Source organism: Cuculus canorus, chromosome 21 (assembly GCF_017976375.1).
Source record: "Cuculus canorus isolate bCucCan1 chromosome 21, bCucCan1.pri, whole genome shotgun sequence".
Lineage (NCBI taxonomy): Eukaryota > Metazoa > Chordata > Aves > Cuculiformes > Cuculidae > Cuculus > Cuculus canorus.
The window spans coordinates 7,020,476-7,263,713 of NC_071421.1; the positions used below are offsets into that span (position 1 = coordinate 7,020,476).

At 48.7% G+C, this 243,238-nt stretch overlaps 3 protein-coding genes across 8 annotated transcripts; 2 read left to right on the plus strand and 1 right to left on the minus strand.

Annotated features, from left to right (window-relative positions):
* Positions 1–2,730: 2,730 nt before the first annotated feature.
* On the plus strand, positions 2,731–51,129 carry IFFO2 (intermediate filament family orphan 2). Its single transcript, XM_054085780.1, has 9 exons — positions 2,731–3,460; positions 31,974–32,034; positions 32,476–32,571; positions 34,765–34,905; positions 37,047–37,189; positions 39,269–39,389; positions 42,524–42,613; positions 43,601–43,731; positions 44,660–51,129. The coding sequence occupies exons 1-9, from the start codon at positions 2,844–2,846 to the stop codon at positions 44,763–44,765; spliced, it is 1,506 nt and encodes a 501-aa protein (XP_053941755.1). The 5' UTR covers positions 2,731–2,843; the 3' UTR covers positions 44,766–51,129.
* Positions 51,130–52,522: 1,393 nt separating this feature from the next.
* On the plus strand, positions 52,523–63,993 carry ALDH4A1 (aldehyde dehydrogenase 4 family member A1). 2 transcript variants are annotated; one of them, XM_054086058.1, is made up of 15 exons: positions 52,523–52,615; positions 53,782–53,875; positions 54,168–54,260; positions 54,353–54,400; positions 54,946–55,101; positions 56,018–56,167; positions 56,280–56,354; positions 58,767–58,954; positions 60,087–60,160; positions 60,671–60,867; positions 61,246–61,293; positions 61,661–61,813; positions 62,728–62,849; positions 63,427–63,545; positions 63,667–63,993. In XM_054086058.1, exons 1-15 carry the CDS (start codon positions 52,581–52,583, stop codon positions 63,777–63,779), a joined length of 1,665 nt encoding a protein of 554 aa, XP_053942033.1. In that variant the 5' UTR covers positions 52,523–52,580; the 3' UTR covers positions 63,780–63,993. The 2 variants fall into 2 exon arrangements, 1 of the variants encoding a protein (XP_053942033.1); XR_008453258.1 differs by lacking the exon at positions 63,667–63,993 and having other exon boundaries at positions 62,728–62,915.
* Positions 63,994–97,551: 33,558 nt separating this feature from the next.
* PAX7 (paired box 7) lies at positions 97,552–206,531 on the minus strand. Of its 5 annotated transcripts, XM_009556193.2 has the most exons (10): positions 206,415–206,531; positions 204,329–204,564; positions 203,572–203,701; positions 202,462–202,590; positions 153,889–154,088; positions 139,350–139,515; positions 138,554–138,753; positions 112,737–112,802; positions 105,441–105,687; positions 97,552–101,275 (listed from the first exon to the last, which is right to left on the minus strand). In XM_009556193.2, the coding sequence occupies exons 1-10, from the start codon at positions 206,497–206,499 to the stop codon at positions 101,160–101,162; spliced, it is 1,575 nt and encodes a 524-aa protein (XP_009554488.2). In that variant the 5' UTR covers positions 206,500–206,531; the 3' UTR covers positions 97,552–101,159. The 5 variants fall into 5 exon arrangements, with proteins under 5 accessions (XP_009554488.2, XP_053941814.1, XP_053941813.1 ...); XM_054085839.1 differs by lacking the exon at positions 112,737–112,802 and having other exon boundaries at positions 203,572–203,698; XM_054085838.1 differs by lacking the exon at positions 112,737–112,802 and having other exon boundaries at positions 202,462–202,596; positions 203,572–203,698.
* Positions 206,532–243,238: the final 36,707 nt, after the last annotated feature.

Below are 243,238 nucleotides of genomic sequence, written 5' to 3' on the forward strand. Positions count from 1 at the left end.
CCCCTCCAGGGATGGAGACTCCACCACTGCCCTGGGCAGCCTCTGCCAGTGCTTCACCACTCTGTCAGTGAAGACATTTTTCCCAATATCCAATCTAAATCTCCCCAGGTACAACTTGAGGCCATTTCCTCCCATCCCATGGCTGTCCCTTGGGAGCAGAGCCCAGCACCCACCTCCCCACAACCTCCTCTCAGGAGCTTCAGAGAGTGATGAGGTCTCCCCTCAGCCTCCTCTTCTCCAGGATAAACAGCCCCAGGGCCCTCAGCCGCTCCCACAACCCCTGTTCTCCAGACCCTTCCTCAGCTCCGTTCCCTTCTCCGGATGCGCTCCAGCCCCTCCAGGTCCTTCTTGGAGTGAGGGGCCAGAACTGAACCCAGGATTCGAGGTGCAATCCCTTCCCTGCTCCTGCTGCCACCCCAGGGCTGAGCCAAGCCGGGATGCTGGTGGCCTTCTTGGCCACCGGGGCCACCGCTGGCTCGTGTTCAGCTGCTGACCAGCACCCTTAGGACTTTTTCCACTGGGCGGCTTTCCAGCCACTCTTCCCCAAGCTTGTGCTTCCCAAGGATTGCAGGGAAGCTGCAGGTTGGCACACACTATGGAAATGCTTCCCAGGGAGCTGTTTTTCCTTCACATGCGGCTCTGTTTGATGCATCCCCGGTGCCCAACACCAGCAGTCACAGCCATGCCCTAATGACAGAGCAATTAAAGGCGTTCTCCCATAGCCTCAGCACTGAGCACAGGTTACAGTCTACATAAACGAGGCTGCGGTGCTTTTGTGCTAAGGGAGAGATAATCCTTTCAGGTGCTGCTTTGAGTCACCCCTTCAATAAAGCGCCTCCACCCAGTACATTCATTTTTTTTTTTCCAGGAGGTGCTGCAAAAAAAGATTTGAAATACATGAGCAGAGCCCTTTGAAGAGCCTTTGGTTTCAGCGCTGAGTGTGACATGCAGGGGCTGAGAGGGCAGCCAAGAGCGAAGACTGCTGCCCGTGCAGTTTAATACCAACATGACCTGGAAAAGCATTGTGTTTTTATTTTTCAGAAACCATTTGAGTGTCACTACGGCTTTACACCAGCGTTACTGTTTTCCACATGCTCACTAAGTATCATTCCAATCTGTTGCAGTGCAATGGAGTGATCACATAATTTATGAAATCACAGAATGGTTTGGGCTGGAAGGGACCTCAAAGCCCACCCAGTCCCACCCCAGCCACGGGCAGGGACACCTCCCACTGGATCAGGGGCTCCAAGCCCCATCCAACCTGGCCTGGAACCCCTCCAGGGATGGGGCAGCCACCACTGCTCTGGGCAACCTGGGCCAGGGCCTCCCCACCCTCATCGCGAAGAATTTCTCCCTAAGATCTCATCTCAATCTCCCCTCTCTCAGCTGAAAACCGTTCCCCTCATCCTATCCCTGCACTCCCTGATCCAGAGCCCCTTTCAGCACTGGAAGCTGCTCTAAGGTCTCTCCGCAGCCTTCTCTTCTCCAGGCTGAACAACCCCAACTCCTTGTACAGGAGGTTCTCCAGCCCTTGGATCATCTCCATGGCCTCCTCTGGACTCACTCTAACAGCTCCATGTCCTTCCTGTGCTGAGGACTCCAGAACTGGACACATGGCTCCCCGTGGGGTCTCACCAGAGCGGAGCAGAGGGGCAGAATCTCCTCTCTTCCTGCTGATCCCACTGCTCTGGATGGAGCCCGGGACTCGGGTGGTTTCTGGGCTGCAGGCACACATTGCCAGCTATTGTTGGCTCATTCAATTAAACAATATCCTTTGATTGCCTGGTGGCTCAGAGGTCCAGGAGCAGCAGTTGGGAAATGCTTATTTAATAACTTAATTATTATATCAATGTTATCTAGCACATAGGCAGGGCTCTGCATTTGGATAATAAAATTCACCCCTGATAATTTCATCTTATCAAGTTGGTGATTTCCCTGTGGGGCAAAGGTGGAGGTGGGGGCATTTTCCAGGCACGGTGGTGATTCCTCACTTGTTTTGCATTAAACCAGACATGTGGTGAGGGGGTCACAGCCCTGCTGAACCCACTCACTCCCCAAAATCACAATACCCATCCCAAATGGAGCTGTTGGAGTGAGTTCAGGAGGCCACAGAGATGATCTGAGGGCTGCAGCACCTTCCATATGAGGACAGGCTGAGTTGGGTTTGTTCAGCCTGGAGAAGGCTGTGGGGAGCCCTTAGAGCAGCTTCCAGGGCTGAAAGGGGCTCCAGGAAAGCTGGGGAGGGGCTCTGGATCAGGGAGGGCAGGGAGAGGACGAGAGGAACGGTTTTCAGCTGAAAGAGGAGAGACTGAGATGAGGTCTTAGGGAGAAATGTTTTGCTGTTCAGGTGGGGAGGCCCTGGCCCAGGTTGCCCAGAGCAGTGGTGGCTGCCCCATCCCTGGAGGGGTTCCAGGCCAGGTTGGATGGGGCTTGGAGCAAAGTGATCCAGTGGGAGCTGTCCCTGCCCGTGGCAGGGGGTGGGACTGGGTGGGCTTGGAGGTCCGTTCCCGCTCAAACCACTTCATGATCCACTCATAACTGCAACACCTCCCCCGAGCACACAGACCCCGGGACACGCGGCGCCGCGGCGGAGCGCCACCCGCACTGGGAACGCGGTTCCTGGGCGTGGCCCAGGAGGGGGCGGAGTCTGCGCGGATAGTTGCGCTGGGGGGCGTGGCCTCGCGGGGGCTGCGCTCCGCGGTTGGGCGTGGCCAGAAGGGGGCGTGGCCAGAGGCTGGGGAGGTGCGGCCGGCACCGCCCCGCTCAGTCCCGGGTAGCGGCGCCGGTCGTGCTCCTGGTGCCGGTGCCTCTTTCTCCTCGCCGGCCGCCGGTTCCGCCGCGCCATGAACTCGCTGCTCTTCGGCGAGATGGCCCGCGCCTTCTCCCCCGGCGCCGCCGCCTCGTGCGCGCTGGGTCCCGGTGGCGGCGGCGGCCCCGGCAGCCCCGCGGCGGCGGCAGCGGCGGGGGGGGGCCCTCCGGTCACGGCCGCGCTCCGCAACGACCTGGGCTCCAACATCCACCTGCTGAAAGGGCTCAACGTGCGTTTCCGCTGCTTTCTGGCCAAGGTGCACGAGCTGGAGCGGCGGAACCGTCTGCTGGAGAAGCAGCTGGCGGCTCAGCAGAGCGAGCGCGACCGCCGACTGCGCTACAAGACGTTCTCCCGGGACCAGGCGGTGCAGACGGGCTTCGGGCCGCCCCCGCCGCCAGGCCCCGGCCCCGGGTTGCCCGCCGCGCCCCCCGCCTCCCCGCCGCACTACGGCCGCCTGCCCGGCACTATCTGGAGCTACACGCAGGTGCGGCGCACCGGGGGAGGCGGGCTGGAGACCGTGCAGGGGCCCGGCGTGTCCTGGGTGCACCCGGACGGCGTCGGGGTGCAGATCGACACCATCACCCCCGAGATCCGCGCCCTCTACAACGTCCTGGCCAAAGTCAAACGCGAGCGGGACGAGTACAAGAGAAAGTGAGCGGCGGGGGCTGCGCTGCGGGGAGCTGGGGGGGGGCTTTGCCGCGGAAATTGGGGGGGCCCTTCCCTGGGAGGAGGCTCCCGGGATGGGCTTAGGAGAAGGGGGGACTGCATCTCGGCATTTGGAAAACTGAGGGATCCTCCCCTGGGAAGATGCTCCTGGGATGCATTCAGGGAAGGGGGCTTTGCAGCTCAGCTTGGTATCTGGAAAATTGTGGGGTCCTTACTGGGGGTGATGGGTTTAGGGAGAGCTTTGCCTCGGGGAGGGGCTGCAGATTGGCTTGGCATCTGGAAAATCGGGGAGTCCTTCCCAGGGAGGAGTTTTCAGGGATGGATTTAGGGGAGGGGGTGTCTGCATCTCAGCATCCAGGCAGTTGTAGGGTCCTTCCCGGGGAGGATGCTCCTGCGAAGGATTTGGGGAGGGGTCTGCGGCTCAGCTTGGCGTCTGGAAAACTGAGAGGCCCTTCCCAGGGAGGATGCTCCTGAGATGGCCTTAGAGAAGGGGGGTCTGCATCTTGGCATTTGGAAAACTGAGGGGTCCTTCCCCAGGAGGATGCTCTCAGGATGGGTGCAGGGAAGGCTCTGCAGCTCAGCTTGGTGTCCAGAAAACTGGGGGGTCCTTCCCAGGGAGGATGGTTCTGCGATGACTTTAGGGAACGGAGTCTGCATGTCTGCATCTCAGCATTTGGAAAACTGTGGGGTCCTTGCCTGGGAAGGTACTGCCGTGATGGATTTAGGGAAGTCTCTGCCTCAGGGAGGTCTGCAGCTCAACTTGGCATCTGGAAAATTGAGAGGTCCTTCCTGGGGAGGATGCTGCCAGGATGGGTTCAGGGAAGGGGGGGTCTGCAGATCAGCATCCGGAAAACTGTGGGGTCCTTCCCAGGGAGGATGCTCCCAGGATGGATTTAGGAAAGGGAGGTCTACATCTGAGCATCTGGAAAACTGAGGAGTCCTCCCCTATGAAGATTTTGCCAGGATGATGGGGAGGCACTGGGAAGGCTCGCAGGGAGAAGGCCTCATCTTGGGGAAGATGCTCCTGGGATGGGTGCAGGGAAGGGTCCGCAGCTCAGCTTGCCATCCGGAAGATTGTGGGGGATCCTTCGTGGGAAGGATGCTCCCAAGAGATGGGTTCAGGGAAGAGGGGCCTGCAGCTCAGCTCAGCATTCAGGAAACTGTAGGTTTCTCTTCAGGGAGAATGCTGATGGGATGGTGGGGAAGTGTTGGGAAGACCCTCAGGGTGATGTGGAGAGGGACCATCCTGGGGAAGATGGTCCCAGGATGGGCTCAGGAAGGGGGTTCTGCAGGTCAGCCTGGTGTCTAGAAAATGATGGGGTCCTCACCGGAGAGGGTTTTCCAGGATGGTGGCAAAGCATTGGGAAGACCCACAGGGAGATCGGAGAGGGCACGTCCCCGAGAGGTACTCATGGAGTGGGTTCAGGGTGGGCTCTGTCTCACGGGAGTCTGCAGGTCAGTTTGGCATCCGGAAAACTGGGGGGCATTCCTGGGGAGGATGCTGCCGGGATGGATTTAGGGAAGACTTTGCCTTGGGGGGGGGGCTGCAGCACAGCTTAGCATCTGGAAAACTGGGGGTCGTTCCCAGGGAGAAAGCTCCTGGGATGGGTTTGGGGAAAGCTCTGCCTCATGGGGCGCCTCCAGCTCAGTTTGATGTCCTGAAAATTGGCGAGAGAGCCTTTCCCTGTGAGGATGCTCCCGGGATGGTTCTGGGGGAGGCTCAGCATCTGATAAATTTTGGGGTCCTTCCTGGGGAAGCTGCAGAGCTTTGGTCTGAAAAGCAGCACTGTCAGCTTGACTTAATATATTAGAAAAAATAAAATCCTTTTTGGAGAAGAGAAATAATCTGTTGTTAATATTGCATTGCGTAGTTACTCCTAAATTTAGCTTGCCTTCATTTTCTGGACTGATCACCCTGGTAGCTGATTTCATCTGCCAGCGCTGGGAAATCAGCTCAGTGCTGCAATATTTGGGTTGTAAATACTGCAGGGAAGGCTTGCACTCCAGGATGCTCTTCGGGGTTGCTCAAAACAAAAGCCCTCACGGGAGCCCTGATAAACCTTGGTGATCCGAGGATTTCTTTCGGCCTGGTGGGAGGCCCTGGCTTTGGGGATGTGTTCTCCCGGTGATGGAAGCATACCCTTCGGTTTGCTGTATTTTCCTGCTCAGATGGAGGCCAGAGAGGAAAAAAGGAGTTGAGATTCTGCGGGGAGATCCCTGCATTGTCTGTGGACCTGGCTGGGCTTGGGGCTGCTGTGGCCATTCCCGGTCAGAGTTTTGTCATCTTTAGGCTTAAAATGTGTTTCCTCCTTTCCCAGCCTTGTATTGTTTTTCCCCTGCAGAATAGATTTATTGCTTTCCCAATTTTTTTAGTGGCAGCAGCGTTTCTCAGCGCTGTGGCCTGTGACGTGTGGCTGAATCTCTCCTGTCCAAGGTTGCAGGACTGCAGTGAGCTCTGTGCATCGGCTTTTGTAACAGCCCTCCTCCAGTGAATTAGCCACCTTCGGAGAGGTTTTATTTATCGCAGGCACAGGCTGTTTGATGGTAATTCCTGGCCTGTTTGTTAATTAAAGCACCGCTGGCTTTGTGTGCATCTCCGTAAAGCCTGCGTGCCTCTGCACGTCGTGGCTGCAGCACCCTCTGAGCTGGGATGGAGGGAGAAGCTGCCTCCTTGCCCGGTCCAGAGTAGCTGATGCCATCGTGGCGTGTGGTTGTTTTTATTTTGGTGGTTGGTACCAGGGAGATGGAGCAGTGCTGCTCCTGGGGAAGTTCCACTCGATAGTTTTGGTTAAAGAGGATGTCGGTTGTGTCACCCAGGCCTGGCACACTTCTGCTTTCCGATGGATATGTTATTTTTTTTTTTTTTTTCCCTTAGGGAACAGGAGCCTTGTGGGCCATTTCAGTTCAGGCTTTCTCCTGGTGCAGAGTTGGTTCTGTCTGCCCTGCTTCCATTGCTGCTGTGCAGCAGAGTCTCACCTGAGCCTGGGTTCAGCTGTGACCGCTGGCGCGCTTGTGGGCTCTGCATAAACCAAACACACTCCATGGAGCACAGGAGGTCTCTGTGGGCTATGGCCAGGCTTGTTCTTGCCACTCTGCTGCTCCTCAAGCAGGTTTTTCTCCTGATGCTTGGAAACAGAATTTGATTACTGTATATCCACACCTGCATTAAACCTGCAATGTCTTTTATGGCACGTTCATTACTATGGAATTGGAGTGATTATTCTGCTTTCCTGTGACCATCCTTCAGCAGATAGACACGACACATTGTTTTTTGGGGCAGATTGGCGTTTTCATTTGTAGCCTTGAGCACATGTTTGCATGCTCACAGAGTAACACTGCGCTGTGTTGAGTTTAATTCTCACAGTCAGAGTATGTGAGTCAATTTGATTTCATTACCATGAGCTAATGGGGTGTTGCAGTGTTTGTCAGTAATCCTGTCCAGAGTGGTACCCCTGTTTTTGTGTTTGTTTTTGCAGGGAAGGGTGCTCTGTGGTGGCAGGTTTATGTATCTGTATACAAATACGCGCTTTGGGTGTACCCTCTGTTGCTGTGAGCCCTTTGATCAAGTTTGGTTTAGGGGAATGAGCCCCAAGTGGATAATGAGGCTGCTGCAGGTGTCCTGATGGTGCTGTTGGGTGCACATACGTGTCCAGTGAAGCTCTAGGATCCTGCAGAGCTGGGTGCAGGCTTGTGAGCCGGGTGATGGGCAGCTCCCAGGCTTTGTGGCCTGTGTGTCATGGTGGGAACACCCTGGTGGCTGCATGCCTTCCAGTGGGTTTATGTGTGGTAGTGGTTGTTTCATACCATTTTACTGGAGAACCAGCAGGGCACAGTAGCCTTTTGGAACCGTTGTGCCCTGTGACCTGACCAATAACCCCCAGCTCAGTAGCGAGAGTGCTCAAGCAGATAGCAATATGTGACATTCTTTCCAAAAGCAACAGGGGCTCTTTTCCCTTTACAGGATGACTCCTCAGTTAAGGAGGACGCGGCTAGCAAATGCTTCTTCTTTGAAATGCACGGCTGCTGGGAGAACACCAGGCAGGTGGTTGTGTGACCGAGTCTGTGGGCACTCCTCGGGTGAATGCTGCGTTTGAGACGTGCAGCTCACAGGGGATCTGTTTGTTGAGGATCCAGACTCATTGGTGTTGTCCTTGTGAACTGGAGAAGCAATGGTGGAATTTGGAGGCGAAATGTTCCCTTTCGTTTCCTTTCTTTTAGCTATAACTTTGCTGCTACTCTTAAAAGCAACAGTGGAAGATCATCCAAGATGTTCTTTCCAATCACATTCTAGGGTTACCGGTGGTTTCATTTTAGGAAAATCTGTTCCACTCCTTTGTTCCATCCCGCAAAACCATTTCCTTGGGTACCGTAAGCCAAGAAGCTGTAGTTCTGAGGTCTAGGATATAATAGGGCGCACAGTCAGTAGAGCACCTACATCTTATTTTACCCACGATTGTATCTGCAGTACAAATGAGAGATGTTCCCCCTGAGGAGCCCAGCAGAGAATTCGGACCTAAATGGCTTTTTCTTTTTTTTTTTTAGATCATAGTATTTTACACAACAATACAGAAATGTGAATCTCTTTCTACTTTAATGTGTTGTCTTAATCTTTTTTTTTTTTTAGTAATGATCACGATTTTGCACTGTGGGTCATGGTTTCAGCTGTGGGAGGCAGCAATTGGAGGAGATTTATAGAAAAATGAACTTAAAATTAATTTTTTTTTTAAACTATGCTAGCATTTAGAAGCTTTTGTCCATAGCTCTGATTCCAAATCTCTTGGAACTACATTTAGTAATAAAAGATGGAATTCACTGCTTCCTTCACAGTCAGATGAGCTCAATAAAAAACACTTCCAGGAGCAGTTACCTGGAAATGGGGACCAGTGTGAGGTGCTTGGAAGATGAAGCACATGAGGGAAGTGGATTTTCCTTTCTAGACGGAGGAAAAAATTATCAGCCACGGTACTTCACCCCCTTTGGGGTGAGATTGAATAGTTGTGGATTTTTACGTGAGTAGTGTTTGGATCTTGGATCTCTCTGTCCATGGTCCAGCATCATGGAGAGGGATAAGCAGGTTTAATGCCTTGCCAGGGACCTGGGATTCCTGTGACATGCTTGGGTTATTTAGAAGGAAAATCTACTTTCTGGAGAGCTGCTGGGATGTGAGAGCAGCATGGATTACTGGGATGCAGCTGTCTGCCCTGGAAAGTGCCAGCTGCGGGTCTGTCCTTCAGGGAGCTGAGTGGGATGGAGCCTCAGCACCTCGAGCGAGCGGCAACGGCGTGCCAGGCAGCACCCCGACGTTTAAACCTGCTTGGTTATGGGACAGAGAGAACAAACACAGCTCTTCCCACCAACAGTCAAGCGGCATCACCAGTCGTGGCTGAGTGCAGAAACACGGTGGCCAACGCGGGCGCATGGGATGGGTCTGGCAGGGATGCTCGGCTGTCTCATCTTCCCGCCCCACACAGGGATCTCCCCTGGAGATGGGAGCACATGGCTGTGTGTGATGGCAATCCCAGTGCCGCTGTGCCCGGCCAGCACCCTGTGGATGCAGTGGAACTCAGCCCCGTCCCATCCCTGCTCCCATCTTTCTTGTTGGTGCAGGATGGTGCTGGGTTCTCCGTGCAGAGCTCCAGGCTGAACGCTTGGACAGATTTGTATATTATGGTTTCAAAATTGTTCTTAATTGGAGCAGATATTGAGTCTGCCAGATGTTGGTTGTCTTTTCCAGCGGAGATTTAACTATTGAGAAGGGTTGAACTGGAAATAATTGTTTTACCTCAGGATGGTATTTCATTTGGAAGATTAATAAAGTCCACTTGAAAAAGAGATTATCTTAAATTTGCTGCAGCTGGAGAGGACAAAGATTATCATTGTCAAAGGCAGCACGCGTCAAAACTAACTGGGGCTTGGTTTTTTTAAGGAAGGGAACTTAATAAAAATGTGCTTAAGATAAACCCTGAAGGAATGTCTGAAAACTTTTAAAGCTAAAATATCAGTGCTAACAAGATGCAAATGTTACGCATAGACCAAATAAAACCCAATTTTTTTTGTCCCTGATAGAAGAATGTTTCCAGGGTGCTTGACTGGTGCCCGTGTCTCAATTGGTTACAGAGCTGGGAAGAATGCAGGCTCTGTGCAAAGCCGTATTTATATGTATTTAATTCTGGTATTTCTGCTTTTCTTTTTAGGTTTTAAAGGGGTAGTTGTGTTTCAGTGTGGCTTTTCACTGAAATTTACTGTTTCTTACTGCTTCCAAAGCAGACCTGCTGCCTGGTGGTAGAGATTTTTGGATACCCCTTACGAGATGTGAAGTTTGATGTTAAACGCTCACTCCGGTGAAAGCTGATACCCAGTCTTGAAACTCTTTTTGACTGGGCGTGGATTTTCTCTGTGAAGAGTGGATAAAATTGCTTAGTGTGAGAAAACTTGGCTGTGTAACAACATACATCCTTTAGAACTGTCGGTTGGAAAGTGTGCAGCATGGAGCTGGGCAAATCAAGCCCTCTAAGAAGAAGGATCAGGTGTCAGGCTTTTTTTTCTTTAAATTATGCCATCTTTGCTTCTAAAATGATGCTGCAAAGGCATGCGGTTATGATACACACGAATATCTGGAGCACTGTAATCGAATTGGAGATTTGCTATTTTATTTTGCCCTGGCACAACTAAAACTGCAGATGTTGGGTTTTAGTGATGTTGGAGAAGATTTGGAAGGAGAGGAAGATGTTTCCGTTGGATTCTGCTCTGTAACAGTGGGACTGGGGCTGAATTGTTAAATATTTAATTTGAAAAATCTGCTTGTGCCTTAAACTGGTTTGTGATGGGAGCGAGGCGGGAGGGCTGGGATGTGTTGTGACTGACTTGAAATAGCTTTGTTAGGGTGAGTGAGTTATTCAGTTTGAACTTTATCTTTGGCTGACTATTAACCTAGCTTTCTAATTAGAATAATAAATTCGCGGATGAACTGGATTTTCTGTGGAGAGAAAAATCACCACCGCGTGTTGTGGTTAGAGTTTCAGAGAAACCTGGGTCAGGATCTGTGCTGTGTTCTTCAAAGAACAGCTTCCTCTGCTGCCAGGGAACCACAGGGCTCTCTCTGTGTGTCAGATTTGCCTTTTGATTCCTCCTGTGACTCACGGTGGGACGCTTTGGACTCGCTAAGGGCAAAACCCCCCAAATGCCTCAACCCAAATAACCCCTGAAGACCCTTGCAATTTAGGGCTGGGGTGAAAACAAACACAGAAACAAGTTATTTCTAGCTCTTCGTCATCTCTAATCACAGGCTTGCCTTGCAGTCGTGTGGTTTGGGTGCTGGGCTTGAAGCTAAAGAAAGCTCTGAGCCCACGTACAGCTCAGCAGCCGCTTTTCTGTAGCTGAGGATGGTGGCGATGCTCGGCCGGCTCTTTGCTGGCTTCCCGCCTGTGCTCTTTGTGGCTGAGCTGATTTTTTTCTTTTGCTAGAAACATTCACAGGATGTTATTCTTTACGGTTTAAGTCTCCATCTTAATGTTCAAAACCAGCCTTGTTTGTACAAGAAAGAGGAGATTTCTTCCAGTTTGGACTCTGAAAAACAAAGTTTAAGAACTGAACAGTGTGTGTCTGTGCACTGCTGGGGGCTCTCTGCAGCCTTGTGACCTCTCTGAGCTAAAGATTATCTTGTTCCAAATATCTTGCTCCCAGAACCCTGAACTCATCATTGAAACACAGCCTGGATTAGAAGGGAGCTCAAAGCCCGTACAGTTACACACCCCTCTCGTGGGCAGGGACACCTCCCACTGGATCGGGGGCTCAAAGCCCCATCCGACCTGTCCTTGAACACCTCCAGGGATGGGGCAGTCACCACTGCTCTGCGAAGAAATAAATAATAAAATAAGTAATAAAGTAATAATGTAGTAATAATAAAGTAATAAAATAAGTAATAAAAGGTAATAAATGGGACAAGGCTGGTTTTGTGCAGTAAACGAGGCACAGGGAAAACCTGTCGTGCATGGCTGGGCTTTTAAACCAGTTTCAAGCTCCATTCTGCCGTTCCCCACCACGCGCCTGGCTTTTACAGGACATTTCTGATGTTTTACTGTCTCTGGTTGTGTTTTGTGAGATTGCTTCCTGGCTGCTTTCATGTATGGGTGTTATCTTGGTTGTGTGTTTCTCCAGTTTCTATCCAGTACCTCCCACACTTGCAGGTGAAGGAACACATCGCTGCTTTATTGCATGTATAGAGCAGGGGAACAAGTAAGACCATTACAGCATGGTGATAGCTTGGACATGTGGGTAGAATGCTGAATTCCAAATATATTGTTAATATGCTTTGGTTTGGGGTTAGAGGTGACCTAGAGATGCCCGTGCCTGCCAATCCAGGAGGAATAATTTAGGAGAGTGGGATTTGGTTTTGGTGCCAAAGAAATGTGTGTAGTGTTCCATAATCCCTGGCTGTTGCCCGTTCTAAAAACAGTTCTTGGAGCTTTCTGCTTCAAAGTAGGATGGAGAAAAGCTAAGGTGAGAGAACAGTGCCTGCCAGTTTGTTACTTGGATTGCATGAGGCGGAACAGATGTCTGTGGAAACGCTGGAGTGATTTGGTGGGTTTTGGTAGTGCTGTTGTACTGAGAGGTAGACAATTCGACCATGGCTGGATGGATGAGGGGCTGAGTTTCAAAAGACTTCTAAAAATGAAATTATTAGCATTTGTTTGAAATACGTAAAATGTGTGGGAATCTCTCTTCTGCTTTCTTTTCTGTGAGTGGTGTTGCTCCATATACAAAACCTGACATCAACTCTGCCTCTGGATTGACTTCAATAACAAGAGAGCTGGGAGAGAATGGAGCTCTGTGCCCATTAACGATGCGCCCAGCTTGTTAATGACACAGAACATGGACTGGTTGCATTGTTATTGGGTGGAAGTGAATCACAGATGATGCATTTCTTCAGCCTTTTGTTCAAGCCTTTGCACACTCTTAACTCATCAGCACGTGACGCAAGGGTTACTGGATGCAATTTGGAAGCGTTCTGCTGGACTCAATGTATCCCGATTCCCTCAGGAGTGTTAATTTCAATCCCCTTCAAAGCAGGTTTTGGGACTGAACCGAATCACATCTGCTTTCTGTGTTGTGCTGTCATAGATAAGCCTGCTGCTGCATTTTGGGGCTTGTTCTTGCTGGAGAAATAATCAGTTGTCCCTTTTTGTGCTTTTTCTATGTGGAATCATCAGCATGGGTTCGTTTAGAGAAGGATTTTACTGTGTGGGCTCGAATGGATGGCTTGCATTGCTGCCACTTCTAACAGGGTTCCAGATTTACTTTTCAGTCTGATTTATCACAGTGGATCTATTGTTAGTTTGCACCGAAACACAATCGGAAGGAAAACCCGGCATTGCAGCCTGAGCCTAAATTCCACGTAACTTCACAAATCTCCTGGTGCTATGGACAAGCTGAATGTTTTGATTTCCAGTCTTAAGTGGCTCCATGAACCTGCAGAGAAATTCCAAAGCCTTTCTGAGCAGGTGAACTCAGATAACTATTGTGTGCCCCAGTTATCAGAATGGCCCGGTTATCGGTACGCAGGTGTGCTGGTGTGGCACCATCCCACCTCTGTTTGCTTTGGGATCTGTGTGAATGCAGAGATCAGCCGCAGCTGAAAGGCACGACAGCTCAAAGAGCTCTACTAAAAAGAGGAGGAATTAACTTAGTCCCTTTCATGTGGGCAAGAAAACTTACTAATTTACAGAGGCTCATTAACACAGGGAAGAGAGATGCTGAAGGCAGTGATGATGTGTAACAGGGTTGGATCCCCCTTTGCCCTTACATACAGTAAATCATAGAATCATAGAATGGTGCTGTGAGTTGGGAAGGGGCCTCAAAGCCCATCAAGTCTCACGCCCCGCCATGGGCAGGGACACCTCCCACTGGATCAGGTTGTTCCAAGCCCCATCCAACCTGGCCTGGAACCCCTCCAGGGATGGGGCAGCCACCACTGCTCTGGGCAACCTGGGCCAGGGCCTCCCCACCCTCACAGCAAAACATTTCTCCTTAAGATCTCATCTCAATCTCCCCTCTTTCAGCTCAAAAACTTTCCCCCTCATCCTCTCCCTGCCCTCCCTGATCCAGAGCCCCTCCCCGGCTTTCCTGGAGCCCCTTTCAGCACTGGAAGCTGCTCTAAGGTCTCCCCACAGCCTTCTCTTCTCCAGGCTGAACAACCCCAACCCTCTCAGCCTGTCCGTGGATGGGAGGTGCTCCAGCCTTAGGATCATCCTTGTGGCCCTTCATGTGTTGTGTTTAGTCCATGCTGTGACTCATGCTTTAATTGGAGATCAAAGGGATCCTGGCTCAGTATTTATTCCCAATCAGTGGTTTCAATGGCAAATGTATTCTTACAGATAAAATTTGTCTGCATGTTTCTGAGGGGAGAAAGTAGAACTGTATCATTTTCTAAAATGAAACTTGGTGATACGGAGAACAGAATCCAACTTTGCAGGCCCGGGGCTGTTCGTGCACGGCCATCGAGCCTGGAAAGGCAAAGCTAGTTTACAAAAATACCAGGTATTGGTATGATGTTATATGGTTCTATGGAATGACATGAGAGCATTAATATTGAATTGTAACAGGAATATTTTAAGGGATCAAAAAGCTCTTATCACTAAAACCGCTATGAGAAAATTCACCCCATGCAGGTATGAAAAATATCTTTGTTTCTCCCTCTAACTTGTTCAGAAAGGCACTGACCAGATGAGAAGCATTACATTCTGTTCCTGACTCTTCTACTCATTTTTTGCCCCAAATGATTGTACCAGAATCACTTTGCCTTTGACTCTTTCTGTCATCCACACAATTTTGAAACCCTGCTTTTATTTTTGCTTAAAGAAAGGGGGAAAAAGGGAGTGCAAATCACTTAAGAACTCCTCAATGCCCCGGAAATGTTTTTCCACTAATCTGTATTCTTCGCCAGAGCATAGAACAGCCGCTTGCCAGTGGGAGACCAGCTTTTCCTGTTAAAGGGACAAAGTGACCCTGGGAATGAAGTCCTGCGTGCAGAGATGCCGTACGGAATTTCACCCTTTTGAGAACTGATGTAAGCAAGCTCAGTTGGTGATCCTGGTCCCTGAAGAACAGCCAGCTCCTGGGGCAGCTTGGGATGAACCTGCAATAAACCCACCTTCGTTCATAGCGTGTCTTCTCCTTTTGGGCCTTAGATCCATTTATGTGTGATGTAGTCACGCTCTGCCCTGCTAGGTTGCAGTGGCTGGCAGGAACGCGTGGCCTTCTCTCACTGTTGTTTTCTGTTGGGAATCACAGGAGTTTTACAGTCGTAGAATCATAGAATGGTTTGGGTTGGAAGGGACCTCAAAGCCCATCCAGTCCCACCCTCTGCCACGGGCAGGGACACCTCCCACTGGATCAGGGGCTCCAAGCCCCATCCAACCTGGCCTGGAACCCCTCCAGGGATGGGGCAGCCACCACTGCTCTGGGCAACCTGGGCCAGGGCCTCCCCACCCTCGTGGGAAACATTTCTTGCAGTCATCGTGTCAAGGCCGCCACCGTGCCATGGGGACTGGGGTCTGAGTGTGGATGCATCGAACCAAGGTCGCTTTGCAGCCCTGAAAGAGGTGTTGCCCTGCTCCTAAGCCTACAGCCTGCCTCTTTGGCCAGCGTTGATGCCGCCTGAACTACTCTGACTGCTCTCCAACCTCTGCTCTGGGATGTCTCCCCGGATCTGTGACGAAGTTCATTCCCTATGGGGAGCTAGCGTGGCACTCTGGATTCCGATAGTGTTTGGGTCCCCGGCTCAGCCTCACTCGCCAGTAATTGTGGAGCAGCTGGAGGCTGAGGAATGAGCTCCCTGTGCGTTTCCACTGGCCTTTCGCGTTAAACCCGTCTGTACGGGAACACTTCTACTGTCCCTCTGTAAACAGCACAGTGCTGCCGCTGCCAGTAGTTTATACTCCCCCAACAAAAATGTGCAGTATTTCCACTGCTTTAAAATTGGATTTCATTTATGGAGACATAACGGCAGCTTTCTTTGCAGCAGTGGGCAAATGGTGTTTGCTCCCTTTACAGATTAGGCTTCGGTAGGGCTGAGGCTGTTATCGAAGGGGGTTCCAGCCTTCATTCAGGGTTTATTCATTGCTTGCCTGTGAGTTGAAGTACTCAACAATCATTCTTAGGAATTTATGCAACTGAGGCAATGAATACAACTGTTTGTGTGGGTTTAAGACTGATCTGTCTTTGTTCAAATATTTTAAAATGCATCATCTTGAATTTTATATCCTTCTAGCTGTCATCCTTATTAATTCACTTCCATCTAAATAGTGCAGGATGGTTTAATGGTAATTCTGTAAAGGCAGGTCACCATAATGAACTAAAACTGCTAAAAACTGTATTAATCTACCCATCATGCTGGGAGTGATTAAAGTGATAAAGGAAGAAATGTTTTGCTCTGAGGGTGGGGAGGCCCTGGCTGAGGTTGTCCGGAGCAGTGGTGGCTGCCCCATCCCTGGAGGTGTTCAAGGCCAGGTTGGATGGGGCTTGGAGCACTGTGATCCCGTGGGAGGTGTCCCTGCCCATGGCAGGGGGTTGGAACCGGATGGGCTTGGAGGTCTCTTCCAACCCAAACCGTTCCATGATTCTGTGATCTCAAACAGAGTGAGTGTTCTTATATTTCTTGAAGGAGCATGAGGAGTACTGTGCATTTCCTTAAGTGTCATTGGAGCCTTTGAAGAGCAGTTTATTTTCTACCCTGGATTAATGCTTGTGTGCTTAGAATCCTGATACTGCACATAAAAGCTACGCTTAAATATATTTACCTTTACAAAGGTAATAAAACTTTTGAAAAGTGGATAAGATAAGGGACATACAGGAGACTTTTTTGTGGACTGGGTATGTATCCCACCTGCCCTCCTGACTCCTGGAAGCAGATAAGCGTTATCTCATTGTAATATACAGTCTCCTTCATCTTTACTAGCTTCAATAAAAGCATTTAGTATTGGGGCAGAGATTAAGATAACTTCTAGCTCTCTGTTTTGTGGCTTGTTCTTAAAGGATGGGGAAGAAGAGGGAGAGCAGGTGGAGGTAAACAAGGTAAGGAGAGCAGTGAGCACTCTGGCTGCCACTTGCAATAATCCCTGGCATTCCAGGCTGAGGAACTGCAGGAGTGAATGAAAATGTTGTGTTGATACGTTGCAGCAGGATCTCTGGTTCCTTTCCACAGAAGAGTATTCCCCATCTATTATCACTCAGGCCGATCAGAGCCTTTTGGAGTTAGCTTGAGGTGATAACAGCAGGGTGGTTATGACATGGCTCATGAGGGGAATGCTTGTATATAGAAACCATTTACTCCTGGAATCAGCAAGTCAAGTGAAGACCTTTTATGAGAGAGGATGCTCAAATACCCATGTCTTGAACCTAGTACAGCTTGCATACTGCATCCACTTAGTACAGCTAAGCTTAGCTGGTTCTACTTTGAATTACAGTTCAGTATTCCTTTACAGCCATGGAGCAGTTTTTCCCCAAAATGGATGATTTGCTGGAACACTGCAAGGAGAAAAGATGGGGATATCTGTGGAAAAGGAGCTGGGCTTTAGGTGTCAGTAGGCTGCGGTAGGTGTTGGAAATGATGCCGCCTCAAATAATTTTGTGTCATGCCAGTGCTTTATTTCTTTTAAGTTCCCCAGCTAGCCAAAATGCAACACATGCTGTTGAGCCTGAGGTATTCCTGAGATCAATCCTGTAGGAAGGCTATCAGTTAAAATGTTTGGGTTTTTTTTTTTTCTGGCTGTGAACTGTGGAAATTGGGCAGACATCCTTGATTTGCTCTCCAGAGTGATACTGGGCTTCGTGCTGCCTTACCGAGCAAACCCCTCTTCCTGTGGGATCTCTCAGGGAATCTGGTGAACTCAGCTTGAAGCCCACAGACTCAATATTCCAACACCAGAAAACCTCTGCTCTGTCAGGAAAGCAGGAGACCCGTGGTCCAATGGCAATGTGGTGGGGAGGCCCTGGCCCAGGTTGCCCAGAGCAGTGGTGGGTGCCCCATCCCTGGAGGGGTTCCAGGCCAGGTTGGATGAGGATTTGAGCCCCTTGATCCAGTGGGAGGTGACCCTGCCAATGGCAGGGGCTGGAACTGAATGGGCTTTAAAGTCCTTTCCTGGGTTTCCTCTTCAGAGCTGATTGCTCTGAAGTCATTGGGTGGTTCTGAAAAGACATAATCCTCACCCTACATGGGAAAAATCTCCTGTAGCTCAAAGCATGCTAGATTGCCTCTCTTGGAGCTGTGATGTAAGAATCTTCTGTGTAGTCATGTGCATCAGCTGAGATAATGCACTATTTTAACTTGGCAGCCTCTGAGAGGACATTCATGAAAGCTTTCATTAGGTGTTTATATAGAGAATAGAAAAGGAAACACATGCCGCAGAAGTTTGCCTGTACTTTCCGACAGCTTAGCATTAGATCTTATTATGGCTGTAAATCTCTTCTGTAACTACTTGTCTCCTCGGCTGCCAGACTGTTGGCAAGGTGTCTGTGTTTTGCTGAGAGTCCTTCATAGCGGTAGGAGGTGAGAAATTACAAGTGCGATGTCCTGAGCACCATAAAAATACAGATGTATTTTTAAATTGGTGATGGTGTATATTAGAACACGCTTCTCTGACATCTTTTCAAAGTTGCTGCAAGACTGGAGCTATGCAGAGTTATTCTCCTTTCTTACAGTCAGCGTTCTTGTCTATAAGGAGATTTCAAGTCTGGTTTATTGTATGCTTGCTTTTTCTTTTTTCTCCCTCCCAAAAGCCCTCCTCCGTACTAATATTTTTATCAGCTTACAAAGTGTCTCCTGTGTTCTGGGGAGAGAACGGAGAATTAAGGTGTAAAAAAAAAAAGGAAAGGTGAAGAAACGGGGAGTAAAGTTATCTGTGGAAAAACGTGCGTTCTTAGAATCATAGAATGTTTTGGGTTGGAAGGGAAGTTAAAGTACTTTCAGCACTGGAAGCTGCTCTAAGGTCTCCCCGCAGCCTTCTCTTCTCCAGGCTGAACAACCCCAACTCTCTCAGCCTCGTACAGGAGGTGCTCCATCCCTCAGATCATCTCTGTGACCTCCTCTGGACTCGCTCCAACAGCTCCATGTCCTTTCCATGCTGAGGCCTCCAGAGGTGGACACAGGACTCCAGTTGGGGCCTCACAGATTGGAGCAGAGGAGCACAATCCTCTCCCCCCCCCGCTGGTCCCACTGCTCTGGATGAACCCAGAACACAGGTGGTTTCTGGGCTGTGAGCACACTTTGCCGGCTCATGTGGAGCTGCTCCTCCCTCAGCAGCCCAAGTCCTTCTCCTCAGGGCTGCTCCCAACCCATTCTCTCTCTGCCCAGCCAGGGTTTGTGGTTGGAATTGCCCTGACCCAGGTGCAGGACCTTGCACTTGTTGAACTTCTTGTGCTGCTAAGGGGAGAAAATCAGCTCAGGCTGATCTCAGTGCTATATTTTGTGTAGAAGCTGTGAAGCTTTTGGGGTGCTTGGCTTCAGAAGCTGTGTCAGTCTGGTGTGGTCGTGTGTGCTGGTAATATTCTCACCAACCGGTTAGAGTTGTTAATGATATTACTGCCCTGAAATTAATGTTCTGAGTGGAGAGTAAGGGCTGACAGCTTCATGTCAGTGACCAGGGAGAAGAGAAACATGATGGGATCCCCCCCTACTTTAGAAACCGTGTACTGGGGTCAGGTCACTGGTTAAAGTTTTAGCTTGGGGGGTGGGAAGTGAAAATCATGTTTGTTGCTTGTTGCAGGCTGCAGGAATCTCTTATTTATTACAAATATTTACTTAAGACTTCCTAGTGTGCAGTTTACAATGGTATGGAGTTTCTGCAGTATGCATGTTACCAGTCTTGCATCTTGGTAAACAATTAAAACAATATTGAAGGCCTGGAATGAGATTGTTTTTTAAAATCTTTATTAATTTCTTTTAAATTCTTAAATTTTAAGCCAGGGAAGCTTCAGCTTGTGGGGCAGGCATGCTGGTGCCTATCTTCCGCTGCTTAAATACATTTGATTAAATTAAGAGCATTAAGCAATTTTTAAGTTTCCATAAACAATGGATGGATTTTGCTGTGATTATTACATGAGTCAGTTATAATAATCCCTTTTCACTGTGCAGTTTCGTTGCTGAAACCGAACACCGAAGTATTGCTGGGAACTCCCTTATAAACAACCCAGCGCCCAATTTGCAGGAGAAATCTTTCGCACTCCGTTCTGTTATAGCACAGTTTGTATTTATTTCAGTAATGATGTAGATGCTGGAGATGAGTTGTCCAAAGGAATCACATGACTTTACTGGGACACCAGGATAATAGCGTGCAGTGTTCTACAGTTCAGCTCCTCGTGCAGGGTCCCCTTTGTCTGCGCGGGGTCTCTCAAAGCTCGTCCTGACCTTTTCAGAGCAGGACACTGCAGCTCTACAAGTTTCTCACATTAGCACTTGGACCAGGCTATTTCTGTATGTTGACCCAAAGAATTTGAGATGCTGAATAGTCCGTGCAATAACTGAAGTGAGATTTAAAAGTACTGGATGGGCTACTGTTTCCTGCCGCGCTATTGCAGGGGTGGCAGAAAAACTACTTCAAGATGTCCAGCTCCTGCTTCTCATTTGTTCAGAGATGCTTGTACGTGTCTGTCGGCCCCACAGGGTGAAATTTAACCCCGCTGCCATACCATAGGTGGCTAGATAAACATAATACAGCTTCTTGGAAGGAGCAGAGAATGGTGGACAGCTTTTTAACTTTTGCAGGATGTGGAAAACTGAAGAAATCAGCACTCTTCTTCAGGGTCACAGTCCCTACTCTGTTCTTTGTCCCTCACATTTCACAGCATCATGGAAAGGGACCTCGAAGCCCATGCAATGGAGTGATCACATAATTTATGGAATCACAGAATGGTTTGGGCTGGAAGGGACCTCCAAGCCCATCCAGTCCCACCCCCTGCCATGGACAGAGACACCTCCCACTGGCTCAGGGGCTCCAAGCCCCATCCAACCTGGCCTGGAACCCCTCCAGGGATGGGGCAGCCACCACTGCTCCGGGCAACCTGGGCCAGGGCCTTCCCACCCGCACAGAAAAACATTTTTTCCCTAAGATCTCATCTCAATCTCCCCTCTTCCAGCTGAAAACTGTTCCCCCTCATCCTGTCCCTGTATTCCCTGATCCAGACCCTCTCCCCAGCTTTCCTGGAGCCCCTTTCTGCACTGGAAGCTGCTGTAAGTTCTCCCTGCAGCCTTCTCTTCTCCAGGCTGAACAACCCCAACTCTCTCAGCCTTTTTTAGCCATTTTATAGCCACTATTCCTGTATTTCAGTAATATTTTCTTCAAAGAGGATGGTCACTAGTCTGGAGTATACTTCGATGAATTATAGACTGGCTTTATGTGTGTACGCCTATGCCAAAGTGTTACGACAAAACACCTGAATGCTTGACATCCTAAATACCATAAAATTGCAGCTTGTTGGTAGGCAGTGTTGTAATATGAATGCCTATATGTGATAGGCGGTCTTTAATACACGAGGTTTGTAGTACTTGTGTTTGTGAGAGATTTCCTTACATGGGAGTTCAGTATTTGATAATTAACTCATAGCTAGCAGCGCTATACAGAAATGTAATCCTGTGCTTTTCAGATTACCTGTTTCAAAATGAGTCAGGGTAATTACTTTATCTGCAGTTATGACACCAGTTTTACAGAAATGTAATGTTTTTTGCTGTGCTCCTTCATAAGCTGTGCTTGCAGTTGTCTTCTAGGGCCCACAGCTTGCAAAGCTTTTCTGCGCTCTTCAGAGGAGATAAGGGTTTGCCATGTTGATGGGCAGAAATGAGTGTAATGCTGCTGTTCTGTAGGATACAGGTTGGTCAGACAGAACCAACATGAGCGTGGACTTAACACCCAACAACCTCATGCAATGCTCCAGACTTGGGGAAGAGTGGCTGGAAAGCTGCCTGGTGGAAAAGGACCTGAGGTGCTAGTCAGCAGCAGCTGAACATGAGCCTGCAGTGGCCCCGGTGGCCACCAGTATCCTGACTTGGCTCAGCCCTGGGGTGGCAGCAGGAGCAGGGAAGGGATTGCACCTCGAATCCTGGGTTCAGTTCTGGCCCCTCACTCCAAGAAGGACCTGGAGGGGCTGGAGCGCATCCAGAGAAGGGAACAGAGCTGGAGAAGGGTCTGGAGAACAGGGGTTGTGGAAGCAGCTGAGGGCCCTGGGGCTGTTTATCCTGGAGAAGAGGAGGCTGAGGGGAGAGCTCATGGCTCTCTGCAGCTCCTGAGAGGAGGTTGTGGGGAGGTGGGTGCTGGGCTCTGCTCCCCAGGGACAGCCATGGGATGGGAGGAAATGGCCTCACGTTGCACCAGGGGAGATTTAGATTGGTTATTGGGAAAAATGTCTTCCCTGACAGAGTGGTGAAGCACTGGCAGAGGCTGCCCAGGGCAGTGGTGGAGTCTCCATCCCTGGAGGGGTTCAAAAACTGTGTAGATGTGGCACTTGGGGATAGGGTTTAGCAGGCACGGTGGGGTTGGGCTGACGGTTGGACTGAATTAACTTAGAGGTCTTTTTCCAACCTTAATGACTGTGTGATTCTAAAAATGCGAGTCTAGTACAACAACTTTTGAGAATGTTGGTCTGATCTCTATGGAAAAGGGATTTTTTCCCAATTGTATTAGCTGCTCAAGTTATCCTCCTCCTCTCAGTGTTGTCAGTCCATGGGTTGCTGGCAGAAGCGTGGTTGTCAGCACTGTGAGACCTGACAGAGGTAAACAAGAACAGCAGCATGGGAAAGAGCCTTGGCAATGCGATGCCGTCCTCTAGTATGGTGAAATCAGGATGTGTTCATCTTAATGCATTTCCTTTTTATTGTTAATAAAAATATAGAGAGAGAGAAAGGGAAAAAAATAAGCAGATATACGTACAAAATGTGGGAAATGCCTGGGACTTATTAATTGATATGAGAGGAAGAGAACAGAGAACTTGAGCATTGTTCCAGGAACAGGATGTAGTAGCTACTTAGGCTACAATAACAGGTTTACAAAGATGACTTAATTCTCTGCCGTTGAGCTAAAAAGAAACCCAAAATGCAGTGGTGATTTTTATCTTGCTGAAAGTATTATGCTAGGTGCTTAGGCATAACTCTTATCAGATGTTTTGAAGTTAGACCTAACCATATTTATGGTGCCGTGCGTGGGCTCTATTGTATTCCTAGAATCGGAGGCAACTTGTCATGCCAACCGTCTGACATGGCCTTTCAGAATGAAGCTTTGGTGCAGGGACCCCACCGGTGCAGAGATGTGGTGCTGGAAGGTCCTGCTCTCCACAGTCCACTGTGTTCAGGTTCACTGTAGGAATGGAGCGTCCCGTGGGGGTGGGATGGGATCACTGTCTCAGTGATAGAGAGCAGCTTCGCAGAGATTGATCTCCTGGCTAATTTGATTATCCTGTCTACGCTGTGTTCTTGAGAGTTGCAGGGTTGTTTCAGTAGCACTAAGGGCTGCCCTCAGTACCTGCAAGTTTAAGTTCATCGTAACATTTCCCTTTTGCAGTGTGGAACTTCCTAGAGGGAGAAAGGATTGAGAGCAGCACTGAGGAGAAGGACTTGGGGCTCTGGTGGGTGGCAAGCTCCACATTAGCTGGCAATGTGTGCCCACAGCCCAGAAACCAACCGTGTCGGGGGCTGCATCCAGAGCAGGGACGAGCAGGGCCAGAGAGGGGATTCTGCTCCTCTGTTCCACTCTGCTGAGACCTCACCTGGAGCCCTGCGTCCACCTCTGGAGTCCTCAGCATAGGAAGGACATGGAGCTGCTGGAATAGGTCCAAAGGAGGCCATGGAGATGATCTGAGGGCTGGAGTGCCTCCCATCTGACGACAGGCTGAGAGAGTTGGGGTTGTTCAGCCTGGAGAAGAGAAGGCTGCGGGGAGACCTTAGAGCAGCTTCCAGTGCTGAAAGGGGCTCCAGGAAAGCTGGGGAGGGGCTCTGGATCAGGGAGGGCAGGGAGAGGATGAGAGGGAATAGTTTTCAGCTGAAAGAGGGGAGATTGAGATGAGATCTTAAGGAGAAATGTTCTCCTGTGAGGGTGGGAAGGCCCTGGCCCAGGTTGCCCAGAGCAGTGGTGGCTGCCCCATCCCTGGAGGGGTTCCAGGCCAGGTTGGATGGGGCTTGGAGCCCCTGATCCAGTGGAAGGTGTCCCTGCCCATGGCAGGGGGTGGGACTGCATGGGCTTCGAAGTCCCTTCTGACCCCAAACCCTCTTTGATTCTATTATACTGTGATCATTTGCAGCCATGGAACAGGAGGTCAGTGATATGCAGGGTTGGGATATGTTGTCATAGGTGTGATCCTTCTCTTCAGGAGAATATGAAATGGATTTAGAGAAGCTGTACAAAACTTGTTTTCCCAATGAAAGTAGCTTATCTACTTGCTGAAGATCTGGGCTCTACCCTGCGGAATGGCTCAGAAAGCCAAATGCTGGTTAGGTTATAAACACAAAGGAAAAGAAAAGGCTTGTTGGCATGGCAGAGCTGGAGTACCTCCCTGGTCTGAGAGCAAGCTGAATCAAACTGCTTCCATCAAGACAACCTAGACAATGGAGATGGTTCTCTGAATGTGGCCTTCCTTGATGTGAAAGCCAAGCAGCAGTGAGCATGGCTTTATCTATTTTACCCTATCCCTCTATCTACCTACAGTGAATAAAAAATCATTATTTCTTTTAAGGCAGCAGTGTTTCAAGTGGATTTGCTCCTAGGTGATGTGGAATACACTGCTGACATTCATAGCCTTGGATGCCCTGGTGAATGGAAGACTTTCAATGATGCTGGGTTAGCTGTGAGATGGAAGATAGCTGAAATTTGTAACTGGCTCTTCTACAAGGACAGGAGCTCCTTAGATGCAGGTTGCATAAAATCTTGTGAAAACGCCTGACAGCAGCCTCACCTGCTGTGTAAGACCTGTGTTGAATAATATCTTGTGTCCTTTTTAATGGACTTCGGTGTTTGGGGCTGGTGAAAATACATAAGGAGAGGTTGAAAGCTTCTCAAAGTATCCGAAGACATTTCTGATTAAAAACTGCCATTATTTAGTGCTATTTGCAGGAATAAGTCATGCTGGAGTGTATGACTTGTAGCTATGTAGCTTAAAATGTGTTTCACGTTGCTGTGAATAGTGCACAATTACGTGTGGATTCTTCTAATGAATTAAAAGCACCATAATTTTCTTTCTAAAGGAATGCAGGCACGGCTGCTGCTTCTGCTTGAAGTTGTTGAACTCTTGTGACATTATGCATGGCTTTTGTTTAAACACCTCCTGTGGTCAGGAACAAACACAAATGAACTCGCAGAGGATTTTTATTGTGGTTCCAGTTACAGGCTGGAGCATCTTTCCAGGTGTCTGGGATTGGGAGGCGTAATTAGGCAATGTTTTTCTGTATAGTAAGACCTTTTAGTAATTCTCTTCACAAGCAATTGCTGTTGTTCAAAGACCTGTGTGCTGTTTTAAGTAGAGCACAAGTCCAGAATAAGACTTTAATATTAACCTTTCCTTATAATGAAGCATCCAAGTATTAACAGCAAAGGGCACAAATTCTGCCATGCAGTGACTTTACCTGTATCATTGAGATCACTGTCAGGTTCAAGGATACCGGCTCTTCCATCTCTCAGCTGTTTGGGAATTTGATGCTGCAATGATTGGCTCTAAGCAGATTCTGTGGAGAGGATGTTACTTGCAACAAGAAAGAGCTATGACTTCATCCAAGAGTGCCGCTGCTGCTGTGTTACAGCCAGGCTTTAATGGAATCAGATGGTCACATTAAATTAATACGTTTTACATGAAGCCCATCAGCTAACATTTAATTTGCTTCAATAAGAAGTCAGGGCGTGTGGGATCAAAATGGTCTGTGCTTGGGATAATCTGTAAGAAACAGTATATTGCAGCATCTTAAAAACACTCACTTAAACAAGAAGGAGCCATTGTGAATATGCTAATTGCCTAATGCAGCCTTATTTAGTGAAAACTAAGATAGGAAAATGAACTCTTAAGGAAAGATTCTAAAAGTGATGCTTTGCTGATTTTTTTTTTTTTTTTTTTTTTGCTTAACGCAATAAAAAAGGCTTCATTGAGGGTTTTTTAAAACAAAATCCATCCTGCATGGTCCAGTTCTTTCGAGCCAATGAAAAGACGAAAACGACTATTCGTGTTTTTCCCCCTCTTTTCTACTCCTTTAAGATTGCAGTGTCCCTCTCCTTTATAGTCCTTTTGGGCCATTGCCCCTTTAAGACTGCAGTGTTCCCCTCCTTTATACCCCTTTTGGGTATAAAGTCCCAAATTGCTGCCTTGTAATGGGAATAGTTTAGTGAGACAGCAGATGGGAAGGTTCTTCTTTCAGTTAAGAAATACCATTACAAATGGTTAAAAAGAGACTGATGAGGCAGTGGAGGCTTGGTATCGTGAAGGTACCAGAGGCGGCCACGAAGATCATCTGAGGGCTGGAGCAACCTCCTGTACGAGGACAGGCTGAGAGAGTTGGGGTTGTTCAACCTGGAGAAGAGAAGGCTCCTGGAAGACCTTAGAGCAGCTTCCAGTGCTGAAAGGGGCTCCGGGAAAGCTGGGGAGGGGCTCTGGATCAGGGAGTGCAGGGAGAGGATGAGAGGAACGGTTTTCAGCTGAAAGAGGGGAGATTGAGATGAGACCTTAGGGAGAAATGTTCTCCTGTGAGGGTGGGGAGGCCCTGGCCCAGGTTGCCCAGAGCAGTGGTGGCTGCCCCATCCCTGGAGGCGTTCAAACCGAGGTTGGATGGGGTTTGGAGCAACCTAATCCATGGGAGGTGTCCCTGCCCATGGCTGGGGTGGGACTGGATGGGATTTGAGGTCTCTTCCAACCCAAACCATGCCATGATTCTATGGTTCTGTGTAGGTTTCTCTGCATCTGCCCAGAGAGCCTTGGACATGATGCTTTCCTATCCCAAGCCACTGCAGTGTTTCTTTTAGGCACCGTGTGCTGCCCACATTTCTCTCTTGGCACTTCACAGATGAGGCTGCAGATCCTTTTGTGTGGGAACAGAAGTTTGCACAGCTGATGGGCTGTTAAGTCAATTCAAATGAAATCAGTGTATAACAAGCAGTTACAAACTGTAATGTTGATAGTTATTATCGAGGTGTTGGAGAGGGGATTAGTGGGCACGTTGCTGCAGAGCCTCAGCGAGAGGCAGCTGTAACTGCCGTGAGTAATGCGAAAGGATTAAATCCGTGAGGCTGTGCATCTGAACTGTTGAATCTCCTTCTGGCGCCAATGAGCAGCACGCCTTGTCGTTTGGAGCTCCTGTAAACAACCGGTGGGTGTCAAAAGGATCCCAACATGCCAATGCACAAGCAGTGCTGCCACACGGGAGCTCAAAGACGTGTCTAACCTGTGACAGCAGAGCCCAAACCCTCCAGGCAGCGCCCTAGGGGGAATGACATGGTCCTGCCATAGCTTGGGTGGTTTCTTCTGTCTTCTTGCAGGTGTGGTACATCAGAGAATGCACCTTGAGTGCTTCATCTCCAACACATGAGCAAGGCTGGGTGCATCTCATGCAGAAAATGGGATAGTGGTGTCTTAGTATGCAAGTAAAAACAATGATACCCTGAAGTAGCATGGACAGTCCATCCCTTCCATAGGTTTATATTTGCAGGAACCATTCATGTTTTCATGAGCATTTTATAGTCATTGCTTGAACTAACACTTTTGTTTGCTGGACTTAAGTGCTCAGGAGCTATAAGGTTTTCCTTTCCGCTACTACTTTTCTCCCAAAAATCTGATGGGAAGAAACTCCAACAATAGCAAAAGGGAGTGAAAAGCTCCAGAGTTAGCACCTGGGAGAAGGTGTGGGGAAAAATATAGACCGCTGTCGATGTTTTCTGTTGTTCTGTTTGGTGGTTTTCCTCTCTGCATCACGTAAAAATGCTAGGAAGAAGGGTCTTGTCTTCCCTGAGACTTTTGCTTCTAGAAAAAATGTATTGTTGTTAAATGTTATTGGAGGAATATTTGCTTCCTTGCAGGAGGGCTTTTTAATGAAGGAAACAGCGCAGTTGATACAGTCAGGCATCACTAACTATCAGCTGGTCTACTTCTGACTTTCTGTCTCAAATGAAAACATATTTAAAATAGCAGGTTTGTATCTGACATATTTTGTAAGCACATTGTTTGTTGTCTAAATAGTAACATACTCACATCTAAAATGCTGGCTCTTAAGAAGAAAATTACTGAGCAGTTTTTGTGAAGGCAAACTTCTCTTTATCTGACCTGGGCCAGGGCCTCCCCACCCTCACAGTAAAACGTTTCTCCTCAAGATCTCATCTCAAGCTCCCCTCTTGCAGCTCAAAGTCATTCTCCGCCCTCCCCAGCTTTCCCGTAGCCCCTTTCAGCACTTGGAAGCTGCTTTAAGGTCTCTCTGGAGCCTTCTCTTCTCCAGGCCGAACAACCCCAACTCTCTCAGCCTGTCCTCATAGCAGAGGTGCTCCAGCCCTCAGTTCATCTCCGTGGCCTCCTCTGGACTCCCTCCAACAGATCCATGTCCTTCATGGATTTGGCCTGTAAATCACTGTTCTGCCGAACTGTGCTAAAGAGGTTTCGTGAATCTGCTCCAATGCGCAATTCTCATCACTGGTCAGTATTCTTAACCTTGCCTTGATACTGGGAGAGGAGAAGGAGAGGTATTTGTGTTCATTGGTGCAGGTATTGAAGGAGTAGGGAAGTGTTTTGAAGCTTATTGTGTCAACATAGACTGCTCAGTTTAGTTTCATGAGCCTTGGAAACTTAGAGACACCTTTAAAGGACATTATCCAGTTCTTGAAGTGTCGCTGTCACCTTCCTTCAGTGTAGGAGATGATGTTGGTATCGGTGGCCTGGCAGCTACTCTTCTGATTTCAAAGGGAAGGCAGAAGTTTGTGGTGTGACTCAGCTGTACAAGAACACTGCTTTAAGCAATGTTAATCCTGGCTGACTATTCATATGTTTTGTTTGTCTAATATCCTTGTAATGTCGCTATTCCCGTTAAAGAAAGCCAACATCCTTTGTTCTCCTCTGAGCTATGCAAGACATGACTGCAGAAGCAGTTCGGGGCCTGAAGCTGCAGTGACTGAATGCTGCTGGAATGCAATGTGTCACGTCTGGCAAAAGGGGAACAGATCTGTAGCTTCCGAAATTCAGTCTAGCCCTTTAATTTCGGAGTAGGTAGGTGGTGGTTAGAACTCAAACATCCTTGGTAGGTGGAAAGAGGAAAAGAGCTTGGTTAGAGCTGAAATTCATATTGCTGATTATTTTTCTTTTAAAGAAATAACTCTACATAAAAATAATAAGAAACCCTGAAATCTGAGAGATTGAGATGGCAGTGCTTGTCGTTCTGAAAAAAGATTTTTGGATGCAGTTGGAAATCACAGAAATTGATGCCAAGAAATACATGTATTTGAGAGCAGCAGGAGCAGCCAGCTAGCCGATACCCTGCAGCAAACGTGGGAAGGCTGCTGGGTTTTCAGCCTACAGTGTGTGTGGCTGTTTCCCTTTGGGGTCTGAAAGCCCTCCTCCTTCCTGCCACTGCCTCTTCTGTGCAGAGGAGTTACCTGTCCACTCTGCTTAATCCTGTGGGGATGGTTAATTGGACAGGTTTCCTTCTTCTGTGAGATGAGAGAACACCAGATGTTTGGGCCTTTTGTCAACATTTTCAGCTGCATGTATAAGTGGCATCACTGAGGGCATCCGCAGCCTGCTCGGGAAGACTGTCTGCTGCTTTGAGATGGCAGTTGAAGAGAAAGATAGGGGTTCATATAAATTACTGGGAGAATAACTTAAGAGTGTGTGGAATATTGAAGATGTCAGAGCCATAGTTAGCATCCCAGTAGCATGTGGACTGCTGCATGGGCTGAAGTGTGTGTGGTACCTTGAAGCATGTGGTACCCAGCTGCCTTTTTAAAGTCCTCTATGTTCCAGCAAATGCAGTCCTCTATGTTCCAGCAAATGCAGGATGGTCACATAATGAGCAATTGTTCTATTGTCTCACTTCCTTGGAAGTTTAAATGGAGAATTAATCCTCTGTTCTGTTGTCATCCCTATCTTCCAATCCAGCTCCTTCCTCTCTTGGCTAAAAATGGTCTCCTGAGGTTTGAGTGTAACAAGAAAGCAAAGATTGGTGGTTTTAGCTGTTAAATGAGGTTAATGAGCTTGATAATGGGTGGGAGAAATGTGCTCTGAGATTAAGAATGTGATATTAATGGTTAGCAGGACCCTTTATTGGTCCCTTCTGGTAGGCACAAACTTTTTGGTTAAAAAACTACCTGATTGTTTTATTGTTCCTGTAATTACAAGAAAGACAGAGTTTGTAGGGTGTGTGTATAAAATAAGGCATCCTTTTCCTCTTCTTTTCAAGACACATTCTGGAGTTTGAGGGAAAGGAATTAGGGGTATAAATCACTGTTCTGCAAAATGCACTTTCGCTGGCACAAAGTGAAGGAATGGAACTACTGGAATTTCAGCGTGATGAGGAAGGCTGAGCAGCCTTCAAGATACATAATTTTGGCAGCCACCCAGAACAGCTGCACTGCCGGGGAGGGATGCTAATCCTTTTTCCTAGCTTTTGGCACAGTTGGTAAAAATACGCAGATAGGTTTTGAAAAAATACATCCCTTTCTTTTTTTTTCCAGAATGCTCTGTGGGGATGCAAATAATACAGCAGGATAGCTTGAATGCAGGCAATATTCCTCATTTCAACAGTGAAAACCTTGAGAAGCAGCATATCAATTTGTGCAGTGTCTGCTTGACTTCCATCCCTAAATGACAGCCTGCTGGCAGAAGGACCAGAAGGAATGCTGAAAGCCATGCAGCGCTCCTCCTGTAACAGAAGGAGCCCATCTTACAGATTGTGACTATAATTGGCTGCTTTAATTATTTTACCTTCTTGACTTCAGTATTAAAATCTGAAAACTGGAAATACTCTTTTTATAGAAATGTACATGTAATTAGTAGTCAAAAAACAAATAGGAATTTAAGCATTTGATGACAAGTGCAGATTTCAGCCTCAATATTTTACTCTGCTTGGCAGTAAATCATTGCTGGTAAAAAGATTCACAAGTACCCTGCATAAATCAAACTCCAGCTGTACAAGTGAGAATTCACACGCTATTATGTTGGATATTCCTGCAGCACAATAGCAGGAAAGAGTGGATGTAGCCAGCATGTCATCTTGGCGCTGCGCTCGTTGGAGTGGCTGCTGCCGCATTGAGATGTAACCCGTTCAGGTGCCTCGATGTTGCCTGGAGTGAGAAAACTGCAATAGCGCTGCGCCTGCTGCAACCGCCCTGGCTTCCATCTCCGCTGGGCTGGAATATGCTCAGTGAATGCAGAGGTAGATTGAGCAGCACGATGATTGCACACTGAAAAAATAAGCCGCCTCAGCAGGAATTGACTGTAATGCGACCATCACTAGATTTCCTTGAGGATTTGAAAATAGGATGAAACAGTGCCTTTTGGCAGATTTAACCTTGCATCGTCAGGAATGCTTTCATTTAATAGATTTCTGGGCCCATGGGTTGTTGTTTTCAGTTAAACTATAAAACATGTTGAAGTGGCAACAGAAATTATTGTGATGGTACTGGGAGAGTACAGGATTGCTTTTAACCATGTGGTATCCAGAGCTCCTTTTCAGGAGCATAATTCCTGGTGTTGTAGCAGACTGGGCAACTCTGGTGTGGCACTACTGCCTTTGTGGAGTGGCACATGTTTCATTTTCTCCCTTCTCCACAACTCAAACCACATCCATGCATATGAATGTCGTTTGCTTTGTCAAGAATTTGACTTTTTGAGGTAGCATTGGTAAATAATGGGTTTTTATCTTGAAAGGGTTTCAGTGCTTAAAAAGAAAGGATATTTTTACACTTAATCCAATAATGAATTTGAACATAATGACGCTTGTAGTATGAGGTTTAACTCTACGGTTTGTGGCTGTAATTCCTGTTGTTCTGTGCTGTCTGTACTGCAGCAGCAGTGTGTACACCCTGCGTTCAGGGATGCTTGTCTGAGTACCCTGCATGCAGTGGTACTGCTGGGAGATGAGGAGGCAGGTAGATTATTGAGGATTTTGATGTAGAAGCCACATGAACGTATGAATTGGTTGGACCAAACAGATAATTATTGCTATAACTAAGTAACTATAACTATATAAATACAACAGACTGCCGATTCAGATAACTTACCTTCAACTGATTCTTTTTGCACTAAACGTTTCCCGTCGTATTTGCAATCAAACGTTGCACAGGAGACGGGGAAGATACTGATCCAAATGAAAGTGGATTGAGCTGTCATTCTCTTACAGACTTGGTGTTACTGATTTGGGGGTGTACAAGTGGGGGGGACCATCTGCTTCACATTTCAAGTAACTGTCATCATCCTACAGCTATCGGAAGGCTTGTGATTTGAGGGGGAAAAGAAATCAATTTTCTCCATAGTTCACATTTTGCCTTCAAATCTTGTCTTTCAGATGGGAAGAGGAGCTTACAAGGAGACTGAGTCTGGAGTCTATGGTAGAAACCTTGCGAGAGGTAAGGTTTGAGTAGCAGTATTGCAAGGTATAGGTTTTCTCTGCACCTTTTATGCTGCCCAGAGAAGTTGTGGCTGCCCCATCCCTGGAGGTGTTCAAGGCCAGGTTGGATGGGCCTTTGAGCCCCCTGATCCAGTGGGAGGTGGGACCTTGGCATGGCAGGGAGGTGGAACGGGATGGGTTTTGAGGTCCCTTCCAACCCAAACCATCTCACGATTCTATGAATTTGCTTAATTAAAAAGCTGTCTTCTGAACAGAGCAGCTGGACGCTTTGCTGTGTGCTAGAGGACAGTGTTACTGCTTGGGAGGTGAAGCGGGAAGGTGCTGAAGCTCCTGACAAAGTGCCATGTGGATGGTCATGTGCTGGATCAGCCCTGAGTGCCTTCCTTAAGTGAGGAAGCAGGTGTTGCTTGTTCACCTTCCTCTGTGCTCTCTGTTGCAGGAGGCGCAGGAAGCGGAAGCTCTCCAAGAGGAGTTAAATGAAAAGATTGAGCGACTGAAAGCTGAACTTGTGGTCTTTAAGGGTCTGATGAGTGATGTAAGTACACAGGAGAGAGAATGGCCAGCTCCTGCTGCCTCCGTGAAATGTGTGTCATGCCAATGGCTTCATTCATGACAAGGTTATGGTCCTAGTGAGTGCCGCTTTGTAGTTAGCGTTCTGGCTGCGTTATGATGTAATGCATCAGACAGATCACCCTTCCCCCTGCTTCCTGTCTGGTCTGTGCTGAGATGCATTAACTTGCTGCTTAGCCCATAACCCGGACTCTTCCCTCCCTTCCCTGTTCTCCACAGCTGGCACTGCCGGCATTCAGATCTGCCGCCACAGATGAAAATGTTGGAGAGATCACAGGTTAGGGTGAAGGGTTCATCACCGAGCAGCACCGTAGGCTGCTCTGAGGGGCATTTTGCTCTGAGTCACAGAAGGAAGTCACGTTGAACACACTATATGTGTTTCCCAGCTCCCTTTAGGAAAGCTCAGAGGAGATTAACCCCTTAGCACTGGTTCACGTACCTGGCTTTGTTTCCAGTGCTGTTTCAACCTAATTTTTTGAAATAAGACTTGTTTTAAGCATTTACTCCTGTCTCATTAGAAACTCCATCCCTTCCAAGCTTTTAGGCTGTGACTGGATAATTTTCTTACATTGGGACATACTGAGTGCGTGTCCTGGTGCAGCTATCCAGAGCGGTAAGCCAGGTGAACACTCAATAAGGTGCCTTTCTCTCACACTGAAGCAGTGCTGATGCCAGTTCTCCAGTGAAGGTGTCCTGTTATGCTTATTTATTCTGTAATTGTGCGTAGAACTGCTTATATAAACTTGCAGAACCTGCTTCCTAGTGTCAAATACATTCTCTCAGGGCCACTAGATCTGTTCATGTAAAATTCAGCAATTAGCAGGCTCTTCTTTTGGTGTTTAATTGAGGATAAGCATGCTTGGTTAGAGGCAGTGGGAAAAGGAGAAACCTGTTAGGGCTGCATCACCATGATGTTTTTTTGGCTGAAGGAGAACTCAGTGTGTACAAAGAGGGTGGCGGTGATGGCGAATGTCCCCCTGAATTGAGGGTAAACATCCCCCTGGACTGAGAGCAAGTGTGCTCTGGACATTGTGAACTCGGTAAGGGCAAGGAGAGCCTAAGGGAAGCAGTGAGAGTGCTTGTTTTGAATCCCACTCTGTAAATATTTAGTGCAGGGAAATGCAAAGTGTTGGGATCTGACCCTTGCCTTCCTGCGGATGAGAATCGCCGGTGCCTGTTCAGTGGATAAGGCTGTGTTTAGAGTATGTCGGTGTTCAGAGATCTCTTTTTCTTGGTGCGTTTGGAAAACAAAACTCTCTAACTTATCCAAAGGTGCTTGACAGGGGTTGGAGAACTCTTGTCTAATAATTAAAAAAGAAAATTAAAACAAACCCCCAAAGCTTTTTTCTTGGAAAGAGGATTTGAGATTTAAAGATGCTTTGTGAAGGGCTTTTATGCTTTTCTGGTCAGAGTGGAAGCATCCCCTAGCCATCGGAGTGGTACTTTCCAGCAGAGGAAGTCTTCTCTTGGCTGGAAAATACCCTTTTTGTGGATCGATGTTTCTCCATAAGGAGCCAGCTGTCCTGAGTGGGAGTATTCCTTATAAATTATATTTATAATTACTGCCCAGAGGGAAGAAAGGCAAAATATTTCTCATATAGAATTTTCGCTAGGCTGTAAGCCAGCGAATGCCACTGAGGAGTATTTTCTGTGTCACAAGCATTCATGGATCTCTAGATCCAGTCTTGATTTTACGTTTTCATGGTATGTGTGAAGTTGCTGAGTAGCCTGGATACTGTCTTAAAAGCAACTTCTCTTTGCAGGCACTGTTTTTCTGTCTGAAAGAGGGGGGAAGCGCTGCACACTCACAGGGTTTTAAATTTCATTCTATTCTGCACATGTCCAACAGGATTTTTCTCCTCCATTTTTAAAGCTTTATTTACCCTTAAGTTTCCTGTTGCCACGTCTAGCAGTTGTTTTGGGGTGGGTATTGTTTTTTTTGTAGCAAATCACAGTAGAAATTTTATTTGAATCAGATGTGAATGTTAATTGTTAGCTGTCTGGTCTGTTAGATTGTCCATGTGCTGCCTTTCCCAGAGAATGAGATGTAATAATGTTTAAGAATGATATGCCCTGGGGTTAGAGAGATACTGTGGGGTATCTCTTCTTTCCTGAACTGTATAATAATAGAAGATAATCACTGCTGTCCTTCCTGCAGCCCATGACAGACCTGGACACAAAGATTCAAGAAAAGGCCATGAAGGTGGACATGGACATCTGTCGGCGAATCGATATCACAGCCAAGCTGTGCGATGTAGCGCAGCAGCGCAACTCGGAAGACGTTTCCAAGATATTCCAGGTGATTAGGCCATGAATTTTCCATAGGGTAGGACAAGAAGCGAGGGGACAAGAGGGAGCAGTGTTGAGGAGTGTTGTCCAGGCCTTCTCTTGAAATTTCTCTCTGTAGAAATGATTTCCTCTTTCTTGGCCTTGAAGCGTAGTGCTTTCCTGCAGTAATAGGGGCACAAAATTTAGAGAGTTTAACAAAAGAATTCTCAGGATGACCTTTAAGATGTGCTGTTAGTCTGATGCTAATCTACAATGAATTACAGAATAGTTTGTGTTGGAAGGTACCCCAAAGCCCACCCAGTCCCACCCCCTGCCATGGGCAGGGACACCTCCTTCTGGATCCAAGCCCCATCCAACCTGGCCTTGAACCCCTCCAGGGACAGGGCACCCACCTTCTCTGGGCAACCTGGGCCAGGGCCTACCCCCTCTCACAGGAAGACATTTCTTCCTAAGATCTCTCTTAATCTCCCCTCTTTCAGCTGAAAAGCATTCCCCCTTGTCCTATCACATCAGGCCCTTGTAAAAAGTCCCTCCCCAGCTTTCCTGGAGCCCCCTTCAGGACTAGAAGCTGCTCTAAGGTCTCCCCAGAGCCTTCTCACCCGGCTGAACAACCCCAATGCTCTCGGCCTGTCCTCATACGGGAGGTGCTGCAGCCCTCGGCTCGTCTTCAGGGAGTTCAGGGAAAAGCAGCATTACAGGGTCTAGGTTTACACAAATGGCTTCCTCACATATGTTCCCCTCACAGGTGAGAGGTTTTTAGCTTGTAGAACTGTCATCTGGATGTGCTTATTTCTGGCTTAAGCTCTGTGACCAGAAATAACACTTCTGTGGTGGAGAGCTACGACTGCTTTGTGAGACTAGAAACTCCAGGTGCTTTCCTTGGGCTATTGTGTCTCCTTGGTGCTAGTAGGAAAGTCATTTAATTTGCTCCAAAAGCAAGCAGTTACAGCACTGCGTGGAACAGATGTGTAACTCCCAATGCAGTTGGTCTTCTGTCATAACTGCAGCTTCAATTGTGATTAACCTAGCTTCCTTCTACTTTATCTAAATGTGTCTTGTTCGGTCTTTCAGCAAGTCTGATGCTTTTCTCTGTTTAGTGGTGCCATGGAGCTCGCTAAATGCTGTACAAAACCACTGTAAATGATCCTCTTGGTCTCTACTGGTTGTGCTTTCTGGCTGTGGTGAAGTGGCTCAAATGTTTGATGGGTTGTTTTTTTTCCTCATATATCCCAAAAGATTCATATCTCCTTCTTGGAGACAATTATTTTTCTAGCAGATTGAGCTGTTGCACTGTGCTAGTGGTTCCTTCTTGCCTCTGAGTAGGATTGCTATGTCTTTCTGCTCAAAGCCCACTTTTAGTCAAGCATGCAGGGGTTAAAATGATCAACATGGAGAACAGTACTGATAAGAGATGTCTTAGGTGCCAAGTAGGGGAAAAATGACAGTAGAGTGGGTGCGGACTGTGTGTTCACGACCCTGTGGCACCATCTGTGATGATATTCACAGTCCTCAGAAGAAGTAGTGATCCTCTGCGTCCTTTGCAGGGGATTCCCTGGAGTTCTCTGCACTCTATAACCTTCATTTCTCTGGGTTTGTCCAGGGATTCTCTTGGTTCAGTTAACCATTCTTCTGTCAACCTGAGGACTAGCAGTCTTCCTCTGCTGGTGGGGTGGTCATAACCCTGAAATAAAGGCTACCTAGAAAGGCTTCCTGTCTGCCCTTTCCTGGTGGTTCAATGCTGGGAACAACAGCCTGTGGTGGTGGCAGGAGAGGGAAAGGTCTGTCATTGCCCTCAAGCCTGCTGCTTGGGCTCTCCTGCGGCTTCTGCTTCTCCCCTGTATCATTCTAACCTCTGCATGTTCTCTGGTAGACCCTAGAACGGTGTCAGTGAACAGACGAACATCTGTAGAGCGCTGGCAGCCTGCAGCTTGCTTTGCTCTTTGCCATTCTGAACTGCTTCCTTGTGCTCTATGTTTACCACTCATTAACAGATGCAATTCCTGTCTTAAGTACGAGCAATCCCCCAACTGCCTGGGATCTGATGAACAGTGATATTCTCTCAAAGCTAATGTCTCTCCTTCTTTATTTCTGCCCCTCATGGCACAGCACCTCAGTTGAACCTTCTAGTTACTCCTCTTCTCTCCAATTAAGGTGGCTTCCAAGAAGAAAGAACGCAAGCTCACGTCTGATGATGACCTCTCTGAACAGGATGGAGACAATGGCAGGTTCTCTGATGATGAGGTCAGCTGCTCTTTGAACATCACAGATGAGATGAAGCGTATGTTCAATCAGCTGTGAGTATTGTGGACATCGTGGGGAAAACTTACTCCAGAACTCCTCAAGTATTGAGTTATTTCCATATGCTTTCATAAGTACTATTTTTTTCCACTCACTGCTCGGTACAAGTTGGACATGAGCTGCCAGGATGCTTCATGCTTGAAGGTTTAGTGGAAGTTCAGATAATAGTCACAGAAGCTGATTTTTGTTCCTCCCTTACTTAAAGGGGACTATAGAGAATTTAAAAAGATAGTAGTAAAAGTAGATGTGCTTATGCTGTTCTAGGAATAGCAGAAAGAGAAACGTGCTAAAAAAGAAGTACAGAACTTGAATCTATTCTGTATGTTTTGCTGAATATTAGATTTCTAGAGTTGTGGAAAGAACCTGGTTGCTGCTTGGGCAGGATGGAGCTTGGCAACCTCACTGAAAGCTCGGTTAAAAATGGGTACAAACTTCTGTGGGTTTTCCATGATTTCTGATGATAGCTCCTCTTCTGCTGTCAGCTGTGGCCAGAAGTTCTGTTTCCGCGGTGTGTCTCTTTCTGCCTGAATTTCATGTCCAGAAGGGCATGTGTTTTGTAGAAGTTGGTTTAGATGTCTTTAGGCCCTTATTAATATTCAGTGTAATAAATAGAGATTTTTTGCTTTACCCACTGCTAGAATTCAGTGTCACAGCAGATAGCATGTGCATTCTTTAGAAAAGCAAGAGGCTAAAATTTAGTGACGAGGTTGGTAACGTGTTTAATTCTTAGTTTTGTTCCTAAACCTGTCCTGTGATGCCCAGTTTTTGTTGTTACTGCTAATGAAATTCTTATCTCCTGGCCCTGTTATGTATGGCACAAAGTGCTGGAGGAATCTAGTGATACTTTCCCATTGGGTTGATGTAGAACAGTGTTCGTGGCTTATTGGAGATGATGCATTTCTAAGGATGGTTGGGTTTGGGGGCTTTGTGCAATAGAAAATAGTAGCTTATAAATAGCCAAAGAGCTTATCTCGGAAACAAAGCAACTTACATTTTATCCGTAATGAACTTAATCTTTAGGTGTCTAGGAGTAAAAAGCCAAAATGGAGATGGCTTTGGAGAGAGAGAGAGAGAGTGTGAGTGTGTGTGTGTGTGTGCGCGCGCTGCTGTGGTCTTGCAAAGAGAAACTGGTTTGAAGAAATTGAATTGCAAAAGTCACAGTCACATATGCCCAAGCTTATTGGGTTTTTCTCAAATGATTTTTTAAAGTCCTGCAGAGTACAGACAAAGAGCCTCTTGCCAAGCTCTGCAGCCGAACCTTGGCTTCCGGACTGAGATGTTATCTGCTCAAAAGGAAATGAGCTAAAGTAACAAAAATGCATGGGGCTGCTGCTGGGAGTGCTGTCAGGTTTTGGTCAGGCTTCCTTAACAAGGCTGAGAAGCAGCTACTGGTGTTGCCCTCGGCTGCTGTTCAAGCCAGAAGAGACTCAATTGCCTTCTGAAACTTTCCTTTATTGCATAACTGTCCAGACTAACGGGGCTTAACCAAACAACGGTGTTAAAGGCCACTCTTGCCACTGTTTGTTCTCACTCTTAAGTGGCTGTAGGAGTATCTTTGTTGTCCAAGGCAACAATTACTATTTGTGCTCACCTGCACACCATTTTGGGGTTCAGTTTTTTCATAGTAGTAACTTTTGAGAATAACGTTTTCAAGTGCTGCAAGGAAAACGTTGGCTGAACTTCAGTGTAAAAGTCATTAGGGAGTTTTCTTGTGGCTGTTTCTTGTAAAACTCCTCCAACTGTATTTGGACTCGTTTTTCCCTGTATAAAAAGAGGAGTTTAAGCCATTTGTGTGGCTTTGTGAACAGGGGACACTGATGTGCAGCACCATCTGGAGGGCAGAGCCAGGACTGTGTGCTGGAGCTGGAATGCGAACAAGGCTCTTTTATTCTGCTTTGGGGTGGCAGAGAGCCCAGGAGCGAGGGACTTGGGCAGTGGTGAAGCCTGTTTGTAAAAACTGGGGATTTTCAGCTGCTGGATTGCCTCCTTCATTCAGTTCTCAGCCCCTTTTTTCAAGCAGATTAATTGAAGAGCTGGAGTAGTTTTCATTAGTGCTTCTTCTGTTGCCTTAACAGTCGTGAGACATTCGATTTTGATGATGACTGTGATAGTTTAACGTGGGAGGAGAATGAGGAAACGTTGCTGCTTTGGGAAGACTTCACAAACTGCAACCCTTCGATTGACCTCCAAGGAGAGGTGAGTTCATGTCCATTGTTTTCTCACTGTTCTTTGCAGAAGCTGTCCCCTCAACTGCTCTTTTAGCCCTTTGAGCCTTTTGATATTTGACTGATGATCTAGTTTGCCACACAAACTCGCTTTGATTTTCAAATCCTCTTAGTGGATGTGGATATGTGTGAACTGAGGTTTTAGTGAGGTGGGTGCTGGTCTATTCTCCTAAGTAAAAAGCGATAGGATGAGAGGACATAGCCTCAGGTTGCACCAGTGGAGGTTTAGATTGGATATTAGGAAAAATTTCTTCACCAAAAGAGTGGTGAAGCCCTTTCAGGGGCTGCCCAGGGGAGTGGTGGAGTCTCCATCCCTGGAGAGGTTCAAAAACCATGTGGCCATGGCACATGGGGATGTGGTTTAGCAGGCACAGTGGAATTGTGCTGACGGTTGGACTGAATGAGCTTAGAGGTCTTTTCCAGCCTTAATGATTCTAGGATTTTATGATTCTGTCATTAGTGCTTTGTCTCTATTGACAGTGTACAATCAGTTTATTTGCCAAACTTCATTTCTCCTGCTCCTTCAATCTGAGTAATTAAAAGTATTAAGCAAGTGTCACCGTTACAGGAGCATCACACAATGTCACCCTCAGTAATCATTTATCCAAAGCCCTATATCTTCCCTGCTAGCATCTCACTTTCTCTGTAGATTGTCATTCACACTTTAATTGTCAAAATAGTGCACAAAGTGTGTGGGGTGATATTGCACAGTTGGGGAAAATAGTCGGGGGGAAAAATAAACTCGGTATGGTCTGTGGAAGGTGTTAAAGCACATCCAGCCCATCGCAAACAAAGAAGCTGTGGCTGCAGTAAGGCCCCAGGGATCTTCTGAACCTATGAATCTTGTGCTTCCATCTTCTCAGTCAATAGGAATCTCCTGGTGTTGGTGGATAATAAACAGCTTGCTTTTAATCCTTAAGATCCCAGGCAAAGTAAGCTAACGGCTGCATGCTGCCTCATTTGGTGACTCCTTAGCCTGAAGAGAGATTGAAATGGCAAGGCTGGCTTTTTGTGCGTAGTCTTAAATGTGACGCTATTATTTCATTCCGAAGTAGCAGGACAGCAGTAGGTAAGAAATAATCCTGCCTTCGTTCATCATCGCTGTAGTGCAAGATGCTGAGGCAGCAGTCTCCTGAATATTGTCTTGCAGTGACTGCCAGGAATGGGTGAATTTACATCTCCCCATCTGTGTATCATCTGGCGTGCTCTGAAACTGCAGAGATTACTCCGAAGTGCTGGGCCTGCAGAAAGCAGCGTACTTAGCTACGCGTCGTCTTTTGAGCAGGGAGAGTGGCAGAGTGATAATGTGCAGCCATGCGCTGGAATTAACGACAGCTTTATTTGCATATACCCATGTGTGCATGCATAAGCGCAGCTATCAGAGGAATATTGCCGAACTCAGACCTTCCGTGCGAAAACTCTAAAGGTTTTAAGAAGCTTAAATCCTTCTAAATGAAAATTATACAAGGAAAGGGTAGATTTGTCTTGTAGATGGAGATTCAGCATAAAGACTGCTCTGTCTGTGCCTGGTCTTTAACACAGTGTTTTACATGCCTCAATCTTCCTTCCTCTGGCTTTATTCCTTTCAAGTTCTTAGACGGTGCTCTAGCCACCTTCTTTTATGACCTTCTTCCTTAAAGCGCTTCTGCATATAAAAGGATAAGTGGGGTGGTTCTTGTAACTGTAGGCTGGATAGCCTGACGCTGATACCAGCCAGGTATGATCCAGATGTGGCCAGAGGATGGAAATATAATTAATGTTCATCAGTGCAGTTGCACTAAATTGATGATTTATTTTTTTTCTGGAAAAGAGAAGCAGATAATAATGTGATTGGAAGAGCAATGACATCATTTTATTCTTTGTGACACCATGAAATTGTGCTCTGTGCTTTGTGGCCGAGACTGTATTGTGAGGCAAAGCCATGATGATACAGGAGCTGTTGTCTGGCAAGATACAAGTGGAGAACAAGTCTTACAAGGAGCGGCTGAGAGAGCTGGGGTTGTTTAGCCTGGAGAAGAGGAGGCTGAGGGGAGACCTTATTGCTCTCTACAACTGCCTGAAAGGGGGTTGTGGAGAGGAGGGCCTCTTCTCCCAAGTGACAGGGGACAGGACAAGGGGGAATGGCCTGAAGCTCCGCCAGGGGAGGTTCAGGCTGGATATCAGAAAAAAATTCTTCATGGAAAGAGTCATCGGGCACTGGAACAGCTGCCCAGGGAGGGGGTGGAGTCACCTTCCCTGGAGGTGTTTAAGGAAAGGGTAGACGTGGTTTAAGGGAGTGTTAGGAATGGTTGGACTCGATGATCCAGTGGGTCCTTTCCAACCTGGTGATTCTATGATACTGCCTTTGGGACAGCACGTTGCCCAGGGAAGTTGTGGCTGCCCCATCCCTGAAGGTGTTCAAGGCCAGGTTGGATGGGGCTTGGGCAGCCTGATCCAGTGGGAGGTGTCCCTGCCCATGGCAGGGGGTTGAAATTAGATGATCTTTAAGGTCCCTTCCAACTGAAACCATTCTGTGATTCTATGCGTTCTTATGTGCGATGCTTTCACAGGTAGCGTCTGAGTGAGCTTGCTTTATCTAGCAGTTAAGTGAAGTATCTCAGTAGTAATCAATGTGTGCAGAGTGTAGGTGAGGTAGTGGAGGCTGAAAGGACCGGAGAGCAACGATACATAATTGGAAAATGAGAATTCCAGTGCAGAGCTATAAGTAGTGGTGTGGTCAGTGCAAGGAAAATATCAGGTTTCATGGCTGGAGATGAATTATAATCTATCGAGGTATGATCAGACTGTGAATGGTTTAGGAAAATACAGAGTTTTGGATCCTCGGCATGCATCGAGTATCTGTGTTGAACTGCTGGAGCCTTGGTCTGTAAGTTCCATGATCAGAGACTTTATCTTAGTATGTACAAAGCCACAGTCATGGTACAGAATTGTGTTTCCTCATTTTCAACAGCCGACTGTTTCTTGCTGGTGTAAAAATGTGTTAATCTCTACCTGAAAAAGTGTAACAATCTGTGTTTCTGAGTGAGGCTAAGTAAGAAAATCTCCAGTCTGTTATTGAATTCTGTGTTAGTCCCTTGCTAATCCTTTGTGTCCTTTCCCCTGCAGGAGGAAAACCTGGGAAACTTGATCCATGAAACGGAGTCCTTCTTTAAAACGCGAGACAAGGAATACCAAGAAACAATAGGGCAGATAGAGGTAAGGAAGTTGACAATAGTAATTGTTTCTAATGGGCTAAAACACCCGTGGTGTTCTGATCTGGTAGGCTCTTACACCCCCAGAGGAAAGCTGGAATGGCTGTAGATCCAAGAACACAAAGGTGTTTTCCTTTGACATACCCTTGGGATTATCTGAGTACCATTCTCTGTCCAGCGCTGTTATTGAGGAAGCAGAAATCTGCAGCTGGTGGAGAGACAACCTTCAGAACAGAGAGAATAAAATACACTATTCTTTTTCCTCTATTTGTCTTGCATATCGAGTGTCACACTGGGAAATGCTTGGCAGGACACGGCTCAGAGGCTGAAGCCACACCAGCTGGACCTTCTCAAAGGCACTGCCCTGTATAGAATATGCTTTCATTAGTGTCATGGAATGGTTTAGGTTGGAAAGGACCTCAAAGTCCATCCAATTCCACCCCCCTGCCATGGGCAGGGACACCTCCCACTGGATCCGGTTGCTCCAAGCCCCATCCAACCTGGCCTTGAACCCCTCCAGGGATGGGGCAGCCACCACTGCTCTGGGCAGCCTGGGCCAGGGCCTCCCCATCCTCACAGCATAACATTTCCCCCTAAGATCTCATCTCCATCTCCCCTCTTTCAGCTGAAAACCATTCCCCTCATCCTGTCCCTGCACTCCCTGATCAAGAGCCCCTCCCCAACTTTCCTGGAGCCCCTTTGAGTTCTGGAAGGATTAATTACTTACTGCATGTTGACAAACAGGATGCCAAGCACCAGAAAAAATGTGAGGGCTGTTTAAAACCAGCGTTGAGCTCTGATTATAATACACTGGATTAGCTGATGACTACATTGGCAGTACTGGACCCTGTGGTTCAGTGTGTCTTGTGTGGGGGTTTCAGGGTGGCTGTGGGCAGCATTAGCATCCCCACCAGTAAGGAAGGTTCAGCAATGCTGGGAGAAGCTGCCAGCAGCTCACCTGAGGCCGATCGTTTTCTCTTGTTTCCTACAGCTGGAATTGGCCACAGCCAAGAGTGACATGAATCGCCACCTTCATGAATATATGGAAATGTGTAGCATGAAAAGGGGCCTGGATGTACAAATGGAAACCTGCCGTAGGCTTATCAAAGGCTCGGCTGACAGGTAAGAAGAGATTGCTGTTCTGTCCAGGGGTGCTGCACGAATTTATTTCACTCTTGTTTCCTACCATGTTTTTTGAAAGGCAATAGGATCATTTTGTCCTAAAACTTTGTCCTTTAGATAATCTTGTTTTCCTCAGGGTCAAATATCAGCCTTAAAAGGAGCCCCATAACAGCACACATGTTCCTGTGCATAGCAACGCTTTTGATGATTCAATGCCTATTGGTAAAACTGGGGATCTTGACCTCGGGTGGATGTTTAGTCTTAAAGTCATAGATCTGAAGCTCTTAAACCAAAGCCCAGATTACATCTTGACTGTGGTCTTACATGAAGAACTTGGGGTTTCATCTTCTCGTGTTTAAAGAACCATAAACTATGAGGGATTTTTCTTCCCTCTTGCTGGCCCCAAGTACACATCCTATCCTAAAATCATAAGAAGAGGAACTTTTGAGTTTTCAAGACTGTATATAGTGTGGATGAGGAGAGGCTCTGTAGGGTGCTCTTTGGACTTGGTTTCCCGATGGGGAAATGGAAATGCAGGGCAGCCTTTATGCCTGTACAGGAGATGGCAGAGGTGGAGTGGCAGCATGCCAGATGTTGAAGTTTATTGCTGGTACTTACTGTAAACCTGAAGTTAATATTAAGAAAAGATATTGCCCAGAGCAGTGGTGGCTGCCCCATCCCTGGAGGTGTTCAAGGCCAGGTTGGATGGGCTTGGAGCCCCTGATCCAGTGGGAGGGGTCCCTTCCCATGGCAGGGGGTGGAACTGGATGGGTTTTGAGGTCCCTTCCAACCTAAACCATTCCAGGATTCTGTGATATTTTAAATTGTTTTGTGAACTAAAAATGAACATTTTCTTAAAGGTTTCTTTTTTTCTTCTGTCAGTGGTATTTATTTTTTAATCTAAACCCTTCTCTGAATTTTTCTGCAGAAATTCTCCATCTCCCAGCTCTGTAGCCAGCAGCGACTCAGGAAACACAGATGAAATTCAGGATGAGTTGGACAGAGAGACGGACGTGGAGCCCATGGTCAGCTGATACGCAGCTGGAGCATTCTAGTGAAAGGGAAGATATAAGAAAAGATTAAAAAACAATTCATCGGAGGGAAAGAAAAAGACTTCTAAGCCCTTGCACAGGGTTTTTAAGGACTTATTCCTACACGCATCCCCGCCCCACCCGAGGATTGGTGCTGTAAATTTCTATTGTTACACAAATCGTGAACGCAGAGTCCTGTAAGAAAACATGGTATTTTAATTGTGCCTTTGCCCCAAGCTGAGCCACTTTGAGCTCCAGTGGAATATTAATAGCAGGTGTTTTTATAAAAAAAGTATTATTTAAAAAAAAAACAAAAACCAAACGAACCTGATAGCAGCAGAAAATGGTGCTGCAAAGGCTCTGGGTGTTCCAATAAGCTTATGGTTTTATTGAACTGCTGCACTGATTGACAAAGGGAACGCTGGCAAGAGGAGAAGCGAACCCAAGGCAATTCTGGTACAATTACCAATGTCTGGCACAAAAAGGGATGCCTCCAAATTGAACCGTAACCATGTAAAAATAATAGCGGATTTAGAGACAGCTTTTAGGATTAAGCAGTTCTACAATATTAAAAGGAATGTCTTCATTCTGTCTTCCTGGGTGGAGGAGCTTGTGCATCTTTCTGCTGAGATCAGGTGGGAGCTCGGTGGCGAAGCATGCGGACAAAGGGGGCGGGGTGGGAGGACCATCACTGATGACACTACTATGCAAAAACAAAAAGCTCGCCTTATTTATATGGAATGTTTGGTCCCTGCTGGGCTGCGGTTATCTTTCGGGAAAGGAAAGCTAAAACCACATTTGCACACGTTAGTTACCTGTAGAGCTTCTTTTGAGGAGGAACGTGGTATCACGATGCCTTTGTTTCCAGGGATTGGGTTAAGAGGGGAATCAGCCCTTCAGTTCCCGTGGTGTTCTGGTTTTCTTTTTTCAGGAATTATTTGTTTTCAAACCATAGTGTTTGCAGATTTTACTTTGCTGACAGGGAGAGAACTCCATTTTATGCTGCTTTCATGATGTTTGGAGCGGGATGGTTGAAGTGGTGGTGTAGATGTAGGCTGGAGACATGACACTGGGAGAGTTCCAACCACTGTTTTTCCAAGAAGCTGAACATGGGAAAACAGTGTAATCCTTTTCTGGGTGTAGTAATGTGAATCCCAACCTACTGCTGCCCTAGAATTGGGGAAGAACAGGCACATGCTTTCTTTGTGAGAAAGTGGGAAGACCTAGGTTTGTTGATCCTTTTCGCAGGAGAAAGCTGCACCAAAAGTCAGATCACTTGGTGGTACCAGAGGGAACGCTGGCATCATCAAGCTGTTCATGGTTATTCATGGGAACCGTAGCACCTCAGCCAGGTAAAAACAGGGTATAAAACCTCAGCCAATAATGTTTTGTTGGTTTTGCAGACCAAGCCTGAAAGTGTAGTTAATACTGTCTAAAGGTGACTGTAGTTAAATAGCAGTTGCAAGACTTGGAATAAATACCAAATGTATTCTTTTTCCTGCCAGGAAGCTTAGAAACTGCTGTGTGGGAGCAGTGCTAGGACTGGACAGGGAAATTCCCAATTAAAGCACCCTCTCAGTGTTATGTAAAGGTGAGCTGGCCACTCTTTTCAGTTTCCTGAGTATTCTTTCCAAGCCTCTCTTATGCATCAATCCAGAATCAGTGGGGTTGCATCATAAGCATTCAGCCAGCGTAGAACAGTGATGCTTTTTCCAAAAAAAAGCACAATTGTCTCGGCAAGGGACACATTCCAGGGTGGAAATGCCTCTCCATTTTGTGCAGCTGTGCAGAGGGGCAGGACCTCAGAGGGCACTGGTACTGTGGGTGTAGAAATCTCTTCTCAGTTGGAGTCTCCTGTGGTGCTGCTGGGAGTTCCATTGCTGTTTGGATCCATCTCCTGCTGGGACATGTTGGTGCTTTTAGGCCATATGAAGCAAATGGGCTCCCTGTGTTTTTCAGAGTGGGCAGGAGTACCAGGATGACCCATCTGGATCCACAGTGTGGAGCTGTAATCCACAATTGATGGTTTCTATCCAAGAAAATAGATCCAAGGATGTTCTTGTGGTTTCCTTACTGACTGAAATACTCAGTGCAGTTACAGAGTAGCCAGCAACTTCTTGGTTCCTGGGATGTGGGCTAGGGGCTCTTCCAAAGCATGTTTCACCATGTAAATGTAGATAACATTTGGCTGGAAAAGAAATCTCATTCCAAAGTGCTCATTCCTGTTATTTCTTAGGTGGCGAAAGTGGTAAATGCCATGTTCGCTAGGGCTGCGAGCTGGGGTAGGTGGGAGGGAGCAAGAGATAGGGTATTTTTTGAGGGGGCTAGGACTGCATGTTTTCAATAAAGTAGTCTAAAGGTTTTCAAGCCTGTATGAACTTCAGCTGCTAATATGTGGTTTCTCACCAGGCTGAGAAACTGTCTGCCAAAGCTGAATGTCTGTAATGCTTTAGTGACTTTGGTGGAGGCATTGTTAAGCAATTGACTTGCACAGTGAATCAGCCTCATCAGAGGCTGTCGTGCAGCTCTCCTCAGTTAGGAAATGCTCTTTGGTACTGGAGAAGTTGAGCAATTCTAACAGCCGTCCGGCTTCGCTGCTGCTCTTTTGATTTTTCTTTCAAACTCAGTGTCCTAGTAGGGAAAAGGCTTCTCTATCTTGAGGATAGAGAAGAGTATCCTCAGTTTGACAGCGAGAGCCAAGTGAGGAGGCAGAAATTCAGCTGCCGAACAAGGTAGCTGTAACCTGCGGTTCCTCTCATAGCCATAATTCTGAGCATCCGTACTTGTTGGTAAGTATAAGGGGTGGGGGTCTATAGTAGCGGGTATAGGAATCATGTGTACGATGGTGATGTGTATGATGGTGACTTGCCATGGTGGTTGGTGTCTATTTCTTGTAACCATACGTAATCCATTTTTAAAGAAGAAAAGGTGTTTTCATACTCGGGAGTGGGGTTTTGTTTTCATTAAGGCTGTTTAGGACTGGGTGGATCAGCCTCTCGGGAGTTGGGAGGGTTGGTCCTCGGTAGTTTCCCTCGGAGGTTGTTGGTATGGTCTCAAGCAATGCTGCTGATGTAGCTGACGACGGTCCTGCCCTGTCGGCTGTAACCGCTGTATGGAAACCGGATCAAAAGCTTGCCAGAAACAAACAGTGACAATGCTGGAAATGATTTTGATGACCTCTTTCTTTTTCCTTTGTAAAGCTGTAAATACTTTATTTTTGTTTTCTATTCTCAAAGTGGTGTCATATTGACACTTTTTTAGACTTAAAATCAGAAAATCCTCCTCATTCTTTCTCATTTTTTAAAAGGGGAATTTCAAGGAAGCAAATTTTTTTGCTTGTTAGCGATGTAACAAAAGATCAAATTCCTAAAATGGGTTTGTACAAACAAATACATGTTTTCAGTACACAAACGGCAGTTGCTTTTGTAGATGCATGTTCAAAAATGTCCAAAGGATAATGTGGTAAAATGTTTTTTTGTTTGTTTTTCAAAGGCTTAGTGATTAGTTCACACAAGGGAAAAAGCAAAATTCTTTAAAAACAAAGTGTTGGGGCAGGGAATGTAATGAAACTCATCTAAGCTAAATGTGTAATCTATTTATAAAAACACAATATATATTCTATTTTTATTAGAAGTTTTTAAAGCGCAAACAGAATTCTGTTCGCGAATGCAATTATTCCCGTGGAAAGATTCCTCTGCTCTGATGGAATTCCAAATTCTCCATGAAAATATCCGACAGGTATGGCTGTGAGTACTCGCTAGCGCTTCCTTGGAGCAAGAGGGAAAGCCGAACAGGCTAACAGCTGATCTGCAACTGCAGAATTATTGCTGTTTCCCCTGGGTTTTATTTTTCCCTGATTCCCAGGCATTCTTGTCCCCCTAAATCTCCAGGGGATTGCAGCACCAGGTGCCCCAGAGTGGGCTTTGTGTTCTACCTGGTTAGAATGTCTACGCCCGTATAACTTGGAATTAATTTGATGAAACAAAATGCAGAATTGTGCCTGAATATAGATCGAAAGTTGCTGATTTGAGATTTTTTTTTTTTTTGCATAATCCTTCCTGCCACCATAAATACACATGGGGTTATCGCTCCGAGGCTGGCTGCGGAAAGCCGTGGCGGGCGGTTGGGTGCTCACAGCCGTGCCACAGCGCTGCACTCTCAGGAAAGCAGCTATTTCCTTCTGTTTCATTTGGCTCTGGAAAAACGGGAAAGATTGTTTGTGTTGGAGCACGCAAGGAGGAGAATTGTAATACTGGGAAGTCTCTGATGGGGTTTCACATCTGAGAGTGCTTCATTTTAGAATCATAGAATCATTTACCACAGGGGGGGCTATAAGAAGGAAAGGGAGGGGCTTTTTCCAAGGGCCTGGAGTGTATAGGATGAGGAGGAATGGCATTTAATTGGAAGGGGGAAGATTTAGACTGGAGATTAGGAAGAAATTTTTGACGAGGGTGGGGAGGCCCAGGTTGCCCAGAGCATTGGTGGCTGCCCCATCCCTGGAGGGGTTCCAGGCCAGGTTGGATGGGGCTTGGAGCCCCTGAGCCAGTGGGAGGGGTCCCTGCCTGTGGCAGGGGAGGGAACTGGATGGCTTTGAAGTCCCTTCCAACCCAAACCATTCCATGATTCTATGAAAGGACCTTTGAGATCACAGAGTCCAACTACTGTCCACTACTAAACCAGAGCTGAATGTGTAAAGAACGATTTATCACAGCAAAATTGAGGAACGGTAATGCTTCCTTGCTGTAATAATACCCTCACGAGGATTTTCCACATGTTGCTGCAGGACTTCTGGTTTTTATTCGTTTGCACTGGTCCAGGACTTGGTTCCAGGAAAGACACAGGTTTTAAAAATCTTTAAGTCACCCAAATGCTTGATTTTTAAGCTTTAGATAGAATGTAACTTCTATCAGTTTGAATTTGAAATGAGAAAAGAAATAGCCATTTGTGGCTACACATCGCATCCTGGTGTTAATAATGCTGGATTTGGAGGTGGACTCAAAACAGCACCTGCCAAACTCTTATTACCATCCTGTTTCCAGAGAGGGGAGCATGGAAGGTTGGAACCCAAGTCTTTGGCAGAGAAGAGAAGAAATGCGTGGTTATTTCTTTGTCTGGTTTTGTTTGTAGTTCAGTGTCTGCTGACCCTTCTGCATTGCAGGAGCTTTTCAAAGCTTCTCTTTTGAAGAAGCAATGAATTTGGTATCTGATGAGTGTAGAAATGACGATTCTTTCCTAATTTGAGGCACTCGAGCAGTGAAGCATGTCTGTAAGCAAAGGTGGTACATGTAGGTCTGGCTGGCCCTGTCTGTGGAGGAAATCATGTTATTAATGCTTAGAACAAACCCTGGGGTAGCCTCAAACCAATGTGACCTCCCTGGCAGAACATCCCAGTCCCACCATGCCCCAAATCCTGCGTCTGTGGTTTGTTTGCTGCCCAGAGTGATGATCCCTGCACAGATTTCATCTGAAATCCTAAAGTTCATTTCTTATTAGAGAGGACTGAGGATGAGGAAAAGCTTGGTCACCAGCCACACTTTTTGTGTAACGTGGCTTCACTGAAACACAGGCAATTCAGTCCTTGAAACGCCTTATCTGCAGCGAAAGTGTACGTAGCTAAGTTCTACCAAAAATGATTATTTATTATTTAATGTGTTTAAGTGGAGGGTATTGATGACTCTGTCCCCATGCTGTGTCACTTCTTGTCAGTTCCTCTTAGGTCACATAAGAATTTCTTTTATACACCTTCAAACAGACTACTGATCAGCGTGGAAATGAACTGTTTACTGTACTGTTGTAAATATTGTGCTTTATATTCTGTATATTAGCTTCTTTTAAAGAAAAAGACTGAACTGATGATGCTATATCATCTCTGGTGAGGAAAGGATGAAGGATGGACCAGCTCCCAAGCTTGCTCCGGAGTCGAGATGCAAATCAATTTCTTCTGTGGCTGGAAGGCTGTGCTGGGAATTTGCAAGCAGACCAAGAGGTGGTGGACTTCAAACCATCAAAGCCTTTGGATACCTAATCCACTTCAGCAGTGGCACCAAGAAACACCCGCAGCCAGAGCCAGACGCATTCACACTCCTCTGAGTTACAGTGGATTATCTCCATTTTCCTTTTTTAGTGCCAAAACCACCCCCACTGACCCCTTCCAGGTCTGCTCTCCGGCTCCCTGTACACCTGGCCTCCCATTCCGCGTCTATCTGTCCGTCCTAGGCCGTGCTGCCCCTTCGCAGCGAGTTCATCCTTTGGCGCTCGACCTATTGACTTTTCAATAAAAAGGGGCACGTGGGAGCTTGGCAATGAAAATGGGTCACAGTCCTTCTCTGGTTACAAGGAAAAAAAAACCTATAAAATAAATACTGAACTCCTGGTTGATGTCTGTGGGTGTTAATTCCAGGGTTGCAAAGCAGCTTTTGGGGCAGAAGATGCTCGTGCCCTTGCATCTGGAAGGACACAGGGAATCTCCCACTCTCCCTGGACCCCAGCTGTGGCTTGGGGTCCACCTGCCACTCCTAAAATGCTGATAACATAGAATTATAGAATTCTTTGGGTTGGAAGGGACCTCAAAGCCCATCCAGTTCCAAAGAAAAGAGAATGAGAGGGACAGAATCCCCTCCCTTGCCCTGCTGGTCCCAGGATACAGCCTAGGACACGGTCTGGCTTGCTGGGCTGTGCACACATGTTGCCAGCTCACGCTGAGCTTCTCCTCCCCCAGTGCCCTAAGTCCTTCTCCTAGGGCTGCTCCAAATCCATTCTCTGCCCAGCCTGGATTTGTGCTTGGGATTGCCCCAACCCAGACACAGGAAGGACCTCATGCTTGGCGTTGTGTTGTTCAACTCCACGAGTTTCACATGGTCACCTCTCTCCAGATCCTTCTGAAACCATCCTTCCAGTGCATTGATAGCGCTGCACAGCTTGGTGTCATTGGCAAACTTGCCGAGGGTGCCCTCAACCACAGTGTCCACGTCTGCAATAAAGATGTTAAACAATAGGGATCCCTGCAGAAGGACACTTGTCACTGTGTCCTTTCTGGGAAATGAAAATAAACACTCCCTGCAAGAACCAGCTGTGTCTGGCCCCCATTTTGGGTTAAAACAGAATCACAAAAGGGTGTGAGTTGGAAGGGTCCTCAAAGCCCATCCAGTCCCACCCCCCGCCATGGGCAGGGACACCTCCCACTGGATCACTTTGCTCCGAGCCCCATCCAACCTGGCCTGGAACCCCTCCAGGGATGGGGCAGCCCCCACTGCTCTGGGCAGCCTGGGCCAGGGCCTCCCCAGCCTCGCACGAGTACATTTCTCCACAAAATCTCATCTCAATCTCCCCTCTTTCAGCTGAAAACCGTTCCCCTCATCCTCTCCCTGCACTCCCTGATCCAGAGCCCCTCCGCAGCTTTCCTGGAGCCCCTTTCAGCGCTGGAAGCTGCTCTAAGGCGTCCCTGGAGCCTTCGCTTCTCCCTTTCCCCTCGTCCCGCCCGGCCCAGCCGGTATCCCCGCTATTGGTTTGATTGGGTGCGCTTTAATTGCTTTAATTGCACCCAGCGCACGGCGCGCCCGCCCCTCCCCCGTGCCCGCCGCCCGGGCGATACCAACGCGCCGGGAGGGGTGGGGGCAGCACCCCGGGACACGGCACTGCCGCCGCGGGGCGGGAGGCCTCCCCCATTACTGCGCCTGTTCATGGAGCCGCCCCGGCCGTAGCTCGCCCGCCCCCTCCCCCCCAGTTTTGTTTGCTGTTTTATGCAATGGTATCGTCCAGCGTCGTCGTGTCCCCCCCCGGTGCGTTGGGCGCGGCCGCGGGTCGGGCCGCGGAGCCGCGATGTGGGCAGCGCTGCGGGGGCTGCGGGGCCGCGGGTGAGCGGGGCGGCCCTAACCCTCCTCAGCCCTCCTGCTCTTGCCTCCCTTTCCGCCCAGGGTCCCGGCAGGCCCTTCTGTCCCCTTCTCACGAGGGTCACTGTTCCTTTTCCTCGCCTGTTTCTTGCTCTCTCTCTATCCCTCTCACTTTCCTTTTCCCCTGTCCCGGTTCCTTTTCCCCTGTCCGTTTTCTCTGCCCCTTTCTTCTTCGCTTTTCCCCCACCGTCCCCGTCCCATTCCCCCCCTCCCCGTCCCTTTTCCCCGTCCCTGCCCTTTCCCCTTCCCCCCCACCCCCGTCTCTGTTCTTTTTCTATCGTTCCCTTTCCCTGTTCCCTGTCCCTTCCTCTTCCCTAGCCCTTTTCTTCCGTCCCCTTCTCCCGAAGGTCTCTTCCCTCCCTTCTCCTCCGTCCCCTGCCCCGTACCTGTCCGTTTCCTGTTCCCATCTCTTCCCCCGAGGGTCCTTTCCCTCCCCTCCGTCCCCATCCCCTTCCTCCCAGGTCCCCCCCAGCCCCTCCAAACAGCCCCTATCCCTGCACCCCTTCCTTGCAGCCCCTCACGCATGGCAGGGGCCGAACCTTGGGTTGGGGGCTCAGAGGCCACTTTGCTGTGCATTGCCTTTATTTGCTTTTGCTAGCCCAGCCCTCCCTTTGCTCAGCACCTTCCTCACTGCCAAGTCCTAGCTGTCCATCTGCTTCTTTTTGTTTTCTTGCCCCTTTTTTTGCTGCAGTATTGCCCAAACAGGCAATTTAAGGCAGTTTAACGCTGACATGAGGTTGGGAAAGGCCTTAACCCAAAGGTGCCAAGGTCCAAGTGCTCACTGGAGAGCAGCCAGCCCAGCTTTTGCCCCTGCACTGTGGACTTCGCCAGGAGCTGGAGGCATATTGGATCAAACCTCATTGATTTTGAGCTTGTCCTGCAAATCCCCTTTTCAGCACCATTTCATAGCACAGAGTAGGGAGAGCCGGGTGGGAGCTACATCCAGACTCAACTCCTGGCTCCAGCATTGTCATCTGATGGGATGGAGTGCAGGGTTAATAATGTGCCATGGGTGGTTTGACCAGGGGACATGGTGTGAAAGTGATAAAACACGTGTTACCTGGAGCTCAGGGCGTGGATGGAAGGAAGAAGCCTGGGGGAATTCAGCATCTGCCTGTCTCCTCTCCCAGGCAGAGATGGCAGCATCGCCTGGCCATTCAGGTGACCAACGAGCCCATCCTTGAGTTTAAGCCCGGGAGCCCTGAGCGAGCAGCACTTCAGAAGGTACCGCCACAGGGAACAGCTCTTGGGGTCTTTATGGTCCTAGGTTGTGCTTCTGGTTCTGGCTGGGAGAAAGCCCCATCCTCCCCAGCACCTACTCCTTCCCTTTGGGGCAGTTGGAGTTGTCCTTCGTATTCCTCAGCCTGTGGGCAGACCATTCCCAGGGGAGTGAAGGAAGCTTGTCCCCAGGTTTCCCTTTGCTCCTGGGGCTGGTGGGGGCATGGTTGGAGAGGTGGTGGCTGAGGGAGGTCTGGGTGTGTGGTTTCCACCACCAACCTCTCCTCCTCTTCCTTAGGCGCTCGCTGACCTGAAGGGCAAGACAGAAGCCATCCCTTGTGTGATCGGGGGAGAAGAGGTGTGGACTCCGACGGTGCGGTACCAGCTGTCGGTGAGTTTGGGAGAAAACTCTTCTTCCTTTAGGAAGCAGGGAGATGCACCCAGTAGGAGGGAGCTCTCTTGAGCTGATAACTTCTTTTTCAGCCATTCAACCATGCGCACAAGGTGGCCAAGTATTGCTACGCCGACAAGGTAAGCGTGCCTTGCTGCCTTCCCTCTTCCTTTCGTGTTTTCCAAGGGAGGAAGCAGTAGCGCTTTGCCTGCATTTAGCAAGCACCGTCTCACAGCGGGACTTGTACTTTGAGATTGGTGGTGGGAAGTCTGGATGAAACGCAAGTCACTGTTCAGATTGTGAGTGTGAGGCTCCAGGAGCAAATGTTGGTTTCCTGAGTCCCAGGGGTCCTGGAGAAAAAAAACCTTGATCCAGTGGAATGTCTCCAGTGGAGGTTGGAACTGGATGGGCTTTGAGGTCCCTTCCAACCCAAACTATTCCATGATTCTATGAAATTGGTACCAGGAGCTGCAAATTTGGGGTTCTGATGGGAAGGTGGCTGCTGTGATTTGTGCCTGTGGGTGGATGTCTGCTCGCTGTCCCCTCTGACCTGGTGATGGAGGCGTAGTTGGAACCTGATGAGGTTCCTCTCTGGCCGACTGCCTATCCAGGTCTTACTGAATGGCAGCACAGCCTCACAGCTGCTGCATTCCCTCCTTGCTGCCTTTCCCCTTCTCTTCCGCAGGAGCTCATTAACAAAGCCATTAATGCCGCTTTGGCAGCAAGGAAGGAATGGGACCTGAAACCTGTCCAGGACCGGGCTCAGATCTTTCTGAAGGCGGCTGACATGCTGAGTGGCCCGAGGCGAGCAGAAGTACTGGCAAAAACCATGATCGGGCAGGTCAGTGGGTTGCAGGATTGATCCTCCACACACTGGGGTGTGCAGGAGGGAATTTGGGGAGCCAGGAGCTGGGGAAGCATGACAGGAATAGCTGCTAGGATACTTGGTGGTGGTGGGAACGTCTGTAATGTTAGAAGTTCCTGTACTACATGGGGATACAGACTGATCCTTTATTGAGAAAAAAGGGATGTGAGGCTGAGAGTCCAGTGTCGTGGGACCATGATCAGCTGATGTGGAGAGCTGTGATTATCCAGGTTTACCCTTTTGAAACACCCCAGTGGCCATGGCTTTCCTAGAGGAGGCACTGAAAGGCACTGAGGGAACGTGGAGGTATGTGATGTCTCCTCGCATGGGTACGGGCTGCTTTGGCTCTGCTCAGTGCAGAGAAGATGGGGGCTTGCTCCTTCTGAAGCGAGTGAGTGGTCTGCATGGAAAAGCCAACCGACAAACCACATCTGGATCACAGAATCCCAGGATTACACCATGGTGGGGTGGTAAGGGCCCTTTGAGGCTCATCCAGTCCCACCCTGGGTACAGCAGGGGCACCTCCAGCAATGGCACAGGGCCGTGTCCAGGTGGGTTAGATCCCTCTGGAGAAGGAGACTTCACACCCTCCCTGGCAGCCGGTTCCAGGGCTCCACCACCCTCACAGGAAAGAGGCTCATAGTCAGCTTATTGTCCACCAGGACTCCCAGGTCCATCTCTGCAAAGCTGCTTCCCAGTTGGTCAGCCCCTAACCTATACTGGTTCATGGAGTTTTTCTTCCCCAGGTGCAAGACTCTGCACTTGCCTTTGTTGAACTTCATTGGGTTTCTCTCTGGGCTGTCCAGGTTTCACTGAATGGCAGCACAGACTCCGAGCTGCTGCATTTCCCCACTCCTTGCCCTCCCCTCAGTGCTTTTACCTCTCCCGGCAGGGTAAAACAGTCATCCAGGCAGAAATTGATGCTGCTGCGGAGCTGATAGACTTCTTCCGATTCAATGCCAAGTACGCTCTAGAGCTGGAGAACAGCCAGCCCATCAGCGTGGATGTCAGCACTAACAGCATGGTCTACAGGGGGCTGGAGGTGAGGGAATGTGCCACTCCTCCTGCATCTCCTTTCTTGCCTCAAGCTGCGGTGTCACACCACACTGAGAGGAGGCATGCGCCCATCACTCCCTTTCCTCTCCTGCTCGCAGGGTTTCGTGGCAGCCGTCTCTCCCTTCAACTTCACAGCCATCGGCGGCAACCTGGCAGGGGCTCCGGCGCTGATGGTGAGTGTGGTGGTGGGGTTTTGGGAGAGCCAGAGATGGAGAGCAGAGTCTGGAGGAAGGCTGAGAGCAGGACCCAGTCTCTCCCAGGCTGCAGTTTGCCTGGTTTGGGATCTGCAAGGAGTGAATTTGGTGTCCCTTGTTCTCTGGTGCTGTCGATAGGACACATCTGAGGTCCTGCTGGTGCCATTGAATTCAGTCAGCTGTCTTGCAGTTAGATTGAAATGTCTTTAACTGGAACAGGTTACTCGGAGCAGTGATGGCTGCCCCACCCCTGGAGGTGTTCAAGGCTAGGTTGGATGGGGCTTGGAGCAACCTGATCTGGTGGGAGGTGTCCAGGCCCGTGGCAGAGGGTTAGAACTGTATGGGCTTTGAAGTCCCTTCCAACCCAAACCATTCTGTGATTTAGCACTGAGCTGGGGTCCTGCAGACCTGAAAGATGGTCCAAAAAGTCAAGGTAAACAGCATTTCTGTATGTGTCACATCCTAATGTCCAGTGCAGGGAGTGCCTGCCTTTGCAGGTTGGGTTTTGAGGAGAGGCTTTGATAACCTGAGGAATTTGAGCTGGGATTAATTAATTTATTGTTGCACTGTGGGGAAAAAAACACAAAATTGTCCTGAGCTCTTCACTAATTGGGCTCAGATTCCATCCTGGCCCTAAGGTTCAGACGCTCTGCCCTTTGTTGGAGGTGGAAGAGGCTGTGGGAAGGGAGAACACTGAGCTTTTCATTTGGGAATGTCATATTGTAAAAGCCGTTTTCAAGGTGAAGCACTTGAATCTATCGATTTTGTAGGGGAGGATAGGGAGAAGGAAGGAAGACAAGGGAGCTAATGCAGAGCAAGAAAGGTTTTTGGTGAGAGAGATGCATTCCTCCCACCCCAGGATCCCATCCCCAGGGGATGGTCCTTAGCTTTGTGGCATTTGGTGATGAAGGCTCTGAGGAGATCTTATAGAGACCTTCCAGTACCTGAAAGGGGCCTACAGGAAAGCTGGAGAGGGACTGTTCACAAAGGCTTGCAGCGATAGGACAAGGGAGACCGAGTATAAACTGGAGAGGAGCAGATTTAGGCTTGACATAAGGAAGAATTTCTTCACCAGGAGAGTGGTGAGGCACTGGAACACATTGCCCAGGGAAGTTGTGGCTGCCCCATCCCTGGAGGTGTTCAAGGCCAGGTTGGATAGGGCCTTGGGCAGCCTGATCCAGTAGGAGGTGTCCCTGCCCATGGATGGGATGGTCTTTAAGGTCTCTTCCAACCCAAATTGTTCTATGAAGTCGTCGCAGAGTGGGCAGACGTTGCTGGGCTGGGAAGTCCAGGTGAACTGTTGTGAGCATCCTGCAGTGCATCCGCCTCTCTCTCCGTGAGTGTGACGATAAATTCCCACCAGGCTGCTGCAATGTGATGGAATCCCCCTGCTTGCCCTGTGCCTGGGGCACAAAGGAGCAGGGCAGCAGTGGGGGACTTGAGAAGCTCAGCAGCAGGGGATACCTGGAATTAAATGTAGGAGAAAATGGTACTTAATAGGTGGATATTAATTAAAGCCGCTGCATTTTAGTCCCCACGGTGTGCTTCCCAGGGGATTAAACATTGTCTTGTCTAAATAGCTGGAGAGATCTATGCAGGTAATGCTATTGCAGCATGGGAGTGGGAATTTCCTTGGGAATGGAGCAGTTGCTGCTTCCAGTACCCAGGCTGCTGGGCATGCTGTCTCCAACCATGGCCTGAGATAGATTTCCCAGTTGTTTGGAAGGATTAGTGTGGGGGGAAGGAGCTTTGCCTGCACCACAAGTCCCTGGAAAGCAGAGACAGAGTCCAAAAATCCCATTCCTGCTTCCTGGGGCTGTCACCCTCTTGCACAGTCCCGTGTGGTGGGGATGAAGCAGTGGGACAGTGACACAGGGATGGAGCCCGTGGCCTGGAGCCAAAGAGGTGGGTGCCTCTGCTAGCATTTTAGTGCTGTTTTTTCCAGCCAGTTGTGCTGTTTGCCTGTGCACATTAATCCGGGTGTGGGGTTTTATTTCACTGCTTTGGCTGGCACAGACACTTGCTGGGTCCTGTGCAAACCCAGTGGCAGCACTTCCAGTGTCCTAAGCATGTTTCTTAGCAGCACTGTCCTATTTCCCATGACGCAAAAGAGGTCCATGGTTTACAGCTCCTCTTAGGGAAGGCAAAACTTTGTCCCCCACATGTGAGGGTGTGAAAAGGGGAGATTTTTGTGCCCTAAGCTGACCAGTGCGATCACAGTGCTGTTCAAAACCAGGGTAAAAAGTAGGTGTGAATTGCCCAAAGGTGCCATTGCTCCGGTCCCATCTGCCATGGGCTGTGGGGACAGGCTTTGGCCAGAATATTGAAGCATTGCTTACCTGTGTTTGGGCTGAAGCTGTTCCTCCTTTGCTGATTTGTTTTCTCCCGCAGGGAAACGTGGTCCTGTGGAAGCCCAGTGACACTGCCCTACTCTCCAGCTATGCCGTCTACAAGATCCTTCTTGAAGCTGGGCTCCCTCCCAACGTCGTGCAGTTTGTGCCGGCAGATGGACCTGTGTTTGGAGATGCTGTCACAAGTTCTGAGCACTTCTGTGGGCTCAATTTCACTGGCAGCGTGCCGTACGTTGGGGAGAGAAGTAATGGTGGGGGTAGAGGGACGAGGAGCCGCTGGCTGGAGACAATGCTGGGTGCTCATCTGCAGGTCCTGTGAACATGTAGGACAGCGCTGAGTAGGGTAGCAGGCAGTAAACAACCATCCTTACGCAGTGTCATTAAGGAAGAGCTTTAAAACCGATAAACGCGAAGTACGTTTCGATCATAGAATTATAGAATTGTTTGGGTTGGAAAGGACCTCAAAGCCCATCTGATTCCAACCCTCTGCCGTGGGCAGAGACACTTCCCACTGGATCAGGGGCTCCAAGCCCCATCCAACCTGGCCTTGGACCCCTCCAGGGATGGGGCAGCCACCGCTTCTCTGGGCAACCTGGGCCAGGGCCTCCCCACCCTCACAGCAAAACATTTGTCCCTAGGATCTCATCTCAGTCTTCCCTCTTTCAGCTGAAAACCATCCCCCCTTGTCTTATCACTGCACTCTGAGACAGAGCCCTTCCTTTTTTAATAGTGGCCAGTTCTGTTACTAAACTTGAGGCATGGAGAATAGATTAAGTTGCACATGCTACTGCCCTGTCTCCCAGGGATGCTGTAATTTGGCTTAATGAACCTGGCAGAGCGATGCCAGCTCCAGGTAGGTTTGCAGACTCGTGTCCTGTCTGTACATAAGGGTGTGTTGGCAAAGCTGAGGGTGCTGCAGCCTGCAGTGGGCTGTCAGACCTTGCTCCATCGTTGAGAAACATGGTCTGATGAGCACCATGCTTTAAAGGTGGGAAGTCCGTAAATGAACATTAGTGGCTGTGCCTCCTGGTGGGAGGTTATTAGCATTTTTGTTGTTTTGCAGCCAAAAAGCATTGGTGTGTCACTGCAAGGACTGAAAGGAAGGTGGAAGACCAGAAACTTCTGCTCCTGTGTCTTCCCTATGACACTGCAACAGTTTCTTACTTTTAAAACTAGGTGGTTTGTTCTGTAGCGCCATTGCTTTGATACCTCAGGTGTCATTCTCAGCTAACTTCTCTTCCATTTGCAGGGCATTCTGTCCTTTGCGATGGAGGCAGGGTACTCTTCAGATGTGTTTTTTCCAAGTGCCAGCCCTGTGCAAAGTAGGAGTGTACTAACCAACTCCTCCTTTTTCTTCCAGGACTTTCAAGAGGCTCTGGAAGCAGGTATCTGAAAACCTGGATCGCTACCGCAATTTCCCACGCCTGGCTGGAGGTGACTGCTGCTTCTTACACCTTGTTTGATGGGGAGGCCATGCAGGGGTGAGGGTAAAGTGGTGGCTAGGATTCCCCTCCTTGTAAGCAGAGAGCAAATGATGCCATAACTTGTATCCTGTCCACTCTCTTGTGTCAGAAGCGTAAAGCTTGTTTGTCTGGGTGCACTGAGTGTTTGGAGGAACTTATGGCACTGGCTCCCACCAGCTCAACATGGTGGGGAGCTGTCACTTGGGTGGAAGGAGGTGGTGCTCTGAAGATGCAGAGCCTCCGCGCTGAGTTTGGGAATTCAAGTTTGTCCCTTTTCCACCAGTTTTGTACCTGCTCCAGCTCTGGGGTTGTGCTCCCTGGGATTGTGGTGTTGTCCCTGTTCCCCAAGGAACTGTGGACCAGGCAGGGCAAGCATTGGCCAAGCCCCTTGCATGGACCTGGCCGTGGCTAATGTTTTTTTTAGGTGGTGCAGCACTGACAAACGCTTACTTGCTCCCTTCCCTCCCTCTTCTGGCACCAGAGTGTGGCGGGAAGAACTTCCACCTGGTTCACAGCTCGGCTGATGTGGCCAGCGTGGTGAACGGGACCCTGCGTTCAGCCTTCGAGTACGGTGGCCAAAAGTGCTCGGCTTGCTCCCGCCTCTATGCCCCAGACTCGCTGTGGCCCCAGATCAAAGAGAAACTGCTGGAGGAGCACGGGAAGATCAAAGTGGGAGACGTGAGTGGAGCTGCCGGGCTGCTGAAGGGCTTTGCGGCTCAGCGGGTGGTTGATGGGATTAGAGACTGCGGTAACTGGCTACTAATTCCTATTGAGCTCAGCTTTTTATCCACTGGTTCTCCCCACCACCGCCCCTCTGCCCCCCCTTCATCTTTTTTTAGTGATTAGAAATTAACTTGTAGCCAGCGTCTGCAGGAAGGATTGTGTGAGTCGCCGAGTGCTGCAGACTAATTGAAAAGGAGTAACTTGCTCCCTCCAACACAGCTGTGTTTGGAGCAGGGGGAAGTGTTAGTTGGGGAACTTCATCTCCTCCTAATTTCTGAGGTAGCTTTTTGGCATAATATGTACTTACATTGTCTCCTTTCTGGCTTCCTACAGCCCGCCCAGGACTTTGGGACGTTTTTCTCTGCGGTGATTGATGATAAGGTGAGCTCATCTCTCCCATTCCTACTCCAGTGAGGAGGTAACACCACTAGGCTTTCATTAGTGTTAGGTTAAATGGGTTTTATTGCTTACAGCAAAGTGTGGACACTGGTGATTAGTTAAGCTGATTAGCAGCCCTCTTTTGCTCCCTACTGGAGTATTGCATGTCTTAGTCACTGCCCTTCTTAAAAAGTGGGTTATTTTGCTGCGAAACTCTCATACAAAAAGTTCAGAGTGCCTGTTGCTGGATTTCTGTCTCACGCTCCTTCTTCTATGCTAGAAGAGCAGTGTGGCCCTAAAAGGCGTTGCCAAAATCTCCTTCTAAACCCCCAAACTCATACTCTTCTTTTTAATTATCTCCTTTTTTCAGTCTTTTGCACGGATAAAGAATTGGATCGAGCATGCCAAGAAATCGTCCAACCTCACCATCCTGGCAGGAGGTGGCTGCGACGACAGTGTTGGGTACTTCATCGAGCCCTGCATCGTGGAGAGCAAAGACCCCCAGGATCCCATCATGAGAGAGGTGAGAGCAGCTTGCAGGGAGGGGGCAGGAAAGGTGCAAAAGGGGCTGCAGGTCCCTATCCTAAACTGTCCGCTGGACTTGTAGAGAGGAGTTGAGCAGTGCTGTACGTTAAGTTGGTGCAGGGATCATCACATTAATGAATTGAGAGCAGCCCTTAGGAAAAGGGCTCGAGGTGCTGGTGGATGAGAAGCTCGACATGGGCTGGCAAAGTGCACTTCCAGCCCAGAAATCAGCTGCTTCCAGAGCCATGTGGGGCCACAGGGTAAGGGAGGGGATTCTGCCCCTCTGCTTGGCTCTCGTGAGACCCCACCTGGAGCACTGCATCCAGTTCTGGAGTCCTCGGCACAGGAAGACAGGAAGCTGTTGGAGTGAGTTCAGAGGAGTCCATGGAGATTATCTGAGGGCTGGAGCACCGCCCATCTGAGGACAGGCAAAGAGAGTTGGGGTTGTTTAGCCTGGGGAAGAGAAGGCTGCGGGGAGACCTTAGAGCAGCATCCAGTGCTGAAAGGGGCTCCAGGAAAGCTGGAGAGGGGCTCTTGATCAGGGAGGGCAGGGATAGGACGAGGGGAATGGTTTTGGGCTGAAAAAGGGGAGATTGAGGTGAGATCTTGTAAAGAAATGTTTTACTGTGAGGGTGGGGAGGCCCTGGCCCAGGTTGCTCAGGGAAGCGGTGGCTGCCCCATCCCTGGAGGGGTTCAAGGTCAGGTTGGATGGGGCTTGGAGCCCCTGATCCAGTGGGAGGGGTCCCCGCCCGTGGCAGGGGTTGGAACTGGATGCGCTTTGGGGTCCCTTTTAACCCAAACTGCTCCATGAGTCAGTGATCTCAGTTTTACCTAATCGGGTGCTGAAGCACCCCCTCACTTATTTTTGGAGGCTGTCCCTGCTGAGTGCTTAATTTTTTTTCTTCTGTACAGGAAATTTTTGGCCCAGTCCTGACAGTTTACGTCTACCCAGAGAAGCGATACAAGGAGGTCCTGGAGCTGATCGACACTAGCACGGCCTATGGCCTCACGGGGGCAATCTTCGCCCAGGAGAAGTGAGTGCCAAAACCTGCTCTGACTTGCGCATCCCCAGCCAGTGAAGATGCTTCTCCCCTTCTGGGGTGAGCTTCTGTCTTGCTTCTCTCCAAACCCCTGTGCTGTGTGGTGAGGGGGGGAAGAAAGTATTTCCTGCAAAGCTTCCACTGCGTTCAGCCCTCCTTCTGCTCAGGAGGAAAGGGGATGCATCTAAGGTAGTTTCTCAGCCCCAAAATGTTTTTTCAGTAGTAAACTTTCCCAAAGATGATGTTTGGACAGTACGGGAGGATGCGTCCCCAGCCCTCTTAGCCCTCCTCCTGCTTGAGAGCAGCATAACTTCAAAGGGAAATGTCCTTAAGTTATCATTACCCTCATTTATAACAGTAAAAAGAGAAACAAACTAAAAGAAATACAAAATGGGGATAATTTGAGTTCTAAGTATGCACAACTCATTTCTGTGTGCTAACAATGTGCAGTCCAGAAAAGAAACACAAAGATGCTTTTTGCACAAATTTTAATTACTACAGAAGAGTAGAGGTCTCTGCACAAGTGTTTGCTGTTGGTGTCATGGTCACAGCTACTTTTGTCCCTCCTTAGGAGGATCATCGATGAAGCCAGGAAGCTTCTGCGCAACGCGGCTGGCAATTTCTACATCAATGATAAGTCGACGGGTGCTGTTGTGGCTCAGCAGCCCTTTGGAGGCTCCCGCATCTCAGGTGAGATGACAAACTCCTTTCTGGAGTCAGTGCTTACTTGTGTGGCTGTGTGCCAAGCTGCATGCCGCTCTGGGCAAGCCTCTCATCATCCGTCTCGGTGCTTCTTTTCCATCCGAAACAGGCACCAATGACAAACCTGGTGGCCCCCACTATATCCTGCGCTGGACTTCTCCTCAGGCCATTAAAGAAACACATGTGCCCCTGACGGACTGGCGCTATGCCTACATGCAGTGATGCCTTCTCCTCAGCCCTGCACTGATACTACTGATCCTCAACGCACAGAGTAGCATCACAGCTACAACCTTCAAAAAGCACTTAATTTACTGAGCTTTAACCCAACGAGCTTAGGGTTTGTTTTTAAAGAAAAATTCTATTATTAAATTGGTAACTGAAAGAAGAAAAAGTCTGTGTGGTTTTCTTAGTGTGAGCATCATAAATAATGGAATGGTTGAGGGAGGGGCTCTTGATCAGGGAGTGCAGGGGTGAGATGAGGGGGGGAATGGTTTTGAGCTGAGAGAGGGGAGATTGAGATGAGATTTTGTGGAGAAATGTTCTCCTGCAAGGTTGGGGAGGCCCTGGTCCAGGTTGTCCAGAGCGGTGGTGTCTGCTCCATCCCTGGAGGGGTTCCAGGCCAAGTTGGATGGGGTTTTGAGCAACCAGATCCAGTGGGAGGTGTCCCTGCCCATGGCAGGGGGTGGGACTGATAGGCTTTGAGGTCCCTTCTGACCCGAGTCATTCTATGATTCATGGTGAGGGTGGGGTGGAACTGGATGTGCTTCGGGGTCCCTTCCACTCCAAACCATTCTGTGAATCGAGGCTTCACCATCAGCAAGTTCTCACACGCTGGGATCTGTAATGCAAGCAAGTAAAAGTACTTTGGGCACAAAGAGTTTTGCATCCTTCCAGGATCGCGTGTAGTTTAGAAATGTATGCATTTGTAACACCTACAATTAATAACCATTCAATTAGCAAGATTTGCAGATAGAGTGGATAACCTTGTTAAAGTTGTAATGGTATTGATCTTGCCTGCGCCTGGTCTGGTGTTTGGTGTGCAGGTCATGAACGAGCTGTGTTAATGCCTGTGAATCCTGGCTCAACTGGGAAAACCGGCAATAAAATAAATTACAAAAACCTTCGCATTCTTTTAGGAATTATTTCTTCAAATTGTTGCTGAATAGAGAGCTTGATCGAGCATGCATTCGGTAGCTGTAGTGTGTGCGACGTGGTAAGAAAAGATAGGAACAGTAATACTGTTCAGCCTGGCAGCTCTCCTCTTTGGTACCCAACTGCAGCTACTCCCCTTCCTGCTGCTGCACCCAACACCAACCAGTCCTTGTGTATGTTGATTATTTAATCCCCCACCTCTCTGCTCTCAGCTGTAGCATTTAAGCTTTTGCCAGTGACCATGCAGGACATCCCAGCTGCCACAGCTGTCTCTACACCCACTCACACTGCAGAGTGGGTGTAGAGACCTTGGCTGCCCTTCTCACCGCACACTCATCGCAAAGGAGAGGCAAAACCCAAAATAAACCATCCCTGCTTTGTATTTTCTGCTAAAACTAAGACTCTGCCCTTGCATTAGGATGAGAGAGGCAGGAACAATTGAGTAGGTGCCTAATTCATTAGCATCCAGGGTGCTACACAGCATCCTCGTGCTGCACACTGCGAGGCCATGCCAGAGAGCAGTGTAGCTCCAAAAAAGCCTGATCCCACAGCAGGAAAGAAAGTACCGGACCCTCCCTGACCTCAGGGATGGTCTCCCAGCCCCTGTTCCAGGTGGGATCACAGCCACCTCCCATTGAGCTAGGTCACCTCCTGCTACCCATCTTGGAATAAGCCCCCCTCCCAAAGCTCCCTGAACCTTTCCAGAGGGGCCCATTAGCTCATTTAAATCTCTTTAAAGGTTCTACCTCTCCAGGAAGCCTGGTGATCCAGAGAGCCACGGCCAAGGTGCTCTGCGCTTGTTCAAGCTGCTGCCTTTGGCTCACGCCTTTTATGACTTAAGGCCAGAGTTTCAAGTGGATTTTTAGCCTTAACTCAGAATTTCATGGCTTTTGTGGCTTTAAATCAGTCCCCTAATGCTATTTAACCAGTTGGCTTTTTGAAGCTGATAAATGTTTTGGCAGGAGTTTGGGAGAGACGGGGGCTTTTGCAGAGCCCCCTGGGTGCTCCCCTGCTTGCGCAGATGCTCCTGGACCTCTCTGCCCTCCACCAGGATGGGTAAAATGAACTTGCAGGGAGGGAGGGATAGGGAAAGGGGTTTTGCGAAGCCCCCTGGTGCTCCCTTGCCTGCTCAGATGCTCCCAGACCTCTCTGCCCTCCACAGGAATACGGAAAGTGAACCTGCAGAGAGGGAAGGATGGGAAAAGGGGCTGGGGAGGGAGCAGGAGCTCTGCATAATCCCAAGAGTAACAGGTTTGGAGCATCTCTGGTAGGTGGTCAATCCCACTCCCATGTGCAGCTGGAGCTGGTTTGGCTCTTAGTGGTCTCCACCACAACCCCAAAGCACTGGGCTCTCCGTCCTCGGAGGTGGGAGCCAGGTGGGAGGCTGAGCGAGGCTCTCTAGGAAGTGGCAGATTTTCCCCTCCAATAACATGCAGCTCCATCTGCTTCCCATTAGCAGCCTGGGCTGTGGCTAATTGGCAGATCAAACTCTTCAGTGTCCCGTGGTAGGTACATCGTTAGGAGAGTCCGGAGTGAGTTTGATGGTTCTTGGATGAAGCCCAAATGCTTTCCCCCGGCACCCTGGGCTTCATAGGGGTGTTAATGGAAACCACCCGGAGCAGCCCAGGAGCTGAAGGAATAGCCAGGCAGACACGAGGAGCCTGCGGCCAGAGGGCCAAGGCTCAGCTTGAAAGGAAACTGAGGCAGCGCAGCCCTGTTCATCCATGGAGGGATAACTGGGAGAGACGGGCAGTATGCTCTGCAATAGAGGGACCAGCACAGGAATAGCCCCTTCTTCTTTAGCACTGAGCAGGGATGCTGCTGGCTTTCTGGGATTTTCTCGGAATTTGAAAATTCCCTGGATTGAACAGGACAGGCAGTGGCCTTGAGGATGCAACTGCTGCACCAGCATGAGCTGCACTGATTTGGTGCTTTTTTTAAAAGGAAAATTTTCATAGAACCATAGAATCATGGAATGGTTTGGAGTCAGAAGGGACCTTAAAGCCTGTCCAGTTCCACCCCCTGCCATGGGCAGGGACACCTCCCACTGGATCAAGGGCTCCAAACCCCATCCAACCTGGCCTTGAACCCCTCCAGGGATGGGGCAGCCACCACTGCTCTGAGCAACCTGGGCCAGGGCCTCCCCACCCTCACAGCAAAACATTTCTCCTTAAGATCTCATCTCAATCTCCTCTCTCTCAGCTCAAAACTGTTCTCCTTTGTCTACACTCCTTGATCCAGAGCCCCTCCCCAGCTTTCCTGGAGCCCCTTTCAGCACTGGAAGCTGCTCTAGGGTCTCCCTGGACCCTTCTCTTCTCCAGGCTGAACAACCCCAACTCTCTCAGCCTGTCCTTGTACAGGAGGTGCTCCAGCCCTCGGCTCATCTCCATGGCCTCCTTTGAGCCTGTTCCAACAGCTCTATCTTCTTCTTATGTTGGGGACTCCAGAACTGGACACAGGGGTCCAAGTGGGGTCTCTCCAGAGGGGCAGAATCCCCTCCCTTGCCCCGCTGGTCCCACTGCTGTGGATGCAGCTCAGCACCGCTTGGCTTTCTGAGCCGCAAGTGCTCGTTGTTTGGTCATGTTGAGTTTCTCACCCATCAGGACTCCAAGTCCAGAAAAAAAGCTCAGCTTTACAAATCCCCTTGTTGGAAAACTTTCTGAGGTTGAAATCTGTTTAGACCTCCTGGTGCCATTGCGAGGGAGGTCTTTGTGCAATCCTTCTGTGTTCGCCTTGCCTGGGCTGACAGGCGGGGATGCTGCTATTTACGGGGTGCATCTCCTGCCCAGTATAGAAGCAGAAATCACTACATCAGCGCCCCTAAAATATGCTCTTCTCTCTCCCCAAGCAGGACTTTATGGCCCTGGGGCAGCAACAGCCTGTCATTGCCCCCTCCACCTCTGATTTTGAGGTGCAGCCTGTGTCTTTCTATCTGGAAAAAAAAGGGATAAGGACGAGAAAAGATGCATAGGATGGTGGTGAGAGAGGAAAAACACAATGCTAGGGAGAGCCGGAAAACCTGAGATCCTGAGAAGACAGTTTCCTAAGCGGATGGAGACCCCTTTGTCCTGGTTTTTCTCCCTTTCTGCCTTATATTATTTCTTCCTTCTTGTCATTTCTGCCTGAGGCTTCACCTCCTCTGTCCTTCAGTGCTTTGTGGCTCTGAGAGAGCAGAGGAATGCTCGGAGCTCCGGGGAGGAGAGGTTTGCAGTACAAGGATTTAGCGGCAGATGGTGGTCTTTATCCCGTTCTCCACAGACAGGGAAACCCAGAAGGTCCACAGCTCCCACCAGGCTGTGAGACTGGGGTGGCTCATCCATGGGGGCTTGAGACTGGGTCGGGGGACTCGAGGGTGGGTTTGAACTGGTGGAGAGAAAGGAGAGAGTCTCAGGGTTCAGCTCGAGAGCCGGACTTTCCCACAGTGCGGATGGGAGAAAGCGAGCACAGAAACCTTGAGCAGCAAGAAGGGGGAGAGGGTTTGAGTGTGTAAGGGCTGTTCAACAAACAAGCTGGGGCTTTAAGGGCTGTAGCACTCCCTGTCTCCTCCAGAAATGCTGCAAAACTACCAAGAGTCTTCTAATTTTTAGCATTTTTGCTAAAGCCCCAGGTCCTGGAGTCATGAGAATACAGCAGCTTCCAGCTAAAATAAACAAAGAGGGGATTCACATCCCTTAGGCTAACCGGGCAAAGACGTGATTCCCCTTCTTGAGGCCAGAAGGAAATCCTGGGAAGCAAATAAAGAGACTGAGAGGCAGAAAGCCCTCACATCCCAATCTCTCTGTCTACTCTGCTCACCGAGCAATTAAAAGTTGCGGGATACATCCCTCTGGAGGAGAGCACCCTCCTTCCCAGGGCATCTAAGGACACCTGGGTCCCCTTCCTTCAGGCTTCAGGGCTTCTTCTTGACCCCCAGAGGCACGGGCTCGCCCTGGGGCACCTCGCTGGGAGCTCAGCAGTTCTGGCAGGGGTAGAAGATTGGACCAAGCCCAGCATTTCTCACTTTACCCCAGGGAGGCCTTGTCTGGGAGCTTGAGTTATTTTGGAGCCAAGCTGCTTGAGAAGAGGAACAGGTGAAGGCGGCCGGCGTGGCCGCCAGCAGAGCCCGGCTCGGCGTCTCCTTCCTCCTCCGGCTCTCCGGGGAACCCCCACAAGAGATAAATTACTTGCTGTTGTCTGACAGCCTTGAGATTGGCTTGAGAGGCAAAAAAAATGGGGTTTCTGGCAGTAGCAGGGAACCGCAGCAAAGTTGGCCCGGGGAGGCTTGGGATTAAGAGCAAACTTTTGCATCTGTCAAGCGGTTCCCTCCCAGCCTTTCCCGTGCCAGCTGCATCTTCCACTGCCTCCAACCCCTCCTTTGCATGAGCAAATCAGCCCCGAGGGGTGGGGAGGCTGGGGACAGGATGAGGCACAGCTTTCCACCTCGGTCTGGGCAGATTGCACAGCCTCAGCCCCATCCCATGAGACTGGACTTGGCAAGAGGGATCAAGAACTCCATGATCTGCTCCACACCACATCAGCCCACCCAAAGGCTCAGCCCTGCCCTTTCCCCTCAGATGTGGACACCATCCAGTGTCCTCGTGTCTGGCCACCAAATACCATGACATCATCATCACCCTCCTCAAATGAGACCCCGCCTGGAGCCCTGTGTCCAGTTCTGGAATCCCCAACATAAGAAGGAGGTGGAACTGTTGGAACAAGTCCAGAGGAGGCCATGAAGGTGACCCAAGGGCTGGAGCACCTCTGCAATGAGGACAGGCTGAGAGAGTTGGGGTTGTTCAGCTGGAAAAGAGAAGGCTCCCAGGAGACCTTAGAGCAGCTTCCAGTGCTGAAAGGGGCTCTGGGAGAGTTGGGGAGGGGCTTTTTACAAGGGTCTGGAGTAATAAGACAAGGTGGAGGAGAAGATAGATTAGACATTAGGAAGAAATTTTTCACAATGAGGGTGGGGAGGCTGTTGCCCAGAGCAGTGGGGGCTGCCCCATCCCTGGAGGGGTTCCAGGCCAGGTTGGATGGGACTTGGAGCAACCGCATCCAGTAGGAGGTGTCCCTGCCCATGGCAGGGAGGGGAACTGGGTGGGCTTTGGGGTCCCTTCCACCCTATAACATTCCGTGAGTCTATGTGCCTCCGGACTGAAGCAAAGCATGAACCTCATCTCCACAGCTCACAGGGATGTGAGGTTTTACCCTTGCATCACCATTTCTTCACACCCAGAGGTCACCTGAACCCATCATCCCTCTCCTGGGGCAGGTTATCTCCCAAATCCTGCTCCTGTCCCTGCAACCTGGCGCAGCACCAGTCCTCACACACCCTCCCCTCTTTGCAGCCCTTCACAGCACATCCCATCCTCCCCAGCCCCGCATTTGGGTGCTTAAAATGTATCTGCAGTACCATCTCAGCTGCTATTTTTCATCCTTCAGTGATAAAGCATCTGCGTGTACACAGCACTCAGAAAATTACTCACAAAAAGCAGCTTTCTCCTGCAGATTTCCTCCCCCCACTCCCCCCCAATCATTTATTAATATTATCACAGAGGCAGCCCCTCTCTGGTGCCATTTTCCTTTAAGATTTTTCTCCCTCACCCCACCGTTTGTTTTTTTCTTACCCTTGCCCCACGTTGTGATCGGCGATTTGAGATCACAAACCTGACATTTCGGTGCCTGCTTCACAGTGCCAGGCGGGCAAAACTGCCGGGGACAATCGATTTTCCCCGCATCGTCTACCGATGCCATCCAAAACATTTAATCAACACGAGATCAACCCTTCCGGCAGCTCCCCGTTCGCTTTTTGTTCCCCAGCGCATGAAAATACATGACACCCCCAAAGCGAGCGATGCCGGGAGCAGGGGTTAGAGCTGAGTGGGAGCATCCCTGCTCCAGGAGAGCAGGAAAGGATCAGCCCAGGGACAACCCAGTGAGGGGGTCTCCGTGAGGAAACCCATTGCCCCTCGACAGACAAATTGGTGTCTGCTGGGACGGCTGTGGGAGCAGTCTGCCTCACTTCCAGCTTCGCAGAGAGAGTTGGGGTTGTTCAGCCTGGAGAAGAGAAGGCTCCGGGGGACCTTAGAGCAGCTTCCAGTGCTGAAAGGGGCTCCGGGAAAACCAGGAAGGGTTATTTTATGAGGGCCCAGAGTGACAGGATGAGGTGGGATGGCTTTAAATTGAAAGGGGAGAAGAGTTAGATTAGACATCGGGAAGAAATTCCTCTCACTGAGGGTGGGGAGGCCCTGAGCAGTGGTGCTGCCCCATCCCTGGAGGTGTCCAAGGCCAGGTTGGATGGGGCTTGGAGCCCCTGATCCAGTGGGAGGTGTCCCTGCCCATGGCTGGGGTGGAACTGGATGGACTTTGATATCCCTTCTGGCCCAAGTCATTCTATGATTCTACAAAATAATGCAAGCAAAAGAGATCCCAGTCTGGTGCCTACCTAAAAGCACGTGGCAGAGTCTGGGGGCTTGTAGGGAACAGGATTAACTTGATTTTTGGGTCCCAGAGAGATTTGCTGGGTCAAAAACTTCCCTGAGATTCAGAGCCTGGAACCCAGGTGCCAGAGCTGGGTGCTTGGAGGAGGTCTCTGCCGCTGGGCTGGGTGCAGTGAATACACTTAGAGCAGGGTCTGCATTCACAGCTGGATCTTAAAATCCTTCCTGCAGGTAAGTCCTTCTTATTCGAGGATGTGGAGGTGTTGCCATCCTGTGTAGGGGCTGGGGATGTTGAGGCACAGCATCAGGAGCGATCCTGGGAAAAAACCAATCCCCATGGCAAAAAATGAAGCAGCAATGGACTTCCCAGTCCTCTACTCCCACTGTTGGTTCGTGGGCAGTGGAGAGCGTGTGAGGGGACTCTGTGAAGGGGTAAAAGCCAAAAAGCTGGGGCTGAGAGCACCATGCATTGATGACAGCCCCATGTTTTCCTTGCATGGCCTCTGGGTTTGCAGCCCCTGCTCCTCTGCACTCAGACAAACTTGGGGTCCGTAGTGGACCGAGCTGTGGGGTGGCATGGGTGGTGGTTGCAGGGGGCGTGTGGATTCAAATAAACCCCATGGACATCAATCCACGGCGGAAACACAGGCAAGGAGGGGAGTGCCAAAGTGACGCCTATCCCCCAAGAATGCTTGTCTCCCTCCCTCTCCTGTCACTCCTGGCCCTAACCCAGGACTGGAGACAACTGTGCCTGCCCCACGTCACCCTGAGGTCACCCCCTGGCTATGAAGGCACTTGCCTTGGCCAACAGGTCCTGCTCCAAGTGTTTGCAAGAGCGGGAGGGGAGGAGACACCCATGCTCACCTTAACTCTCCGCTTGCAGAGCAGCTCCAGGCAGCGTTTGGCTCCTGTGCAGAAATTCTTTTGCAGGGGTGCAAACCAGAGTGGTTCCTGCACACCAACCCCATTGTGGGGACAAAGGCGGTGTGATTCCAGGCTGCTGTCACCATTTGAGCACTGCAATCTGTAAATTTGCACAAAGAAATGGCCCCAGCCAACCAGTATTGTGGAATAGCTCCAGTGTTCCCCTGCCAGCTGCCCCAAATCCAGCTGCGAGCTCTGTTTTCTCAGCCCCGAGTTTCTTCTGCTGGTGCCTCAAACCAAGAAACAAAAATAGGTGGAAGGAGGGAAGCAAGCTCCAGCTGGCTGCACCAGAGACCCAGAAATGTGCCTGTTCCCCTCACTTCTGCCTCCTTTGCAGATCTTCCCTGTGTTGTTGCTGCCTCTTAGGGGTTATACATCAATGCCGTTCAGCAAAACGGTCCCAGGGTGGTCTGGCTATGCCTAAAACGGATGCTGGCATCAAGATAGCTGTGCTGGTGTCCTCTAACACCGAATTCCTCCCTTCCAGGTAACTCCCCTGGGTTTGTACATCAGCACCTCTGTAGCTTGTTACCATCAACATCTTCCTGTGCACTTGTTAGGTTTGCTAAAAGCCTGTAGAATGTACACAAGGATGCAGCTACCACTACAGCTGCTGGGAACCCCACTGGGATGGTATCGGGGTTAAATGGGTTGGCAGCTTTCCATAGCAGCCTCACTGGCACCCTGAATTGGTGCAACACATGTTGGAGAGAAGGGTTTCTTTCAGTGGTTTCTGTGACCCAGGGCTGGATATCACAAAACCTTCCCTGAGCTGCAACTAACGGTTTGAGGCTGGCCAGAATGTCATGATGTTCAAGCCCCAGAGAGATGCTGCTCCTCTTTCATCCTCCATCCCTGCCTCGGTAACAAGTGGGACAACCACAACTGGTCCCAGCTTGCTGCTGGGTTTGTGAGGAGGGATAGAATGTCAGCTGGCTGCGCCCTTGAAAATGTGATCCCCTCTGGGCCGATCTGACTGATGTTTTCGCTGGAACCATCAATCAGTGCAGGAGACACGATCATATTTTATAGCCAGAGCTGCTTGTGAAACTCAAGCTGGGCATGGCAGCCACTGCTCTGCTAGCTTGGAAGAGGAAGGCAAAGCCTGGACAAGTCTTTAACCCCTTGTGATGGGTCCTTTGAGCTACAATTCTGCAGCAGCCTCATCTACTCTGCATGCATGATTTCTCCACTCCTCTCTCCTCAGCATCTGATGCTGCAGATGCAGCACAAGACATTGTTCAACAAGACTGCAAACTCTCCTTACACTTCCGAGAATCTCCACAACACAAGCAGGCACCACACAGAGAAGCACGGATGCTCAGAGCTGCTCAGCCCCCAGTCTGGCTAAAACCAGACGATAGCATAAAACACAAGCAGGTCTGCACATTCTCCTTGAATCCCACATCCCCAGCCCTGACTACAGGGCCCAAGATATCCCCAATGCATCTGCAGACTGGCAGGTAAAAAAGACACGGCATAAAGTCATGCCTTCTCTGTGCATGAAAGCAAATCTCTACTCTGGAAATGCTCTTTGGAAATTCCTATCAGCAACGCTGCTGCTATTAAGCTCAAATCAAAGCAATGCCCTGGCCACATTGCTCTGGCTTCAGAAAGTTTGTCCTGGTGTCCTGATCCCTTTGTTTCCCTTCTCCTTGGGGAGCTTGTTCCTGGCCATTGCCCCACTGTGTGATGCAGTTCTCTGGGAATTGCTATGGTGGCTTCGGTTACGCTTGCCCAGGAACAAAGTGACTCTCCCTGACGGGTGAGCATCCTCCCTGCAGGGGGAAAAGAAGCTTTGCTGTTGAGTTAATGGGCATCCAGGAGGCCTCAAGGATGTTCTTACAGCCCAGCCATGTCAGGTTGATGGATTGCTGATTGAAAATTAGATTTCCAAAGCTGGAAGCAGTCATAAGTGTTGGAGAAATGAAAGCTTGCACAGAGAATTAATGCATGCAAGGGGAGGGCTTGGTCGAGGTGAAGACGAGTCCCTGTGAAGGATCTGGGGCAGCCAAAAGCAGGGACGCTGGGTGCCCACTCCACACAGTGCAGGCTCTCTGGATTCCACAGGCAGGGAGACGCAATGTGCAATGGATGCACCAGGCATTGCCTGCCGTGTAGTTCCAGAACACAGAGCAGCTGCAGCCATGGAAAGTAGAGCCTAAAGTACACGAACATCCTCATGGAATGTAGCAATTATAGCTAAATTGGATTTTTGATGGGCTGACTTGGTTGAAGGGTGAACCAACTATGCCACATGGACCCATCCCTCCTTCAGCACAAGGATTCCCCAAATTGTGATGCTCAAGGGTACCGAGGTCTCTTGGCATAGCCTTGCCCGCCCTTCTTGAGACACCAAAGGCATCTGAGATTTGACAGGCTGAGAGAGTTGGGGTTGTTCAGCCTGGAAAAGAGAAGGCCTTTAAGAAGAGACCTTAAGAAGAGACCTTACAGTAGCTTCCAGCACTGAAAAGGGCTCCAGGAAAGCTGGGGAGGGGCTTTTCATAAGGGCATTAAGTGATGGGGTGAGGGGGAACAGCTTTAAATTGGAAGAGGGAAGACTTAGATTAGACATTAGGAAGAAATTCTTCATGATGAGGGTTGGGAGGCCCTGGCCCAGGGTGCCCAGAGCAGTGGTGGCTGCCCCATCCCTGGAGGGGTTCCAGGCCAGGTTGGATGGGGCTCGGAGCCCCTGATCCAGTGGGAGGTGTCCCTGACCATGGCAGAGGGGTGGAACTGGATGGGCTTTGAGGTTCCTTCCAATCTAAACCATTCTATGATTCTATGATTTGCACACCCTGCGCGTGCCAGCCTGTGCAGCCGCTGTATTCGCAACGAGATCTCGCTAGCGAACGGTGGATTAGAAATGAATAAATCTGTCGAAGGAAGAAATTGAATGCACACAGAGGAGACAAGCTGGAAGCTGTTTCCACGCTATCAGAAATAGGAACTAGCTGATTAAATCAGGCCTGATTTCCAAGAAGCTGACTGCAGGACTGCGCATTCGTGCGCCCAAACATGCTGAGGGCTTGCAAAGTCACAAATTTGTGGTTGGAGGAGCAGAGGGAGGAAGCAAGGGTGGGGGAATCAGCTAAAACCCCAACACTGACCGTCATGGAATGGTTTGGGATGGAAGGGACCTTCAAGCTCACCCAGTCCCACCCCCTGCCATGGGCAGGGACACCTCCCCCTGGCTCAGGGGCTCCAAGCCCCATCCAACCTGGCCTGGAACCCCTCCAGGGATGGGGCAGCCACCACTGCTCTGGGCAACCTGGGCCAGGGCCTCCCCACCCTCACAGCAAAACATTTCTCCCTAAGATCTCATCTTAATCTCCCCTCTTTCAGGTGAAAACAAGAGGACCTAGGAACTGAGAGGTTTAGTCACCACCATAATAAAATATTGCTGGCTACAGCCAAGCTGCTGCTCCCAGCCCACACCGTTTGGAGCCATCCTGCTCTCCACCTTGTATAAGGCTGAAGAGTTGGGGGTTGTTAATATCAAGCAGATAAAATGCTCTTGGAGCAGGTTTTCTTTTTCCCAACTGAGGGGCAAAGGCCAGGAGGAAGGAAATAAGGAAGTGAAGGGATTGTCTTTTCTTTCTGCTTTTGTTACTAAAATGGGAACTGCCTGGCTTTTGTTCCCAGCTGGTGTGTTTTGAATCCCGTGGAGGACGTAGGTGCCCACTGAATCCTAAGTAAGATGTGACCCACATCAAGCAGTGTGGCTTGGTATTCGCTCCTGGACCAAAACTCCCTGCTGGCTCTGAGCATCCCTGGCTCCAAAGGATATGGTAGCAGGGCTGATTTACTACTGCCCAGGCTGCGGGGAAGGTGATAATTCCTCAGTAACACCTGCATTTACGGTCTGCTCAGCCAGGCTGCCTCTCCCACTTGTCAACTCCTTTTAACCACAGCTGATAACTTGTCAGAGGGTCTTGACATTGTTTTTTCTCTGAGTTGTGCAATGTGGTGAGCAGCTGCACGCGGGGAAGGTCTCATCTTTCTACTCCAGCCAGGGAGAGCCCGCTTGTAACCTCTCCACCTCCCGTTTTCATTAAGAATACTAAGACTTTGGCACCACTTCAGACTCTCCCTCCTGGCCCGGGCTTGGGGGGGAAGCCAGCTGTTCTGCCTTCTCACAGCCTGGGAAAATAGTTTAGGGCTCTGTTTTCCCCTGAGAGCCCTGAAATTCGAGTGTCCAGCCTCTCGCTCCCTCCTTCCTCCACATCCTTCTCCCCTTTTATTTCCCTCCCCTTTTCTCAACCTAACCTTCACAGCCCTTGGTGAAAATTAAGGACTCTTCCCCCTCATTAGGGGTGAGATGGGGCCACCCAGCCCACACCCTACAAGCAGCCTCAGTGCCCATTGCCTACTTTCCCTAGAAATATTAACCCATTCCTTCTCTGCTGCGTTATTTTGGGGACAGTAATTCCAACCCTTCTAAGACAGTCCTTCAAATCATACTCTCCTTTTCCATTTCACCACAACCATACCCATCTGGTGAGGCTGAGGGTGGTACTGCTGCTGTACATTCGTCCTATACTTCTTTGGAGCTGCAGCTCCCAAAGAGAAAAGCTCACATCTACGAGCATCCAAGACTTCCCAATTAATAATTAAGTCTATCAATGCATCTCGGTCTTAAATAGTACTATTTTGTTTGCCCATGATAGATGAAAATGCTATTTATCCCCATTTTATAGATGAGGAATTGAAGTGCAAAGGAATTTCATGCTTTCCCAGTACAACAGAGTGGGGTCCATGGACAGGAATCTAATTCCTACAGGTACCCAGGACTGCTATCTCTTATTCCTATTTTACCTTGGAACTCCCTAAACACATCACAGACTCTGATATCTGTAGTTCAGGCATGAAACCATGGTGCAAAGCTAAGTATCATCCCAGCTGGGTTGAGTATTGTCCCATCAGGGGCCACCAGGACTGCTCTTTTCAAACTGGATTCGCCAGTTTTGCAAGTATTTGCCATCACATGCAAGTGATAGATGCTTCTGTGGAAAAAAAGGCCAGGTGAAAGGACCATCTATGCAATAGAGACCTTCAAAACATCTGTCAGCACCTCCAGGCGATTCTTTACTATGTCCCTCTTCGTGCAAAATAATACTTTAATGCTACTTGGCCAACAAAACACCCAGTTCTCTCCCCAAACTATTGATGCTCCTGCAAAATGTCACCGAATCAGAATAGTGAGTTTACACCCCCTTTAGCATCATGAAAAGCTGTAGTACAAGATGCAGTCAACAGCCAGTGTATGGAAATTAAGCCTTTTCATGCGGACATAGCATTAATTCCTGCCCAGGGTGCACCTAGCAGCAAGAGAGAAGGGTGGCTGCATCCCACTAGTGTGGACAATTGGATGGAAGATATTGCTCGAGCAGTTTGGGGAGGAAATGTGAGTGGTGACAACACAAGTTTTACTAAGATAACACACCTCCTCTTCCTCCTGTTTTCTCCTTTTCTTTGTTCCACAGGAGGGAGGTGGCTACCCAAGGGGCTGGGGATCTCTCCAGGTCGGTAGCTTCTCTCCAGCAGGGACTGCAGGCAAAAGCTCTGGCTCTGCACCCGTTCCACACAGCGGATGATTTGGATTAGTGATTTGTCACAACCCCCTCTGTTGAAATTGGGTTTCAACAATGGGGAAGACACACAGATGTAAAATCTCACTCATATAGCTTTGATGTGAGGTTGGATTGACCACCGTAGGGAGCTTGAGTTTTGATTTGGGTTCAGTCACAGCCGAGAGCCTTCATCCCAGAATTGTGACCCAACATAATTAGTAAATTCGGTGGTGGGGACAGAAACGGGCAGGAAGGGTTTCAGACCAGGAAATCCAAACTTCAAGACGAAGTTTGAGCTCCTCAGATAGCCTTGCACCAGACTGCATCTCCATTTGCCGACCATCACTCAAACCAATTTGCTTGAGGTTTGGCCTAAAGAGATGTGCGTGAGAGGCTCACAGATGTTGCAGTGAAGCTGGTTTCTGTTCTTTTGCCTGCCTGCAGTCGGATGAGTTTCGCAGATTTGGGGAAAATGAGATCTTATACCTTTTCCTCCAAAGGGAGCGTGCCAGCGCTTCCAAACCACCCAGGCTGGGCTGGATGCCTCCTTCTCCCATCTACTGGCAGGGCTGCCAAGGGCAGGGCAGCACTGGTGGGACCCTATCTGGGACACTGCCGTTCTGCTTAATCACAACAATAGGAGGAGGCAGCTTTTAACAGCTGTGAAATGCAACAGGGATCAGAGCCGTGATGCTCTCGCCAGCTCCCTCTGCCACCCCTGACACAAGTCATTTATTTATGAACTTCTTCCCTTGCTTTCCTTCTGTCTGTCTGCTGCTGGGGAGAGACAGAAAGGGGTCAAGACTAAAGGGGCTGGATGCCATAGAACACCACCACTGCCCTGGGCAGCCTCTGCCAGGGCTTCACCATCTTTCACTAAAGAAATTTTTCTTAGTATCCAATTTAAACCTTCCCTGGTGCAGCTTGAGACCATTTCCTCTAATTCTGTCACTTGTTACTTGGGAGAAGAGACCAGCACTCACCTCACCATGACTTCCTTTCTGGGAGCTGCAGAGAGCCATGAGGTCTCCCCTCAACCTCTTCTTCTCCAGGCTAAACAGCCCCAGGGCCCTCAGCTAGTCCTTGATCTCTAGACCCATCACCAGCTTGGTTGCCCTCCTCTGAACATTCTCCAGCTCAATGTCTTTCTTGTACTTTTGACCTACTCAACACACAAAACCTCAGATGACCCTGTTTGTCCCCTCTTCCCCTCCACAGCTCACCTGCTAGGGGGGGAGGAAAAAAGTAGCATGTTGCTGTGAAGGCCAGTGGGCTGAGCTCGGCTTGGGAGAGGTGGTTTGGGGAAGGTTTATATTCCTCTTTATTGCATTTAATTGCATTTACACCACAGCAGCAGCACCAGAAATGGAAGAACCCGATGATGACCTGAAGCCCATTCCCTTCTCTTGTCAGAGGAGAAGTCTTTGCACTGGGCACAAGGAGGGTGGAGGGTTTTCCCAGAGGGGTTCTCAATGATGGAGACAATCCTTTCCCTCACAGCCAACACTTCTCCCTGTAGACTTTTTCTCCCTGTAGGAGAGAAGTAGGGTTAGAAAATGGAAATTGTTAGTTTGGGGAGATAAAACCAAAGGGTTGCACTTATGACTTGCAGAATACAAGAGCAGATTTTTCCCTTTCTCACAGTTTTGGACTGGAAGGGATTTCTAGCCCAACCTCCAACCTGAGGCTGCACTCTGGCCAGCGCCAGCTCAGGTCAGCTATGGCTTTCCCTTGGTTTCTCACATTTAGGAACACCCCACTACCCACTTTGGATTGACCTCCCCACCATGGTGAGACGTGAATGGAGTGCTCAGCTCCTGTGAAGATGCCATGAACTGTGAACAAGTTTGCTCCTAATCGTGAGACCTTGAAGTCCCATATTTCCCTCTTTTACACAAATTTAATCTCAGGGTGACTCAGGGATAAATGTTAGCACAAGAGGAACTGGCCTGAAGTTGCGTCAGGGAAGGTTTAGATTGATATTAGGAAAAACTTCTCCACTGACAGAGTAGGGAAGCCCTGGCACAAGCTGCCCAGAGCAGTGGTGGAGTCTCCATCCATGGAAGGGTTCAAAAGATGTGTGGATGTGGCACTTGGGGAGGTGGTTGAGCAGGTACACTTGGGTTGATGGTTGGACTGGATGAGCGTCAAGGTCTTTTCCAACCTCAACAATTGTATTACTCCAATAGCTGTTGCACATTAACCTCAAGGAAGGCAGAAATTGGGCCATCAAGCAGCCCCGTCCCTGTGTATTTTGGTGCAGGTTGCTCTCTCCATCCCGAGCAACGTGTTTTCCAAGTCCTGCACACCTGGAGTAAGGCGGATGGAGTGGAACTCGATAGGAAAAATGACAAACAGAGCAGAACAGCACATCTGACGCCTTGTGAATTAATCAGAGAGCAGGGCCAGCGTGCTGGGCAAACAAGACCTGGAATTGCATCTCTAACCTTGATTAAATTAGAAAGCTCTCCAACTAATACAAACGCCCCTTGGTAAACAAGGGAACGGGGGCTAATGAAGTGGATAAGAAGCAACTTGACAAGTGACAGGGCTGCTGAGGGAGAGGCAGAGCCAGGGATTTAGAAAGGAGAAAAAGGGGGAGGGAAGAACAGATAACCAGAAATGGAGAGAAGAGAGGGATGGAGGGGAAAACAAGATGGCTATTTCCTTCCAAAACATTTTCCTAAAAATGTAACACATAAAGAAAGTTTCTTTTTTTTCTGTTAGATGAGATGCAATATTAGAGACTCAAAAGTGACTGGCAAAGGCACTGCCGATGCACTGGATTACGGTGCAGCTCTTTCCCACCACACTGGTGCCAGTTCAAAGGCACATGAAGGCCTCAAAGCTGCGATGCAGCCATACTCCAAACCAGCAGAGCTTTGCCCATTCCTTGACAGCCGACTCTAGGGTGACTATAGTTTGACTGGGGTCAAAACTGACACCAACAAACTGTACTTAGCTGAGCTCATAGAACCATAGAACAGTTTTTGTTGGAAGGGACCTCAAAGCCCATCCAGTTCCACCCCCTGCCATGGATCAGGGGCTCTAAGCCCCATCAAACCTGGTCTTGAAAACCTCCAGGGATGGGGCAGCCACCACTGCTCTGGGCAACCTGGGCCAGGGCCTCCCCACACTCACAACAAAACATTTCTCCCCAAGATCTCATCTCAATCTCCCCTCTTGCAGCTGAAAACTGTTTCCCCTCATCCTATCCCTGCACCCCCTGATCTAGAGCCACTCCCAGCTTTCCTGCAGCTTCTTTCCATCTTGGGAAGCTGCTCTAAATTCTCCCCAGAGCTTCTCTTCTCCAGGCTGAACAACCTCCAGTCTCTCAGCCTGTCCTCTGATAGGAGGTTCTCCAGCCCTTGGATCATAGACTAAAACCTGGCAGCTGCTATTTTGCAAACAGACACATGGTTTCTCTCACCTCCTAATTCTGGGCTCTCTCCCTGTGCACACCCCATCAATGACTTCATGTGCTGCTTCTTCCTGCCACCCTGTTCCTTTTGCACAGACCCTTCTCGGTCTCGCATTAAGCAGTACATCTCAGTTAGTTGGGATGGAAATTATGGGACCAGCTCTGGGGTAAACCAGGACTGACCTGACTGAAGGCATTGGAGATACTTCAGTGTAAAGAGATGCAAGAACCATACCCCTCTCTTCCCATTTTGGGAGCATTTGCCCTCCTCACCCAGACATAAGGAACAGTACAAACATTGCTGAGACCTTCATCCTTCCCCACAGCTTCCCAGCATCCAGGCCAAACCTTAGCTGAAGAAGTACCACCCCGCTATGATGAAACCTTGTAGAAAGCCCCAGACTAACAACCCAAGTGCATCTGAGAGTGAGGAAAGTAGCAGCCAGGCTGGGAAAGAAGAGACAAAGCAGTCAGAAATTAGCTTGGAGTACGTGTGTCTCCACAGGGTATGGTAGCAGTCTCTGAGGGGGTGAGCAGTTTTCCATAGGTGACGTGGCTTTGGGAAGGATGGTGCGACGCTGAAGCAAGGCAGAGCTCAGTGGATGGTAAACACACACCACCAGTGACAGAGGACAGCCAACTATAAACTGGCTTGTAGAATCATGGAGTTATTGAGGTTGGAAAAGCCTTCTCAGCTCATCCAGTTCAACTGTCAGCCCAACCCCACCATGCCTACTAAACCACGTCCCAAAGTACCACGTCTACACGTACTTTTTGAATCCTTTCAGGGATGGAGACTCTACCACCACCACTGATCTGGGCAGCCTCTTCCAAAACTTCACCACTGTCTGTGGAGAAATTTTTCCCAATATCCAATCTAAACCTCTTCTGGCACATTTCACAGAATCACAGAATCACAAGGTTGGAAGGGACCCACTGGGTCATCAAGTCCAACCATTCCTAACACTTCCTAAACCACGCCCCTCAACACCTCGTCCACCCGTCCCTTAAACACCTCCAGGGAAGGTGACTCAACCCCTCCCTGGGCACCTCCTCCTCTCATCCTATCACCCGGGAGAAAAGGCCAGCACCCACCTCTCCTTTTACATAGTTGTAGACAGTGATGCTGTGTCCCCTCAGCCTCCTTTTCTCCAGCCTAAACAACCACACTTCCTTCAGCTGCTCCACATGAGATTTGTTCTCCAGATCCTTTTTTTGTGTCCAGAGGCTGGGAAAGGGATTTGGGGGTAAGATAAGATAGTTTCATTCCTAACACCTTATCTAGCATCAGAAGAGCCTGTGCAGAGAGGCAATTTTAACCGAGAGCTGTGAATAGATGCTGAACTGTATCCACTCACATTTATCCCTCTGTCTCCTGTTCCTTCTCGCTCACACATCCCTCACCTTTTCCTGTTGCCTAGTTAAAAAGTTAAGAATTGCTCTTTCTTTTTCTCTGTCTTTCTTTCTTTCTTTCTTTCTTTCTTTCTTTCTTTCTTTCTTTCTTTCTTTCTTTCTTTCTTCTTCAGTGCGTGGCAAACCAGGAGGCACAGTAAGTTGATTCCCACCCCTCCCCACCTCCGCTATGCCAGCGAATTTCCAATTTTCAGCTAATATCAAGGTCGTGACAGAAAGCGCAGAGGCCCTGGTAGGACATAATGGCAGAAGAATTGTAAATGTTGCTTTTAGTGAATGCAGAATGAGGAAGGGCCAAGAAGGGGAAATTTTCCATTCAGAACCGGCCTCTGAAAAGTGAATACATTTTCTCCTCCAGTGTGTCGCATTAGATTTCCAGAGGTGCTCGGCACCAGGTACATGTCATTAGTAACAGTTTGCGTGGTAATGAATCCTTTTATTTCTCTTCCACACAGCTCATGAATACATAAAGAGGCTGGTTTTAGTCGCATCTGGTTCAGCTGCAGGAGCCTCACATAACTTAATTTCGCATCCTCTTCAGCAGGGCAGCAAACCCAGCTGGGGCCAGGCTTAAAGGCACAGGGAGGCTTTCAAAAAACTAAGTAAAATCTAGGCTCAGAGGTGAGGATTTGCTTGGGGATGCCTTGGAGCTTGCTCCATTCACTAGTGGTCTTCCTAAAGATGGGGCATCCTTTGTTCTAATATAGAGGAAGGAATGAAGTAAAACCGCAGAACATCCTGGGTTGGAAGGGACGCACAAGGACCATCGAGTCCAACTCTTGTCCCTGCACAGGACACTCCAACATCCACACCGTGTGTCTGAGGGTGTTGGCCAAATGCTTCTGGCATAACGTCAGGCTTGGTGCCGTGACTGCGTCCCTGTTTTAGCGCTCCATCACCCTCTCAGAGAAGAACCTTCTCATGACCAACCTAACCCTCCCTGGTGCATCTTCCTGCCATTCCCTTGGGTCCAGAGAGAAGAGCTCAGAGCCTGTTCCTCCTCCCCTTGTGAGGAAGCTGTAGATCATGATGAGGTCTCCCCTCAGTCTCTTTTTCTCCAGGCTGAACAGACCCAGTGACTTCAGCTGCTCCTCACACGACTTCCCCTCCAAACCCTTCACCAGCTCTGTGCCCTCCTCTGGATGCTCTCCCATAACTTTAGATCCTTTTAACCTTGTTGTGCCCAAAGCTGCCCCCAGAGCTCAAGGTAGAGCTGCCCCAGTGCAGAGCAGAGCGGGACAATCCCCTCCCTTGTCCGGCTGGCGATGCCCAGGACACAGTTGCCCTTTGGCTGCCAGGGCCCTGCTGGTTCGTGTTCCAGTTGCCCTCAGCAGAACCCCCCCGATCCCTTGCCACAGGGCTGCTCTCCAGCCTCTTGCTTCCCAGGTTATGTGGACAATGACGGTTGCCATGTCCCATGCGCAAAATCCAGCACATTCCTTTGTTAAACCTCACGTGGTCGGTGATTGCCCAGCTCTGCAATCAGTCCAGGCCCCTCTGCAGGGCCTCGCTGCCCTCATGAGTGTCAACAGCTTCTCCCAATTTTGAGTCATCTGTAAACTTAGTCGTTAAACCTTCTTCAAGTCCTGCCTCCAGGTCATTTGTGAAGAAGTTAAAGAGTGCTGGCCCTAGGATGGATCTCTGTGGACCCCTGCTAGGGACTCCTCACTTGAGTCCAGCCAGATGTGTGCCTGTGTGGGGCAACAGTGGGTGCATCTCTCCATAACGTGGTGCATGGAGCAAGCCTGTGTGCCTCATGGCTTTGGTTCAAAACCTTCCCTGTCCTTGCCCTGGGAGGATGGTCCCAGCACTGCGGCTGCAGGTAGTTGGGTCTTTCCTGAAGTTAAAAACTCACAGCCAGGAATTACGGCTGCTTTCACACCCTGGCTCTGCAGGCAAGGAATGGCTGCCAGCATTCTGCTGGCAAAATTGCTGTGCTTTCCCTTCTGAAGTTTTATCTTTCTTAATTACAATTAATTGCTTTGCAACTTTAATAATCATCATCATCATCATTACAACATCAGAAAAAATTTTTGGACATAAGAAAAAATTTTTTCACAGAACGGGTCATTGGGCACTGGCAGAGGCTGCCCAGGGAGGTGGTGGAGTACCATCCCTGGAGGGGTTTAAAAGACAGGTGGATGAGACGCTCAGGGGCATGGTTTAGTGGTTGATAGGAATGGTTGGACTCAATGATCCTGGACGTCTTTTCCAATCTAGTGATTCTGTGATTCTCTGATCATCTCATGCTTTTAGATCTCTGCAGCCACCCTTCAGGGCTGCGGCTGCAAAGCGCTGATGCAGGAGCTGTCAAGTGGTCACAGCAAGAGGTGCTGTGAGGGAAGAAGGGTTCCCCAGCCAAGCAAAAGCACATATTGGGCATGGCTGGCAAACAAATCAAACCCAAACCCCCTCGAGAACCCAGCAAATGCAGCCAGGAGCAGACCTGCACAATGTCTCACTCGCAGAGTGCCTTGTTGACCTCCCTCCTGCCTAGATGACAACTGGAGCTCAAGAATATCCTTCAAAGCTGTTTCTCTAACAAGGTGCCATTTGCAGTGTGGGTAGACTCCTAGCTAGACAGAAGATGGTAGGAAGATATCAGATATTCAGAAGTCCAATGGACCTACAACGGGAATGAGTTGAAGCCACTGGCAGGCTTAAGCCACCCATATAAGTTAAAGGACGTGGCTCTGGATAGCATTAGGTGACTTCCAGGCCAGGCATGATCCAGCAGGACAAACCACAAGTAATGGGAGACTTAACCCAAATAATGAGATGAACCACACCAATTCCTGGTGTTATCAGACTCCGTGGGCTCAGCAGGGCTTGGCTGGATCCTTTCCAGTAGTGATAATGCAAAGTAGACCACCATGAGCCAAGAGCAGCTCTGTCGGTGGTTTCTGGAGTTGTTTGGGAAGTCACTTTTAAATGGAGACCTGAGCTCTGCAGAGGTGTCACAGCTCTGTGACAAGGTAGGGGTGAAAAGCAGATTGGGAAGGAGAAAAATATAGAAGGATGCAGCTTTAGGGAGAGACAATGAGTAACTGCTCTCTTCCAACGTCAGTAGCTGGATGTGGACCTAGTTTTCCCACATCCTGACCACAAATTGCCTGCTGGCTTCCTCGGACCAGCTGCACCTCTATCGATAAAGACACGTGTTGGCTTTATTTGGATTGAAAAGCAAGTGAGAACACATCTGTGAGTTATTCTTAGGATAGATTTGAAGCTTTTTATTTGCCAAGAGCCCATGACTGGAAAGACCCATCTGTCTGTGGCTTTGATTAAAATAACAAGTGCCTGGTGAAATAAAGACACAGCTGATAAAAAAACCAAACTGGAGCCCTAAGCCAGGCCAGAGCCCATGCGAGGGCTGCCCTCCTACACTCGGGGAATGGAGCTGTTGAGAGGGATTCTCTGCTTTGTGCGCCAGAGCTTTTCCTAGCACTCATTTCACAATTTCCCTCACTGACAGGAGTGGGAAGGGATCATCCAGCCCTGCATGGCCCATCCTCATCATCCCACTGTCCTGCCCTCTTTTCATCCCCTACCAGACCCCTCCTGTCCTCTCCTTCTTCAGGAGATGGGGAGGAGTGAGTCGTCATAGAATTATGGAATGTATTGTGGTGGAAGGGACCTTCAAGCCCATCCAGTCCCACACCCTGCCACGGGCAGGGACACCTCCCACTGGATCACAGCGCTCAAAGCCCCATCCAACCTGGCCTGGAACCCCTCCAGGGATGGGGCAGCCACCACTGCTCTGGGCAACCTGGGCCAGGGCCTCCCCACCCTCACAGGAGAACATTTCTCCCTGTGATCTCATCTCAATCTCCCCTCTTTCAACTCCGAACTGTTTTGCCTCATCCTATCCTCCCGAGCTTTCCTGGAGCCCCTTTCAGCACTGGAAGCTGTTCAAAGGTCTCCCTGCAGCCTTCTCTTCTCCAGGCTGAACAACCCCAACTCTCTCAGCCTGTCCTCATACAGGAGGTGCTCCATCCCTCAGATCATCTCCATGGCCTCCTCTGAACTCGCTCCAACAGCTCCATGTCCTTCCTGTGCTGAGGACTCCAGAACTGGATGCAGGGCTCCAGGTGGGGTCTCACAAGAGGGGAGCAGAGGGGCAGAATCCCCTTCCTCTCCCTGCTGGTTACAATAATGAAGGATAATATAATGAAGGAGCTGTGCTGGTCCCAAGCTCCTGCAGTGGGATGTGAGCAGCTAAAAGAGACACTCACCTCTGCCATCTGCAAATGCTTTTTGCCACAAGCTCATCTGAATTTGCCAGTGCTTAGGAGATTATTTCTCCCCTCTTCCCACCACGCTCTTGTGCTCAACGCGTATCACCGAGTGTGAATTTGCAGTAAGAAACTGTGTTGCTCATGTTTTTGGGGGTAAAAATGCAGAAACATGAATCAGGGTCAACAGACCTTAAAGGAACAAAGACTGGAACGATCACAGCCAGCTCCCCACTCCCTATAGAGATGCTGCAGGAGAGGGAAAACACGAAGAAAAGCTGTTCTATCATACCCAAAGCCTGATTACATGCTGCAAAGGTGTTCAGTGAGGAACATGTCTGCACTGGAGTGTAGCTTCTTGGATGTTGGTGGGATTTACCAGGGGATGACCAAAGAAACAGAACAAACTTCATGCACCAGGTTTCTCAAGCACGCTCTCCACAACACACCTATGCACAAAAAGCCACAAACATTTTTGCAAGAAAGCTGGGGAGGGACTTTTTGCAAGGGCATGGAGTGACAAGACAAGGAGGAATCACTTTAATCTGGAAGGGAGAAGGTGCAGATTAGAGATTAGGAATAAATTACTCATGATGAAGGTGGGGAGGCCCTGGCCCAGGGTGCCCAGAGCAGTGGTGGCTGCCCCATCCCTGGAGGGGTTCCAGGCCAGGTTGGATGGGGCTCGGAGCCCCTGATCCAGTGGGAGGTGTCTCTGTCCATGGCAGGGGGTGGGACTGCATGGGCTTCGAGGTCCCTTTCCATGATGCTGTGAAATGTGAGGGACAAAGAACAGAGTAGGGACTGTGACCCTGAAGAAGAGTGCTGATTTCTTCAGTTTTCCACATCCTGCAAAAGTTAAAAAGCTGTCCACCATTCTCTGCTCCTTCCAAGAAGCTGTATTATGTTTATCTAGCCACCTATGGTATGGCAGCGGGGTTAAATTTCACCCTGTGGGGCCGACTGCACAGCAGTGGAGGGGTTAGAGGGGTCCCCATCCTTGGAGGGGTTCAAGAAACATGTAGAGCTCGCACTTGTGGACATGATTTAGCAGGCATGGTGGGATTGGGCTGGTGGTTGGACTGGATGAACTTAGAGGACTTTTCCACCTCAATGATTCCATGATTCTATGAATTGTGGCATCACGTTGGCACAAGAAGTAGTCAATGTGGGTAAACCAGGTTGAAGGAAAACAGCAGAGCGTTTGGCACTGCTCCGTTGCAAAGGCTCCTTGCAGCTGGGCAGGTGTCGGGGCTGCTTTTGCTCACCCTCCTCTTCCCACCCAAGTTCACCGACTCCTGCAAACTTCCCTGCTGGTTTTTCTTTCCTCCGCCCTCCCCCTCCGCTGGGTCACAGTTTCTTTGATTCTTCTTGTATTTCCAGCTCTAAAAAGAGAACATAATGGAAAAATAATTAAAAAATAAAAGAGAGGAATAAAACCCATCATTTTAAGGGAGAAAAGGGAGGGGGACCAGGAGATCTGCAGAGCCAGTAGATAACCAGCAGATGTGATTTTTGCAGATAAGCGTAGTAATTTAGATAAATCTGGAGGCTTTAGAGCCTTTCGCTTGCGTTCCTTTTCTTTCTGTCTGATTTTTTTTTTCAATTTTATCTCGCCAGTCAAGAGGAGGGGGAGTGAGGAGGAGGGCGACGGGGGAAAAGCTTAATCTTTGGGTAGTTTTTCTTTTCTTTTTAATGTGTTTTTCCCCAGAAGGTGGGATAAAGCAAGCCACTCTTCCCCCTCCCATGCACATACGCACATACACACGCACACAGAAGCTGGGGCTATGTTTTTTAAAAGCAGCGGACAAAAATCAAAATATTTGAAAATGTATTTCATGGTAATTATGTCATATTTCATGGACTGATGCCACTACTGAAAGAGAGCCTGAATGCCTTAATTTGTATAGAAATTGTAATCATTTGTTCATTTCAAGGTGAAAATTGCATTTTTTAATTTAAATTGTATCCTGCGTGATAGTCTATTATCTAGTAAAATTGTCTCCATGTCTGAATGCCTTATATGCAGCTGCAATGCTTGTTACAAATCCAGTTATATTCATAAAAGCTTTGTCGATGTCTCGGGAAATGCGAACAGTTTCTTCTGGGTTTCTTCTCTCTCTTTTTTCCTCTCTTCCCTCCCATTCCCAACCTCCCTCCCCTTCCCCCTTAGCCTTTTTTTCCCCTGCAGTTGAAATAAACCCATATCTACCATTAATAATAATTAGCCGGGGTGTACACAAAAGACGTGCAGAATAGGGTGAGGGACGTGCAGAAAGCAATCGGGAATCCTGCTTCTTTCTTTATTTTGCAGTGAGCCACCTCGAGGTTGGATATTGCTGAGAATAAGGGACAAGGGAAGAACAGGATGAAGATGCAGGAGAAGGTTTTTGTTCAGCAGCTCCTGTGGATAAAACTCAGCCCCAAAGGATGGGAGGTACAGGCAGTGGCAGAGAGAGACCCACGCAGAGCTAAGAGAGAGGTTTAATCACTTTGGTGTTTTGGAGATGTGCAACCGTGGCTGGAGGGAGGTTGAAGCTCACTTTGCATCCAGCCACTGGTTTTCAGAAAGTCCTAATATTTTCATAGAATCATGGAATGTCTTGCTTGTAAGGGACTTTTAAAGATCATCCAGTTCCACCCCCTGCCATGGGCAGGGACACCTCCCACTGGATCAGATTGCTCCAAGCCCCTGAACCTGTCCTTGCTCCAAGTCCAACCTGTCCTTGAACACCTTCAGGGATGCAGTAGCCACCACTTTTCTGGGAAACCCCTTCCACTGCCTAAGCACCCTCATCACGAAGAATTTCTTCCTAATGTCTAATCTAAATCTTCACCCTTCCAATTCAAAGCCATTCCCCTTGTCCTATCACTCCAGGCCCTTTTAAAAAGCCTCTCCCCAGCTTTCCCGTAGCCCTTTCAGTACTGGAAGCTGCTCTAAGGTCTCCTGGGAGCCTTCTCTTCTTCAACCTGAACGACTCCTACTCTCTCAGCCTGTCCTCATAGCAGAGGTGTTCCAGAGCTGCTATCACCATATTTTATATCTTGCTATTTTATACTGTGATAGGTTCTATCCTACAGTGAATCACTTGTCTCTCCTTGAGATTGTGAGTGGAATTTAGGGATGCCCAGAAACTGCTGGAGGGGAAACAGAGTCAGAGAAGTCAACCATGGTGTCCAAGATGCCCTCCATGCTCCAGTAAAAGACCAGATCTCCCTGTTTCCTGCCATGTTCACTGCGTACTCAAGCTCCCTTGCTGCTTTGTAAGAGGGAATTGGGACAGAAGGAATCACAGCCACCTTTCTGGACACCCTCTGCCGGGCTCCACTGCACCTGTGCAAGGAATAGGATGAGAGGAAATGCCCTCAAGTTGCATCAGGGCAGGTTGAGGTTGGATATTAGGAAAAATATCTTCACCTTCAAGAGTGGTGAAGCCCTTGCAGAGGCAGCGCTGGAGTCTCCATCCCTGGAGGGGTTCAAAAGCTGTGTGGCCGTGGTACTTGGGGACATGGTTTAGCAGGCATGGTGGGGTTGGACTGGTGCTTGGGCAGTTTCCAACCTTAATGATTCTAAAATTCTGTGAGCAGAAACAGTGGAAATGCAGTTCCAAGGTTGCAGAGCATTAGGGGATGAAGTTAGAGGAATGTTACAGGAATGCAGGATGAGCTTGCTGCCTGGTGCAAATCAGCAAAGCCAGTTAACATTCTGAGCTGGTTTACACCAGGTGAGAACATGGCCTGCCCGGGACGGGATATTAATTATATTAATCCTTAAAAAAAGAAAGAAACTGGCCTCACAAGGAAATCCTTTTTCAGTCATTTAATTCCCTTTCATACACCTCTCCCTGCTCAGAATACCCTGATTTTATGCAGGTCCACAGCCTGTTATAATAAACTTCTCTACATCTATTCTGGAAAGAAATTGCTCATGAAATGCTGCGAAGCTAAAGGCTGCTGAGCTGAATTTTCTGGCACGGGGGCTGTCGGACAGGAGCTATAACCACGGAGATGAGCAACAACGGCTCTAAACACAGGGCAGGAGATGGGACTGACCTCTGAGCCAGGCAAACATCCCGTGAGAATTAAGACTTGGAAAGGAGGAGTAACCCAAACGCTGATAGCATGGTGGGTCCTGCAGGGATGTGTTCAGTTAGGCACGCTTCCCGTGCACGTGGGGGTGTCGAGATTGTTGCAGTCATGCCTTGTTTCATTTGTAATCTCTCCAGTTCATCAGAGAGCTTTAGCAGGTGTAAATAGCTAAAATACCTATAGCTAAAATACAAGGTGGACCCCACATCCGAGGGGATGTTGAAGGACAGAAAGCACTGCTCATGAAAAGGGACGGAGGTGGAAAGAATAACACCGAGAGCAGGGAGGGATATTCCTCCCCCAAAAGATGTGTCAATGCACCCACTCTCCCCTCTGCCTTGCTACCTGATAGGCTGCATCCACTGCGCGAAGATCATAGAATCGTTAGGTTGGAAAAGACCTTTGAGATCATCAAGTCGAACCATACCTGTCCACTACTAAACCAGACCCCTTAGTACCACATCCACATGTCTTTTAAACCCCTCCAGGGTTGGGGATTCCACCACCTCCCTGGGCAGCCTCTGCCAGTGCTTGATAACCCTTTCTGTGAAGAGATTTTTCCTGATGTCCAATCTAAACTTCCCTTGATGCAGCTTGGGGCCATTCCCCCTCATCCAATACCTGCCGCTTGGGAGAAGAGACCAACACTCACTTCCTAAAAGTGTTGTAGAGAGCCATAAGATCATCCGGATTGATTTCACTGGCGACTTTAAGTGGTGTTTGAGGCAGAGGGGAAAGGCTGCTGTTTCCTAGGACAGGAGGAGTGCTCTGCCTTTCCCCAAAATCACAGCACTGATGCCATTTGGAGCCGAGCAAAGACCACGAGGTGGTTTTTGAAGTCTGGGTGCATTGCTTTAAAGAGAGGGACTGGTGTTTGGAGAGGGCGATAGGTGCTCGTGTGTATCTTCCCTTGGGGCCTTCTTGAATTGGGCATCACCTGCACCCTTCCGTGGTGCCCAGATTATCTTTTGGGAATGTGTTTTCAGCGTAAATAAAAACCAGAACACTAAACTCCCCTAAACCCTCTCCCAGCATTTGCACCCCACAGATCCAAGCTTCCTGCTTCATCTCTAAGCTGTATTTCACCACAGCTGAAATCTGGGCACTGGTCAGTGGAGCCACAAACCAGATTCAGACCGTGTAAACCAACGTGATCTGGCGTAAGTCACTCAGCCTTCACCTCTCTGTAAAACAGTGTTTAAAAATACTATGCAACAGCAATGCTGAAAAAGGTAATGTGATGGCAAAGATTAAAACTGGCTTAAATAACATTTTCTGAACAGATCTTTTTAATAATAAGGACCTTGTACAAATTATTTTAATGATTCAGTTTTTAAGAGAGAGAATGGGAGGAATTTTTCTTTAGTTTTAGGTCTTAGTTTTAGTTTTTCTTTAGCTTCTTTAGTTTTGCTGAAGAAAAGGCTTTTAAATCTCAAGTTAGGAAGGCAAAAATGTTTTGCTTCACTTCCAAGTTGTTCTCTTTCCTTGCATGCCTTTTAAAATGAAACAAAAAAAAGATGAAAAAGTGGAAACAACAACAAAATTGCTGTTTACCCTGCCAAGTACTTCTGCCTTCCAGAAATACATAGCACTGATGGAGATATATATGTGTGTGCTGTGTCCCTGCTTCCTTAGAGTCGCACTGTCCTGTGCAGTCTCCAGCTGCTCAGTGCACAGCTCCAGAGGAATACGCAGCTGGGGACTGTGGGGACACTGCAGTGACTGCATGGGCGATGGCTCCAGGCGCTGTGAAGGGGTCTCCTGGAAGCTGGAGGGAGTATGTGCAAAACCCAAATAAGAAAATCAACACTGAAATCAAAAGCAGAGCAGGAAAGGGATCCAGGTTTAGAGTCATAGCGTCATGGAATGAGTTGGGCTGGAAGACACCTCAAAGCCCATCCAGTTCCACCCAGCCATGGGCAGGGACCCCTCCCACTGGATCAGGGGTTCCAAGCCCCATCCAACCCGGCCTTGAACCCCTCCAGGGATGGGGCAGCCACCACTGCTCTGGGCCACCTGGGCCAGGGCCTCCCCACCCTTTTCTCGCTTAAATCTCATTTGAATCTCCCATCCTTCAGCTTCAAATCATGCCCCCCGGCACTGTCCCCGCACTCAGCCCTTCTCATGCAAAGCGCAGGTGCCATACGCAGCGCCTCGGGTCAAGTCCAGCAACACGGGACTGATGCAAAGAGGACGTAGTGACCAGGGTCAGCACCCCATCCCCGGCCTGCAGGATGCCACGCGTTTGCTAAAGTCAGCTGGTGTCAAATTGACTTGAATTTGATTTATCACTGGCTTATCAACAGATTAAAGCTGATGACAGCTTAGAGCCATAATTGACCAGTGATACTGGTAGCGGGAGCTGTATCGGCCTGAGCAGCTCCCTTGTGGGGTAGCTTGCACGCTTGATGTCTTTCAGAGAGCAACGGATCATCTCTGGCAAGGCCTGGGAAATATCCTGCGCTTCTCAGATAAGGTTTGGGTTGTTTGGAGAGAGGACAAAAAGCTCAGGGAACGGTTCAGGGCAGTGTTGAAACGCTTGCAACCGCGGGGCCGGCGGCAACTGAGCCCAAACGTGACCATTGATGGAGCAAAGTCATTTCTGGGAGAGCTGGCGAGGCAGCACAAAGCTGTGCAGTTCCAGCAGCAGGATTTGAAAACAGGGATGTGGCTAGAAATAATGTCCTGGTTTAGGGCTGCTGGAAAATGATGCTCCTTTCCTCTACCAACCCTCCACGTGGGAGCATAGCACAGCTGGCTTGGCCGCCACCAAAACCCTCGGCAAGTTTGCAGATGACACTAAGCTGGGGGGAAGTGTGGATCTGCTGGAGGGTAGGGAGGCTCTGCAAAGGGATCTGAACAGGCTGGACCGCTGGGCCGAGAGCAATGGGATGAGGTTCAACAAGGCCAAATGCCGGGTCTTGCACTTGGGGCACAACAACCCTATGCAGCGCTACAGACTGGGGGAAGAGTGGCTGGAGAGCTGCACGGAAGAGAAGGACCTGGGGGTAATGGTTGACAGCGACTGAACATGAGCCAGCAGTGTGCCCAGGGGGCCAAGAAGGCCAATGGCATCTTGGCTTGGATCAGAAACAGTGTGACCAGCAGGTCCAGGGAGGTGATTCTCCCTCTGTACTCGGCACTGGTGAGACTCCACCTTGAGTACTGTGTTCAGTTCTGGACCCCTCACCACAAGAAGGATGTTGAGGCTCTGGAGCGTGTCCAGAGAAGAGCAATGAGGCTGGTGAGGGGCTGGAGAACAAGTCTGACGAGGAGCGGCTGAGAGAGCTGGGGTTGTTCAGCCTGGAGAAGAGGAGGCTGAGGGAAGACCTTATTGCTCTCTACAACTGCCTGAAAGGAGGGTGTGGAGAGGAGGGAGCTGGGCTCTTCTCCCAAGTGACAGGGGACAGGACAAGGGGGAATGGCCTGAAGCTCCGCCAGGGGAGGTTCAGGCTGGATATCAGAAAAAAATTCTTCATGGAAAGAGTCATTGGGCACTGGAACAGCTGCCCAGGGAGGGGGTCGAGTCGCCTTCCCTGGAGGTGTTTAAGGAAAGGGTGGATGAAGTGCTTAGGGACATGGTTTAAAGGAGTGTTAGGAATGGTTGGACACAACGATCCAGGGAGTCCTTTCCAACCTGGTTATTCTATGATTCTATGGTTCTGTGTCAGCTCTGTGTGAAAATCAAATGCCACTGAGAGCAGAACTAAGGTGGGAAGGGGGTTGGACTGGGTAAAATTTGCAGATGCCAAACATAATTCCACTAGGATGCAGCTAGGAAGCCAGGACCACCAGCCCTGTTCTGATGGCTGAGGTTGGTTATGGTTCTTACACAAAGGCTAGTCTCTCCACGATTTTCACAAAAAGAAAGGGGGTTTCTGACAGCATGGTGCCCTTGGCACCCTGCAAGCGCGGTGGCGTCCAGCCTTTTCCCCATTTGGACACCTGTAATATTTTCCAGGGGTCACCATCAAGGCGGTCAGAGCCCACCAAAGCTTCAGCCAGTGCAGCCCCCATGTGCCCCCCCGCTGTCCTGCTGTCAGCCTTGGGCTCCTGTGTCTTGTATTTTCCCATTTTTATCTCCCAAATGTGAATTTTCAGAGCAGTGGGAACAAGCTTGGAGTGGAGTCTGACCCAAACTTTTCCTGCATAAGCACAGGCTATACTGCATGGCTTCTTTTTTTTTTTCCAGGACTGGAGGAGGATTTTTCCTTGTGATGAATGGCTGAGGGCCCTGGGACTGTTTAGTCTGGAGGAAAGGAGTCTGAGGGGAGACCTCATCGCTTTCTACAACTGCCTGAAAGGAGATTGTAGCAAGCTGAGGGCTGGTCTCTTGTCCCTGATAGGCAGTGGCAGGACAAGGGGAAATGGCCTGAAGATACACCAGGGCCATTTAGGTTGGATACTGGTAGATATTTCTTTACTGCAAGGGTTGTCAGGCTCTGGCAGAGGCTGCCCAAGGAGGTGATTGAGTCCCCATCCCTGGAGGGGTTTAGAAGAAGAGTAGATGTCCTACTTAGGGGACATGATCTGGTGGTGGGCTTAGCAGGGTTGGATTGATGGTTGGACTCAATGATCTTAAAGGTCTTTTCCATCCAAATCCATTCTGCGATTCTGTGATTCTCAGTGAGAGAGGCAGATTTTGTTAGAAAACTGCTTTCCCTGATGGAAAGGAAAGCTGTGCCCAGGGTTTCTATTCCCCACTGAACCTGAAGGCAGCTTTGCTGGACATTAAGATGCTCCAGAGCCTCTCTGTGCCCAGGGAGAAGCCTGGGACTGCAGACAGAACCATACAACTACCAGTGAAGGATTATGCCTAAGCTCAGGGCTCCAGGCACTGCTCTGGAATTCTCGGACACAGCACCAAGGGCAGCAAGACAGTGTTCGGAAAGGATCTTTGGGATGATTCGTAAGGCACTAACTGAAGCCAACCATGACCAGTGGCACCGATGCGACGTGAGGGACGCCAGTGCCAGCAGAGTTTGCAAATGCTGAAGCCCTCATTCTTCGCTGAGACTTGTGGTACCTATGGGATCCATGAGGCTGGCAGATTGCTGCCTCTTTGCTCACAACAGACAAGTGCATGAACATCATCTCCTTGTGTAGTCGGCATCTTTTATCTAACAGTGCTCTTGTCTGGGTTTGGGAAGCCTGTTAACTTCCTTGGAGTTATCCCTCTGCTGAGAGGCAACCAGAAAACAACCCCAGTGACTAATTAAGCTGGGGGGTTTCTCCATGCAGATATTCATCCAGCACGACTTGGATGAGGATCAAATTATTTTATGGAGAGCCAAAATGTCTTCAGATGGGAACAGATTTTGAATTCAGGGCTTTGTTTAAAGGCAAAACGCTTTATTATCGACTGCTGAAGCCCGAAGCCATGTATTCCTCCATAGAGTTTCAAAATATTGTTCCGCTTGTTGGTGCCGGGCTTTGGCCTTTAACGAAAGCCAGGTGCCTGCAGAGCGCAGAGTCAGCGCGGCAGCCTGGTCCCACACTGCCCACCTTCCTCTGCCCAGGCAATAAATGAATGCATAAAGAAATGGTTGTGCTTAGAACAGGCCAGGTAATTGTTCTTCCCTTGCAAAAAGCCACAGTCAAATTAAATGTTTTATTTATTTCCGTAGCTTTGCCATGTTTTCATTAATGAATGAAGCCTACGATTTTGCTTTTTCAGCAAAACCATCTGCAGTTTGTAAGCGTGTGTGAACATTTCTCGACTCACCAGCTTTTCTCCTCGTGCTTGGCGCGCTGCAGGGTGAGTTAAGCACACAAGGCACCCAAAGACACTTTTAATCCTTTTTTTTTTTTTAATGTATAACAGTTATGCCTGAGTTACAGAGAGACACCTACAGGCAGCAGGTAGTTAAAGCAAATACCAGTTTCTCTTTCTACTATACTACTCCATATAGCTGAATAAATTATGGTGCGATTATATATATACACACGCACGCAGGCAGGCACACAGGCGCACGCAGACATCCTCACTCACAGGCATACACATGGAGCAAAATGGCTATGAGTCAAACACAGAAGCAACATATCCGCAGTTACTAGGAATAAGGAATGTCCTATAGTGCTATGTAGATATTCCCCAGGTGGGTGTATGGAGGTGTTAGGGATGATGGGTTAGAAGCATTAAATACACAAAGTCTCTGAGTGACAGGAGCCAATCTGCTGAGTTACTGGACACAGTGAGGAAATGTCCATTTTTGTGATCTCAGGTGAAGGCAGGAGCATGGCAGGGGTGTGAGGAGGTTAAAGAAATCCACTCGGCGTTGTTCCTTTCCCCCAGGGATGCCAGTTCTCGCCTGCGGGCACGGAAGCAGCGTCGACCTGAGAGAACGTCTCTGGCATGCATTCCTTCGCTTGCTGGTGTGTTTGGATGAGGTGCAGCATGGTTTGTGGATTCCCAGGCACCCACAGAGTCACCAGAAGTTGAGTATCTGCTCAGTCCCTGTTTGGTCTGCTTTGAGCGACCACAACTGCACGTTCCTCAGGGTCCTGCTGTCCAATGCTTGTCCGCTGCCAATTGCTACTCTTCCATGCTCAGGGTTTTTCTGCCTTCGAGGCACCTCCCTCTGTTCTGTCCCTCCTCCCCCCCACCTCATCCCCTGAGTTTCTCTCTTTTCAGCAGAACTGAGGTTGGCAATCCGTAAAACAAAACAAAACAAAACAAAACATTTAGACTTTCATACATGAATGAACCTTAAAACAAAACAAATAAACCAAAAAAATTCCCCAAATCAAACCCATCCCACCCCAAATATTCTGGAATGTATTTTGAAAACACATGATAGGCAAATTTCTACAGTTCATCCCCCCTCCCCCCATGTTTTTTTTTAACTAGCACGGCACTCACTGTGTTTTTAGTATAAAAAAATGTCAACTTTCTATAAACATACAGCACATGAACAAATTTCCAACTAATGTACAAAGTGCGACCACGAGGGAAAAGTCAGAGAATAGCTATTTGGGCTAGCATGGGGCGGCTTTCATATTCCTCTAAGAACTCTATTTACAGCGGTGCCCAGGTGGTCATGGACTTCCTGGTGAAGGTAATTGGCAAATAGGTATCTACAGCGCTCCCTCTTTTTAATACTCTTTATGCAGGAGGTTCTGCACTCTGCACTGAAGTCCTCCTCAACAGCATGCTCTCTCTGAGGACCAAGTGTTGAGGGATGCTTGGGAGAGGAGTATGCACACACAGGAGAATTGATAATGGTGGGATGAAGAGAGCCAACAATTCTTTGCGAGCAGGAGCAGCGGACAAGCATTCTCATGACAAACTGAAACTTTCCTTCTAGTTTAGCAGGCAGCGAGGAATGCATTTGGTCACAAATATCAATATAAAGAACAAGGGACTGGAAACGTCTAGGGTAGATGCAGGGCCAATATTTCCCACCTACAAACTCCATCTGCCAGTGACAAGGAGGATGCAAATCCGAAAGTGGTCCCAGACTGGGTGATTACTGGCATTTGTCCTTGTCAATGCTATTGAATGTGGTGCACAAGAAAATAATGTGCTCTGATGTTTTAGCAATCGGAGTGATACTGAGACACAGGAGCAAATTCAGAGGCTTCAGTCGTTAATCCCCACACTGGTGTCTGTCATGGAGACACCCTTGCTCTGGCCCTCGATCCACCAGTTCAGGTGTGGCTGAAGGTTACTCTTGTTGGGAATGGCATTCAAGCCAGGACTGGAATTCCGTTTGGAAAAGCCAAACGGAATCAGCTCTACCACATAAACTAGCATCTTCCATTGCTATCTGAGATCTGAAACTGGTGCAAAGCAGGGAAAGTGCTTCAGCTAACACGACTCCAATGCTCCAAGGCATTTTGGCTCCTCAGCCGCCTCAAGGGAATTGGTACCTTTGGCCTCACCAGTCCATCCAGCTGTAGGTGCTGTATGTTGCATTGAGAAAGGATGGGAAGAAAGCAAGCTTCAAGTGCTTCAAAAGCTTTGTGATCCAAGGAAAGTATTTTCCAACTAGAGGGAAGTCTTGTGCATGGTACAGCTGGATGAACAGAGGCTGAATTGGGATCTCTAGAGCATAAATGACAGCAATACAGCCTTTGGGTGCAGATGTTGCCCCGTGCAGAGCACACACGTATGTGAGAGGCAGAGAAGCCAAGCTGATGTATTAATACACTTTTAGGAATGTAGAGCAGGCTCTGTCACAGCCATAGAGTAAAGCTGATGAAAGCCATGTGTGGCTCAGGTAGGATGCTGAGCAACGAAAGAAACACAACTCTGCTTTGGTCAGAACAGGTACTTGTCCACACGGCTCAAGAGAAAGTGGTTTGGTGGTTTGTGATAAATGACGTTGAGGCAAGGCAGGGAACAGATCCCCAGAAAAATGTTTCAGTTGCAAAAAGAAAGTCAGATTATTTGAGAAGAACATAAGAAACAGCAGCAACAGAAGGAAGCACAAGAGAAGTGTCTCCTTTAGCAACCTAGGAGCATATGGCCAGACCAGAGCTGATCTGACCACTTGGTCCCCCGTTATCGCCAGTGGACAAAAGCAGACATTCATTATCTTAAAGTAGACATACCATATAGTAAGCATATTATGAACTCTCTACATCTACAATATGTAGATGACTTTAAGTATTGCTTGTTGCCATTGAACTGCACACACCAGCTACTGGCCGGCACAGATTCTGTCACTTGGGGCTGCTACCTCAGGGGCAGCTCTCCTTGCCCTTTCCAGGTCAAATTTCAGCACGTTCTTGAAGTGAGCCCTCTCAACACAGGAAAGTGAGGGGAAAAATCTCTATAATATTAGACCTCTGCTTAAGAATCATCAGGGATCATCACCATATGCAAAAGGGAAAGTAAGAACCCATGTGAGTCATGAGTTAGCAATAAACACTTATTGTTGGCTGCTTTTATCCAAATGGTGGGATGAGCAGAACTGTGAGCCGATTCAAAAGTGAGAGCACTGGCTGCTACAGAAAAGTGGTGTGATAAATCCAGAGAACACTATCTGGCTTAGAGAGGGAGAGGCTCCACCACCAAATGAAAAGGAGAGGGAAGGAACTTAGACATGGAGTTGTATAGATGGACAGGGGCAAGCATTTCTACTGGTGGCTCGAGGCCAGGGAATGCCATTGGCAAGGACAATCTTTTCTGCAGTACAAACAGGTGCAGTGTTGCAGCTCAGAGCATTTTTCCTTCCTAGCTGCTGTTACAAAGACTCTTCAGGGCATCTCCCCTCTGACTCCATGGCCACATCCACCCAACAGTGAGATGTGGGAATGCATCTTCAGAACAAGCACTGTTTTCTTTTAGGTGGCCCTTTCCTTGTCGAAGGATGTGACTGTGCATCCCGACCCCTCTGAGCAGGCTGCTAACGAACACCTCTGACTCTTCCCTCTCTTCTCTTTGCTCTCATGGCCAGCTTCTTTCCTGCTGAGTGAAAGAAAGGCTACGCAGTCCTCGCCTCTCTTGACTGGAAGGGCAAAAGCTCCGACCCGATCGGGTGTATTTGATGCCCTTCCTCTGTGTGTGCAAGGCTGATGTTCGCTATCACATCTCCTGCTGTACCTGTTGCCCGTGTCTTTTCAGTGATAATCCGATCTAAATTGGTCCCAAGAGGAAAAGTAAATGTTGCTTGTGCCCGTGCCCATAACCTTCAGTGCTCATGCAATTTACATTTTCACTTTGCAAAGGTCCCATGCTGGACAGACTCACATCCTGCCTCTGCTTAGCAGCGATCTGGCCTGCTTTGGCCCTGCTTTGGGAAGCCACCACTGAGAACGGCCGGGTAGAGTGGGGAGGGGAGATTTGCTGTCACTTTAACATGTTTTTCCGGTTTTGTTTGCCTTTGTGTGTGGTTTTTTTTTTTTTAAACAAGTTCTTATATTTGGTCCATAGGTCTTCTGTGGTCCTGAATTCTATCACTCTAAATGACCAGCTTGATTATTCCTTCCTATACAACATTCACTCAACTTACAGGATTGGAAAGAAAAGGAAACAGAATGAAACATTTCTTTTTTTTACAAAGAAAAAGAAGATCGATTTGGCTTTGACTATGCCAACTACCTAGATCAATGGAAAGTCCTTAAGCATGGGCAAAATGCCATGGCCAGGTGGGTTAGAAGGAGGGCAGGAATGTAGAGTTAATAAATGTACCCAACCCATTGTCTCTGGCCACAGGAGTCAGATCACAGAGGCCAGGCTTGCCTTGTGCTCTGGGAGGAGCTGGAGACTTGGAGAGCTCTCCCTTTCTTTCCCGTCTCCTTCACAGCTCAGGTTGGTGCGAGATGGAAGGGAATTGGGAAGGAGTAGGGTCCAGGTACAGGTAGATCCCTGGAAGGCTGGTGGTGTTTTCTCCAGTCGTACCAAGTTGCTGGAGTGGGTTGTTGACACAGTCGGATCTTCAGTAAGCTTGGCCTGTCTCTACTGGTAGGAGGCCCAGAACGGCTGAATGTTCTCCCAGCTTCATCCTACGCTGTGTAGACAGACTCACATTCTTGGCCAGATAATCAACAGCAGCTGAAGAGGAGAGGAGAAAACAGTACAACGTGAGTGTTAGCATTTAGTGGAACCGAGGCATTTGGCTTCATAGGATGTGGAACCAACAGACTCTGCAGACTCTGCATGTGTAATGCAGCAGTTGTCACAGACATGAGGGTGCTGTTCCACTCCTAGGAAAGAGTGCAAATGGATGACAGCCCTGCAGAAGCACTGGCCAGGCCAGATGCTGCTGGGTTTAAGCGGAGCTGCAGTAAGCAGAGTGCGCTCCGCATGGGCTGCTGCAGTTCCTTGGATCTCTCCATGGACCTACTGAAAAAAGCTCAAATTCTACTTCTGCCACGCAAAATGCTGTTTACAAGAGGGCTGTCTGAGACAAGCCGGAGCAGAAAGCCAGTGGGATAAGCCTTCCAGCCTCATCTCTCTGTGTCATCCCACAGTGGCAAAGCCAACTCCTGCACTCAGTGGTGCTGGTGTTTATGATTACAGAGAATTCAGTGGAAGCTCACCAAGTCTGGACAGGGTTTAACCAGATTCGTCCACTGCATGCTGACTCATCCTTGTGAGCTCTGCTGCCTGCCTCCATCCACCTTTCCTAAAGGAAACTACTTTGCTCATCTCCATCTGAGTGGCAAACACAGCCACAACTCTGGAGGCGATGTGTGAACCTGTATCCCAGCTTCCCAGACTGCCCCATGGTCTGAGGGGGAAGAGGACCGGGGCAGGATGGTGACATTACTCATTAGCTGAGCCTCAGTCAAAGTCTCTCCCTTTCACTGGCTTTAATGTCTCAAATTAGATTAATAAGGAGCTGGCAGGAGATGTACAATCGGTGCCAATGAGTAAACAAATTTCAGCCATCAACGTCTTGTCAGATGCCTGCCCCAGAGGAGGTCCCTTCCAGGCACAAATTCTTATTAGACTTGTCATATCTATTAGAATTCCTTTCACGCTTCTGCGTTCCATCACCAGCATCATTAACACAGCTCCGGCCTTTGGGAACCACAAGGACCACATTAATCTGGCATCTCTGCTCCTCACCGGCTGGGACAGCACAAGCTGCGCAAGTGCTGGCAGGCTGGGATGGAAGAGAGCAGGCTACGCCCAGGGGCTGAAGCAAGTCCTGCTGGGCCACACAGCTTCTGCACGCGACAGAGGCTGACAGGAGCTGAGCTAAGCAAGTGGAGTTGGAGACTGGGATGCTGGGGTAACTCCACTCGAGCGCTGGGCTCTGCAATGTTGTGTTATTACTGTCTACAACTATCTGACAGCAGGCTGTTGTGAGGTGGGTGTTGATCAACAAGCGACAGGTGATAGGATGAGAGGGAATGGCCTCAAGCTGTGCCAGGGCAGGTTCAGATTGGACATCAGGAAAAATGTCTTCACTAAAAGGGTTCTCAGCCACTGGCAGAGGCTGCCCAGGGAGGTGGTGGAGTCCGCATCTCTGGGAGTGTTTAAAAGACAGGCAGATGAAGTGCTTAGCAATACGATTTAGGAGTAGACATGTACGGTTGGGCTTGATGATCTCAAAGGTCTTTGCCAGCTTAGTGGTTCTGCGATTCTATGGTTGTGGTGCCTCTGTCTTCAAAGTGGATGCACACCGGATTAGACCTCAAGCTATGGCTCTCATCTGCACCTTGTCAGCTCAGTCCCCTGATATTTCAGGTAACCACATTAAAGGATGTCTTTGAGAGGCTGTAGGTGAGGAGGAGAGTCATTCCTTGGAGACACTCTGTGTATATGTTGTTGTGCCACTGTGGCTGTTGTCACCTCCGGGGAAATCCAGGCGAGTGCTTGGGAAAGGAAGGGGGTGAATGGGCAGGGCTCTGGGCAGACCCCAGCACAATGGAAATTTGATGGCAATCCCATCCTTCTGAAAAAAAATCACGCTAAACTCCCGATATTGCTTTCTGTGCCAGTGGAAGGAGTTCAAAGGCACCAGGGTATCCCACAGCAGCAGTCAAAGATAGGGGTTTGTTGGTTCTATACAGTGGAAGCCAAAATAAAACCAGAAATTTAAGGAAAGTACTCTGGGTGTTTATTTGGTTATGTGAGAGAGAAAGTGTGTCTAATTTTGTGTATCTAAACCAGAGAAGAAGCAGGAAAGGAGTGAGGAGAGAGAGACTCTCTGTAGGCCAGGTCCAGAGCACACTAAAGCTGCAGGGCTCTAAGTTCTCAAGCCCTGATTATGTGCCCAGTTATACAGAGCCTGCTCCCACCATAACAACCCACCGTTCTTATTATATCAGTGCTCACTAAAAAGAGTTTTGACACTTTTTGCTGCATCACAGGAAGAAGAAACATGATTTGAACTGCATATCAAAAAATAACGATCTTGTGGAGGCCACCCAACGGCATTTGAAAAGAAGCAGTGAAGAACTGAAAAGCAGGAGGGATGAGAAGTGCCTTCTAAATACAACATGCACTGAGAAAGGCAAGAAAAAATGTTGTCATTTCAAGGTCAACTTCATGTAAAGGATTGCTCTAACAGGACTAATTACCAATGAAAACAGTTTCCTTGCATAGAGATGATTATAAAGGGGGCTCATTGTGAGAGAGGTTTATAGTGAAGTGGATTTCTACCTCACCTGTACAGACCTGTAAATACAACATCTATACACACATGTGTACATATGCAGAACTTACTGCTTGACACAGATCTCAGCTCAGAAGAGCTTGGTTTGTGCTGCATCTGCCATGCAGCGAGGCGTTGGCTTTGGGTGTCACGCTGGGTATGACTCCACTTGGGTGATGCGTGATGGCTTCTCTCCTACCTTCCTCCCACAGTGGGAAGAACGCCTTCCTGATGAGCTACCTGCGTGTCTGTCTCCAGGAATGGGACATGCCTTGGCTAACTCTGCCAACCACACAAGCCTTGCTGCTCATTGGCAACCTGAATGCCCATGACTGTCGACAGGAAAACATTCCTGTTTCAAACTCAGTCCAGTGAGCTCAAAACTGAACCTGTAAATTCAGCGGGTGTCTAGCAGAAAAGAGAGTGCCACGTGACAGGGATCAGGGGACGGAGCAAATAAAGCAACATAAATAGGGCTATGCAAGCAGTTTTTCATCAGCATAAGGAGAGGCCCAAGTGAAAATTCCTGCAGCAAACCAAGACAAACCCTTCTTTCTCTTTCCTTCTCTTTGCTGGTCAATCTCCCTCAGAAAATGGAGCTCGTCCTTCTTATTTTATTTTTTACACACATGGGTGTGACTAACGTCTTGCCCAAGGGAATCTTTATTGGAAATACATGGTATTGGAATTTGTTTAAGATTTTTATCAATAGCACGTGTGTCCAGCATCACATCCAGAAGCGAGGGGAAGGTCAAGGGGTCACAGATCAAACTCCCGAAAAACAAAAAAGGGAGGGGTGGGGGGAAGCTGCTATTGATCCCGTCTGCCGCCACAGCCGGTTCTCATTTAGCTGGTGAAGTTAAAGACATTAAAGGGCTGTGACGGAGAGGGGAATAAAAAGCCACAGCCAAATGGAAGGAAAGGTCACTGAGGACAAGCTATGGGCAAGCAGGAGTGCTCCCGGAGGAAGAGGATGCACCTTTAACCCTCCGCAGATCACTCTCTCACAACACCACACTTATTATTAGTTTAACACCGGCAGGTGAGCCCTTTGCCAGGCTTGCTGGTGGTTTGGTGACCCAGCCATTCTGGAGGAGAAACAGCCCCTCCCAGGGTCCCTCTGCCTTTCGGGTCTGAAGTTGAGGTTCAGGATTACAATTCCAGTCCCACTTCAGCTTTTGCAGAAACACCGTCAGTGGTTTGTAGCAAAACCTCTGAGCAAGGACCCATACAGAGGGCAGGAGAGGAAAGCAACACACACAGTTCTGGGTCACTAAGAGATGGCATTCAAATTCCAGCAGGATGAGCATGATGCAGGGCTTTTGGAGAAACAAGAGTCAGAGATGGGGAAAGGAGAGAGGTCTGGAAGTTGTCCTTTCCTAATACAAATGTTTTATCATTTCAATTGAGATGTTTGAATTAGACTGCAAGGGTGTCGGGGAGGCTGTGAGGAGAAATCTCTATCTGTGTTTAGTGGAAAGATTCCCTTTTTCTCTCTACGTGGACAGATTTTCATAGGAATCCCTTCCAATACAATATCCATCCCTTCTTACATTTTCTCCTTCTCTTCTGCTGTTCCCTACACAGAGGGAATACAATCAGCGCACTTACTTTGTCCATACTGTCCATATTGGTAGCCAGCCACTGGGTCCACACTGTAACTGGTGGTGCTGTAGGTGGGAGGACAGTAGGACTGGGAAGTCGGAAGGCTGTCCACGGACTTGATGGAGTCGCTCCGCTGGCTGCAGCTGGCAGAGATGGAGTTGGTGGTGTCCAAGCCACCGTGAAGGGGAGAGATGGAGAAATCAGCCTGGGGTTGTGGAGGAACCCCACTGGGGTTGCTCAAGATGCTCATCACCTGGAGAAACACAGGAGACAACAGGTCAATGTCTGGAGGAGAAAGGGTGAGTGCACAGCTTCATGCATACCAGGGAGAAATAGTCTACATACAGTGCTGTTCTATCAGTATAATACACAATATCAATAAAAGCTTGGCCAGGCTGGTGAATGAAGTTCTGCTCCCACTAAATAACATCAGGCAGACCCTACAGTTGACTCCTCTGTGTCTAATGCTGCATTTGAAAGATCTCAGTAGGGACAACTGAGAAGTTCCTTCCCAGCACACTCAATCTTTGGTCTTTGGTCACTGCCCTGCCAACAATGTGAGCTGTGCAGTCCAGGATGAACACTGGAGAAAGGAATAAACATGGGACAAACCCACTCAACATGCACTGCCATGGACTAGCACCCCTCCCTTCCTGTGCACAGCCCCCATGGAAGTGGAGACCCATCAGATGGGGCAAAAATGCCTATTTTCAAAAAGGGACGCTGAAGATTGCCCCTTTCTTTGGAAGTCTGAGTGGGGCTTGGTTTGCAAAAGTCTCTAACCAAGCCAGACACAAACCCTACTTGGCTTTGATGTAGATTCAGCTTTAGAGACTGAAATGTCAAAGTTCTATTTTCCCTCGAATGTTAAAGGATAACAGGTCCTGGCTCGGCTCATTTCAGTTTAGTGTTGGGTTTGAAAAAGTAATTAGATTTGCACACAAGCAATCTTCCTGCTTTGAGACCTGAAACAGATGAACTTAGGATCTCTTTTTTTTCCCTCTTTGGCAACAAAAATGCTGGATTTGTTCCCGCAAGTGAGGTTGGGGTAAACCGCTGCCTACGGCCCTTCACGCAAGGATCCCGATCTCACCAGCGCTTTAATGCAATTGCCTCCTGCAATCAGCAAAATTCCCCCTGGGGCTTCCAAGTTAAGAGTGTAAAGAGTTTGCAGAAGCGGATGGTGGCGAGGGGAGGAAGGGGACTCCTGATGCCTCTTGGTTGATCTCGGCAGCCGCCGCAGGCGTGCCTGGCTGTGTTTGTGCTGGGAAAGGAGGGGGAGAGGGACAGGCAGTCACCTCGGGGGGGCCAGGACGGCGCTCAGATGCTGAGCGGCTGAAAATCTCCGAATTTAGCATAACCTTATTGACATCAATTAAAGTGGCAAATTGGAAATATTTGGAGCCTGGCAAGTGGTAAAATGAGCCCTTTATCCCCCACCAGCGGCCTGGTGAGCTATTGTGCAGAGGATACATTCTCTGGAAGGACACAAGAAGAGTTGTATAGAGTGGCGTCTGCCCTTCCTGCTCACCCCGACACCTTTCCCATCCCCTCCTCCCTCATCTTCCCGCTGGAGCAGGGGCTTAGGTTGAATGACCAGCTACGCACTGGCCTTTGCTTTCTAAAGCTTCTCCTCCCCCCCCGGAAGGACTCTGGAGTCCCGCAAAGATGCTTTCCCTTGATGTGATGCCACCTCCTGACTCAGCCAGCCTGAGATCCTTCCCGGGCATTTGTCTGTGAGGGAGATTTGAGAGCAGGAGTGGCTGAACCCCCGCAGAGGAGGAGGCAGTGAGGAGGTATTGGGGGGGGGGTAGTTAAAAAGTCTGGAAAATCAGTCTAACCCCAAGTACTGGGTTTGTCTGCAGTGCAATACAGAGAAATAGGAACAAGCTTTGAACAAACTAAGAGCAGCGCAGCAGCGGCAGCACAGGAAGGGTCTGTTAACCCTCTGTTCCTTCAGAGCTTTCAGCCTGCACTGAGCTTAGCGTTTGTTACTGGTCCTCGAAAGTTAAACCTGCCTTTACTGTCTCTACACCATTCCAGACAGAGCCTAAAACACCTTCAGCTCTTCAGACCCTCTGGGCACGGCTTTTGAGCCACAACGATTAGGCCTCAAGGTATCTGGATGAAGTTGTTTAGCCACAACAGTGTGAAACGCGCCTGTAGAACTCCCTGCCCATGACAGACCGAAGACTGAAAGACAGATGGATGAAGAAAGGAAATTGCATTTAAATATTCAAGACAGAGTGGATTAATATGAGAATAGGGCTGTCATGCTTTTCTGTGTGGATGTAATGTAAACGCCTCTGCCTCAGGGCTTATGGAGTGGGGAAATCATGGGAGCACAGCCTGAAGGGAGGTTTTCCAGCTGTAAAGTTATTTGTAACCTTCCACTAAAGCTGGGTCACGATCTTTGATCTGGCTCAGCTGCAAATCCTCCTTCTCTGCCCCTCGATCCCACTGGCTGCTGACAGACCTCACAGCTTCAGCATCACCTTCGCGGTAGCTGTGACACCCTGCACCTCTTTGCCCTGACAGATATCCAGGACACTCACGTGTACAGGAGCCACGAGACATCATCAGATTTCATTTGCAAGCAGAATGAGATGCTTAAAATAATAAACAGCGTTCTTGCATGTGCAAAAACATGGACATAGGAATGCCGAGTTGTTTTTGGAAAGCTCTGGCTGCGGCAGTGCAAAGCCAGGCTGTTTCGCCTCTCCCTGCCTGAGCTGTCCGGGTCTGGCAGTGCTGTTGGATTGCGGATGCGCCGCTGAGCCCTACAGGTGCAGAAAGAAATCCTGTGCTATAAAATAAAGAGCAACTGGAACCACTCACGGAGCAGAGGGTTTTCTAGCGCTCTCCCTCCTGGCCATCTCCCCAAAAGACTCAGCTGCTTTGTATTACTCTGAGAAAATAAAAGGCTCTTAAAGCAAGCAGAAGTCATATTAACACTTCCGCTAAGGCCCTTTTAAAAAGAAAGGGGAATGTAAAGCAATGTTGGTAAATGAAACCCAGATTCACACTCTTCAAATTCAGAGGAGCTGAGACCGGAGAAGACACTTGCACAATCCTACTAAAGACGGTAATTGGCTCTAATCAGTCAGGATGGGAACCAGTTTCTAATCCCAGCTCTGCTACAGGCTCACAAGGGCTTGAGCAAGTCACTTAAGCCAGGACTCAACTCAACTAACCTTAGCTGTGTGAAGTTAAGGTACTAGTCTCTGCTAATCCTCTGGAATCCCTCTACAGAGAGACTGACATTTCTGAAGGACAATTCACACCATCCTAAGACCCATTTCTTAAAAGGCTGGGCAGAATTTCCCTCTGGAAATCTATATAGAAACATATGGATGCCAATAGTTCATCACAATGATGACGGAGTGGTGAATGGATACATAGCTGTGCGGAGGTTGGAGAGGGGAGATGCTGGAAGGTGGCTACAGGATGCACACCCCTGCTGGAGCATCCCATGGAGGTTGAGTGGCTGACTGCTGCAGATGGCTATAAATTGGACAGGGGAAGATTTAGACTAGACATAGGAGGAAATTCTTCACAATAAGGGTGGGGAGGCCCTGGCAAATGTTGCCCAGAGCAGTGGTGGCTGCCCCATCCCTGGAGGGGTTCAAGGCCAGGTTGGATGGGCCTCGGGCAGCCTGATCCAGTGGGAGGTGTCCCTGCCCATGGCAAGGGTGCTGGAATTAGATGGTCTTTAAGGTCCCTTCCAACTCAAACCATTCTATGATTCTATGATTCCATGAGCCCTGATAGAGGCTCTGGGGCTCAGCTGAGCCAGGAGCCCCAAAGCCCTCTGTTCCCTTTTCAGCCATGCTGATCATTGGGAATATCTGCCTTTTCCAGGCACGCTGAGAGCTATTTGAGGCTGGGCTCCCCTGAGATTCGGTTTATCAGAGGGCGGCATCCGATCTTCCCCATCCCAGGACATAAAGGTGTTAGAAATAATAACAGTGAACCAGAGGTTTCTATTGCCTCTCTACTACACAACCACCCAGCACGGAGAGCTCTACGCAAGCCCTCGGCAGGCCCATGTTATCAGCCTTCTTGTTTCAGCTGGATAAACTAATTTTCCAGGCAACTTTTGAACTTGGAAAAGTCTGGGGCATTTGGAGAAATCCCCTCCTCAAGAATGCAAAGTCCTTTTACCTTTTCTTTTTGACCTTGCTTTCTTATAATTTATTACTTCTTGGTGCATTATCATCACTAACTAAAAATCAATACCCACTTCACATCTGTAAGGCTTTATCTGGAGGGAAATCTGCTCCCTGTCCATCACAGTGACTGACAGCCGTACCTTTCCCCTCCCTCTCATCACTTGTCTCTCTCCCTTTTCCCATCTCTGTTCCCTTTGCTGCTGTCCAAAATCAGTCACAGGCATGGCACAGGATTGCACTTCGGGGTAAGTCAATAACAGCCACGGTGCTGGGAGCCTTTGGCCATGTTTCTTGCTTTTCCAGAGGTCATTTGGCATGGGAAAGAGGAGGAAGGGATCTCAATATGTTGGGGAGACCAAGGTTAATGCACAAAGACCCTCCTGGATGAAAGAGCCAGCCCCCCCGTTGCCTCCTGATGCCGCCTCCCTCCCCACCCTCAGCTCTGCAGCTCTCCCCCGTTCCCCCCCCAGGACGTTTCATCACTCTCTCCCATACTTTAAAAGAAGGGGAGTTAAAAAAAATGTAATTAATTCCCTCCATTTCTGAGCCGGCCCTCAGGGCCTCTGGCCGTGGAAACTGTAGCAGGGGAAATGTGCACCCTTTATGATAAACGAATGCGGCTTTGCAAAGAGAAGCGCAATTAGGGCCTTCGATCTGTGCAATCAGGCCTTTGGATTTTAGGTTTCGGGGCTTGGGGGGGGACATTTCAGTGTATTGCGGAGGGGCTGGAGGGGCAGACAACGGATAGGGAGAGATCCTGCTTAGATAGAGGAGGGTGTGAGGGAAGATGAAGGGTTGCAGATGAGTTCCATGACAAACCCTTGCCCCAGCGGACCTGGCTGCTGCACCTTGGTGGTGTCTGCAGTCAAGAGGAAACACCAAGGCAATCCAGGCTGTGTTGGATGAGCCATACATCCTCATAGTCCCCACACCTCCTGCCCTGCATCGTTGGTTTGCTTGAGGCCTGCTAAGATGCCCAGCTGATACTGACATCAGATCTTGGACATAGCTTTACACCCACATTCAGTGATGCTACACTGCCTCACGACCGGGCAGACCCAGAGGTGTCCTAAGCAGAGCAAACCCAAGCACACAGAACAATGCCGAGGTGGGAGCTCACGGACAGAGTTTCCCAGAGTGACCCCAGATTCTGTGGTGTCTCCAACTCCAGGCACCTGGTTTGACACAGCATTAAGCTGACAATGGTCCAGGCTAAGGATTTGCTCCGAGTTCCCCATGAGAGGTTGGTCTCTGCCATTTGTGGTTGATCCAACATCTGCTCTGGGTAGGTCATGCTCTAGACCATTCTGAGCTACTTGGTGGGGACTCATCTTAATCTTTTGCATCTTTATTTTGCAGGCTGTTCAGCTAATCTTTTCCTTCTCTCTTGCAGAAGGCAACCTTTCCTCATATTAATGCTTTTTGATCTCTGTGGATTCATTTTCACTTGGTGGGAAGAGTTGGTTATTCTATACATACATTAAATGGAAACAAAATGAAGAGGTGACTCTAGGACTACTGAAAGCTGAAGAAAGAGTTGGGAGGAGATAAATACAGTTTCCCCAAAGATCTTCACTTGAAAGGAGGATAAATACATGCAAATATGCCCCTAGGTAGGACTAAAATGACTTATGTAGCAATCGCTAACACTGCACTCACAAACCCAAGCAATTAATTTTGAATATTTTCTAAACCACTTGACCCAGTGGAGTTGTAAACCAATACGCCAAACCAGCGTGTACATCCAGCATGTACACCCGCTAAATCTGAGTTGTGGTCAGCCCAGGGATCCAGACAATGCTTCACACTTCTTGCACCCAGAAAATGTCTGATCCGGGTAATTTCAGTCCCTTCTATCTAAGGTCACATCCAACTAAATTTTGGAACCCAGGGAGCAAACTTCTCATTAGCCTGCTGTAAAGATGACTTCCCTGACTGCAAGCACAGTCACAGAATCATGGAACAGTTTGGTTTGGAAGGGACCTCAAAACCCATCCGGTCCCAACCCCTGCCATGGGCAGAGACACCTCCCACTGGATCAGGGGCTCCAAGCCCCATCCAACCTGGCCTGGAACCCCTCCAGGGATGGGGCAGCCACCACTGCTCTGGGCAACCTGGGCCAGGGCCTCCCCACCCTCACGGCAAAACATTTCTCCCCAAGATTTCATCTCAATCTCCCCTCTTCCAGCTGAAAACTGTTCCCTCTTGTTCTACCCCTGCACCCCCTGATCAGGAGCCCCTCCCCAGCTTTCCTGGAGCCCCTTTCAGTGCTGGAAGCTGCTCTAAGGTCTCCCTGGAGCCTTCTCTTTTCCAGGCTGAACAACCCCAGCTCTCTCAGCCTGTCCTCTCATGGGAGGTGGTCCAGTGCCCTCAGCCTGATTCACGCCGATGTGAACAAACAGGGGACTCAGCTCTCTAGTTCTACTTTGTTGTGGGCATCAGTTTAATCAGACTCATGCTACTCCAGCTTTACCTCCTCAGGCTGGGTGTTTATAGCCTCCATCAACACTCCCGACGTGCCAAAGAGAAGAGGGTTACAAATATGAGCTAACACAATCACACAAGTCCTCCCTACTCCAGGGCTGACATGGCTGCTGTTGTAGAACAATAATATCTCATTTTCATAACCTTCCCTGCTCCGTTGGGAAATACACGGAGGGCAGTGAAATGCCTTTCCTAAAGGCACATGAAACATGTCAGAGGCAGAGCTGGGACAGAACACAATGTGCCTAGATCCTTCCTGGTGTGTGTGAGACAGCTTATAACAGATCCCTTCAGAGTGGTCAGAAACGGTTCCTGTGGGCCTGCGCTTGAACAGTTTGGCAGAGAACAATAAACCCAAAAATATCATCATTGCCTTTCAGTGACTTCAAACATCTGACGGATGTTTCAGCACCATAAAGGAGAGGTCTAGGACACAGCGGGTGAAATGAAGATGAGCATTTGTGTCCTAAAATGACCCTGTTCACTTGACGGATGGAGAACTGTCACACACTCATGATGGAGAAGGGCTCGGGGAGATGCTGGGAATGGGATGGATCTGAGGATGCGACAGTGAGCTGCAGAGAAGCAGACCAATGCAGGCTGCATGAGGGGAGGATTAGATAAAAAGGCGATGGGAAGTTATTACCTGATTGTTCAGGGCTATGGTGAGGTTCCACCTGGAGCACTGCATCTTGTTTTGGGCACCCTGCTTCTGTAGAGATGTACAAATTATAGAGAAGGTCTAAAGAAAAGTTTCTAAGCTATACAAAAGAATGGGAAGGTCTTAGCTATAATGGTGAGAGAAATTGCTTAAATCTGGATGGTTTGGGAAAGAGAAGTGGACTTTTCTGTCAACGGAAATACCATCAGGAAATCAGAAGCACCATGGGGTTATACATCCAATAAGGCTGAAACCATCTCAACTCAGTCTGGACCTTCTGAAGCTCCCACAGGGGTGCCTTTTTAAAGTCAGGAACTCTTTTTCCTTCACACATAGGAAAATCACAGCTCCTGAATCCAAGGAAACCCGGTGGTAAATCTGTAATTTGGAGGGGAATGAGGGAAGGCATCATTGTGATAGGAAATCACATTAGAAAGCTCTTGATCTAGAAACACAAGCCACTGTCCCTGGTGTTTCAAAATCTACTGTCACTTAGATAAAAGCAGATGGCAGAGATTTTAGCAGTCTGGATAATCAGAGATAGAATAAAGGACGTGATGTGCTAGTGTGGGTGGTTTAAGGTAAACGGGGTCCCAGTTCTGCAGGTATCAATTATCACTAACAAGCAAACCCAAGATATACAGGCTCATCCCTTCCAGAAACAGGAGAGACTCAAGCTGAGAGGCTCACTTGCCATATTGGAACTGTCAAAAGGGTCTGGTTTTCATGCTCAGCTGAATATCTCCCCTCTGAAAATGGACAGTTCGTGCTTCACTAACCCTCAACATCACTGTTCACTTTGTGCTATCTAAGCACAAAGTGTTTTTCCTGATTAAATTCGAATCACCAAGACATTTTATATAGAATAACCAAAAGAAGGCAAATATTTCCCAAAAGTGCTGGTTGGCAAACCCAACCACCCTGCCCTCCTCGTTTCCAGGACTGTGCTAACAGAAGCCACCATGAGCAAACTCTACCCTGATGCTGTTCTCCCCTTGAGTGCATTTCTCTGTGAAGGACAAGTGAATACACTGGAAAGGAACGTTTCCATGGAAAAATCCCTTTGTTCAGATATACAGCATCTCTGGGCAACTTCAGACAGCCTGGTCTAGGGGGAGGTGTTCTTACCCATGGAAGGGGGTTGGAACTGGATGATCTTTAAGGGACCCTTCCAACCCAAACCCTTCTATGATTCTATCATTAATCTTAGGAAGATCAATCTTTCTTAAGGCATTTTGGAACCTTAAGGTTCCAAATCTGGGAACCTTATCCATCTGGGATAAGGTATCTCCTCCCATCATCTGGGAGGAGAAAGCAGAAAGGCACAATCATGGAAAACTGCAATTCCTAAACAGTTCCAGACTGGCAGAAGGGCTCAGGTTAGTTTTGGCTTTGGAAATAGGCTGGATGGTCATCACTTGAGTTTTTAATACTGCACCTATTTGTCCATTCCTGGATCAGCTCAGACATGCTGGTGGCAGATGGGCAGTGAGAGGGGCATGGTGAGAGATTCAAGATACCAAGAAATAAACAAACACTCCCCAAGGTTTCCTGCTAAATCAGCCCTAAATCTGTCGCTGTGCATTTGCCTAATGTGAATAATGGCAGGGTGGGGGTGGCATGCAGCACAGCCCCAGCAAATTCAAACTGTTCTATGAACTCCTGTCATTGCCCCCATCAGAGACTGACAGAGGCAAACTAAAATTCACAGAATGGGCTCCTCTTCCCCTCCTCCTTTTCCATTTCTCTCCCTCATTTTATTAGTGTTTTTTTCCCATTTCTCAGCTAAGCTGCTCTGCGCCCGCTCCCTATCACAACCCCCTGCGGACACTGGTAATGGAGTGCGGGTGCTGACTTACTGCTTCGAAACAAGATTTCCTGAGATCCTTTGAGTCGCCTCCATGCTCCCCCCACCTTTGCCCGCTTTTCTCTCTCCATCTCCCTTTTTTGGAGAGTGGAGGGGAGCCTCTATAAATGTGAAAGGAGCTGCACTACAAAGAGTTTCCCGAGTGGCATATCCCAGCCGCAGGCGAAGCTGCTCGGTGCGCCGATAGTCCGCGTATCTGCTCTAGGACTCCTCTCCCTCCTCCCTCTCCCTCTTTCTCTGATCAATCAAGGGCTGTAATCAGTTAAGGTCCAGCTTAACTGCAGTGTAAGATACACCAGTTAAGCAAAGCCAATGCCTCCAGGGTTCCCAGCGTAAATACGGAGAGGTCATGGGGAGATGAAATAACCCTGATAAGTTCAGGGAGTGCAGGGCTGGCTGGGCTCACACCAAACACTTAATAACTTGAGCTGGCAAAAGAATGGAAGAAAGGGAAAATCAGAAGCACTTCCTATCGCCAGATTGTCTGCCGTTTGCTTGCTTGCTTGCTCTCGTACTTCCCTGCATTCCCGGGGAGAGTTTGGTGCATTTTTGAAGGTTAGGGTTTCTCTTTTCAGCTCACGTTAATGAATGAACAGCCCAGACCCTGGTCCTGTCCTGGAGCACCTTCATTTGAGATCTTCTGACAGACTCCCATAGGAATGAATTTCTAAAGTTGGGACCTCTTTTTCCCTCACTTGAAGGAAAATCACAGCTCCTGAATCTAAGGGAATGCTTTTTGCAGCCTTTCCTAGTGCCATGTGCTCTTCCAGACTTCTCTCTGCTGCTAGGGAGCACTGTGGCATTTTCGAAGACAGGGAGCTGCCTGCTTTTGCCAAACACCAATCCCAAAACTGTCATAGGATCTGAACTTGGGGATAACGGAACTGCATTCACCAAGCTGTGGAGTCCACTGGTATGGAGACATAAGTGTAAACAAAGAGGAGAAAAGATAGAAGAAGAAAGTGGGGATCCTTGCTGAAAACAGTGGCTTTAATAGAGGAGTACAATTCAGTTATGTTCTAGCTCAAAGACTTCTTTTTCTGTTTTGCTCCACAGTAAAGCTTTGCCTCTCTCTCCAGAAATGTCCTTCTCAGAGACGGTCCAGGGAAAAATGAGCCCTTTATATTCATTATAGGTCATATATATATATATATAGGTGATATATAATCACCTTTATACTAAATTCATGCTGTGCTGGATCCAAACAGCTCATAGTTTGATAATGCACAGTTTGAGGAGGTGGCTGGGGACACTGGGACTGTTGAAGGGACTTCCCTGTGCCAGACAAGCATGGTCTGCTTGTGCTTTCCTCCAGAGCTCATTTTTGCCCCTCGGATGTGAGAGATCTGGCAGGAGACAGTCACCATCAGCTCCTCCCCTAAATCCTACCCTGTCTTAATCCCCAACTCATCGCTAGCTGAACACAACACGAGGTTTGGATCCAAATACTCCGGCTTCGTCTCCAGTCTAATTGGACGTCGGCCCACTAGGCATTACTGATAGGGGAAAGAAACATGTCGGATTTATTAAAAACGATGCAGACACACAAAGAGCAGAACACAATCTTTAACCAGAAGCGATAAGAAAGCCCTAAAGGATTTGAGTTTAGATAAGTATCCCTCTCTGAGTCCTCCAGCTCTTTAAAAGCTATTTGGGCTGGAGCTTTCCTATGGAGCTATAGGTGCTTGCTTAAGCAGTGGATGAGATTAACCCTTCACAGGGTATTTTGGCACCCCTGCGCCTGGGCGCTGCCGGGGGCTGGCACAAACTTTGATAAGTTTACATTGATTATTTGAGTAGTGCTCAGAAACAGGCAAAGGCTTTGAACAATGAAGTATAAAAGCAGAAGCTCCTGGGCTAACCCATCATTAACGGCGCTTCCTTCTGGTTTGGCTGGTGCAACTGGATTTTGGCTACAACTGAAGGTACTCCGAAATAAAATGGTTTTTAGAACTGTAATACAATGGCAACAAGAAGTGATCTTGAGCATCCAAGTAGTGAAATGCCTGGTTTGAAAACCTCTTTTTTCTTATGAGCACCATTTACTGCCTAGAATGAAGTGATTTTTAAGAAGAAAAAGTTACACTGATGGAAAAAAGATCTCTGCTGGCAGAGCTTAGGCTGTACCAAAGGGAAGGGTTTTCCCTCATTATAACTTCCAAATGAAAACAGCAACACATTTACCAAGTGGGTATGGAAAGCAGCACACAGCTTGCTCCCCAATAAAGATGCAAATAAAGAATATTATACGTAACTCCCCCCCCCAATCCTGCCTGAGCTACAAGCTCTCTTTTATGAAAATATCTTGATCCAAAGCCCCCCAAAACAGAGAAATCCTCTGAAAAGGGCTGTGCCCCTCGCCTGTCCTCCTCACTGCAAGGCCAAGGGCATGAGCAAAGGTAGCAGCACCCGTGTGTTACTCGAGAAGAGTTTGTAAGGCGCCTCCTGCCCACAGAAGTTTTAAACCATGAAAGCCACTGCCGATCCAGAGATAAATGGTGGAAAAGGGATTAGAGATACTTAGCGGAGAAGAGGGAAGACTCAGGAAGGGCTGATTATTTTAAAGATATGACTATTTAAAGATAATGATTGCATAAATTTAATTAATGCATTTTCATGCTGCAAATGGCCGTTTTGTAATTAATGTATCTGGCCTCGCTAAGCATGGGAGATCACATCTCCCAGCCCCCCTTCCCTTCTCAATTCCCCCCTCCGCCTCTCGTTTAATGAAAGACAGAAAGCAGATGACAGAAACAATTTGTCAGCCAGTACGGGTGTCAGATGCCTAATTGGTTGCGCTGAGTTAGTGGAAAGTAGAGGGGGAGAGGGTCGAGGCTGGGGGGGGCCTTTCCTCTTTATCCGACGCTCCAGGGTGGGTGTCTGCATTGGGAAGGGGGAAGCGAGAGGGTGAAAGTGTTTCTTGTTAATTGATGGAGATTAGGACAGAGATTGGCTGTGGCAGGGACTGGGCAGTGACAAGGAGGGGACAGGAGAGGCTGGTTAACACCCGTGCAAACAAGCTGCCATATCTCACAATACGTTAAGTCCCCGCAGTGTTGACAACATCAATGGTTATCTCCCGCGCTCCCGGCTCCCGCTGCACCCTGGACAGCCCTGGGCATGGCTCTCCCCATTTGATTTGCACCCTCCGGCTTAGAAAGGAATGGGGACCTCAATGGAAAGTTTGGGACCCTGGGGAACCGGTGCTGCATGTGAAAGGATGCAGAGCTGAGGCCATGGGCAAAGCAGAGAGGCTGAAGCCTGAAAACAAGACCTCTGCCCAGGTCTTACTTGCCCTAAGCCTTGCCCTGGGTTCAGACGACTGTGTCACCTAAAAGATCCTCAGGAAATCTGTATCTCCTGCCTCCTCCCACCCCTGCCCCTCTACGAGACTGTCTTGAAGCCAAACTGGAGTTAATGTATGTACCAGCTGGTGCCTGAGCTTTGTGGGTGCATTTGGGTCACTGAAAATAAAGTTCCATCTGATTAATTCTCCCCTGGTCATTATGTGCAGAGGAAAAACTCTTGTCCACACAAAGAAGTCCAGGAGACTGAAGCTTTCTGTATCAGGGACCGGGGGCCCTGAACCACAGTGAGATCATCCTGACCCTTCCAAAAACTCTAGGAAGGAAGGAGCAGGTGCTATGCAAAGTCACACCTACATAAAAAGTAGAAATGTCTTATTTCTGTAACATCCTTCTTTCTTCAAAGATGCTGATGATTCAGTGTATTTGTCATCAGCAAGAGGCAGACCAAGGCTGCCACATTTTACCTTATGAGTGGAAAAATGAGCCAAATAAAAGCAAAAGCTTGAGATGGTGCAGAATTTTGTGTGGGAGCAGGAATCTGGACATCCCAAAGCCAAGGTTGATGTCCTCATTGCAAACAGACTTACAATAACTTGCACGGGGTTGTTGAGACCAAAGTGCAGGAAATGACCTCAAGTTGCACCAGCGGAGGTTTAGATTGGATATTAGGAAACGTTTCTTTACTGATAGAGTGGTGAAGTACTTGCAGAGGCTGCCCAGGGCTATGGTGCAGTCTCCATCCCCAGAGGCGTTCAGAAACTGTGTAGATGTGGCACTGGGGGACAGGGTTTAGCAGCCACGGTGGGGTTGTGCTGGTGATTGGACTGGACGAGATGAGAGGGCTTTTCCAACCTTAACGATTTTAGGATTCTAAACCAGGCACAGAAACGAGGGAAACATCAAAACATCAGCTGCGCAGAACACTAATAGTGTAGTGTCACCGTGGGCCTTTCCCTGGAGGAGATATGGAAGTTTTACAAAGGCAGAAATAGTTCTACCTGCTCTGTTTCCCTGCCAGGCACAGCAAAGGTGATGGGTAGAGAGGTATGAGGAGAAAAGGCCAAGAACAGAAAATGTTGTATTTCTATGCTGGGCTCTGATTATATTTGAACACACAGACAGTAGTAATGAGAACACTACTAAACTTTCTTAATATACTACAGGTCCCTCTACATAGGTTACAAAGAGATGAGGGAGCTGGAGTTTAATCTAGAGAGGAGACAGAGGAGAGACCTCATCGCTCTCTACAACTGCCTGAAAGGAGGTTGAAGCGAGGTGGGGGTTGGTCTCTTCTCCCTGGTAGGCAGTGACAGGACAAGGGGAAATGGCCTGAAGATACACCAGGGGAGATTTAGGTTGGATATTGGGAGGAATTTCTTTGCTGGAAGGGTTGTTGAGCATTGGCAGAGGCTGCCCAGGGAGGTGGTTGTGTCCCCACCCCTGAAGGGGTTTTAAGATGTCATACTTGAGGACATGGTCTGGTGCAGACCTAGCAGGGCTGGATCAATGCCTGGACTCAATGATCTTAAAGGTCTTTTCCAACCAAAACCATTCCATGAGCTCCTCCATCCATAAACACAGCGCCATCTCTCCCCACACACTCCTGGCTTAGTCCTCCAGACTCGTAGCTTTTCCCTTCGGGTTTCTAAGATGAGAGAGTGAATCTCTGGGTGGTGGAGCTCTGCTGGGGAGGAATATAGGCTGTTGTGTATTAACCAAATGCTAAATGATTACAGGCACCATATTGGCTGAGGAAAAAAAGCAGGCTGCAGCGAGTTGTGCCTGTCACATCCCTGCTCCTGCTTGGCAAATAAGTCCTAACGCACAATTGGTATTTATTAGCTGACATACAGCAACTGTCTCCTTAGATCAGGGCTGGAGAGCAGGCCGGAAATCTTAATTTAAAGTGTCATCAGCTACTGAAATCAGATGGTTTGAGGGAAAGGGGAAGGAGGAAGGAAAAGGAAAGGGGAAGGGAAATGGGGAGGAAAGGGGGAGGGAAAGGGGGAGGGAAAGGGAAAGAGGGAGGGAAAGGAAAAGGGAAAGGGAAAGGGAAAGGGAAAGGGAGGGAAACAGTAAAAAAACCAGGGTCTAAAGGAGTGGGGAAGAGTCACTTGTCCCAACCCACCTTTTGCAATGGGTTCAGATTTTTATGCTGGTCTGAGCACCTGTTCAAAAAATACATTTGGCATTTGCTTTCTTTCCATGTACTTTCGAACTCTCCCCCTAATAAACGGTTGGGCACCTTTCTGTGTGTTTTAAATGCAGCATCGAAAGCAAAGGTTAATGCTGGAGATTGCATTCCAATTGAAAACGCGGCAACCGGTAAATTTGGTTTGTTTAGGGTGGAAATGCTTGAACTGCTGTGGATGGGTGGCGGGTGCGTGAGTATGGGAAGAGGGGGTGGGAGATGCTCCCCACACCCTGGCTCCTCTCCGGGTAAAATTAAATTTCAAAGTTTAATGAGTTGCAAAAGGCGCTGGATTAAAAAGCCCGGTCCTCGTGCTGCCAAAACTGAAGCAGCGCAATGAAGAGAGAGAGAGAGGAAAAAAAACCCTCCCACCAAACCCAAAACGTCAGGGAACAGAGCAAGTGAAAAATGTCAGGGCAAATTGCTCTTGACAGTGTTAATATCTGCACCTCATAGCAATAATTACATGTAAATAAATAGTGAAATAGCTCTCAGCTGGAGTCTGTACTCCGAGTGCAGATGCCACTAACAGCCAGCTGGGGACCTTTCGCTCTTCCACTGCCGTCTCCCCCCTTTCTTCCCTCCCTCCTCCCTGTTTCATCTATGCCAGAGTTGAGAGAGCAATTGCTGGCGACTGCAGATCTGTTCCCAACCCTCCCCCCTTCCTCATGGCACCGCGGTCGCTCCCTCTTCATATCCCCCTCCCAGGCAGGGGCAGCTGTCAGGGAAAAATCCCTTGCTTTTAGCCCCTTGCCAAGGGAAACCAAGCTTTACTGGATTCACGTCTGGCCATCACGTGAATAAAGCTGAGGGAATGGGGACGGCGTGGCCGACTCTCCTTCCATCTCTATGGGCTCCTCAAAATGTCAGAAGGGAAGGAGCTATCTGTTCCAAACACTGGGATTATGTGTCTTTCTAACACCAAGGTTGTCTATATTTCAAAAGGACACCAGAGCGCACACGGTTTGGCATCAGGATGCAGGAAGATGCCTCTTCCCACAGGAGACGCAGCTCCTACTGCTCACAGTAGCATCCACAGAGATTTATAAGCCTGAGCTGGTGCCTCCATCCCTTACCCAAGCACAAACTGCCCTTCCACAAACCCACATTGTCCCTTCCAAGGGCATCACTGCCATGGCTTAAGCAAGGGTGGGGGGAAAAGCTACTGTATCATCAGCATAACTGGTGAAGGTGCGCTGGAATCAAGCAGAACTTTTCCTGGTTTCCCAAGCTCTGCGGATTTGATGGCAGCCTAAGAAATCAGAAATTACATTGAGAGGACAACAACCAACCATCACTGTCACTTCCCGTACGAGCGTTTGGATGAGTGTAGTAGGGATGAAATCCAAGGAAAGTGAAATGGTGCTTCGTGTGGTGGAGTTAGTCTGTGGGACTCCTTGCTATGAGAAGAAATGGACGCTAGGCTGCGTGAGGAAACTGGATAAGTACTTGGAAGAAAGGTCCACTGAGATTTCCCAGACAAACCACCTTTTTTAAGGAAATTCCCTGTGCTGAAAATAGCAAGAGGCCAGGAGACCACCTTGTCCTTGTTCCTCATGAGTCTGCTTACGGTCCTTACTATACAGGACCCGCTGGGCTGGGCTGACCTTGGCCCCAGCCACTGTGATTGTCTCCAAGCTCCTGCAGTCCCAAGGGACTTCTTCCCATTGTCTCCCTGCCTCGGCTAATATGCCCAAAGGGCTGCAGGTGTCTGAGCAAGGAGAGAGGACAGGAGGGCTCCAAAGGACTGAAAATAAACATAGAACTGTGTACAAATATGGAATTACTAACTAGCGAGCTCTTTTACCTTCTCAGGTCTTACGGGCTAGCAAAGGGCTTTGACAAAGTCTTGGGTTCCTGCCTTACATTTAAGGGGATAAAAACTCTGTGCCTCCACTCTTGGCCTTGGAGATAACAACCTTCCCCATGGTGCTGTGAGGAGAAAGCCATCCCGGGATGGTGAGATGCTCAGATATTATGATGGAAGCCTTAGATAAAGCTAAGCTTGTTATTTCAGCCCTGTTCTCTAGCACTCAGCCAATTTCTCTCTCTGTGCCCTCAGTCTGGCTCCCAGCTCAACAGGTCCAGGTCTAACTGGGAGCCACAGGGCTCGCCTAACCATCTGGCAGAGCTGTGATGCCTACTCCCAAGTGAAGCCGGCGCGTGCCTGGCCCCGCTGCCAGAAGATGCTGTGCTCTCACATCCCCACAGCTCCTCAGCCACTCCCTAATCAGCATCACCCCAGAGCTAAACCAAAGCAAATAAATGAAACCCAACCTGCTGCTGATAGAAGGGAGATGTTCCTACCAAACCACAGCCCTGCGTATGGGAGAAAAGCTTTGGGGCCTTTGCTTTCCGCTAATGCAATTCACACCACCCCCCCACCGCACGGAGCAACAAACACAGCTCCATTCTTTGGAAAACAAATATGTTCTTTAGAGCTTCCTGGTTGTCAAACACCTTTTTGTTTAGCTCAACAACTAATCCACTTATCGGAGGATAAAGCTGCCAGTGAATCACCACTATGATAAAAGCATGCACAAAATTAGCAAAAATTTGCCTATGGCTCCCGCACATTTAACAAACAGCAGAGAAGAGAAAAATGATTCCTTTTTTTTTTTTTTTTTTTTTTTTTTTTTTAATAACTGAGATCCCCAGGAGAGATTCTGTCAGATAGTGGCTTTTTATTTTGCTTGCAGTTTTTTTGTCTCCCTCCTCCCTCTCCATGGAACCAAAGCACTGAGGCTGGGAGATGCTGGGAGCTGATATCCCATCCAGAGAAATTGGCAGTATTTGAATAAGCAGGAGATGAAGACGGGCAAAATTTTAATAAGTTGGGGTTTTTTTTAAATAAAGAAATAGTACTCAGGCATTGGCTGCTTTCCTAGACCTCAGCATTGGTGGTTGTTTCCTCCTCGTGAGGCTGGAACACCTCTGGGGTGCTGGATCTGTCCTTCCCTGCACTGCAGTGTGTTTTGACAGAATCGTAGAATGGTTTGTGCTGGAAGGGATCTTCAAGTGCATCCAGTTCCAACCCTCTGCCATGGAGAGGGACACCTCCCACTGGATCAGGGTGATCAAAGCCCCATCCAACCTGGCCTTGAACCCCTCCAGGGATGGGGCAGCCACCACTGCTCTGGGCAACCTGGGCCAGGGCCTCCCCACCCTCACTGTTAAGATTTTCTTCTTAACATCTAATCTAAACCTTCCCCCCTTTCAATTTAAATCCATTACCCTTCATCCTATCACCCCATGCCCTTGGAAAAAGCCCCTTCCCAGCGTTCCTGGAGCCCCTTTCAGTACTGGAAGCTGCTCTAAGATCTCCCCACAGCCTTCTCTTCTCCAGGCTGAACAACCCCAACTGTCTCAGCCTGTTCTTGGATGGGAGGTGCTCCAGCCCTCGGATCATCTCCATGGCTTCCTCTGGACCCGTTCCAACAGTTCCATCTCCTTCTTATGTTGGGGATTCCAGAACTGGACACAGGGCTCCAGGTGAGGATTTTTATAGCCCTTTGTGTTTTTAGACTCTGCATTCCCACATGGTGGATTGATGTTAACTCTCCTTGATACATGGGTGGGAAAAGCACTGCAGACATGAGTACCTGGTTTCCCAGGTTTGGACACCCAAGTTAGCAGCACGGCACGAGAGTCTCATGACTCCCAGTCCTCTGCTGCCAGAAACCCTAAACCACCTTCCCTCTCCTGAGCTTTTTCACTAACTCCTTCCACAGGACCTCGCAGAGCATTAACTGGGTAACTGGGATTCACCCACTCTCTGGAATTCACTCAGCTACATAAATCTTTGGAATTTCTCCAGCATGAATGTGTGCAGAGATGTCCAAGTGAGATTTCCAGCGTTTCTGGAGAGAGTTATAAACCTGTGTGTGTGAAAGAGGGAATGAGAGAGAGAAATAGGGAAAGACACCTCCTTGGACTTAAACTTGATCAAAAGATTGTTCCAATAAAGACAAAATAAACCTCTGCGTAGTCCATGGCAAGTGATTCAGCTTTCCTCAGCTCTGACTCATTTTCTGAAGGTCCATGTCTCTCTGCACTCACCACAAAGAGCATGTGAGATGAGTAAGTCTCTCATGGGAGTGTGTTAGTTAAGAGGAATGAATTTGGGTGATGTTGTCTCTTTGTTACCTTTAAATGATGATGGTGTGAAAGGGAGGATCACTGTAGCATGACTATGTTGACTTCAAGATAACCAAAGTGATGCTACCATAGCTGTTACTGATCGGGAAACAACACAAGCTGGTTGATGCACTGAGCAGCAGCCAGACTCTGCACCACACAGAGTTCACAAACCTCTTCAGAGCCCACCTCCGAAGGCTCAACTCAGATCAGATGATGAGAACGCTCCCTTGATCCCAAATCCGTATTTTCTTGGACCGTATCGACCTCAGCTGGACATTTGCATCACTGCAGATTAGCGAGATGATGCAGTTAGCCCAGAACTGCACCACAGCAGCCAAGCTGGGAGAACTGAGGGTCTTTGAAGGTTTCTGGACATGCTTTCTAAGCACAGATCTTTACTTGAAAGCACTGTCAGTGTGACAAGTGCTGGAGGTGAAGCTCTGCAACCGTTCCAGGCCATGGTCCTATTGCAAGAGCCTGAATGGAGACAATCTAATGCATTCTGGTATTCTCCTCTTTTCCCTCCCAACTCTGCCTAGGCTTGTACGGGACCACGGCACATGACGACGGGAGCATTTAGGGGAGCTGGGAATTAATCAAGAGGCACCCACCTGTCAGGCTGGTATCTGGAACTAAACGGAAACACTTGCTGGTGCTTGACCTCTCGCCCTCCAGACAAGCCCGCGGCTCTTGAGTGGTTTGAGAAAACCTCTTGCAGGGACCGTAGCTCTGATACCCCAGGTGGAATAAAGCAAGGGGAGCAGCCGAGGAGAGACACAGGAGCTGGATTATGAGTGGTGGGGGAAGGAGGAAGAGGCCATAGCTGGCATGATGATGGGATTAGCAATGCTCTGGCATGGCTGAGAGAATGAGGCTGGAGAGCTGGTGTAACAACACAAACACGATGGAGAAAACAGAGCACACAATGGGTTGGCCAACAGGCCAAGAGCAAGAGCTGAGGGTCAGTGCTGTAGCAAAAGAGGCTGGATGGTAAAAGGTGCTGGAGATCCTTAAAGCCAAATTCTCCCATGACTTTTGGTTTGTTCTCTGGATAGGATTTGTGTTGAGTGAGATATATTTGATACACCAGTCCATGCTAGTTAGCCTTCCAGCACTTGTTTCAGTGCTAAATCAGCCTTTCTTGCAGCTAACAGAGGCCAAAATGCTGAGCTGATGACCATTCAAATAGGGACACCTAAGGCTGCTGAACGGCACAAGAAAGTCCTGTGTGAGTGTGTACCCAGGGATTTTGAAATACCAGTCCCAAGGTACAGGATTAAGATCTTAATTTTCAAAGGGATGTGGGGCAGTTACTCTATACAATGCATGGACAGATTCTACACTGATGTAAAATGGCCCTGCTGCTCCAGTAACACTGACATCAGACCCAAGTGATGCGACCAAAAAGATGCAACCCTAATCCTGACTCCGAGGTTTTCGGTTTTAGGACTTCTGGTCAATGTTCTCTTTTCCTGTGAGAAGGGAAAGAATGAATACTTAAAAACACCCAGACCTTTCCACTCACCCCAATACTGAAGAGAAAACAGAAAGCACAGAACAAAGATTTGAGCCAATGGTGCAAAGGGGTTGGGACATCCAACGCTGGTGGCAGCATCCTATAAGTACCCATACGTTAACAAGTGCAAGGTGATTTGCCATTAGGAAAGATGATTGCAAGAGGCATTTCTTAGACCTGCTTTCTCCTCGTACGGAATGAAGACTCCTCCTTTCCTTGGTAGCAGAAGTCACTCAAGCATTGAAGTTACTGAGAGCCTTAAGTCTTTGCCTGTGAGAAACAAATACTGGGGGTTCGGTTCCACTGGTATCCCTGGATCTATATGGTGTGGACAGAATTTATATCAGAAAACTTCTGCAGCTGGAACATAGAGCCTAAAATTCTTTGTGTGAAAGATACTACTTTATAGATAGGCATAGAAATGAGGTAGGGAAAGGGGAATGGACATTCATGGCTGCTGCGTAGAGACCAAGAGTGAAGGAAGCAGCTCAGAGTGAGGAATTGCTTTCTGAGTTACAGCGAGCCTCTGGCCTCGGGATGGGAGCAGAAGGGTGGAAATAAAGGCTACAGAAACCAAGAAAACATCTTCTGAAACTGGTCTCTGCTTTTAGTTTTCCATTGCTCCAAGCAGTGCTGACTACAAATCCTAGGGAGACCTCAAAGCCTCTGGTGCTGTACCGGAACATGATTTTATTGGGCTAAAAACCTGGAGTTACAGATTCTGCAGCAAGCAATGGTTTTATGGAGTCTCATGTGTAGGCAAGATCTGGAAACACAGCTTAGATCCAGCCAAGGATGCAAGCAGCTGAACTGAACACCCCAGGAATACCAGCCCTATCAGGCACTGAAACCACCTTGTTCCCTGGAAGAGCAAAAAGCACTGTGAAACCATGCCACAAAAGAAGAGGGAGCAAATTCCTTTAGAAGCAGGAAGGACTGCACCCCTTTTTCACTGCAATGCCAGTGACCACCTCCAGCCCAGTTCTCCCGACCTGCTCTTGCCACTGCTGGCCCCTTTTAGGGAGCCCTGCGGAAAGTGGTTCCCAGGCAGCCTCGGCATCACCTCCTTTTCATGAATGAGTCCCACAGCAGAAGTTGGTGCCCATCCGAGACGGCTCCTACCTGGTCTGCCCTGTCAGAGCAGGGCACAGAGATGCTATTAGCAGCATGCGTGGCCCAGAGCCTCATTAGAGCTGGCAGCCCCACGCTCCTGACAGAGCTGCTGAATCCAGTATTTGCTTTTAGGGTCGGGGAGACCCCATGTGGCTCCTAATTTGGGGCTGGATTTGTGCTCAGCTGCACACTCTAATCGCTAATTAAAGGTTTGCCATCATCCTCCAGCAGCTGTCAGTGTCCTACAGGTCGATCCCCAAGCAACACTGCTGAGCCACAGCCGCTGGTTGGGAAGTTCATTGGATGGGCAGTGTCCAACCCCCTTCCCAACCCACCTGGGTATTTATTTCCTCATCGGAAAAGGGCTGCAACATCAGACAGTGCCCTGCTCTGCACCACCTCTTCCTCTCTCCTTCTTGCCATCAGCCTCCAAATATTTCTTGCTTTTCCTCTCTCATTCATTCTTTTTTTTCTTTTCTTCCTTTTATTTTTTTTTTAACAAAAACTGTTATTTCGTGCCTCCTGAGCCTTGTCGGCTGGGCTCAGAGTCTGTATCAGCTGGAGGAGCTTATGAGCCTCGTCTCCTTGGATTTAGACTGAAATTTTGATTTTCTGCTGCACTCTGATAATGTGGAAATCCTGTTCCCCGATATTTACTGTTTATCAGCACTGCACAGCGCGGTTCTGGGGGGAAGGGAATCTCTCCCTCTGTGTGTCCCCTCTCGCTCCCCTCCACCCCCCATCCTGCATGCTAATGGAGTTTGACTTCGGAGCAGACCTACAACAATAGCCTAATTATGGCGAGGAGGGAAGAGGAACTCCCTGGCAAAGAGGGTCTGTGTTGCTGCTGAGGTGAACTCTGATCCCTGTCCCATCACCTGAGGCAGCTGGAGCATGGGGCTGGTCCCCCATCCTGCCAGGGATCACTGAGCATCTCCCCCTTTCCAGGCCAAGCTGCATTCCCTCAAGTAGACCTCAGGTCTTCTCCGGCTTTAGGAAGTTGAGAACGGGGAAGCACAGGAGCATGGTGAGCCATGCCAGGTCTGCTTTCTCCTAGCTCCTCACCTGGATTAAGTGGTCCCGTTTTGTGTGTCCAAGGCAGGTTGCCCTCAGCATCACAGACTTTGAGGCCACCTCCCTGTCCCTTCTGCATTGCATTTGTCCTGGAGGGAGCCTGTGTGTTTGGGGACCCCCTGACAGTCCAGCCACAAGCACCATCCCCTTCCAATGTGTGCATCCTACTCCTCCATGTGCTGAGTTTTGCGTCCTCTAGTGAGGATTAGTGTCGCTGAGCCCTCGCAAACTTATTCCTGCAAGCAACCTAGAGGCAAGGAGGGAAAGGGGGGACACTTCGCTGTGTAAGTGGCATGAACTAAGCAAGAAAAATAAAACAATAATAAGAAAATCTAAGGCTCAGCAGCAGGGGAACAGCTCTAAGGGCCACTTAAGTGGCCATCGGTGCATAATGTCTCGCTATTAATGAGGCCTGCTGCCGATCCCTAAAGGGATTTGTTATTGTCAGATAACGTGCAGGGCTTTCTCTCTTCCCCTCAGCCCCTCGCGGGGAAGGCAGGCACTTCCCTGTGATTGGGATTGAGCTGAATAATGTCCCGGCCACCTGCAAATGCGCTGGGCTTTCTCTGCAACTGCATAATTAGAGGCAGCATTGGGGTAAGGCAGCAGGATAACGCAGCGTGTGGAGAGGAGGGAAAGCAAAATGGGAAAGATAGATGGCTTTTAGAAAAAAAAAAAAGACCAAAAACGAAAGAAAAGAGGGAGAAAGGAATGGAAAAAGAGACAGGGAATATGATAAAGCTCAGCCAGGCACTCCGTGCTCGGCGGTTCTCTGTGCAGCTTGGCTGTTGGCTGGCTCTTCTGGTTTAAAGTGACTCCGCTTCTTATGGAAACGGAGAGGCGGTATTAAAAAAAAAAAAAAAAAAAAAAAAAAAAAACCAAGACACAGAGAGCTTCCTTATCTCATGGAGACAGTTGTCAGGAATCACTTTGACTGAGTCGTTTTGTCTCCATGCTTTTTTTCGCTGTCAAGCAGGCCTCAGGACATGGATCAAAGGAGAGGCGCCGAGCGCTCACTGAAACTTCTGATCCCTTCTCGGTACAGACGCGCGAGTGGCAGACAGCTCTCCTCCACATCAAATGGAAGGAGAGAGGAGAGGGAGGAAGAAGGGAAGGGAGAGGGGGAAGAAAAGCTGGGAGAGAGACAGAGAGAGGAGGCTGTGAGGGGGTCTCTTCTGCCGCTCCAGATCTCAGGCAAAAGAGACACCGGCAGCTTTCACTTTCCCTCTTTCCTGTTCCCCCATCACTAGCGTCTCCCCACCTGTGCTTCTCAAAAAGGGAGGAGTGGGGCTTGCAGCGGTGCAGATATTTCCACCAGATTAAGGGGTGAGCTCCCCACAAGGTCTGCCTCAGCCCAGGCTTGGTCCCACATGTCAGTGGGTCCCAGACCGAGCTTTGCACTGAAGCAAGAGCCACGGTGAGAGCTGCTATCAGCGTGAGTCACTCAGACAGCCCTGGTTCAGCTCTGTGCCAGCTCCGTGGGTGAATTCCTACCCCAGAAACCCATCATCGGCGTCAGCCCTGCTTCTTTCTCTTCTGTCTCTCAAACCAGTCCCTGCTATTTCCCTCTAGCTGCTTGGCGAGCAGCTCCCCACCCTTTCCTCTCTGTGGCTCAAGATTCCCGTTCAGGTACTTATTCCCTGAAATAAGATCCCCCTCATCTCCAAACTGGATAGGCTTAAGGGCTGACTCCGGCTTACTGCGGTGAGCTAAGACCCTCTGCACCTTTGATCAGTTTACAGCTCACCCCCCCGGACCCTGCTGGGATTTCTGATCTTCAGCCCCGCTGTAAATTGATCTCCCACACGCCTGTCTGATGGAGGCAGAGAGCAGCATCTTGCGGGAGGCCTTGCCGCACCCAAGCCATCTTCCCTCACGTCCACTGCTGTGCAAGGTGGAAACCCTCACACGGCAGGCACCCCGCAACCTGAAAGCGCCCCATTGTCTGCTGCTGTATCTCCAACCCTTCGTACTTCCCACATTCCCCATAAACTGCAGAGTCCCTTACACAGCTCTGTAACCCTAAACTTCACAGCCATGTAGCTCTCCCCTCTCCACACGTGGTGCATCCAGAGAGGCTGTCAGACGAATGCACTGCAAGCTGATACAATGCCCAAATTCCCTTCCATCTCACACAAAAGACCAGCACAGCACCCCTTTAGGGTTCACCTCCCCTGTAAGCCCCTCCTGGTGCTTCAGGGCCCAACAGCTCTTCTGAGAAGCCCTCCAGGACACTCCAGAGACGGATTCAGCCCCCAAAGTCCTACTCGCAACCTTTGCCCCAAGACACTGCAACCCATCCGTCAGTGATCCCAGCAGCTGGCTGGCTTTGGGATGGGAGCGAACACAGGCTTCATTAGCACATGGAGATGGTGAAGCAAACAGAAAAGAAACGGTACTGAATAATGACCCCTTTCAAAATGCATCCATCAGTTCTGGGAAAGCTGGATGTCACGGCATATCCTCCTAACACAGAATTATGTGAGCGACGCACAACCCTCTGTCCTTCGTCAGTGGAGTGTTGCCTGAGCTTGAGGCTCCGTAGGAGCACAACAGGCTCGTGCATACCTGCAATGCGCTGTCCCACCTCCTCTCCCAGCACAGTATCCCCACTGTTCTGTCACACCTCCTGAAGTTACACTTCCACAATACACTTTCCACAATCCCACAAAAAGAGGGGGGCAGGTTGGTGTCAGTGCCTGATCCACCACAAAGTACATCGCCGTAGATTTTTCCTATCGTAGATGGCTTTTCATGGCCAGGACACAGCTGGAGTACAGCTGTTACACCGCTGCTGGATTTTAACAGGCACACACAGCACATGGGCACACACGCTGGTGTGCACACACAGAATGTGACGCAGGACATCGATGCCCTTGTGCACACAGACGTGCAAGAACACCCGCCGTGCCCCTGCCTCTGAATCCTAATTATTTCTTTTCTTGCATTCCTTCCTTTTAAGCTTCTCCTCTATCTCGCATCCCTCATTCCAGGGCTGCCTTTCCCCACTGCGGTCTCCGGATTCCTCTCACAGCTCAACCTCATCTCCCCAGTCCCTGGGTTACAGCAGCTCTTCAAGCCACACAGTGAAACACTCGCCTCTGGATGCCAGAGGTCGCTCCAAAATGCCTGTCACCAGCCTGGATGCAGTATTAATTGCTAATCTCTCATTTTCGCTATCTGCCCTGCCTGCCTTGTCTCGAGTTCCCTTATTAATCACAAAGCAGGGCAAATCCTGCATTTGAATTCTCTGAGCCTGTGTCTCCTAGCCAAGTCCCTCTCACTCTCCCTGGTGTGGAAAAGACAGAGGACCCAGAGGAGAGGTGTATGAGCAGAGCTGAAAGCCCCAGCAGCCCTGTCTGGATTTCAGCAGGAATTACAGCCCCTGCGATGTCTGTTCCACCCACCCCACTTTGGCTTTTCTCCCACCAGCCCATAAACGGGTGGAAGGGATATTGAAAGACTTACGGGTACAGATTTCTGTGTCTTAGCCCTGGATGTCATAAATATGTGGCTCGCTGCTCCAGTGTCTGTGGGCTTATCAGACTCTTTCACACCTCCCTGCACATCTTCTTCCTGCTGTCAGTGGTCTTGACATTCTCCTCATTTTTTTTTCCTGTATTACTTCTATTTATTCTTTATTTCCCTTTTTCCCCAATTCTTCCACTTCTGATATTGCAGTTTACAAATAGCACAGTGCCACCGGTGCTGATCCTGGACCCAACAAAGGTCATGGCAAAGTACCTGTTGAATTCAAGGCTCGAGAACCAACTGTTTGCTCTGAAAGAGGGGAGGTTGAGATGGGATCGTAGGGAGAAATGTTTTGCTGTGAGGGTGGGGAGGCCCTGGCCCAGGTTGCCCAGAGCAGTGGTGGCTGCCCCATCCCTGGAGGGGTTCCAGGCCAGGTTGGATGGGGCTTGGAGCCCCTGATCCAGTGGGAGGTGTCCCTGCCCATGGCAGAGGGTGGGACTGGATGGGCTTTGAGGCTCCTTCCGTGCCAAGCTATTCCATGATCTATGGTTCTATGAAACCCTTCAGTGTTTCTAATATTCTAATATCTCAGTAACACACAGAGAACAATGTCTGCAGTGGAAAACACACAGGAATAAATACAATCAGTGCCACCCAGCACATTAAAATTAGAGTTAAGGTAACGACATGCTGCCTTATTTGTTTTAATCAGTTTTTAGTGGGATCTGAGCATCCCAATCATTCAAGGAAGCTCATGAAACCTCAAGACTGACAGATAAGAGAATTTCACTCCTCTCACCCTAATTGCAGAAACAGTCATTAAGAATCAGGCAAATAAATACATATCCATTTTCACATGAGAAAAAAGTTCCGTTCTCCCCTCTTCCCGTTGCTGGGAGCAGAGGCGTCTAATTGACAAGAGCAGATGGGCTTTGTTTGGTTAAACAAAAAAAAGAAAGAAACTTTAGCAGAAAAAATACCAGCTTTCCTGGGACACATGGGTTAAAAGTTGAGAGAAATGGAGTTGTGTTTGACACTGAGCAAAGGAAAACACCAACGCAGTCTCAGCAGAGAAACCTGGAGCTCCTATGTCCCCTTTCCACTCCCTGGTGACAAAAAGGACATGGATTTTAGCGCGTGTTCACCTCCTTCTCTGAAAATCCTGTGTGCAATCTGCCTCAAGGTCGCAGGGAGGCTTAGAGAGAAGGAGGGTGTGAGGAATAATTGTGACTCAGAAAAGGGAGAGCAGCCGTTTTCTGAAGGGCAGACAGTTCGTTTGAGGGAATTGCAGTCCTCGAGAGAGATGGGACTGCAGGGGGAACGCGGCGGAGGCAGCGGAGAGGGGAATGGGGGCAGAAAACACATGGGAAAAAAAACAGTGGAAAAGGAGGGTAGGAGAAAGGGGAAGGAGTGATTGAAAAGGGAGGTAGAGGAACCCAGGAGGCAACGTTAAAGAAAAACCATCGTGTGGGGTGGCACCCAAGAGCGTCCGAGGTTAAAGAATATTAGAAGAACATGTTCCTACACTAAGATAAGCTGGAGAAATGAATCCTTATCCGTCCAAAACCAACCCTTTAAAATTCGAGTGAGAGAAGGGTCTCCTTTCAGGGAAACGGGGAATCCTTAATGCTTCCTCCCTCAGCAACTGTAATGCCAGGATGTTCCCAATCTGCTTTGAGGGATGGAAAGATTAAGAATAATAAAAAAATTGCAATAAAATATGTGTGAACGAGGGGGTAATTGTGGACAAATGCAGCATTCAAATTCATTTTTCAGCTCTTTTACACACCATTTCAATCTTATTTTCTGCTTGTTAATGAGATCTTGTTGGTTGGGGTGGGCACGGCTGCCCAGTATCGCTTGGGTAATTGCACATAATTTTCTCTCTACTAGTGATTTGCATCAGATTTTTTTTTTCTAATTCTTTGCTATTTAAACCCCCTCCTTCCTTTCCCCCTCCCCCCCAAATCTCACCCTCTCCTCCCCCTCATTCTTCCCCTCCCCTTCTCCTGGCCCAGCAAGACTCATTTTGAATGCTTATTATAGGCACAGTGTCTCCGAGAAAAAAAAAAAAAAAAGGGAGGAAAAAAAGGAAGCAGACAGAAGGGATCCGTGTCACCGAAGGAAGGAGCGCTGTCTTGCTGGAGCCAGACACCGCGATGCCTGCTCCCCTCTCGCCAGCTAGCATCATGTCCTTCCCAACTGCCAGGTTTCCCCCCAAAAAGGCCTCAGCTGGCTCTTCTCACACTTCTGCCAGGATCAGGGATTCAGATGATCTTTAATCCCACCTCAATGAGGCTGAGCAAAATGTTACCCTGGACAGTGGAAGAGAATGGAGCTCTGGGATGATGTTGGGAAAACCAAAACTGTGCTATGGTTGTGCAGACTGAGAAGGACCCTGGGTTTAGAGTGGGAATTTTGGGGCAGAGCCTGACATGTGGACTCAAGTGTCCCTCCAGGAAACAGTGATAAACCAGAAATCATAAGATCTCATCCCAGCCTTCAGCTCCTGCAGTTACACTGGGAATGAATTTGCTTGTGGAGCAAAAAAAAAGCCACCGAAAGCCCTGAGAAAATTAAAGCAACAAATATGAGATGGTGAACAAGTTTCTCTTGGCTCATCATATTCCTGGAATTGTCTTAATCTCTGGGTGATCCTGTGGGTTTGTTAAAAGATTCAAAGGGCTCAGAAATAACATGGTATGGAAGTATAGGAAGTGCTTGACTCTTAACTGTACCTTAATGTGTTCTCCAGCCAGCCAGGGGCCATCTGCAATAAACTGATGATTCTATGCTTTTTAATAACCCTCTGCAAGACCCCAACAAGCTACAGCGGATGGTAAAACACTTTAAGATACCGGCCTGGGTCTAAAAGAGCAGCAGAAAAGGAGTCAGAGCAGTGGGCAAAATTCCATGAAGGCATTTCAAAAGGTGGAAGGGATGTACTGGAGAAGAAAATAGCCCAGAATAAGACATGATCCTAATTCTCTGCTGTTTGAAAAGCACCCAGGGAATGTCCCCTCATAACAAATGGCAGAGGCAGAATCAAATGTAGCCCTTCCTTTTCTCCCTATGCTGACTGGTAATGCGCTGCTTCACTCTGTGTTTCCTTCAACCTCAGCCCACACCCTTCCTGAAGGACAGGCAGACAGATGCTAATTGGTACGTAGCTGGACTTAGAGTTTATCGTTATATTGAGTTATTTATCACAAGTGAAGGGTGATGCTCTGTGAGCACAGGTCTGAACTTGAAACACATGGGTGCGAAGTTTGTTCTCACTGCCGGTACAGCCTGGCTAAGGATGCCTTGGTGCCTTGCCTTGTTCTAGTCATGGGTGATAGGTATTCTCAAACAGATGGAAAACAATTCCTCTGTGGGATGAAAATGAATTGGAAATATTGACAATGTATTTATGAAATCCCACCCGCACTTGGTTTACAACCCACTCGTGTGAGAAACAATGAGGCAGAAGCCGTGGGGCTAGAAATCCCTCTGTATGACTGCTGACTCTGGTTACTCACTCTCTCTTTTTAACTTGGCTTTGTATCTCTGCGAGGTTGTGGCACAGCCAGCAGTGCCAGCCCAGCGGCAGTCGCAAGCCACTGAGTCAGCCCAGCCGAACCCGTGTCGGCTGCTGTGAATCCATGCAAACCTTGGGGAGCAATGAAGACCTCGCTGCTGCGTGTTCCTGCTCCCCGTCCTGAGCTACTTCCTGGTAATCCAGAACTGCTGTGGCCACCGAGTGCATCCTGACAGATGGAAGGTGACTCATCTGGCTGCAGCTGGGCAGCCCATGAAGTTCAATTTCTCAAAGAGGCAACACTCAGAGCAAAGTCTCTCTCTTGCAAAGGTTCCTCCAGGGTGAAACCATAACAAATCACCACTTCGGTGTCCCTGAGGGCTCTCCCTAAGAGCTAGGAAGGAGCATGACACAAGAGATCATGCTCAGGAACGGTTTAATCATGCGGGACCATTCTTTACACAGCCAAGCTGGTGGTAGTATGTGTTTCATACCGAACATCGTTGTGGGATGAAGTAGCTGAAGAAAACAATTCCCAGCTGACCCCTCGCTCCTTGGCAGTCTCAGGTCTGGAATAGAGGCAGAAGAGCCCCTACACTGTGGAAACTGCATGGGAAATTATTTGGGAATCCAGCCGCACTGGACAGGCACAAGGCTGGTTGTGCTCCAGGCTGGAAAACAAGTGAAGAACAGAGCCATTTCCCACATGAAGAATGGGTGAAACTCCCAGCAACGTCTGGTCTTTCTGTCGGGAGGAGGAGGACTAAAGTGCCTGTGTGCGTGGGGGGACAGGGCCCACAGAGGCCAAACGTAATCCCCTTTGCTCTGTTGTGAGAATGGAAATGCCATGCTTTCCCTCTAGAATTTCAGCTGCCAGCACCGAGCCCGTCTGGTGGATTCTGGCCGGGACACCCAATCCCAGGGTAACTGGATAGCAGTGCCGAGCAGCAGCAAATGCTGGGAGCTCTCAGCCAGGCTGGGCCCCACCTCCTTGTCTAAACTGCAAAGAAATCTCCCTCCTGCTGCTGGTGCTGTGGGATGAAACCAGAGAACTGTCTGTTTGCAGCTCAGACAAATTGCCATCATTTTAAGTTCCCAATTTTTATCTCCTGAACTCCCTCCTAGTTAATAGTTACCCCTGCAGAGAGCAACTAGATACCACAGAAGGCTGGGCAGGAGGCTGAGAGGGTTGAGGTGCAATGTTTTTCACCTGTAACACTGTGGAATACCTGAATTACACACAAATAAGTTATGCAGAGGATCCCATAGTGAGTTCTCACAAAACTTTTACCCACTCCACTACGTAAAAGAGGACACTTCTCTGAGTTCCCATTCATGTTGTTAGGAGTATTTCTTGCATCCTTCCACTAGGAACAGCAGAGGGCTTAGAAAGGCAGGAAGGGAGCAAGATAAGAAACTATAAAGCAGTCATAAAATAACCTGAGTTAGCTTTTCTGTGCATAAAAGACATAGAAGAATTTATATGCTGATAGCTAGGCCCTCACATGATTAAAAGCGTTAGGAAAATAGGAATCTCCCCTTCTTGTGGGTGCAAAGCTCTCTTTTCTTCAGGACTGCCAGATAATGTATCCTCTCTTTCCCATACAAAAGGCTTATTGGCTCAGGCCTCTATCTTCCCCTCGCCTGAGCCTGGGGGCAGGGTAATTTAGGATAGGGATAAGCATAGAAAAAGCCTTGGTCTGGTCATTTCAATGAGCTTCTGATTTAGTGAGCAGGACCAGTAAGTGGATGATGAAGCTCCACAAATGGAAATCGCATGATGGACTTCTCTATGTCTGGTGCTTGTGCAGCTTACCACATGGATCTCATCCCGAACTTATTCTATGGTGCTAAATTGCACTTGTGAGAATCTGAATTAATCACAAGCCCTGCGCCATCTAACCTGCGCTCCGCCTTTGAATTCCATACTTCATGCTCATCTCCCAAGCCCTGTGCTATTAGAAATCCCTTGTCAGAAAGGTATCTCCTTATTTCCCTCATGAATTGCACTGTTTGAGCCAATATTCAGCCTCATGTCAGTCACACTTTTACATTTTCTGTCTTAGGACCATTCAAAGAGAGAACTTTTAGACTATTTCAGAGAAGCTGCAAAATTTCCCTCTTTCCATTGGCACTTGATGTTTGTTTTCACACTTGAGAGATCACAAGCTATTGGACTTGATAATCTATCTGCCTCTTTGGTGTCCCCATGTATTGGACTCTAAACAGTTGTAGCCTTTTCATTTCTGATGCCTAGCTAATTCCTCCCTGTAGCCTCAGATTATTTTGCACATCCTGTCTTAAAATCCACTCTGAGACAACTGCTAAAGTGCTCCTCATGTGTCTCTGTAGTTCACAAGTGACTGAGGGCAGAAGCAAAACAGGTTTGGGACCAGGATGGCAGGCACCACATGGATACAGGTCTTTGCTGTTAGTTTTCAGGGTACAATATGTGCCTTATCCCACTTAAAAGCAAATGTGTATTTGGAAAACTGGTTACATCAAGTAAACCAAAGAGAAGGTTAAAGGTTTTATCTAATTAAGGCCACCGTAGAGACTGGGCTGTATTTGTAGTGGCAGATACCCTGGCTTCTCCACCTTCTTCTCTGCCAGCTGGGAACAGAAGTCTGCTCCCGTAACACACATGTAGTGCAAGTTCTGCTCTTTCTAGGGCCACCAATGATGGAGGCTTTCACCTCTCTATGCTGCTGCGGCTCGCTTCTCTGTCACATGCAAAAGCCATGCGCACAACTGGCAGCGCCGATCAAACCCATGCCAGGGCCCCTGGGAAAGCAGCTGGATCACAGATCGCAGAGTCAGGTCGTGGGTGCTCTGTTCGGAGCCCAAGTGGTATTCTAAAGTCAAGGTGCGTTGCATGGGGAGGCTGTAGCTGTTGCCTGGTAAACTTCAAACACACGCACTCCATTCTTTTACACAAACACGTGTGTGAAATGAACCTTCCCTCCTTTAAAGCTTACCCACACCTCTCATTCTGACTTTGTGGAAAGCATTAGCAAAATTGTTTATGTGACAATTACTTTCTCCAACCTAAAACCCAGATCTACATCCGTGTGTTTTGAGAGAGCTCAGATCCATGATACTTTCATAAGGAAGGGCTTTTCATGTTCCAACCAGACTTGGACAAGCCGGATTCATCTAACCTCTAAATCAGTTGCCCACAAATCACATACTACTTCTAAAGTGAGCCTGCAATAAGTAACTAAAAAGTCAAACATGCTGTTGTGATGCTAAAATCCACACTCAAAGGGCCCACACCTGCGCTGGAATGTTTTTGGAGGGCTGAGAAGATGAATGCTGATGCTCTAGGTCCTGGTGTTTGCAAGTACAGTGTGCTAACCTGAATATGGAAACTAACAGGATGCAAATGCTCTGGCAACTCTGAGCTCAGGATAGAGATTCTGCTGATAAACAAATTAACTCATTGCTTTAACTAGGCTGCCTCCAAGAAATCATGACAATAAGAATAACTCCTTTGATAACCATAATGCATTTCAATAGCCTGAAGCTTGCCCTGCTCTCGAACGATCTGGACCAGCCAAATACTTTCAGCAGAAGAAAAAGAATGGAAGCAGGTCACATACCTGTGGAGAGAGGCCATTGCTGACTGGATTCATGTGGTTGGCAGGAGCTGCAGCGTTCATGAAGCTGTCTGAGTAGCTGGAGAAGCTGTGTCGGGCCCCATAGGCAGAACCGGTGTCAGCAGCGGCGGCTGCAGCGAGCCCGCCCTGGTGCATGGTGGATGGCGGCAGGGGCTGGGGTCTGTGCACGGTGCTTCCCCCGTCTGTGGAGAGAGCAGTCAGGGTGAGCAGTCATGGGGTGTTACTGCTGGGACTGGGCAAAGTGGGGTTAGATGGTCTGGTTGTCATGAACTCAGCTGCTTGATCTCACACTAACTCTGGGCTCCATGTGAGCGCAAGCACATAATGTGACAGCATAAAATATACAACATTGGGGTGAAACACCTGAATTTTCTCTTAATGTCCCCATGGACAGAAGCCATAAATACTTTCATAAAGGCCAAAGCCAACGTCAACTGGAATTAGGAATGCTCCTCCCACTGAACCCCAAGATGGAATTTTATCCAGAAAGAGGGATCACCTGTATGATACTCACTTCATAGTGATGTGCTCATCGTTTCAAAGCCCAGCAGAAGAACTACAGTCATGAGACACATTGACACAGCAGAAAGGATCATGAGACAGAAAGGAAAACTGTGGAGTTCCCATTGACTTGAGGAAAAAACTGGTCTTCCCAACTGAAGGAAACCCACCTATGTAGTACAAATACTTAGTGGGATATCAGGAATCAGAAAGGGAAGAGGCGATGGGATGATGTAGGGCAAGAGAAGCAGAGCAGCGCAGGTAAATAGATGCTCACCTTGGGAAATGGTGGTTGTTGGGTAGGTAGAGTCTGGCAGCTGATACGGTGGGAGAGTCGGCATTCCTGTAGGTGGGAAGCCCCCTGGCAGCAGGTGATTGAAAGCTGCAAGTTGGTTCGCTCCCGCTTGTTTGCGCCATCTCGCTCTTCGGTTGCTGAACCAGACCTGATGAGGAGAGGAATGACCACATAAGACTCACTCTGAGCTGCTGTCCATTCTCAACTGGGCTGCTGAGGGAAACAGCCTGAATTACAGCCCTGGCTGTAAATAGCTTCAAGTCCCTGCCTGACACAGACTCTTTGGAGTATTCATCTCTGTTCCTCAGTTTCCTTTCTCCCAAATGGCAACACTACCATCGCCCTGTCTCTTGAGTGAAGATCTGCACATTTAAAATCATTAAAGAACTACCAAGAGCGTGGGATGGTGCTATCAGCAGCAGGGCGAGATGAAGACGAATAATTTAGCTTGTGTATTCTGAGAAAGTCGGCATAAAATAGATGCATTGCTACCACCTGGCCATTCTGCCTTGTTATCGGACAACTATGTGAATTATGCTGAAGGATTAAGCACCATAATAGCAACACGGCTGCACTGTTAGGAGGGATAAATAGACAGATTAGCATCATGGTTTCTATGTTAGACAAGCTAAAGAGATAGAACCAGACCGGAGGGAATACAGGATTTTCTTAGCTCCTCTGTACTGCAGCAAATCACTGTTGTCTGTATGCTAAGACATGCTCTCCTTGCAAGAGGCACTGCAGCGTGCACTAGAATTGTACTGCAGCCAATTTAAATCTGTGTGCATTAAAGTAAACCTGATATTAATGCACGTGCAAAGCTGGGCTCATGTTCCCTACAGTGCTGGTTTACCTGTAACGTTCAAGGGGAGATTGTTCTAAATGCATCTGTCTGCCCTGATGTGTTTCATCACAGGCATAGAGGGAAGGGCTTCTCAAGCTGTCTCTTGGGCTTGGTTTACTTCATTTAATCAGAGAGGCTCTCAGGCCCGAGCCCTGTTTGGTGTTCAGAAGTATGCGGATAAACTTTCAAGCCAGATGAGAATGCAGCTGCTGGACTTTGTGAGGCCTAAAGGGCTAGAAAACACGATTAAATTTCACAGCAACAAGAAAAAATGGAGAAAAATCAAGAGTGTAAAGCATTTGGCGGGGGGGTGGGGGGGTCCCAAGCTGTTCGACATCAGATCAGAAGCTGGGGTTACAAGAGTTTGAGGCACTGCAGTCCAAACTGTCCCCACAGCTTGTGAACCAAACCAGAACTCTCTTCCCTAGAGATTGCAGAACCTTAGTCTAATGTGCTTTACACTTCAGACATGATCCGGATCTCCAAGTGGGTACCTTTCTCTGGCCTTTAAATTGAGCAACCCTGGAAGAATCACTTGTTAGTTGCCTTTTTGTTGCTGGCACCTGTGGGTACATGGAATTCACTTGGCACAAGAAGGCAACGTGTTTTCAGAGAGCTGCTGGCTTAGTGGAGCATTGGCTCAGTCCACACGCGCTGCAGTGGTGCTGGCTGCAAAACCAAGCATGAGCTTCACACTCAACGTTCTGCGAGGTTCTCTGGACCACAGATAATTACTGCTCTGAGCATTACTTATCTACTACTGCGCTACGGAAACAGTTTGATTAAAACCTGCTAACAATAGCTGTGTGTGAGCTGAGAGTGATAGTTAGGAAGGATCTGGTCCTGGACAGCCCTTCACTTCACGCTATTACTTAACCTGCAAGAGGGGAAATTGAGATGAGATCTTAGGAAGAAATGTTTTACTATGAGGGTGGGGAGGCTCTGGCCCAGGTTGCCCAGAGCAGTGGTGGCTGCCCCATCCCTGGAGGGGTTCCAGGCCAGGTTGGATGGGGCTTGGAGCCCCTGATCCAGTGGGAGGTGTCCCTGCCCATGGCAGGGGGTGGGACTGGGTGGGCTTTGAGGTCCCTTCCAACCCAAACCATTCCATGATTCTATTATTTACGTCCACGTGCAAGGAAAACAAGAAGCAAACGCACCCCATTTTCTATGGAAGATCTTGTCTAAATTACCCCCCTTCTGATGTGTCTAAATTACCCCCTTGTGATGTACGCAGTGCTGATGTCAGGATCTTGGCACCAAGCGCCTCTTTGGACAGACCTGTTCCCACCACACTGTGCTGCTGGCTGAAGCAACGTAACCTCTTAGCACCTTACAAAAGCGTGACAGAAATAGGTCAGCTTACATCCGATCTGCATTGATCAACAGAGTCCATGCAGGTCGGAATCTCCGTGTCCATTTTTGGCACCAAAAATTGCTATAGCAAAATCTAGGACAGAGCTAAGGGGAGAGAAATGAATGAACATTAAGGTCTGTAGCACTTTACAACTCTTTTATGCAGTCCACGCCATGGCACAGTTTCACAAATGAATAAATAACGTTTTGTTTGCCCTCGTCATGTGAAGAGGATGGTCCTAACCCTTTCTCATATGTGCACATATGTGTAATTCACATTATTATGGATATGGAACTCAGCTCCTCTCATATCATTTAGAACAGAATAAATTTGCTTCTACTTTCATAAAAACTGAATATTTCCACTAGCTGAATATAAGGAGAGAAATAAATCTTCTGTCTTCTGAGAAAAAAGGCCTAGTGCCAAGATGGAAGAGCTTCCACATCCAAAAAATAGAGATCTCAATGCTCAGAAAAGCATCTAAAATTCAAGTACCTGAAAGGAAAACAACAAAGCAGCTACAAATCCAGGAATTGAAAGGGAAAGAGAAATTGAACTCCAAGAAAACAACGGCCACACCAGTGATTTCTGACACTTTCCCAACATTGCAAAGGGTGGGAAAGTGCCTTTTTATAACCAAAAGCCAGATGCTAGCAAATCCACTCAGGATTAGAAGTTCAGAGGCAACATGTGGAGTGAGATGTTCTGTTGCAGGATATGTTTCTCCATCAACATCCCTGCAAGTCCCTGGCTCCCTGGTGGAGGTTTGTTGGTTGGCTTGCCTAATGTGGTCAAAACACGACTTTGGAGAGATTTGTGTTGTCTTACGTTACAGCATGTGAAGTTTTTGTTGTCTATGCACCAACACTCACACTTGCACCCGTTGTTCAGAATGAAAATTCCTACACATATGTACAACTCCTCCTGTCTTGTTTCTTTGCATCCAGTTTGGGATGAGATGTTTCTCTGGTTTTTAAGGAACATAATAAGATACTCAGGATCCTTTTACAACCAGGTAGTCAACCAGAACAGCCTGTGCAGGGACCATTCTTGAGGTGTCTTGCATACATGGGCCTGCAATATGCACAGGCTTGGGAAGAAAGGAAAGCAAATTTTCATGCTAAAGAAAGTCAGTTTTTAAACATGCTATGGGCCCCTTCCTTGACTTGATGAAAGCGCTTGCTTTTCTGATTTGAAATCGGTGGTCTTAAGGTGGTGAGCTCATGATGTGGGTTGTGAGACACTGGAACAGATTGCCCAGGGAAGTTGTGGATGTCCCCTCCCTGGAAGCGTTCTATGACTGCTGCGTTCAACAAATTTTGGTCTTTATACAACCCACACATCAAGTCACTACCTCCAAACTGAGAACAAAACCCACATTTTCCTACATTTCAGTTTATTTCAATGATCAGCCATCCGAGATAGAGGCTCTCTCTACCAGCCATCAGGCACCATACCCTGCACAGAAAGATCTCTGTCTTGGCTGGAGCATCATAGCGAAACAAACGATAACTGATAAAGAGAGTAAATACACATGCACCAAATGAGATTCAAAACTACATGCTTAAACACAGTGCTTCCTAACAGAGCCTGCCTGGAGAATCCAGCCACAAACACATTGAAACCTGCCACAAAGAAGTTGATAGGATTTATCTTCCCATGCAGAGGAAGGGACGTTTCATGGCCCAAACAGGTTGATTCTGCCCCTTATTTATAACCCACAGAAAAAAAGAAGATACATTCCAGCTAATGACGTTAGCAATTCTTTCCCTTCCCCCGCCTTAAAGGTGGCTCAGGCCTTTATGCTTATAAATCATTTTATTGGTAGTTAAAATATAGAGGCTAGAGCATCGAACTGTAATGCGAGGCACACTTCAAAGGGAACCTGCTTTCATTTCACAACAGTTAAGGTTTTATCAGCCACTAAAGATTCCCCCTGCCAGAGGATCCTGTTACACCATGTTAAGCCTGGGGTGAAGGCTACGGCTGCTCAAACCAGACCGGTGGGAAGAAAACGAGGAAGAAGAGGAAGTTTTGAAGCTGCTGGTCTGTCTACAGAGAGGTTGTTCTAGAGGCTACTGGGGCTGGATCACCTGAATTTTACGGTGGGACAAATACATCCAGCACTTGGGGAAAGGGCTGTGGAAGGAACCCAACAGCAGAAAAAGACAGAGTGTCAGAAACCTGCTTTTTCTTAAAAATTCAAGTTCTTTGTGACCATTTATCTGTGCACAGCAAAGAGATCCTGCATTATGTAAATTCGTTGCTTTCCAAGAGTATGAAAGTATAATACAGGCCACTGAAGACAACAGTGTGTACCGGTCTTCAGTGTGCACCTACTGAAGACATTTGGGGCTTTTGTCCCTGGGAATTGTCTTCCCAAGAATGCATTAAGTGGACAGCAGGTGAATTACAGAAATGGCTCTGCTCTGCTGAGGGGAAGCAGATAGATCATAGCATCATGGAATGGTTTGGGTTGGAAGGGATCTCAGAGCCCATCCAGTTCCACCTCCTGCCATGGGCAGGGACCCCTCCCACTGGATCAGGGGCTCCAAGCCCCATCCAACCTGGCCTGGAACCCCTCCAGGGATGGGGCAGCCACCACTGCTCTGGGCAACCTGGGCCAGGGCCTCCCCACCCTCACAGCAAAACATTTATTTCTATTATCTGGTCTAAATCTCCACTCTTTCAGTCTAAAACCATCCCCCCAAACAGGTTGCTCAGTAAATAATTGTGCTGCTACAAGGATCCTGAACGCTAGACGTTCACTGCAAGCCATCACTCAATCCATTATATTCACCATCCCCTTCACAGATGGGGAAGGGAGGCACGGTGAGACCAAAAAACCTCTCCAATCTATCACTGTCTGCCTTACAGGACCAGCTGATTTCCAAAGAGCCCGTCCTCCTGTCCAGACTGGGTTTGGGGCAAAGGTTAGCACTGGTTCTTATTTAACCCAAATGCCTGCACCCAGCCCAGTCAATCGCCAGCCAAGGATGTCCCATCCACTTGCTCTCAGCCAGCAGAAGAGCAAAGAAGGGCTGCGGAGACAGCTGCCTGCCAGGATGGGGCTGGACTGAATTATCCCTGCAGCCGCTGAGATATGGGTCAGCTCCCACAATTTGTCAGACAAGGAGAGGAAAGGAAGGTCAAAAAGAGCCTCCTGTGGGAAAGAAAGCCTGTTGTGTTCCTGCTCAGCCTAATCAGGACTTGATGTTGGAGAAAGATAGATGGGATAAATGAGCTCGTAAATTGAAACAGGGATGGAAAAGCCATCTCTCCAGCAAAATGGAAGAGATGCAACATGTGTTTGCTTTCACAGGCCTAAGAGATTGCAGAAAGCAGGTGGAATACAGTCCTATGGCCATTTGCGGCCCAAGTATACCTAAAGAATTCCACCAAAGTAAGATGAAGTCCCTCCTCCAGTTGCATAGAGGCGCCTCTGCCAGAACAGGTCATCTCCGGGTTCTCCTCTGAACTAGGGCGATCCGTTGCAGTGCCTTGCCTTGTCCACTCTAGTCATAAATGCTGCAAATTCTGGGCTTCCCAGGAGGCTGATGTAAAAGGCTTTTAGAGAGGAACTCCTGCAGCAATAGTGATGGGAGACTGGGGTAGTTATTGCTCCGTCAAATGCCTTCAAATGGCGCTGAGACAGCCCTCCCAGATGGAAAGGGCTCAGATGTCACAGTGAGTTGGCACCTTGTGAGTCCCAAAAAAGGTTTAGTGATAATGACACTTCCTCTGAGGTGCTGAAGAGTGCGAAAAACAGACATCAGAGACATACAGACATCACTAGGGCTACGGGGAGACTTCTTCTTAGAACAAGAGAAAAAGCCCATGAAAGTTCACTGATTTTAGGCATGTAGAGGTTTCTCTGCGTGTGCAGGGATACGACTGCCTCTGGTGACACTTTGGTTCAGTGCCCAAAACACTGAGCCTTTGTCACTTGTGGGTGATAGGGGTGAGATAAATATTAAATAAGGTTAGTGGAGCAGAACAAATGACTTCACAAATGAGATTATCCAATGAGTTTAGCCTATGTTCCTCCCGGCATCCCCCAGTTCCTGAAGGTGTTAGCAGTTTAAAACAACCCATGGAAGAATTTCCTCAAAATTATTTGTGGAATGTGGATTTTTTTGCAAACTGCTGGGTTTTTTTGTTATCAAATGGTTGGGAAATGGTTTGATTGTGACAGTGATTCTTTTACTCTTGCACTATCCTTTCTAATCTTTGAGTGGTGTCTGAGAATCAATCATGTCACTTCCTCAAACAAATGCCTGTCTCTAACTTTAAATGATCCACACTTCATAACTGCTAATAGATTTCATACTCCAGACAGGAGAAATGGGATATACCTGTCCGCTGTCACACTGAGACATCCTAAGCTCAGGTTTGAGCTCATGGCTTCATGGCTCCAAGCCCAACCCTACCCAGGAATGCAAATTTACCCCTTACTCTAATATAAAATCATAGAATAGTGAAATTATATGTGTTGGAAGAGACCTCAAAGCCCATGGCAGGGACACCTCCCACTGGATCAAGGGGCCCAAAGCCCCATCCAACCTGGCTTTGAACCCCATCAGGGATGGGGAACTCACAGCTTCCTTGGGCAACCTGTTATATAACATAAGTCAATAATATTTACAAATAATTTTAAAAATACCATTGAATGAAGCAGCAATTGGACACCGAATGATAATTTGCAAACGTTGTTTCCCAGCTCTACATTTTACGAACTGTGCTTCTCAGTGATTATTTCAGTTGACAGAGGAAATTCTGTTAAAATAAAGCCTCTGTTTTATGTATCTGTTTATCTCTTTACAAACCCTGTGTCTGAGGATAAACAGGACTTGTGGAAGCTGCAAGGCATTAGGATGAGTTCACTGCTGTCAGAAAGCAGCTGCAGAGCAGTGTATTTTATGAAGCACTTTCTCTCCAGATGAACACTTGCTGCTTAGATGGCCAAGTCTTAATGGTGTTAGAGCTGCATTTAAACATTTCAGAACAGGCTTTGATGTTCACAACTCATGGAGGTGAAAAAGGTGTCGGAGGGTAGATTTCCTGCTGCTGTTGTTTGGCTAGAAATAGGCTGGTCTTTAAAAGCAAACCAGCAGCACAGCGATCCCCACGATAGCGATTTCCCTTGCAAAAGAAAAACTATGAGCTTTTAAAAACAGCTTAAGCGCTATGGGAAGTGGCTGAAAGATTAAAACACCAGAGCAAACCCTCCTCCTGGTTATTAGAAACATTTTCCATTGTTGACCAAACAGAACCTATTTAATTGTTGGAGACGGAGAACAGACAAGCGCCTGCTCAGCGTGCCGGGTACACACCGGGTGAGGGCTCTGCCAGAACCAAAGGTTTAGCACAGAGCAAAGCAAATGACAAATATTTTGGTCCATGCCCTTGTTGGACTGGAAATTTTGTGATAAAGGTTCTTCTCATAAAACCTCTGGGAGGCCCTGTTTGTTTTTAATACAATGGGACAGACCCTCTGCTGCTATAAATCAGTGCAACTTCACTGACTTCCATTTAGACCAGCTGAGTGCGCAGTGTTAGACACAACCACTTCGTCCAAGGAACTGGGATCTCGTTCATTGCTTTGGCCTCTGGGCCCTCTTTCCTTTGTAAGAAAACCAAATCATTACCACATTGTTTAGGGACATTGCTTTTTCAGCTTGTGACTGTGAGGCTGGCAGTTCTGCTACTGAGTCCAAAGCGGACCATGAAAAGCAGAATAGGACAAAGAAACGAAAAAGAACCAGTTCCAGGTTTTGCATTTCAACCCAAAACTCCACAATTTCATCTAAAAATTGTGTCTTACTGAGCTGAACGGATTCTTCCACCTGCAGAATTTCGAAGGAGCATTTTCTGTCCTAAATGTCCCGCTTTTATTTAGTACACATTCACTGCCCCACACGTACAAACCAAGCTGCTCTGGTCAAATTATGCTGCAAGTCCTGGAGTTTAGATTCATTCCTGTGGATTTCAACCAATGCTTTGCCAGAAGGACTGCAGGATTAGGCTTATCGTTTCCATCTCCAGTAAAGTATAATATACTTAATGAAATAGCGCTGACTCTTGCCAGCGAGATGCCCTCAGGCTCACAGAGCTGGGACCGTGTCCTCTGCCAGTGGGACATTCCTCTTTCCAAGGGGGCTGGTTACTGTAATTCTACTATGAATACCAAAAGTGCTGATGCTTTTCTAAGCAAACCCTTCAATACGGACATCAGATGTGCTTGCAATTTTCAGAGATCATCTCTGGCTTTCCCAGAGTTCAGGTGGAAAAAGACTTGCCACTGCAGTTTGGATACCTGCTAATCTACTTTACAGCCTGGTTTTGTTTATTTTTATGTTTCTTGTGGATGGACTGGGGGCTTATTTGGAGCGTATTAGCTAGGGCGAGGATGAGATGGGTTACTTTTTTCTTTACTCCAACTGCATTTCTCTTTCTAATTCAGGCTGGAGAGACATGAAAGACCAGCAGCACTGCCGGGAGACACCAAGCACCAGCTCACTAAAGTAATGCTACCAGACAGAAACCTCTCTCTCATTAGCACTTTCTGCACAGAGCTCTCCAAGAGACACGAGGGGGAAGCATCTGGATGCCCCTCACCATCCAACCCTCACTGGCTTCACCTTGCACAGCCGCTTCCTTAAAGCTGGCTGGAACAGTAAGCTACCCTCGCCCCGACCCCTTCCAGGAGCTGGATGCTGCTTGGCAGCACACTGCTGGTCTCTCGACGTGCCTGGGCACACGCAGCAGCAGCCCCACCGCGGTTCTCACGGAGGGGCTGCCGCAGTGCCAGGGGCTGTTCTTGCCGTGGGTTGGCTCACTGGACACTCCGGTGTGCGAGAGCACAGCTGGCCCCATGCCGTGGAAAACAAACGTGCCAAGCCAGGCTCTGCCAACGACAGCCCCAACTGCTGGCTCCTCTGCACAGCCTCGCAGTGCCACAGCTGCTGCCAAAAACTCAGGGCAGCTGTTGTGTCATAACCTCATCGCAGCCCTCTTCACAAGAAATGTAAACTAGTCGGACCCTCAGGAAGAAAGAAAACATTCCCAGCTGACCTTTAAGGGAGGGGGGTTGCCTCCGAAGAGCCAGTTTGGACATATCTCAAAGAGTTTGGGAAGCAAAACACCAGACAAACAGCATTAGGCTCCAGCAGCTTTGCATGACTCCGCTTAATGCTCAGAGCCGTGTTTGTCATCCCTTTGTATCCTACCAATTGCACCATCCCAAGGGACAGGATAGACCTTTGTCCACAGCAGCAGCTGGTGAAAGAGTGCTGCGGTCCCCAGTGGCACAAAACAGGGATAGTGGAGAAATACCTGAGAAATCCAGGTAATATTCTGGAAACTAGACTAGTAAAGAGTGTTTTCAGCTTCTTTGCACAGAGAAGAGAATTACTTTGTGAAGAATTTCAAGCAAAATGGAATAGAATTTCTCTTCTGGTCCTCCATTTGGCGTGTCTGCACTGCTGCAACACCATCCAGAGTACCGCTGTTTGTTGACTACAGTTGAAACTGTGTCATAAAACACATATGATGTGAGTAGCCGAGAAATGCACTGAGATTTCAGAGGCAGAATTGCTCTGAGCCTTTTTATTAAATGAAACACCCATTTTCTCCCAGGCAGAAATCACAATGGTATCCATCATAAAAATGATCAATAAAGCACTGGGTTGCGACTCCTGCTGCCTAGTTTAATTTTGTTATTGAAATAACGGTTTCTCAATGCATGGAATTTCCTGGGGATTAACACCAGACATCAGCATCCCAACCCACCCACCCCTTTGTGCTCCTTATTTATTTCCAAACAGCACCCACTGCCCAAACCACAGGGACTAGGGTTGGGGTACTTGCTAATGGGATGTGTGCTTGCAACCCAGCTGCTTGTGGTATGACCATCGGAATCATCCCTAGGTGATGCCAAGAAAAAAAAAGCTGCCATCTGTTTTTTGGAGAACAATTTTGGTAGATTTAGAATCATAGAATCGTAGAACCATGGAACAGTGCGGCTTGCAAAGGACCCGAAACCCATTCAGTCTCACCCCCTGCCATGGGCAGGGACACCTCCCACTGGATCAGGGGCTCTGAGCCCCATCCAACCTGGCCTGGAACCCCTCCAGGGATGGGGCAGCCACCACTGCTCTGGGCAACCTGGGCCAGGGCCTCCCCACCCGCACAGCAAACATTTCTCCCTAAGATGTCATCTAATCTCTGGGAAAGCTTTTTGAGCCAACATTTTGGAGCCTGCTACATCTGACTCACTATAGTAGCAGGAAAAATGGAGATGGGATTTCGGAGGAACCTGGGATTGTGCTGCTGACCTGAGGACATTTTAGGGACAGGCACTGCTTTGTTTTACCGTATATTTTTTTCTGCTGGTATCACTGGAGTGAAAAATGGAAAATAACACTGGGATTTGTTGGTTATGTCTTAAAAATGAAACACATTTGGGCAAACAGACCCACCAACAGGATTTGTTTCAACTCCTTCCAGCCACAACCAAGGTACCTAGCGTCTCTTTTGACATCAGCATCACTTCGAGAAGTCATTCCTACACCTAGACAAGAATTCCCTCATGAAACTATTTTCATATTGAAAAACTTTGTACTGACAAAGCTAAACTGTCTGTGAAGAATGGGTTGTTCTGAAAAAAGTTTCCTCTGTAGAGATGCCAAAAATTATCAGAGAATCCCGTTCAGGGTTTTTTCCATATAAAAATGTGGACAGCATCAGTGAGATAATCGCAAAAACTGGTGTAGAAACCCAAAATACATTCAAGATCAAAATCAAAGCTTCCATTAAATTAGCTAAGTGAATTGTTTAGCTCTTAGACTTAATTTTTAAAGCTGTGAAGGCTGGCATCCAACAGCATGTTTTCTGGAAGAGGGGAATGGGAGCTTACAGATGAGCAAGAATTTGTTCAGTACTGGACAATTAATGTGGACGTGAGTCAAGGCATTGCCTTGCACAAAAACAAGCCAGTGGGAATTTCCACTGGTGGCCTCTCTGGGCACGGATTTGGCATGGTAATCCTGATCCTTCTGGAAATCCATGGCCGTCTTGTCCTTGGCTATGCTCAGTTCAGCATTAACCTTTTAATGGCTTGTACCTTTGGGTGTCTTGCAGTCTTAAACACTGAAATCCTGCGTCTCAGCCTCGCAGACACTGCAGTGACCTTGCAAAAATATCACTCGCCCTTCCATGATCTTCCTAGCAGAGAAACTGGAGCTTGAACTGCTTCCCACCACCCCCTCTTGTTGTTCAGCTTGGGAATTTTATGAGCTGTCAATGTGTCAAACTTCCACTTAGCTGGACAGCTGCGTGACCAGCCGGACTCTGATGCCTGGGGATACAGTAACAGAGCTATTGGCTTTTCACATGGAAGCGACTTGGTATGTGAACACTCAGGTCTCGGAGAGAAGGGATGATGCTCAGGGAAGTCCACTTTTCATCTGGTAAAGCAAAGAGACGCGAAGAGGAGAAAGAAGCAGAGAGATAGACAAGGCCAGCTGAAGAGTGAGTGTCAAAATGTGATTCTAGCACAGGCATGTTGTGAGTATGCAATACAGAGAAAGCCTGATAACAACACCTGAGCCAGGATCATAGAATTGTGGAATCATTGAGGCTGGAAAAGCCCTCTAAGATCATCCAGTCCAACTGTCAGCCCAGCCACTATGACTGCTTAACCATGTCCACATGAAGTGCCACATCTCTATGTTTTTTCGAACGCCTCCAGGGATGGAGACTCCACTACTGCCCTGGGCAGCTTCTGCCAGAGCTTCACCACTCTGTCAGTGAAGAAATTTTTCCCAATATTCAATCTAAACTTTCAGAGCCTTGGGTGGGATCCGTGGATTCTCCAGCCATGGCCATGCAGCAGACAAGCGGCACTGAGATCCAGAAGGAGGATGAATCATAGAATTGTTAGGTTCATGAAGCCGTGATCAGACACTGAGGAGCAGCGAAGGCTGCTCTCAAGTCTCCTTTGTGACTGTGGGTCACAACATACTTTTCGAGTTTCCCAGAGGGGCCTGCCTCCCATTTCACATGTTAAAGTGGCAAGCTTTGGGGGACAGGATAGACGGGTGGATGTTGGCATGGCCCTTAACACACAGAAACCCTGATCTCAGCTGGCCCTACTGCTATTGCACCCGTATTTAACCCAAAGCGCATCTCTTGGCCTTAAAAAGCTCCTATTGTGACAAGAGTAAGACTATAAGGTGGTAGAAGATTCCCTGCTGGATGGGTACACGTGTGGATGTGTGTGTGTGGCTTTTTTTTCCTCAAGAACTTGATTGACTAATGTTTGTAGGTCCCAAGAGCCAGCAAAAGATCTGCTGTGATATCCAGAAAATTTTACAAGGGGCGGCAGGCTTAAAAGTGGTGGGAAGAAGCTGACTCTGCCAGGATGTCGGAATGAGAAAGCTATCAGGAATGTGCCTTGGAGAACAGCTGCTACTAGAGCCCTGGCGGGAACCTCCATGCAAGCTGCCTGGGAGCGAGCAGGGGGATTCGAAGATCACAGCTTGAGATGAGGGAAAGACTTTCTTTCTTTCTTTATTTATTTATTTATTTGGTTGTTTATTTAGGTTTCCCTTTCTCTGCTTTCACCTTCCTCCTTTCTCCCAACCTTGTCACAATGACTTCAGAGTGCCTTGGAAAAGAGAGAACCTGCCTCTGGTTCTTGTGCTCCTTGGCACTTTGGGGCTTTTCCCTACTTCCCCAACGTGCCCACATCACAGCTTCTCAGCACAGGTTCTCTCACCCCATGACAAAGCACTACCTAAACTCGGTTCTCCACTGAAAGTCCTATTTGCCAAAGAAACATCTCTTTTGTTTCCTCCTTAGCATCTCATGTCTAAGTACCACAAGCCAGAGAACCTTGAAACAGGCTACAAAAATGGGGGAATCTATGTTTTCCAACTTTTGGTAGCTTTGTTGCTTAAATTAACCACTTTCCCAAGCTCCATCCTTCCATGAACCTACACAGCTAGCAAATGAGCATGGTACTGTTGAAGACTTGGCATTGTCTTTTGGCTAACATCAAAACTAGAATCAGTTTGAAGTTTGCTACTGTCCTTTCCGTGGTCTCCACAGCTAGATCTTGAGGAGTGATGGGTTCAGGAAAATCCAGTCTGTCCCAAGAGAAAGCTGGAGGGAGGTGAGAGGGCATCTGCTGCTGTGACTCGCTTAGTACTTCTAGCGGAAAGCAGACTAATGGGAAAAGTCCATAACCAGTGCACGTCCCAGGTGTGGGGGAATGTCCATTCCCTGACAGCTGGGGGAAACCAGCAAAAACTTGGTTTTGGCTTCTGGGTGAGCACATCAAGCTCATTATCCTGAGAACCGCAGAACAAAACTTGCTTGTTTTGTTTCGGAGGAGCCAATTAATTGACTGACTTGCCTTGTTACCAACCTGGAGTACTCTTTCCCTCCTGCCCTTCATTCAAGTCTCGGCTGTGTGCACAGAGACCCTGGTGCTCAGCCAGAAACCTAATCGCACTGGCCACACGGAGGACGGACTGCTGGGGTCTCCATTTCACTTCTCTAAACCAGCACAATCCCCAGTCCCTCCCCCTCTCCTTCCCGTTCCCCAAGGGACTCTATTATACCCCCGATCTGTTCACACTTCTTATCCCTCTGCGTGTTTGCACACACTGCTGACCCAGCCTTTATCTGGAAGACATAAGGGTCTCTGTGTGGAGTTCCCACAAGGGCTATTAATCGTGTAGATGTCAGAGTCCCCTGGCTCCAAACCCTCCCTTCCTGCTCCTCCCCTCTTCTTCCCTCCCCCGGCCCTTTTTGTGCTCTCTGGAGATGGAAGGGAAAGAAAAGTTTTATGAAAATTCACACACAGAACTTGCACACTTTGCAAAATATGATCCGCTCTCCGGGGGGAGGCTGGTGAATGGGGGGATTTCTCCTCAAACACCAAATACAAACATACACACACACACGGCTTCCTCCTAGGCAAACGGAGGAATTTCCTCCAACCGAAAGCAGAGATCTCAAGGCTTTGCCAAGTTAAGGAAAGTTTGGCTCCTGGTCCCAACCAGGATGGAAACCCTCCAGCTGGTACCTCCGTAATGGGCCAAATCCAAATGGCGTATCTGCAAATCATGGGAACGTGGGAATCTGCGGAACTGGATTTAAGCCTCAAATCCTTGGGGATGTGGCTCCAGAGGAGAAGTGCATCCAAGTTACCACCTTTCAGCACCCTCAACCCCAGCACTGCCACCTCCTTCCCCGCGGCAATTGAGAAGCTATGCCACCAGGCCGACATGCTGCGCTCCGGCTCTGGTCTTTACCTGGACTCGGGCCTCGGTGAGCTTGGTTCTCTGAGCCAGCTCCTCTCGCGTGTAGATGTCTGGGTAGTGGGTTCTCTCGAAGGCCTTCTCCAGCTCCTCCAGCTGCTCAGCGGTGAAAGTGGTTCGACTGCGGCGCTGCTTGCGCTTCAAAGGCAGGTCTGGTTCGGATTCGACGTCTGAGCCTTCGTCCAGCCTGTTACCTGGGGTGGGAAAGGAGTGGGACATGAGGATTGCGTGACTAAAAGCCACAGGGATAAAGGCTGTTGGACGATTTATGCAAAGTGATCTCAGTTCTACTGTGACTGTGTCCAGCAAAACAAATCATCATATAATCATGGAATGGTTGGAAGGGACCTCGAAGCCCATCCAGTTCCAGCTTCCTGCCATGGACACCGTCCACTGGATCAGGCTGCTCAAAGCCTCACCCAACCTGGCCTTGAATACCTCCAGAGGCAGAACATCTGTGATTTCTCCAGACAACCTGTCAAATTACAGTATATCCACCAGTTTGATGCTGTTTCTGTAGTTTCCCATTTCTCTTTTTCCCCACAAAAAGCTAGGAAAATCAGAACTGTCTGCAGGAAAAGGATGGTTCAAAGTCCCCTATTCAAGTTGAAAAGGTTTCCCACATTGAAAAGGTGTAGAATCTGAAATGGATGCATAAAAAAATTTATACATGATGCAGTGACTTGTGCAGCTTTGTTTCCTTTTGTGTTTTGAAAAACCTCAGCGTCTGATTTTTTCTTTATATACCTAATAATATACCTAATAAATATTAGGAATTTTTACAGCTGGTAAAAACCTTTCCAACTCTGCTTCACCTCTGGGTTGGGCTGCCCACAGGATACAGTTCCTCTTCTCTTAACTTCCCAAATTTCAGCAGGATTTCACACAAGACCAGATTCGTACATTAAGATGCCATGAAAGTCCTTTATCAGCGTCTACTTGATCACCTACCTCCTCCACCTTCACTTACCCTCGACCTCTGTCTCTCCCTTCTCCCTACTTTCAGCCTGCGACCACATCTCTTGCCTCCTCATGCCCTTATCAAACCCAAAGAAATATAGCAGGAATAAATAAGCCTCGTTTTGCTCTTTTTTTTATGTTTGAAGGTGCTACACTGATGTTCACCAAGTTTACAGCCAGACCCGGTAGTTTTTAGAGGGGACACACTGAGAAGAGTGTGAGCTGTGCCCCCGGTGTTTTCCAGAGGTCTCTCACAGAGCAAAGCTTGGTTTTCAGAGATGTGTGATGTGCAGGTTATGGATTCTCTGTGGTGCAGATGTTGATGTATGGAAGATCTCAGGCAGGGTCAAACTTTATGTCTGCCTTTGGGACACTGAGAAATGTGCCACTGCTTCATGGCAGCAGAGAAGGAAAAATATGATACATGAAACCTTTCAGCTAGGTGAGAGGTCTGGTCTCTGTCACCTTTCCCTTCTCTCTCATGAGGGCTGGAGCACCTCTGCTATGAGGACAGGCTGGGAGAGTTGGGGTGGTTCAGCCTGGAGAAGAGAAGGCTCCAGGGAGACCTTAGAGCAGCTTCCAGTGCTGAAAGGGGCTCCAGGAAAGCTGGGGAGGGACTTTTTACAAGGGCAGGGAGTGATAGGACTAGAGGGAATGGTTTGAATTTGGAAGGGGGAAGATTTATATTAGACATTGGGAAGAAATTCTTCACAATGACGGTGGGGAGGCCCTGGCCCAGGGTGCCCAGAGCAGTGGTGGCCGCTGCATCCCTGGAGGTGTTCAAGGCCAGGTTGGATGGGGCTTGGAGCCCCTGATCCAGTAGGAGGTGTTTCTGCCCATGGCAGGGGAGTTGAACTGAACGGGCTTTGATGTTCCTTCTGACCCAAACCGTTCTATGGTTCTGTGACTCTATGAAAACAGGAGATTCACTACATGTGCACCATTTTTTTCCCTACCAAGCCTGACTGCTCTTTCACTCTGAGCACCAGACCTTAAACACTGTGCTCGTAGAGAAATGACTTGTCTTTTGGCTAAACCCTTGCAAATTTAGGATTAGAAGCAGGACTTACGTACACTCATCTTGCCCATAGAGTTCCCTAAAGTTCTCGACAGTATTTTCCAGTCGTATCTTTTTGTTCAGCTCCTACAGTATCATCATCCAAAAATCTGCCTCTTTCTTTTCCAAGCTGGGAACGACAGTTGTGCCTTCCCAACAGCTGCTTGAGAGTGAGTGCAATTGAGGAGTATGAGGCAAATATCCCATCAGAGCTCACTTGTTTATACTGAGATCACCACAAAATGCCATTGCATCCAGCTTGCTGCAACACAAAAATGCTTTTAAGTCTTGGGGCTTCACAAAGAGCATGCGGTATTGGAACTCAGGGGGTCAGAGCAACTCTGCTGCAGCAGGGGATGCCTTGATTTGAGGGCTAACACATCAGTTTAAGAGGTTTTCCTTTCTTCTAGCTCTGGCTTAGCAACACACAGGGTCTTTACACACATGCATATTTTTAGATCGAGAGCATTTTATTTTTCACTGAAGCCTGGTAGAAATTCACCATTGCCTTCAGAGCAGAGGAGCAGCATCTCCCCTATGTTTTAAAGGCAGTTTTACTGTAAATAGTAGAAATTTGTTACTAAACTAGCTTTTCAGTTCTGTCCATTCTCAGAGAAGGTTTAGAGTCTCCAATGATGTAAAAGGAACATCTGCACTTGAAAATAACAGCCCCCCCACATCTGCATCACAGATGATTCAGAGCAGGTAGAAGCACATCTGGAAACCCATAGCATACAGTAAATTTCTTTAAGTTAATCACTTCAGCCACTGACTACTATCTATTTAATTACTCAGTCTGGAAATACTTGATATGACACAAAGTAAGAATGGATTTGTATTGTGGTGTGGGCTCTGAGAGGGCCAGCGTGAGGAATGGGAAGGAAAACACACCAAGTGAAATGTGATTTTGCTCTGCAGCTGAGCACATTTTTACATGGATAATACACTTTTCCATACTGTTAGTATGGACACTGAGTAGCAACTCCCAGTCCATGAGTTCTTTAACACAGGAATTGTCATTTGCAGCATGTTCCACACCCGGTATAACAAAGCCCCAGCCTGCCTGGCAAATACTATGGTGATAGAAACATCAAAATTACTTTAAGATCATAAAATAGTTTGGGTCGGAAGGGACCTCAAAGCCCATCCAGTTCCACTCCCCTGCCATGAGCAGGGACACCTCCCACTGGATCAGGGGCTCCAAACCCCATCCACTCTGGCCTGGAACCCCTCCAGGGATGGGGCAGCCACCACTGCTCTGGGCAACCTGGGCCAGGGCCTCCCCACCCTCATCACGAAGAATTTCTTCCTAATGTCTAATCTAAATCTTCCCCCATCCAATTGAAAGCCATCCCTCCTCATCCTGTCACTACAGGTCCATGTAAAAAGTCCCTCCCCAGCTTTCCTGGAGCTCCTTTCCATACTGGAAGCTGCTCTAAGTTCTCCCTGGAGCCTATTCTTCTCCAGGATGAACCACCCCAACTCTCCCAGCCTGTCCTCATAACAGAGGAACTCCAGCCCTTCGAACACCTTTGTAGCACCCTCTGGAACTGTTCCAGCAATTCCATCTCCTTCTTATGTCGAGTGTTGCAGAACTCAACACGATATTCCAGCTGGGGTCTCATGAGAGCAGAGTAGAGGGGCAGAATCCCCTCCCTTGCCCTGCTGGCCACACTTCTTTTGACGCAGTCCAGGACATGGTTGGCTTTCTGGGTTGCAAGCACACATTGCTGACTCATGTCAAGCTTCTCGTCCATCGGCACCCCCAAGATCAACTGTTCTTTCAGCCACTTGATAATAATTCTGTAACACCTACCTACAGCTCATACACTGGAATCGCCCAGGTGCTTACATGATCCACAACAAACCTAAGATCCAGTGTGTCCTCAAGTGAGGAAGGATAATCTAGAAAAGGCTCTGTAATATTTCACTCCCACACTTTGCTTTGCTCACTTTTATTACTGTAAAAGTCGGTAAGGGAAACCAGCCAAACTTTCTTCAATAGCTTTAGGCTTCTCATTAAGGATCCCTCATTTGGCCACAGGGTTTTGGGAGAGGGCAACTGATTATCATGAGTTACATCTGTCCTGCTCACGGCAACACCGGCAGCTGTGCTGGCCATCATGCTGGCCACAGGGTTAAAAGCCTGCAGCACCAAACCTCTCCGCATGAACTGACGTAACCCTTTCTATCCACAAGTCTCCATACAGCTCCTGACTGGCATTATCTCCATTTCACAGCCATGGCAGGGGTGGTGGAAGTCATCCACCTACGGTCGCCTTGTGAGTCAGAAGGAAAGCTGGGAAAAGAAGCCACAGCTCTGTGTGCCAAGTGTGAGGCTCCAACAACCCAACTACAAAGATGAAACCAAGAGAGGAAGAAAAATCCCAGGGCCTGTCTGGAACCAGCTGGTGTTCGCAGGATGCAGCTGCTGCTGTCGGACACGGATCTGTTAAATAACATGGAAAGTCTAAGTCTTGCAGCTGAGACAGACCACAGCAGCAGCCTGTTATCTGCTGCAGCCCATGCTATCAGGGCAGAGACTCCCTTACCTGCCTAAGATGCAGCTCGAGGTTCTAAAAGGTCTTTTCCACTCTTAAAGAGCTGAAGCCTGCTGGGACAAACACTGCCACTGCCTTTGTAAAGTTTCTGTGCAGTGAGAAGTTGTACGAAGCTACAGGAGTAATGTACGGAGACTCCAGGGGGATTCTTCCAAAATGAATGTCCCACGTCCCGGTGTGAAAAATGGATGTGCAGCAGTGCCAGCAATGTGAGCATCGGGAGAATCCCGGTTTGCAGCCTCCAGCACAACTGGCCTGTTGCTGTAGAAATAATAGTTAGTGTGTGCTGGTAGCATTTTACACTTACTCAGCATGGGCAGCAATGAACACCCTGCAAATATGAAGGTGGAGAAATATGTAGCAGCATCTTCCCGTGTGGCTCACCAATCACTAGTTGTGATGAAGGATGGGAAACAGGCAGCTGTCTGATACGCAGGTCCCCTGGGATATCCTATCGGCTAAAGACTGGCAGGATCCAACAGAAAGGAGAAGTAAAAAGAGGGAAAAATCTCACAGGAGGACAAGTCTGAGAGAAGATAAAAATGAGAGAAAAGTGTGTGTATTACAGGACACACACGCTGATCCCTCTATGTTTTATTTGTTAAGAGCGATTCCATCTTTACTATTTAGCATAACCGCTTTGTAGCTCAAAAAGGAAAAAAAACAAACTGCTCGAATCTCTCTGCTTTGCAATGCTCTTTGAAATAAAGAGACACAGACTTTGTTTTGGGAATGAAAGCAAATTTACTGGTGTGAAAATCCATAAGCTCTTTCCTCTGCTCAGAGGGAGTTTTTCAAACATACGGGGCCAGAGGTACAACATAGCTCGTGCGAGGCAGGACAGGTGAAAATGTGAAGGAACTTGCTGAAGGTTTGCATGAACCAACATCGAGTCCCATGTTTTCCAGACAGATGAGCTGGTGAAAACTGAATAAACCAGAACGGTTCTTTCTCCCTGAGGAAATGAGTGCAGCCAGAGCATGTGTGCAGGTTTGTGCACAGGGTGGCACAGAAAAGGCAACAAATATAAGCCCAGGCTTGTCCTGGGACCCATTCTAGCATGAGGAAATGAGTAAATTATGGCCCACAAACTCAAATTCCTGAATAATACTGTCGATTCAGGTTGGAGTACAATTAGCAGAAGTTGGGCAGAGCTCTTTAGAGAGATTTGAAAGGAACAGGAGAGGACTGGAGCTTGAAGAAAGGAACAAGAAAACCCCTCCGTAATTATGGACTGGATGTGTCCTCCCTCTCCATTCTCTTCACTCCTCTATTTCCCTTCCTCCCCCTCTGCCTTTCTCCTCTCCACCTCCATTCACAGCTTCTGGGCACCTCTTAGCCCTGGAGTTAAATTAATCAACAGGATTAGGTGGAATCAGCCACAACAAGACCCTCCAGGCTCAGACTGAGCCCTTGATGCTCTACAAGGACCTGCTGCCTTGTCTTGAAGCACCTTGGTGCCGTCTGGAAGGATTGGCAGACAGGACCAGACATGAAAACGCATTCATTAAAGTGGGGATCGGATTTTGTTGGAGGGTAAAGGGGAGCTGCACATTCTCTTGTTCCGTATTTCTCATCTCATTTCCTCTCTCTCTTTCTCTCTTGCTTCCAGCTGCACCATCCTAAAAATTAAATGTGTGTCAGAGGGGAGAGAGGAAGAGGGGGAAGGGAATGGTTTTGTGAATGGCTTAGCTAGAACTGCACCTTTTGTGCTGCAACTGGCTTTTAGCAAACTCACCCAGACACTACTAGAGCAATGATGACGCTTCATGAAACCAGATCGGGAGGTGACTGGCTGGGAAGCTAGCACAGGGGAACTTGGATTTAACAGCATGAGAGAAGTAAGAAAAACATCACTTTGAAGGTACCAACAAGATCTGAGCACCTCCACTTTACAGTCCCACGGAGTGCCTTCTTGTTCACAACACTCTTCATCCACCAAAGCCATCGTGCTTGGTGGCCCCAAGCTACCCCCGCATAAACCTACACATGCATGTTTTTCCAGTCCCATAAAATAAGTTCTGGGTATTTTGTGCTGGAGGACAATTAAAGAGTCTCTCAATGACCTTGCAAAAGGCAAGCTTCACCTGCCATGGGATGCCTTTTCTTCCTGACATTGCCTTGATGAATGGAGTCATGTTGCCATGAGACAGTGAGAAGTCACCCATCTCATAAGTGGAAGTACCTCCCAGTTGTGGGTACCTTGCCATGAAGGCCTGAAATAATAACGTATTACCAGACCCTTGCCATGGACCTCTGCTGTAGCACATCTGTGGAACTGCTGTAGCACATCTGTGGAGCAGGAGCAGCGGGACTGCACAAGTCATGCTTTCTACTCCCCCAAAAGGATATGGGAGGAAGAAGGATCACCAAGATGCTGCTGTTTATTCACAGACCACATCCATTCCCTGTGCTGGACACTGCGGTCAATGCCTTCAGAAGCAAGAGCTGGAACTCTCCCTGACTTCTTAGCATCTGCCTTTCCCTCCCGGCAGAAAGCAAACAAAACCCATCAAAATGCAAACAAGACTATGAAAAGCCTGAGAGAAGGGTGACGCAGTGGCAGAGGCCACAGAATTGTATTGCCCTGATTTTTCTCTCCAACATGAAAACCGAAACACCCTTTTCTCTCTCATTGTGGAGAATGAGGAAGTCCTGATTTGACAAGGAGAGAGAGGCACTTACATGTGGATGGAACAACCCCTGCTCACCTCCAAACCTATTGAACAGCAGGTGGGACCAAGGTGTTTCGAATTCATCTCTTGCCCCCTTTCTCCTCTCCAAGCACATTCCCTGACACAAAAAAAACCAATAATTGACCCAGCACATACAATAAAGCTTGAGTTTCCCCCTCCCTCCCCTTTCCAACCTGTAAACTCTCCATTCTCCAGCATTCGTTCGTGCCTGCGTGGCTGTATTACAGTTTAACATAGTTTAGAGGGCTGTGGTGTGGAGCAGCGGCAGAAAACGAATCACATAATAGTTGATATGCGTTTTAATCAAGTAATTCAGCCCAAGCAGAATGATAGTGCCTGTTGGTGGGGTGCCCTTGAATACCAAACAGACCGGGTAGCAGGCCTAGGAAAATGAAAAAAGTCATTTACAGCTCAGCTGGGGACTGCAGTGTTCAGCAAAGCGTTGGTGCGAGGGCCTGAGGAGATAAAGGGCTGGGTATGTTTCTTTTTTGTTTTATTCAGGTACTGAACTGGCCAGCTGTAACCAAACCACAGACTGAGGTAATGTCCATTATGGGCTTTATAACCTGGAAATAATACTCACAGTGGAGCTGATGCTCTTGAACAGGGAGACAGAGACAGTGCATGTCTGTCTGTCTGTCTGGGAGGAATACAGAAAGAGGGGGCGTTCAAGAAGAGAGGTGTTTCACAGCTGGGTAATTCCCTCATCATGTCAAGATCTTTACTGAATGAGCAAGATCATGTGTGGAAGGAAGAGCTGTAGGAAGGAGGGAGAAAGGAAATCTTGCAAAGGGATGAAAAGGGAGCATATGCAAAGGTTGTCTAAGTGTACACACCTTCCCATGCATGGGTGACAGGACCTGGTCAGCCAGATAACCACAGTGAGAACCACACAACCTGTTCTGGCTTGAAATGCGGTATCCAATGATTCCTCCGTGTCTGAATCCCAAAGGTTCACCCGAGAGGAGCCCCACATTCACATGTCGGGCTTGAAGGCTCAATGGCAGTGCAGTGTGTTAAGTTTTACCTGTTTCTGGCTGTCCTACTGTGCTGAGCACTCATCCCAGACTTATTTTCCTCCTAGCTCTGCCACAATTTGCTCCTAACTAATGGATTGGTTTGGGAATTTTAAGAAAACTCTTATATAGGAGCATCTCACCTTGCACTTGGCATGAAATACATGTATGCCTCAAAACAAAAGAATATAAAATTCTCTTTGGGATGCACAGAGGTCCAAAATTGGTCTCTGTTTTTCATAAAATCCCTTCATCTCCTTGAACCTTCCCCTTCTTGGCTCGGCTCTAACTGAGTGCAGAGGCACAGCTACTTGGAGCACTACAAGATTTTGGAAAGAAAAAGCTAGGCAGGCCCTGTTTTCCTTGGAACAGTCACCCATCACCAAAGGCCTCTTGCCAATATGAGGACTTGCACTGAATGAAGACAGCCAACAGCTCTCTGTACTCCTCTCTGTAGGGGTCTCATCCATCCCAGGTAACTCCGTTCAGATTGGGAACGCAGCTCTGCTTTGAAGCTGGAAGTGAAATGAGATAAGGGCTTTTCCAAGCCCACAGACAAGAAGGAATTACATCCCTGACTGTATCATAGAATGATTTGAGTTGGAAGGAACCTTAAAGATTGTCTAACTCCAACCCCTCTGCCATGGACAGGAACAACTCCCACTGGATCAGGTTGCTCAAGGCCCCATCCAACCTGGCCTCGAATGCTTCCAGGGATGGGGCATCCACAACTTCCCTGGGCAACCTGTGCCACTGCCTCACTACTGTCATTGTGAAGAAATTCCTCCTAATGCCCAGTCTAAATCTACCCCTCTCCGGTTTATAGCCATTCCCTCTGGTCCTATCACTTCATGCCTTTATAAAAAGTCCCTCCTCAGCTTCCCTGTAGCCCCTTCAGGTACTGGAGGGTCACTATAAGGTCTCCTCAGAGCCTTCTCTTCTCCAGGCTGAACAACCCCAACTCTCTCAGCCTGTCCTTGTATGGGAGATGTTCTTTCCTAATCCAGCCCGTGCGTGTAGACCAAGCAAACTCCTTTGCTGACGTACACCCGTGTGGTTCTGGTAAAAGCCAAGAAGCTGTACTCATTTATCTCGCTGTAGGGATCTGGCCCCGGAGGCTCCATCTCCTCTGCATGTGAAAGTAGTAAGAGACATCAGGGCCCCACCAAATCCTACCGCAAATCAGGGTCTGGCAGCATAGGTACCAGCTGTGGTGCCCCCACGCAAAGCCACATGGTCACAAAAAACACAACTTATTCTGTTCCTTGAGAGTAGTGAACAAAACCAAATCATCCAGAACATTTGGAGGAAGACAGGGAGGGAGGGAGGGTGAAAGACAGCCTACGTCTCCAACAGCCTTTGTTAATTCCCATCACTGGCCTGAACATAAACAGATGGAATATCCATCAACTCCAGTCCTCTTTTCTTTTCTTTCAACTTTTCTCTAGTTCTCGCCTCCCTGCCCCCTCCACCCCTAACACTCTTTCTTCTGGCTTTTGTTTGGCCTTTTAAAGAACCCCGAGGTAATGAGGCCTGCCCCAACTCCCCAGCACATCTGTGAAGTCCATAAAAGGCCCCTTTTTCACTTCAATATTCATAGCTGCGTGCTTGTGGCAGGCGCAGGATCCAGCGGAGGGCTGCCCGAGAGGGACTGCAGTCGCTTGCTGGCTCCTCTATTTGAATTGAAACAGTGTCGTTCGAGAGGCATCAATAGTGCTCCCAAAATCGGGAAGCAAAGGAAGACCAGCTGGGGTACAGGAGGAATAAAGAGGCAGGGAGAAGAAAAGGTCTGCTCACTTTCTCTGGAGATTTCCCTCTTTTGCTTTCTTCCCTTTTCAACTTCATGTCTGCAGTTCCCTTAAAAGAATTTCTTTAGACATAGGGAAGTCGATGGAGCAGCACAAACGTGTCCCAGCTCAGGGGGACGAGCTGAGCAAGAGAACTGGGCATGGGTACCCGGGATGCCGGAAGCCTGCTGGCATCAGGGATGGGAGATTTGATCCTCTGATAACCCCCTTGACTTATAAATCAAGGAAGCAGGCAAACCCAAGACAGATTACCCGGCCTGCAGCATCCAAAGCCAGGACTTCTATCCAGGTGGATAGGACTGGAGTGTGTATGGCACCTGAGGCTGAAAAAACAGTCAGTGACAAACTAAAGGGGAAAATTCAATGTACCCATTTAGCTTGGTGCCCTGTTTCATTTCAGCACTGTTCCTGGGGAGGTGATGAGCTCTCGCCTGGTCAGCAGTATGGCACAGCCCCAAGTCAGCACGCAGGATCTCCCTCCAGTGCTCAGCTTGAGTCCCTGCCTCTCACCCACTAAGCTCATGCCATGCCTTGAAGAGGTTGAAGCTCCAGCTGAGGGCAAAGGAGGTGCAAGAAAACCCCAATGATGCCCAGCCTGCTGTAATCCCACCATTTGTGCTCCAGCCATGGCCGTTTTACCCTAGCAGCAAGTGTACATAATATCACAGCCACTAGAGTAAAGGAGTGAACCTCCAGGAGCCCGTTTCACCAGTTTGCCTCCTCATTCCAAGCACAATACAATCTCTAACCACTTCCGGCGTGCATTACGACCACCCTCCGAGTGTGCCTGGAGGTACAAATACCGTAATAGAAAAGGCACCGTACTATTCAAACACCTTTGTGAAAATAAGAGTCGGATCCACAGGAGAGAGACTAGGAACTGACCCCAGCCGTATGGCAGGCATCTCTGGGTGGCTTTGCTCTTATACCTTGGTTCTCTTCTTGAGCAGCATGTGAGCTTCTATCCCAGACCCAACACCCTATCCTTAATCTATTACAGGACTCTCAGCAATTTTCCCAGAGCTGATTAAGCAGAAGCACCATAGCTCTGTCTTGGATGCTGGTGATACCTAAGGAAAAGACACCTTTCTTCAGATCGGGGCTGGATTCCACCTGGTGCAACGTGCTCATCAGCACATCCTGTAGGCACAGACATGCCACTCAGCTGTCTAGAGTCCTAGCGAGGTGCACAAATCCAGGTTTCACAGTTTCTCATCTGTGACAACCTCTGCTTCCCTTGGCTTTATCCCAGCGCAGCTCTGCTCATGTACTTGAAGTTCTGCCACCCCTTCTGTTCCAGTCCTGGGCCCCACGGACTCTGCCAGCACATCTCAATCTTGGCCGATAGCTACCCTGCTATTCTTACCCTGCGGTCCCTGCACAGCTCTATCATTGCTTCTCCATCCCGATTTGCAACACCCTCTTTTATTTTCATCCTAAACCCCTATATGGCTCTGCCAACGGCCCTTAATCTTGTCCTGTAGATCCTCTGCTGTTCCAGCCCTGGGCCTCCCAGGCTGGATACATCATGTTAAAGACCTTTCAATATAAGACTCTTTCAGGAAAGATAAACAAATTTAACCTCATAAACCTTTCCCAATCCTGAAAAACCAGCCCATGAGAATGAAGCACCAGAGACCACTTAACCACACATGAGAAACACATTCCTCCTGCTGTTTGCAAGCACTGCTTCATTTATCTGAATGTCAGACCGACTGCCTGAAGCCAAGAGGTGTGCCAGAGTGGACACGAGCAACCACTTCCCCTCCTTTATTTTGTCCACTACGATGTCTTTGAAAAAAGAGGGATGAGGCCAAAGTTGTCAAAGCAGTTGTCCTTGGAGAATGCTTGATTCTTTCCCCACCCTTGTCCCTTTCCTGTGTCCTTATGCTTTTTTATTTCTGTATGCACAGACATATGTGAATGTACGCACACACATCCTCTCTTGCTTCACCACTACTTCCATTTGTTCTCCTGCTCTCTCTGCTGCCCTTTTGCCAGCCCCTCGGTCTTTATCTCCATATTTATGCCACTCCCCTGCCTGCTTTTCTCCCAACGCACACAAACACTCACAGCTTTACATTCATTTCAGCCTGCGGAGAAAACACTGAAGTACGTGACTGTAAAGAGCTGTGGGTGAAAAGGACTCACAAGCAGAGCGCGTCTCTCATCAAGCCGGCCAGCAGCAACTCCGGCTGTGGCTGAAAATGTGTTGAGAAGCTGGACTGTGACATTCGTTTGCGATTGAACCCCTCGGCTTGTCTCTGCTGCTCTCTGCTAGCCGGGCCGGGAGAAGAAAGAGAAAAAAGAAAAGTATAGGGAGGAGAGAATGCAAGTGACAGAAAGAAGGATTGAATGAAGGAGTGAAAAGAAAGAAAGACATCCCTATACCGCTTGGTCCTTTATCAGCCTTGTCATCTGGTGCAGGGCCCTGTTCGCATTGTCTCACCTTGGACAAAACAAAAAGGCGTTTTTGTGCGGATTCCTTTAGAGCTGCCAGAGCCCGCACCTTAGGGGGTCGCTAACGGCTGAATGTGCAGCTGACAGCCCCGCGCAACCCGATGTGATATCAATAAACTCCGACACGTCAACTCTTCAGCACAGCTCATGTGGAAGGTACGGCTTGAATATTAAAACCTCCAGTAGCCGGGAAATAAGCTCGGGGTGGAGAAGGGGGAGGAGGTGGCTCGGAGCAAGATGAGGTCGGCAAGCGAGAGGGCTACACCAGCACAGGAGAGGGGAAAGGCAGCCAGAAAAGAGACACCACTACAGATCCGCTACCTGCTGTCTCAGTAACTGGACAGTGTCTTTTGGCTTTTGTTTTTGACCACCAGCGAGGACAAGAGTCATGCATGCTTGTATGACAGCTTCCACTGCAGGTTCTGGAACGGAGATTCTTGAGAACAAAACCGGACCCGAGCCCTACAGCCAAACCAGAGCCCGTGCTCACCTGCTCGATATCCCATCCCGTCTCCTGCCTGGCAGATATTTGCTTCAGGGCAGGCAGAGTGTATAAAATCATAGAATCATTAAGACTGGAAAAGACCTCTAAACTCATCCAGTCCAACCTCACCGTGCCTACTAAACCATGTCCCAAATGTACATGTATCCTGGAGCGCAAAGGCATCCAGTCACCAAGCCTCAGCTGTGCTGCCCACAGAACTTCCAGCCTGGAGTGACAAGCCAGGCCACAGAGAGTGCCCGTTTTCCTGTTGGGATACTGAAGTCCAGCAGCAATGGCTTTTGCCGCTTCTGACACTATAACAAGATGAGTTCACCCTGAAGAGTAGGCACAACATCAAAGCAGAAGTACTGGTGCTATTTCCCACCTGATAACACTCACCTTCCTCACTTTCCACCACTAGGTTCCAGAGTGAGCATGCACAGCTGAGACAAAAGAGGCAGCTCATTCCATGAAAACTGAACTCAGAGTCAAGCTGGGCTCTCTGAAGACTACACAATGTCCACAGCTTCCATTTCCACTCAGAACATGTCTCTGACGTTTTATTTTTGCAGTAAAGGTTAGAATATATTTTGCCCAAATGAAACGCTTGGAATCTCAGATTCAACTCCTCCATAGAAAGGGGAGGAAGCCAATCCCACCCACAGAGCAGATGTGTGCTGAGCATGTCCTTAGCCCTGATAAAGGTAGAACACAACTGTCACACAAGGTTGGCATCAAGACTGAGGTTTCCAAGTCTCCAGCCCTATAGAATGTTTTTTTTTCAGGAGGCAGGGAAGCATTCATGCATGAGATTCTGTGGGTTTTATCTGCCAAGTGTTTGTCAAGATACATGATCTCATTCTTCAGGTATTTCAAAATGTAACAAGGGATCTTTGAGGAGCTTGTGATGATCCCTTTCCCTCTTGGATTGTCATCCTATGAGGCAACTATGTCCTGACAGACACACATGAGCTGAAACGTTTCACAAGGCATTCCAGATGAGGAACAAAGTCAAAACCATTTCCCACCATCACTAAACCAGAAGGATGTGTGTGGCAGAGCTCTGCTTTCACCGGATGGAGAGACTGAATATGTGCAGAATAATGTGTTAGCCTGCCAGTCACAGAGGGGGACCAGTATTTATGCCACCAGGTTTATTTTGCAGCAACTGTGTAGATCTTGAGTTTTCCAGTTTGACAGCCAAATTCCCTAAATGCAGGGAGGTGAGAGTGTTTTGGAGTAGCCTTAAATAACTTTTATTTGACTGTGATCTTTGGGTTTTTTTAAATAAAGAATCTGAAGACTTTAATCTAAGGTAATAGAAGCGTTTTCACTGATGTGAAATGAAAAATCCCTTTTGTTTTCAAGTTATTTGATTAGATCTTTTCCATTAAGAAGTGGCGTTATTTTCAAGATGAAGTTGGGATCTGAGAAGACATTGAAAAGTGTCTTTTTTATTTCCTTCCCACATGTGGCCAGTGCTGTGGGATCCTTTCAGAGACCTCTGGTTTTTGTTTAATTCAGTTTTGACCATGTGCCCTTTGCCAGTCACAGAAATCAAGAGAGCCAAAAGTCGTACTGTGTTGTTTAGAGACATGATATCCCCAACATCAAACCATTAGTTCTCCTGTGATGAAGGACATTGAGTTGCTGCAGCATGTCCAGAGAAAGGGAACAAAGCCGGAGAAGTTTTGAGCACAAGCCTTGTGAGGAGCAGCTGAAGGAGCTGGGGTTGTTTGGTTTGGAGAAAAGGAGGCTGAGAGGAGACCTCATCCACAACTCCCTGAAAGGAGGTTGTGGTCTGGTGGGGGTTGGTCTCCTCTCCCTGGTAGGCACTGACAGAACAAGGGGAAACAGCGTCAAAATGCACCAGAGGAAGTTTAAGTTGGATATTGGTAGGAATTTCTTTACTGCAAGGGTTGTCAGGCACTGGCAGAGGCTGCCCAGGGAGGTGGTTGAGTCCCCATCCCTGGAGGGGTTTAAAAGACAATTAGATGTCGTGCTTGGGAATGCGGTCTGATGGTGGAGTTAGCAGGGCTGGGTTGATGGTTGGACTCGATGATCTTAAAAGTCTTTTCCAATCAAAACCATTCTGTGTGACTGCTGTGCAAAAGGTGGAGGATGTGTGTGCTTGGCTCGCTGGGACCTGCACCTGCACTTGCAGGCTCTTGGGGCATGAGCTGATTTCTGGCAGTCAGGCCAGCAAGGTGGTGGGCGTGTGAAAAACTTCTTGCAAGCTGCACTAACAGCAGTTAACAAACACAGATCCTAAGCAAAACCAGCAAATAAAATAGGGACTAACGTTTCTCACTCAAAAAACCCAGTTGCAAAACCAAAGAAACCTACTTGAAAATCAAGCAGTGCAGTGTTACCAGAAGGAAATTCCCACCCTCAGCTCAAACGGACAGAGCAAGTGTGCAAAGTGTCACAGGAAAAATATTTTTCCAGCTACTGATGAACCCCCACGAGAAACTCTCACCCTTCAAGGGGGCCGGTAATGTGGAAGTTAGTTCCATGCCGTGTAGAGTTTTGAAAGCTGAGCACTGACCATGCAAAAGCCTAACGCCTTTCATCCACCCCTTCTTCCCAAACAGATTTTACAGACCAGAGAAAATTAGCTGGAATGTTTAATGAACCTTTTGATAGTCATACTTCTTCAGCTGGTAAATAATTTCATTCTGCACGCTGAGGACATTCAGGGTGCAAGCATGGAGATTTGCCTCTTTAGGGTAAGTTGGCTCAGCTAAATTAAGAAATTACCTCCCCCTGAAATGTGAAAAACTTGAAAAATGCAGTTGTCTGAATTGTCCAGATTCTCTGTTTCCAAGTGTGAAACAGTATTAACTATTCTTTCCACTTCTGTGGTTCCTACAGCCGCACAGGCTTAGGCCAGGGGCTTGCACTGCATGGACAAACGATGGCAGGAGGACAAGACGAAGGAGTTAGATGGTAGAAATTAATTTCTACAGGTCTGAGTCAGTAGTGGAAATAAAACTGGGATGCCCTGACTCGCAGGTGGCTGCTGGGTCCACTGACTGATCCTTTTCAGATCACAATGCCAAAAATACCCTCATAGCTCTGTCTGATTCCTCGCACCTTGCCAGCTGTGCTGTGTAACTCCTCTATCAAGTCCCGAACTCCTGGTTAGGTGGAAACACACCTTCTTGCAAGACATCACTCTGCTGAATATCACCTGCAGCTCTAACACATTATTCCAGTAATTGATTAGCCTGCCCTTCTTACTTCAACACTTTCCTCCATGCCTAAAGATTCCCATTTCATGCTTCAAATATCCCAGAGAGAACAAGCTCTTGGGCTGGCCAAGCTTGCTGGGCAGTCCTGGAGCCGTTAGCAACAGACACAGGGAAGCCCCCTCTACGAACCAGCAAGCAGAGCCTCCAAATGCCATCTAGCAAATCGAGCAGGTCAGCAGAGGTGCCCTTTGAAATCAGAGGGTTTATTTGTTTTAATGGATGTTTTCTAAACAGATGAGCCAATACCAGAACAACTTTCTCCATGATGCAATATTAACTACGCAAGAGGACAGTCAGAAGCAACAAACCTAGATGCAAAGCCTCCACAAAACAGAAGGCGAAGAGCTGGACCGTGCTCCCTGGCTGTTCATTTTAACCTCCCATGCGCTGTGGTTTTGGGGAGAAACCCCACCGGGATATTCAAGCATGGGGCTCCAATTGGCAGCAGCGAGCGCCGAGCCCCGTTCTGGGAATGGCAGGGCTGCCCCGGGTCACGTAGCCACCGTTCCACTCCCCACTGCGAGGGGCCCCAGCACTGGATATTTGCAACCGGCTTTAGCGTCACAGTGGGAGCTGGAGAGGACTTACCAGCCTTTTGTGATGGATACGCTTTTTGGTCCAATGCTGCCAGCGCTATCGCTATTAGAAATGCCACCAGAATACAGGATAGATTTTCCACTCCCTTCTCATCCATTATCTTATCTGTCTGTATTGTCCCCGGTTTGGTATTGGGCTCGGGGACAGCTGACACAACTCAAGAAGTTCCAGTGAGCCTTGAACCTTGTTGCGCGGGCCACGACTGGGGCTTTTCAAGGCGCTCTTTGCACACTGTGTCTCTGTGATCTGCGTGAGATACTGATACTTCTGGGAAAAAAACATTTAAAGCGCGGCACATGCCCCTCACCTCCTTAGCATTGGGTGGAGGCGCCCATCTCAGACCGGCAGAGACCGAGTGCTCCCTTTGTACCTACCAACAATCTTCCCCTTGCACTGACTGTTAAAGATGTTGCCTCCTGCTTGGACTCCACGGGACCTTTGTCCCAGTAGGCGCCATACAGAGCCAGGAAAGCACAGCCCACAAGTGAATATCAGCAAAATCCAGCATTTACACCTTTTAACATCTGGGTGAGAAACATCTGCACTCACTTTGAGTTAAACTCCTAACAACCGGCCACAACCAAGCATAGAAGACCTCTAGGAACGGCATCAATTTTTCTTTACTAGAAGCACAATTTAACATTTATATTATTTCATACTCCTGCAGGATTTCACTTGGATCAATTTCATTCCCAGAGGAAAGAAGTTTTTCTTCCAAAAACCAAAGTTTCCATCAAAATCATATTCAGACTTAGGGACGCATATTTTTTATATTAAAAATGTAGCAGTATTTATGAAAATATGAATTTTTAGGCACAGAAATCATGATATTTAGATTCAATGTTTTCTTAGTCCATAGCAATGCTACTATTAAGATAATTCCTTATAATTTGTAATGAATTTTCACAAAACCCAACTTACTTCCTTTACTATTCTAAACACTGGGACTTCAAAGTTTTTGTTGATGGCACTCAAGATATTTCCCAAACCTGCACAATGTCACCCTCTGCTGACGCATTCAAATAGAAGTTTTTATAACAAAAGAGATAAACGGTCAATTTAATCCTGCATCCTGCCCCTGACAGCTCCCAATGCTGGATATTTCCCGACGGAGACACAGGCTACCCTGTAATTATCTCCTGCACCATTACTTCTGTTGAGTGAAGGGTAATCATACCAGTGCCAATTAATTCGTGGCTGACTTGAGAAAAGACCTGGACAGCGTTTTTTTCTTTAAAAATAGAGGTTTGGTACATAAGATCAAACTGGGGCAGTGCCTAAAAGTTCAGCTGCTGTCTGGGACAACTTGAACCTGAAAACCTGGGCTGGAAAAAAATCTCAAGAATAGCAAAGAAATCAACATTTGAGAGACATTTACATAAATAAAGAGGGGAAAAAAAAGACACAAACATTTTATTACTTGCCAGTGAAATTCTGCGACGAAAACTCAGTCTCTAACTCCCCTCAGACTTTACCTAAATAGCAGCATGAATAATTATTCTTCATTAAAAAAGCTTTTATATTCATAAGACCCGAGTCCCCTTGCCGATCTCCATCTCTCCGCAGCTCGCTATGCAGAGGCGCTCACTTAAGTGTTTTAATGGCTTGTCTTTAAAGAGCTCTGGTCACTTAGCACTTTCGAAGCTCTGCTCTATAATCTTGAATTTGAGGTGGAAATTCTACTCTAATGCTTTCATCTGATACTTACTGGGTCCAAACAGGCAGGTAAATTTAAACAGGGCAACACATATGACTTACTAGCAAGGGTACAGACCTAAAGAAAGATGATGAGAGGCATGGTTAAGGCTAACGAACTGTACCCCAATAAAGTATGGACCTTCTTATGTGTTCACATATTCTCTACACGATACCTAAAGGTCTGGACAGACAGGTAGAACAGAAACAGGACCAGACTAAGGAACAAAAGGGATAAATGTAAATTAAAGGTATGTGAATGCAATTGTGACTCTGAGGTTATTTGTGACTTCTAAGTGCCATTGACAGAGGCATTTATAGCCTTCATCTTGAGTCCTGCTATACTGTTCAGCCACCGGGCTCTGTGCTGATGCTTTGTAACAGAGATGTGGGATTTAGCCTAATATATGTGCTGGAGTTAGGAGTTGGAAAGCCCTGCTGCAAGGTAGCTGTCGCTTACCCGGTATCCAGGGAATGTAGGCAGGGAGAAAGATACAGGGGACTATGTGCCTGGTGGGTTGACAAAGGGTGGGTGAGTTTGCTTCTTAACCTAAATGTTGTTGCTAGATGGAGAAGAGAGAAAATGGGGATGACTGAAGGCAAGAAGTGTACTTTCGTGAATATGCCAGTACCTTGCACTAAAACAGGAGGAGGGGAAAAAGGGAAAAAAGAAGTCTGAAAGTCCTCAGGGGTGAGATCATCCGTCATCACAGGCCAGCAGAGCTGTCATGAAATAAATAAATGGTCTGGATTGTATGCATGGTGACTACAAGTCAGTGACATCGATCCCCATATCCATCTGGATGAAAACTTGTCATAGGCAGAGCCTCCTATGGTTCCTTCTGCCCATCATTGCTCTTCTCCTTTCCCCAAGTCAGAGATAATGAAATTACAGAGCTCGCTAAGAAGGCCAGGAGGTCTTTCCTCTAACCTTTCATCTTCCTCTGAATCAAACCCAACAACAACTCAGCTGATCTTCCTCTTCTATTTTTGTTGGAGAGACTCCTCCAGCCCCTCCCTCCCTACGGATCTGCTGCTAATAAGAGTCGTGTAAGTTTTTTGTCCACCTGCCAAATCTTCGGATGGGACCAGGAGCCAGCTTGTGTGGTGGTTGTTTTTCCTGGACAAGAGAGCCCGTGAGGGCAGGCAGGAGTGCCGTGGGACCTGAACACTGGGGCTGGAAAACGTAACACCAACTGCCCTGCACTCCACCACCGTGGTGGGAGAGGGAACAGGAATAAAGGTGATGGAGAAAAAGGATGGAAGAGCACGTGAATATTAGAAAGCAGTAAGGAATGCCTTTGGAGACTACTAAAAACCAAATCCAGTCACTGTGACGTGCACCGGGGAGAGAAGCAGAGGCTGAAGCTAATGTGGTATTTACTGTGCACTGGTGGCAGGGAGAGAGATAGAGGGGACTACGTGCCTCGTGGGTTGGCAAAGGGCGGGTGAGTTTGCTTCTTGACCTAAAAATTGTCATTAGATGGAGAAGAGAGAAAGTGGGAATGACTGAAGGCAAGAAGTATACTTTCATTAATATGCCAGTACCTCACAATAAAATAGGAGGAGAGGAAATAGGGAAAATGTGCAGGCATTTGGCTATGGTATCGTCCGGGGCTGTACAGATAGATCAGCACAGGAAGGGAAGCCCAGAAAGTGGCTAAACCGACACACCGGCACACTCCAACACCTCAGGGAGCACTGCCTGGAGGATGAGGGCAAGAAGGCTGTGACCCTTGCCGAGGCTGTAGCAGGTCGCTGGGTCCCTGCAGGCTGCTGGGGTAGCACCGTGCTGGCTGGCTGTCCTGGCCGCCTTGCGACACCAGGCGACTGCCCTGACTGATAAACCACCCAAACCAGGGCTGACTATTGCACTGAGCTGGTGACAGCCACCCTGCCAGATCCCAGACCAGCCATGAGGGCAGCTGTGCACACGGACCCTCGGTGTACCTGACCTGGAGGGTTGATGATGAAGCAGCCACAGAATATTGATTATACCCACATTATGGCATCATACCTGTGCTGTTTCACTGAGAGGGAATCATAGACTGTACTGAGCTGGAAGGGACCCAAAAGGACCATCGAGTCCGACTCCTGTCCCTGCACAGGACACCCCAACATTCACACTGTGGGGATGAGTGTGTTGGCCAAACGCGTCTGGAGTACTGTCAGGCTTCATGCCATGACTGACTGCTTCCCTGGGAGTTGTTCCAGTGCTCCATCACCCTCTGGGTGAGGCATATCCAGCCTAGCCTGGCACATCTTCCTGCCATTCCCTCAGGTCCTGCCATTGATCACCAGAGAGAAGAGCTCAGCACCTGCTCCCCCTCCTCCCCTTGTGAGGAACCTGTAGACCACAGTGAGGTCTCCCCTCGGTCTCCTCTTCCCAGGTTGAACAGACTAAGTGACTTCAGCCCCTCCTCATACAGCTTCCACTCTAAATCCTCCACCAATTTTGTGGCCTCTCTGGTCACTCTCAAGTAGCTTTAGATCTTTTTTACCCTGTGTGACTTTCATCTACCCCTCAAATTTCTAAGCATTCAGTGGTACTACTAAAGGGAGGATATTGCTACACATGGCAGTGGCATCAGGGGACACGGGCAGCTGTGAGCTTACGGTCAGCAGTGTGAGGGAGACACGATGGGTACAAAAACAGGGCAGGAAGAGCTCTTGGAAAAGATTATTTAAGGGATTGATCCCTGAGATTTGGGAATTGGGTGAAAGAAGCAGGAGAGGAGAGGCCAGGGGTGCAGGGAGCAAGGATGGGCAGTTATAATTGGGGTAGATTACTCAGGTCCTTCTGCATAGAAAGCAGGATTTTGATGTCTCCCTGAAGAGAGATGCTCGAGGAGAAGATGGATTTTAGCAGAATAGCTGAATAACTAAGAAGCCAGGGAGAAAGACACTCAGCAGCAAGGAAAAAAAAGACTTAGTAGGTCATCTCCTGCACACGTCAGTCAGCACAAGGCTGCTCTTGCCAGTAGGAATTTTTCTTCCGAAAGTCGATAGTTCAGTTTAAGTCCTAGCGCTTTCTCTAGTGTCCAAATGCCACAAGAGAGGGAAATCCGGGCAGCCCGACTCCACTAACCGCTAAGTCCTAAAATCTTTCTTCTTTTTTTCCTTCTTTCCCCCTGTCCCTATTTCTTTTGATTTGGACAAAACTCCCTCTGAAGTTGAGAGGACCAAATACGAAGGCATTTACTCAAAGCTCAATTCAGATGTCACTGGGGGTAAATCTCCATAATGCCAGCTGGTGCTTGCTTGAGTGAGCAGTCATTACTCTCTAAGTCAGCCGCCCAGTAAAACCTGAACCGGGCCCGCAGGAGGTGTGGTGGCAAAGGGACAAGCCTGATACTGAGGAATACGGGGCTCAGAGCATCATAGAGTTTTATTTAATTAAAGATGAACTGTTTAGCATCCATGTTTGCAAGCAGGGATCTCAGCGCAGTCTCTAGGGAGAGGCAGTTTGCAGATATTCCGGTAATAAAGCCAGGCAAGCAGCTTTCTCCGTAAATTGTACCAACTAAGACAACTCAGTTTGTATCACAGCATCCCGATCCAGTCCACTGAGTTGTCTGCAGAGAGCTTTAAGCATAATTTACAGAGGCTAAGCGCCTAACAGTGAACCGGTTTAAAAATCAGAGGCTCTTGAAATGAGCGGTCTACTGGTTTAGAATGGTTAAAAACACGTCTCGTGGGCTGCTAGGAACTGAGTGAGATGTCCTTGATCTTTTCTTTTTTTTCGCTGTGCAGGCAGGACCTCGTGGTTATTTCTTCCAGCTTAAACAGTATAGGACACATTAAAACAAAAGCCCGAACCGAAAACCTCGATGGTAAGCGGAGGGGGGTAAGTTAGCAAAAACTCAATGAAGGCAACAGCCGTTTCTTCCCGCCTCAGGTCTGATTCAATCAGGTCTTTCAAAAGAAACTCCTGTCACCACAAACTGCCTTTTCATGCCAGATTCCTCCCGCTCCCCCTCTCTGCCTCATCCCAGCAACTTCCAACAGCACCGATCAATCTCCGAGCGACACCCAGCTCCCCCCGCCTGGCTCCCAGCTGCCTCCAGCCACCGCCGTTCCCAAGCAAAAGGCAGCTTCACCCAGGAAGGTGGTGGAAAAAATGTGGACAAATTTCTGATTTGCAACACACTGGGAATGGGTTTATTGCCATTGTTTGAGTGCAAATGTATAAATAAAGCAAAATGAAGATTCCAGGGTGAGTCCGATGAAAAGCAGAAAACAAGAAATTTTATGGCCATAAGTGGCGTGGGCTAATGGTGATTTTTGAGGCACTGGACCATGGTAGTTACTTAGCTAAATGATTGCTGTGAAACCAGGCAAGAGGCTTATTTCTTAATTACTGTTACATATTATGTCAAGCTGACACTTCAAGGCGTGCTCGGGCACTGATAAAGTTAGCCAAAAGAAAAAAAACCCAACCAAAGCACCCTGATCATTCTGAGAGGCTGGCTCGAAAGCGTGTTACGTGGAGGTCACGGCTGGCGCGGGGAGAAGCCAAGGTTGGCCCCCAAAAGGGGTGCCGCGGGCTCACGCTAAGCTTACCTCTAGGTCTGTAGGGTAGGGCAGGAGTGGGTAAATCTTTGGGAACCTGGCAGCCTTTCAGCTGGCTGAGCCAGGAAGCTATCGGGGAGTGGAAGAGCCAAGAGGAGCTGCAGCACAAGGATGGAGAAAGGGGACAGTCCCAGCTGTTTGGAAAGACCAAGAGGCAGCTTTTCTTCTTGGCTGCGCAGAGCCAGCCCACCGTTTTCAGAGCCCAGGTGCTACAACTGGGAGGATAATTCAGCCCTGAAGAGGGACACAGATGGGATAGACCACGAAGTGAGGAAAAGCAGCATATCATGCCTGCCTTAGCGGAGCTCCTCTGAGTTCTAGTGGCCACAGAGCTGACTCGGCTTCTGTGCAAAGCTCTCCGGAGTCCTGCCAGGATGCCTTCCCCCCTTCCTCCACAGGTCCAGATATTTGAACTCAGTTTCCCTGGGGCCACCTCTTTGCTACTGAGCCCTGAGAGCAGTTGCTGGCAACCGCTTCTCTTCTGACCACTTTGCGCTGATGTAACATCACGGGTAACTTGGGGCATGAGCAATCAAGCTGCTTATTCCCTAATCCCAGATCTACCTATCGAGACATGATCAATTATATTACACATATGCTTTGATCGTGTATAGCCCATATGTGAAAATATCACTTGGAGGTAACTCAAATGTACAGTTCCTCAGCCTTACGGTCCCACAGGCTGTAGTTTGGTTACTTTTAAAATAAATATATAGGTACAGAGTTCCCAAGACACTGTCCTCTCCCTCGCTCCTTACGCAGTGTACCAGGAGGTATAAAAATCCTAAAAAACCCATAGTCTCTCACTGAAATCTTATAACCTGATCCCATAGTTCAGTCAGTGTATTTTCTTCCCAGTCTAAACCAGTGCACTCCAGGAGAAGAGAGAGAAATTACACATTTGAAATGCCTTGAAATAAATGGTTCACCACTGGCATGAGTTAGATGTAAAAGAACACTACAGAACATCAAGCTGGGAGAAATGGACGGAGCAGCATCACAGTCTTATATGGCCCCTGGTTTTACTTTGATTTAATCAGCCAAATCCACACCTCTATCACATTATGACCCTGCAATTTGTGGCATGCAAAATCCAACTACTAGGTTTACAGCAAGGTCAGTTTTACCCATTGTAACCTGATTATACCCCACATTTAAAAAAAGAAACCACAACAAAGCTCACTGTGCAGGAACGCTAATGGCAAAGTATATTCACAAGCCATTTAATAACACAAACTGCCTAATTGCAACAAGTAAGATCATCCCGAGGTGTTTAACTTATGTTTTGTGAGCAGAAAATTCTTCTCCCTGAGAAAAGAACAGAAAAGTCCTCACTGAGTTTCCTTCTCAGATGGAAAAATTTCATTCTCTTGGAATTTGTTTCTATTCCCAAAACTCCTCTAAATAAATGTAATTATTTTAAAATCACGGCGCTTGCTTTACAGCTCGCTGGCCATGCTCCCAAAAATGCACTTGTTGCCCATTGATGTTGGAGAACGAGCAAGGGCACTCTTTCAAAACTTTGGGAAAAGGAAAAAAGGAAAAAAAGAATACAAAAAGTTGGATTTCTTTTTTTATTTTTCCTTTCAGCGCTTTGGAATAATTTGCCTTCAAGAGCCCTGGATTTGCTCCAGTATTTTTGAGGTAGGAAACATGGAGAGGTTCAGTTCTTTATTGACTCCATCAGGTTCAGGTTACACATTGGAGTATAAAATCATAAACAAATGGATGGCATTTACATTTCTGAAGTGTTTCCATCCCCTCACCCTCTCACCCCTCTGAAAGGTACGGCACAAGCAGCGCTGCGTGGGTAAAGGAAGCCAGGTGGCTTGGCCGATAAACAAGACATCCTTTCTACCCTCTCCCTAGCCGTGGGCTGCTCCCTCCCTCGGGCCCCTGGACCGAGTCCAAACAGAAATCCTACGTGCATCGAGCGGGTCAGTCCCAGGTGAGCCCCGAGGAAATCAGCCTTGTGTCCCAAACTCTCTGTGCAGTCAGTTTTATAGTGTTGGTAATGTGGAGAAGCTATAAGTTGCCTGGTTTTGTAAGCAGGTCGCCCCTAGTGAGGCTCAAAGAGATGGAGTCAAAGAAATACAACAGGAATATGGCCAGTAATTCTTCCTGCAGCTCCCTTAGCCAGTGCCAGTGCATTTTCAGGGCAGCAGACCCAGAAGTGTTTGCTCTTTCGATTGAAAAGAACTGCCATGGCTCACTCTGTTGTCGTATTTGTGACTCAGAAGTGAGGAAATGGAAATTGTTAATTCACGCAACTCTAATTGAGCCTTATGGTTCCTGGAGAGAGGAGGGACAAAGTGACACTGGCACCACCGATGTCAATTTTTGTTCTAATGAGTTTCAAGTAGACAATCCTGCCCAACCCTCCAAGCCCCCCGCAAAGAACAGAGGCTTGAATGGCAAGAACATGCAAGCAACTGGAGGCAAGGCTGGAATCACAGCCAGCCAAGCCCTGTGCAAATCACTGACATCCCAAGTTTCCCCTTGATATCACCGTTTGTCATTAGCAGTCAGAAGTGCAGCACTTCTCGTGACAACACGTAACCTTGATCATGAAATGGTTTCACAATTAATATCAATACACTCCTTGCACATCACTGCGTGACTGCGAAGGCTTTGCAACTTGTAGCAAAGGTCACGTGAAGATCCCTACTGACACGTAACTGGTGCTGAGGTGGGGTGCAGTAGCTGTGGAGAAGCTAACAAGAAGCAAGAAGTGGAGTCTGACTGCAACGGAGCAGCTTTCCATGAGGCAGACTCTTCAACAGCCGGAACAGCAGCACCCTTGAGTCTACCAAGAACTTAAGGAACCAACAATTATTAAGAGGGATCTCCTTGGAGCCTTGATAGGTACAACATCTTCGCTGTTTCTGAGACATGGTGAAGAAGTGCTAGTCCAGAGCTGGTTCGCATTCACCTTCTGAATTATTAACAGCAGCTCTTGCAGCACTTCGATGTTTCTTAGACATCCTCAAGCGTAGCTCAACCAGAGCAGCTTTGGCATGTGTTATTATTGCATGAATGAGAGAGCTTGGCTGTTTTAGTTCCCCGTTACAATAGGCACTGAGTAATGGCACAGGAAGAAGCTGCCTGTGGTCAGACAAGACAGAGGTGAGAACAGAAATAGAGCCATGGGGAGGTGAAGTGGCTTGGTGAAAGGCAAAGCAATCCAGGGGCAAAGCCAGATTTTAAAAGTCTTTAAGTCGTGGCTCAGTTCCATATACACTACATAAAACTGAGGGCACGTACAAAGCAAGGTGAGGTTGTGTTTGCAGATTAGCTAACGTGGTGGTGGTGACATAAAAATCAGATTTTGGAATAAATGAGTATCTAGAGCAAAGAGATGAACGTCCTTATTTGCTGCAAGTTAAAGTAAGTCCATCCAATTCTGCCATAAGAATCACACCCTTAAACCTCGTGTGTGAGCACAACTCTGCTACAAGGATTATACAAGGAGATCCTGCACCTTGGGGAATGCTTATTGCTAACGGAGCTAATGATCCCTTTTTCAGCTGTTCACTTCTATGGGAGGTGGTAGTGGAAGTATCTTCTTAATCGTGTCCGTGTTTCATACCGTGACGCTACTCACATGTATAAAATTAAATATGGACATAAGTAATCGCAGGTTTAGGACATGAGACAATAAGGACCAAATTTGCAGTGGCTGAGCCTCAGCCTCCAGAACTGCATGCTTTAAATTGGGAGATGGGGTTATGAATGATCACGTTTTCATATGCCCCAGAGCTCTGAAATGCACACAAACTTATTTTGCATGCACCAACCTAAGCTCTGAGCAATGAAACCCAGACCGAAAAAAGTATGGGAGTGAGGGGGGAAGTAAGCAATCCTTCCTCTGATCCAAGTGAGGACTCTCCTACGAAACAGCCTCTTTACCTTCCATGGGAGGAACATATTTCTCCATCGGTTCTCATGAGATTTCTTAGCTGCGTCAACACAGACAATTCTTACCTCGCCAGGGGCGGGGATCATTTGCCAAATAATCAAAATTATACACCTATAAGTGTTTTAAAAAATAAGAGACACAGATCTTGCAGATCACAAACCCCAAAGTTCCACCTCAAACCCACAGCCGGCGATCTACTCGGTTTACGCAATGCCATGAAGTGAAGCCGTTTTACATGACTTGAGAATTTGACCCAGCGAGCGGGTTGAGCCTCAGCACAGAGATGATTGGTGAAGATGGAGGAGGCTGTGATGGAGCACGGAATCCCATGAGACACAGATCCAGTTCCCTCAACTCTGAGCTCCCGATGGGACAGACCCACCTAACCTGCGCTTTAATTTCCTCACCTATAAAAATATCAATCGTATTGCCCTTCTTCTGGGGCACGGTGACCCAAAACCCAGTAACAATGCACTGCTGAGTCTATGACATATGTGTTCCCAGATAGATTTTCCAGCTGGACACATTTCACTGTGACCTTTGAAAACATTTTTCTTCCTGCTCCAAAATACAAAATGCCCATTATTGAATGGAATAAACCAGCAAGCATCTACTCAGGGCTTGCTTGCAAGTGAAAAAAAACACCACCCGCAACATTCAGAAGAGATACGAGTGCTCACAGCAGCCTTTAAATATATATTTTTGGTTAACTGTGATGTCGCCTGTAGCTCTTTATGGCATTTTTAAAGCATCAAAGCTCAGATTTTGTTATATTGAACCTGGAAAGCTTCAAAAAGTTTTTATAAATTAATTTTTTTTAAAAAAAGAAGATACCAAAAGCTATGAAGTGGGATTTTTGAGATGGGAATATGCTTTGATTTCAGTGGTTAATGCAAATAATACCCTCTCCTCCTCCTCCTTCCCCCTGCACCCCCAACAGAGCTTTCAGTGCTGCAGATGGAAGGTGGGGAAAAACAAATATGACATAAATTGTCTTAGTAAACAAGTAAATAGTGTCACTTAACTCTTCTCCCTATGACTCCTTGCTGGAACTCGGAATTAGTTTATGGTAGGGCTCTGTCAAAAGGGCCCCCTCCCTGGAAGCAGAGGTGAGACCTCAAAAGCCATTGTCTCTTTAGTTAATTAATTAAGGTAATATTGAGTAGAGCTTTGCTTCTGAGTTCAAGGAACCCAGCTGGGGGCAGCAGCCTCTTGTTTGACGCCATGAATACGAAGGAATGAGCTCGGGACCCTGCATTAAAATCCAAAATCATTTAAAACATGTCAGGGAGGAGGGGATGGGGGGGAAGGAGCTGGCAGGGGGAGCCCAGTTTGCAGAGCTTTACAGCAGGGTCCAGCCTTCTTCAAACAACTATGGGGGGTCGCTTTGCATTTTACACCACTGCCAGCAAAGTGGCAACAGCTTCCTCGGTTCCTGGCTCTTGTCTTTCAAGCCTAAGACAGGAGGAGGCTGGTTGAAGTTTTGCAGAGCTGATTTCTCTCCCTGCACAGGCTCCTTCGGCTGGGGAATGCTTCTTACTGGTGCCTGACCCAATCCCTATAAATGTCGTATTGGTCAATTTTGCTTACACGAGGAATCCTCTCACAGACATGGGATGGGATGACTCATTTGGATCAAGTCGCCCACAAACGTAAGCCTTTGCAGGCCTAAGCTGGAAATGTGTTTTATTTCCAAGCAGCATCTTGTTGTTCACTCTTTGAGCTGATTTGCCTCTAAAGAAAAAAGTAGAAAGCCAAATCTCCAGGTCCATATTCAATCTTTGGGTAAAACTCTTGCCGATACCATGGGAATTTTCCTGCATAAACCCACCAGGTTTTGAGGAGGAAAAAAAAAAAGGCTGTGGATGGGGCTCTGCTTAGTAATTTGTACACAAGGTTCCAGTCTTGGCTTTGCTGCTGATACGCCGTGTGAACCTGGGCAAGCTGCTTCGCTTTGGTTATCCGCTGGCTCTTGCCTGCACCGCAAGCTCTGGCTGTGCATTCATGCACTGCTTACCGCAACGGCTTCACAGCGCAAATAATATTCATCCTTCCCATCTGCAAAGCAAGGCGTGATGCCCTACCTCGGTCTCTGTCCTCGTGTCGTCAGCGCCCTGTGCATAAACACGCGTCTATTTAGAACCACAGAACCACAGAATGGCCTGAGCTGGAAGGAACCCAGAAGGACCATCGAGTCCAACTCGTGTCCCCACGCAGGATGCCCCAACATTCACACCATGGGGCTGATGGTATTGGCCAAATGCCTCTGGAATATTGTCAGGTTTGGTGCCGTGACTGCTTCCCTGGGAGCTGTTCCAGAGCTCCACCAACCTCTGGGGGAAGAACCTTTCCCTAACGTCCAGCCTAAACCTCCCCTGGTGCACCTTCCTCCCATTATTTTTTTCACTTTTCCTATAAAACAAGAACTAACAAACCAACAGGTGAGGGATTCGATGCCTGGAGACTGCACGATCTTTGTGGATTTGAACCTCTCTCTTCCCCCTCATCCCCATATGCTGTGTGTTAATGTCTGCTGCTGTGTTCAGTCTAATTTAGCTTGATATCTTCTCAGGGGAGAGGTTGGCTCTCATCCGTACGTGGCTGCCGAGCGCCAGGCACACCAGTGGCACCGTATAAATAACAGCAATCATAAATAGCTGACAACACCTGCTGGTTTGGAATCGGCAACAAGTGATAATCCCGCGAGCAGTTAAATGGGACTTTAGGATTGCGGGTACTAGCCTGGTTAACTGGCTCCTTGGTTTGATTATGTGTTCATTTTATTCCCTATTTTTTTTGCCTTTGAAATGCCTGAGGGAGCCACTGTGGTAACAGGAATGATCCAAAATCTGTTCGTCTTTCGTCATGTCAGCTCCTCATCTGTTTCTTTTATTCCCCTCCCTGGTCCCATTTGTGATGCTTTCAGACAAATGTACCTTATGGAAACCCCAAAAGGAAATAATAAAAATATTGAAGGGCTGCAAAGCGTTCCTTGCCCTGGAAAAACCTCGGCCCATCAGTAGTTCACTCATATCAATAAAATCCATTGTGGATGTGTTTGAAGGGTCAGAGTCCTGATTGATTCTAGCATGGGACCAAATTGCCGTGCTTCTCGGAAAACGATCCCTACAAACAGGGCTTGGGATTTGGCACGTGCATAGGCTCAGTCTGGAGAGGGGGAGCTGCTCTGATGCTGTTGCTGTGTGCATGCATCCCTTTGTGAAAAGCATCACGGCCACTAAACCACAGCTAAAGATGGGGATACTCGCCTGGTGAAGTCCTCCCTGGGTCTGCAAAGAGTTAAACAGCTTTAAAACAGTATATGGGGTTCCTGCAGTTCCCTGCAAACCATTGCCCCGACTAATTAAGCAGGTATTTCCCTAATTGGGAAACACTTTGGGTTTGGTTGGTATTTCTTTTTTCTTTTGCTCAGTGTTTCTTCTGCTCCCTGTTGCTGTCTTGGGGGTTTTGTTTTAAATAGATTGGTTTTGCCCTCGTGGCTCCATCTCCATTCAGATCTCCTTTGGAAACCACTAAGTACAGGTTAGGGGGGTCATAAGTCGCATAACGCCCTTGAGGGAAGTTTGGCTTTAGCCAGCCATGAAATAGCAACTCTTCCGCTGCAGAGGGGAAGGTGAGGCTGGGGAAAACGGGTAATTTTATTATTATTATCATCGCTTGACCTCCCAACCCAGCGCTCGGAGCTGTCTCTCGTTAAGGAGTGTGTAAACAGGGATATGGCTCTGCAAGAGCTCGACTGATCCATCACAGGAGTTACCAACTCCCAGAACTCCCCCACAGCTACTGCAGCAGCCCGGCCAAGATGCTCCTACCTTGGAGCAATCCGCTTGATGAGATAACAGGGACAGAGGGGACCCGTGGGCACCGTGGACTGAGATGTGAAGGCAAGAACTAAGGCATTTGGGTGGGATAGAAAATCTCTACATTTGGATTTATACCCTACTCCGGGTATTTGTTGCAGTCTGTGCCTCTACAAGTTAATTTGAGAGCCAAAGTGATGAGAAACGCACTCTTTCTCTATTTTTTTCCACTGTCCAGGCAACAAAATATCCCACGACCACAAAGCCAAAATGCAATCTACTACAAACACGCATTAATATCTTCTCTCCCCTTCCAAGGCTTTTAAAACTTTTCTGAATGAACGTTAGCAAAGGTGGAAAACAGCCAAAAGATGCAGAGGAGGAAACTGGGCTCTTGTACAGCTCATTGCAGTTTTATTTGAGAAACCAAAGCTCCAAAGCTGCTCGGTGTTATTCAAACTCTGCCCGACCCTGTCTCCTCCGGGCACGACACGGGTCCAGAGCTCAGAGCAGTTGGTGAAAGAGAGGCGTAGTGACTGCCGGCAGAGTTTGAGACACAAGGAAACCTATTCTGGGCATTAATTTGGTGGCCTTTCCAGGCACTCAGTCCAAGGTTTGCCATCCCTTGCCCCTCTCCATTAGTTATCAACCCCCAAAACTCCCTCGCAGCCAGGTCAAGATACTCCAACCTTGGAGCGGTCCCCTCGATGTGCCAACGAGGACAGAGGGGACCTATGGACACCCAGGGCTGGGATGTGAAGGCTCAGGGTGTTGCTCCCCACCACCGCATCCCGCCGGCGCGAGGCCGACATCCCAGGGAAAGGGGAAAAAAAATAAAATAAATCCATCAAAGCCTATTAGTGAAATTGCTCTGTGCAAACCTAATTGACCACGAGGGATCCCCTAGACAAGCAGGCTGTAAATCGCGATTTTAACAGCGACAGGGGGAAGGAAAGAGGAGGAGGAGGGAAAAAGAGAGAGAGAGAGAGAGGGATGAAAGTTTGCGATTGCTGGGGATCATTTTAGGCGACTGCGTGGCTGGAGGCTGCAGAGAAAGGAGGGCTGATCTGCAGCATATGGTGCAAAGAGCCAGTGCTGGGGTGAAAGAATAAAAACCCCGAAGGCCGCAGATCCTAAGGAGCTATTTATTCCTCCCCCTGCAGATGTACATTAATGCAGGAGGAGTAGGGGGAGCAGATCTTTGGGTTGGAGAAAGAGAAACAGCGCTCCTTCCTTTTAACATGCTGTTGTCTGGCTTGATCTTGTCACTCCAAAGGGACCCATTCAGAGGTATTCATGCATCTGCCTCGGGGGGACAATGGGACCTTAGTTTATAAACTGTCTGTCCAGTTGCCTGCAGCCTTTAGTCCTTTTGTTTTCGCTTCTCTTAATAAACTTTTTGGGGGAGTTCATCAATACGCTTGAATAGCTGATGTTCTCATTCTCAGAGAGAGGAATAACAGAAGGTCTCGAAGGTTTTTTTTTTTTTGGTGGGTTTTTTTTTTTTTTTATAGGGGTGGGGGTGGATTTTTCCCCCTTAAAGGGGAACCGAGGCTTGAAAAGCATCAGAATAAACCCTTAAAAAAAATCTCAACCAACCCCAAACAAAACCCCTATTCAAAAGAGACGGAGAAATGCACAACATTTAATTGTGTCCCCCCCCCCCAAAAAAAAAAAAAAGGCAATTTTCGTCCTGCCGACAGAATTAAGACTATCTCCACCTAATTTTACAGCTCTCACAATATTTTGGGGAGGGGGACTGGAATGGAATTTCGGCGACCAGGCTTATTTCCAGGGGATTTAGGGCTGAAAGCTGCTTCTAACCTTTCCCTCTCCGTCCGTCCCGCCCCCCCCCCCATTCTCCCTTCCCCCGGCAATTACAGAAATGACAGCCTAGCAGATATATTTCGCCCCCAACACTCCCAAATCACAAAGGACTGTCCTCAAATCACAGGGAATGTCCCCAAACCACAGGGAATGTCCCCAACCCAGCAGTCCGCAGAGCCCTCCCCTTCCCCGGCGCCTCCTTTGTAGCCGAGCTCAGGGTGGGGGGGACGTGGAGATGCCCCTGTTTCCAAGGCACAGCCCCCTCCCCGTGCCTGCTCCCTCTCTCCTCCCTTGATTTCTCTTTTAAGGCGTTTATTTTCCTGGCAGCCCCTTTCTCCCGCCCAGCAAAGCCGAGGGAGCCCGGCCGCAGCCGGGGATGCTGGTTGCCCCCCTCCCACCTCTCCTTCCCGAGGCAGTCCCCCACCAACCGCTCTCCCCAGTGACTCCAGTTCAGCGTTTTAAGGCCCTAATGAGTGTTGACAAGTTTAATGAGTTTGTTTTAAAGAGGAAAAAACTGGTCAAGTCGAGATTTCCGAGTCAAATCCATTAGGAGATCCCATTCAAACCCCTCCTGACAGCTCCGCCGCTCTCACACTTCAGCAGCCAGAGCAGGGCTGGGGCTGCCGGGTGAACCCCAACCCCCTGCCCCACAGCGGGGACCCCCGACCCTCCCATTGCCCGAGGAGAGCAGCCCATCCTGGGGCATCTCGCAAGGATGGAGCTCGGTTTGCTTGGGATGCAGGATAGGACATCCCAAGCATCACTCCTTCCCAGCGAGGGGACGACCCTCGGGGCTGCCCCTGGAGAGGATGGAGGGGGGGCTCCTCCCCCCGAACCCCCTAAAACTGCCCTGCAGGGCAAGGACCGAGAGGACCCCGTGGCCAAAGGGGGCAGTCCAGCATCCCTATCGGAAATTTCATTAGACGGCTCGCTATCCCCCCCTCTTCCCTCTCTTTCTGTCTCCCCCCCCCCCCCCCCCCAAACCTCCCCTATAAGCAAATAGCCCCGTGAAGCCGAGGTGGAGGTCACGTTAAGTCATGCAGTCTGACTTGGTGAACTTTGAGCTGGGTGATTAGGAGGGGGGTTCTCCTTTTTCATTTTCTCCACTTCCTAGGTCTCTCCATTGTTCCAATTCCAAACAGCTGCTGGTGCTAATCTTTCGGTTATTTGCAATCAGGAGGAAGAAATACCCACACCCTAGAGTGCTCCGATATTGCCAGAGACCACTGGAAGCTGGGGAGATGGAGGAAAACAAAACAGACCCAACTTATTGAACTCAGTTTGACTCTGAGCCTCTCAGGTACCTCTCAATCCCAAAATCCACGCAGGGGCAGAAAGCCATGGAAATCAGGCTTTCGGGTACCACCACACCACTTCTGGCCAGATTTGTTCCCAAAGGTTAAACTCCTCCATGGACTCAAGGACTGGCCAGAGCTGGAGGGGGTGGAAATACCGACTGAGGGAGAGCTGGGAGGAAAAGAAAGGACCACAAAAGCCCGGTTGGAGGCAAACCTGGAGAGCTACGCCCAGGAGGGTTTTGCTCCAGCAGGCTCTGAAGGATGTTTTGGGTTTTTTAAAAGCTATTATTAAGAAGGGATGGAGAAACTAAAGGGTTGGGGGAACCTGCAGTTCCCCTTGTGCGAAAGAAACCGTCCTGCTCACGCGTGAGGAGGTGGTGATAGACGGGAATACTCTGCCCCATTCCGGTAGGGAGCAGATCACCCTCTAATTTATTTCCCTAATAAATAGAGCGATGGGCGCCGGATAATGCTGGGTGCCTACCTTGAGGCATCCCGAAGGAGAGAAAGGAACCACCAATGGCTTCCCAGGCAGCAAGAACAGCTCCAGCAACCCCAACCTTTGCCAGAAAAAAAAAAAAAAAGCCTTAAAAACCGGGCTCCTAGAATTGCTGGGGTGGCCCCACACGTGTCCAGGCTGGGATAAACCTCCCTTTTCCCGGGGGTTTATTAATATGCCGCCCTGGCCGTGCCGAGGGGCAGCCCATTAGGGTTCGCTAGTCTTGCCCAGCCCTTGCCTGGCCCGCAGCCTTTCCACCAGCAACGCGGAGCCTTTATTGGTTTACTTAGGTGTTAATCCCTTAACAATCAAGTTGTCTGACCATGGAGCCCCGTCTCTATTCTTGTTTACATCTAATTACGGGGCTGAAATGCCACTTCCCTTCCCACCCTCCCCTTCCCCAAAGCCTTCAAACCAACTTTCATTTCACCCCCTCGAAGCAGGTAAAACCCCTTCTCCCGGGGAAGCAATTGAAGGGAATTACAGCAACAGCTAGGGCGGCTCCGGCTTGGAAAAAGAAGCCTGCTTTGAGGGGGGAAAGGGGATCTGGGCACCAAAATTCCTGTCCCCAGAGCCTTTGGAGCTCCACCTTTGGAGCTGGCGTGGTCCGGCTCTGCTGCACCCCCCGAGGGGCTCCGATCCCCAAGATCTGCAGATGAAAGGAAGAGCTCTCCCATCTCCTCGTGTCACGAGCATCTCAGGGCTTCCCTTAATTCAATTAAACCTCGTAACTCCAGGAAACCAGCGGAGATCCACCCGAGCAAACCAGTAGCCCGGACTAACAAAGGACCTTTCTTTCCAGAGGGTGTAGGGACCCCGCTGGCCCATGTGTCATCCATCCATCCCCGGCGACTCCTGCCTCTTCGGGGTTAACGATTCAGCCACCACTGCGAGCTCTGGGACTGCAACTTGGCTTAGATAGCGTCTCAGCCCTGGGGCAATTCCTCTAAATCAATTTTCAAAACAATCAGTTTAGGGGCTTTTAATTAAGCTTTAAACCAGTGGTTAAAAATAGCAGTTTACTTCTTTGGGATGCAAACTAGGCTAGCGTAAAAATAAATCAGAGAGACGATGCCTTTTGGGATTCAGGGAGACGTAGATTATGTACGTCCCAAGATTACCAGGATGGTTTGTGGTTTGTTGGGGGTTTTTTTTTCCCTCTTTCTTTTAACACTTATTCTCTCTCGCAGCAGCTGCTCTTTCCCCGTCAGGCACCGAATTGGCCGCGGGACCGCGAAAGCCGGGGGATTCCGAGCATCTCTCCCAAAGCAAAGCAATATTTCGGTCCTGGGTCGGGATCCCGCTGCCAGCAGCAGGTTCACCGCTTATATATATATATATATATAGTGAGGAGTGAGGAAATTAAATAAAATAAACTCCCCAGTTGGGGTTATTGCAAGAAGGAAAAACTCAGCCTAGAGATGGGAACGCTGCAAACCCCGCCTGCTTTCTGCAAAGATGAAAAGATTTCGCTTAAAAGATGAATTCCGGCTCCTTTTGCGCCTTTGTAGTATAAATCGGATCCTCCAGGTTCTTCTCCACCTCCCCGCCAGCATTTCCCTTTGTTTAATACTTTTGTGATTACAGTAAAAGAGATGCTCGCGGGGTCCAGCCCGAAACATACGCTCCACACCTTTAAATCCCTTAAGCTGAAGCAGGTTTTTGGCTCCCCAGCCTCCGCCGGGAAGCAGATGCTGAAACGCAGCTCTCGCACCAAAAAAAAGCAGCACTTTAAAGGGACCACTGCCTTAGGTTGATTAAAGAGTAATTAAGGGCGGCGGGACTTCTTCGGTACCGCTTCCAGGATTCTCCGTACCCCGGAGGATTTCTCCCTAGGTGACCCAGATAAATTACAGATAGGGTTGGGTTAACTTTTGTCCACGACGGGCCGGGATGAGCCTGGCCCGTAAATCCCTGCTCAGCAGTGGCTAATGAGGCAGTCATGCAAAACGCAGCCAGTTCAACCTGAAAAGCAGCGGCGTGGGGTGACTTCTCCTCCCTTGCAGACCCTAGGGGGCTTCGCGGGAAGGTTTTTTCCCCCCTCCTCATCCCTGCCAGACCCTAATTCAGAGCTCTGCTTGCTCAGGGAGCGAGCGTGGCTTCCCGGCCGAGACCTTGACCCGGTTTATTCCCAGTTCGGGTTAAAAAAAGGGGTTCAGCCTCCGGTTTTTTTGCCTCGTCTCCGTGCTGCAGCAGCGAGGAGGGTGTTCCCCGTGCCCTGTCTCCCCCAAACTTTGTAAGGAGACACTGTTGGGGTACCTCCAGCTTGTGCAGAGATGCCTGAGCCCAGCCCGGGGGGATGCGACCCCGCACAGCCCGGCCATGTCCCCAGGCAGCAGGATTTGGGGGGAGTTCTCCCTTTTTTTTTCCTCTCTCAGCGGGAAGAATAACCCAAATTCCCCACGGGAAAGGTGGAGAAGAGCTTGACAAAAAAAAAAAAATCTCACTACGAAGGAAGACAAGGGGGTAAAAAAAATAATGGGGTGTCAGAAAATGAGGGAGAGCTCTCCTCCGTCGACCTGCTTTTGGGTGTGGAGGGAGAAAAATCTTTCCACAGTTGCTTTAATGCCCCCCAAACCTCGCTCCTTCCCATTCCCCTGTACTTTCAAGGACTTTCTGCTGCTGCTTGTCCTCCGCTCCTTCCCTGAGCATCCTCCCCGCCTCCCGCCAGCGCCTTCTCCCCCTTTAGATCTCAGCGTGTTTGCTCTTGACTTCATCCACTAAGTCAATAGTTTGGAGATGCCCTCATCCTCAGAGGCCCGAGCCCCCGTGTCCCCTCCCTGTTTTCTCCTGCGGATAATGGCAGCCTTTTGTCGTGTAATCAAGCTCCCGAGGGGTTGGGAGACAGATACAGATTCTTGGCATTTGTCGGTGAAAATGAAAGCTGGATTAGGCAGAGGCGGCTGCACACTCCATGGTAAAGGACAACAACTATTCCCCCATTGAAAGTCCCATTCTGGTTTGGTTATTTTATCTTTAAAAGTTGTTTGTATTTCTAAAGTGGCTATTGATGCACTTAGAAAGTGTAGCAAGCTGTAAAGCCTCGCTTCAAATGAAAGGCGGACAAAAAAAAGAGGAGGTTAAGGGGAGAAAACAGAGTGAGAAAAAAATACCGTCAGAAAAGGAGGGGGGGAGAGAGGAGGGGGGGGATGGCAAAAGAGTTAAAAAGATCAAATTCAGCCTGGGTAAAGTTTAAAATCGGAGAGAAAAGTCACGAAGTCACAGCAAGCCGGGAGAGGAGCGAGGGTGCGGGGGGGTTCGGCTCCGCTTTTTCCCCTTCCCTGCCTCGTAGGGCAAAAAAAAAAATAATTCCAATATTTAGGTTTCCCTCCTGCGCCTTGAGCTGGCGGGGGGTGGACGGGGTGGTTTTTTCTCCGCGGGGAACACTTGACTCTTTGCAACTGAACTCTAAACCCAAGCAGCTTTCTGCTCGGCACTGGGGTTATTTTATTCTTTACCAATTGATCACAACCACCACCCTGGTTTCTCCTTGACAGAGATTTGCCGAGAAGCTCCTGCCAAGCAGAAATGCCGTATATTGACCTTCTCTGAGCATTTCCCTTTGAGAAGCACGGAGATTTTAACAAGATATATATAACTTCCCCCCAAAATGTCACTTGAATTTAATCATTTTGGATCCTCTCATCCTTTAGATGCGTCTTAATCTGGGGCTGCACCGTCTCTCACTTCACCCCCTCCACTGGTGTGTGGCAAGAAGTGGGTTATTTTTGTTTGTTTAAGAAAACAACATTTGTTAACCCCCTCCACCAAACTTTTTCTCCTCCTTTTGCTGGACTTTCAGGAATGGAAATCGCAGTTTACCCGCTGCGAGCACTCAGCCGCCCGCACAAGGGAGGGTTTGTGGCTGGAAGGAGATTAAGGAGAAAACTCCAGGGGAAAAAAAAAAAAAAAAAAAGAAAGAAAGAAAGAAAGAAACGGTGCAACAAGGTACAACTCAAATATTTCACATTCTCAAAAATAAATAAACCGCTTCAAATAGCTCAATTTGCTGCTATTTAGCATCAAACGGGCATCTTCTGGAGAAGTGGGGGAAGGATTTAAAAAGAAATAAGTTCCTGCACAGAAATAACGGATCCAGCTACAAAAAGGCAGCTTTTTACTAAATACGCGCGTCTCTGGGCACATATATATATATATATATATATTCCTTTAACATCACCAGCGGCTCCGTCTCTCTGCCCTCTCTTGGATAATTTACACCATACAACAGTTGGGGGCTATTAATCCCGCCCCCCCCAACCCCCATTCCCATTCATGTCAGTGTTTCTTTCTTTTTCCGAGCAATCAAATGTGCCGGAGACAATTGTAGCGAATTTAAACATGAGTGTCCTCTGAATATCCCTTGACATCGAAGTGTCCTTTGTACCTTCACCCTCTCCTTTTAAAGACGCTTCTACATTTAAAAATGCAAAATAATGCAGCCCGCGGATCTTTATTAAAGCGCGAGGCTCTGCTTGGATTGATTTTTCGGAATTAAAAAAATATAAGGATCTTCACGAAGTTGTTTAAGAGCGGGAAGTTTCGCTGGCGATTTAAGGAGCCTGCTTCTAACTTTAACAAAGAAAAGCGAAAATCACCCGAGTATTTTGAACTCCACTTGGAGGGGAGTCGCTCGGAAGCAGCAATCCTGTCGAGTCAAGTTTCCTCCCTCTCTTTTAATTCCCAATAAAAATGCAAATCAATTCGTCTCCATAATGGGAACAGAAAATAAATAAATAAATAAATTACAGAACTGCGGTCGCTGTGCACTTTCCCTTCCACTCCAGATTTGGGCGCAAATGGAATGGAATTCGAAAACACCAAAATAACATTTTTTTTTTTTTTCACCCCGCTACCCCTTTTCTCCTCTGGGATTGGGGAACACAGTTTCATAACCTGCTCCCCTCCCTCTTCTCTCCCTCCTTTAACGATGCCACCGGGTCACTTTGATCCGCGGTCCTTGGGGTCTCCGGACAAAGGAGGCTCTGAATGCTGGGGCTGCCGGTGTCCGGGGGGAAACTGCCCGCACCCCGCCCGGGAGGAGCCCCGGAGGCAGCCCTGCCCTCCGCCCCGCTCCCCAGGGTCAGGCAGAGTGCTGCCTGCCAATTTTAGCAACAGCAGCAACAACAAACCAGGAGTGAAAACCAAGAAGGGTTTTTCCTGCCTCTTCGAGAGAGAGTGAGCCCGGGGGCAGGGAACAGCCAGCTTGAAGAGGGGAACGGGGGAAAAAATAGTTTGGCATCCTCTGCCGAGCCCCCTAAAACCTCCCTTGGGGCTGCAGAGCATCCCTCCGTGGGGCTGTTGGGCATCCCTCCACGGAGCAACCACTCCGTGGGGCTGCAGAGCATCCCTCCGTGGGGCTGCAGAGCATCCCTCTGCAGAGCATCCCTCCATGGGGCTGCAGAGCATCCCTCTGCAGAGCATCCCTCCATGGGGCTGCAGAGCATCCCTCTGCAGAGCATCCCTCCATGGGGCTGCAGAGCATCCCTCTGCAGAGCATCCCTCCGTGGGGCTGCAGAGCATCCCTCTGCAGAGCATCCCTCCGTGGGGCTGCAGAGCATCCCTCTGCAGAGCATCCCTCCATGGGGCTGCAGAGCATCCCTCTGCAGAGCATCCCTCCGTGGGGCTGCAGAGCATCCCTCTGCAGAGCATCCCTCCATGGGGCTGCAGAGCATCCCTCTGCAGAGCATCCCTCCGTGGGGCTGCAGAGCATCCCTCTGCAGAGCATCCCTCCGTGGGGCTGCAGAGCATCCCTCTGCAGAGCATCCCTCCGTGGGGCTGCAGAGCATCCCTCTGCAGAGCATCCCTCCGTGGGGCTGCAGAGCATCCCTCTGCAGAGCATCCCTCCGTGGGGCTGCAGAGCATCCCTCTGCAGAGCATCCCTCCGTGGGGCTGCAGAGCATCCCTCTGCAGAGCATCCCTCCGTGGGGCTGCAGAGCATCCCTCTGCAGAGCATCCCGCCACGGGGCTGCAGAGCATCCCTCTGCAGAGCATCCCTCCCTGCCCTCCCTGCCTTCCCCCAGCCAGACAGGCCAGTGGGAGCCCGACCAGCGATAGGAAAGGCGGCCCTGTTTTCGAACCTCAGCTTTTATTTCCTCCCCAAAATGACTTTTTTTTCCCTTCACGTGCACAGGTGGAGGGGAGCATCCCTCCTGCGGGATGCTCTTGAGGGGGGGCGAACCCTCGATTTCCAGCGCGACCCCGTCGCCTGCCCTCTCTCCAAGGACAATCGGCTAGAGGGTTTTTTCCTTACTTATTTTAAAATACATATATTTTTATTTTAAACAAGCTCTTTTCCTCGTCTCCCTCCGCTCACGCCCAAACCCTCCCGGGGCTGCGCAGCCTGTCCGGATCCGCGGCCGCGCACAAAATGGATGAGTTAAAATGTCTCCGCAGCTGCAGCCCGCATGAATGAACGACCCTCTCCCTCCTCTCCCTCTCCCTCCTCACCCCGGCTAGAGATTGATAGATATAGATATATTTCATGAATGAGCCGGGGGTCTCCCCGCCTCCCCCCCCCGCCCCGTCCCCGTCTGTCCCTGCAGAGCCTACAAACAGCAACGACCCTTTACAACAATTCATCACAGGACCCAGAGCCATCCAAGCAAGTAATGTGCAGCCTCAGATCTGGTGTGTCCCACAAGACAGAGCGCCTGCTAATTAATAGACAGTGATTCCTGCAAGCAGCCCGAGCAGTCTGTAATATGATGAACTTCCTTTGTACCGGTGTCACCACAAATGTTTCTGATAAGCGAAAGCATCCAAGGATCAAAGACTATAAGCTTCTCAATTTCCTCAAGCTGCCTCTACTTTTCCTCACCTACTTTTTCTTCTCCCCCCCCGCCCCTTCCTTCTCCCCTTTTCCCAGCTCCTCCAAGGAGATGTGATCCCCTTCCAAGGGGAGGCGAACCCCCTTTCCAAGGAGAGGCGATTCCACTCCAGGGAGAAGCGGTCCCCCTTCCAAGATGAGACCCCCCTCCAAGAAGGTGAGATCCGCTTCCAAGAAGGGGCAGAACCCCTTCCAAAGGGATGTGATCCTCCTCCGCTCCGACAGCCCCGATGTCCGCTCGAGCGCAGGGGTGCGCCCCAGCCCGCGCCCCCAAAACACCATTGCCATCACCTGCACCTTCTCATTCTGCCTTCAAAATCAGCTCCGATAGCGACTCCCGCCCTCCTTCCCCACTTCTCCCCGACTCCGGATGACAAATGTCTTTATAACCGGGCATTAGCTGACATCTAATTTCTTTTGTGGGGAGATCACGCCAAGTGCGAGCGCGCAGGCGAGCGCCAGCCCCGGCTCGGGGTGAGCAGGGAAAGAGGAAAGGATTTGGGATAGGGGAGATGCTGGCAAATTTGGGAGGGATGCAGCAAAACCTCCCATCCCCGGGCACCCCGGCAAAGCCGCATCCCTATCCCAACCTCCTTGAGCTGTACCTGCGCTTCCCAACTCCTTCATTTCATTTTTTTTTTTTTCCTGGGCTGTTAGGAAAGGAGGGGACACGGAGCCCCTCTCCCCCCAAATCCCAGTCTCTGCTTGTTCCATCTGCATCTTCCACTCTCCGGGGGAAGAGCAGGAGCAGCTCCCACCCGGGAAAACAGGGGGTTCCCGTCCCCCCTTAGCTCGAACCTTCCGCTCTTGCCAGCCAGGACCCCCCCGAGCATCTTCTCTCCCCAAATCGGACTGAAGTTAGGATTAAATAATAATAAAAAAGCAAAAAAAAACCCCAACCACCAGTGGTGGAGAGCAGAGTAATGTGGAGCTGATTGAAATGGGCGCTTTTTTTTCTTTTTTTTAAGAATAGTCTCTATAAATATATAATATCTCCAAAGCTCAGGTCTTAAGAAGGTCCCTTATTTGCTTATTTCTTTTGTAGCAAACGTAATTTTCAGAAAGATCCTTCCCCCCCCGCCTTACCCTAATGCTCGAGTAAGTACCTTACAGCTTTAAGGCCAGTGTTATATGTGCTTTAAAATCCTGCCATGTAAATTCCCCTGGAAAATTTGGAAAGCTTCTCGAGGGGGTGGTTTTTTAGGGAGGGGGGAGGAACTGGGGAAGGGGGGAGGGGGAGAAAGGGGAGGTTAATCCGGGTTTAATGCTATGATGCAGTCACAGGACCAGGGCTAGGCTGATTGTGTTATCTCTTCCCAACATTTGGGTCTCCCATATTTCACCCAGCCAAATAGCTGCGAGAAAAAAGTGCGTATGGAGGCACTCCTGACGCCTCAGGAAAATATGTTATTAATATCTAAATAACTTCCCAATACTGTCTCTAAATCTCCCCTTCACCACTCCAGATGATGAATTCGTTTGAAGTGTTCTCCCGTCTCATCTTTTCAGTGTCTCTCTTCTCCCTCTTCCTTTTTTTTTTTTTTATAACCAAGCTTATTTCAAACTGGTAAATATCTAATTCCTTTAACCACACCGCAGACACGTCTCTCCCCTCTTATACACAATTCTCATTTGGAGAGATCCATATATACATGTCTCTATAAAAGAGAATAAGCCCCAATACAGCCTTAAACTACTTCTTCAAATTATTTGGGGGTTAAAAGCGGTGCTTTTTTGGGGGGGGAATCTGTTTGTTTCTAAACAACCCTTGCGCACACCTGGCTCACACATTTCCCTCGCAACCTTCCTACCGCTTAATTCTATCCCTGCCTCCTCTGTCCTACCCCAATCACGGGAGAAACCTCGGATTAGAAATAGTCTTCGCAGTTTCCTTCCTCTTCTCCCCTATCACGGCATCCATCTCCCTCCCCACAGCCAAATATCAGCTTCCTACCCCTCCCAGTATAATGTGAGCTCCCATCACCCTCAAATTATAGATTCTACCGTCTAGAATGCATTTCCTTTCCCTCCCGAGCTGAACCCCGGGCACCCCACCTTCCAGCCAAGCGCTTCTGATACCAATATTTGTCTTCTTTTTTTCCCGGTCTATAATTGAACCTATTCTTCTCCCCCTAAGAACGGGGGGTGTGGGGAGTGGTGTGATGCAGAAAAAAAGAAAAAAAAAAACCACAAACAAACCCTGGATCACAAACATCTCCCTTATATTATTTCACTTCCTACTGTATAATTGAACCTCTCTCCCTGCATCCTTGTCTTAAGTTTGTTTTTTAAAACGTCTTGTATTAGATTATACTCGTTTATTCCCCCTTCCAACCTTATCTCTCCTCCTCTCTTCTCTCCTTCCCGTCACACTTGATTTAGGAAGGAGTTTATCTTGCAAACATTTGCCTACTTTGTTTATGTAGACCAGGTTCTGCAGCTACTTGTTCCCAAAAGCCACTGTTTGCCTTTGTAATTGTTATCTGTGTTTATTGTTGTACCTCATTTGTCTCAGCTTTTTTTGTGACATGTAAGCTCCGTGTGTGCTCACATCCAGCCCCCCCCTTCCCTACTCCCTCTCCTTGCTTTTTTTTTTTCCCCTCCTCTCCTTTTCCCTCCTCTCCCTGAAATATGCACAGAATAACTCAGCCTAAAGCCAATGAATTGCTTGACACTACCCTATCTCTTTCCTGCCCCCCATTATTAGAGCTGATCCCACTCGCAACACTCACAAATCCCGCCTGGTCTCTGTTTGATTAGATTGCCAACCTTTCGTAATCCCTTGATTTGATGAAGTGTCTATTCCCCCCCCCCCCCGCCCCCCCAACACCACCTCCCTTCTAAACATACATTTACAGGGAAAGCGCTTGTTGGTTTTAAATCGATGCAGATTGTTTGCTGATAAATTGACACCGTATCCCCTCTCTCTCTCTCTCCAGCTCAGGAAAAGCAGCCCCTTTCCAGATGTTGGGGTGTCCCCCCCCCCTTTTCTCCTTATCCCTCCCCTAATTCAATTTGGCAGGACCTTGAACCCCCAGTCTAAACAGCTTCCTCCTGTCTGCAGCCCCCTAAAACCAGCAGTGATTGCTAACAAATTAAACTGTTATCACCTCTTAGGGTGCAAATATCTCCCCATCCAACTGCTGTTCACACCTGGGCGCGTTTCCCACCCTCAATAAAAGCCAACCCCCCACCCCCCAACTTCGCCTTTCCCCATCCCACGCTAGTTTGGGTACCTAAAGAAAAGCGAGCAGTGGGAGAAACTCCGTAGAATAGAGCGGAGTTCAGAGAAAGAGCGTGGAGGAGGAAAAATAACTCGAAATCCGTGTTTTCACCCTGGAAAGAACGCGGCTGGGTCCCCCACGAGCACTGCCCCAGCCCCGAGCATCCTCAGCGGGCATCCTGCTCTGCATCCCGGCGCGGAGCAGGGGCAGAACCCCGCTGCTGAGCGGGCAGATCGCCGTCCCCACAAGCCCCCCGATTACCCCCCGACCCTTTCCCCGGGTCTGGTTGCAATTAATACCCAGCCAGGGTGAGGCCTCGCCCCCGCCCCTGCTCCTCCCGCACCTTCTCCAGCATCCCTTGAGATTTGGGGCTGCCCAAATGACACCCCTCTCCATCCCCTCTCGGATCTGAGGGGTCCCCTCAGCTCCATCCCCACGGATCCGAAGGAGGGGAGTCCTCACCCCCACCGAGCACCTCGGACCCGCGCGGGATGGGGGTCCCCGATCTTCATCCCCATTGATCCCCTCGGATCTGCGGGAGGTTGGGAGGAGGGGTCCCCATTTCCATCCCCATTTTCCATCTCCTCGGACCCGCGCGGTGCGGGAGCGTGTGTGGGGGGTGTCCCCTTCTCCATTCCCACCGATCCCCTCGGATCCGCGGGGTGCGAGGGAGCAGCGCCTCACTCACGCGTGACCCTCCCTTAATAAACCCCAACAGCCATCATAAATAACAACACCACACACAAAAAAATAATAATAACTCGGTCTTAACAAGGATAAAAAAAAATAGGGGAAAAAAAAAAACCTAAAGTGAAGCCTCATGAATATATGCCCAGGGCTAGCTGGAGTGAGCCGTTTAAAGATGAAAGTGCAAAGAAATAAAGGCTCAATTTAATCTGCCTTAAAACCCTTCAACTTAACGTTTGTGCTGGGAACTCAGAGAGTGAGTACTGATTGGGGATAAATACATTTCTTAGCATGCCTTGGAGCTATTACACCCTTCTCCAACACAGCTCCCTATTCAACAGCCACAGTTTTCATTACCAGCTCTAATAAGTCTTAACATTATTAAATGCCAAGCAGACGATAGAAAGAAACAGGCGCAGGGTGGAAGCTTTCTTTAACACTTAAAAAGAGAGAGCATTTAGGGCTGTCTTCCTCCGGCTCCCCGCAAGGAGAACCCGCAAATGGAGCAAAGGCGTTTGTCAAGAGGAAAAAGGCCAAAACAAAGTTTTCCCCCCCCCTCCTCAATAATAAAAAATGGGTTAAAAAAGGGGGGGAGGGGGGGAAAGCGCAAACCCCAAACCCAAGCGGGAAAAGAGAACAAGTGTGAGGAGCGCGTTAGTATTTTTTTATTTTCCTGCAAACCTCTTAGGAAAATTGGGAGTGTGGAGAGGGATCCAAATGGGGGGATTTGGGAAGGGAGAGGTTTCCAAAAAGTAAATTATTTTGGAGCAAAAATAGAAAAGACAAAATACCCAGCGCACGCTCCCTCCCTCTCAATCATCAATTACCTTAATTGGGGCCATTAAAACTTTTCCAAACGTGAAAATATGCATTGACAGCTGTGATTTTTGAGGTTTTTTTTTTTTTAATTAATGATTTTTTAATTACCCTCGCTCCAGTGGCCATCGCGGCGGCTCCAGCCCGGTGCCAAAGCTCCGCTCGCACTGCTCCCCTCCCAAAAACACCCAAACCCAAGGCTGCTGTGGGGTTATTTCTCGCAAATCTACGGAGCGAGTTTATAAGGGAGAAAAAAAAACCCCAAACCAAACAAAAGAACCAAAACCCAAACACGATAAATGGTTGTTTGTGTAGAGGATGTGAAGAGGAGCGGAGCCTGAGCTCTCGGAGGTTACGCGGCGCTCCGCGGGCTTCGGCACCGGGAATTTGCCCAAATTAGCCCTCGATTCAACCCGATTTGGTTTCATAAAGAACCGAGGGCTCGTGGTTTATTTGTTCGCGATATTTGCCATGAAGGAAGAAGAGACGGTTTTGTTTTGCTTATTGACACGCACTCCTGCATATTATTAAGGAATAAAAAGCCTTCCAGCTCCTCCACTCTTTTATTTTAGGGGTGATGACGGGGAAAACACGCACGGACAAGGGGAGAAAAAAAATCACCCAGCGGTTTAAAAATTATATATTTTTTTTTTTCAAGCGACGAGGCTCAAATAAAATCAATTTTAAGACCTAAAAATGCCCCCTCCAACCCAATAAAATTAAAAACACCCCAAAGTGATGGAGGGGGGAGCTTTTCGCGGACACAAAAGCCCCGCTTTGCAAATGAGCATCGCCTGTTTCCCAAATCACAAGCAACATTTTGCAACGTCCAACGGCTACCCCTTTCTCCAACAGACGGTCCTATAATATTACAAAACTATCTAACAGCAGGGAGTTTTGAATAATTTATCTCCCTTTCTTCCCTTCCTTGGCCCTTTGTCCCAACTTTTTCTCCTCCTTGCAGAATTTTGAATGAGAATAGACAAGCCCTCCCTCCCCCATCCCTTTACTCCATTTTTAAGGCAGCCTCTGGTCTCCCCCTCCCCTTTCCTCCCCCCCCCCTCCCCTTTTTCTTTTTTCCCCTTCTTCTACTGTTTGCTTTTGTGGTCAGGAATCTTTTGCTTATAAAGCTTCAATAGACTTGAAGGTCTTTGTAAGTGAAGTTCATCTTCAAGGTTGGAAAAAAAAGGATCGGATCCTTAAAGAAACCCTTTTGTGCACCTTCATTTTAAACTCCCAGTAACGTTTGACGGTGACACCAAAAAAGCTTTTTTTCTGCCTCAAATTTCCCCCACTTCACTATTTCCCCACTCATCCAAAATGGGGGAAACTTTGTAATTGACGGGAAACTTTGTAAGTGATCCCTATTGCTTCCCACACCGGGACTGAGACAGAAAACAGCTCTCATCCCCATCCCTCTTGGCCTGACACTGACGATACCACAAATCTCCCCAAACTCCAACCGACCCTACTCCAAGAGGCCTGGGCCATCGCCATTTCACCATTAATTTTGGAGAAAACCAGCAGCCCCCGATTTCCTGAAGCCCATTCCCAAGACCATGCCATTTCCCCCCCCCCAAAAAAAGCACTGAGCTCTGCAACGCAAGGAAATAATTTTCTGCCTGAACCGATGCTGCAACTCTGCCCTACTGTTGCTTAAAACTTCGCCAATGCCTGCATTGATGAACCTCAATTACGTCCCCTAAAACTGCCATATTTCCTCCTTTTTCGGGAGGGAAGAGGGATCACCACCTGCACTGAGCTGGCCAAAAATAAAACCACAAGCACCTCCATGACCATGGCCTCACCCCCTACCCACATTCACAGCACAGGAGCTTGAAAAAAGTTTAATTTTTCCTCCCATGAGAGGAAACCATCAACCATAGGAGATGATAACAGGGCTCCCTGCTTTCTCTCGCCACCAATCCAGCCTCAAGCTTTTCATCAGAAACATCAGATTTGGTTTTCCTGATTTTATTTAGGGGTGAAGACCCCCATTTCCTTCGATCTGAGTGCCCCCCATCTTCCCTTGGCGCTTCCCCAGCACCGGTGGCTCTACGGCAGTCCCAGCGCAGCACCAATCCCGGCTTCTCTAATTGATATTGATTGGCCAAATCGGTCAACTGTCAGCCAGAGTTTCAGGGGACCACTTACAGAGCAGGAGAGAAATCTGTTTAACAAATTCATTTAGGAATCAGAGATGCCTGCCTCCAGCCATCTCCTTTCTCCCTTTATAAATAATTGATCCAGAGCAAAACACCAACAACTCTTCCTCCCAGGAAAGCATCCTCAGCCCAAGGGCTTGGGTACCACCTTCCCTTCCCACGCCCTGCATCGCATCCTCAACTCTACCATCAGTCATCTTCGGAAAGGACAAGCACAAGAGACTCTAGAGCCATCCCATCATATTCTTGGCAGGGAAGGATGCGGCCTCTCTCCCAAATTCCCCCTCCAGCCAGTTCCTCGGGCACGCGCAGCAACCTTTACCTTTGTCGCCCAGGATGCCGTCTATGCTGTGCTTGGCCTTCTTCTCCCCATCTTCCTCCTTCTTGTCACAGTCCTCCTCTTCCTCTTTCTTCCCGAATTTGATGCGTAGCACACGGCTAATCGAACTCACTAAACCTCAGACAGTCAAAGACAAAAAGGCAAGTATAAGCTGCCTGGGAAAGTAAGGCGGGAGCCAGCCAGGAAAAACCAAGCACAACTTGGGCAGGAGGCCTTGAACACACACTAAGGGCACCTACACCCCCTTTTCCCAGGTGCACACAGCACATGAAGGGCATGTGCACCCCCTTTTCCCAGGTGTACTCAGCCACCCGGTCCTTCACACCCTTGAATACACCCCTGGGTTCTCCCTTGCCATCATATGGAGCTGCCCAACCGGACACCCAATGTTGGACGTGCTCATCACCTCTCCCCTGAGATATCCACCACCTGATCGTGCACAACAGAGCACGGCAGCCGATGCAGCTCCCTGGGATGTGCAACCCCAGGGCCACCACATGCTTTGGAATAGGAAAAATGTCCCTCCGTACCCAGTCTTCAACCCCTGCCCTAAATGGACCACCCAGCCCGAATCCAGACCTGCGCCTTGTCCTGCTGTGGGGGAGATATGACCTGTAGAGAAGGCTCAGCACCCCCAAAACAGAAGAGAACTTTCAGCCAGGATCAAAAATCTCTCACATCCCTGCAAATCCAATATTGAGGTGCAGGGTCGCTTTCCAAAGGTGACAGAGATCCCTGGATGGTGGAAACACTGCAACGGGGGTCCCCTTTCACACTGGGTTTGGAATCTGCCTCCGTGCATGCTTTCTCCACACTGGGAGCCCCCCGGCTTTCACCGGAGTTGGAATAAGTTGGGAAAACTGTTTTGTTTGTGTTTGGTTTTCCAGCACAGCCAGGGCACAAACCTCCCTCGCCTGGTGATTATTTGCTGCTGTGGGTTTGGCTTGTGGTGATATTACCCTCTCCTCCCCTATCAAAGGAAAGGCTGAGAGGGTGTTTGTACCCCCTGGAAATATTTTTGGTGGCGATAATCATTTCCCTCCATCTTCCTACAGGTATTGGGGTGTCCTTCTTGCCAAGCTGCCTTCTCACCTGAGGGCACGGTGCTCCGGTCGCAGTGCCCATCTTTCAAGAGCCTGTCACGGATCTCCCAGCTAAACATCCCGGGGTTTTCACGTTTGTATTCCTCAATTTTCTTCTCCACGTCGGGAGTTGCGACCTGCTTTTGTGATCAAGGGACATCGGGTGCAGAGAAGGGGAAAGGGAGAGAAAAAGCACTTTTAATTGACCTGTCCAGCTCAGTGCAATCCTCCTCGCTGTTGGCTTGAGGGGGATAAGAATTGGAATTCGAAGGGGGAAGAGGAGGAAAAAGCTGTGGAAAGGCCCTCCTCTCCCTAATGTTGGCCACCCTAAAAGCAGAGTCTCTGGGGTCCAGGAAGATCAGCCAGGATGGGCTTATCCTGAGCCCCAGGGGGAGAAGGATGCAGGAAGGGGGTGCTTTTTTGGGGTCTATGTACACGTAGCGATTTATACTTTATATTTGTACACCCTGACCGCCCTTGCTCGCCTCCTTCTCACACACCGGTGCCGAAGCAAATGCTTCAACGTGCGCCACTTGTTGCACGTGTGTGTGTGAGTGGGGAAAAATCACTTTAATTTATTCATAGCCTTCAACTCGGTACCGGTTTCTCTCCATCCGAGCTTGCAAACTGCAGCTTTATTAAAGTTTCTTCCCTCCTCCCCTCTTTCCCTGAGTAAATTCACCTCCCTTTCCTACAGAAATCTTACTTTTTTTTGTTTGTTTTAACTTAAAGCGAGATGTTTAGCTGGTTCCTAGCACTGCACTCACCCTGGGCTTGCTGCCTCCGATGGCCCCGGGACGGATGGAGCCGGTCTCTTGGTACCTGCAGAGGATTTTGGAGACGCAGCCGTGGGAAACACGCAATTGCCGGGAGATCACGCAGGGCCGGATCCCGTGGTGAGCCATCTCCACGATCTTGTGGCGAATGTGGTTGGGCAGCGGGCGCCCGTTGATGAAAACCCCTCCGAGCTGGTTCACCCTTCCCTGGCCCAGCGGGGTGGAAACTGGAGAGCGTGGACAGAGAGGAAAAAAATCCCGAAGAAAACAAGAGGAGGAGGAGGAAAAAAAAAAAAAATAGTTAAAAAAAATATATACGGGAAAAATCCCGCAAAACGGAGCGCATTCTCGCCGCACCTTCAGCTTTTCTCTCAGTATTTGGATCTTTAGAAAAGGAAAAAAAAATGTTTTCTCTCCAAGGAGAACCTCTCGCCCATCCCCTGGTCTCGAGGTTTCTCCCTGCATCGCAGCGAAGAGTTTTCCCATCGATAGAGGAGAAACAAAACCCGTCGGGACCCACATGCCCTTCCCCACTTTGCTTGTCTCTATTTACACCTATTTTGGGCATTTTACACCACTGTTTTCAATCCCGGCCCACTTTTTTTTTATAGGAAAAGATTTAAAACCGAATGGCAAAACCCCTCAAAACTTCCTATTCTCCCCAAAACACTCCCTCCGCGCCTTCCTTCAAATCATGGGGCTGGCTGCTTCCAAGCAAAGTTTTAGAAATAACCTCTTGAAATATCCTCGAGGGGAATTTTTTTTTATTTTGGTGTGGTTTTGTTGCCCCTTTTTAAATTATTATTATTATTAAACACTTCGGGAAAGTGCGGAGCATCCGGACCAGCGGCTCTTTAATCCCCCTCCCCAATTTATTTAATATCTCCCGATGTAGATCTTGCAGATTAATACGATTTCACAGGCTGGAAATTAAAAATAAGAGGCGGGGGGGGGGGGAAGAAGGGTGGAACTCAGCTGGGTAATTTGCAGAAAGGCTGGAGGGGGCAAGGGATGGGGAAGGCAGGCGGCGGGGGTGCTTTTTCTCTTTATACAAAGAAAAGTCGATTCTAGAAATTGCCTCGCGATTTAACAAGAATCATGCACCACTAATTCCGAGTCACTTGGCCAGCACTCCCTGGATATATCATTATCGACAGATAGCACTCGAGTGGCCAATTTTACATTCAAGAGGTACTAAAACCGCCGGCCGCTCTCTCTTTTCATTATTCCCAGTCATGTTGTGCAAATATTGTTGTAATCCTTTGATCCTTTCCCTTGCCGTCTGTTTTACTTCATTTGCTACAGAAAAGCACTTCAACAAATCCCCCCAGCTTGTGTGTTTTGCAGCCTGCGTGGTTTTCCACAGGTTTGAGTTTCGCCACTTGATCACGGGCGGGATGAAATGTTCCTGTTTAATAAATGCGGGGAAGAGGGGTCCTCTCTCTAATTTTTGCCTTTTTTTTGGTTTTTTTTTTTTTTGTGCGTGTGTGCTTGGAAATAATAACGCCGTCATACAAAGAAAAAAGCAGCCGATGAGGGAGAAGATGCACTGCGATGACACTCAGCGAGGTGACAGCGACAAATTCCCCTCTCCTTTCCCCTCGCCCGGCCAAGGACATCCCGGTGCAGGCAGCGGATTCCCCCACCTTAGGGGTTTTTTTCTTTATTTCCCCCCCGAAAAGTTAAAAACAATGAATTTGGTTGCTTTTCCCCATTTTTTTCCCCTGGGGAGATTAAAGAATCGGGACATCTGCGGCTTTTTTTTTTTTTTTTAAAAAAAAAAAGAAAACAAAAAAAAACCAAAACACCGAAATCATGAGCATTTGCCCCCCCAAAAAAATCCACGGGATGCCTGAAACGACTTGAAATAAGCGGGGGAAAAAAAGGCAAAGCCCTGTGAATTCGCGAAAGGGAAGGAAAAGAAAGGAGCGAGAAGTTAGATGCTCACATCGAGAATCTCCCCGGCTGCAAAGTTCAGCTGCATCTCCATCCCGGAGCATCCCAGCCCGCCCTCCCCCCGCCTTAAATCGAGGTGGTGGTGGAAGGAGAGGTTGAGAAAGGTGCTTTCCAGACCTACCTTCCAAAGGGAAGCCGGTGCGAGGGTAGTTTTGTCCCGGAGCCGGGCGCATCATCCGAGGCACCGTCCCGGGCAGCGCTGCCATGGTGGGGAGGGGGTGTCGGGGTGTCAGAACGGGTCCGGTGCGAACCGGGGGGCGGCACCCCTTGGCCCCGGGAGAGCAGAGAGAGATGGGAGGGTTGGGGGGCTGCTGCGGGGACGCCTCTCCTCGGAGCCGAAGCGCTTCTCTCTTCCAGCCCGCGGCTGCAAAACAAGGGAGAAATCTTTGCTCCAAGGGGAAAAAAAAAGAAGAAAAAGAAGAATAAAAAAAAATAGGATAGGAATATAAGCGGGATGGGGTGGGAGAAGGAGGGAAATCGCCCACCAGAAATTCCTCTTAAAGTTTTAGGGCTATGACACAGCCGGCCTGAGCGGGCGCTCCGGAGGAATGTAACCCAGGCTGCCGGGAGAAGCAGGCACATCCAAAGTTGCCTCGGTGCTGGGCTGGGCTTAGGGATTGGGGGGGGAGCCGAGTTCCCCCCTTATTTTGTTGTTGCTTGTTTTTTGAACTGGTTGGTGCCTGTCGCTTAAGGGATGCTGGCGATGGGGGGGGGGGGGGGGGGGTGGAGGGAGGAGGAGGCGGGAGATGGAAGGGTGGGGAATGTCAGATGGAGGGTTTGGAAGTTGTTAAAACGCCGAAGTTGGGGCCGTGGGGAGGACGAACGAGCTGTGATAGGCTCCGGCTCCTTTCTTTTATCAGTGGCCGGGAAGGGGGTACCACAGCGGGGCAGGGGGACCAATAAGAGGCAGCAGCTTCCCAACGCGCAGCCAAAGCTCGGGGCTCTCCTTAGGTTTGGGTTAAAGACGTTATTATTCATCACTAGGCTTGGCTTGCTTCTCAGGGAAAGCTAGGGTCCCCCTCCATAGGGCTGAAAACATTTTGGGGTGAAAGGAGAAAGTTTAGGAAGGGTGGATTGGTTTGGGTTTTTTTTTTGCCTAAGGAAGTTGGAGCATCCACTCAGGTCCCAGAGGTTAAAGGTGGCCCCGGGAGGGGGGGTGGGGCAGCAGTATAGATTAAATAAAACAATAAAAATGCTTCAAATAAATACAATAAATTAAATGAAAGCACCCCCTTATCTGCCCCGGCGCTCGTGCCCGGCAGGGGTCGGACCCGCTTTTAGCCCCTTCCCAGGAGCTCCTGGGGGGGGGGGGGGGGGGGGGAAGGTGTGTGTGTGTGTGTGTCATCCTGCCCCATTATCCCCCCCGCTATGCAGATCCGGGTTTGGGAGCAGGTGAGCAACGCCCCGCACCTCTTTTCCCCAATCCCAGGTAGCTCCTTGCGCACCTTCCTCGTTAACATCACCTCTTTAATTAAGAAGCAGGCTCCGAGCTGCCCCATTCTGGGGGATGGGCAGCCTCGGGGGGGGGGGGGGGGGGGGGAATCTCCGGTGCTCCCCGCCAAGTGCCCGCTCGCTCGCTGACCCGGGACGGGGCTGAACAAATAGCTAATGTTTTCCCCCAAAAAAACCAGGAGCGGGGCAGGAATCCTCCTCGCAGCGGGGCATGACGCCAGGGCTCACGGCCCCTTTTGTTTGCAGCTGTAAAAGGACTTGCCGTGCAAACCGCTGGAAACTTCTTCCCCCCCCTCCCTTAAAAGCATCCCTGGGAGCGCTGAGGGAATAAAGCAGCCGGTGATGCTTCTGACCCGTCTGCACCCAAAAAGCGGTCCCTAAATCTCCTCCCTGTGCCTACCCCCACCCCCGAGGGTATCTCCATCCCTAATCCCCCTCCTCCTTCTCCCGGTGCTGTTTTTTTTTCCCTTTGAAATTGAAGCCCTGGTGGGACCCCTCGCAGTCCGGCCACATCTTCATCCCTCACCCTCTTCCTCCACAGCCGCAAAGCTCAGCCTAAACCCGCGCCCGCCTCGCTGCGGGGCCCCGATTTGTTTCTTCTCCCGTTTCCACTCCTAAAATTCGCCCAAAACTCCCCAAAAAAACACGGGACAAGGGGAAAAAAATGCTATATTGCAGCTCTTCCCAAGGTGTCAAGTTGCTCCTCAAGTCTCATCCCGCTGCGGCTCCGAGCTTGGGGATCCAACAAACGAAAATAAAGAGTTTTTCCTTCCCTCGGTGCCCAAAATGCCAATTTCCGAAGTTTCGGGGAGAAAAATAACGGGCAGAGGGGGAACGGGACCAGCTTGGAGCCCCTCACAGCCTCTTCTCCACCGCATTCCTCCAGCGCGGCAGTAATTCAATTATTTGCCTTTCATTTGCTTAGATGGGGGGAAAGAGCCTGGGAATAAAGTTGAAAATTAAATGTTTCTGCTCTCCCAGCACCGGGGGAAGATTAAACTGCAGAACTCGAGAGCTCCTGCCTTCCCCACCGCTCTAGGGTTACCTCTCTGGGAGGAAAAAAAAAACACCTCACATCAAACATAGCATTTGTTTTCCCTCGCTCACCCCATCCTCGCGTTGGGGTAAGATTTGACACTTTCAGGCAAACCCACTTCAGTTTCTCCTCCATCGCTCACTGCCAGGTCCAGCAGCCGCCGAGCGCAGCGCTAATTTCTATTTATTTGGTATTTATTTGCGTTTAAGGGATGCGGAGGACCTGGCAGCAGCGCCCAGTGGGGAAAAGGGGCAAGGGGAGGATGATGGGGCAAAAGGGGGGGATGAAGGGGACTGTCACAGCCCAGGGAGGGGGAAGGGGGGGAGGAACGACGACGACACTCCTGCTGGAAAGCAATTTCACAAACCATTTTTCTAACAATTAAGGAGCGTGCAGGGGTGAAATGGCGATTTCACATGCAGAGCTGGGGGCCGGGGGTGTTACCTGTGCACCCAACTGAGAAAGGGGGGGAAAACCCGCTTTAATTTTCCTTAATTTTTGTGTCGTCGTTCCTCCCCCCCTTCCCCCCCCCCCCCCAGTGCTCTGCTTCATTACCCGTGTTCACAAAAGAGAGACCCCTTCTTTTCTCTCCTGGGAGCAGCGAGCAATAGATTAAAACAAGCATCAATCAGGAAAGGAGCAAGTAACTGCTTAAAGGAACAGGGGCAGAATTCCTCCCCGCTTTCCCCCTTTTCCCTGCGCATCTCCATGGTTTCCTAAGGTATGTTTCTGGTTGATAAATGCCGTATATCGCTATTCCCTTTGGAGAAACGGCTTGTAAATCAGCGCTGAAAGGCAACTCATAAGCAGAAGGGAATGGGGTTGGCTTTTTTTGGTGTGGTTTTAGGAGCACCTCTTCCCCCCAGCATCCATCCCCTGCATCCTCCGGGAGAGGAAAGGGCTTTGCAAGGTATTAGATGTCTCCTTGGAGGGGGCTAACACAGGCAGGGGAAGAAAAAGGGCCGTATATCCAATTTTCGACTTGGAAAAGATGCACACAGGTTAGCTCAGCCTGCCCATAAAACCACTGGGGTGAGAGCACTGCAACCTCAATAATCAATTATTATTAATTATGATGCTCCTCAAAAGAAATTCCTACTCTTTTTTTTTTTGGGAGGGGGGATACCATCTCATTTTTAGAGTGCTGCAGATCTAGAAATAGGAACTTTTAGAAAAGACATCAGATATGGCTCATGCTGTCAACTAAAACCTAAAGAATTTGATGAGCATTTCCCCCCTCCTCAAGTAGGGATGCAAAGGAAAAACTGCCTGGGGATGAATTATTTAATGAAAAGTTGCTACCTTCTGCAATTACAAGAAGATTACTAATGTGGGAAGGTTTTCCATTTGAGATCCCGGAGTAATAAGAATTATTTTTTTAAGCGATTATCCAATAAATCTCTCTTTAAAGGGTGATAAATCCACCTTGAAAACCGGGGATTTAAAAAAAATATTTCTGAGGGACTTCCGCATTTTTTAAAATGACCATTGAAAAAATCGTGCCAGGAGGAGGAACGCGCTCAGCCTGAAGTGTTTGTTTTCTCTGAGAGCCCGGAGAGGAGAGAAGGAATATCTGCAGTAAAGACAGGCTCAAGGGAAAGAGACTGCTTGGTTAACAAGGTGGTCGAGAGCAGGAGAAGCAGCTCCTGGTTCAGGACCAAGTCCACCCATCCTCAACATCACGAATAAAAACCTGTTTTCTTATTTGCATTAAAGCCCAGAAGGTGCCAAAGGAAGCAGATGGGATTTGAGTGCAGGTATTTGGCATCTCATCCACTCAAGCCTCTTGCAGCATCCCTGACCCACTGATGCAGAAGTGTCCTCCCAAATCCCAGGTCTCAGACCACCCCAAGTGTCCACAAGTATGTGAGATCTTTGGGCAAGGCAGCTCCTCAAAGGGCAAGTGAACTCCATTTACTGCTAAATTCTGTTGTTGGTTGCAGGTGAAGAAGCAAAGACAGGGCAGGGAGGGGAAATTTAAGGTCTTTGCCTGGTTTCCCAGCTCCAGACATAGCCCTCAGGTTGCACACTGCGCTCCAATTCTCCCTCCTCCCCTTTCTTAGAGGAACAAGGCTCTGCTTCTTTGCCAGAGATGCTTTTAACTTCATTGCTGAAGAAGGAAAAAAGTTCCATGCAAACAGAGCATTTTGGAAACCCTAAAGGAGGGAGAAAACTGCTTCCACTTCCAGGACTGTTTTTAAAGGAAAAGTTGGTGCATTTGATGGTGCAACCATCAACGCTGAACTTGCAGCTCTGAAAGGCACCGGGTGACACACAATGTTAATTTGTGCATGCAACAAGAATCAATGTCTGTCTCTTTTGCTAGGGAAAGCAAGGCCCAAACCCACAAATAAACCTCCACCATCGGGATGCCAAAAAAAAGGCAGAGTCACACCACCACCAGGCTCCTCCGCTCTGCCTCTCGACTGGGTCGGGTTTAATTTGCCCAGCGTGCAGTATTAATAGGATGTAAGCTGCTCCCTCGAACAATTACCTTATCAAAGCATAACATCTATGGAATGAGCAAAGTATTTTCATTAAACAAATCAAAATAATAAGGCTGGCAATGGCCTTGTTCATTCTGTGAACCTCTAAGTGGCTTTAGAGATATTCAACAGTTCAACACCAACTTCTATTCCACTGGTAGGCTCTGCTTAGTTTTTCTAAAGGAGATTAACTACTCCTGGCTAAAAGGCTCTGTTCTACTTTTGTCAGGGTGCACAGACTAATTGGGTTTTCCCTGCATACAACAGGATTCCTGTATTCCCAGTACCGGTCTCACATCTGATTTCATGTGGCTTTGAGAACACTTCCCTCCATGCATTTGATTTGTTCAGCGTTGTGTTAGGAATAACCCTAAAATGGGACCATGGAGGAGAGCGACTGTGTTGAGAGGTGCTGCTGGAGCGGGATAATAGGGCGCGAGCAAGAGGGGATTCTTCTGCTCAAAGGAGACCTACAGGAAAGCTGCGAAGGGGCTCTTGATCAAGGAGTGCAGGGATAGGATGAAGGGGAATGGTTTTGAGCTGAAAGAGCGGAGATTGAGATGAGATCTTAGGGAGAAATGCTTCGCTGTGAGGGTGGGGAGGCCCTGGCCCAGGTTGCCCAGAGCAGTGGTGGCTGCCCCATCCCTGGAGGGGTTCCAGGCCAGGTTGGATGGGGCTTGGAGCCCCTGACCCAGTGGGGGTGGGACTGGAGGGGCTTTGAGGTCCCTTCTGACCCAAACCATTCCGCCATTCCGCTGAAGCAGAGTAAGGGCACAAACAAGATGGGATTTTCCCAAGATAGACCTTCCTGGAATTTAGCAAATCGCATATTTCAAGGGAGTAGGTTGCTGGAGAATGTGGTATGGAACACAGTGGCCCCGGGAGGGGGAAACACGGTTAGCGGGCACTGCAGGTCCAACAGCTTTTAAGAGAGAAGAGAACAGTCTGGGAGCAAGGGTGTGTGTTATTTTAGGGTGCCTTTCTTTTAGGGACACAGCTTCAGGCATGCTAAAGATGTATTTACAAGAGAGCACAGAGCACCTGCCCTCAAATAATTCAAGCTGCCTGCACTCTGGATATACATCCAAATCCCTCGTTATCTGGCTCATAACTCACCTGTTCCCAGATTAGTCCCACTCCAGCACTAAGGGCCAGAACATTTCTCACCCCCATAAAGACATCACTCTTCCCTCCCTACACTGGGGGGGGGGGGGGTACAGAAAGTGCACCCAGATGCCTGTATCCAACAGCTCAGCCGCTCTCAGTGCTTCCACAGCTGTTTGAGTTTTCCAGGAGCTGAATCTATTGTAGCTACAGACTTTTATGTGTGCAAAGGGGACATCAAGCTCAATGAAGCCCTTGGAGTCAGGTAATCCAGAACACAGGGCAGCCCGGGAGGCTGCCAGCAGAGACCAGGGCAGCAGCAAGAAGCAACCCTGGCAGAAATCAGGAGCACAGAGAGAAGAAACACAAAGGGTTTGGTTTTTCCTGAAGTGTAAAGAATCAGATGGAGCCAAGCTGCATATTTGTCTGGGTGAATTAAAAGCACAATCCTCTCTTCCCAGAGGGAGCAGTTGCTTCATATTTATACATTTAGTCTTACAGGTGTAAAATAGCTTCCCTTTATGCTTATATAATAATTTTTTCATTTGAATTTCAAGGCTTTATTCCCTTCTTTGGATTCAAGTCTGCTACCTGAGCCTGATTCTCCATATTGCCATTAATTCCTTCATCACAAAAATGAATTCTATTTAATTCTCTATAGCAGTTGTTAAGGTAGATCAAAAAGTGCATTTGCAAAGGTTTCTTCCCTTTCTCCCTTATAGTTTGCAGCTTACCTGTGTCCTGAAAGAGACTTGAATTTGAATCAGAAAATGGTCGAGTTTGGAAGGGACCTCAAAGCCCATCCAGTCCCACCCCTGCCATGGGCAGGGACCCCTCCCACTGGCTCAGGGGCTCCAAGCCCCACCCAACCTGAACCCCTCCAGGGATGGGGCAGCCACCACTCTGGGCAACCTGGGCCAGGGCCTCATACGCAGCAAAACATTTCTCTCCACCTCTCACCTCAATCTCCCCTCTTTCAGCTCCAAACCCTTTCCCTCATCCTATCCCTGCACTCCCTGAAGCCATAGCTCTATTCCCCATCAGTTCCTCTCCTTGTAGAGGTGAATGGAGCCCTTTTCCTTCCTTCACAGCTGGAGTGTTTCAGCCCGGTGAAGATTAATAAGGTTCGCTATGGATCCCAGCTGCAGTCACAGCTTACCTGTTGCACCAGGTGAGCTCTAATGAGCTAAAGCCCAGCCCTAGCTGAGCTACAAAGCCAAGACACCAGCAGAACCTTGCATTTCTATGAGTAAGGGGATAAACACAAGGAAATGAAAAGATTTAAGGAAAAACTTCAAATACAGAGCTCAGCAACACCAGACCTGCTCTCAGATTAAGCACAGCATCTCCAGCCAGCTCACACCAGTAGCCACAAGAAACCAAGCAAAGCTTCCTCAACTGGGTTAGATGCTTCCCTTTCTGATAGGGAAATGCTTTTCCTAAGAAACAAGGAATTGATGTGGAGACAGTGAGTCAGAATGGCTCACAAATAAAGGAAGGAGTTCAGGGCTGCGTTTTTCCACACCTCTGTATGATGCATGAAGTGACTATAACCATGCAGCACCCTGAAACCAGCATGTCTTTACTCCACTCTAGATGGAAACACAGCAAAAACAACTCAGCCAACCAATGTGCTGATCAAAATCATGCAAGAGCAATAATATCAGATGCACGCAGACCATATCAGCCTGCAAGAAAATATACATAATTATATTTGGCTTGCTGCAGCAACTCCAATGTTACTCACACTGGTTGCTCAGAGCCCCTGCATTTACAGCCCTTCACTTAAAACTACTCAGCGCCTCACTATAAAACCTGCTTTTTATTCCCTTTTCAGATCATGTCAGGTGTTAAGCTCCAGTATTGTATAAGTGGAGCCGCTTTGTTGCCAACTATAACATCGCACAAAAACATTGCTACAGCAATAAAAAAGAAACCCTCTTCTAATGCTTAATTACAGCATTGAGAATTAGAAATGTCACAACACACCTTCACAGCTTAATTACAACCAACATACCTCAAGATTATCCACAGCAAAGCAGCATTATAACAATATTTTAGCTTAAATAGATAATGGTATAGAGCAAAGCACACACCAGGAACTGCAGACTAGGATTCTGCCTCGGCACAGGGAAGGGATAGGGAGCAGCTGTGCTTTTTATATTCCTGGAACTCTCCCTGGAACCCCTCTGGAAAGTGGAACACCTGGGCTGCATGAGCTCCATGGATGGTTACTTGTGGAGTTGATTGGGGAGGTGCTCAGAGTTCGGCTCCTTTACTTTGGGTCTCATAAGGAACACAAGTAGATGAAGAAAGGTCTCGCAGATGCTTAATTCTCAAACTCATTTTTAAGGCTACTAAAAAGTTTAGGAAAAAGCGTATACACAGCAGCAGAGGTGATCAGGGCGTGCAAGCTCTGGAAAGCTTCATTCTTCTTTTCTGAGCCAACTTCTGCAGCCTTAAGGTAGGTGTCGTGTAAGTGCATGGCTTTTTTTTCTTTTAGAAGGTGATAAGTTTGTAGTTTTATTATTTGTGTGTCTGTTCTTGAACTCAAGGTAGTCCTTGCATAAAAACTCTGCGGAAGTCGTTAAGAAAATAGTGTTTCTTTCAGAAGAAATGTTATTTTTTTTTTTATCTTGAATTTTATCTGGCTGAGCTCGTTATTTATTGCTCTGTCTTTGCAGGGGTTTTGGAGGTGGTGGATTAGTGCTGGGAGGGCAGCTCAGGTGGAGGAACACACAGTGAGTAAGGTAGTAGTAAGCAAGGTTAGGTCTCTCTCGGTGGTTTCAGGCTGGAAGAGCTTTTTCTGCTCTGTGCCCTATGCTGGAAGAGACTTTTGGGAGAGGGTGTTCCTGAGCATCAGTAACGTAGACACAGATGTGACTGCAGTAGCAGACCGAGCTCCCTGTGGATATTTCTTATATCAACTCTATATCCTTAATATTTAGCTAAAAATCATTGAGTGAGTTGTGCGAGCCAGAAGCAAGCAGGTTCTAAACCAACACAAGTTATCACTGCTAAGCATGGTTCACTTCTAAGGAGGCTGGCTTGCAAACTTGCCTTGTAGTGGTAGGAGAGTCCTGGTTGAGGGATTTGACTTTATCCTTACAATAACTGGTTTAATTCTTCTTTTTGCTATTGAAGTCTTTATTTAGCTGTGGTGGGCCCTTTTAGAAAAGCAGGGTAACATTTGTCTTATCTCCTTGCTGTTATTTGCATGGGGTCTGTAGGACAGGGATGGTTTGGGGATCTTCCCAGGGTTTCCAAAGAGCTGGAATGCTTTGGTTTCCCTGGGTGAGGCCATGCACCTTTTCCAGAAAACCAGTTTAAATTTTGGATGCTCCCAGTGCTGAGGAAGAGGAAAACAACAAGCAAAGGGGAAGAAAAGGTTAAATCCCACTAAGCAAACCACCAATTCCCCTCTTTCGTTCACACCAGGTAGCTTCTAATTGCTCCAAGAGGGAAAAGGTCAGGAGGTGGGAGGAGGCTGCCACAATAGGGAGGAAAATGTTTTATTAGCTGCTAAGTTAAGGGCTCGCCATGGAGAACTCGCACCCTCTTACTCTCTGTGGGCTTAAGACCCTCAGCAATGCTGAGCTGCTTCTTGTAGGTGATACCTTTGATGGCCAGGTACTTTTTCAGGAGGAAAAAAGAAGTCCATATACTGGTTAGGTTTCTATAATCTGAATTCACAATCTAGGTTGTGCTTTCCATATGAATTTAGATCAGTGCCATGCCATCAGCCTGGGCAATACCACACGGAGAAGACTATCCCTGCCCATGGCAGGGGGATTGGAACTGGATGGTCTTTAAGATCCCTTCCAACCCAAAACATTCTATGATCCCTGTCCACTTTGGAGCTCTTGGAGTTGTGTTTGATTGTCGCAACACTGCATGCGGAGCCTGAAAATGATGTCTCCATCTCTGCCCAGAAGTGCTTGGAACGAGGGATTATTTTCTTCCCATGCAGGCAGCAGCGGTACATCTCGCTTCTGTGAGATGTTTTCTCTGCGTGCTACTATAAGACCTTGCTAAATTTGAGATGAAGCTGTTTGCTTTCCTAATGTATTACTTGGAGATGTTTTGTCTTCCTTTTAAAATGTATTTTTCTAGCTGTTTTTTTCCTCATTCTATAATAGTGATTACACCAATTCACAGTGAGACAAAACATTAAAGGGTAAAAAAGATCCTGGTCTGAGAAATGCATATTTTTTTTTTTTTTGTCTGAAGGAGATAAGTCTTCAGAAAGGCAGAAAGAAATTTGCACGCGGCTCAGTCTCATAGTGCTTAATCTCATGCAATAATCGCTGCTGCTTGGGTTGGCAGAAGAATAATTAAACAGATATTAAAACTGCAATTGCTGTCACCGAAATCTAATAGGAACCCTGGGTGATGAACATCTGAACCACTGTCTGGTGAAGAGAAGTCAAGGGGAGCATTTCTGGATGGGTTTTCACCATCCTTGTGCAATGGCTCCTGAAAGGAGTTTGTGGTGAGGTGGGTGCTGATCTCTTCTCCCAAGGAACAAGTGATAGGACAAGAGGAAATGGCCTCAAGCTGCACCAGGGGAGGTTTAGACTGGATAGTGGGGAAATTCCTTCATGGAAAAGGGTTGTCAAGCCCTGACAGAGGCTGCCCAGGGCAGTGATGGAGTCTCCATTCCTGGAGGGGTTCAAAAAACCATGTAGATGTGGTGCTTTGGGCCATGGTTTAGCAGGCACAGTAGGGTTGGGCTGATGGTTGGACTGAATGAGCTTAGAGGGCTTTTCCAACCTTAACGAATCTATTCTACGAATGATCTGGAGCTGGATAAGTGGTGGGGTTTCCATTAGTGGAAGCTCCGTAGCTGGCCGAGCAATCTACAGAGGGTAAATCCTCTTAATTCATCTCGAGCCCATATATAGCTCGGTGGTTTTCTTGTGTGCAGCCAAGCTTGGTCACGAGGTCTTTGATCTACCACAGCATATTGAAGATGCTCTTGACTAAGTCGAGTCTGGTGCTGAGATGTCAACTGTGCACAAAGTCCATGAGATCCTTTGCAGAATGGTTTAAGTCTGATAAAGCGCTTGAAAACAGCAAATATTGTATATTTTTTACATAACTAACTTTTAATGTCAAGGAATCAAAGGATCAACTGTGGCTCCAAAAAGCCCCTTGGTGCACAGCTTGTGGGCTCTTGCTTTAATTTGGTGCTGACTTTCAAATGTGATTTCTTTTCATTGAGACCAGTTCAGGGGGCTGAGATGAAAGACAGCCTGGTCACTAACACTCTGTAAACCCAGGGGGAGAAAAAAATCCACTGAAAATCTCAGTACATAAGGTGGGAGGGTGTTTTTTCCAAGAGTCAATTCTAATTTCCTGCATTTTCATTGGGAAGGAGGGGAGAGGTTTTCTTCTTTCCTCCTAATTCCTCTCCATAATCGATTGTTTTGCTTTAATATTTGACATAGGTGACAAACTGTTGAAAGGTGGTAATTTCATTGTTTTGCTTTCAAGATGCTGAAGTATTTGCGGAGTGGCCTCCTGTTCCGGGACCGTTAAAGCCTGCAGAGATGTCTCCATCCCTGCACTGGGAGAAGTAAAACAAGGCATGGCAATACCGAAATGCTCAGATAGCGGTGCGGCAGGATCAGGTCCCCATAACACAAACATGGGAGGAGATTTGGATCTGAGTTATTTTGGCCCTAATCCAAAGTAACCCGTTGACTTCAGCGCGGTTTCGCCGGCTGGCTGCCTGCCCGATGTAATAGAAAGCAGGGTTGGGGGGCCCTCTCCTTAAAAAGCAGATATTTAACATTCACAAGTCACTTCTCAGCATTAGGAAAAACAAATTAACAAGCCTCCAAAAGGATTTTTTTTCTCCTGGAACAGTCAAATTGCTATTTTTTTCCCCTCTTTGTCCCTTCAAACTAAAATCTTTCTGTCTTCAGGATACTTTTCGGGGGGGGTTGGGTTGTTTTTTTTTTTTTTGGAAGCCATTACTTATATAATTTTTTAAGCCCATGGTTCTATTAGCTTTGCATGATGCCGTATCTCTAAAAGAAGGGTCTTTTGCTCTAACGCGCCGGCTGCACTTGACTGTTTCCTATTGATAGGAGATAGAGCAGCATGGAAAATAGCCTGCGCGAGGCCAGGTAAAAGGAAGGAAGTTAGTGAGTCTGCTCAGCATATAAAACCACCCGTTCCCTTATCATAATCCAGAGACCCACTTCACTAACATCACCTCCGCTCTTCTGGGGAGAGTTAGAGCTATCTTCCCAGGCTGGAGCGAGCTAGATAGTAGGCGAGCTGCAGACTTATCGCCCAGCGCAGCGGGCGTAATGGGAACTGAAAATTGCTCTAAAATAAAGTTGCTGGGGAATTAACTTCTAAAGGGTGGAAATCCTTGGAGGAGGGGGGAGTTGGGATCTGTATGGAATTAAAATCAGGTTTGTGCTTCATCCTGCTCTGTTCCTGGGGAGTTGAAAGCCTCAGGTTGGCCAAGCTTTTTTCCCCTGAAGATCTAAACCTTTTGTGCTGTGGCTCTGATGGATCATAGAATCACAGAGTGGTTTGAGTGGGAAGGGACCTTAAAGATCACTCAGTTCCACCCCCCTGCCATGGGCAAGGGCACCTTCCACTGGATCAAGGACTCCAAGCCCCATCCAACCTGGCCTGGAACCCCTCCAGGGATGGGGCAGCCACCACTGCTCTGGGCAACCTGGGCCAGGGCCTCCCCACCCTCACAGCAAAACATTTCTCCCTAAGATCTCATCCCAATCTCCCCTCTTTCAGCCCGAAACCACTCCCCCTCATCCTCTCCCTGCACTCCCTGATCCAGAGCCCCTCCTCAGCTTTCCTGGAGGCCCTTTCAGTACTGGAAGCTGCTCTAAGGTCTCCCCACAGCCTTCTCTTCTCCAGGCTGAACAGCCCCAACATTCTCAGCCTGTACTTGGATGGGAGGTTCTCCAGACCTTGATCATCTCCATGGCCTCCTCTGGACTCACTCCAACAGCTCCATGTCCTTCCTGTGCTGAGGATTCCAGAACTGAATGCAGAAAACCACTCATAATGGAAGTGAGAAAGGCAATCCAAAAGGCGATAGCAAAGCTATCCCAACCTCTGACCACTTTGAAATGTGTCTTTGGGATGACCTTGCTGGGCTGTGTCTATGCTAAAGCACCCATCACCTTGCTGCAGTTTCCTTCAATGTTGAGCAAGGCTGGCTGAGCTGAAACCACAGCTCAGCTTTGAGCTGAGCCTTCTCAGAGTGGTTTCTGGACTTTGGTGAGACCATGTAGACCTGGAGCATGCTATCCAGGGAAGCAGGCATGGTGCCTGACAATATTCCAGAAGCATTTGGCCAACGTCTTCAGTCACACGGTATGAATGTTGGTGCAGGGACAGGAGTTGGACTCGATGAGCCTTGTGAGTCCCTTCCAACTCAGGACATTCTATGATTTTGCGGACCTTGCATGGGCCCTGGAGACCTCTGCCAAGAGCCCTGCCCTCTCCCTAAGCATTGTGCTTCCATCCCTGCTGGTCAGCAGATGCCTTCAGGGTGTCCTCTGCAATTCATGGGGATTTAAGCTATGCTTAAAAAAATTTTAACTGAGCAGGGGAGGGAGCCCTGCTGGAGGTAGTTAGGTATTTTGTGGCTGCAGGGCATGAAGGAAGGAGGAGGAGACAGTCGTGTAGGCAGACCTGGGCAGTCAGCATGGCCAGCTGTTCCCTGTAAATCTACCTTTTCTCCAAGTTTGTAGACCTAGAAAGTAGGGTTGTTTTGCTGATGGTCAGAAATTGACTTGTTCAGCATTTCAACTGCTTCTCTTCCCAAGATCGGTCTTGGAAATAAGCCCAGAAAAGCACCCTGAAGCACTGGCCCAGGTTGCCCAGAGAAGTGGTGGCTGCTCCAACACTGGAGGTGTCCAAGGCCAGGTTGGATGGGGCTCGGAGCCCCTGATCCAGTGGGAGGTGTCCCTGCCCATGGCAGGGGTGGAACTGGATGGGCTTTGAGGTCCCTTCCAACCCAAACCATTCCATGATTCTAAGTGGAGGCTTAATTCACCCCACCTCCCTGGAAAGATGCTTTCCTGAATTGGCAAGACCTTTTGGGTCAAAGAACAACAAATAGCAAATAAAATAACAATCTGGACAGAAATTGCCCATATTTTAATCCCAAAGTGGTCTCGGGATAGAGCTGGATTCAGCGTAGGAGTCGCTGTGATGCTCCTTTCCCCTACAGCAGTTGCCCAGCTTCAGCACAGCCAAAAGCCATCTTTACAACCAGTGGACTGAGAGTGGAATAGAAAATAAATTGCTAACAAAAACTTGAAGGGATGCCATGGGAATGGGAAAGAGCCTGGCATCTGGTTTTATTGACTTCAGTGTCTTTGCACCATGTTGTCCCCACACTTGCTTTTGGTGATAAATCACACTGCTTTTCTGACAGGGTAGCATGATTAAGCTCAGATGTCTTATTAAGATCTCTCCTTTCCAAAATGTCATGTTGCCTTTATGTTTAAAGGTCTCTGTTGTGCAACAAACACAGCTTTGTGAGGAGCAGCAGGCTCGCTGGTGGGGCAGGCAGGACCTGCACAGTCCTGCTGGGAAGCATGTGGAGGGGAAGGATTGGCAGCTCCCCTCTCACAGCTGGGCTCTTGGCTGCTGGGGTCCCACCCACACCAGTATCCCAAAGAAGAGGAGAAAGAGGATGAGCAATGACAAGCCTGGAGCCATATTTGGTGCCTCCAGCCTTGTGTCTTCTATGTCAACCCAACAACCAATGCCTTCGAGTGCACCCACTGACCTTCTCAAAGCAGGTTTGCAGCCCCTCACTGCACACATCATCTCCAGCCTCATGTTCTTGCCCTGTCCCGTGGTTGTTACCTGAGGGACGTGTGTGCCTGGAGGCGCAGCTCATGCAGGATGAACATGCGGGTCAGAGAGCTCTGAGGGCTGGAGGATCCTTTGACATTCTCCTTGAGCCTCCTGCCCCCAAGGCCAGTCCTTTGCAGAGCCTTGGACAACTGTGGGCTGCCATATTCTTGCTACTGGTTGTTGAGTAGTGAAGATGAGACTCCAGTTCAAGTCCCTCTGTAGCATTAGGAATGTATTGGTGTCCTTTTTCATGGTACAGCCTCAGCTCGTGGTGAAGCATCTCAACGCACCGGGACCTCGGCAGCGGACAGAGCTGAAAAGGGCTGTAGAGGGGGCAGAGGACACTGGTGGCCTGGTTGCCCTCCTGGCCATGATGCCTTTGGTCCTTCTTGCCCATTTGCAGGAATGAGCAGGTTCGGGAGCCCTTGAGAAGAAAGGAAACATCATGTGGAGGTCACCAGGGTGTCCCCTTCACCCTGCAGCAGCGGCCACGGAAAGAGCTGCGAAGGGCGCTCGCTTTCCCCTCTCCGGAGGGAAGACCTTCACTCGGCTCTGCCAGAAGTCTTCCAGACCTGCTCCTGGAAGCGAACTTCTCCTGAGCTTCTCGGCTGGGCGATGTTCGAGGGGAGCAGAGCCGCCGGGCCCTCCATCGGCAGATCCTTGCTGCCACCGCGTGGCCTCACCCGGGAACTCTCGGGGAGAGATCCTGCCCTCTTCCTCCTCCTCCTCTTCCTCCTCCTCTTCCTCCTCCTCCTCCTGGGCAGCTTCAGGCTGGGCCTGGGTGAGGTGTAGCCCCATCACCGGGACAGAGTTCTCGGGTGTGATGGCACCTTCCTCCCCCTCTGCTCCCCTCTGGTGGAACCTCACCTAAAGCTCTGCATCCAGTTCTGGAGTCCTGGAAGGAGATGAAGCTGTTAGAATGAGTCCAGAGGAGGCCATGGAGATGATCCGAGGGCTGGAGCACCTTCCATCCAAGGACAGGCTGGGAGACTTAGGGTTGTGCAGCCTGGAGAAGAGAAGGCTGCGGGGAGACCTTAGAGCAGCTTCCAGTGCTGAAAGGGGCTCCAGGAAAGATGGGGAGGGGCTCTGGATCTGGGATAGGATGAGGGGAGATTGAGATGAGATTTTTAGGGAGAAATGTGAGGGTGGGGAGGACCTGGCCCAGGACAGGGTGGCAGCAGGGTCTGCTGGACAAGTTTGGGGGCAAAGGAATTCAGGCCAAGTTCGAGTGGGACTGGGATTCAACTGCTCTTTAAGATGTGAATAGCCTGGAATATTCCTCTTCCTACCCCAAGGATTTTAGGGGTTTGGTTTGAGCCCATTGCTGTTCTAGGGGTTTTTTTTTGGGGTGCTTGAGCGCACACTGACTCCTAGCTCTGCTTTTAAAACAGATGCTCATGCATTTTGCTGAATTAGAACTTGGATTTGACAGAAAAAAACCCTCAGTGCTGCTTCTGCTGCTCACAGTTTAATACAACAAACTAAAACCAGTGGATCAGAAGACGGGATGAGAGGACGTGGACCCCCCATCACCCCGATTGCTTCTCCCCTTGCCCCGATGCTCCTCCTAACGTGTGCCAAAATCATCTTAGATGGTTTCTATGTGGGTGCTGGGTGCCGTGCCATGGGGTGGTCACCCTTCCCTCTGCCTCAGCTTGTAAATCAGGAGCTGAGAGCGCAGCAAGCCTGCAGAGGAGCCGCAAGCTCGACTCACGTGCTGTAGGAAGCCACTCGTTTCCTGCCCAGGGCTCCTCCAGGGAGAGAAGCTGCTCTTTGACAAGCTTCTTAATTAGCCAGAAAGTTGGGTCATAACCGCTGCTGTGTCTCTCCTTGTCATGGTTAGACTCCAGGGTGTGTGAAAAATCGAACCGGCACAATGACTGTTTAGAGGAGCTCGTGTTCAGTTTGGAGAATGAAAAGAGGGATTTTTTGTTTTTTTCCTTCCTCTTGTTGATAATGATTTTTCAATACCCTCAGGAAAGGAGGAGAAAGGGGTCTGTTTCAAAAAGACTCTAAAAATGTGTCCCTCTGAAGTGCTGGTGGTTTAGGAAGGAGACGCTCAGCTCCTGGTGTAACAGGCTCCCATGTGGGATGTCTGGGGTTGTTGGTGCTCGGGCTTTGCTTGCTCTGTGTCAGGGCAATGCAGAGGAGCCAAACGCATTGGTTTTTTTTACCCTTTCGTTTTCCCTTGAGATTCCAGAAGTGGTGCATTTAAATTGTGAGCAGCTGGCGTGACAAAGGATGGTTTGGGCAAGTTTTTGGCTTCAGGTTGCTGTCAGCAGGTTCCTGCAGACCCTGATGCTTAGTGAAGCATCTGCTGTGATTCCCGTTTTGATCCCACTGACTTTAAACTTATTTTCCTTGTGCCCCTGCTGGCGTTTTGCAAAGCACTAACTGTGCTTTCCTTGCAGCCAGGAGTTTGTTGGCAAACATGAAGAATCATTGAAATCTGTTCTGATCTAGGAGGAATACTTATGACCATAACAGAGTGAATTTCCAATATGATTATCCAGACTTGATCCGCAACTTGCTGCTTACCTTTTTCTTAGCCTGCCTTTTGCTGTGCTTGAATCTGAAGCTCCTTAAGGCCATAACAGAAGTTTAAGGGCACCGAACCCTTCATGGGATGGGAAGATGGCACCTCTTGCACTTTGCACTGTTCTTGATACTTCACCTGGGCGTCCATCGTTGGTGTTCTTTGGTGCTGAAACATGGTCCTGGTTACTTGGGCCCTTCCTGCTGTGCCTGACAGACTGGATGGATTGGCACCCATGTGCAACGAAGGTGGGCTGGGGGCTGCTTTGCTGGGGGTGCAGCAAGGATTACTCTGCTTTGTCCTTCCCTCCTGGGAGACCTTAGAGCAGCCGTCCAGTACAGAAAGGGGCTCCAGGAAAGCCGGAGGAGCTCTTGATCAGCGAGTGCAGGGATAGGATGAAGGGAATGGTTTTAAACTGCAAGGGGGAAGATTTAGATTAGACATTAGAAAGAATTCTTCATGATGAACATGGGGACTCCCTGGCCCAGGCTGCCCGGAGAAGTGGTGGCTGCTCCATCCCTGGAGGTGTTCAAGGCCAGGCTGGATGGGGCTTTGAGCCCCCTGAACCAGTGGGAGGGGTCCCTGCCCACGGCAGGAAAGTTGGAAGTTGATGGGCTTTAAGATCCTTTCCAACCCATTCTATGATATGATTCTATAATGTTGTCATTACTAGATGTGATAGTGAGAAAAGGTACTTGAGTGTGTTCTAAATCCTCTCCGTAACCTTAGGCATCTGTAAAAGCCCTGAGAATGGGTATCTTACGTGAGTGGTTTAGGTTTTAGTGTGTGAATGAGATTGGTCAGACTTTTCTTTGGTTCCAGTTGCCTTGCAGACTGGGGAGATCCTGGGCTTGGTGTAATTAGCAGTGTCAAAACCTCAGATCCTTCTTCTCAGAGCACAGAGCTCCTGGGTTGGATGAGCTAAATGGCACTCAAGTCGTCAGTCCTTTTGGCACCCTTGTCTGGGTGCCCTGGACAGCACATTGCATGATCTCAGCTCTTCACAAACCCCGTGTCTGAATAATGAAGTCTTGATATCAAGGCTGGCGACGCATTCCTGGGTGCTACATGTAGCTGTGGCCTCTAGCAGGAGCTCCAAGCAGAGTTTGAGTGTGCATCGGTGTCCAATGCACTTGCCGCACAGAAGGGAGCTGTGTCTGGAAAGGACCTGCCAGAGGTGTCACCCTCTGCAAAGTGAAGAATTGAGTGTCGTGGGACCTGGTTTTTTTTTTTCAGCTTAGCTATATTATCACAGAATTATGGAATGGTTTGTGTTGCATGGGACCTCATAGCCCATCCAGTCCCACCCCTGCCATGGGCAGGGACACCTCCCACTGGCTCAGGGGCTCCAAGCCCCATCCAACCTGGCCTGGAACCCCTCCAGGGATGGGGCAGCCACCACTGCTCTGGGCAACCCGGGCCAGGGCCTCCCCACCCTCACATGAAAACATTTCTCTCTAAAATCTCATCTCAATCTTCCTCTGTGAGCTCAAAACCAATCCCTTCATCCTATCGCTGCACTCCCTGATCAAGAGTCCTACCCAGCTTTTCTGTAGCCCCTTTTCTCTTGGCACAGACAGCTGGGGGAAGGGTGGAAGCTCTGCAGGCTGTTTGTAACCCTGCTCTGTTCGTTGGTGATTTGGAATAAGCAGACCCAGTTCTTGCTCAGGCCCTTTATAGATGCAGAAGGAGGCAGAGAACATGCATGACCAAGCTTTTATTCATCTTAGCCCCAACCCCATTATTAAACCATCTTAGCCAAGTTATTTCTGGAGCTTGTGCCTCGTTAAGCTGCTGCAGTGTTGGAAGCTTTGTTTATATAAGAAGAGCAGTTAAAATAAATCACAGTTATGTGTGGGTTTTTTTCCTCAAAGGCATGGGAGGCCAGAAAAATCTGTGTTCATTCAAAAAAATCAGAATTACATGGAAGTTTTCAGCAGCAGTGAAAAACAGCCCTGCAGTGTTTCAAAGCTGAAAGCCTGTGCCAAGATGCTGAAGGTGAATGAGTCAGGTAGAGTGAAGCTGTCTCATTGCATTTCTCACTTATTGGCTCACCCTGCCCTGGGAACACTGCCATCCCTCTCTGCAACATGCAGCTCATGTTCCCTTTGTCTCCAGAGCCATTGAGCTCCTGTGATCACGTCCTGCCTGCTCTTGGGTCTCTCTGAGTCAGATTTGGGTCAAGGTTAGGTTTGAACTTTCCAGATTTGTGGTCGAGCCCCATCAGCTAATGGGAGTGCTTAAAGAGTTGACGTATTTCTGGTTTCTCTTTCCTTTATTGGGTTTTATGAGAGTGGGAATAGCTGGGATGGAGTGTGCTGGAGAGCCTTGCTTCTCAGACACAGCAGAGCTTTTCAGTGCTGCGGTGAAACCATCAATGTGCAGAAGACATCAGAACTGGTGGGGAGAAGGCCCTTACATGAAGATGCTAATTTTTTTTGAGCACGTGCAAAATAACACAGCCAGAGAGCAGATTTGCTGTGGTGTAGAGCACTTTAAGAACAATATAGAATCATAGAATGGTTTTGTTTGTAAAAGCCCTTTGGCTGAGAGAGAGACAGCTGCCTTGATGTAGGGCTGAGGGGCCCTGATGGATGAGTTCCCTTTGCAGTGGGCCAGGAGATGCCTGGCTGGGGCATTATCTCCACTGCTTACCATCAGCCAACTGCAGAGTGAGACCTTGGGGATAGTTGTTTGCAGGAGATGCAGGACTTATCACCTTGGGCAGCTCCATGAAAGAGCGCATACCAAGGTACCGCTGGCTTTGGAGGAGACCCAGAGAGTCCTGTGCCTTCATACCAGGTGGCCCCAAATCACTGTAATGCACAAAGCCCTGATAGACTCTGATCTGCTGTGATGCTCAGCATCATCAAAGCACCAGGCAGGCACCGGGAAGCTGGCCACCTCCAGAGCTGGGCTTTCATGCAGAGTTGATGCTTTGTAAGCTTCTCCTTGCCTATGCTTTTGGAGGAAAAACATCTGCAAGGACTTTTTCAGCTGGACTGTGAATCATCTTCTTTTTGTTGCTCCCATTGCACATAACATCCTGCTTAAAGCATCTCTGCAGGATGGAGAGGGAGGCACCATGGTGCTGTTGGGACAGTTGCATCTCTGCTGTGGGGCAAAGGCATTCCCATCTACAGCTCAAATCCTGCAAGGGAGCTGGCAAAGTGCTTTGTGGTCCTTCTAACTAACTGGAAAGTGCATTTATAGCCAGTCTCGGGATGTCTGCTGGTAATGTTCACAGCCCTCCTCTCATATGAGTCAGGGCTGGCATTCTTTGCTCAACTGATCGGTGTTGGTTGATTTAGGGGCATAAAAGGGCATAGACAAGAAAAAATAAAAAAAAGGTCCTTGGCTGCATCTTCAAAAGGGCTGATGGTCTGAACACAGAATAAAAACCACTGGGGGTAGTAAGGAGGGTGTGGTAAGCAGGTTGAGGAAGGGGATTCTCCCCCTCTAGTTCGCTCTTGTGAGACCCCACGTGCAGTCCTGTGTCCAGTTCTGGAACCCCCAATATAAACAAGACATGGAACTGTTGGAATGAGTCCAGAGGAGGCCATGGAGATGATGTGAGGGCTGGAGAACCTTTGCTACGAGGACAGGCTGAGAGAGTTGGGCTTGTTCAGGCTGGAGAAGAGAAGGCTGTGGGGAGAACTTAGAGCACCTTCCAGTGCTGAAAGGGGCTCCTGGAAAGCTGGGGAGGGGCTCTGGATCAGAGATCGCAGGGAGAGGACAAGGGGGAATGGCTTTAAATTGGAAGAGGGAGATTTAGATTAGACATTAGGAAGAAATTCTTCACTATGAGGGTGGGGAGGCCCTGGCCCAGGTTGCCCAGAGCAGTGGTGGCTGCCCCATCCCTGGAGGGGTTCCAGGCCAGGTTGGATGGGGCTTGGAGCCCCTGATCCAGTGGGAGGTGTCCCTGCCCATGGCAGGGGTGGGACTGGATGGGCTTTGAGGTCTCTTCCAACCCAAACCATTCAATGATTCTATCATAATGGAGATGCATGGAGGGCAATAGACTAGGTCACAGCAGGGACTGGTACTGGGCACAGGATGGATGCTTCTGGGGAGCCGTGTTCATCATCTCCTACCCTTGCTGTCAGAAGTAGCAAAGCGTAGCATGGGGGTCTCTGAGGATGTGTTGCCAGGATGTTCATGTGGATTCAGTTAGGCGCGTGAAATAGCGATGCTGGTAAAAGTGCTCCCGTGCCATTTATCACTGTCTGGATGGAGGGATGTGGGAGACGGGTGAAACCAGCTGACAGCCCTGCTTGGTAGCTGTAACACAAGAGTGAATAATGACAAGTGAAATCCCACCTAACACACAGCCCCGTTCTCACCCAGCTCCCCACACGCATTTCTCCACTCAATCCTCTCCTCTGCTTAGCACCTGCAACACCTCCAGCCCTGGAAAGAGGGACTGGGGGTGTTTGTCAGCTGCTGTGAGAAATGCCCTTCATTCCTACTTGGAGCTCCTGTTCCCGGGCAGAGTCATTTGTTTCTCCGACAGGGGATTTTTTGGTAGGTCTCCCATGCCAAGATTATGTCAAAAGGGAAGTAGGGGAGCAGGCGAATTTGGAAGACAGATGTCTCACCTGCTCTGTCATGTTAGTGTCAAGGCACAGGGATCAGTGTGAATGGATATTAAGCTGGGAAACACAAGGAGGGGGGAGAAAAATAAGGTGCAGACGTAAGAAAAAAGGCCCTGTCTGCTCGTTTGATGCAAGAGTCTTGGAGTGGCTCCATAGTAGCTTATGAACTCATGCTGGGCTGCTGTTTGGGGTTTTTATTTATCATGATTTAGTAGAAATGTCACTTGAAGGTACGAAGCAGCATTGTTACTTGTGGATAGGCGCTTCTGCCAAACAGTAGAGGTTTGGTAAGGTGGTGAGCTGCTGGTGAGCAATATCCTTTGTTTTTACCCTCTCTTGCCAGGAAGAGTGAAGGTCAGGGCTGGCTGAAAGTGAGCAACTGGGCTAAATAGAGACCAGTTGCACTGAAAGTGTGAAGTTGCAGGGGCTGGTGGGTGGATGGATGTACCTCTGCCTCCTAAGGCGGCACATCTTCTGCTTGCGGTCCCACAGCTTGTGTCTGAGCAGGTTTATTTCCACGTCCCTCATTCTTTGGGGCTGACTGACAAGGTGTTACCTCTCTCTAATCCTGAGCAGGCAACCGAAGGATGTGCATCTGTGCTCTCAGCAGTGCCTTTGGCTGCTGAGGATGGAGGCAGCTGGAGGTGGGAAGAGGTTTTAGGATGAAATTCTTCACAATGAGGGTGGGGAGGCCCTGGCCCAGGTTGCCCAGAGCAGTGGTGGCTGCCCCATCCCTGGAGGTGTTCAAGGCCAGATTAGATGAGGCCTTGAGCAGCCCGGTCCAGTGGGAGGTGTCCCTGCCCATGGCAGGGGGATTGGACAGGATGATTTTTAAGGTCCCTTCCAACTCAAACCATTCTGTGATTCAATACTCAAAGCCTGTGACGTAGCCATTTGTTTCCAGGTAGTCTCAATGCCAGGAGACCTGCTCTTTGCATAAATACTTGTTGCTCTTTGTGTTCCGGCAGTTTGATGCAAGAGTCCCGAAGGATCCCGAAGAACTTCCAGTGGCCTCTTGATGATAAAAGCTTCTTGCTGGTGGCTGGATATAGATCACACATGTCATGAGGGGACACCATGTGACAAGCAGAAATGGCTCTAGAGGAAAAGTTTGTCCCCCTTCTCGTTACTCAAGGCTATAAAAAGTTGCACTGCCCCAGATTTTTTCATTGCATGTTGCCTCTGGTCTGGTGTCTGGCTTGGATAAATGGCGCTTGCATATACATAAGAGTAAGGAAGAGGAATAATTAGCAATCTGAAGTTATTTATAATGTCTTTGCTCTTCATCTCCTCCCCCTGCAGCCATGCATGTGACCCAGGCCCTGCACCGCATAGACTTGTTATTGTAGTGCCTTGGTCATGGTGGATGCTGCTGACATATGATAGAAAGATGTCAGGGAGACCATCAAAGCTGGCTTTTCACAGGGAGCCCTTGTCCTTGGACAGACTTAAAATGAATTTTGGGCAGCAGGGGGGAAGTCTTAAATGGACAAGTTAAATTAGAAAGCCTTCTGGTCATTAAATAAAATAGTGTAGTAGAAAAAAGCATGAACACAAGGGTCTTTGCTAGATGCTGAGTTGGGCTATTACTGATATGTGCGTAGGGATGCACGTGATGGGGCGTAGAAGGATAACAGAGGCCATGGTTTAGCAGGCATGGTGGGGCTGATGGTTTAGCTGATGGTTGGGCTGAATGAGCTTAAAGGTCTTTTCCAACCTCAATGATTCCATGATTCTGTGATTGTATGTCTTGAAGGGACTTGGGGCATAAGCAGATGGGGTGAAGCCCTTTCTTTGGAGAGAAAAAAACAGCTATAGGCAAACGAGTTAAGCCCTGAAAATTCAAATATCTCTCTAAGTGTGGTCTCACGTGGCTCCAGGAGACTGAATTTTAATATTTATGACCATGTTTTCCAGATGGGTGCTGGAATCTCCCCTTCCTGGAGGTGGGCAAGGATAGGTTGGATGGGACCTTGAGCAGCTTGGTCTAGTGGGAGGTATCCCTGCCTATGGCAGGGGGTTGGAACTGGATAGGTTTTGAGATCCCTTCCAACCCAACCCATTCTATGATTCTATGAAAATCTGCTTTCTCCTCCCGCACTGGGCAGGTCTGCGTATTCTCCACAGCTCACATTACCAGTCAGTAATGTCCATCTGAAGTCCACACAAATAAGCAGAAAGACTTCTTTCTGTGGCTTCCTAGCACATCACAACTTTCTGTCCTCTTTCTGAGCCCTTTCTCAGGGTGAGGTCACTTTTGCCGTGTGTTGCTTAAGGTTCATATCCAGCCAAGAAAATAATTTTCTCCCTAAAAAAACCCCAAAAATGGGGAGAGAAAAAGCAAAAACGTGGAGAAAGATGTTCTTGTAGCTCCTGTTCAGTTGGAGAGCATGAGATGCCTACACTTCCTGGGTACCTGCATGAGGCTCTTTATTACAGTACGCCTTTACATGTACAGCTGGTGGGAATCTGTGGTTGCAGTGAAGATAAGGAACTGAGTCTTGGGGGCCATAAATTAGAGCTGAGCTTGCAAACTGCCTGACTGGTGCAGCAGCGTACACGAATACATGAACTGGAGCCAGGCAGATTTATGCCACAGGCTGAGGCTGCCAGATTTACTCGGTCTTGCCACTCAGGCATGCCTAGCCGGAGGAGACCAACTATTCAACAACTCCCCAGCCTTTGAATTTCCAAGGTCAACCACGTGCTGCCACCCTTGCTTGAATCGTATTTTCACTTGGGTGGTTAATTGACAAATGTCATGCGAAGAAGCTGGCAGCTGTGCGTATGGGCAGGAAGGCTTTGCCTAGCTCAGGAAACCCCTTTCCTGATGGTGCTTAGGATAGAGGGTGTAGTTCATCTTTTTACAGGAGACCTTTTCCTATAGTTCTGAGTGGAGCTGCATTGCTTTCTATGGAAAAAAGAGGGGAAAAGCTACCTATTAATGTAGGGTTTTTACATCCTGATTTATTTGGAATGAGTTCTCTGCTACTCCGGCTCCTGTGTAAGCGCTGGGTACCTCTGTGCTTGGAAGGAGACCTCAGTAAAGAAAGCAGAAGTCTAACAGAGGCAGTGGTGGATCACTTGAGAAGAACTAGCTTGATAAGATGCACTCCAAGGGAGTTATTCCTTGCAGGAAAGAATGGTGAGGCAGCAGAGCTTGTGGAAACAGCAGCAGAGAGCTCTCTTTTGAGAGCAGCCCTGCAGAGAAGGACCTGGGGGTCCTGGTGAGTGAGAAGCTGAACATGAGATGGCAATGTGTGCTCACAGCCCAGAAACCAACCGTGTCCTGGGCTGCATCCAGAGCAGTGGGACCAGCAGGGCCAGGGAGGGGATTCTGCCCCAGTGCTCTGCTCTGAGACCCCAACTGAAGCCCTGCATACAGTTCTGGAGTTCTCAGCACAGGAAGGACATGGAGCTGCTGGAGCGAGTCCAGAGGAGGCCACTGAAATGATGAAAGGCCTGGAACACTTTCCCTATGAAGAGAGCTAAGAGAGTTGGGATTGTTCAGCAACAGGAAACTCCGAGGAGACCTTATTGCAGCATTTCAGTGCTTAAAGGAGGCTTATAAGAAAGATGAGGAAAAGCTGTTTAGCAGGGCCCGTAGCAATAGGACAAAGGGGAGATGGTTTTAAACTAGAAGAGGAGAGGTTTAGACTAGATCTTAGGAAGAAATTTTTTCCTGCCCCATCCCTGGAGGGCTTCAAGGCCAGGTTGGATGAGACTTGGAGCCCCTGATCCAGTGGGAGATGTCCCTGCCCATGGCAGGGGTTGGACTGGATGACCTTCATGGTCCCTTCCCATCCTAACCTTTCTATGAAACCCCATATGCAAAAATATATATAATTTCTATATGCATAAAACTCTCTAATCTCTGGAACACGTGGCTCAGTTAAATGTAATACTGCTAACATCACTCTCCCAGCTTGTAACATCTGTTTTCATCTCTTCAAACAATCTCACTTTAAAGGCTCACCAAGAGACATGCATCCTCCCTGGGGGGTGATGCGAAGTTCTCAGAGCTATCTCAGATGCTAGTGTTAGAAGCCTATAAATAGATGCTTGGGCTCCTCCTGAAATACATCATGGACATAAACGATGCTGAACTGTATTCAACAGTGATTCTCCAGATCACCCGTCACTGCTGGGGACTTGCAGTTGATGTTACAGTGGAAGATGCTGGCCCCAAGACATTATGGATGTCAAATCAGGTCTCCATAACTCTATGAAAGACAAGTTTGCATCTTAAAAGCTTTGTCTTGGTGTTAAAGATCGACGTTGGCTTGAGATCTACTGTGGAGGGGGTTTAGAGGTCTGGGTGTCTAGATCTGGCAGTGAAATTGCTCATCTGACAGTTTGGATCCTGGTAGCCGAAGGGTAGGTGGGACACTGGAGAGGACTATTTTAACACGATGAGGTGATTCGCTCGATATATCCTGAACATTGAGCTCAGAGCAACGAAATAGCCCAGCAGTCGCCTGACCACGTTGCCTTGAAGAACCTTTGACCTAAAGGGGGGCATGTGGGTTTATTTGCTTCGAAAAGCACTGACCCGTCTCCTAGAGCTTGTGTTCGGCCAGCTCAGTGCAAATGAGACCTTTATCCCTGCACCAGGCAGGTGTGCTCTCAGGAGAAGCTAACAGCACTCTGTGCTCTCCTGTTAAGCCCTTATGTTGCAAAGAAGTCAGGACTGAAGAAAGAAGTGATGATATTTGGCTCCGCTGCTCTCTTCCCCATCTGTGAGCCTTTGTCTTCGAGGAAACACAACTGGACCTAAGACTTCTCCCTGGGCTTGATTTAAAACGCACTTCATTGCCATGCTCGGAAGATCTATTGCCTTCTTCAGGGTTTGTTCTGAGATCAGGAGTGATTTCTTTGCGTAGACACTTAAGGGAGTGCCAGAGGGACTCATAGGAGCAATTCTTCTCCCCTGATCCTCCTTAGGCTGCCGTGGCTGTTCCTCCCGGCTTGCTGTAGCAGAACAAGGTGCTCTTTCTATCAGTGCCTCCCAGCAGCTTATCTAAAGTCTCTTCTCTAGGCTGCCCTGGAGAGTCATCATCGTCTTCTCGTCTCCAGTGGCCTCCTCTGCACTGGGGACTACAAGCACAGAGAAATGTCATGTATCTGTCCTGATGTGCTGCTCTGCGGGAGGCTGTTTCAGGCCTTGATTTCCACTGGAGGGTCCCATTAAGCCAGGAAAGAAGCGCCAATGTGAACACTGCTTTCAAGATAACCAATAACTTGATATTTTGGCAAATTCCTAGCCCTGGCAATTAAGAAGAGAGGATGTGGGGAGAGATGACCTTCAGAAATTTCCAGACAAGACTGGTGGGAGGTTTTTCCCTCTCTCGCTTTCCTTAATGTGTTGTGTGCCCTCCGACTAGCAAGGCAATCTCATCTCTCCTGTCACGTTGCACAGAGATGTCCTTTGATTCTCAACTATCTGGCTGTGCCTCATCAATTTGAAAAGCTGCATTTTTTCTCTAAGCTTCCTATTCCTTGTATTTAACTTTTAATTTAAGTTTTTTTTTTTCTTCTAGAGAACATCTGCAGCAAAATTGTCTATTTTATTTATTTTTTTTGTATTTTTTGTGTATATTTGCCCCCAACACCTGAAACCACAGTTTCAATACAGGCTGGGGGATGATGTGATTGAGAGCAGCCCTGTCAAGAAGGACTTGGGGTGCTGGTTGATGTGAAACTCAACATGAGCCAGCAACGGGCGTCCACAGCCCAGAAACCAACCGTGTTCTGAGCTGCATCCAAAGCAGTGGGACCATCAGGGCCAGAGAAAGGATTCTGCCCCTCTGCTGCACTCTGGTGAGACCTCACCTGGAACCCTGTGTCCAGTTCTGGAATCCTCAAGGTGAGAAGGAGATGGAACTGCTGGAACAGGTCCAGTGGAGGCCAAAGAGATGATCCAAGGGCTGGAGCTCTCCCATACAAGGACAGGATGAGAGAGTTGGGGTCGTTCAGCCTGGAGAAGAGAAGGCTGTGGGGAGACCTTAGAGCAGCTTCCAGAGCTGAAAGGGGCTCCAGGAAGGATGGGGAAGGGGCTCTTGGCAAGGGTATGGAATGACGGGATGATGGAGAATGACTTTAAATTGGAAAGGGGAGGATTTGGATTGGATTTTAGAAATTCTTCACGATGAGGGTGGGGAGGCCCTGGCCCAGGTTGCCCAGAGAAGTGGTGTCTGCCCCACCTCTGGAGGTGTTTAAGGCCAGGTTGGATGGGGCTTGGAGCCCCCTACACCGGTGCGAGGTGTCCCTGCCCATGGTGGGAAGGGGTGGGGGGTGGAACTGGGTGATCTTTAAGGCCCCTTCCAACCCAAACTGTTCTATGATTCTATTTCCTCCCCCGTGACAGCTTTGGAAGATGAGTGTAAGGAGTTAACTGTTTTCTGGCTGCTTAAAAATGAAAATTACCAGTGAGGAGACACATCACACTGTGAAGGAGGAGTATTTCTGCATGCTCACTTAACTGCAGCAAGTATTATCTTGTTCCTAAACATGGTTTTGAGTGGGTTGATAGGAAGAATATGCCACTGAGTAAGCGCTGAGCCTTGTCAAATAGCGATTTCCAATACAAGCTACATGACGGGAGACTAAGGCAAGCTACTGCCTGCGACAAAGGTTATTAGTATGCAGCAAAGTGCTCTTTCTGACAACTTCTGCGTTGGATGGGGCTCCTGGGAGGGATGAAATCACCCAACACACTGTGCATGGGGTCTTATGATCCTCTAAATCAGTCTTTCCCTGGTAGAACGAGGGGTCAGGCTGTAAATTGGCCAAAATCTACTGAATTATAGGTGTTTTTACAGCTGTGCGCTGCCCTTTCCTTTCTGCATGTATAGCATTAAGAAATGAGTGTTCTTTATCAGAGAGTGCAGGGATAGGGCAAAAGGGAATAGTTTCAGCTGGAAGAGGGGAGATCGAGATGAAATCTTAGGGAGAAATATTTTCCTGTGAGAGTGGGGAGGCCCTGGCCCAGGTTGCCCAGAGCAGTGGTGGCTGCCCCATCCCTGGAGGGGTTCCAGGCCAGGTTGGATGGGGTTTGGAGCCCCTGATCCAGTGGGAGGTGTCCCTGCCCATGGCTGGGGTGGGACTGGATGAGCTTTGAGGTCCCTTCCAACCCAACCCAACCCAACCCATCTTGTGATTCCGGGATAATAGAGTGGGAGAGGGAATAAGGGTCTTGGTATGACCAAGGGTTTGGGAGCTGTGGTGGGACACAAATGCCTCTGTGGCTTGAAAGACTTTTATTGCTCAACCTGAGCTTCAAGGGTCCTTCTATACCTTCAGGTTTTCCTGTGCCAATGTGCAAGCATCACTACAGCAGTAACAAACCTCAGAAAACCACTGAGTGTAGTAAGATTTAAAGAATAAAACATTGCCTTGTGTCCTGTGGTCTCATGGTGCCAAAAGGCAGAAACAGTGGTGGTGGGAATCCCTTCAGTGTTTGCACTCAAGCGAGGAGCCACTAGATGGCAAGAACACCCTGCCAGCAGTTGGCAGCTGGGCTGCACTGTTAGGATGCTCAGCATAGTGGGATTGGGCAAGATCCTGAGCAGTATTTGATGTCTGGATGTCTCTTTGCCTCCGGCACTGTCGCTGAGTGCATCCAACACACTGCTGTGACATTTAGCTTAAGTTTGTTGTGTTTTCAGCATCTCCAACGTGTGCATTAGTTTCTCTGCTCAATCAAATACTTGGGCAGGGAGAAACCTTCATCTGATGCTGCACTTCGTCATAGTGACTGACAAAAAAGCTCTCTGGGGGGAGATGCTGAGATTCTGATGGTTTATTGTGATGGCTGCAGTGATGAAGAGGTGGTCCATGGCTTAGTCAGTGGTCTCAGCAGCTTTAAAACCTCTTTCTGTGCTTACTCTTGGGCTGCCTGATTATTTTGCCTTTCCTCCTTTCACTGTCTTGGGACAGATCCTCTATTTAAATCACAAATACCACACTGTTCACGAATCTGACCTTGATAAAGGCTTTGGGAGCATCTGGGGCAAGATGCAGGTTAAGCTCTGCTTTAGGGCCCCCAGCTCTTCTTTAGGGTCCTGGCTGTCTGCAGGAGATCTCTTGACTGAGCTGGGCTGTCTTTATCCAATTACATCCCCTGTTTATAAATTTTAGTGCCCCTGAGAGTGTCAAAAAAAAAAATCAGCCTGGGTCTTGCAGCCCTGTCTGCTGGCTCCAAAAGCTCCATGGCCAAGCGCTTCAGCCCAGGGATGTGTGGTGCAATATTCTTAGAATCATAGAATGGTTTGGATAGGAAGGAACCTTAAAGCTCATCCAATTCCACCCCCACCCTGCCATGGGCAGAGACAAGTCCCACTGGATCAAGTTGCTCCAAGCCCCATCCAACGTGGCCTTGAGCCCCTCCAGGGATGGGGCAGCCACCACTGCTCTGGGCAACCTGGGCCAGGGCCTCCCCACCCTCGCAGGAGAACATTTCTCCCTAAGATCTCATCTCAGTCTCCCCTCTTTCAGCTTAAAACCATTCCCCCTCATCCTATCCCTGCACTCTCTGATCCAGAGCCCCTCCCCAGCTTTCCTGGAGCCCCTTTCAGTACTGGAAGCTGCTCTAAGGTCTCCCTGCAGCCTCCTCTCCTCTCCTCTCCTCTCCTCTCCTCTCCTCTCCTCTCCTCTCCTCTCCTCTCCTCTCCTCTCCTCTCCTCTCCTCTCCTCTCCTCTCCTCTCCTCTCCTCTCCTCTCCTCTCCTCTCCTCTCCTCTCCTCTCCTCTCCTCTCCTCTCCTCTCCTCGGTGGCTCCAACTCCTCCACCACCCGATGTCCTCGAGTTAAATCAGAGTTTGCTCTCCCTTTTTGGGACTGGTGAGAGCAATTGAATTTCGAGGCATCTCTTGTTCAAGGCACGTTCCTATTCCACTGAGGGCACCACTGATGTATGGAAGGGGATGGTGTGGGTTTATGTGTTTATAAACTACAGAAGACATCTCCAATCAGTGTTCCGTGCTTTTTATTGGCTGTAAATTCCCAACTGCACCACTTTACTGCACCATAAGCAGACAGGTGGCTGTTGCTTTTACAACCCTTAAAATGCTGCATTTCTCACTTGGTCTTGGTCTTTTATGAATCTCCAAGAAACGGAAGTGCAGATGTTGGCTTAAAGCAGCTTTTGACATGTGTTAATGAATGGCAAATGGGAGTCACCTCTGAGGGATTGGATGTGAATTGGGGGTGTGTGGAGAAGGAAATCATAGAATGGTTTGAGTTGGAAGGGACCTCAAAGCCCATCCAGTTCCACCCCAGCCATGGGCAGGGACCCCTCCCACTGGCTCAGGGGCTCCAAACCCCATCCAACCTGGCCTGGAACCCCTCCAGGGATGGGGCAGCCACCACTGCTCTGGGCAACCTGGGCCAGGGCCTCCCCACCCTCACAGCAAAACATTTCTGCCTAAGATCTCATCTCAATCTCCCTCTGTGAGCTCAGAACCTGGGCCAGGGCCTCCCCACCCTCACTGTGAAGAATTCCTTGGTAATGTTTAATCTAAATCTTTCCCCTTCCAATTTAAAGCCTACCCCCCTTCATCCTGTCACTGTGGGCCCTTGGAAAAAGCCCCTCGTCAGCTTTCGTTGAGCCCCTTTCCGTACTGGAAGCTGCTCTAAGGTCTCCCTGGAGCCTTCTCTTCTCCAGGTTGAACAACCCCAACTCTCTCAGCTCTGCAGGTGGGTTGGTCTACATGGAGGTGACAGAGATCTGTGGTGCTGAACTGCTCTGGATCCTTCATGTCACCTGTGGGACAGGTAGATGTCCCGTTGTGGGACTCATGGGGCACCAGGGTTGGAAGGAGGGAAGCAAAGCGGCTGTGTTTTGGCAGGGCTCCAGGGCTGAGAGGGGGTTGTGGTAGCCATGGGGAGAAACCTGGGGCTTAGGCTTCTCTGTGCATGTGCCAGAGTCCTAATCCCAACTGGCACTCATCTGTCAGGGAGGCTGCACGTGGCTGCTTTGCTGCTGGGTATCCAGCTGCTGCTAAATTACCTCTGTGAGCAGTTCACTGGTGAGTGCAGAAAGGCTGCAGGTATGGATTTAGACTTCTTCTACAGCTGATCTCTGAAGTCCAATACTCACTTTTAATGATTTCTCTGGCAGCCGCTGTTAGAGCTCTCGTTTGAGTGCCTACTTCTCTCCGTGCTGCACTCGGGAGTTCATTATCTCACTTGAGGGCAGCGACTGAGACAAGGGAGTCAGCAGTAGGGAGTACTGGGAGGTGGAAACTGCGTGTGCCTGTTAACTTCTACATCCTCACGACATCTGTCTGCTTCATGCTGTACGTGCCAAGGTTCCCCCTCAAACTGATGCTCACCCAGGACTGCCCAGTGCCTGGTGGTGGTTTCTGCAGGGTGTGGTTCATAGACGTTATCAGTGGATGCTGTTCTTTCTTTTATTAATGCTTTGGGAAGGGAGAGCTGGAAAACATGATGAACATCTCGCCTGCCTTGTGGTCCTTCTGACACCTTTTGATGGGCAAAGGGCTCCTCAGCCATCCTGAGGTGCGGCCAGCAAGCTGGGAGCATCAAAGCCGAGAAGTGCAGGGGTGCCTTGGCCTGAAGGCAGCCCCTGGATGCTCCCTGGAAGCACTTTTGGGAGCAGGTTGGGACTCACTTTTTCTGTTTCTAAGAGAGGGAAGGAAGGAGAGGCAGCTGCTTGTGCAGGCTGAAAGCCAGGAGGGGTCAGCACAGCCCAAGGATTGGGAAGGGAGCTGGCAGGGGGTGCCCGGGCAAAGGACCAGGGGAAGAGGGGGACCACAAGGCACTCGCTGTTCCTCACAACAATCGCTCAGGGCATCGCTTGTACCAACCTCAGCGGTGCAAAGGGTGGGGTGGTGGCCTTGGGGACCACGTTGGTACCTGTTAGGATGGTTAAGATGAGGACTATCAGCTTCCCCTGGGGAGCTCCTGCATCCCTTTAGCCCTGCGATGAAATAATTAAAGTCTTTGTCACTGAATGAATAGCAGAGGTGGGGTAGGTTGGTGATGGGGATGCTCGGCTGCTGGCTGATGCTCTGCCAAGCTATGCAACCTGTTGGTTTCAAAATGCTGCTGCCTTCTAGCGTTGAGGCTGCCACCCTGGTGCTGTTAATTACTAATTGCTGCCCTAAGTGAGCCCTCCTCTTGTGCTGCTGCCTGCTCCAGACAGTGCTTCCCTCTGCTGAGCTCCAGCAAAGCTTCAAAGGCCTTAGGATGCAAACCTCCATCGTTGAAGCATCCAGCAGTGAGAGAGGGAGAGAGACATCTCCTGTCTGTCTGCAGGCTGTCTGTCCTTCTGTGGGGTGGAGGGGTTTGGGTGCAAAGGTCCCTCTTTTTTTCTGTCTTTCCTGCAGAAATGGGAAGTGACTGTGCTGAGTTTGGGGCCTGAACAGATGGCTTGGACCACGCCAGACCTTCGCACTGGTGCTGGCTGGCGAGGGCAGGGAAGTGACACAAAGCAGTTGTTAATTAGTAATTAATCAGTGAACTGTGCTGAAAGCAGGAGGCTGCAGCAGATGATGGGGATGGGAGTTGAAAAAACGGATGGTGCCCCTGGAAAGATGTAGATCAGGTGTTCGTGGCTTCTGTTGACAAACCAGACCCGGGATCTGCTGTTCCAATCCCTCCTCCCTTCCTTGCTGAGTGTTTGCCCAATCAGCCAATTTTTAGGAGCCCAGTCTGGGACCCTGGCACAAGATTTGGGCAAATCATAGAATCACTAGGTTGGAAAAGACCTTTGAGATCATCAAGTCCAGCTGTACCTGTCCGCTACTAAACCATATCCCTAAGTGAGACTCTAAAGGTCACATCTTGGGATAGGAAATGAGTAAATATCTCCAGACTTGACCACTGTGATAGAGGCATGGCCATTGCACTGTGTCTCAGTGGTGCAAGAAGGTGTCGGACATGGCTTTGCCCATGTCCAGCTTCCCCTGTGGAGCTCTTCCAGCGCTTGGTAGAGCTCCATGAAGATTCATGTTTGCTTGTCAGGACAGAGATGGAAATCTCCATCTTACTCATATCCTGGTGTAATGCTTTTGGAAATATCTCGCCCATCCATTTATCCCCTCTGATTCCAGTGGGATTCTAGGAGGATAACAACCCTCCAAGGCTGGCTCCTGCTGCAAGCCAGTGGTTTGGGTGCTCACGGATGGAGCTAGCACTGGATGAGAAGAGGCTGCACCAGTGATCAGGTACCCCAACAGCCCCTGAGCATCCATTCAGGCCTTTTTCATCAGTGGCAGAGAGGAAGAGCCACATCCTTCCCCTGCAAATCTCCAGGCTAACCTAGAGCCAGCTCAGCTTTTCTTCCGCTCCTCGGGTTTCGGTTCTGCTGATGTTCCCCAAGAGGCAACTTTGCACCTTCCCAGCAGCAGAGCAAGGGAAAATAAAGCAGAAGGGCTGGTGCCGAGAAAGCAAAATGAAAAAAGGGCTGTAAAGCAGAAGTGACTGGAGTGCTGAGGTGGCTCTGAGCACGTCTTGCTGCTGTTTAGGGGGCAGAAGCGCCTAATGCATTCAGACAGGGATGGTGATGCTCGTGCTGCTGGAGTCTCCTCCCACAGCTCTGTCCTGGCTAAAATTGATTTCTCTCGGTCCAGCAGTAACTCTGCTGGTTAGCCCCGGCAGTTCCTGGTGTTGCCAGCTTTTCCAAGTCCTAGCAGCTCCCCCAGGCCACCAGATGAGGAGTTAGGGAGCATCCCATGAGCTCCCAAGAGTTGAGATGAGGTTTTTAGGTCCTGTTTACAGTGCCAAGTTGGGGACTCTTCATCTTTCAGGGCTCCTGAGATACCAAGCCTTGTACCCATTGCTCTCCTGCATCTTGGGGGCTGTTTCTGGCCCTTTCCCTTGGGATTCGGTGGGCTGAATTTAGCTGGGCTTTCTCTGGGGCAGGAGCAGACCACAGAAATGCCAAGTCCCCTTTTTTCCATCCCCTGAAGTTGCCTTGTTCTGGAGCCACAAAAACCCAAGGAATATCTCCCCAGCTGATGCAGTTACAGTCAGTTAATCCAGTCAAGGCCGGGGTTGGCGTCAGAGGTCTCTGGTGACATATTTAAGCTAAGGGCAGTGACTTCTCAGCTCTGCTCTCCTGATCTGGATCTGGGCTTTGCTGCCCACTTGCTAAATCACAGCCAAGTGCTGTGACTGAGGATGCTGGAAGCAAACACAGGCCCGTTGCTCTCTGCCATCCACCTGGCTCACCCTGACTCATTTCATATCTCCTCTCCCTGCATATGGTCATACCAAATCTTGGCCCAAAATTCATGTTTATGGAAGGGGCTGCAGGCCTCTCCCTGCCCATCCTGGCGGGGAATCTCCTGTCTGCTGCTGTGCTTTACCCATCCAAATAAACCTTGCAAGCAGCTGAGAGCTGCAATGCATCATGTTTTGGCTTGATGACCCTTTCTCCAAGCTGGATGCTCTGGGAAGAAGGTGGAGAAAGTGGTAAACTTCCCCTCCTCAGTAGGGAGGGGAAGGACTTGGGATAGCTGTGAACTTCTGCTAGTTTGCACTGGTGAGGCCGAGCCTTGAATCTGGGTTCAGTTTTGGGCCCCTCACTACAAGAAGGACATCGAGATGCTGGAGTGTGTCCAGAGAAGGAAAATGGAACTGGGGAAGGGTTTAGAGCACAGGTCTTGTGAGGGTTGTTTAATTTGGAGAAAAAGAGGCTGAGGGGAGACCTCATCACTCTCTACAACTGACTGAAGGGATGTTGTGGTGAGGTGGGGGTTGGTCTCTTCTCCCTGGTAGCCAGTGATAAGACAAGAGGAAATGGCCTCAAGACGCACCAGGAGAGGTTTAGGTTGGATATTGGGAGGAATTTCTTTACTGAAAGGCTTCTTGAGCATTGGAAGAGGCTGCCCAGGGAGGTGGTTGAGTCCCCATCCCTGGAGGGGTTTAAAAGACAAGTAGATGTCATACTTGGAGACATGGTCTGGTGGTGGGCTTAGCAGGGCTGGGTCGATGGTTGGACTCGGTCTTAAAGGTCTTTTCCAACTGAAACAGTTCTACGATTCTGTGATTCTATGATTCTATTCTCTCAGCTCACGGGGAGCTGGGCTGTTAGGAAGCCTGTTCCACGTTACTCCTGTTTGTTATCTTTAAAGCCATAACTCCGGAGAGCAACATTTCTTGCTTGATGCAGATTAAGGTATTTGCAGCACCTGGTGATGATAGCGTGGCTTAAACAGCCTGGTGCCTTCATGTTGCTGATGGAAACATCAAGGCAGACAGGCCCCTGCTAATGAGCCACCCTGCCCTAACGAGCTCGTGTTTACAGGCTGGGGAAAGGAAAAAGTCAGAAAGTAGAGCCATGCATCATCAGGACATGATTCTCTTTTATTAAAGGCCGGGTTTATTGTGGTGCTTTTCTCAGCCATCTCGACCCGCTATTTCAGCCACCATCTATCATCCCAAACGAGGAAGGGAGGGATGAAAAAAGAAAACAATTAACTGGAAACAGAATACTTGTAATGGCTGCATTTTAATTACAAATAAAAAGCTCTCCAAATAGGCCCATCATGCAGAAATAAAAAATTTCAGATGCTTGGCTTGGTGCAGATGCTTTTCTTTGTGCAAATGGCTGTTACGGTTTCATCTCTGTTTATTCGGTTGCAAAGAAAAGGGGGGGAGAGCAGCTGCGTAGCAACCCGGGAGATCTCCTCACAGCACATCTGGTGCTGGCATGGCCGTATCCTCGCCTGTGCTGGATGTCAGGCTGGAAGGCTCTCGGGGTGTAAACTGAGTGGTTGAAGTTGATGCAGGGAGCTGGAGCCTAGGCATCCAACTGCCCAGAAGCATCTCCCTTGATCCTGGGGACAAGACTCAGGGCGGGGGAAATGGCTTTAAATTGGAAGGGGGAAGATTCAGGTTAGACATTAGG

What these genes read in the sequence shown, in the direction of transcription:
- IFFO2 (XM_054085780.1), top strand. Translation starts at nt 2,844, where the DNA reads ATGAACTCGCTGCTCTTCGGCGAGATGGCCCGCGCCTTCTCCCCCGGC. An exon ending in TTAAGGGTCTGATGAGTGAT is followed by an intron (nt 32,572 to 34,764) that starts GTAAGTACACAG and finishes TCCTTCCTGCAG; the next exon opens with CCCATGACAGACCTGGACAC. An exon ending in ATCAAAGGCTCGGCTGACAG is followed by an intron (nt 43,732 to 44,659) that starts GTAAGAAGAGAT and finishes ATTTTTCTGCAG; the next exon opens with AAATTCTCCATCTCCCAGCT.
- ALDH4A1 (XM_054086058.1), top strand. Translation starts at nt 52,581, where the DNA reads ATGTGGGCAGCGCTGCGGGGGCTGCGGGGCCGCGG. An exon ending in AATTTCACTGGCAGCGTGCC is followed by an intron (nt 58,955 to 60,086) that starts GTACGTTGGGGA and finishes TTTTTCTTCCAG; the next exon opens with GACTTTCAAGAGGCTCTGGA. An exon ending in AGGATCCCATCATGAGAGAG is followed by an intron (nt 61,814 to 62,727) that starts GTGAGAGCAGCT and finishes TCTTCTGTACAG; the next exon opens with GAAATTTTTGGCCCAGTCCT.
- PAX7 (XM_009556193.2), bottom strand. Translation starts at nt 206,499, where the DNA reads ATGGCAGCGCTGCCCGGGACGGTGCCTCGGATGATGCGCCCGGCTCCG. An exon ending in CCGGAGCACCGTGCCCTCAG is followed by an intron (nt 202,591 to 203,571) that starts GTGAGAAGGCAG and finishes TCTGAGGTTTAG; the next exon opens with TGAGTTCGATTAGCCGTGTG. An exon ending in ATATGGACAGTATGGACAAA is followed by an intron (nt 101,276 to 105,440) that starts GTAAGTGCGCTG and finishes TCTCCTCTTCAG; the next exon opens with CTGCTGTTGATTATCTGGCC.